We start from the raw sequence: 286,409 nt of genomic DNA on the forward strand, positions 1-286,409 counted from the left end.
TGGATAAAGCTATCCGTTGCAAATAGTGACAGAGAGCTGGAGAGGCTATATTAATATGAGACAAAATACATTTTAAGATAAGGAAATACACAGTATTTCTGTGTATTTCTGTGAGGGAGAGATGACATTTTATGATGATAAAAGAGTCAATTCATCAAAAAGATATAAGAATCATAAACATATATGCACCTAATAACATAGTTCCAAAATACATGAAGAAAAAATTCAGACCTGAAGATGCAAATAGACAATTCAACAAGAGTAATTGGAGATTTCAATACCCTGCTTTCTATGATGGATGGAACAAGCAGCTAAAACAGGGATATAGAGCCATTGAACCACACTATGAACCAGCTAGACCCAGCAGAAATCTACAGTGCACGCCATTCAGCAGGAGCAGAATCCACACTCCGCTCAAGTGCACCTGGGAATTTTCCAGGACAGACCATATGTTAGGTCATCAAAAAAGTCAATAAATTCAAAAGGACCCAAATCATATAAAGTATGTTCTCTGATGACAATAGACAAATGACAATCAGAAATCAATGACCAGAAAAAATTCAGTAAATTTACCTATACGTGGACTTAAACAAAGCACTCCTAACTAAGAATATATCAAAGGATAAATCACAAGGGAAATGAGAATTTATGTTGAGTTGAATGAAAACGAAACCACAGCACACCAACACTGTGGGATGCAGAGAAAACAGTGCTCAGAAGAAAATTCATAACTGTAAATGCCTGCCTCAAAAAAATAAGAAAGATTTCAAACCCATAACCTAACATTTTGCCTTAAGAAATTAGGAGAAAACTAAACCCAAACCAGTAGGAGGGAAAAAAATAACAAAGACTAGAGTGAAAATTAATGAAAGAGAGAAAATAAAAACAATCGAGAAGATCAACGGAACCAAAACATCAACAAAATTGACAAACTGTAGCAAGACTGACCAAGAGAGGAAGGGAGAGAATTCAGATCAGTAAAATCAAGCATAAAGAGGTGACATCACTTATGTAATATATGGTGATTAACATAACAATAAAAAATTTAAAAAAAAGAGGTGACATCACTACCAATCTTATAGAAATAAAAGGTATTATAAGGAAGTACTATGAACAATGACTTATCAACAAATTAGATAACCCAGATGAAATTATTTCCTAGAAAGACACAGACTCCAAAATAGAAAAAAAAGAAAGAAAGAAAATTAAAATATACCTCTAACAAGTAAAGAGATTGAGTTAGTAATCACAATGCTTCCCACCAAGAAAAGCTGAGTACTACTGTCCTCACTGGCCTCACTGGTGAATTCTAATAAATGTTTAAAGAAGAATTAACACCAGTCCAAATCCAACCCCAACCAGGAAACAGAATAGGTGGGAGCACTTCTCAATTCATTTTATGCAGCCAGCATTGCCCTGATACCAAAACCAGACAAAAACATCCCAAGGAAAGAAAACCAGCATCCTTTGTGAATACAGATGCAAAACTCCCCAACAGAATACTAGCAAACTGAATCCCGCAGCGTATGAATACAAAGGACTATACACCATGACCAAGTGAGATGTATCCCAGGAAAGCAAGACTAGTTAAATAACAAAGACACAAAAAATCACTTAATTAAGATGCTCTTTTGGACGCCTGCGTGGCTCAGTCCGTTGCGTGTCTGCCTTCGGCTCAGGTCATGATCCCAGGGTCCTGGGATCGAGTCCCACATCGGGCTCCCTACTCAGCAGGGAGCCTGCTTCTCCCTCTGTCTGCTGCTCCCCCTGCTTGTGCTCTCTCTCTGATAAATAAATAAATAAATAAATAAATAAATAAATAAATAAATATCTTTAAAAAAAAGATGATGCTCTTTTAAGAGAGGAAAGGATAAAAGTCACATCATCTCAATAGATATTATAAAAAAAAAGTATTTGACAAAATCTAATGACCATTTGTGATGACAAAACAAAACAAAACAAAACCTCTCCATTATGTTGGAATAGAAGGGAACTTTCTCAACCCGATGAAAAGTAACCAGGAGAAAGCTCCCGGGAACTTGAGACTTGATGGTGAAAGATTGGATGCTTTCCCCCGAGATCAAGAACAGGACAGGGACGTCTATTCTCATCACTCCTGGTGAGTGGTGCCCCAAACAATGACAACAGTAACATCAAAATTCACTGAGCACAGATCACCGTAACAAATACAATAATGGAAAAGTTGGGAACGTTTTGAGAATCACCAAACGGGGCCAGAGACATGAAGTGAGCAGATGTGGTTGGACAAATGGGGCTGACACACTCGCTCGATGATGCTGGGTTCCCACAAACCTTCCATTTGTAAAAGACGCAGTCTCGGTGAACACAGTGAAACGGGGTATGCCTGATTATTCCTTCTCTCGGTCATGGCTGCAGGGCCCAGTCTCCCTCAGGACAGCACGGTCTGAAGGATCATGGTCTCCTTCAGGACAAGGCCATGTTTTAGGGTTTGGGTTCCCTTAGGACACGTTCATGGTTTGAGGCCAGGGGCTCCCTCAGCACTCTTGGTTCTGATGTGATCACCTCCCTCAGGGGGAGGATACAACTGTAGAGCTATGGGCACCATAGCTGGGCAGGGCCGGGCCTTTAGGACACTCAGCTCTCTTTCCAGAAGGCCATGACGTAGACCTATGGGCTCCTTAAGGACTGTCATTTCCCTAAGGACAGGAGCCAGGCCTCAGGCACCCTGAGGCCCCTGGGGACACAAGCACAGCTCTGTGTCACCCCCACACCCAGCAGGTCCCAGCTGCCAGCCACCCACAGAAATCTCCCTGGCTTTCCCTGATTCCTGGGGGTTTACGGCAAGGTGGGGGAGGCTGCCTCGGCAGGTGGGGGCTGGGGAGGAACTTCCTCCTGAGGCTGGGGGGCCGCCAGAGACCAAAAAGAGCAGAGGTTTCAAAGTCACTCCCAAATCTCTTCCCAAATCCGGATTGAGGACATGTGGTTCAAATCTCCTGTCTGGGTTTCAGTGCTTAGCACTTGGCAAGAATTTCTGTCAATCCTATATATTCCAAATAAATCCGCCTGCAAGCCAAGGCTGGGAAGGGTATTCTTCTTTTATTCTTCAACCCTGACAACCCAGAGACCCCGAGGGGCCGGGACCATAAATGCACAGAAAGCACTTTCCGGAGATGGGCTCATCACTGTTGAGGCTTTTTGCTTCAACCCCCTGCTGAGAGCTGCCTGACACTTGCCTGCAATTCTATCATCCACACACACCTGGCGTTTCCTCCGGGGGATGCAGGTGTCTGGGGCATGGGCCAGCCAAGAGGCAGATGGGGGCTAGATCTGGCCCCAAAGCTTCACCCTGACCCTCCACCAGCCCTTCATTTAGCCGCACTGACCTGGGCTCCAAATACGCAGCTCACTGCCACCGCACTGTGCTTGCTCACCCTTTTGTCTAGACTGCCCTCTGGCTCCTTCCCCTCATAGGGCACCATGTCTCCCAAAGGACGGCTTCACCTGTGAGCCCACCCAGCAGGGTCGTAATGGTCACTTCTCTTGAAGCCCAGAGAGCCTCACCTACCACAGGTGGCCTCAGCTTTGGAGAGTCAAGGATGTTCTCTGAACTTGTTTCTCCTGAAGATTGGGGTCTTCATGGCACCTCCCAATGGGGCTGGGACTAGGGTGAGGTGAGGGAGTCACTTGCCTGGGGCTGAACATTTAAAGAGGCCCCCAAACACCCAGTAATCTAGATAAATACTACTTTAGCACAGCCTATTACAAAATCAAAATTAATGCAGATACATCCATGATGACCAAAATATCCAAACTGTAAATAAAGACAGGATCGGTATATCTGAGGCTTTCTTGGCCTCAGGCTCCCTCCTGAACTCTCAGTGTGGCACGGCTCGCCCTATGAGGTGGGTGCACCTGGGGATCCAGAGCTAGGAGGGCATTGTGCCCCCACGGACACCTGGCCCTCGGAGGCCCTGATGCTGTTTGACAGGAACCCAGTGTGGATGGATCATGGGTTCTGTGCCTCCTTCCCGTCTGTTTTTTTGTATCCGCAGCGCGTGGCCAGGCTCAGTATCTGTGAAATAAAGCAGCTTGGAGTCTAGGGACATGAAGGATTCCTCAAGGTCGCCGCAGCAGACCTCCTCTTTCAACAGTGGGGGAAATGAAGGCCCAGGGGGAGGGGCTTGCCAGAGTCCGTGGCTGGGTGGCAGGGCCAGAGCGGGGAGCAGGGTCTGGCCTCACCCAGACTGTCTCTGGGGTCCGCAGGAGCCCTTCCCCCTCCTGAGGTGCTCCCCACACTGGAACCATGCACACCTCAGCTGCAGACCCCACAAACGTTCCTGGCAGTAGAGACCAAGGGGGAGCCCTGGCCTGCCCCGGGCCTCGGTGTCCTCATCTGTGCAACGGCCCGAGTCCCCTCCTGCTGTAAGAAGGCGGCCCCTTGCTTTCCTACTCTGTTCCGTGTTCCTCCAGCTATTCAATTCCTGCCCAGCCTATCTGGTCGATTTCATTCCCGTCTGTTCTGTCCATTCCTTTCTACCTCCTCTTCCAGCCCGCTCCCCGTTATCAGCCCCAGCTAACTGCATTTTATCCGTCCATCCCTGCCCCTGTGCAGCTTCCCTGCTGGGTATATGGCCCATCCCCTCTACGTTTTTATTTGCGCCGTCCTCCTTGGGCCACGATGTCCTAGTTCACCTCCTGCACCAAGCCCCATCTAAGAGCCCCGGGCATCCGTGTTGACCGTATAGTGGAAACATCCATTCTTCCAGCCGCCTCCCCGGGGCCGCCCCTCCACGCGCCACCTTCCCAGCAAATACCCACATGAGCTCATGTTTTGTGGTCGGGTTTGTTTTTGTTTTTGTTTTAGTCAACAACTGTGAAGCAAAGCGGGGCCTGTCTTTCATTTGATAGCTCCATGCCCGTTTCTGATCAGCCTCCCATCCTCAGAGGTGTCTGCAAGATTTCAGCCGCAAGCCTTCCTGCCGCCAGCTGTCCCGGCACTACTGCGTGGGGCGGGGCAGCTGCAGCCCGCCGGGTGGGGGTCTAGGGGCTTCGCCTGCGTCTAGGCTCTTCCTCAGGAAGAAAGTTCTTGGGACATTAGCCTGATTCCTCTCGCGATCTGCCCTGTGCCTTCCCCGTGTCCATTACTGTCATTACATAGGAAGGACACACACACGCACATGCGCACGGCGCTCGCAACATATGCAAGGGAAACGCCAAGCGGGGAGCCAAGCCCACCCCAGTCCTCGCCGCCTGCGCCCTCGACACCAGGCTTCATGGGGGTGGGTAGGGCCCCCGAAGCCTACAAGGAAAACCTGTTGCTTGATGCTGCTTCCTTATTTGTGAAAATACCTCTCTGGGAAACCAGTGATAGCGGTCTCTGTTCTAGACCTTTTTCTTTGCATATGCAAATATCTAGATGAATATTTTGCCAAGGGTTCACTTAATATTGTCCTGCAACGACTTACTCTCACTCATGGAGGTATTTGCCCATCAGTACGTGTAGATCTACCACCTTCTTAATTGACTGTATGATACTCCATCGTTTGGAAGTATTGTTTTGTTGAATGCGTCCCTCTGTGTGAGAGCTTTTGCTCTGTTCTTACAAATAACATTATGGCAGACATTCTTAGAAATACACACGAGCATGCACATTTCTGCTACCACTTCTGCTGGGTGGTTTCTGAGGAGTGCTAGCGCTTGGTTAAGGAGTGTGTATATTATAAAAGGTGTTAGGTAATAACCAAATCACTCGATCATGTGAGTCCTCAAATGAGAAACAAAGCAACAGACACACGCACACACAGATCTCTCTGGAAACAGGATGACTGTGCCCAGAGGTACTGCACTGGTAGATCAGGCCAGAGACTTGCAAATTTCAAGGGATTGTCCAGGCAGAGAGTGAGTCTGTCTGTCCAAAAGGCCATCGGGAGTGAAATTCGTCCCCAACCCCCAGGCTCAACTTCCGAGGCCCCCTGGAGCCAGTGGGTCAGATGCAGATTCCAGAGACTTCCAGGCAGGACCTTGGTGGAGGCTGGCCCAGCCAGACCTCCGACACAGACCTCACACCCATGGGCTTGCGACCTGGGGAGTCCATCTCTTTGCTCCCAGGAGCTCCGGCTTCCTTTTCTATAAAATGGAGAAAATATGTCTACCCTGGACGGTTTTCACGAAGTGAGAAAGAATGAACTTGTAACTCATAAATGCCAAAGAGCCATCTTGGTGTCATTCTTATCAATCACATAAAAAAATCATCATTTCTCTGACATAATGTAATTATTTGGTCTGTTCTGGAGTACAGAATCCTTTCCCTTCCATTTTATCCATTTATTTTTTTCATTCCACCTGGTCTGGTCTGCCCATCCCGCTGTGCTCTCCTTGGTGGGGGGCAGGGGGCGGGTGTCTGGCTAGGAAGGGCTCTGGTCAGTCACAGACTAATTCTGTCTGAGATGACAAAGGTGCTGGAGAGTCCCGGGCCAGCCCCTGCCTCTGCCACATGCCCTAGACTCCTCGCTGTCCTCCCAGAGTGACATCCTGGGAGGGAGAGCGTGAGGGAGGCTGGGCTTCTCCAGATGGTGGTGTCCGAGGCCGCTGGACAGAGTCTGAGTCCGGAGGCCTCCTCATCTGGATGCCGACACCCATCTCTCAGGTGGGAAAACTGAGGTTCAGAGAACCCCAGCTCCATCTCTAGAGACCCCATTTGGGCCTCATATACCTGTTGTGAGGCTCAACAGGAGAAGCCACCCAGGATGTAGGACCAGCCCCAAGCCAGGCAGGTAGTCCTGGGAGGCAGAATCATGGCCACACAGACACCGGCCCGGACATGACGACTGGTCCAGAACAGGTGTTCAGTCCACGGGGTGATTCCCGCCCGGTGCCCGGCCTGGCCCACAGAAGTGGCGATAAGTGCTGGACAGGTGTTGGCTGGCTCCTGAGTTGGGTTTGGGACATCCTGGATTGTCCTGAAGCGGCAGAAAGAGCCTGACCCCGGGCCAGGCATTTCCTTCTTGCACACGAGGTTCTTGGTGCCCATTCATGGAGGGGCCGTGGACACGGTGTGCAGGCATTGCCTCCATCCCAGCCCAAGACAGGCGGCAGCCTGGCCTGTGGCCGACCATCCTGCTGAGCCTTATTACCAAAGCAGCCCCCGCAGGGGCTCAAAATTGGTAGAGCCTCCTGGTGGGAAGATCCAATTTTCACCTGGGAAAAAGTAGGGGGGTTGCTGCCTGTGGAGCTGCCAAGCATCCCCATCCCATTTGCACCAGAATGGCCAGAGGCTGCCCGTTTCCCTGTCCAGCTGAGCAGAAGGGTTGCCAGTGGGAGCCGGGACCAGCCTGAGTGGTGGTGCTGGTCCCAGAGGTTCTCAGGCTTCACACACCAACCATCCTCACCCTGTTCAGGTCTCCATTTCTATGCCTGTAAAATGAAGGGGTTCTGTGGACCCTCCAAGCCCTGTAATCTTGCTCTGAGATACCGCCCCCCCCACCCCAGCCTGCTTTGAGCTTAGAACATTCAGCCACTCAGCAAAATTTCTGGGGCACCTGCTCCAGGTCAGGCACAATTCTGGCTGCTAGGCGGTTAGTTCTGACCAGGGCTGACCACACTGAGTCACTCAGGATGGGGGAGAAGGGGAGAGCAGGCTGCAGTGGCAGCTCTGAGAAGGGGCATCTCCCCCAAGCCAGAGATTGTCACTCCTTCATTCAACATGTATTGAGTAACTTCTATGTGCCCAGCTTCCTAGGCAAGAAACAGCAGTGGACAAGGCCCCTGGCCTCCTGGAGCTGACATTCTGGTGGCTGGGCAGCAATAGAGAAGTACACAAATGAACAAACAAGGTGATGTCAGGCCACAATCATGTTATAAAGAAAACAAAATAAGGAATGGTCAAGGCACGGCCATGGCGGGCAGGCAGGACACTCCTCTAGATGGGGTGGTCAAGGAGGGCCTCATGGAGGAGGTGATGGCTAGGTAGAGCCCTAAACAGCTGCCCCATGGGCCGTGCCTTGGAGTCGGAGGCCATGGGACTTCCTGGCGGCTGGGATGTGGGCAGCAAGCAGCATCAAGGATGCACCCACTTTTTGGTCTGAGCAGATTGTGGGGGGAGGTGCTGTCCACAGCAACAGAAAACTGGAGCATGACCGCGTTTTGGAAGGCTGGTGAGTGATGAGTTCTCTGTTTTGTCCTAGTGTGTCTGGGACTTGGGGTTTGGGGGTGTGGTGCTCCTTCCCTCTGAGAGAGGAGCTCTATGCCTCGTCCACTTGAGCACATGTGGGCTTGGCATCCCTCTGTAAGGCACTCCCTCTGCCTTCCCCACGGAAGCTGGGCAGTGGGATTGAGTTCTCTCTCCCCCTGAGTGGAAAGGAGGGAGGGACAGCAGGGAAACGTGTCCTCCACAGGACCTGCCCCCTCGGGGCCTCAGTTTCCCCATCTGAAACACTCCAGAGTGGACTCGATGTTCTCCATACATTTCATTAGTTTTGCTTTGGAGGTCGGTCAGCAAACTGTTCCCCATGTTCTTTGTGTTTTGAGAAACCTTCTTTCCCAGGCGAATGCAATTTTGAAGTTTCTCCTTTCCATCATACTTTTTTTTTTTTAATGATATAGTCTTTCAAAGTAGCCTTCTATTTTTACTTTTCCTTTGGCAAGACAATTTTCTAGCCTTTTCTCACCACTCATGTCAATTTCCTCTGTTAATTTCCAAGCTTCTTTTTCCTGCAGGGGCCTCACCTCTTAGTACTTAATTGATTTCTTCTATCACATAATTCCATGGTTTCATCAATAAGTAATTTCAGACCCACTGTCAATTTCTATTTTTTATACCGTTTGATCTCTCAGAGGTGAGTATCCGGATTAGACACGAGATGAGCTTTCATTATCCCATGATGTCAATGTTCCCTCTGGCCCCTTTCATTGAGGCAAGAATATCTTCAGGACTTGCGGCACTCCCTTGTAATTACTCTCCATTTTATTCACTCCACTGACTTCAAACCTGTGGGTTAAAAGTGTAAATTAACACATGTCTTCTGCTTCAAATGTTATTCTAACATTCAGGGATTTCACCACGCGGACCCACGCTCTCCCACACTACATCCTCCTATAAGCCTGGATGCCACCAGGGTGATTTTATCGACATTAAGTGGGATTTTTTTTTTCTACACCGGCTCCTCTGATGCACTTTTCCTGTTGAATGCCTTTTCTTATCGCCACCTCCATACGCGGTCAGATCCACCAGTGTAGGAGGCACCAGAGGTCAGGGGCGGCCAGGGGCTGGGGGTGACTCACGGTGGTGGGCATAGCAGGTTCTCAGGAACTAGCGCTTGACTCAATCGACACCAGTGCCTTGGCTCCTTCTTTTAGCAGACAGGGTTGAGACACGGCCAAGACACGGCAGACCCCTGATAGACTTTTTACCACCTTCAGGAGAAATCTGTCAAAAACATTCTAGATTGCTTTCAGCTTGTATCGACCGCCCCCGCCTCTGCCTCTCCGGAGAGGGATTAGTTATCGCCTGAGCCGAGAAAACGGCATAGTGAGGCTGACGTCCATCCAACCTGCCCCGTGATCCTACCTGCCAGGAGACACCGGGTGCTGGGCCCCGCTGTTCCGAAGATAACAGTTCCTGCTGCGCGTGGGATGAGAGTGTGTTCTGCCCCTTTTATGCTTGCTCCTGAGCCGTGGGAGGCCGCTCAGAGGAGAGGCAGCCCAGCTCTTGCCAGGCCCATGGTCCTCTGCTCATCCCAAGAGCGGCCAGGGACAACCACGGCCCCTGGGCTGCCCTTCCTCTGGTGCTCATAGTCTCCCCCGACGTCCCAAGCATCAGAGCAGATGCCCTTGGCCCACCTTTGTCCCAACTGTCTTGTGACACAAGCCATCAGGCTCCATTTAAAATCAGCTATGTTAAAAGTGTCACCACGCTCCCCACGGAGGTCAGTGACCACGGGGGGGTGACATCACAAGGTGGTCCCTTGAGGAGGACTCTCAGAGAAAACATCCATCTGGTCTTGGTGCCAAAACCAGCTAGGTGCTTCCTGACTGGTTTGGCCTATCTCCTCGTCATGTCACTCACATAGACTGATCATGTTTCTCTCTTCATCTTGGCCCCGAGGAAGCTCAGTCAGTAGGACTTCCAGGTAGGCGTTTGGTGAGTCCAGCCTCAGTTACTGGCTCCATTTGCTGCCTTGCTCTTGTGTTCCCCTTGCCTCTCCTTCCCTACCTACTTCTCATTTTGTTCATTCGTTCATTCATTCATTCATTCATTCATTCCCTTACTGAGCACAACCTCATACCGGCACTGAGCAAGGAGCTACGGTCATAGCAACTGCCAAGTGACTTGGTGCTCAGGGAGGTCATAATCTAGTGACATTTAAGAGTCAACAAGTAAATAAGCAAGAGCATTTCAAATTAGTGACGAGTGCTTGATGTGAGCATAAATAGGATCCCAAGATAGCCGATCCCGCAGGGGCTGCTGACAGTGGTGGGCACGTGTGCACGGGAGGATCTCTTTGAGGAAAAGACATTGGCGCTGATTAATGAGAGGGAGCCGGCTCACGCACAGGAGTAGCAAAGCCTCAGATGGGTGGGAAGGACCTCAAACGTTCCGGGAACAGCAGGGAGCCCGTGGGGCTGGAGCCAGGAAGAGAAGGGGACAGAGGCGTCAGCTGGGACCTTGCAGGCTTTGCCAGTATCTGTGTGGTTTAGGTAACCTTGTGCACACCTTTCCTGAAACCCTTCTCTGAAATAAATCAACAAATTAGCAAATTCATATACAAGCATATCTACATTCAACAGCTCTGAGCCTCCTGGTCTCCCGTGAGCAGTGTGTCAGATGTGATTGTGCAGTGCGTGCGCGCGTGTGCAGAAAATGACCTGACGTCTCCACGCCTCAGCTGTTCACCTAGACAGAACAGGAGTCCCAGCAGCATGTTCCTCTTGGTGCTGTGGGGACAGTGAGCTGACACTGGCAGCCGCCGCCCAGGGCCTCCTATGGAAGGGCTCCACACGTGTCAACTCTCATTCCTGCCTGTGTGCATTTGACATGTGGGACTGGTTAGGGGAGCATGAGCCTGGGCATGGCTACTGACGGATGAGTTACATAAGATCTGACAACGAAACTTTCTGCGGACATCTGGCAGGACATGTATAACTTAATAAGAATCCATAACCTCTTTAAAGCGCATGGAGTGTTTGCCGAGCTACTCCCTCCTTTGGTTGCAAATGACCTCAGCTTACGAGAACCCTCCCTACTGTAAATGGCTGTGGCTGCTGTGACTTTTCCTCCCACTGTGGCGTTTGTGTGGGAGGGTTCACGTCCCGCAGCCCCGGGAGGTAGCGAAGGGTGTCCGGGAGCTGGGGCCCAGAGAGGGGATTTTGGCTGAGTGGGGCCATGGGGCTGAGACCACTGTTTGCTGGGTCTCATTTTGGGGGGCACGGTGGCAAACAGAAAAGCATTTTTTCTCTCTGGAGCCTGGCAGGAAGAGGGGTCCTAGAGAAAGGGGCCCTGGCTGGTGTAACAGAGCCTTCCTGTCACCTGGGATGTAGATGGGGCAGCCTTGCCAGGAGGCGAGCTCCCTGTCTCAAAGTCTGCAGCAAGATCTTAATGCCTCTGGTGACGTGTTTAGAGGCCATGGTCCCCTCTGCTCTGGGGGGCTCTGTTCTGGTTTGCCCCGGCTGGCTGCTCCCCCTGGGCCTCAGTCCCCCTTCTGAAAAATTATGGAGAGGGGCCAACATGGTCCCTGAGGCCCCTTCAGACTCATTCTCGAATGCCACAAAGCAGTGGGATTCTCCTAGGCCCAGGGTCCAAGGAAGAGCTGGGGACATCCCCAGCCAGCCCCCCAGACTGAGCGGCAAGGGGTCCTGTGGGTGCGGGGCCCGTGCAGGAGCAGGGGGCTCCGGAGGCAGCTCAGGCCTCTGCTTTCCAAGGCAAAACCCTCGGGCCCAGGCCAGGCTGCAGCTGGAGGAGGCCCGGTGCCTGTCGGCATTCCCCTCGCCACACTGGCGGCTAACTGACCACAGGACAGTGTCTATGGCACGTATACAATAAACATGACTTCAGCAGTCTGGAACCGTCTCCCTGCTGAGCTGTCCGTCCCCGAAGTGCCGCGGCCAAGCTCTGGGAGGAAGTTCTCACTTCGGGGCTGAAGCAGGGCTCCCTCCTGGCAGACCACGGTCTCTTCCAAGTTCACCAGCATGGCCTCCATTCCTTCCCGGAATTGGCTGCCTGGGCACAAAGGCTCAGCGGAGCGGTAGGGAACATGTCTCGTTCCCTCCTCAGGAGAAGGGAAGACAGAGGAGGGGAGCCTTCAGCCGAGGACACAGGGACTCAGAGAGGCAAAGTGACTTCCCCAGCGTCACACAGGAGGCATTGTCAGACCCTGGCTCTGCACCGAGATCCGCTTGCCCCTGTGTTAGCGTCCGTGGCTGCCAGATGACATCATCACACGCTGAGGGGCTGAAAACCACAGAAGTGTCTTCGCTCGTGGTTCCAGAAGCCAGGGTCTGAAATTAAGGCATCATTCCGGGGCCACACTCCCTCCTGAGGCTCGGGGGGGGATCATTCCTCACCTCTTCCAGCTTCCACTGGCTGCCAGCGTTCCTTGGGTTATGGTCACACTGCGTGGATCCCTGCCTCTGTCATCCTATGGACTCCTACCCCGTGTCTCCTCTTCCGTAGTGTGTAAGGACTCCTGTCGTTGGATTTAGGGCCTCCCCAGGATGACCCCCATCTCAAGATCCTTTCTTGCATCAGCAAAGACCCTGCTGTCCATACGGTCATGTTCCCTCACAGGCTCTGGGAGCTGGGGCGTGGACATACGTACCCACCATGCCTCCCAAGCCCACCGTCCTGCAGAACCCACTCAAGGTGTGAGGAGGAACCCATGTTCGACAGAAAGGCTCCGCATGCTGGCGGTGGAAGGGGCGGACGAGGAGACTTGGCTCCCACCTTCACCCAGCCCGGGCCAGATCCCCACCCATGGCTCTGCTCCCCCTCCAGGGCAGCTAGCCCTTGCGAGCGTTTGGCTTTCGGGGGCTGGGCTGGGTATGCGAAGGGCCGAGGCTGAGGGGGGGCATGTGTAGCTGGGGCAGGCAGAGCAGAGCCCAGTGTGGGAGGAGCTCTGGCTCCGGGACCCTCTGCTCGTGAGTTTGTTACTTGCTAGGGCAGACCTGGGCCCCCACTGGGCCAGAGGGCTCCTTGGCATAGCAGGGATGGTACACGATGATTTGCACAGCCACCAGTCCCCAGGACCCCGCAGAGGAGCCTGCAGAGCGACACGCCAAGGCCTCTGGGCCGAGGGGCCATGGGGGAGGGCCGTGGAGCAGGGCCCAGGCAGGGAAACTGGGGGAGGGGGACAAGGAGGCCCTGAAGGCAGCATGGTAGCGCTGGGCCTAGGCTTTAGAGGGGTTTGGGAAGCCAAGAGGACGGAGGGGCAGAGAAGACACATGGCAGGTCCACATGCCCGAGGCCCACCTTCCTCCCCAGGCCAGGGCAGACAAGACCCCCCACCCAGGTACTGTTTCAGTCTATTCAAGCCGCTATAACAGAAACACCATGGACTGGGGGCTTATAAACAACAGACATTTGTTCCTCATAGTTCTGGAAGTGGGATTCGGTGTCGGGCAGAGGCCCACTTCCTGGTTCATAGATGCCATCTTCTTCCCAGGTCCTTAACCGGCTGACGGGGCCGAGGGGCTCTGTGGGGTCCCTTTCAGAAGGGCACTAATCCCATTCCTGAGGGCCACACCCTCATGCCCTAGTCCCCTGGCAGAGCCCCCTCCTCATGCCATCCTTGTGGGGGGTTAGGGTGTGGGGACACACAGTCAGTCTACAGCAACAACTCTTAGGATGGAACACAGATGCTGATGTTGAGGCCGAGGGGGGTCAGGGTAGGAATTTGCTCGACTTCGTCTCCACAGCTTGAGACAAGGTAGTGGTTACAGAATCCAGGTGCCAGAGGCTGTGCTGGGCCCAGAAACCACGTGTGCCAGAGGGCTGGGTGCTTGCTCACGTGGGAGGGGTGCCTGGGTACACTTGTGCCTGTCAGGGGTTGTGTGTCTGTGAGTGTGTCTGCATGTGAGTGTGTGTCTGTGTGTGAGTGAGTCTGGGTGCGAGTGTGTCTGCATATGAGTGTGTCTGTGTGAGTGTGTCCGTGTGCGTGTGTTCTGTGTTTCTGTGAGCGTGTCTATGTGTGAGTGTGTGTCTGCGTGTCTGTGTCTCTGTGTGTCTGAGTCTGTGTCTGTGTGTGTGTGTCTATGTGTGCATGTCTGTCTGCATGTATCTGTGTATATGTTTTTGTGAGTGTGTGTCTGTGAGTGTTTCTGCGTGTGAGTGTGTGTGAGTGTGTCTGCATGTGAGTGTGTGTCTGCGTGTGTCTATGTGTGAGTGTGTCTATGTGTGAGTGTGTGTGTCTGCATGTGCATGTCTGTGTCTCTGTCAGTGTGTCTCTGTGTGAGCGTGTGTCAGTGTGAGCGTGTGTCAGTGTGTCTGTGTGTGTGTCTCTGTGTGAGCGTGTGTCAGTGTGTCTGTGTGTGATTCTGTGTGAGAGTGTCTCTGTGTGAGCGTGTGTCAGTGTGAGTGTGTGTCTCTGTGGGAGTGTGTCTGTGTGAGCATGTGTCTCTGTGTGAGTGTGTCATGTGTGAGTGTGTCTCTCTGAGCGTGTGTCTCTGTGAGAGTGTGTCTCTCTGTGAGCGTGTGTCTCTGTGTGAATGTGTGTCTCTGTGTGAGTGTGTCTCTGTGAGCGTGTGTCTCTGAGTGTGTCTCTGTGTGAACGTGTGTCTCTGTGTGAGCGTGTTTCTCTGTGTGCGTGTATCTCTGTGTGTGTGTCTCTGTGTGAGTGTGTGTCTCTGTGAGCGTGTGTCTCTGTGTGAGTGTGTCTCTGTGTGAACGTGTGTCTCTGTGTGAGTGTCTGTGTGAGTGTGTCTCTGTGCGAGTCTGTCTCTGTGTGAGCGTGTGTCTCTGTGTGAGTGTGTCTCTGTGTATGTCTGTGTGAGTGTGTCTCTGTGGCGTGTGTCTCTGTGTGAGTGTGTGTGTGAGTGTGTCTTTGTGTGTGTGTGTCTCTGTGTGAGTGTGTCTGTGTGAGTGTCTGTGTGAGCATGTGTCTCTGTGTGAGTGTCTCTGTGTGTGTTTCTGTGAGCGTGTGTCTGTGTGAATGTGTGTCTCTGTGTGATCATGTGTCTCTGTGAGCATGTGTCTCTGTGTGAGTGTGTCTCTGTGGCGTGTGTCTCTGTGTGAACGTGTGTCTCTGTGTGAGTGTGTCTGTGTGTCTCTGTGTGAGCGTGTCTCTGTGTGAGTGTGACTGTGTGTGTCTCTGTGTGTGTCTGTGTGAGTGTGTCTCTGTGAGCGTGTCTCTGTGTGAGCGTGTCTCTGTGTGAGTGTGACTGTGTGTGTCTCTGTGTGAGTGTGTCTCTGTGTGAACGTGTGTCTCTGTGTGAGTGTGTCTGTGTGTCTCTGTATGAGTGTGTCTGTGTGAGTGTGTGTGTGTCTCTGTGTGAGCGTGTCTCTGTGTGAGTGTGACTGTGTGTGTCTCTGTGTGTGTCTGTGTGAGTGTGTCTCTGTGTGTGTCTGTGTGAGTGTGTCTCTGTGAGCGTGTCTCTGTGTGAGCATGACTGTGTGTGTCTCTGTGTGAGTCTGTGTGAGTGTGTCTCTGTGTGTGTCTGTGTGAGCGTGTCTCTGTGAGCGTGTCTCTGTGTGAGTGTAACTGTGTGTGTCTCTGTGTGAGCGTGTCTCTGTGTGAGTGTGACGAGTGTGTCTCTGTGTGTGTCTGTGTGAGTGTGTCTCTGTGTGTGTCTGTGTGAGTGTGTGAGTGTGTCTCTGTGAGTGTGGCAGTGCTCGTGTGTGTGTGACCTATGTGGGGCTATGTATCTGTGCGTGTGCACGAGTGTGTGGGATGCGTGTACACGAGCACACGTGAGCGTGTATACCTGCACTTGTTTGGGAGGGTGGACACTGCTCCCGGGACTTCCCCCAGTGTCCAGGGGTCCAGCCACAGTGAGGAGACCAGCCTTCTCTTCAGGTCCCACTTGAGGGACCCCGGGCCAGGTTTGACCACTGCTGCTTGGAGAGCTTGGTGTCCCAAGCACAATTAAGGCCGAGGATCAGAGTTTGGGGCCCTATGCTGCAGGCCGTTCTGACTAAATCTGTGCCCCCACTGGGGACAACCGTTCCCACCCTCTGTTGTCTGGGGTGAGGCTCCGGGGCTGGGGCTGGACTTGGAAGTCTGCAGATGCCTCGGGGTTCTGTGGGGTATGGGTTCCGCGAATCCTGCCACAGGAAGGGGACTCTGGCTAGGGCATTGACGATAGCGTAGGAGCTCTGTGCTCTGTGACCAGCCACGGCTGCTGCAGTGATAAATCATAGTCTGTTCTGAGCCCCTGATTTCTCCAACCCCCAGGGACAATGAAAGACCATGTCCCTTCCCCAGGGCCAGCTTGTACTCATCGGCCCCCGCGAATCCCCCGAGCAGAGGCAGCTACCGTAAAGTGTCAGGAGGCAGAGTCCAGAGGAGAGGGTCTGGGAGTCTTATTCTGGGGGACTCAGTGTGGTAGGGCTCAGAGTTTGGGGGTACACGGTCCAAGCCCTGCTTGGACACTGACTGGCCCCGCAGAGCCTTGGGGGCTCAGGAGGAAAACATGAGGTGGTGGCAAAGGTGTGGTGTCCATATGTTCCAGATGGTTCTCGTCATGGGGCGGGGGCCCCAGATGAGGGAGGGACAACACTGTCAGAGCCCCCCCCCACCAAGCCCAGCTTCACAAGACCTGCAGGACCGTCTGCCCTTCCTTTGGAGGGATTCTGTGCCTCCCTCCGTGCTAGCTGACATAAGCAACCGCTCTTTGTGGTGGGAAGACTGTCAGTAAAGCATTCTTCAAGCAAGGCTCAGGATCTGGAAGATTTGAAGTGCCCCGGGGAAGAAGCAGGCTCCAACACAAGGCCAGAGACACATTTTAGAACCTCCTCTTGGGTGGGAGTGGGGGTCTGGATGTTGACTTCCAGAGGATTCAGAGGTCCAAGAACCATTGGGGGGCATCCACAGGCAAGTCATCAGGAGGCTGGGACTGTCCTATTGTTTGTTTTGTGGGGTTAATTAGGATTCAGTTTTTGAAGACTTAAAAATTGAGGCTTATGCAGAAAAGTGTATAAATCTTAAAGGGGCAGATGGATGAATTTTACAGCTGCAGACGCTCGGGAAACCTCCATCCAACCAGAGAACACTCCCAGTCCCAAGAAGGCCCCCTGTCCCTCTCAGTCAGTACCCCCTACAAGGGTTAACAGTGAAGCTGTCACCAAAGATCCATTCCGCCTGGTTTTGAGCAAATATAAATGGTCATATACAACGGGTCCCCTTCAGGGTGGACTGCTCGGCTCAACAGCAGGCCCGTGGGATGCAGCTACATGGTCGGCTGTCAGGAGATCGTTCTTGTTCCTTGCTGTGTACTATTCCGCTGCTGAATATCACACGATTTCTTTGCCCACCCATACTGCGGTCAGTAGACCTCGGGCTAGGGCTCTCTCAAGCCCTCCTTGCCCCTGGGGTCACACCCAGGGGCTGCTCCTTCCCTCAGGCCTGCAGCTTTGTCCGCCTGCACCCCCAGGCCAAGGAGAGCGGATGCTCACGATGCTGGCTTTCCCGCCGGGACCGAAGGACCCCCCACTCTTCAGAGTGACCGGGAGCTATAGGGAGATGTGGCCTCCCTGCAGCCCCCTTGTGCTCCCCCAGGCTCTCAGAGAGGAAGCCTCTGGAGTTCTCATCCCCTCCTCTCCTATTCCAGAAACCCTGGGGTTCTGGATACCACCTGTCCCCAGAAAGGAAGGAATTGCTCTGGGTCCAGGCCCGGTTCTGTTAGCCGGGCCTCCAGGTCACAGCACGGAGTCCCACTGTGTTAGCTGGGGGCCCAGGGCAAGTTCTTTACTCCCTGAGTCTCAGTTTCTCTATCTGGAAAATGGGTATGTTTATGTTGACAGCTACATTAAGATGTTTACTTAAGGTGCTTAGCACAGAGCCTGAAACACAGGAGCGCTCCCCAAGGGGTCCTTCCTGTGCTCCCCCTTGGAAGAACCTCCCCAAATGTATTGACCCTCCACCCCTTTCCCCCAAGTCTAGGGAAAGTTTCAGTAACTGGCTCAGTTATGGCACAGCAGAGGAAACCGACGTTGACTCCAAATTCAGTGCTTCCCACAAGTCCGGGAAGCTTAGGCTGGCTTCTCCTTCTGACCCCATCAGAAGGCTGGGGGGCCCCCAGGGGGTCCTTGGGAGGGCACAGGGGCCATGGGCCACCAACATCCAGACCCTTGGAGTGCCCCCCCACCGCCACTGACAACAAAGCCTCCCCACCCGTTGTAAGGTCGCGACCCTGGACCATTGTGCTGATTAATTACTTACTGGAAGCGTCCCTTCCCTTGGCGGGTGGGGCCTGGGTGTGTGTACGTGTGCGTGCGCGTGTGCGTGTGCGCATTTGTGTGTCAACAGAGGGAATATTCATGAACTCTGGGGGACGGTGGTTTTGGAAGACAGATCTGGATTTCTGAGGGAAAAGACACTAACAAGATCTCGGTGGCCAGCCAAGTTCCCTCGCCAGACTCTCAGGCAAAGCCCGAACAAGGAGGCCGCACAATTGGGGGCATCCGGGGCTCTCAAGAAACCTGGATACCCCGGGGCCAAGTATTTGGTTTCTGCCGATGAACAATTTAATGAGGGTTTTGAGAAGGGCCAGACGAGGTGAATGGCTGATCCTGAAAAATAGCCTTAACTGGCACTTGGGCGGGAGAGGTTTAAAAACAGAAACAGTCTTCAAAGAAGGATGCCCCGGTCCCGGGCCTGGAGCATTCTCATGCGATGGGCTGGGGGCCTGTTCCCCAGGGAAACTTCCGTGCCCCCGTGGCGGCCGGGCACAGATACAGAGCTCTTGCACCCCTGCCTGGCAGAGGCCAGAACAGGCTTGTGGGGTGGCAGAAGGAGCCTCAGGTGAGCTCCTGTCCTGCCCCGGCCCCTCCTATGGTCGACCCCCTTCCACCCTGATACAGAGGTCATACACTCGGCCCAAAGTGCTCCATTCCAATTTCTGGCCCCGACCTGGGGCCATAGGACAAGCAAGCAGTCAGCCTCCAGACCCTCCCCTGCAGCCTCTCCCACCTCCACCTGGCCAGCCAGGACCTCCCCAGCTCCTGAACCACCGTCCCCTCCGTAGCCCTAACCCTGAGCAGCCAACACTGGACCTGGAAAGACTGTTCGAGATGAAGAGATTCTCACGGAGTTAAAGAGAACTTTTTGCACTGGACCAGTTAACAACCGGCAAGAAAGACTTTATTTAAGACTATTGTAATAGGGGCTAGAGAGTGAACCTCACAGGCAGCAAAGACAGCTGGGGATTTGCAGGCAAGGAGCAGAGCGAGGGGTCAGTGGACGGGAAATCACTAAGAGGAACTTGGTCAGATACCATGGGGGGGGGGGGGGGGCGGGTTCCCTGATGTACAATTTAATGAGCACAGGAAATGTACAGTTTATATCATATGGAAACTGAGGTCACGGGATTCTTTGCTAAAGCTGGGCTCAGCGGGCCCAGGGCAGGCTGGTGAAAGCCCAGAAGAGAGGGGGGCTCAGAGCATCCTGGTAAAGTTTGGTTAAGGAGGGGGTCCTTGTCAGTGGCCAAAGGTGGTCCCTCCCTCTGGCCCTGACCCCCCAACCCCGCTCCGGGCCCTCGGACTTACTGCCCCCCCCCCCGAGGCCCAGTTGCTTTCTGGCATAGCCTGGAGACTTACACAAGTTTGTCTAACCCCAGGGGGATGGGGGGCAGCAAGAGCAGCAAGCAGGCTTGGGTCCCCCAGGGGGACACTCACCTAGAGTCTCCTACTTCTAGGCACCACTCCACACCCATACTCTGGGTGCCTCTGGCTCTGTTCTCCTAGTAGACCCTCCTGCTCCGACTGCATTTCTAATCTGTCCCCATTTGCCACCCTCTGTGCTTCTAGGCGTGGACTCAGGCTTGTTCTCCAAAGGATCGAGTGGGAGGGATGTGGGCGGCTTCCAGGCCAGGGCTTCTGAAACGGGGCTGCCCCATCCCCGCTGCTGGCTGTATGCAGGGGGTGCAGATGCCCCAGAGGAGGCCGGAGCCACAAGATGGAAGGGGCCTGGGTCCCTGAGTCACCCATGGAGGAAGATTGCCCACCGGCCAGGAGTATCCACATTGAGCTGTTCAGTAAGCAGGACATACTGAAATTTGGAGGTTTTGTTTGTTATACTCTATCATAATTTCCTGCATTTGGCATGGTGTAAATAATCTCTAGCTGTCCCTGAATATAGCCTATTTTCTAAACCCAAACCTGGAGTTTATCCGTGCTTTCCCTGGGTCTCCCCAACAAGTGGTATGCCCCTTCCTAGACTCTGGCGTTTGTGCACTGGTTTCCCTGACCCCACGGGAGGGTCTCGGGAGTGGAGCTGAGCCCTGGGCCCCGGGTGGTCCCATGGTGGCTGTGTACAAGAGAGGCAGCTTACCCTAACATCTGTTCCATGGACTTTGCTGTGCTTCTCCTGTCTGTCCTGGAGCCGGTGGGCTCCTCTTTCCCCTTGTTTCTTATTCATATGACTTTCATGGGAAGAAATTTTCCTGACAGCTGTTTGCACAGATTTTTCTGAGACAAGTGGCGTTGTTCGCTTCTCTTTCTCTAATCATCTGGAAATACTGTGTCTCTTGGCATCCCTGTCTTCCCTGTCTTCCATCTCCAGCTGTCCAGCTCAGAGCATGCTGGAAGAGATTTGGCTCTGGAGGAGGATGCAACCCCCTTCAGAAGGTTCTGGAATTTAGAAGGTTGCCTTTCCTTGAGGCCATGCGGTGGAGAGTACAGGGGGAGAGAGAAGAGGGCTCACAGCTTGCGTCCCTGGCCTCGCCTCTGCACCCTGATGTTGCCAGCAGGGCAAGAGTGGGGACCAGGGTGGGGGTAAGGGCTGGCAGGGGGCGACGGGGAGAGAAGACCCCTCCGCATCAGGCTCCTGGGTTCACACACCCGGCTTGACCCCAGATGGGCAGAATCCCCAAACTGGAGGAGGCCTCAGAAGCAGGAAGAATGAATATTTGGAGCTTGTACCCCTTTGTGCTGGGGGATCATTCTGCTCATTTTACAGATGAGCAAGCTGAGGCTCAGGGAGGTCATTGGGCCTCATGCCGGGAAAGTAAGACTCTGGGGGAGACGTGACTGGCTTAGGACGCGGCCCAGTGTTACAGAATGGATTCAGACCCTGCCTCCTCTGATCCCCACCCCCCACCACCACCGCTTCCCCTGACAAACATGTCCGTGGCCGTCAGGAGGCTGGAACCCTGGCCTCATCTCTGAGAGGGATGGAGGTCCTGGCCATGCCCACTTTTCTTCCAGGCTCCAGGGGCTTGTTCCCGGATGCTCTGCGCTCCCTGTGCCCTCAGAAGCCCTGCTCTCCTTCTAGCACTCTCCCTTCTTGCTTAAGCTGGTTTCACTTGGTCTCTGTTCCAGGGAATCCAACTCTCCAACCCGAGACCCCACCTTTCTCTCCCCAGGGCTGTTGCCCCCAGCAAGAGCCCACCTTTCTTGGCCCACCGCGGGCAGCTGTGCTTGCCCTGGGCTGTGGAGATTTGGACCCACCCCAGGCCAGAGCTTTTGACCCTGCAGTGCCCATCGAGTGTGTTTTACGGGAGGCGCAGGGCCAGTCACGGGTATGCCTGAGAAGGGGGTAAGGGGTGGCGGGGAACAGGAAAAGCAGACTCCGTCTCAGTGCCTATTGGGAAGACAACACGACAAGATAATTTTTGGTGGAGCTGAGAGGCAGAGAGAAACCTCCGGGCAGGTCTGTGGGGCCTCTCCCCACCTTCTCTTGCAGCCGCGCAACTTGGTTCCAAAGAACAGCATTTTAAGGCTTTAGCCGGGCTTAATTTGTTCCAAAGAACAAAGTTAAAATAGTTTGTAGGCGAGAACTTGGTGAAAATTTGACATTTGATAAGAAACTAATTTTGGTTGCCTTTTTAATACTTTAAAACACTAAAGTAATAAACAACATCTATAAATGTCAAACTTTTCTATTTTGACTATGTTGCTTTGATTTTTATCAACATTTTTTTATTAAAAATCTACTGGAAATGAAACAGAGAAGGGGCGGATCGACACAAGAAGATAAATTTTACAATTTATTGAGATGGAAGCGGCAGCACCTCATTTTTTTTTTTTTCTCGGCACTAGGAATTGTTAGTATTTTTCGTCTCCCTGAGGTTATTATGATGTTTTTATCTTGGTCTCCGAGTCTAGGAAAGCTGTGACACTGTGGGAACGGGGATTAAATTGCAGAAGGAAGGCGGCTGTCAGGTGGGCTGGACTGGGGGCGAGGATGCCTTTGCATGCTCTAGCCCTTTGGACAGCTGCATGAAACCCATGCTTGGACCCCTTCTGGGGAGGCTCTGGCAGAACCATGCCCTCCCCTGGTCGGTCCTAAAGCCCTTCTGTGGACCCCGGTATAATCCCCCTGGTGTGGGTTCCCCATACCCACCCTCCATTCTATGTGGAATTGAAGCCTCCTGTGGCAGTCCAGGTGTTCCTCCAGATGTATGGGTCTGACCCCCAGTCCGGGTTCCCTGTGCCCAGCACAGAGGAAGTGTTTGTGGATGCTTCAAGGAGAGGTGGATCATGGACGGATGGATGGACACAGATGGTTGGATGAGTGAGAGTTGGATGGGTAAATGGTGGATGGATAGATAGATGGGTGCGATGGAGAGAGATATGAATAGATGGAATAATGGATGGAGGGAGACAGAGATGGATGGATGGATGGATGGATGGATGGATGGATGGATGGATGGATGCACAGATGGATGGATGGATGGATGGATGGATGGATGGATGCACAGATGGATGGATGGATGGATGGATGGATGGATGGATGGATGCATGGATGGATGGATGGATGCACAGATGGATGGATGGATGGATGGAGACATGGATAGAGTTGGAAGGAGTGATGAATAGATGGAGTACTGGAAAGAGGGAAAGATGGATGGATGGATACGTAGATGAAGTAATGGAGGGATAGAAACACAGGTGGATGGAGGGAGAGAGGGAGAGAGAAAGGAGAGAGAATCAGTTTTAGTTCTGCCCACCGGCTGGCATTTTTAGAACCACAGCATCTTAAGGCTTTAGCCAGGCTTAATAACCTCTCAAGACCCTTCCAGTTCTGATTTTCTTCAGCCTTCCAATGTGATGAGCAAAATAAGGGGGGCGGGGATAAACAGCTTTAAGTGGTCTTCATAAGCTTCTCAGAAGCAGCCACCTAAAAGGACAACCACAATAGTCATTTCATATCCCTTCCTGATATGCAGAACATATCCACAACCTCAATTCAACCATCAAGAGGTGAGCATCGTCCCCATTTTACAGACAGGTAAACTGAGACTCAGAGAGGAAGGGGCTTGCCCAAGTTCAGATGGTAAGTGAGTACAGCCAGGATTTGACCCTGGAGAGTCAAGCCTTCAGGTCCTTCTCCCCCGGGAAGTCTTGTCCCAAGGGGAACAGGCCTACTTTTCCATTGTGGACACCAAATTACAGCAATCCCCAGCTCTTGAAAGCTCGGGTGCTGCTCTTAGCTAATCTAGTAGGTTATTTCGTCTGTGCCAAGACCCGGGTTGCCTGCACACTGAGGCCAGGCTGTGATCTGCCTCAGAGACGTTTTCAGGAGCCCCAAGCACATCGGCGAAGCTCCCCCTCTGAAGGGGCTTCCAACTACAGGGCCAGCCTGGCCTTGGGGTTCCCTGGTTTGTAGCCCCCTCTGACTCCAACCTCTGCTTCCATTGCCCTGTCCCCTTTCCCCTGGCTCGGACCCTCGTAGGCCCCCCGGATAACCCAGGATCGTCTCCCATCTCAGGGTTTGCGACCTTGATCACACCTGTGCCGGATCTTCTAACAGGTGATGTGACTTATTCACCAGCCTGGGGGATTAGAACAGGGACATCTTTGGAGGCCCGGTATTCTGCCAAGCACACGTGGACCAAGGAGCAAGGGCTCCATCCCATTGCCCACGGGGCCAAGGGTGCAGCCAGGCCCCGGGCTCCCACTGTGGATCCGAGCTCCGGGGCTACTGAGGCCCTCAGGAGGTAGCCGCCCGGCCCCTACCTGCCTGCACCCACCCACGGCCTGGCCACCATGGGGCCGTGTGGCCCCCCGTGCGGACAAGCCGGCAGGAGGCCGAGGCCCGGCGCCACCTCAACACAGCCGCACCGGGACCCGAAGCTGAGCCCCAGAATGGGCCCCGGGGGCCATAGAAAGTGTCCTCACCCTAGGGGACAGAACCACAGAGCACTCATGGAGGCGGGTCAGGCAGGGCAGAGGATGAGGGATCAGGCCAGTGACGGGGGTACGGAGAAAGATGAGGCCAGGGGAAGCTGAAGATGGATTTCAACTGGAGGCAGGGGTTTTATCCATTCTTTCCCTGCCTCTTCCATCTCTCCTTCTCTGAGTGTCCAGCCAAGGTGACAACCCTGCCCTCTAGGGTGTCCAGGCCAGGGAGACATCCTGCCAGAGGCCTGTGTGGCCAGGGGCCCACGGGGCCGGGGTGGGCTGCCTGGGCGGGGAGGGATCATGTGCCGGGGGGGGGGGGGGGCGGTGTGCCCAGTGGGGATCTGAGCTAGCTCAGGAAGGATAAACCAGGGATCCCGGGGGTAGGAAGACCAGGGGTGTCCCAGGCTGAGGACACAGCCCAGGGAAGGGTGTGGAGGCCGTGGCCCACGCTGCTGGCCACCACCGCCCCCTGTGGCTGAGCTGTCTCGGCAGGGACGGCCTGAGGCAGGCACCTGCCCCGGGCGGCGGGAATGAGGGCAAGGGGCCTCACCCCCGAGAGGAGGTTCATGGTGTTCCAAGACCAGACAGGGCCCAGGCGTCTATTTTTAAACCCAAGTGGGGCCTCTTTCTTCCCGTCTCCCGGGGCACATGTTCACTCCTTTGTGAGCAGCTTCAGAGGCCCCGCACCCCCTCGGCCCTCCTCGGCCCCCCTCAGCCCTTGACTGTTGCTATTTAAAAGCTTCTTGGTCCGGGCCAGAGAAAGGGGTAATTGGGGGCCTAGGAGATGAAAGGGGCCAGCCCCCCTGTGGGCCTGCCCTCACTGAGAGGTCAACAAAACCCTCCTTGTAGCCCTGCCAATTATAGGCACTGAGGGGGGCCACTGGGCCAGACAGGAGATGTGACTGCCCCCCTCCCTGGGGTGAGCTGGGGTCACTGCCGCCTGCCATGGGGCCCTGGGCCGCCAGGGTCAGCCTGGGAAGGTGACCCCAGGCTGAAACCCCAGAAGCCCCACGTCTGGAGAGGGGGCAGAGCGTGCCCTGCTTTGCGTCGGGACAGTGGCGCAGTGAGCCCCCAGGTCTGCCCTTAACGGGAGGAGCGTGGTGGAGCTGCCCTCCCCCTGTGTCCCCGGGGCGGGCCGCTGTGGCTGGTGGTCGGAGGCTGCCTCTAATGACAGCAGAGGGACCCGCCGCCACAAAGGGCCCTTTCTGGGCCCGCCAAGAGCATGTCCGCGGCCACCCAGCAGCTGGCCTGAGGACTGCAGGTGGCACAAAGTGTCACGGCCCGTCCCCTCGCCAGCCTGTACCCTGCACCTGCACCCGACCACGCTGTGTCAGGGGAAGAGGTTCTGGATAGTCCCAGGCCCTGCCATGGCTACCCCCAGGCGTCCCCAGACTCCTGGCCCCGACCGTTCCCGGTCACTTCTGCCCAGATCGACAGAGGACCAGCTGGGTCACTGCTAACCGAGGTTTCTCTCTGTCTCTGTTCCTATGCCTGCATTCTCCGTCTATCTCTCTGCCTCTGTGTCTGTCTCTCTGTCTGTCTCTGTCCCTCTCTGTGTCAGAGACTCCCGAGAGTGTCCCAGGGAGCTTGGTGGCTCTCCCTGTCCAGGGTGGGCCCATCAGTGACGGTTCCCTCCCCAGGCTTTCCAGGCCCCCCATCAGACCCCCCCACCCACGCTTCGGCCCCCTCATTAGATTCGGAGCTCCCCAGCCGTGACGAGGCCCTGCCCCTTGTGACCTCCAGGCTCTGCGGAGCCCACAGTCAGCTCTCCGGGTGGACAAAGGGGCCACGTGGGCCGGGGGGCTGTCCTCTCTTCCGCTCACAGGGAGAGGGTGAGACACGCCCCGGGGCCTCGGGCAGGGACAACCGTGAACTCTAGAAGAGAACCTTCACTGAGCATTTACTACCCATGGATTCCTGTTCCTCCAGGGGCCTCTCCACTGACAGAGGAGGAGACTGAGGCACGGGGGCTCAGCGACTTGCCAGAGATGGCCCTGATGGCGAGGGGAGCCGGGCCACAGACTGGCCACCGGTTCTGCTGCTCCTGGGAGTGGGGGAGGGACGTGGGTGACGTCGCTTCCAGCAGCAGGTGTGGGGGCGAGAGGGGGCAGAGGCCAACTGTCCTCAAGCTGCAGCATGCTGGGGCGGGGGGCAGTGATGTCATCCCGGTACCGGTGGGAAGATGATGATCTCCATGTGCCTCCTGCGCTGCCCGAGCAGGGACAGGACACAGGGAGCCTCTCGGCCAGCAGGCTCCGGGCAGAGTGGAGCTGAGCCCTAGAGGCAGAAGGCTGCCTGGTGGCGGGGGGAGCAGCAGGGCAAAGGGGCACAGGTGTGGGGGAGCCTGGTGCAGCATGGGGATCAGAAATGGGCAACATACGCAAAGTGGGGCGGGAAGGGCTCAGCCTTGACATTAGTGACGATGTCCCCGGTTGTCCCCCAGGAATGCTCAGACCTCATAGCCCCTTCCTCCCCTCCCTCACCTTCCACAGTCCCCTGGCCAGAGGAGGGGTCCCACAGGACCTACAGCAGGCCCTTCTGGCACCCGGGACTGCAGGGAAAGTCACTGGACAGCAGGACGGAGCTGAGCTGTCCGGGGGCGTCGGGCAGGAAGCCCAGGACAGCGTGGGTGGGAGGCGGTCACAGAAATTCCAGAGCTGGTGCAAGTGGCCCCACCTGAGGTCATTTACACCACCTGGCCATGGCCCACGGTCCCCAGCCCCACATCCTAGTGTGTCTGGACCATGGGCAGACACACCAGCCTGCTTGCAGCCCAAGGCCTGTCTGGGTGCCTGGAATCTGCCAGAACACATCTCGCAAGAGGACCTCAGCATTCCTGGTGCCACAGCTGAGGCTGCCCCACCAGCCCCAGGCCCCGTGAGCTTCTGCTCCTGCTCAAGGCCCCATTCAAACACGCCCATCCCTCTGGGGCCACTCTGAACCCCCACCCCCACCCCAGGGCTCCTGAAACCGGTATCGTGTAGAAAAAGGGCTCAGGGCTCAGAGTCAGGGAAAGCAGGGTCCAGATCCTAGCTGCACATCCTTCCAGGCCAGGGCCTTGTCCAGTCGGCCTGTCAGGTTTTCCATCTGTGAAATGGGCTGCATCAATCATGGGGCTGCTGGGAGGGCAGGGGAGGGCCTGCAGGCAGCCTCTTGGGAGTCAGGCTTGAGCTCGCAGCCCTTGGCGGGGTTCACCTGTCTCCGGGGCCTGAGCAGCCAGCACAGGCCCGTGCCCACATGCCCTTCAGAAGATCCAGACTCACTCCCCTAACATCTGTAAACCCACTTACATTTCACGGGAAATTGCGTGGTTCTGATTCCTTTACAGTTAATTTGGGAATGATCTCTCTGCAAGGAGCAGCTTGGTCCGAACACTCCGAGGTCCCAAAGGCCTCAAGGCTACATCTCGTCTCCCTGCAGGGACACCCCCAGGTTGGCAGGAAGCTCCCCACGGGGGTCCAAGAGGCAGCAGGAAAGCCACAAACTTCCAAGTGGTCAGGCTCCCAAGTTAGTTATGGTCCCTGGGATCAGCCCATCCCTGGATGGGGCTGGCAGGTGCGGCCCCTCACAGACAGGACAACGTCCCCAGGAGGGCCACCGCAAAGGCGAAGGCCGGAAGGAGGACAGGGCACACTGGGCGTGCCGGCCTATGGGAATCGCTGGTGCTCAGTGGGCTCCAGCCTCCACCACGAAGTACCACCCACCAGGTTACTTAAACAACAGAAATGCATTATCCACAGCTCCAGGGGCCAGAAGTCCTGGATGCAGGTGTCAGGGGGTCGGTTCCTTCTGAGGCTGGGAGGGAGGATCTGTTCCAGGCCTGTGCCCCAGCTTCTGGGGTGATGTGGCCCAGGCAGGTGCCCAGGGCAGGCCGGGGAGCAGGGGTACGTGAGGGGAGGCATGGTGGCCTCGTGCTGGCGCATAAGGCAGCGGGGAGCATAAGGCAGAGCGAGGCTGCGAGCCAGGGGCACACCTGGAACCAGGGTCCTTCGGAGGAGGCTCAGTTCTGTGAGCGTGGAAGGGGCCTGAGGGGCGGTGTGCCACGCAGTCAGCCCGGGTCACGGGTCCGAATCGGCGGGTGTGGGGTCCCAGCCCTGCCCTCATTGCCTCGGAGGCCTCTGGGCTTTTAACAGCTCAAATCCCAGTTTGCCGGTCAGAGAAGCGGGTGGTGGCCACCGCTTACCCTGCATGCCAAGTACTTGGCTCAGGGTGGGGACCCAGCAAGAGAGCACATCTGGGGGTCTCCAGTGCAACCTTGGGCCATGGACGACCCCTTCAAGTGGCCCAGTGAGGAGCAGGTCAGTTGGCAAGTAGGAAAACCCAGTCCCTGTTCAGCAAGGATGTTGCTGTGTGGGGGGCCGGGGGTGGGTGCTCAAAATGATTAAATTCTTGGTTCTCTCTTCTTTCCTTATCTACCCTCTCTACTTTCTCTGCAGGGACCACTGAGCCCGTGGCACTGTTTCCATGGAGAGGGGTGCTGTTAGGTCTTGCTTCCCAAGACCCCCACCCCACCCCACCCCAAGTCACGGCCACTAAGTGCATAGCAGGGCAGGGGCCCATAGAGAAGACAGGCGGGAACGCAGGAGGTTTGGCCCTGAGCTAAGTGAAGGGAGAAATGCAGGCTCCCTGCTCAAGTCCCAGCTTCAGATGAACCCGGGCGTGGAAGAGCAGAAGCGCCCTCCCAGGAAAGCCCAGCAAGGCAGACAAAGACACAGCCCCGTGCCCTGCTAGCCTCGCCAAGCCCACGGCCGGCCCCTGAGCCTGGTCTTGCTGCCACAGCAGAGCCCAGGCCCCGAAGGCTACGGCCGTGAGGTTGCCAGGCTAGGCCGGCTCAGGCCATAAACACTTCCTACCGGAAGGAGTGGAAAGAAGCTCCCATTCCCTGGGTCCCCCTCTCTGTTTCCAAGCGGCCATTGAGGAATCTAGGGAGCTCCCAGCCTGGCGGGACGTGCTGTTCAGGGGGCCCCAGGCTCCACGGCACCACACGCAGGCATCGCTTCACGGCTGGGTGACTTCCAGGGTTTTGCAAGAAATGCTGTTTATGTGATGTCTCACCCTTGGCAATTTGCTCGTGTTTTTTGCCGGGTGCTAAACGTGTGGCTCCCTGCCCCCTCCCAAATTGCCCGGGGCCCTGGACCGAGGATGCTTGCTGCCCCAGCCAGCCCAGCCTCTTGGCACAGTGGATAGGTGAGTGCCAGGTCCCCCGAAATCTGTGCATCCACCAGGCCGGGGACCGACCTTGCCCATCCCGTGCTGGCCAACTGGCTCCGCGGGCCTTCTAGAGCCCAGGACATTCCCGGCCGGGCCCTGCACAGAGGGTGGAGCTGCCTGAGTCCCGCTGCTCCAGCCAGGGTCTGTCCACGGCTCCTCGGCAGGGGAGGCCCTGGGAATGGGAGCGCTCACCCCTCATGCCCCCGTCTGGGACAGAGAGGCCCCAGCAAGAGGAGATGGTCTGGAAGAGTTTCCTGGGCAGAGTAAGGAATTGCTTCCCGGGCACCTGTCTGGGCCTCAGTGTCCACATCATGGGATTTCCAGATGAGTCCGATGGTCTCCAGGCTCTGGAAGGCATCCTTCCCAGTCTTTGGACCCAGCCCTGGCTAGCCAATGTTTGTGATAAGTGGCCCTTATCCAGCCTTGTGCTTTGTGTCCAGTCTCGTGCACCTCAGTTCCCCTGAAACTTGAGTGGCAGGTGCATGTCGGTCCTCGCCTCGACTGTGCCATGTCGCAGCTCAGCTCCTTCACCCACGCCCCTCCTTCTGCCAGGCAGCCTGTGCTCCACTCCCGCGGCCGCTGAAGCCTTTACTATCCAGGTGCCGCTCCTCCCGCACCCTTCCCAGGGAGCTTCTCCCCCTCCCGCTCCCTTTCTCCCTCCTTCCCAGCACCTGTGAATTAAGTCAAGATTACCTGTCCCCGCACCCCCCACCTGACCTTCTCGTGCCAGGTGCCTGGCCAGACCACGCCCAGAGGGGCAGCAATAGGGACGTGGGGACGGGAACCCTCTGTTGAGCTGGGGAGTGAAGAAGAGGCATCATCAGGCAGATACTGATACATAGGTAAGGGGCCCTCCTCTGAATCAGGAGGAAATGCCCGCAGGAGGGCGGCAGTCGGAGCTTGACTCAGCATCTTAAATCTCAATCCATATGTTTTACCTAATGATAAATGGAGACCAGGAATTTAAATGGTTCTTGCTGGATTAAAACAAGATATTGGCAGGACTGCGTTCCTTCTGGAAGCTCTAAGGTAGAATTTATTTTTGTCCTTGCTAGCTTCCAGATGCTGCCTGCATTCCTTGGCTAGTGGCCCCTCTCTCCATCTTTAAGCCAGCCGCTTGGCTTCCTCCAACCTCTCTTTGACCTCTGCTTCTGATGTCCTATCTCCTTCGCCTTTCCGGCCCCTGCTGCCTTGTGCTTACAAGGACGTTGGTGAGGCTCTGAGGCCCGTGCCAACGATCCCAGATGATCTCCCCATCTCATGGTCCTTAAAGATCACGTCTGCAATTCCCTTTGGCCCTGTAAGGACACATAGTCACAGGCGCTGCAAATGAGAACATGGACATTTTGTGCAGCCAGAAAGCTGCATCTCACCAAAGAGGAGCATGGATTCTGGAGCCTAAGGGCTTGAGTTCAAATTCCAGCTCACCACGTAGCAGCTCTATGACCCAGACAAGTCACTCAGATGTCCCGGCCTCAGCTTGCTCATCAGTAAAAGGGGGCGAACAATAACGCTCACCCATGGGAGCGGTGGTCAGGATTCAATAAAGCAAAATTCATAAAATGCTTGAAATCTTAGCATAATGTCCTCCAGGTGGATCCAAGGTGTCCTAAACTGCAGGATATGCTGCTTTTTTGTGACTCAGTGATACTCCATCATATGTAAGCACCATGTCTCCTTATCCACTTAGGCTGTCTCCATCTCCTGGCTGCTGTGGATGATGCTGCACTGACCTGGGGGTGCAGGTATCTGTTCGAGATGCTGACTTCATTTCCTTTGCACATAGACCCAGAAACAGGATGGCTGCATCAGAGGGTAGTTCTATTTTATTTTATTTATTTATTTTTTTATTTTTTAGAGAGAGAGAGAGAGAGTGTGGGGAGGGGCAGAGGGAGAGGGACAGAGAGAATCTTTTTTTTTTAAGATTTATTTATTTGAGAAAGAGAGATAGCCTGTGCCTGGGGGATGAGGAGCAAAGGGAGAGAATCCCAGACTCCCTGCTAAGGGGAGAACCCAACACAGGGCTCCATCTCAGGACCCATGAGATCACGACCTGAGCCAAAATCACAAGTTGGACACTTGTCAGCCAACTTGGCTGAGCCACCCAGGAGCCCCTATTTTTAATTTTCTGAGGAGCCTTCCCCATTTCCCACAGTGGCTGTACCAGTGTGCACTCCCACCAACAGCGCACAGGGGCCCCCTCGACTGCGCATCCCCGCCAGCTCTGTTGTCTCTTGGCTTTCTGATACTAGCCACCCTAACAGGTGTGAGCTGAGAGCTCGTCGTGCTTTCCGTTTGCATTTCCCCGATGATGAGTGACGGTGAGCATTTTGTCACGTGCCTGTTGGCCATCGGGATGTCTTCTTTGGAAAAAATGTCGATTCAGATCTTCTGCCCATTTTTCCATCAGATTTTATTTTTGCTGTTGACTTGTAGGAGTTCTTTATGTAATATACATATTTTCTCGACAACCCTATACCTTATGCGGTGCTCACCACAAGCGTGGCTACCCTCTGTCACCATACAACCTATTAGGGCACCATCGACTATATGCCCTAGACTTCTTTACGTATTTTGAATACCAAATCCTTCTCGGGTATAGAGCTGGCGAATACTTTCTCCCCTGCAGTAAGGTTGCCTTTTCGTTTTGTGGACGCTTTCCCTTGCTGGGCAAGAGCTTCTCTTTTAGTTTGATGTGGGCCCGCTTGCCTAGCTTTGCTTTCACCGCCTGTGCTTTGGGTGTCAGATCCCAGAACTCACCGCCAAGACCCACGTGGAGGAGCTTTGCCCCTGTGTTTCCTTCTAGGAGTTTTGAGGCTTTTGTGGTTTACCTTTGAGTCTTTGATCCATTTTGAATTCATTGTTGTGAGTGATGTAAGATAAGGGTCCACTTTCATTCTTTTGCATGTGGATGTCCAGTTTTCCCAACACCGTTTAGTGAAGAGACTGCCCTTTGCCCATCGTGTGTCTTTGGCGTCCTTGTCAAGGATCAGGTGAGCTTATATGCAGGAGTTAATTTCTGGGCTCTCTATTGTGTCCCATTACTCTGTGCGTCCATTTTTATGCCAATACCACACTGTTTTTATTACTATAGCTCTGGAACATAGTTTGAAATCAGGGAGCGTGGTGCCTCCAGCTTTGTCCTTTTTTCTCAACATTGCTTTGGCTATTTGAGGTCTTTGGGGGTTCCGTTTGAATATTAAGAGTGTTCCTTCTATTTCCGTGAAGAATGCCATTGGAATTTTGACAGGGATTGCATTGAGTCTATAGAAGGTTTTGGGTAATATGGACATTTAACAGCATCAACTCTTCCAAACCAGCACCATGGGATAGCTTTCGATTTATTTGCATCTTCTTCAGTTTCAAAGAAAAAATTCTAAAGAGCCAAAGAAACTCATCTCATACAAGGGAACCTCCATAATGCTATCAGTGGATTTCTCAGCAGAAACCTTGCAGGCCAAGAGAGAGTGGGATAATATATTCAAAGTGCTGAAAGAAAAGAAAAAGCTGCCATCCAAGAATACTTTACTCAGCACAGCTGTCCTTCAGAGTGAAGAGGAGATAAAGACTCTAAGACAGACAAAAGCTAAGGGTGTTTATCACCACTAGACCAGCCTTATAAGAATTGCTAAAGGGAGTTCTTCAAACTGAAATGAAAGGATGCCAATTAGTAACATGAAAACATATGAAAATAAAAAACTCACTGATAAAAATAAGTATGCTGTCAAATTCAGAACATTCTAATACTGTAATGGTTTTGTGTAAATACTGTAGTATAAGGCTGAAAAGAGAAAAGTATTAAACAGAAATAAAGCTACAATGATTTGTTAATGAGTACACAATATTAAAAGATGTAAATTGTAGTATCGAAAATGTAAAAAATTGGAAATAAGTAAAAGGTTAGAGTTTTTGTATGTGATCAAAGATAAGTTGTTATCAGCTTAAAACAGACTATTATAACTAAGACGGTTTATGTATGCTTCATGGAAATCATAAGGGGGGAAACAACCTGTACTAGATACACAAAGAGAAAGAGAAAGGGTCAAAGCATACCACCACAGAGTATCCTCAAGTCACAAAGGAAGACAGCAAGAAAGAAACAAAGGAACAGAGAAACTACAAAATGGTTAGAAAATAGTTAACAAGATAACAATAGTTAGTTCTTACTTATCAATATTTACTTTAAATGTAAACGGATTAAATTTTCCAAGCAAAACTGGTAGAGTGGTTACATAGAATGGCTGAATGGGTTAAAAAATAAAAAAACAAGACTCAACTGTATGCTGCCTATAGGATACTAAATTCAGCTTTCATAGGCTGAAAGTGAAGGGATGGGTGATAAAGTCATTCCATGCAAATGGGAACTAAAAGAGAGTAGGGGTAGCCAGATTACATCAGACAAAACAGACCTTAACTCAAAAACTGAAACAAGACACAAAGAAGGTCATTATAATAAATGATAAAGGAGTCAACTCATGAAAAGGATATAACAATTGTAAATATATATGCATCTGACATTATAGTACCTAAATATGTTAAGCACATATTAATAGGCCTGAGGGGAAAAATACACAGCAATGCAAAACTAGTGGGGGCTTTCAATACTCTACTTTCAACAGTGGACAGATCATCCAGACAGAAAATCAATAAGGAAACATTGGATATGAACTACACGTGAGAATAAATGGGTCTCACACACATATGCAGAACACTTCATCCAACAGCAGCAGGTACACATTCTTCTCAAAGCTCACAAAGAACTTCTTCTGGATAGATCATATCTAGGCTAGAAAACAAGTCTTAACAAATTTAAGAAGACTGATATTATATCCAATATCATTTCTCATCACATGGTATGAAACTAGAAAGCAATAACAGAAAGAATATTGGAAAATTCACAAATATGTGGTAATTAAACAACACACTCCTGAGCAATCAACAACTCAAAGAAGAAATCAACAGGAAAATAAAAAAAAAAATAACTTGGGAAAAATGAAAATGGAAATACAACATACCGAAACTTATAGGATGCAACAAAAGCAGTTATCAGAGGGAAATTTTATAGAGATCAATGCCCACATTAAGAAAAAATATGGATCTCAAATAAGAAACCTGACTTTACACCTAAAGTAACTAGAAAAAGAAGAACACACTAAGCCCAAAGGTAGCTGAAGGGAGGAAATAATGAAGGTCAGAGCAGAAATAGATGAACTAGAGAACAGAAAAACTGGAGAAAAGATACACAAATGGGATTTGAAAAGATAAACAAAACTGGGTATTTGAAAAGATAAACAGAACTGACAAGCTGTTAGCTCACCTAAGAAAAAAAGAGAAAAGACTGAAGGAAATGACATTAGAAAGGAAAGAGGGGATATTAGGAATGATACCAGGGAAATACAAAGGATTATAAGAGACTCCTAAGGAGTCTGTGAGGAAGGGAGAAAGTAAAGCTATCGCTATTTGCAGATGGCATGATATTATACACAGAAAACCCTACAGACTCCGTCCCAAAACGGTTAGAACTAATAAATGAATTCAGTAATGTTGCAGGATACAAGGTCAATATACAAAAATCTGTTGCATTTCTATACACTAATAATGAATGAGAAATTGAGAAGACAATCCCATTTACAGGAGCATCAAAAAGAATAAAATACCTAGGAATACGCTTAAGCAAGCAGGTGAAAGACCTATATACTAAAAACTACAAAACACTAATGAAAGAAACTGAAGAAGATGCAAATAAATCGAAAGCTATCCCATGGTGCTGGTTTGGAAGAGTTGATGCTGTTAAATGTCCATATTACCCAAAACCTTCTATAGACTCAATGCAATCCCTGTCAAAATTCCAATGGCATTCTTCACGGAAATAGAAGGAACACTCCTAATATTCGAACGGAACCCCCAAAGACCTCAAATAGCCAAAGCAATGTTGAGAAAAAAGGACAAAGCTGGAGGCACCACGCTCCCTGATTTCAAACTATGTTCCAGAGCTATAGTAATAAAAACAGTGTGGTATTGGCATAAAAATGGACGCACAGAGTAATGGGACACAATAGAGAGCCCAGAAATTAACTCCTGCATATAAGCTCACCTGATCCTTGACAAGGACGCCAAAGACACACGATGGGCAAAGGGCAGTCTCTTCACTAAACGGTGTTGGGAAAACTGGACATCCACATGCAAAAGAATGAAAGTGGACCCTTATCTTACATCACTCACAACAATGAATTCAAAATGGATCAAAGACTCAAAGGTAAACCACAAAAGCCTCAAAACTCCTAGAAGGAAACACAGGGGCAAAGCTCCTCCACGTGGGTCTTGGCGGTGAGTTCTGGGATCTGACACCCAAAGCACAGGCGGTGAAAGCAAAGCTAGGCAAGCGGGCCCACATCAAACTAAAAGAGAAGCTCTTGCCCAGCAAGGGAAAGCGTCCACAAAACGAAAAGGCAACCTTACTGCAGGGGAGAAAGTATTCGCCAGCTCTATACCCGAGAAGGATTTGGTATTCAAAATACGTAAAGAAGTCTAGGGCATATAGTCGATGGTGCCCTAATAGGTTGTATGGTGACAGAGGGTAGCCACGCTTGTGGTGAGCACCGCATAAGGTATAGGGTTGTCGAGAAAATATGTATATTACATAAAGAACTCCTACAAGTCAACAGCAAAAATAAAATCTGATGGAAAAATGGGCAGAAGATCTGAATCGACATTTTTTCCAAAGAAGACATCCCGATGGCCAACAGGCACGTGACAAAATGCTCACCGTCACTCATCATCGGGGAAATGCAAACGGAAAGCACGACGAGCTCTCAGCTCACACCTGTTAGGGTGGCTAGTATCAGAAAGCCAAGAGACAACAGAGCTGGCGGGGATGCGCAGTCGAGGGGGCCCCTGTGCGCTGTTGGTGGGAGTGCACACTGGTACAGCCACTGTGGGAAATGGGGAAGGCTCCTCAGAAAATTAAAAATAGGGGCTCCTGGGTGGCTCAGCCAAGTTGGCTGACAAGTGTCCAACTTGTGATTTTGGCTCAGGTCGTGATCTCATGGGTCCTGAGATGGAGCCCTGTGTTGGGTTCTCCCCTTAGCAGGGAGTCTGGGATTCTCTCCCTTTGCTCCTCATCCCCCAGGCACAGGCTATCTCTCTTTCTCAAATAAATAAATCTTAAAAAAAAAAGATTCTCTCTGTCCCTCTCCCTCTGCCCCTCCCCACACTCTCTCTCTCTCTCTCTAAAAAATAAAAAAATAAATAAATAAAATAAAATAGAACTACCCTCTGATGCAGCCATCCTGTTTCTGGGTCTATGTGCAAAGGAAATGAAGTCAGCATCTCGAACAGATACCTGCACCCCCAGGTCAGTGCAGCATCATCCACAGCAGCCAGGAGATGGAGACAGCCTAAGTGGATAAGGAGACATGGTGCTTACATATGATGGAGTATCACTGAGTCACAAAAAAGCAGCATATCCTGCAGTTTAGGACACCTTGGATCCACCTGGAGGACATTATGCTAAGTGAAAGAAGTTGGACAGAGAAAGGCAATTACTGTATGCTATCACGTCTATGTGGAACCTAAAAAAAGAAAAGGTGGAGCTCATAGAAACCCAGAGCGGAGTGGCACGGGGTGTGACAGAAGCAGGGAGATGTGGGTCAGTGGGTACACACTTCCCACGTACACCCAGAACATTCTGGGCATCTAATGGACAGCATAGGGACCGCAGGTAACAGTGCCGTGTCAGAGACTTGCAAATTGCCGAGCGCCTCTCGAGCATCCTCACGCACGCACAGAAACGGTAACTCGGAGGGGATGTGCGCGTCAATTAACTTGATTACAGTAATCATTTCATAATGTATAGGTATATCAAATCATCACACTGTACAACTTGAATATATGCAATTTCATTTGTCAATTATACCTTCAGAAATCTGGAGGATAAAAAAAAAAAAAAGCAATCCTAACTAAAAAAAACAGTGGGCTTGGAACCCTGCCTGGCACGTGGGTGAGCTCTAGCGGGCAGCACGAGCTGTGGGAGCTTGGCCTTGCTCTCTGCGGCTGAGTAACACCCCGGGCGGCCCCCTGCCCACCAGAAGTCGGCCCTGCGCGCCTCTCCAGCCGTGCTGTCCTCCTGGAGGACATAAACCATCCCATGGGCACCACGCTCAGACAAGGCCACTCGGAGACAATGATAGAATGAGAGAAAGCAAGGCCACCTCACAATTCCGTGTAAGCACAGATGAAGACAAGCTCGCCGTGCCCCACCCCCCCCAGGCTAAGAAGCAGCCCCGAGCTGGGCTTAAGGGGGGGAAAGCTGCTTTGTTGCCCCCGTCACTCCACCTTCCTCATGGTCTGCAGAGCAGGGCTCTCAAACCCCGGGCTCCCCATGGCGTGCTTCTCCCTCGCTGCTATGGGGATGAGACCAGCCCAGCTCGTTCGACCGTGGGCGGGACCCCGTGGCATTTGGCTGAGGGCACGGGCACGCCAGCTGTGTGGCTCTGGGCACACGGCTCCGACCCTCTGGGCATAGCGAGAAGCTAGAGAGTATTAAAGGACAGGGGGCCCGTGGCCTGGCCAGCAGATGCTGGCCCCCCTCCGACTCTCAGGGGCAGAGGGGTAAGGGTCCTGCCCGCCAGGGAGGCCAAAGCCCAGGTGTCTGCCCACTGGGGCCTTTTCTCTTCAGTTTGCACATATGGAAACTGAGTCTCAGAAGCACCTTCCCCGGCGGACCTCAGAGTCCGGTAGTGCCAGGTTGGGGAGGAGAGGGACCCCCAGAGATATCTGAAACCTGAGGGCAAATGACTGGGCTTGGCGGCTCTTGGGGACAACCCAGCGTGCCCTGTGCCCAGCCTCCACTGTCCTTTCACTGTACCTTCTGTCGAGGATTTGGTTTCAGACCCCTAGCCCCGGATTCTGAAGTGCGCTGCCGCTCTTCTCCCTTGTGGTGATTGGTCAAGGCTGACAGCTCACCCTGTCCTCCCCCAGGCATGTTCCCCAGGGTGACAGGGGTGAGGAGGAGGGACAGTAGGAAGGAGAAAGAAGAGGTCCTCCCCCGGAGAGCCTCAGGAAGCTAGGAAGCACCTGCCCCCCTCACTGGCCTGGCTGTGTGTTCTAGAAAGTGTTCGAGGGATCCAGCACCTCCGAGCAGGGGTCCAAACTGGGCCCTGTGGGCTTTGGAAACCACGGGGCCAGAAGAGCGAGTGGTGTTTGCCCCAGCCTGGATGTGAGGGCTCAGTATGAATCCCTACTATCTGCATCTTGCATTTTATCATCTGGAAACTGAAGGCCCTGAGAGGCCGTGAGCCTGCCCGGGGTCACACAGCACATTCTCCAAGGATCCAGGGCAGACCAGGTCTTCCACCCTCCATCCAGGTATGGGAGCTCTGGACCCCTCCCTGGGACTGGAGCTGACCCCCGCGGGGGCCGTGTAGCTGTCGGCCACCCTCTGCCACACCAGAGAGCCCCAGGGTGGACTTTATCTCTTCCACAGCTGAGCAGGAGGCGGGCCAGCTGCAGCCCCGGCCCCCCGCGCAGCCCCCGGGGCCTCCCCCAGCCCCGCGGCTGCCGTCTGCCAGATGCACCCCCCGCCGGCTCCGCACGCCCCCAGCACCGCCCCCAGGCGGTCCTTTGGCTGCGAGATGGATGTGCGGGGTCCAGGCGGGAGATGCCCAAGGTTCAGACTCGCTGATCCTCCCGCCTCCTCCAAACAGCCCTAGTCGGCTTGCTGCCCACGCCTCCGCAAGTCCCCACGCCTGGGGCAGGCCTCTAATTGTGAGTGACAGTGGCGCATGGTCCCCCAGCAACTGACCCCCACCTGGGGGGCAAGGTCAAGATCTCCTGCAAGCCCCCCATCACCCCCCTCTCTCATCATCCTGCCCCCTGTCCCCCGTGCTGGGCCAGGGCGGCTGTCTCCCCCACCGACCCATTACGCCCACGCCGCTGCTCCCCCGCCATCCCGCGCCAGGCACGTCGAGCTCTGCAGCCCCCCCCCCAGCCCCGCGCCGGCCCCCCTCCGGTCCCCCAGCCCGGCCGCCCCCACAGGCCCGCCGCCCCCGCCTCCTGCCAGGACGCCAGCAGCCGGCGGTGCGTCAGCGACTGGGGCTGTGCGCACTTCATTTATTCAATAGCTCTGGGCCTGAAAAAAAAACCCGGCGAAATTGCATCCCATTTTCCCCAAGCCCATTAGCAACCAGCGGCTCATTCTCGGTAATTCTGCTGAACCACTCCGGGCTGCCAGGGAGGGGGCTCGGTTCAGCTGCCGCCCCCACAGGCCCAGAGAACAATAGCCTGACTTAGTCACCGGCAGAGGGTGGGACCCCCGTGGCCCCAGTCCCCCGCCTCTGCCAGCTGAGCCTTGTTCGGGCCTTTTCTCTGCCTTTAGTGGCTTCTCCTCTCCCTGCGCTCGTAGCCCTCTCTCAAAATCCACCTCCTTGGGCCCCCTGGTTGGATTCCTCCCTGGGGCTCCCACAGCCTGGCTACTCTGACCACCTGCCACCCCAGGCAGGAGGGTACCCTTGGCGGGGGGCATCAGTTGTAGCAATGACCTCCGCCAGCCCCCTCCTTTCCTGAAGGTTCGCCAGGCGCCCCTGAGCCCACCTGACCCGCATGAAAGCCCAGCAGCCCTGCCTTCCCACAGGGGACCCCGACTTGGAGTGGCAGCACCTCCCACCTGCTAGCACAGGACCTCAGGCAGGTGGCCGTCCCGGCCCCGGACTGACTGGTTTTCAGCGGAAAATGGGAAAAGGTGATATTAAAAGCTGCCAGGCAGGAGGCAGGGGCATTCCGGGAGAGGGAGGAGGAAAGGGGACCTTTGTCATCGGGCATGTCCTCCGGGCCGTGGGCCACGTCTTGGGGCTGTGCATTCACCACCCTATGCTGAGGCCGTGACTCAGGGGTCTTTCTCCCCGACCCTGAGGGAGACCCAGGCGTCTAAGTCCTTTGTCTTCTGGCTTGCACGTGGCCAGGGAGAGAGCGGGCACCACGAGTTCTCTGTCCAGAGTGGTGGGCTGCTGGGGTCCCGCTGGCTAAGTGCAAGCCTGATGCATGAAGCATTCATACACACTCATGGTCGCTGTCTTGTTCTAGGCTATGTCCGAAGTGCCAGGGAGCTTGGGGAGGCCGGAGAGCCCCTAGCTGCGTCTCCTTCTAGTGAATCACAGCACTCAAAAGGATCCTGGAGAAGGGGACATGGGGGGAGAGGGGGACGAGAGGCAGCTGGCCGGTCTTCCCCTGGGCCATGGGGGCAGGAGTTGGTTCTAGCTCGGGGGCCCCTGTGTGGTGCACGTGTGAGGCAGGGAAGCAGGAAACCTGGGGCTGTGGGGCTTTTCGGGGGACCCACGAAGTGACCCCCCCCCCCCCCACTGGAGAGATGGAGCATCATCTCTTTGCTCCAAGCCCAGGGAAGAAGCAGCCATAGTAAAGCTGGGCACGCCCCTCACACCCCTGCTGGGTACTGTGCGGCCGCCAGGCCCCTTCCTCCTGGACTGGCCTCAGGAAAATGTCAGTGCGGAGGGAGATGTCAAATGGAAGATGGCAGCGGACAGGAGCCGAGCATCAGCCCCGCCCAACCCAGCAGGGCCTCTGCCGGGAAGGGGCCTTCAGCCCCCGCTGCCCGGGGACCCACCGGAGCCCTGCACCCCACCCCTCCGGGGGCTCCGTCCACAGCTTCCCTGGGCCACAGCGGCTGCAACCCGAGCTCAGCGGCCTGTTCCGCCAGCCCGGCTTCCCCTGAGGGTCCCAGCCGGGCGTAGGGCCGGGGCAGGAGAGGCCAGGACACCAGCAAGGATCTCCGAGGGACAGGGCGCCCACCAGCCACTCCACACTGTGCTGGGCACAGGCTCAGGTCTCTCTCCCAAGACCCCAGGTCAGACAGTGAGGAAACAAGGTTCAGAGGGCTTGAGTCCCTTCCCCAAGGTCACACAGCAAGGTGGTGGCAGAGCTAGGCTGGTTGCTCAGGGGAGCCCAGTCTGGGGCTCCCGCAGCGTCAGTGACCCCTCGGTCCCCAGATCCATCCGCTGCTTAAGCTTAGGTGGAGAGTGAAGTATGAGCAGCCTCAAGCCATCAGCCCCTTGATCCCCCTGCCTGAGGGCTGGAGATGTAATTGTCTTGTGGAAAACAAACTTTTCTTTCTGTGAGAGAAACTCAGTTTTATTTTCAGGCACTGTGTGACCCCGGCCTTGCTCCATCAGATGTCCGGCCTCCCCGGGCGCCCACCAGAGGGGAGGTGTGGCCGGCCGAACAGTCCTCAGAGCGGGCACAGTGCCCCCTGAGCCCCGGGAAACAAATGAGCATGGCCATTAGGGGAACTGGATGTGAGGGGAAGAACCGCCCACCTTGGAGAAAAGAGGCCTCATCACCAAGAGGCCAGAGTGGGGTCACCTTCATTAATGACCAGGGGAAGATGAGAGAGTCCTGTGGCTTGGGGGCATCACACAGTGACCCAGGAACGCCTACACAGAGTGCGGGTTGCTTTAGTCTCGAAAGAACCAGTGAGAAACCACACTTCGGAGAGAGTTGGGTCCACTCTGACCCCAAACCTTTCTTCTAGCCCAGCTTGTGACACAGCAGTCACCCATCAACCAGGGTCCACAGCTCCTTACCGTCTCTGTCAGCAGACATCTCTGCTGCCCAACTTCCTAGACCACTTCGCACCTCACTTGGGGTCCCTGACCTTGGCTCAGACACATGGAACGGCCCGAGCCTCACGTGCACATCTGTGTGTGTATGTGTGCACAGAGCAGAGTAGGTGTGTGGTGTATACAATCATTTACATACCTATTCCTCAATCTTCTGAAAGTCAATGTGGGGGTATGGGGCTGGCTGGGCAGAGCTGTGGATTGGGGCTCAAGTGGGGAGACAGAGAGGTGCTCCCGGGTGAGAGAGGCCTTGTGACACATCCCCTCGCTGAGGTTTGGGGCTCAAACTCACAGAGGGCTGCTCTGCCAGGCTCTCCCAGCTCTGGGGTCCCCGCTGTACCCGGAGCCAGCCTGAATCACAGCAGTGGCCACTAGCCAGCATTGCCTGCCCACCTGTCCTGCCCTCTGACCCCGAGCTCGTTTGCATATGATACATCTGAGAGTCTCCAAACCCAGTGCCCCCTGTTCTGTCATTAATTCTCCAGCTCCTCTCCAGGGCCAGGCTCCTTGCTGAGTTCCATCTTGCTCCCCAACTATGAACACCTAACTCAGCGACCCCGACTTGAATTTCTACCTCTGGACCCTCCCACGCAGGCATCAGCCCACTCCTCCCCACCTCCAGAACCCGGGCAGGAGAGTCCCCAAGACAACAAAGTCAGGGCTGGGAGCTGCTCAGAAGTTCACCTCTGCTCCAAGGACTAAAAGGGGTCAATGACCAAGGCAAGAGAGCAGATAAATAGTGGGGTATATCACCGTCTTAACCACAAAGGTAAAGGGGGACACCTTGTTATGTCACAGGGTCTCAGGTCCCTGAGAGCCATGAATCATCTCATGGCTAACATTCACCTCCTTGCAGATTCACTCATCTGATCCTCACTGCAGCCCCATTTGACGGATGGGAAGCCTGAGGCACACAGAGCTGGAGTAGTGCTCTCACCATTGTACTCCTGCTGTCGGGGTACAGTGCCTGCACCCCCAGAACCCTGCTGCCTGCCTTTGCAGGGGTGGGGTGGGAGGAAATGGCTATTTCTCAAAGATCTGCATCCCAGGGGACCAGTAGAGCCCCTCTGAGGCCCCAGCTTCCCAGATGGGACGGGGATCCACTGAAGGGACAGCGCATGTACGGCTGCAGCAAAGGATGGCAAAGGCTGTCTGCAGCGGGGAGGAGGGGAGACCCAGCCCCCAGGACACAGGGCTGGACCTAGGTGACACACTGAAGCTTCATGAGCAATGGCGTCTGATTCTCAGATTCCAGTTGGTTCCTCTGGGGAGCCATAATTCCCCCAGGTAACTCCTAGAAACTTCCATGGCCAGTTCCGGCTGGATGATGCATTGGGAATAGAAGGGCAAGGGGTGGGAAGCGGAAGCAGGGGTGAGGAGGCCCAGGGAGAGAGGGGGTGCGAGCCCCATCCTGTCCCACCTCCCGGGACTGTGGGAATGCAGGGAGAACTGCAGGGGTGGGTGGGAGGCTTCCCTGGATAATGGAGGGGCGCTAAGAATGTAGCAGGGTGTTTGGATAGTCAAGGGGAGGGTGGCCCAGGAACCCGGAGGGCTGGGTCACATGGGGCGGTGGTCCAGGAAGGGACTCTTGGGACTTTAGTGGCACATAATCTGATTCAATCACACCCATTTTACAGATGAGAAGACTGAACCCCAGTGGAGGCAAGTGACTCCCCAGGGTGAGCTCGGAGCTAGGATCCTGACATCTGCAACCAGAACTTTCCCACTGGTCTGAATGCAGCGGCCAGCTCTGCCGGGCGCACGGCCGGGCACAGGGAGGGTGGTAGTGTGCCCATTTTATAGATGAGGAAGCAGAGGCTCAGTGCCAGGAAGTGACAAGGCTGGATTCAAACCCACGTCCTCATGGGAACGCACACCCACCAGACCTGTTCTATTAGGTTTTTCTTTTTATCTTTTTTTTTTTTAGTAAATTCTGCACCCAAACTGGGGCTGGAACTCAGGACCCCGAGATCAAGAATCCGGTGCTTCTCCAACTGAACCTGCCAGGCGCCCCATTGGGATTTTTTTAATTAAACAAACAAACGACGCCCCCTACAGGGTCCCCCACGAGGTGTGTACACTGAACTTGGGGTCGGAAAGCCAACCTCAGGCCCCCTTCCCAAACAGTCACTGTCAGGAGAAGTGTTTTTCCAACGGGGGAGTTTGCCCCCCTCAAGGGGCTCTGGAGAAGGGGTGGCGGAGGCCAGGGGGAGCAGCCGGGGAGGGGCCAGGGTCGACCCCGCAGCTGGGCTCACCGCGGGCTCCCCTGGGGTGGGGGCGGGGGGTCACCGGCAAGAGCCACAGCCACTTCCGGCTGTGGGTGGACCGGGCCAAGGAACAAGGCCTCTCCGCGCCCCGGTCCTCCTCCGTCAGGTGGGGCCGGTCCCTCCCGAAGGCTGCCCGGGGGGGGGGGGGGGGGGGGGCGCGGCGGCGGAGGGCGGGCGGTGGGCCGGGGGGGAAGGCGCCCCCCCGCACCCACCCGCACGGTGGCCACGGTGGCGGCGCCCCGCTGGCTGCAGAGCTGGGGAGGGAGGGAGGCCCTCCCCCCCGCCCAGCCCGCCGAGCCCCAGACCGAGGCGGCCGCGGCGCGCGGGCGAGAGGCTCTGGGGCGCACAGTGAGTCACCGCGGCCCCGCGCGGCCCTCCCGGCGGAGCGGCGGCGGCAGGTTCGGCAGGTAATTATGTAATTGCCGAGGCTCGGGCCGCGTCTGAGTCAGCCCGGCTGAGTCGTGACTGGCGGAGGCTGCGGAGCGGAGGCGGGGGCTCGGCCTCTGCCCCTGGGGGTTGGGGGGGGCCGCGGGGGCGGGGAGCCGGCTCAGACCTAGACAGGAAAGCGTGTCTTCTGGGCCCTGGTTCCCACCTGGAAGCGCGGGGCTCACAAGTGGGGGAGAGTGGCCCCCACCGCGAAGGACCCTCCGCTTCTCTTCCCGCTTCCTTTCTCGGAGATGCTCCCTGCAGGGTCCCCGCTGGGCAAAGGCCGGTGACTCTAGAGGAGAGCGCCCCCCGCCCCCCGCCCGCCCGCCCGCCCGGGCAGATGGCCTTTGTTTTTAAACCTTCCCCTTAATGAACATAATCTCTGAACATATATAGACACACAAACGTATTTAGATTTTTATAATGTGTATTTATTATTCAAATAGCCCAACAACATGCCAAGTGTTTGCAAAGGAAGAGCAAGAATTCCTGAGCCCCTCGGCGGGGAGGGGGCTGGGGTCTTTGGCTCTTTGGTTTGAGTTCATTGCCACTCACAGTCCTCTGCAGGCCCACAGGGTCCTTCCCAGTCCACAGTACGGGCCTGTCCCCTGATGGATCTGCCCCCGGTACCCACTCAGGGTCCTTTAAAGGGTGGGGAGTACACGGCCTCCCCTTCTTCCTAGGGGAGGCAGGAGAGGGCACTGGTCTGGCAGGACTGTGTATCTGTCTGTCTGTCCGCTGGGGCATGGGTGCCATCAGCCTTCTCCAAGAGCAGGACCTTCTGGGAGTCCTGTGAGGCAGATGAACCCAGGGAGGAAGAGGCTGACGCTCCAGGTGGGTTCACTGACAGCAGAGGACCCTAAAAGGGAAGGGGAGACAGAGAGTCAGGGGCAGGACCCAGAGCCCAGGCCACAAACAAGCTGAGCGCTTCCAGGGTCCCCCGGCGGTGTCCTTGACTCTAAATCTCCGGGCCCAGCTGGCCCGGGCATCTGAGTGAAACAGATGCCCCCTACTTCCCCGTGCCTCTGTTTCCTCACCTGGCACCCGGCATCCCGGACAGGAAGGGGACGCAGACCCCCGGGGCCAGCAGGGTGGCCGGCCTAGCTGCCCTCTGCTCCTTCTTTTCCTTCCATTACTTCCTCTCCCAACCAGCCCCCTCCCCACTTAAGCCCCCCTTCTATTTTTCCTGGCTTCAACCTGCCACAGACACCACCACACCCGGAAAGAGATAAATAAATAAAAGAAAAACAGCCTCAACTGTGAAAAGCAGTCCAGATCTGAATTTTTTCCGGCCTGAGTTAATTACACTTTAAATTGGCATGTTTACTGATCGGGGATTTCAAGTTAACAGAGACACCCCCCTCCCCAACTGTTTGTACAGTAAAACTCAGCAGGCTGGCGGGCTCCCCCAGGCCTTGGCAGGCCCCGCAGCTCCCCTGCCAACGAGAAGCATAACAGAAACATCTATTTTTGAGTGTTAGAGAAAACGAAGATATCACAGATGGTGGGAAGCAGCATTCTGGAAGGTTTCCCACACCCCAGGCTCTGTGCACCCAGGCTCTGTGCACAGCGGCTTGCCCCAAGGAAGACCAGAACCTTCACTCCGAGGGGACCCTGGAGGCAGGGCCCCACTGTCCCCCCTGTCCGGGGCCTCGCCTGCTCAAGCCTCCCTCCCACGGCGGCCCATGTGGGGTTTGCTCACTTCTCCACAGCCGGGCAAAGCGAGGCTGGCCTCTCCTTGGAGCAAGGCTGTCTGGGGTGTGCAGGGAGCTCTGGGCAGGAGTCAGGAGGCCCTGTTTCATTCATTCACTCAGCACTGTTTAGGGCCTGGGGCAGCTACACTGAATAAGGGGGGCATGATCTCTGTCCTGAGACCCTGATAATGAGCTTGGGTCTCCCCTAGACCCCACGTGCCCTGGGCAAATCCCACCTTTGCTCCCTGCCCGAATGGGAGGCACCTTGTGGTCCTTCCAATGTGCACTCACCTGACGCAAGGAATGACTCTAGGGTCAGACCGGGCTCCCCGGCTCACAGCCCACATCTCTCCAGGTGGAAGTGGTCCGGTGGGGCTACCTCTGGCCCAGCCCTTGGCTCATGGCTGCAGTCAACCAAAGGCTCCATGTACTGGGCACCTGCCGAATGCCCTGTCCCGTGTGTCTGCCAAGGGAAGACAAAGTCAACAAGCATCCCAGGACCCCGTCCCTGGGCTAGGTCCTGTGGGGTACACGGACCTCACAATGACCAAACCAGAACAGCCCCTGTCCCGGCAGAGCTGGCGACCTGTAGATCAAAGAACCAGGGGACTGATACCTGACCTCAGGTTGAGGCTCTGTGTATGTGTGTTGGGGGCGGGGTACATGAGGGAAGGCTTCCTGTAGGAGGTGGCAGTGAAACTGGGCCTTTAATGATAAGGAGGGACAGGCATTCCAGGTCCGGGTACAGCATGAGCACAGGAATGGCACTGGGACTTCCAGGTATAAAAGCAACCACCACACACCAAGGACACAAGGTGGGCTTTGAGATGTCCCATCATGTACCCATTTGGGTCCAGCAGCATAATGGCCCCAAAGTCCTGCCCTGTGACTGGTCAGGTGGCCTTGAGTGACTCTTGTCCTCTCTGCTGCCACGCCAGGGCTTTGGGACCTGCCCCGTAGCCGCTGGCTCCCCTGCCAGGCATGCCTTTCCTTGGGGTCCCTCCCCACGCCCAACCCCACACTCACTGCCACCAGGGGGGCAAGTGCAGCTGCGCAGGCACAGGCTCCCATCACAGGGACGATGGGAAAATGAAGAACGAGCCTCCATCCCACCCTTGCTGCCTGCCCCCCCCATGACAAACGTCCCCTCTGCCTCCGCGGGGTCTTGTCGGCCGCCTTGGCTGCAAAATTTTGGTGGCGCTTTGTGGAGATTTATGTCCATCTTCCCCAGATTCTTCTCTTTCTCTCTGCTTCTTTATTCCCTCAAAGAGCACGCTTTCATTTATTCATTCCACAAACGTCCTCCCAGCCCCTCCTGTGTGCTTCTTCCCAGCAGTGAAGAGATCTGACTTCAGGACACCCTCGCGTGTTGCCCACCTTTTTCGCACCAGTGTCTGCGGCCAGCCTCGGTCCAGGCATTAGCTGAGCACCTACCGTGAGCCAGCGCCGCAGGGTCAAGGGCCTGGCTTCTAGAAGCTCTGTGGCAGGGTAGCAGCCTCACCCCCCCCCCCCCCCGTGGGTATTGAGGTATTGAATCCTGCTTGGTGTTTCTGCAGGCTTGGGGTGCTAGGGTCACCCCAGTTTTGCAAAGAAGGAAATTACTTATTTGCCAGAGGTGGGTCCTGACCCTGAACTTTGAGACAACACTCAAAAGAAAAGCCACGTGGCAAAGCACGCCAGGCTCTTGGACCTCGGGTTCCTTACCTGCATGAGGATGTGAGCAGCAGGGGTGAGGCATGGGGACAAGAGGGAATGCACCCGGGGAGCCCATTCGGCCCTGACACGTGATGGTGCTTCCAGGACCGGACCAGCGCCTGAGTTGTGCAGGGTGGGATGCACACAACGGCGGGGGCCGAGCAGGGCAAGGGGGAGGCTGCGGGAGCAGGGCTGGTGCCTGGCCCTGCCCCGTCGAGACCAGCCGGCTTGGCCTGAGCTCCCCACTCTTGCTCACCAGCTGTCCTGACTAGACTTGCACACAACCCTCGAATGCTCTCCAGGGTGGTAGCGAAAGGCACAAGTCAAAGTGGGTCCTTGGTCCTTAGCTCTCCCCTGGGCCCCGGGGCTCCTGACAGAGCAAGCAGTCCTCTCCCTGGGCCAGACAGGAGCCAGGGTCCATGGGGACCGTACCCAGCTCCAGTTGGGGTGGGCACCCAACTGGAGAGACGCCAGGTGGGTGCAGGGAAAATCCCATTGAAAGTATGGCAAGCGGAGTGTTCGAAAGAGGAGTCCTACCTCGTCATGCAGAGAGAATTTGGGCGGGGGACTGCTCTAGAGCTCTGTGGCTCTCAGCAGGCAGAGTGCCTGCTGGGTGGTCTCAGAGGAGACTCTGAGACCTCTCTGTGCCTCACATCCTTACTGTAAAAACAGAGGCTGCCTCCCACACAGGCTGGGGGCTGCAACGAGCGAACACCCTAGAGCTGGATGGACGGGCCGGGGGCTGAAGCTTATTCAGGGCGGCTAGTATTTCCCTGCTTAACCCCCCTTAAAATGGTAAGGCGAGGAGACTGTAGATCCAGACGCACTAAAGCGCCTCAGTTTTCAAAGTGGCTCATTGAATTGTGTCCAGGAGACGTAATGGGGGGAGCCAGGGTCCTTGCCCACGCGGGCCCCAGGAGACAGTCCGCACCCCATGGGCTCAGACCCATGACTGGATTAACACACCACCTTGGAGATGAGCCCAAGTCACTGACCCTCTGGCTTGAGGGTCCACAGCGACTGTCATCCCAGCCATTGTGGGGACAGACATTTTCATTTGGTCCTTTGTTTATTCTCTCTTCTGCTCAAACAATAGATAAACCAGTAATTTGGCTTTTAATGAAATTCTGCTCCGAGCAGCATGGGGTCACTGTCTCTGGGTCTACAATGAGTTTGGAACATATGCCGCTGAATGCCTGGTACCCCAGGCTGACATTTTGTCTCATGCATAATTCTCAAGCGGTGGCTGATCCACCCAACGCTTCCCCCGAGTGGCAGCCTGGGGGGCACCCGGGCTATTCAAGCTGGGGTGTGGAGATGGTTACATTGGAGCTATTAAATAAGGCTAATGTCGCCTCCCACCCCCTACAAACATTTAATATATTCCAAAGATGTGTGGATGCATTAACAGCAATTTTCATCTCCAAATGTCCCCATTTAGTCAGTTCCATGCATAAAATATTAGCCCTGACACCACACGCCAGCCTGTTGCAGACGGAGCTCCCCAGAGCACCTGGCTCTGAGCACTGCAGTGTGCTACAGTGGGGAGGGGGGCGCTCAGTTGGTGGTTGCAGGATCATCTTGGGGCTCATCCCTCCTTTTGGGGGTCCTGGGAGCCCCTTGGAAAGTGGAGAGGAGAGCCCAGACCCAGCTGACCTGACCCTGTTGCAGCAAACCTCGACGCTCCCAAATGACATCTGGAAGGGGCAGAAAAAGCCAGAAAACCAAACGTTTCACAAATGTAAAGAATTTCTAAAAACCGATTACCATATTCATGTGCTCTGTCACTACGTCTTCCGTCTTGTCTTCCTGTCTTCCTCGGTGCCTCCTTTGTGCCCCCATACTTTTCTGGGGATTAACTTGATAAAGTCCCCTGCCCTTAGGGAATCTGTTAGTCAATCAACAAACACTCACCATTCCTCTATTATGGGCCTGGCCTGGGTCCCAGGACTGGGGACAGAGCAGGGAACAGGACAGAAAAAACATCCCTGCCCTGAGAAACCTTAGTCTGGGGAAGGAGGGGGAGAAAGGAGACATTAACAGCAGGTAATCTCAGACAGCAGTGGACCAGGAGGAAAGCCCGAACACGGTGCTGACAGACGGTGACTAGGACGAGACGCAGCTAGGCTGGGGGGGGGGGGACGGGGGGGGACGGGGGGGGACGGGGGGGGTCAGGGACAGCCTCGCCGAACAAGGGACATTCCATCCCCTCCAGAATCCTGAACCCCTGCTCTAGAAAGGGGCAGTCCCTTTGGAGCAAGAGACCGTGCTGGGTGCCCCGAGATGGGGACACCCCCATCTAGGCCCTAGAGAGGGGGAGGCTGAGGCAGTCTGCAGTGGCAGCCGCACAGGACCCAACTCCCAACAGACGGGTGGGTGGGCCTGGAGTGGGGGTAGGTACAGGGTAAGCACCAGAAGAAGGGCGTGGCAAGGGATGTGGTGGGCCGCCTGGGGTCTTGCAGGGGGGCACGAGGAAGGGGGTGCCTTGGAGGGGCTTTGGGCGGTGCAGAGAGAGCCAGATTGCTTGCTGGAAGGTTCTCCTGGCAAAAGCAGGAGGGGGAGACCCCGGTGGGGCCCGTGCAGGGGTCTGAGCCAGAGAGGGCGGCCCCTAAGGCAGGGCTGTGACAGGCCAGACAGGAGGGCCAGGTGCACACAGCTGCCACGCCTGGGGCCTGGCGGACAGGGGAGGGGAGGCCCTGGAGCCGTGGGGCTCCACTGGCACAGGCACTGCTGGAAACCCGGCACTGGGCACAGAGAGCCCGCGGGCCTGAGCAGGAGGCCACCAGGGGAAAGGCGTGCAGACAGGGGCCTTCCAGGGAGAGGCCGTTGTCTAGCCACCCCGCTCCCCAGTCGGGTGATGGGAGCCAGCGCAGAAAGAGCCTCCAGCCGGCAGCCCAGAAGACAATTCACTAGTACCAAACACCCTCGGGTCACCCCTTGGAGGCGCTCTAGGAGCTCCCCTTTGCAGTAGCCCAGACCCATCCCCCCACCCCCCTCCACTCCCCACCCCTGTGGCCCTGGGGTGGTCTGGGCAGGGCTGGGCACCCTTGGGGAAAGAGAATCAGCAGGTGGAGGCCTAGCTCAGCCCCGGGGTAATGGCCCCGAGAGGGGACGTCAGGAACCACCAGCTTGGGGGCCTCGGGAGCCACAGGGCCGCTCCGTGTGGCCCTCAGAAGCCGTCTAGAACGAGAGGAGCTGGAACATGACCAGGCGGGGGGGGGGGCACGGGTCCCTACACCAAGTCCACGGGTCCACCAGCGCCGAGGCTTCTGCCGCCTGGAGCCAGCACCCAGACGGGACGTCGTCCAAGGCGGGATTCGATACCGGAAAGAGGTTGACTGTATAATATTCATCGTATAGAAAGTGAACACCTCACAGGCAACCTATTTCAGGTACCACTGAGCAGGGCTGACTCCAGACGGGAGGCTTCTTCCTCACAGACGGCCCACCGCGCGCCCCGGGGCCACGGGCTGGAGGTCAGCGCATGCTCGGGGCCCCCGCTGTGACCCCACCGTGCCCCCGCCGGCCCCCTCCCCAGCCCCCACCCCAGTCCCCTCCCCGGACGGCAGCGCGAGCAGGAGGCATGCAAGGCGGGATCTGATGCTGAAGAGAGGCCGACCGCGTATTGTGCGTCAGGATGAACGCGAACGCGCCACGGGCAACCTCTCCTCAAGCACCCCACGGGGCAGCAGGTGCAGCAAGCAGAAGCTTGGGCTCTCCCCCAGCGGGGCGGCGGCTGGCACGGGTCCCCGAGGCAGGGGGATGAGCGGCAAAGTGGCTGGGACAAGCCTCCCAGGTGCAGGCCATGCAGGGGCTCAGCCCTCGGTGGGGGTGGGGGAGGGGCCCCCCCGGGGACAGGGGCAGCCGCCCTCCGCGGTCTGGGGCACGGAGGATGGACAGAGCCATTCGCCTTGCAGCAAACAGGGCCTCATGCCCAGCCTCCCCCGGTGCAGACCCCCAGTGCCCACGGGCCCTCCGGGAAGCTCTGCCGGGGCGGACTCGATGTGGAGGGTCGGTGGAGAGGGCGACACGGGTCATTCGCAGAGCCCATGCACTCACGTACCCTGGAGGGGGCCGGTCTCAGAGTGGCAGGTGGTACTGAAAACAGGCCATCTGTGTTATATTCGGCATTAATAAAGCGAACTCATCACAGACAACCTCTCCTCAAGTACCCATAGAGATGCCGTCGAGGGCCGTTGAGGGCCGCCACCGCTGCCGTGGTGACCGCCTCGCGGGAGCCGTCCTGAGGGTGGATCAGACAGGAAAGGTGAGGGGCTGCGAGCCGGCCGTGCATGCCCGCCCCGCCCCGCCCCGCCCCTCCAGCTGAGGTGGCCAGGCCTCCACCCCGGGCGCCCCGCTGGGGCGATGACACCGACCCCTCCTCCCCAACCCCATGCCCGCCCCCGTAGGGCTTCATGTCCAAGAGATCCTCCAAGGTGAGATTTGATACTGAGAAAAGATCAACCATGTATTATTCGAAGTCAATAAAGCGAATATAACACGGTCGATCTCCCTTCAAGTACCAGGAGAGGTGCTGAGCCGAGGAGCGACGGGCCCGGGCCCGCGGGCCCTGCAGGCTGCAGTGGATACGGACGGCTAGTGGACCAGGTGAAGTACATTCGAAACAATTACTTTCCAACTGGTCGACCATCCGTCCTGTACCCCAGAGCGGTGCTGCTACCGACGTTCTTCCCCGAGGTGCCACGGCCTCCGAGTCGGCCTCTCTGGTGGAATTTGATACCGAAAAGGGGTTCACCGAGCAACATTCGTCGTCCAGATGCAAAGTTGCTCGGGTAACCTCTCCCCGAGTACCATGGAGAGGCTTGGACGCTTGGACTAAGGCGGACGCTTCAAGGTGGCTGTGCTTCCAGAAGACCCTCCCCAAGGGCAGCCTGAACGTTGGGCATTCAGGGGCCGGAACTTCGCCCTCTACCAGGACTCCCCTGCCCCCTCCAGCCGTCGAGGCCAACCATTCCATCCCCTCCCCAGAATGAGCCAGATCCAGGGACCATTCCCTGAAGTGAATACGAGGGCCGTGGGGGAACTGGGGGAATCTCAGGCTGGCAAGAGGGTGCCCTTGCTTGGGCGCACCACCCTAGAGGGCTCCCCAGGCGAGCTGACGGGCATCTGAGGCGCCCTTCTGCCCGACTGTCCTACACGGGGACTATCTGCCGTTGGGTCTGACACACAGCTGACGAAGATACCACCTTGCCTGCCCTCAGTTCTTCTTTCCCAGACGCCGGAGAGGGTGACCCCGGGCCCCGTGCCAGCACAAAGCCTCCCTCCAGGGGGCCCTGCATGTGTGCACGGTGCTAACACCCAGCACTGTGCTCCCCGAGGAGCCCCCAACACCACCTCTAGCCCTGTATAGGTGTCACCGCCCCCAGAGTCCTCCAAAGGACGATTTAATACAAAAAACCTGGTTGATCATTTGATTAGCCTCACAAACAAAGCAAGCAAAACACCAAAAATAAGGGCTAGGAGGAGCGGGGGAAGAAGAAAAGCAAACGAACCGAACATAATCTCCCTTCAAAAAAAAGGCAAAGCAGCTCTGATATCAGAACCCTGGTTTTTCGCAGAGTTGACATCAGATCCAGAATATGCCCCCAAATAATGGGCTGGCCAGAGAGGGCCAGGGAGCAGATGACATATGCCACAAGCAGAGTCTGGATTCTGTGCCCACCACCCATTTTGCGAACTTTGGAGTGGGACCGACAGCAGAATCCTTTCCCTGATGTTGGCATGAGTTCAGAAAGCCCTTGGGTCTTGCTACCATTGCAGCAAGGAACCGGCCACCCAAGGTCTGTCCTGAAGAAAGAAAACGCAATATGGAAGTGTCCCCGTCCATGGATACTGACCTGCGGCTCAGAGATGCTTTCCCAGAGCTGACATCACCTCCTGACGTGCTCGTGAGAATGGGCTGGGCGGCAGCAGCTACTGGACCAGATGACACACATCATCAACACACTCAGGGCATGTCCTGGGCCTGCACCCATGCACCTACCCTGGGGAGGGCTCCAGCTGCTGGCCACCTCCTGAGGATGCTGTGGCTTCTGGGAATCCTCCAGGGCAGGGCTTGATCTGGAACGAGATCCACCAGACAGTGTTGGTCATCAACGAATCACGCCAGCAAAGGACAACTTTTTACACCCTGGGCAACAGTCTGGATCCTAGAAACACCAATTCCAGGACCACCTCCCAAACAAGGCCAGCCTCCGTGACCAAGCGACATTCGGCTGGTCTGTGGGGCCAGCCTGGGGCCTTGGGACGTGCCAACACTTCCTATGGGTCACACAACGGCACTGATGACAACTGTCCCCACTGACCAAGGATCTCCTGCCTCACTTGTGGAGTCAGCGTGTCGCCCAGAGCTCCGCAAGGGGGTGAAGGGATGCCAAGAGGAAGCAGACCAGGAGAGGCACAGCCCCGAGAAGGCACACACGCTGGTGACAACATGCACCCCGTTACCAGCGTGTCACCCCTGACGTCAGCAAGCCCGCTCAGGAAGCTCTCTGGGAAGACTTGGGACAGAAAGAAAAGGTAAGATGCATAAAGGACACTGTGGCCGGCCCCCATGTTCCTGCTGACCCCACGGACCGCACGCCACACATGCGAACTTAACCACCTCAATGAGAACTGTGCCAACATTGATTTTCATACAAATCGTGTTTTTCACAGCGAATTCCATTAAACTAATCAAATTCCCTGTTTAGCCTCCCTGGCTATGCTGTTGAGCTGTTTTCATTTCTTCTATTTCCCTTTGCTATTTTCGCCCAAATCATTTTCATTAGGATCAATTCTTTTCCATTTACAAATTTGCATGGGGATCGGATCCCTCAGTGTGCCTGTGTCTGCGTCCGCCCAGCTGTGTCGGGGGTGCGCCGCCATCCGTTTCCTCCCGTGGCCGCCACGCCTACAGCGTTCTGCGGCCCCAGGTCGGATGTGGCAGCTGACACGTTGTCGAGAAAATTAGATTCTTCTGCCAATTTGTAGACAACCGAGCACGTCTTAGACGGCGCCTTTTCCGTTGTGTTTAGTGTTACTTTGTGTTGATAACTTTTATCACTGTCATTTAATACAAACGGGGTTCGGTACTGACAGCTTCTATTCATCCCCTAACCCATGAGAAAACGGAGAGTGCTGGTGGGCAGGGGGATGGTGAGACGGAGAGAGGGAGGGAGGAGAGCAGCGGCGCAGGGAGCGGAACCGGAGAGACAGACGGACAGAACACAGGAGGGGTTTTGTGCGAGACAGAGGGAATGAGAAGCCGCGGCCCCTCCAGCTGCTGCGGGCAAACTCTTCACTAACCCACAAGGTCAAAACTCCTCCCGAGGAGAAGTGGGGCAGGCAGAATGTCTTTGGGATCAGTGGTCAGACTGGTGACATAAGGAGGGTCCCAGGTGAGCTCTGGAGCAGATTCAGCACTGACACCAGCCTTCCAAGGCCCCAGGTGACCCACGCTATGAATGGAGCCTGTGTTCTCTGATCCACATCGTCCTTGCCCACCCACACCCACACCATCCGTTCTCATTCATGGGAGAGGTGTAGACCCTGAGCTTGCCACTGGGCCCCAGAAGCCATCACCGGCAGGATTTGATACTCAAACAAAAGTTGCCTTTGTGTGATTCAACATAAATAAAGCGAATTCACCAAGGGCAACCTCTGCTCAAGGGTCAAAGGTCAGCAGGGGCAAGAGCACCAGCAAGACGCCTCTTCACCGAGGGCAGCGCTGCCTTCAGGGTCTAGCTGCTCATTTCCACCCCCCACCCCCAACTCTCTGGCACTAGCCCGGCACTACATCCGGGAGCCTCCCACACCTGATCAGAACATGTCTTGTCGGAGGGGAGGGCATCATGCACCAGCTCAAATGGCATTGGGTGATCCCCTGACCTGGCTTCAGCTAGGAGCGGGGGTGGGGTGGGGGAGGCTCTGAGCACACGCACCACAGGTCAGACCCATATCTAGGCAGCACCTGGCCACTTACCCTCGGGAGGCACAGACACCCAGGTCCCATCCCAGAGCTGGCGCCTCCGCTGGGCCGTCCCTGCATGGGGATTTAACACAGAGAATGGAGAGGTCATTTAACATTGTCTAGAAGTACTGTGGCCATGGCAGGGGCCTCCAGCCTCCAAGCCTGTGGGGCCCCTGACCTGAAGACTGGTGACTCCTCCTGGAGTGGGGGGGGGTCGGCATGGCAAGGGCGAACCGGCCGCGTCATCGGGAAAGCAGAAGCTTACTGCTGTCCTTCATTCCCTCTTCCTTCCAGGAGGGCCTCGGAGAGGCACTTGATAAAGAAAATGTGTCAACCAGCCACTATCCATTCATCCAACATCACATCTACCATGTGCACTGAGGAACACAGCAGTAAGCAAAACCCCCGGGGAGCTCGCATTCTGGTGGGCAAGAGAATGATAAAGGAAGGTCTATGATAGAACAGCAACATAGTAATAACAGTCATCCCAAGAGCCAATTCTTTTTCAACTGCACTGCATGTCAAGCACTGTCCAAACACTTTGCACACATATTGAGTTTTTATACCTACTCTATGAGTAGGCATTGTCTCCGTTTTACAGATGGGTAAACTGAGGCACAGAGGTAATCACCTAAGTAACTTGCCCAAGATCCCAAAGCTAGTAAACATAAGGTAAATCATACATGCTATGAGTGATTCCTATCTTGCACCAGGAATAAACAAATCATGCTGTGGAAACCTGTGTTCAAATACCTCTATTCTCATGACCCAAGAAATCACTACCCCCAGCCCCACCTCCCCAGGGTGGGCTTTGCACCCTGAATACTAGGACACTTGAAGGCATCATAACACAATGCATATGTAAAGGGTGTGCCCTCCACTCAGCCAGGCTGTTGGCATGGCACAAAGGTCCCCTCCCCTAGAATGTGTCCCATGTCCAAGATGACTTCATACAGGACAGAGGCTTACCAAATAAGCTTTCTTCACTAGTGAGTCTCCAAGGAAGGAGGGGTTAACAGTGACCAGAAAACCACTGTCCCCCCTACAAGGTCAGCATCATTCCTGGGAATTCTGGGCCGGGTGACATTGTCACACATAAAGCACTTGTCATGGGGTACACCGTTTCCTTACCGCGGACAGGCACCAGATGAAACGCGCCCTTGTGGAGTTTTTCCCAAGAAGAATTTAGTACTGAAAGGAGATTGGCCATGTAATACTCATCATAAATAAAATGAACACACCATGGACAACCTCCATTCAAGTACCTGACTAAGGTGCTGGCTTCCGGCACGTCCCAGACAGCAGGCCTAAGGAAGGAAGGGGTACGGAGTGAGGATGCTGGCAACACCAACATGAGGAGGGTGCACGCTGTGCGGGCTGGCCCCATTCAGCTGGGCCCCGCCGGCAGATGTGACCCACTGCCCCTTACTTGAAATTAGCGCCCCTTCCAGGAAGCCATGCAGGGAGGGACAGGCTGCGGGGCATCACCTGTTACACGTGAGGAGACACCACAGGGATGACTTCCTGTCAAACACGGAGAGACTCGACGACGAGACTACCGCCTTTTCAGGGAAACTGGCGTCCTGCATAAGTGGTAACCCCAGAGGGGGCGGGGATGCAGGTGGCACACACATGGGAAGACCCGCACTCGCTCAAGACCATCCAGTCAAGAGTGTGGACGCCAAGTCGAGTCCCTGAAGCTGGCATCACCCCAGGGTGTCTGAAGGCTAGCTCTGATATGTAAAAAAAAGGTCAGCCATGTATGATCTGTCAAAAAATAAAGTGAGTACATCACGGAAGACCCGTCTTCAAGGGCTGCCAAGAAGCTTTGGGAAGAAAAGCCCCACTTTTCCCAAGATGGCACCACCTCCATGAATCTTGCCACAGATGTATCACACAGAGGGTTTGGAGCAGGGTACACCAAGTCAGGATGGGACACACTCTGTAGTCTGCTCTGGTCCATGGTTCCCCCACCCCCCACCACTGACCCCGGAGAGGAATGGACACTGAGGTCTCACCCTGAAGTAGGACCCTGCCCCAAACAGCCCTCCACAACAGGCTTTGGTACTGAAAAATAGGTGAACCATGTGTGATTTGCATAAATAAAGCAAAGGCAACATGGATAACCTAACTTCAAGGGCTGCAGATTAGTGCCAACCAGTTGCCAATTCCTCCTCTCCAAAGTTGGCCTTCCCTAGGAAGTCCCCCTAGGGACAGAGCGAACACGGAGAGTTAGCAGACTGAGAGCCATGCAGGAGGTACACCTGCCATGTTCAGTCGTCCCATCATAGACCCTGAAGTAGCCCAGAGGTCAACACCTTCGTGGTCCTTGGCATGGTATCTCAGAAGCACTTCTGGGGGATGTGAATGTGGAAAGGTCAAGTGCAAGAGAAGTCACTACTCTGATCACAGCAAGGAGCACTTCCCCCTTTCACATCAGCATCACAACCGATAGTAGGGATCCTTTCTTCACACAGCCTTGTGTCCAGGAAGCCCTCCGAAGCTGGAGTTCATCCCAAGGAAGCTGACTTCACAATATTGATTGTTAAAAAAAAAAACTACAGTGTGGGATACAGACGTTATCATGCATGGTGTGACACTGACCTCAGAATTATGGCCTCATCTCCAAAGGTGGCCTTAACTTCTAAGAAGTCTCCCTGAGGATAAATTACACACTTAGGGTTAATAGTCCAGTAGACATATGATCAAAAACCAAATCCTCCATTGTTAAAAGTAAATTCACATACCTAGCAGATGGTACGGACTCCACGTCCATCCCAGGAGCTGGAACTGCAACGAGGCATCCTGCCAAGGTGGAAGATTATACTGTGAAGGGGGCATCCAGGTAGGATTCATTTTAAATAGGCAAGTACAAGAGCAAATGACAACAGAGATTTCCAGATAAGATGGCAGCGTGGGGCCAGATCAGAAATTTTTTTTTTTCCTCTTCCAAGAAACCCAAGAAAAGGCCAACACATAGAAAAGTACTCATAGAAATAATAGAGGAAAACATCTTTGAAACAAAGGAATGACTAGCTATGAATCAAGAAGGCATAATATGATTCGGAAGAGTTGATAAAGAAAACTAGTGACTGAGTCAGATCCTAGTACTGAGCTAACAGAGAACCCTCTCCTCCACAAAGGCAGAGAAATGATGAATAAAACACAACCGCAGCCAAAATCAACTGGTAAATAAATGCACAGCTAAAAGGAATGAAAGGAAGGGAAATGATCTGCTGCCAATGAGGAGAGAATTTAATTCAGAGTGACAAGTTTGCAACCTGCCACGAATGAGACCTAAGGGGACACTGCGCTGGAGACTCAGAGTCCTGTGGTCATACTGTCCGAGCAGAACAGGGGTTGTGACCTTGGGCCCGAGAAGTGTGGAGATCTGGAAGAGAAAGGAGAGAGCTAGAACACTATGCGGGCCCAGAGAAATGACAAAAGAGTGTGCTTCCGTCTAGGCTGTGGATGGAGTGACTTCTCCTGTGAGCAACAAAGCTCCAGGACAAAGATGTGGTGAGGATTTATACCAGCCATCAGGTGTGAGAATCTTTAAGCCAACAATTGAGTAGGAAAACTGGTCCAACTGGTGAAAGCCTTGGCGTTCCAGACAGAACCAAACACAGAGCCGTAACGTCACAATCTTTTGCAAAGGGAATAAAACAGAAACACTTTAATTCCCACTGATGATAGTATCACTACAAAAAGCTACAGAAACCCATGAAGAAAAGCACTATCAGAAGTCAACATACTCAACAAAGAGAAGGACTTGTACCCCTCAAGTTGAAAGAAAGTAACAGTAAGTATCTTTAAAGTGACTAAGGTGACTAAAAAGAGCTACAAATCACAGGGCCACAAGAACATATGAAAAAACAGGCAGACAAGGTAATAGGAGCAATGGTCAGACATGCTCAGAGATGAAAGACCTCACAGACTATGGTCCACCCAAAGTCTAACAAAGTATATGAAGATCCACCAGACAATACAGTCCAGCTAAGCAGGAGTTACGTAGAGAGGCCCCATCAAAAGAGCTAGTGAAACACTAAATGTAGCAGACAGTGGAGCAGTATCCACAAAGTTCTAAGGGGAAAAAAAAAAAAAAAAAAGAGAGAGAAAGTAGGCTGAGAATTTTATACCTAGCTAAGTTGTCCCTTGTGTCTAAAAGCAAGAGACAGAGATTCTCAAATGTGCAAGGATGGAGCAATAGCGTCTATGAGTATTCTTGAAGAAACAATGATAAAATCCATTCCATTGAGAGATGAATTAAAATGGAAAACTCCAGAATAGAGAAGGCTTAGTTTAAGGAAAACCAAAACAGAACAACTGGTGGTCAGTAATGAATCCATTTAAATATAAAACTATGATTAAAGACCTGCAAGAATCGTGGTTACAGAACAAAATGCAAAAATCTATAATGGGAAAATTAAATTGTAAAAAGCAGGAGGTGGATCAAAATGTAAGAATGCTGGTTTCCTTATATTTCACAACTAGGAGTGAAACTGAAACAATTAAAAACATGATGATCCGAACCAGTTGACGTTTTACACAATAATTTTCCTTCATTTTAGAGGGATCTTTTAGGAATGAATACTTCTTGTGGTAGAGCAAGAGACCTTTATCAACTCTTCCAATTTTCTTCAGCTTACTTTTTATATTAAATTTGAGTAAAATTAGAGTTAACCTTTTTAATAAAAAGATCAGGTACTGTGTGATCTCATATTTATAAAATATTTTTCTCTTTGTCTAAATAGACGTTTCTATTTGCATATTTGCTCAGACAGGTATTTGAAATTTCTGCAGTGCTGATGGTTATTTCTGGGTGCAAAGAGAATTGGGCAATTTTATCCCCTCTTTATTTACATTTTTCCACATTGCTTGAATTTTTATTACGAGCATGTGTCATTTTCATAAATATGGCATTATGGTAAAATATTCTCTTTGGAAAGAAAAAACAAGAAATTGAAAACAGAACTGCCTTCTGTCCTCAAATTTCGTAATTTTCCAGGTCATAGATATAGTGAATCACCTGTTCGCTTAGCCCAGAAAAACTGCTGAGACCAATACCCTTCCTGACTTTGCCAGTATATCTAAGGAATCCTCCCTCGAAGACAAGATTTAACACTGAAAGAGAAGGCAGCTGTCTACTTTTCTTTAAAACACAAAAAGCAATCCAGAAGCATCCTGAACACCCCTGCTCCCTCAGTCACTTAGGGTCCTAGATCACATGCTTCTCGCCCCAAATTGGCAAGGTCCTCCATGAACGGACTGAACAAGCATAAGGAGCACTAGGGGCAAACTAGCCACTAATTCCCGAGGAGTCTGCTGCAGGTTCAAGAACATTGGCACGGGACCCACAGGAGCGTGGCTTCCCTGAGGTTGGCATCAGCTCCAAGGAGACGCCTGATGAGATGTGGTACCGAAAAGAGATCGACCGTGTATTGGGCATCATTAAATAATGCGAACTCACCACGGACAACCTCCCTCCGAGCACCATGAGGTGGTGCTGCTCGCAGCGTCCCTGCATCCACGAGGTCTGGGCGGCTGGGATGGGAGTGGCCTCTGAGGGGTGGACGGGACACTGAGGATAAGGGGACCAAATGGCTCCAACCCCAAGTCAAACCCATGCACCCCGGCCAACTCCTGGTTCACTAACCCAGGATCAGTTGCACAGGAATATACCACTTCCTCCACTTGGCTGCCCATGCAAGCAACACTCAACAATGCAAAGTCAGCCATGTGTGGGTCACTGTCAATGAAGCAAAGAGCTCTGGAAAGACCACACGTTTGCAAAAACAGATTAGCCACGGCCTCCTTGATAAACCTGGAATCACCCTAGGGGAGTTCCCTGGAGGCTGCGAGGCTGCTGCAGGTTAGTAAACCAGGGGTTACAGAGGCCGTTTCCTGGTTTCTCCTAAATCCCAAGAGCTGACTCATAAAAATGCTTCTCCACGCCCCTCCGACATTGGGTCTGCTAGTAAAAGGAGCTCGCCGTGTGTATTTCAATGTTAGTTTTTTTAAAAGTTAGTTTTTTAAAAGTTTCCCAACAGCCTCTCTAGCTTATCCTGAAGGCAGTGGCGCCCCAGGAAGTGGCCCTTGGGTCGGCCTGGACTCTGGGGTTAGTGCGTCAGCAGCATGCGTCCTCAGGAAAGCACGGGGCTCAGCCGTCCAGGGGGCACCTTACCTGGGAAACAGCACTGGCTCAGGACACCTTCCGAGGCAGAATCTGACACTAAAAGAGAGGAGAGCCGTGTATGACTCGCTTTGATGAATCGAATTCATCACGGCCAGCCTCTCTTCAAGTACCATAAGTGAACGCTGGCGAGAATCCATTGCCTCTCCCGCGCAGGCGGCTGCCCTCTCCGGAGCCCTGTAAGGGATGGGCGGGACAACATTGGGTAGTGGGCCGAGTGACATACTACCACTTTAATTGCATGCTCACCCGAGACGCACTTACCCTAAGGCGGGGCGGACCCCGTGAGTCCTCCTGCAAGAGGGGACACCATTCGACGGCCATCATGAAGCAGCGCATCGTGGTGCCCCCCCCCACCAACTCCGACAGTGCGGAGTACCAGGGCTGCTCCCCAGGGTGGGCCTCGCCTCCGCGGGGTCCTCCTGTGCGGAGACAGGATGCGGCACGTTAGGGGACCAGGTGCCTCACCCATCCGATGAAACGCGTGCTTGGTGAACAAGTACGTACCCTGGAGAGGAGCTGGCTGGCTCGCATCAGGTCTCTCATCGGAAGGCAGCATCACATCCCGGAGAGCTTCGCGGAGGCTGTGTAGTGATGGTGATGAGGGGGCTACTGAGGATGAGTCACCACGTTTTAAGCGAACACACCCTCCCGACCACAGCTGTCCAGGTCCGCCGAGCAGCTATCTCCACAAGTCCATTGCCGTGGTGCCCAAATTTGGTAGGACCTCCGAGAAGTCTTCCTGGGTGGGTGGGGTGGGTGCTGAGGGTTGGTGACTAGGTGGCCCACAGGGTGAACAGTGCTTGCCCCTCTGGTCAACCAGTCACACACCCTGGACAATGCTCACACCAGCATCTCTTCTGGAAGTTGGCCTTAGGCCCAGGAAGCCTCTCTTCCGAGTCTTGTAAGATGGCGCTGGCGACAGAAGCACAGCCATTTCCCCAGAGTTAGCATGGCCCAGGGAAAGGCCCCCCTACGGGCGGATCGGATGCTCAGGTTAGCGGGCCAGACGACTTACAGCTAGGTCAAGCTCGGTGTCCCTGGCCAACCCTCCATCCTTGTCTTCACCACATGGTTGACAACGCGAACATATCTTCCCGGACGTTGCCCTTGTGTCCAGGAAGTCCTTAGAGGTAGCATTTGGTACTGAAAAAAGTGTTGTCCGTGAATGATTCGTCATAAGTAAAGCGAATCCACCACGAACAACTTCTCTTCAAGTACCACAGAAAGGCAGAGACAGACAGAGAAGAGGTCCCCTTCCTCTTCTCTGGGGGTCGTGGCCTCCAACCGCCATCCTGCAGGCAGATTGGACACGGAGCATTAGTGACACGGTTGACATGGGTCCTGAGAACACACTGGAGGTTGGGGGGGCCATCCACTCACCTCCCTGGGAGGGGTGCTGACACAGCCCCCCCTCCCTGGAGTTGAATTTGTGTTCCTGAGTCCTCAGGGGCAGGGTTTAGAAATGAGAAGAAACTCGCGCTTCGAAGTGCAAACTCGCCACAGGTCAGGGCTCTCCACACGTGCATGGACCCAAGGGTTTCTGAACGGAGGCCTTGGACTTCTCAACAGAGCACACTCGATTATCCATCAAGCACATGGAGGCATTAGCCAAGCTCCTTTACGACTCGTGGGGTCCACCAAACTGGGGGAGTTCCAGAGAGATTCCCATGGCCACTGCAGGGTGCTCCTGGAGATTCTGGCCAGCCCGGGGACCCGAGGCACCCTCAGGAGGATCTGAGGGAGGCTCATCAAGCTCTTCACTGTCCCAGGAGACCCCACTCCCTTGCCACCCGCTCTCTGCCCACCCGGCTCCACGACCCATCACCCCAGAGAACCACCCAAGAAAGCAATTCCAAGAAGGATGCTATCAAATGTCACTCACCCACCTTCTCCCAAACAACCCTGGACCAGCAGGACCAGGTTCCACCTTCTCATGGTCAGAGTAATCTTTTCAACACAGATCCTGCATCTCTCCCTGCCTAGAACCCTCCCACAGCCTCCACCTCACCCAGAATAACATCCACACCGGCCCCACACCCACACCTCAGCTCTGGCCACTCCTCCATAGCTCAGCCCAGCCCCACTGGCCTTCTTCCTTTCTCTCAAAGATGCCAGAGGGCTTTCCACATAACCTGTCCTCCTTCTGAAATGCTCTGATCCCAGATTGCCACCTGACCCACCCCCCCACTTAGTTTCCATTGCCCCTCCCCAGAAAGAACTTCCCAGACCCTTGTAGTGAACATAACCATCCATCCCATTTCTGCTTCTCTCTAAGACCTTACCCTACTTTCTTTCTCTCCCTAACACTCAACAGTGGACAAAATTATATCTCATAGTTGGCTTCTTATTGTCCATCTCTCCCACCAGGCTATAATGAGCAAGGACTTTCTCTTGTACTCTATCCCCAGTTCAGAGGAAATAGCTAAGTTCTAGAATCCTCTAGAATATAGTATGCACACAATCGTTTGTGGAATGACTGAATCATTCCTCATTGGTTGATCAATCCATGGACCACGTGGTTATCCCAGTAGCAAGAGAATCTGATCATGAAAAGAGAAAGCCCTATTGAGAAAGCATCATAGCCAAAGCAGATTACCCCTCCCCAAGGCAATCACAAAAATGGGCTGGGTCTTGCGGGAGAGGGAAGCAAGTGAGACCATCAGAAACCAAGAGCAGGCTCTGCTCAACTCTCTCTCCTCCACGTACACCGGAAAGACATGAGGCAAACATGTCTCCCCCGAAGTTGACGCTGCTTCCAGAAAGCTTTTCTGGGCAAGATTTGACACTCAGAAAGAGTCTACCCTGGAGCAAATGCAATAAAGATGACCAATTAGGTATCAGCCAGCATCACTGCCATGTCCCCACACTGGCGTGGTCTCCAGGGATTCATCTCATGGCGAGGACTGGGTTCTCCTGGAATAGGCAGCAGGTGCTGGGTGTGAGTGGGATTCTCACTGGTCAACCTGCCATGATGGGTGGTGCAGATACCAACACCCCTTCCAGAAGATCACAGTCCAGCCCTCCTAGGCAGCCACTGTCTGCACGGAGTGGCTTCTGGTCATGGGTGCGACAAGTGACAGGCATCATGAAAGAAGCATGTGCACCATGCTCCACCGTCCATGTACATACCTTGGGTGGGTATGGAAGCCAAGACCTCCTCCCTGCAGGCGGAATGCTGTCTGGGAGGCCTTCCAAAGCAGTATTTGATACTGAAAAACTGGATGTCCCTGTATGATTCGTCATAAATACAGCGAACACAGCAGGGATAACCACTCTTCAAGTACCGAAGGCTAACGCGGCTGAACCGTGTCTTCACCAGAGTCGGCCTGGCCTCCAGCTAGTCCTCCTAAGGACGAATTGGGGACTGAGGGTTAGGAGAATTGGGTGCTACATGTTGTAAATAAAGCCCATGCTCTCTGGCCAGCCATGCATTCCTGTCCCCCAGGAAGGGGCTGGGACCAACAGCTCTTCCCAGGCAAGACTGATACTTAAAAACACAAACTTTCCCTCATATGACTCAGCATAAAGAGAGCCAACCCAGCAAAGAGAAGGTCTTTTCAAGGGCCAGCTACTAGCATGGATAAGGAAATCACCACCTCTTCTCCCGGAGTCTGTCCCGAGAAGTCACTGGATAGGTAGGGACTGTGGATCAGTTGACATACATCATTGATAAAATGTATGTTCTCTGATCAACCATCCATTCCCCTATCATGGACAACGCCCTGCCCTCACGTTGGAGTCCTGTCGGGGCACATTTCCAGGTGGGAGTTTGTCCTGAAAAACAGCAGCTCCAATGTGATTAACCACAAACATGGTGAAACCCCAACAGTCAACCGCAACACCACTCAGCCCCAGGGGCTGAGCATCCAAGGTCTCAGTGGGATACACGGAAGGGAGCTATGTGGCTTGATCCTAATTAAGGCACAGGCTCTACGATGGGTCATTCTTTCAAGTACTGGGGGAGGTCATTCCTCGGTGAAGTTGGAATTATATCCAGGAAGGATGAAATGCTGTATTCTGTTTATAATAGAAAAAGCACTGAAGAGTGACCTGCCATGTCTGCCCTGCACAGGTGAAGCGGAGCAGGAGCCCACTGTGCCCAGCCCCCGCCTCCTCCTGTAGGTGGGCTGAAGGCTGAGGGTCAAATCAGCTCTGCCTAGACCTTGGATGGGCACTGCCAACAAGAACCTTTCCCAGGAGGGCCTCATGGGCAGGATGGGATACTGAGAGCTGAAGGACCACGTAACCCGTGCCACGAATACAGTACTCCCCAGACCAAAACTCTGTCTTCATGACAGGTGGGATGGAGCTGGGCTGGCCCCCGGAAGTCCCGTAAGGACAGGCTGTGTCCTGGGGGCCCGTGGACCCCCACATGCTGACTCTCCACCCACGGACGGTGTGATGGGGCTGACGCAGATCCCCTCCCTGCAGGTGGGACACCTCCACACATTCTTCCACGATACCAGCATGAGTTCCACGATGCGACAGCTGCCAAAGAGCGCCCCGGTGGCCCCACCTCGAGCACCAAACGCTGACAACAACATGGGCATCCCATCTCCAAAGCCTGCTTCAATTCGGGGGCTTTTCCTGCTCATTCTGAGGGTAGAACGAATTCTCTGGGTTAGTGGGTCAGGGAGCACGTTCACCAAAAAATGCACACCCCGGGGTCAACTCCATATTCGCATACCTGAGGCGAAGGCTGACAGTTTTCTTACTGTGAGGCTGGCGTCCCCAACATGCATCCATCCTGAATGCATTCCATCAACAGACCCGACCACGCTGGTCATCACCAGTGGAAGAGAAGCATCAGGATGGGGCTGCGGCGGCCAGGCTTTGCAGCAGCTCTAGGATGTCACCCTCAGTATACGTGAGATCCCGGGGTGCAGGTGACCCTCCACCAAATTTGGGGTCTGGGCCAGCCTCCCTCCCCTACAACAAGGGGAGATCCTGAGACCGCTGTTCTCGTCCCACATTGGACCCCGCATGCAGGGAGCTGCCCGGGGCAGAGCTATGGAGGAAAAGAGACATCGGCTGTGTGCGTCTTCATCCTGAGCACAGGACAGGAATGCAACTCAGAGCCAGTCTCTTCAAGACCCTCCTGCTGGCCCTGCCTCGTGGAGGTCACCTGAAAAGGAAGTGGACAGTGGGGTCCGTGACTTCCCAGAGACCCAGGAAGGGACAGGGGAAGTCGGTCTCCCTTTCACATACCTGGAGAAACGGTGGCCCCGAGTTCAGGGAGCCCTCCGGGGTGGGATTTGACCCTTGAAACAGACTGCCCTCAGAGAAGTCTTGAAAGAAGTGACTTCTCCTTGAGGATCCCAGTGGGGTGGAAACCACAATGTATCCGGGGGGCCAGCACAGCCTCTGGGAAGCCACCCTACAAGGGGCTGGGCCGGGAGGTTCGGGGCCGGGCGGAGCTCCAGCCCCCGTGGGGGTAGGCTCACTGGTCAGGCATTCCCTGAGCCGCCCTGCGGTGATGTGGACACGGAGGCCCCATCTCTGGAGCAGACCCGGCATCACACCCTCACTCCAAGGCAGGTCGGCATTGAAATGGGGCCGACTTTGTACAAATCAAGAAACACAGCAAGTTCACTGCAAAAACACGGCAAAGTCACCCCGGGCTCTTCCCCCCGCCGGCCTCCCTTCCAGGAAGCATGCCTCACGAAGCTCAGGATGGGCCCCCGGCTCACATCACACACCAGAAACACACACTCTCACGTCTCTTGTGCGGGCGGCCCTCCGAGGCAGAGTTTGATATTCAAAAAGAGGTTAACCATGTATTATTCATGATGAATGAAGCGAACAGAACACGGATAACCTCTCCTCAAATATCCCTGAATAGCTCTGATACGAAAACCATGGCCTCTTCCCCACTGGTGTCTTTGCCTCTGGAAAATTCTCAGGACGAGCTGAACCCCAAAAGTCAGGGAGCCAGGCGTTCACAAGCTGTGAAGAAAGCACAGGTGCTGGCATCAGCCAACCACTCCCACACTTGGGTCCCAGGGCCTACCTCGGCCCTGACGCCACCATCCAAACCCCAAAGTTCATGCTCCAAAAGACTTCCAAGGCAGGTTCTATGCGAGTCAAAGCAACAACAAGAAACTTTGCTCCAGGGATTCCTGGCAGATGGGATTTGATGACAAGAGGCAGTCAGCAGATGAATGTGTGTCATAGATATACCTCTTCTGATAAAGTGGAGCATCACTGATCCCTGAGACAAGGTCTCTGCCGCAAGATGGCCCCGGTGCCAGGAACACACCCTCCAGACTGACTGCAAAGGAAGGAGTACAGAATTAGAGGGCCCAAGCCATCAGTTATGCCATTGACCCGGCACCTGCCAGGTTCTGCTCTGGGCGGACACTCGGCCCCTCTCCCTGACGCAGCCTTGTATCTGAGGAGCAATTTGAGGCACGATTCGATTCTAAAGAAGAGTAATCTCATGACACTGATGCACCCAGGGAGCCCATCACAGATCACTGTTGTTCATGAACCAGAGAGAAGCGTGTTGATTCCGGGAGGCTCTCTCAGGATGGGTGGCATATGGAAGGCGGGGGACCCGGGGACGCACATCACAAATGAGGCACATGAGATCCAGCCCCGAATGGTTCCAAGTGTTGTCCACCGACCAGCAGCGTTAGCATCACTTGGGAACTTGCTAAAAATGCAGAATCTTGGTCCCTGAATCAGAATCTGCCTTTTAACAAGATCCCTAGGTGATGAAAATCTTAGAAGCATTTTATGGTTTGAGGAACACTGCTCTAGTTAGCACTTCACACATACAAGAACATGCACACTCACACACACTCACTCACACACACACACACACACACACCCACCCCAGAGGTGCCGCTGACCACAATGTCTTATTCGCAAAGTCTGTGTTCCAACCGAGAGTCCAAGATAAAGTGGGCCCAAAGGAAGGCACGTGAGGATAAACAGAACTTTCACTACACAGCTGCTCAGGAGCACTGAGCTGTAGGAGTGGCAGGAAGCATACTGTGTTGAATGTTTGTGCCTCCCCTAGGAAGTCCTCCATGCTCAGGATATATGCCAAAGACCAGGGGACGTGGGACCCAGGTGCCCCAGTCCACCACCTAGGTGCCTAGAGAGATGCCTGGAGCCAGCATCTCTCCGAGGGACCCCTCGTGGCTAATACTTAAGAACAAGAAGAAAAAGACAGTTGGGAAATTAGCTGAACATCTTCCAAGTGGCCCCTTCCACCCCAACGCCGGTATTAGTGCAAGGAAGTCACACAATGATGGCTTGCATCCCAGGGCCACTGAATTAATTATTCTAGATCTTCACAACAGTCATGCTCCACGGTAGGGCAGGAGTCGACGTCCTCCTGCTGAAGTCAGCATTGTGCTCGAGAGAACTTCTGAAGCAAATTTGGATACTAAAACAATGGTTGTCCGATATTAATCACCATGAATATAGAGACCATACTACGGACAACCATTCTTTAAGCACCAAAGAACTGCACCATCCAGAAGAGCTTGGCATCTTCTTCAAAGTCAGTGGCCCTTCCAGAAAGGTCTTCCGGGGCGGTCCAGAAAACAAGGGTTAGCAGGTGAGCTTCACACTGAGAGTCAGGCACATGCTTGGGGGACCAGTTACATCCTCGGGACTCACACAACGCCCTGTCCCTGAGGTTGGCTTCCCGTCCCAGAAACAGGACTGATGAGCCTCAAATGCCGTGCCCCGCCTAACACCTGCCCGTGACCAACGCAAGTCAGCGGCAGCACCAAGGCACCCACTGGGCCCTGGCCATCTCAGCCCCGCCTCCAGGGCCCCCACCACAAGCCAAGTGCATGCTCGCTCGTCCCCCAGTCCGGAATAAGCCCCGGGGAGGGGTGCCACACGCGGCCCTCTACGGAAATGGCCATCAAGTCCAGGAAGTCTGTGAGGCAGGGTTTGATACTCAAAAAGAAACTGTCCTTGTATGATGCATCACAAACAAAGCGAACACACCAAGGATAATTTCTCCTCAAGTATGAAACAGCGCGGACAGGAACACCGGCACCTCCAGGTCTCTGGCTCAGGGTCGGACAGGGACTGAAACTCAGCAAACCCAGGCACACGCACACACACGTGCACGCACGCAAGCCACATGGACCTCCGACAGCCTCCTTTCAGCACCGGGGAGACAAGCTCCCCGAACGCGCTCCTCACACTGCTTGGCGTCCCCGCCCAAAGGCCTTCAGAGGGTGGGTGGCAGCGGAGGTCAAGAACCCAAAGGTTGTCCCCCTGACATGGAGTGAATGTTCTCACTTGCCCTGCCGACCCCACTGAAGTTGGCCATGTTTCTGAGTGCCAGCTTGAGAAGGACTCCGCTGCTCCCTGTGAAGAGCCTCGGCGAGGCCCCTAGCATAAATATGGCCCCCACTCCGGTCTCGACAATCCATTCACATACCTGAGGGAGGGTTTGATGTCCACATCTCGACCTTGCTCCAAAACTCCAAGGAGGGAATGTAACACCACCACCACCACCACCAAGGTCACGGCACACGAGCGTTAACGGCTACCACTTACGACGTGCCAAGCGCCAGGCTCTACTCTAAGCCACGTACGAGCCTTCACTCCATCAGCCCCCAGCAGCCCCCGCGACCCCCCTCCGACAGGCGAGGCAGCAGGCACAGCGCGATGAGATCTTGCCCAATGTTGCATGGTTAGTAAGTGTCAGAGGCGGGATCCAAACACAGGAAATCGAACTCTACGGTCTGCGCTCTTGATACTGAAAAAGTGGATGACCCTGTACGATTCGACATGAGTAAAACGAACAGGACAGGGATAACCACTCTCCAAGTACCAAAGGTTAGCACGGAAAAGAAAGCCACTGCCTTGGGAGGACTTGGTCCGTCTTCAAGGCGCAGTCCTGGGGATGAATTAGACGCTGCGGGTTAGTGGACCAGGGCACACGCACCAAGCATAAGCGTGCAGGCTCACGGACCGAATCACAACAGTGACAACAAACACCGCCCCTCGCCAACGCTGACCTGGCCCTCGCGGGACCCAGACCACACACACAGCGCATGCCTCCTGACCCACCCACACACCACAGGGAGAGGTGACATTGCCTGGGCTGTTGCCTTCCCTAGAGTCGGCCACGCGCCCGTGAGGTCCCCTCCGAAGAGTGGTAACCCATTGAGCAATTTGCCACACAGCAAATGGACACGCACAGTCATGCACACACATACCGCATCCCTCGCTGAGTGTGACTAGGTCCAAGAAGACTCCCAGATAAGGTTTGATACTCACAGAGAGCTTGCCCTTGTATATTCTATGTCAATAAACCGAATATACAAAGGGCAACCTCGCTTTAAGTACCAAACATGAGCATTGGGCAGGTCCATCGCTATGGTTCTCAGGCCTGGCCTCGTCTCCTGGGATCCGTCCTAGGGAGGGGCGGGACATGCAGATCGGCAGACCCGAGGGCAAACACCTCCTGCCAGGTGTGTGCCCGTTGGTCAGCTCCCCATCCCACGGAGCCCAGGGAGGGGCAGGGACGCCAGTACCCCTCCACTGTAATCGGCATCGTATCCAGGAATCACTCCAGCTCAGGACTTGTTCCTGAGAAGGAGATCAACCCCACAGCCTTTGAGTGCACGCACAGAGCTCAGCCTCTCGATTTCTGCAAAACGACACCAGGGGTGGAACGTGCATGAGCACCTCCTCCAGGAAGTTCTCCTGATAACACACTGGGCACGGAGGGCAAGGGGACCGGGCATATTTACATTGTAGATAAAGCAAAGGCCCTGTGGTCAGCAGCCCATTGTATCTCCCACAGAGGCATAAACACATCGATGTCATTCTCAGAATCAGCTCCCTCCCCACCACCCTCCTGGAGGTTGGCGTCATGCCCAGGAAGCCATGCTAGGACAGTTTCTATGGAAAAGGAGTCAAACCCCACATACCACAGAGTAATGGAGAACGCACACCCACGACCAGTTCCCCACGGCGGCCTCTCCCCTGAGATGGCCCCCATGGAAGGAGCGGCAAGTGAAGCTACAGGTCAACAGGGGACCTGACTCATCCCCCAGGTGAGGCGCTCACCTCTCTCAGATGACATCTCTCCCTGTTGGGGGCTGCCGCAGTGCTCCTTCCCTGACCCCCATGGCAAGCAGGGCAAAGACAACGGTCACACAGCCCGAGAACTATCTCTGCAAACAGAACCGGAGCGCTCTTCTCCCAGCCATCATCCTAGGGGTGGACGAGATGCAGGCCGTTAGAGGACCAGAAGACAAACACTGAGACAGAAGCACGTCCCTCTGACCTTCCCGTGTTCACGTACCTGGCCCAGGGGGACGGGCTCCCATGGCTCTTCCCCAGAGCCCGGCAGTTCCTGTGGAGGACACTGTCTCCAAGGCAGGACATGAACCACAAATCACAAAAAGAAAGAGCTCTTACAGATTCATCTTGGGGACCATGAGCAGGGCAATGTCCATCTGAACACTGAAGAGGAGCATTGATGAGCAAATCTCAGCCTCTCTCCTAAAGCTGATGCCACCTCCAGGAAGCCCTCCAGGACGGACTAGTGGGGGTTGGTCCATCAGACTTGAGACCATCCTAAATAAAGCCGGTGCTCTGTGGTCGACCGTCACTCATGGGTTACCCTTGAAAGGGGCTGGTATCAAGGTCGGTCTCCTGAGTTTGACTTTGCACCGGGATGCTCCTGGGTATGACTTGGTACTGACAAAGGGCAGGTCCATGCATAACTCATCTTTAAAAAAGCAAACCACCATTAAACTCAGTGCAGACAAGAGGAGGCATGTGCAAAAGGCCCCCCACTCCCTGCCCCCCCCCCCACCAGCATAGCACAGCCTCTGGAGAGTCCCCCCGAGGAGGAGCCCAGGGTCAGCATCACAGCCGAAGCCCACACCTGGGCCCAGGGAAGCAGGGACATACCTGGGAAGGGCTGACATCAGGCTGACATCTCTGTCCTGAAGATGGAGCTGGGTCTGAGCGCCTTCCCGGTCAGAGTTTGATACGCAAATAAGAGTCTCCCCCTGTATATTCGCCATTAATAAAGTGAACATACAAAGGGTATCCTCTCTTCAAGTACCAAAGAGCAGCTCCAGTGAGGACCACGCTGCGTCTTCCGGAGTGGTCTCCTCCTGCGGGCCCTGAGACCAGGGGGAGGGGCCGGTGACAACCCTGCCCCCTGCATGCTGTGACCCAGCCCTGAGGTGCACTGTACTTCTAGCATCTCTCCAAGACAGGATTGTCTCCCCACAGGCAGGCAATCCTCCATGACCCGACATAAAAGGGACAGACAAAGGCTGACATCCCTCAGGGCCTGCAAAACTGCCCTGGGGAAACTTGCTGCCTCTGTCCCAAAACACTGCCAACAGGAAGTCCACCTGATAACGCATTGGCCTCCTGGGGGTAGAAGACAAAATAGCATGCATCACGGGGGGTGGGGAAGCAAAAAAAGAAAACCAACACACTCCACGATGGACCGCCCATTCGCAGATCCTGTAGGGGTGCTGAGACAGGCATCCTTTTGAACTTGGCAATGTGTCCAGAAAGCCACCTGCACTGCCACTCAAAGCACCCATCTAGTGCAAGATGCATCAGAGGGAAATGAAATCGCTGTGGGCCAGTGCTCCCTAACTAAAGAGATAATGACATCAAGAGTCCCGGGTCCTTCCATCACAACCGGCAGTGATGCCAAGGGGCTCCCTATGGACAGAGGCCACTGAGGCTTAATGGTCCCAGCAGCAAGTCTCATACAAACACTGGGCACTCTGGGGCCACCCCGGTCCCTTCCTCGGGACTGGCACTAACCCATCCCCTTCCCTCAGGTGGACACTAAGGCTCAGAAGTCAGCCCAAGAATGGGCTGGGTGTGAAGGGTGGATGGGCCAAACGACCCAAATCTCAGCTAGACACTGACGTTTCTCTTGAGCAGCCTTCCACCGTATCTGGGAGGTGAAGGTCTCTTGCCAGCGCCTGGCATCCTGTCAGCCTTACACGAAGCAGGCCCACCCAGGGAAGCACCGCTTTCTAAACAGAACGGCAGCTCTGAAAGGAAAACCAGTGCATCATCTCCCAAGTCATCATCTCTTCCAGAAAGTGCTCTGAAAGATGCATGGGATGGGGAGGGCGGGAGCACCAGGTCCCAAAGAGCAGGGAAGAGGCACATGCCCAGTGGCCAACCGTGCACCTGCCTACCCTGCAGTGGTCCTGGCCCTCTGCTGGGTCCCAGAAGTCAGCCTGGTCTCCAAGCAGCCTTCCCAGGCGGGATTTGCTCCTCAGAGAGAGCTTGTCCTTGCATATTCATTACAATCATACAAACACACGAAGGATAACCTCTCTTCAAGTAGCAAACGAGAGTACTGGCAGGAAGGCCACTGGCTCTGGGACAAAGTTGGCATGAGCTCCAGAAGTGAGCCTAAGATAATAAACAGATCGGATACGTGGGGTGAGCGGGCGGGAGGCCCGCGCCGTGTGCGGAGTCCGCACCCATGGGGGAATCGCGCGCCCACTCGGCCCATACCCCCTGCTGCCCCCACCAGTGCCCCTTCCTGAAACCAACAGCCCAGCCGCGTACTCTCTAAAGTTCCTGCGGAAGAGGTTGATTCCAGAAAACTTATCATAAACATGGGAAACACACAGAGAACAAAGTTCATTCAAGGTCAGTGAGGCGGTACTGAGAACACAGTCTGGACACAGCACATTAGACGCCGAGGGCGTATCCCATACAAAGCCCGGGGCTACCCTGTGGTCGGCTCCTGTACCCGGCAGGGGTACCCACACCATCTCTTCTTGGATGGCGACTTCACGTCGTCGGAGATTTCCCAGCAGCATTTGATACTGAAAACGTGGATTTTCCTCTATGATTAATCATAAATAATGTACTCATAGAAGGAGAATCTACCTTTTAAATACCAAAGAAGGAGTCTGTCCAGGAGAACGTGAACCTGTGTTTGAGTCATCAAAAATGAAAGTCACGTAGGGCGGACGAGTTTCCACGCGGAACCCGGACAACAGACCCGCCACATGATAACCCCCCCAACTTGGCCTCCCAGTGAGAAATGGCTTCTAAGCCTGTAGGATTCTTGGCGTTTGTCCATAATTACCATACGATGTGCAGCGCACCACGTTTTCCCCTGCCCAGGCCCGGGGTGGGGGGGGGTGGGGGGACTAGGGGTGGGGTCCCGGGGAGGGGCTCTTTTCCTACAGTCTCCTCCAGAAATACTCCCAAAGCAGCATTTGATACTGAAAACATGGATTTTCCTCTATGATTATCTATGAATCACGTAAACATAGAAGGAATATCCACCTTTTAAATACCAAAGAAAAACTGAGTTCTGGAACGGACAAACATGTGCACAGTTCATCAAAAGTAGAAGCGAGACAGCAAAGCAAGTCGCCTTCGGTCATGTGGCCCAGCTGTGACGACACGCCATGGTCTCTCTGCCCGGGGGACTCCTCTGCGAGCAGGGGCTTCTAAAGGTGATGGTCGGCAGACATATGGCTCGAACGAAGCACATGTTCCGCGGTCCACCAGCTTTTCACTTACCCTGGCGGGGGGCGCGGCCCTATCTTGCTCCCCTGACCGCAGCTCCAGGCCAGCCATTTCCCAAAGCAGCATTTGATACTGAAAACGTGGATTTTCCTCTATGATTAACCATCAAACACGTAATCATAGAAGGAAAATCTACCTTTTAAATACCAAAGAAGATTAATCCTGGAAAGCGTGAACCTACGCACAATCCATCAAAAGTGAGAGGCGCGTTGGCTGCCATGGAGAAACCGTGACCACAGACCCCAGCCTCTTCCCCGAGGTGGCAGCTCGGCAGAGGGGTCGCGAGACAGGGTGGGGGGGTGAGGATGGGGCAGGGGGTGCGGGGGGTGGTCTGCAGGCATATGGCGTGAAGAAAGCGCATGGGCTGGGGTCCACCATCTTTCCACTTACCCTGGAGGGGCTCACCTCCCCCCCCGGCTCCCCTGACGGTGACATCAGTTCAGCCATGCTTCCCAGCTGCATTTGATACTGAAAACGTGGAATTTCCTCTATGTTTAACCATAAATAACATAAACATAGAAGGAATATCCACCTTTTAAATACCAAAGAAGGATTTAGTCCTGTAAAGCCTGAACCTGAGCACAATCCGTCAGAAACAGAGGTAACGCGGGGCGGGCGCGCTCGGCTTCGGCCTGCTGGGGTGGCAGGGTGGTAGTCAGCTCTGAGGACAGCACCTAACCAGAACCTAAGTTTTGGGCTCTGTCTTCCGTTCACTCCCTCTGTTGGCGGGGGGGGGGGGGGGGGGTACACATTAACCTTCCTCTGTTTCCCCTGGTGGGGGGGTGGGTTTCGTGTTCAGAAACATTTTAAAAGCAACTTCAAATATCAAACATGTGGATTTTCCTCTATGATTAACTATAAATCCTGTAAACATAGAAGGAACATCCACCTTCTGAATATCAAACATGGAAAGCCCTAACCTGAACATAATTCATCACGAATAAAAGCATCCCAGGGCAGTCAAGGACTTTTGACACTCCGTGAAGGAGCTGTAACCCCAGGCCCTGGCCTTGTCGTGTCCAGATAACAGACCTGGTTACCAGGAGCACGATTAGGGGCAGGTCCCGCTCTCCCTCACCCTGGGGAGGATCACCCTAGCATCTCACGGGCACTGCATGGCCACAACTATTTCCAAAGCAGGGTCTGGTTCTGAGAAAGGGGACGTACTTCAAAAATTCACCATAAATAAAGCAAGCACAGGAGGGATGACCATTCTTGAAGTTCCAGAGCTATCACAGACAAAAGAAAGAAACTCTACAAAGTCCCTAAAGTCAGCCCCAACTCTAAAGCCTGCCTAAGGCACCCGAAGGCAAAGGCCACACAGAAGTGTGTGCTGATCGTCAAGCGTCCTTTCACCTACCTTAGAGAGATGAGGACAGCAAAGAACCCTCCAGAAAAGGAGACTTGTATCCAAACGGTCCCAAGAGCCAGGATTTGAGAAGTCAATGGGATGCGCTGTTAGGAGTGTATTAGAGAAATAGATTTCAAATCGTATCTCTTCAAATACAACCAAGGGGCAGCAAAGCATGGTTTTTCACCAGCCGCTGCTGCCACCCCCTGAAAAACACGGCACAACTTCCAGAAAAATCATCCTTCAGGTGGATTGAACACAGAGACTTACCGAAGTAGGTGCCATCAATCCTCGGTAAAGCACATCTCCAACAGCACCAATGACCCCAGACTCAGCTGTCATCACCACCAGGAAGCCCTCCTGAAAACAGATTCCGGACTTGGAGACAAGCAGGCCAGATGGCCTTCTTTATACACACAGCACACGCTCTGTGGCCAACCTTCCATTCATAGTCCACAAAGGGGCACCCACACTAATACTGTTTTCCTAAGGCCAGACTTGTTTCCAAAAATGTCTTGCACTTGAAAACCACTGCCGGTCACAAAGGGTGGGGTTGGGCGTTCCTCCTAAGGACAAATAGATACTGAAGATAATGGGGACCAAGGATCAGCCCTCATTTACAGAGAGCCGGAGTCCCTCCTGTCCAGATGCGGCTGGTTGAAGAAGCCATCCTGACCCCCCAACCCAGAGCCCCCAAGCACGATCTGTCATAAAGAAAGCAAACAGACGGGACCAAGCGTTCTTCACATACCATCAGAGCAAGGCCACGCTCCCTAGGTGGGTGCTGCCTCCAGGAAGCCCGGGCAAGAATAACGAGACATGGCTAGTTAGGGGCTCAGAGGGTCTAAGTAATAAACAAAGTACACACCCTCTGTGGCCAACATCAGGTGTGTACCCAGGGTGGTTCATGCAAGCATGGCCATGGACGAGGAAGGCATGCTCTCGAGGAGGAATAACCAACCGGCTGGACACTTTTTTTTTTTTTTTTTTTTTTTTTCCCCACTGAAATGCAGGCAGCCAGACAAGATCTGGGATAGATGTAGTGACCAGCCACCGAGCTCTTCCTCAGGATGGCCTAGCCAACCCACCTGTTGTTGCTTCCAAGAGATCCGGCATCACTCCCCAGGTGTCCTGCTAGGGCTACAATGTTGGTTAGGGTACCAAAGGTCGGGGAGCTGAGAGTCTTGGCTGCTCGTGGCACGGCTACCTCCCCTCCCCTGCCACCCTCATTCCCTCCTGGAATGGCCTTCCCTAAAGTGCTTCTTGAATAAACCACTTGCCCCCAAATCCTGAGGAGCCCCCGCCAGGTGTAAAGTATGTGTTAATCATAGCAGCGTGGCCTCCAGGAGGATGGAAGAAAGTCAGAGCGTAGGTCCCGGGGACCTGGGGAAACCCCTGACCATTAGCTGAGACCGGAGACAGGGGCGTTTGAAGAGTGAAAGACCCCACAGCCTCTCTCTCTCACCCATTTGGAAACCTCCCCCAAACAACCTGGTATTTCACACCTTTAAAAAACAGTTATTGTTAAAATAAAATTACATTAAACTAAGTTACATACTAAAACATCAGTACACCTGCCACATATTTGTGAAAATTCCCACGATCATCTCGTATTTGTCATTTCAATTTTTGCAGCCTATGTTTGTGTCTTATCGCTTCCCATAGAGGGTAAGCTTTGGAAACCAAGGGGCTGGAGAGTGTATATTTGGGGTTCTTCTCAAACTCTGAAAACCGTATTAAACATTTTTTTTGTTCACATTTCTTTGTCAATTTTTCAAAGCAACTGGTGTCGCAGAACTTAACCTCCCACATTTACAGATTTACCTTCGGCAACAGGGTTATATGGTGATTCATTCAATAAATTCTCAGATCTCAAAATAAATAAATGAAGGAAAACACTTGCCATCTGGTCAACCATCTGTTCTCATACCCTCAGGGTGGGGGAGAGGATCTCACACTCACACCCATTCCTGAACCTGACACCACGTGCCGCGGGTCCTTCAAGAAGGCATTTGATGAGGAAAAGAGATCAACCGTGCAATATCTGCCATAAACAAAGCAAATACATCACGGACAACCTCCTTTCGAACATCTCAGACCAGCTTCTGTGACCTTGCTTCTCCTCCGGCCGCCAGGGAATCCTCCTGCAAAGGAGACAGAGGGTGAGGGCTCGCACATAGGGAGCACACACCAGCCAAGATGTGCCACTCTCTCGGGGCTTCTCTCCAGCCTACCTGGGGTGCTGTAGGGAACAGCGGCCCTCCCTGACATTAGGAGCAGGATTCAGAAGCCCTCCAAGATGGAAAGTGAGGATCAATGGAAAGAGTACTGTACCTTTCACGTTTCTTGGGCATAAAACAAAGGCATCATGGGACAGCTGTTCTTCCCATTCAACAAGCGCCTCAGAACCAGAATCCCCTCCAGGAGCATCTCCTCTGGGCTGCAGAGACGCTGCAGAGACTCCTCCGGGCTGCAGAGGGTCCACGGGCCAGGTGGTATAAGGCATGCACAGGATGCATACGTAGCCCGCCCGCTAGGCTGAGCTCAGAAACCCGGGGGACGTGCTCCCATGGCTGGCCGTCCCTGAGGCTGGCACCCCATCATCTAGGATGGGCCTAGAAGGTACAGCAGGTTAACTACGTGTGCCCCATCTTGGAAGGCCTTTCTTCACGGGCTACCAACGAGCCTGACGCAAAGACTGCTGCTTCTCTCCCCAAGGTGTTTTTGCCTCCAGGAGGATCTCTGAAGGGAGGGCCGGCCCTGGAGGACGGATGGAGCAGGGGCTCCGGCCACGCAGGCATCTTCTGGGGCCGGTGCTGGGGGCTGCCGGCAAGCTCCCTTCCTGAAAATCGGTCGGTGCCGGGCTTCAGTGACGGGATATGATACTCAAACAGAAGTGCACCCGTATTTTTCGTCATAAATAAAGCGAAGAAACACGGATAACCTCTTTTCTAGTACCAAAATGTAGCCCCAAGAGTGACCCCGTGCGGCATCCTGTCCCAGCTGACAGAGCTCCAGGGACTCCTCCTAGGGAAGACAGAAACGGAGGGTGAGTGGCCGGCGCGACCATGACCGCCACACGCACACTCTGGACCATGACCCATTACTTACCCCAGGGAGCCCCTGACACCACCAAGAGGCTCCGCTCAAACATCCTTTCCTCCCAGTCAGATCTGGCACTGAAAAGAGGCTGGCCAAGAATGACTTGTCGTGAGTACAACGAATTCATCTGGGAAAACCTCTCTTCAAGTACCACAGAACAGAGCCATCCGTGGAGCCCGGGGTCCCCTCCTCCAGGAAGACGGCCTAAGGATGGATTAGCATGGAGGCTGAGAGACCCTGAGCAGGGTGGCTCACGAGGCACCTGTCCTGCAGTCACATCCAATCTGGGGTCCTGCCTGGGGGCCAACAGCGACGTCTCTTCTCTGCTGATAGCACCGAGGTGCCCGGGGCTGGGAACCTGGAAAGAGTCAGGCTGGGGGTAGGTTAGTCCCGGCACACCGACCACCCTGAGGAACCCCTCTCCCAGAACCACAGGGACAGCCGCCTTCTGCCACAGTTGGTGTCCCCAATCAATTCCACTATGCACGTGTGGGTGACCGTCCACCAGATGACACATCACAGTTGAACTACATTCACCCGGCAGCCGTCCACTCGCGTCTCTGGAGGGAGCCGGTGGATGGTTTTCACTGGCTACTTGTCTTTAGGGCTGTAGCAGTGTTTTGGGCTGTTGTCACCTGAGCTCCTTTCAAATGTTGGGGGGATTCTTCAGGAGTGAGGTTGGAAGTATATTGCCCCAGCCCCCCTGCATTGGGGAGCTGGCATGGGACCGAGGCCTCCCCAGCTGCACCCGTTCTTTGAGGTGGACATTTCCCGCGGTTGGGCTGCAGGTGGCCTGACATCGCATGTCCCTGACCTTGCCAACTCTCGGGCCAAGGGGCAGACCCTCCACGTACATACCGAGATGGGCGGTGACACCACGGACCCTTCTCCACAGTTCCACTGGGCCCGGGGAGCTCTTCAAGGCGAGATTTGATACCGAGAAAGAAGTGCACCATGTTTGTTTCGACACATATCAAGCGAAAATAACACGGGCAACTTCTTCCCAGGCACCAGAGGCGGGCACGTGCACACTCACTCCCCCTGGCCGTCCACCTGCGGGAGAAAGGACACCGAGGGTCAGAGCCGGGTCAGCACCATCCATCCAATGCGTGCTTGAAAGCAGGGGGGCGCCAGCTCACCTGGGCAGGGGCCGCACATCTGGGACACCCTCGCAGGCGAAGCTGACACCGAGTCAGGTGGGGTGTGCGGTCGTCCCTGTGGATAAAGCAGACCGGTCCCTCTGCTCCACGACCCCAGGTCGTCCTCCCGGGGGGGGGGGGGGGGGGGGAATCAACTATCAAGGCAGACAGGTTCCAGAATATTTACTGTGAACTCCACAAATGCTCCTGGAGAGCATCACTCCAGAGAAAACAGGACAGTCTGGACCCCGAAACAGAGTTTCTCCCACGAGTCAGTGGTTCTGGGACGGCCTCCTCTTAAGGGACAGGAAACCAAGGATATTGACTTAAGCAAAACAAGCCACCAGTACAGCAACGGCTGCCCTGTGTCTCCCATGGTTCTCCTGGCACCCCCTCCTCAAAGGAGCTTCTGGTTCCTTTGACGCACGGCTGGGTCCTAAAGCACCAGCGGTCTAGAGTTCAGTATGACTTGTGGTGAATACAGCAAACCCGTCACAGAGGGCCAAAGGGCACCAGGTGCGAGGAAAACCGTCTTCTCCAAAGTCCACAGCATGCCCAGGCAAGTCCGCCGAGGAGAGAGGGAGTCTGAGGGTGAATGGGTCAAGGGAGATGCTTCGGGGTCTGCCGTCCTTCAGGTCCCCCGGAGAGGAGCCCATGCCAGTGGCCCTACCCTGGACACCAAACACATTAATCAGGAATTGTCATTCATAAATTAATACATTTAAAGTACAAACATGGTAAGTTCATAAGAAAGTCACTTTTTACTAAGAGTCTGCCTTAGATAGGATGACAAGGATAGCTGAACCAAGAGACACACATCACTAAAAAAACAAAACAAACAAACAAACAAACAAAACCGCACGAGGCTATCATCTGCTTTTAGCCCAAGTAAGATAAAACCCAACTCAAAGTGGCTTAAACGATAAAGAGATTTTTAGGTTTTATATAACTGATAGGCTTATATAACCCCCAAGTGAAGAGGCAGGGCAAGCTTCAGGCAGGGTTTGATCCAGGGGCTCAAATAATGTCACCCAGGTCCTGGTTCCTCTCTAACTCCTCAATCTATGCCTTTTATGGTACACATTTCCCTCTCTGGGTCTGCACGGCTCTGCCATGCCCAGACCCAGGCCCTCTCCTCTTGGTCATTAAATGGCCGTGGGACCATCAAGGTTCACACTACCATGTCACATGATGGAAGGGTCCATACAGGGTCTACTCTGGAAGCTCTCACAGGAGATGGAGAAATACTTCCTTTCCCAGAAGCCTCAGGAAATACCTGGCATCTCATTAGCTCAGTGGAGTCAGGGGCCCATCTTTGGATCACTTGCAACAGCAAACGGGAAGGGATAAAGCAGCTCACTTAATCCCCGGGTGGTGTGTGTACGGTGTGAGGAGATGGGGGTGGGAAGGGGCTTCAGTCCAACCTAGGCCACACAGCAGGAAGAGGGGCACTTTCAGGACCGAAATCAGGGGAAACCGAGGAAGGGGGAAAACACGCAGGGTGGTAAAAATCTTGACCCAAGTCCACAACCAGAGCCCACGTGCCTTCCCTGAAGTTGGCGCCCAAACCAAGCAGTCCTCGAGGCAGATTTGGATACTGAAAAAGAAGTGCACCGCGAATGTTTCGTCACAAATAAAGCGAAAAAAACACGGGCAACTTCTCATTAAGTACCGCACATCGTGTCAGAGCGGCTGGGCGGCACGGCTTCCTGGCAGGCAGCACGCCGTCGTGGGATGCGTGCCACGGAGGTCTAATGTTGGTCAAAAACACACAAAATGGCTCATGAGCAACACGGCCTCAAATGAAATGGAAAGACCCTGGGCCCTGACCGCTACCGCCTCTGCTGATCAGCCCTACCTCGAGGTGGTGCTCGCGCTGCAGAGAGGACATGCAGGTTACTGAGTTATGAATGAGTAATAAAGAAAACCCAAGTTCTCAGTGGCCCGTGAGGACCACCAGCCCATTGGCTTCATGCACTCACGTCCCCACATCTGTGACTCACCACGACGGCCTCATAGCTGGTGTGTACGCCCACCCCTTGTCTTTGGGCTTGGCCAAGTGACCGGCTTCGGCCAAATACACATGGGCAGAAATGGACCAGTTCTAAGCGTCAGTGTTAAGGAGCCACTTACCTTCTTGTGCACCTGCCATCGCTGTGGGAACAACGAGTTGGCCAGCCCCAGGGGATGGGGAGAGATGTCCCCTCCTACCTTCACTGCACAGAGTAGGCCTGTCCCCCCAAGTTGTCCTGGGGCATGGGGGGAAGGATGCCTTGGATTACAGGGCCAGGAGACATGTGCTAAACAGAACACGTGCTCTCAGGGGAAAACATCCACAGCCATACCTCCGGTGATGAGGTCCCCTCCCTCAAGTTGGTGTCCCAGCCAGAACGCCTCTCAGATAGAAGCTGACACTGAAAAGCATCCAGTCTGTTTGGGTCCTCACAAGTCAAGCAAAGCTGGACAACACACACAGAGCTGAGTGATGACAACAAAGCCTCTTTCCCCGAGTTAATGAGCATGGACTTGAAACCCGCCCAGAGAGGGGCTGGATTCGAAGAGGCAATGACCCAGGAGGGGCTCATCAAAACCACACTTGGAGCTCCTCAGGCACCCATCTGCTCACTCACCAGTCGTGGTGGGGACACCAACGGCCCTGCCTGGAATCTGGCTTCACATCCAGGAAATCCTCTGGTGTGAAGTTTCCTGCTGGAAAAGAGATGGGCCGTGGAACATTTATCATTGACACAACAGACTTGCTCTGTTCGGATACCACAGAATAGAGCTGACTTCACAGCCACAGGCGCTCCCCACATTAGCACTATGGTGCACACACACCCTCCCACCGACCGTCCCAAGGACAGACCGGATCCATGCGCCAGGCTACACACACATCCGGCCTTCAACACACGGTGGTGGGGTGGGCCCCCCGCTGGTGGGGGCCCTGAGAGCAAGGCCTCTTCCCTGACCTTGTCTGTAGTCAGGTAGACAGTCCCCCTGGGCAGGATCTGAGGCTGAAAGAGAAGATTATTGACTAATGATTGCTTGTATTTATTTTAAAAAGATGAGACGGGGACCCCCCCCGGACCAAAAAGGTTGACCCCTCTGTCAACACTGCATTCATATTGGCCCCAAACCCTCCTATAACTTCACCAAAGTCTCCACATGCACCAAGATGTCATCCCACAGATGAACTGGGCACTGATGGATAGTCAAACGGGTGACCTACAGCATAAATGAAGTGCACGTCACCGGTCTACCACCCTCTCAGCTACCCTGGAGAGCGGCTGCCATTACAGTCCCTTCAATGACGCGGCCGGTGTGTCCAGAAAGCCATCGGAGCAAGACCCCACCCTGAAGAGCCACCACCCACCAGTCATCAAACAAACGAAAACCACAGGGCGCCGCCTCCCTCCACCACAAACACACGGGCCCTTTCCCAAACGTGGCCTCCTTTCCAAGGAGCTGTCCACGGGAGGGCGGGACCCTGGGGGCCACACGCCGCACCGCCCTCCACCCCACGACCCACGTCACCCGGTCCGCCTTCCTTGTGCCTACTCAGAGTGAAGCTGGCAATTTCCCTTCCCTGAAGGCCGCATCGGGAACAGGAAGTGCCTCCAGGGTGGGATTTGATACTAAAAAAGAGGTTTCCCGTGTATGTTTCATCATAAATAAAGAGAAGACAACACGGACGACCTCTCCTTCGAGTATCGAAGATTAGCACTGATAAAAAACAAAAACAAAACAAAAAACAACCACAAAAATGCAAAACACAAAAACAAAACTGCTGAATCTTCACCGCCGCTGGTGTGACCTCTGGGGACTTTTCCTGAGTCTACGCTACAGGCGCCCAGAAGTCGCGTGCCCTGTTCAAGTGTCCTGCAGTGGTTTCTGGACGTCAGCCAAGAAACCCTTTAAAACTGATACTGGAAAGAGGTCACCCATGAAATATTTTCCAGCAATACAGAGAATGTTTAGCGTACAACCTCCCTCCAGTTATTGGAGCTTTCCTGCTGATGGCGCCACAGTCTCCTGGAAGTCCACGGGCCTCCGAGAGCTGGCATCCCAAGTGAGGTCGGTGCATCAGGAGAGAGTTCATCGATCGAGCCCACATTTTGTGGTCCCAGGGCAGCGCCGTGGTCTGCAGTGGGCTGACAGCCAGGGCCCTGTGCTGAACGGGCCACGCAGTCTTCCAGGCTAAGATGTGGTTCTAAAACCAGATGTACAGGACGGGGTTAGTCGTTAAGTCAAGTGAGTGCCCACTACAACCTCCCATGGGGTAGGGGAGAAGAGTGGGGAACAGGGCCAGGCCCCTGCCCTCCAGGTGGAACCCCGTTCAGTGCCCTCCACTGCTTTCCACTTAAGTTGGTACCATTGAGGAATGAAAACAAATCTCCTTTCCTGAAGTCAGTTACCCAAATGTTGGCACCAACTCTGGGCTGGCTTTTCTGGTTTGCTGCCAAACACCTTTGACCCTAATTTTTTCAACACAGGGGGAATACTGAGATCTCCAGACTCTCTGCTGCCCTGGTAGGGAGGGAGGCCAGCCGAGACCCCGACAGGCTCGGAGAGAGGAGTCACAGCCCCAGGGAAAGCCAGCCTCGGGCCTCCCCTTACAAAGTTGTAGCACTGTGCCTTCCCTTCTCTCCCAGCCGGCCTGGTGCGCCTCCGCTGCATCTCACCTTGCTCTCTCGTGTGTGGGGCTCTTTTCGGGTGGGCCGGACGGCGCGGGTACATCAGCTGATGTGAAAGATTGGGTTGCGCTGGTCACCGTTACCGCCGCATGTGCTCTGGCTCTCAAAAAACAAAGTGGGGTTGGGTGGAAATGACCTGGGCCTTCTTGAGGACCCCATGCCCTCCCCCAAATGCCGCAAAAGAGTCCAGAACCGAGAGTCACGGCCTACTGCCATCAACACCAACACACCGCCGACAACCTACCACTGCGCCTTAGTTCTAGGGCCAGCCAAGGACCACCTCCTCTCCCAACGGTTGACGTCGCCTCCACAGAGTCCTCCTGAGAAGGACTGGCAAGGAGCACCAGAGTCAGACGTGACGTGCAGAGCGAGGGAAGCCTAGGTGTTAGCTCGCTCACCCAGGACTGGGGCCGACCACTTCCACCTTGTGCGGGAAGTCTCGCAAACTGGTATCTGATACTGAAGAGTAGTCAGGGGAATGACTTGTCCTAGAAGAAACAAACACACCAAAGGGAACCTCTCCTCAAGTACCATGGAGAAGAACCATCCACAGAAACCCAGCGTCTTCCCTGACACCAGCATCGCCTCCCAAGGGTTGATCAGATTCAACGGCCAGTGGACCAGGTGTGTCCTTGGTAAATCCCACAGCCTGTGGTTAACTAGCTGCTCATTTCTCCCAGATCAGGGATGAGGACAAGGCCTTTCCCCTAAACTGGCATAACAGCTAGAATTTCTCCAGATTTAAAATAAATCAACTCCAGAATTCTTGTTAGAAATAAACAGGTCCCACCACAGACCAATGTCAGGGACCCAGTCCCTACCCCTCCACACAAAGGTCTCAACTTGATCTCAGAATAATCTTTGTTTTTCCCAGACATGTCATTATGTCCAGAACATCTTTTCAGAATGAACTGGAAGCTGGGGGGCAGTGGTCCAGGCCACCTACATGGTCTCTCCAGGGCATGTTCTCTGTGCAATGGGCATCTACCTAACGTGGGCTGGGCTAACTCCAAGCCCATCACCGAAGGGGACAAAAGCCAGCCATCCTTCATAGTGGGGACTGGCTACTGAATGAGGCTGGCTGTGTATGACTCCTCGAAGCAAGATAAATGCAAGCCCTGATAACCTACCTTCGTGTTCTGGGGCATGGAGCTGTCATGGGGACCACTGTCTTCCTCCAGGTTGGCATCACCTTGGGAAGTCCTCCTAAGAATGGATGAGATATTGAAGGTTAGTAGAATAGGGGATACAAGTCAGAAATCTGGGATAGGCTTTGTGGTCAAGCACGTATTCGTGTCCACAGTGCCCATTCCCTAAAGCTGGGATCTGGACCAGAAGGCCTCCAAGGTGGGACTGATGCTGGAAAAGAGGTTAACCGGGTGTGTTTCGTTCTCATTAAAGAAACAGGAACCCAGAAAACCTCTCTTAAGAGTACCATTGATTAACACTGACAAGACCACCACTGATCCTTCCCCAGACTTGACATTCAGTCCTGGAAGTCCTGTTAATATGGATTGGACACCATTGGTTAGTGTAACAGGTGACACTAGTCATAAATATAAGGCACAGGCTTTGTGGTCAACCACTTATTTCTGTCCACTGGATGGGAGCTGACAGTAACGCCCTTCCCTGAAGCTGGGATCTGGACCAGAAGGCCTCCAAGATGGGATTTGATACTGGAAAAGAGGTTAACCAGGTGTGTTTCATCCTCATTAAAGAAACAGAAACCCAGAAAACCTCTCTTCAGGTACCACTGATTAACACTGACAAGAACACCACTGATCCTTCCCCAGACTTGACATTCAGTCCTGGAAGTCCTGTTAATAGGGAGTCGGACACTGTGCATGAGTCAGTTTGCTGATGTAAGCCATTAGTTCAATGTATGCTGTCCGTCAACCATCTATCCAAGTACCCCAGTGGAGCAGACCCCAGTGGCATCCTGAGCTTGCTGAAGTTGGCACCCTGGCCAGAGGGTGGTGGTGCTACAGCAAGGCTGGTCGCAAGAGCTGACACATGTACGGTTAGCCCCCCAGGGCCAGAGAGAGACACAGATGCCTCAAGCCAAGGCTGGCTCCCCAAAAGTTCTTCCCAAGCCTCCCTGGATCCTGAGGTGCACGGGCCAAGTGACTTCGGTCGTAAATAAAGTGCACATACTCTGGTCAGCTGATCACTCGAGTACTTTGGGGTGGTGCAGACAGCATGCTCCTTGGCCTGCGTTTGGACGGCCTCACATTAAGGAAGCCCTCCAAGGAGAGGCCCTCCTACTAAAAACTAAGTCCAAGTTTTGCCATATCTGGCCCACTGTGTGGTGGACGCCTTGCAGACGCTCTATCTTCCATGTCTAGAGGAGCCCGGCTGGCCCTGGTTTATTGTCTCTTTCCCCAAAGTCGGCACTTCTTCTGGAAGTTCTCCAAGAGGAGATCAGATACTGAGGGTTAGTGGACCAGGTCACAAACGGCACAAATAAAGCGTGTGCTCTCTGGTCAACCATCTCATGTACCCAGACACATGTCGATGCCACTTTCCTTGTCCGCAAAGTTATCCCTGCCCTTGAAGCCGCCAAGCCAGAGGGGTTTGCTGAGAAAAAGGCTGCCACACGTGAGTTATCATCACACACAAGACAAAGGAACGCATCACAAACCCCGCAGAGTTGCAGTGAGCGCAGAACTAGTGTCCCCACCCCACAGTTGATGTTAGCTCCAGGAAAGCTTGCAAGGCGGGATTAGATACTGCAAAGAGGTCGACCGTGTAATGTGCGCCATAAATAAAGCGAACGCGCCACGGACCACCTCTCTCCAAGTACCAAGCAGCAGCAGGACTGACACCAGGACAGTGGCTCTTCCTCAAAGCTGATATCCCCCTCCTGGAAGTCTTCCAAGGCGAGATGTGATATTGAGAAGAAGTAGACCATGTGTCCTACGTCATAAATAAAGCGTACACACCATGGTCAACCGCATCTTCAAATACCATGAAGTGACGCGGAACCCGCCTCTCTTCCCTTAATTTGGCATCACCTCTAGGAACCCTTTGGCAATCAATGAGCGTCATGAACTATCACCAATCAGCAAATGTGGCAAAGACCACAAACCCGAGTCCAATGCCACTACCACCTCCAAGACGCCCTGTAAGGCTGGGAATGGGTGCTGAGTATTGATTAGGGTTAGCACGTGGCCAGCAGCCAACCGCCTGGTGATTTATGCCGGATGGTGCCTACCACACAGGCCCTGCTCTCAAGTCGGCATGGCCCCCGGGAAGGCCCTAAGGCCGACTGATGCTGAGAATTAGCAGACCACATTACATATGCCTAAACAACGCGTAGGCTTTCTGGTCTACCATCTCTCCACGCACTGTGGAATGGTGCTGAAGCCAGACCAGTGTGTCTCCCACGAAGTTGGCTTTGCCTCTGGGAAGCCCTCTGCGACTGAATTTGATATTGAGAAGACGTGGACCATATTACATACGACATAGAGCTAGCGCATGTTCTATGGTCAACCATCTTTTCAGGTACCGTGGAAAGGGCTGCTGTCAGAACCGGCGTCTCTTTCCTCTCGTTAGCACCACCTCCAGGAAGCCCTCTGAGGCTAGATGCAGTATTGAGAAGAAGCCACCATGCAATGTGTGCCACAGATGCAGTGGACGCAGCACAGAGAGACCCCTCAAGGACCCAGAGTGGAAATGACGCCGGAAGGAGCCCGATGCCTGATGCTTAGTTATCACCTACAAGAAGCCCCCCAAGGTGCATTTGCTGTTATGAAAAAGTGGACCAAGTGACATGCGTTGTTAAGTAAAACATATGAAGCATGGTCAACTTCTACTAAGTATCCCAAAGCGGTGCTGGTGCCACCACCAGCACCTCACCTCCAGAGCTTGGCGTGTGACCTCCCTGGAGACCTCCAAGGCTGAAGCTGATACTGAAAAGAAGTAGACCATGTTCCATACGCTGTTAATAAAATACATGCAGTGCGGTCGAACCCTTTCCAGGTACCGTGAGGTCGGTGTTGACATCAGAACCAGTGCTCCAACTCGACTCTGAAGCTGGATGGCAGATAGGGAGGAAGTGGGCCACGGAACGTGCCTCGTCTGTAAGCAGACACAGCAGGGCCAACCAGATCTTCGTGGAGGAGCCGTGTTGAGTCCAGAGCCAGGGCATCTTCCCCAAGATGACTACACTTGATATGGGAAAAAGATAGACTGTACACGTATCGTCAATGACAAAAAGGGGTCAGTGTGTCTTCAAGTACCTGGAGTGGCATCATCTGGTGAGCACCCACACCTGCACTGGGTCTTGAAGCCATCTGAGGACAGCTTGGAGGATGACAAGAGGCAGAACGTGTAATATCCCTCCTTCACGAACATTTGAGGCACTGACCACCATTTCTTCAAGTACTACGGGGGGACGTGCCAACGTGGAAGCAGGACACCTTCCTAGAGGGTATCATTGTCCTAGGGAAGCCCTTGGAGGCTGCGTTTGACACTGAGGAGAAGACTGTGTTGCAAGCATTAACAGATTAAGTACACATCTAACAGTCTACCGTGCCGCCAAGTACCACGGAGCAGACAGGGTGCTGAGGGAGACCAGTGTCGCTTCTCTAACTTCAGGCTCTCTCCAGGATGGTTTGGATGGCTGGGCTAGATACCAAGAAGCGGTTTACCGTCCCACATACATATTCAAAATGTATGTGGGACGGTAAACCATTTCTTCAAGTACCGCACGAGGGCAGTGATGACCGGAGGAAGGCTCACGTCCACAAAGTTGCCTCTGGGGACCTCTTCGGGGCTGCATTTGATGCTGAGAAGCAGCGGGTCATGGTGTACACTAAACAAGAGTTGCGTGGTCAACCATGTCATTGAATGCCAGAGAGCAGCACCGATCCCAGAAAGAATCAAGATCTCCTCCCCAGAGATGGCGAGATTTCCCGAGGCAGAACTTGATATAAGAAGAGCGAGAGTATGTCATTTTGCATCATGCAGAAAAGAACATGCCATACAGAAAACCATGTCTTCGAGCATCATGAAGAGGCCTGGTGTTGGGTCCAGTGGCGCCTCCCCGAAGACAGCGTCGTTTCCAGGAGCCTCGAGGATGGATTTGATACTGAGGGTTAGTGGACCGTGTTACATACGTCACAGATAAAGCGTACGCTATACGGTCTACTATCTCTCCAAGTACCACACAGGGACGCCGAGGACAGAGGTTGAGGACGCGTCCAGAAAGCCTTCCAGAGCTGGGGGAATCAGAGGGCAGGTCGAGCACAACACATGCATCATGCGACAAGCACACACAGGCTAGGAGTCTTGTCTCCACTGTCAGGAGTTGGTGCTGACGCTGGAACTGGTGGCTTATCCCCAAAGCTGGCAACTCCTCCGGGAAGCCCTCCAAGGCTGCAAGTCCCACTGAGCAGAAGTGGACGATGTTATGGATTTCATGATTCCAGAAATACTGGTTAAGAGCCTACTATGTGCCGGGCACCATGCTGGATCTGAGGGAATGGGTACGTGGGCACAGTGGGAGGGTGGCCATGGCATGTGGCTAACGGGACTGCGTGGCAGGGAGGGGAACGGGTGAGCAAAACGACAACTCTAGGATGGCCTGTGTGCAACCAGAAAGAACACCTGTCTAGTTCTACTGAGCAGGCCAAGCAAGTAGACTCAGGGCATGTGAAGCCCAGGCTGTAAACCCGAGTATTGGGCATTAAAAAATATATATTTATATAATTATATATATATATATATATATATATATATATATATATTTATATATATGCCACAAGCAAAAGACTAACGGCCATCTCTGTCTAAAAGTCAGGGGCATGTCCCCGAGGTCCTCTTAGGCCAACTGGATCTGAGCAGTAACCACCATGCCATCTTCATAAGCAAAGCAGATGTTTGTTTTGGTCAACTGACTCCCTAAGGTCAGAACCTCCGGTTCATCCCCAATCTTGGCACTGCCTCCAGAAAACCCTCTGCGATTGCATGTAATCTCGATCAGAGGGGGACATTAGTACAAACACAGGAACTTCAACATAGGGTAATCTCTCTTCCATGCCACACAGAGTGCTGGAGGCCGGACTGCTGGGTCCCCCTGAAGGCAGGATTGGCTCCATGAAGCCCTCCCCAAGCTGGCTGGGCTTCCGGGGAGTGGTGGGCCATGCCACACAAACGCTTCCTTGCGCATATGCCACAGGGCAAACCATCTCTTCAAGCACCACGGCTGAGGCTGGAACCGGCGTCTTTCCCCCCGAGTTGCATCACCTCCAGAAACCCCCCAGAGGATGCATTGAATAGGCCTTGTCGCACAATTCGGACATCAAACACAGGCACCGGGAATTACCATGGAGCAGTGCCGGGGCTAAACCCAGTGTTCTCTTCCCTCACGTTGGCAACACCTCCGGGGTGCCCTCCGAGGATGGATTGGATACTGAGAGTTAGTGGACCATGTTACATAGGTCAAAAATCATAAAGCCTACGTTCCATAGTCTACCATCTCTTCAGGAACCATGGAGTGGTGCTGACCCCAGACCAGGGCTTGTCCCTGAAGTTGGTTTCACTTCCAGAAAGCTCTCTGAGGCCTGATGTGGCACTGGGAAGCAGACACGTGGTGAGCGTAAATGAGAACCCCCTGAAGTGTGGGGGAGCAGTGCAGATGGGGATGAGGCGCCTCTACCCAGGAAGTCCGTGCCAACACGGGAAGATTCAGAAGAGGCCAACCATGCCACGTTGGCCATGCTTTGGCCAGGACATGGTCAACTATCTCTTTATTGAGGCAAAGGGCAGTGGTTGCTCTGCGTGGCAGAATGGGAAGCTCTAAGGGCAGAGCTCAGATGTGAAAGGGGGTCCCTCAACTCCTGGGTAACAACCTCCCCAAGCTATGGCAGTCCTTGCCACACACTACACCACCCTGGTATACTCAAGTCACAGACCTGAGCGAGCAGTGGGTTCTTCTAGCTCCTTCTCAACATCTCCACCTCCCCCCGAGAGGCTTTCCTTCGGTCTCTCGATCCCTTCTCGTAGTCCAACTGTCAATACCACCACCCCGTAGAAATGGAATGCACAGCCATGACAGTTGGTCTCCAAGGACAGGGCAAGGGCAGGCGCCTGGGCAGCAGGGTGTGAAGACACAGCTATCCTCCAAAGTCTTGGAACCCAGCACAGAGCCTGTCATCCCCCAGCTCACAATCCAGTTGTTGAAGACCAAACTCCTTAGAATGGCATTCAAGCCTTGAGCCTACATCCCCATCCCCCTCCTGCTCCCTGAGTCCTGACACCACCTCAGCCAATTCAGCCCTTTGCATCCCCTGATCCTCCCCAGCACCCTGCCTGTGCCCCTCCACCAGCCCAAACCCACCTCCCATGTGGTCAGGCACAGAAATAAGCTCATGTTTATGAAACACCCACGAGATGCTGGAGCTGTGAATAAAACAGGGTCTCTGCCCTCCTGCAGCCTCTAGCTTAGCAGGGGAGACCCGCGTGGAAATAATTACTGCAGAGCATTGACTTCAAAATTAAAAGAGGCCAAAGTGTTATGAAGGAGCAAGGAATGTTTAGTAAGAAGATCTAACCAGCTGGGGGGGAGCTTCTCAGAGAAGTTTATAGTAAAAGATGAAGGATGAGGAGAATAAGCCAGGAAGAGAGGGGCCAGAGTGGACAATGCAGGGTGGAAGTAGAAGACTGGGTGGAGCACAGACTGGGTGGAGCACAATCCAGGTGGAGCAGGGACCAGGTGGAGCAGGGACCAGGTGGAGCAGGGACCAGGTGGAGCACGGACTAGGTGGATGGCCCGTGGACCAGACAGGTGAAGCATGGTCTGGACGGAGCATGGTAAACAAGAGAGCAGACCTGTGAATGGTGCACGGAGAGCCAGAAACATGCCAGAACTAAGGTGCGAGGTGGAGACTAGATCATTCAGAGCCTTATAGCAAAATTTAAAGATTCCAGATTTTATCCTCAAGCCATAGGAAAGCCCATATTAGCTGGTAAAGGACGCGAGCTTCATGTTTTTCCGAGACAGGTCTTGCTGATAGGAAAAGACAGTGCTTCTGGGGGCAAGAGTGGGGCAGGGAGAGAGTAGAAGAGTTCAAACAAAGAGCGCGGAGGCCCGGGCAGAGGAGGGGTCACGGAGGTGGGGAAAGCGCAGTTAGGAGGAAGCGCCTGAGAGATGTGGTGATGCCCTGAATGCAGGTAAAAAATGGTGAGCACCAAGAGCAGGTCAAGAAGCCATGCAGGTGTCTGGCATGGAAAGCAGGAGAGAGGGGCCCCACTTTCGGAGCTGGGGAGCCCCGGAGGAGAAGCAAGTGTCGGTGGGGGAAGAGGAGTTTAGTTTTGAGTTGCTCCAAGGGTAAAGTGCCAGTGAGAGGCCCTAGCAATCAGATGGAAGCCACTGGTCCTCTTCGTGAAAGTTCCTCCAGGGAAGCAGTAGGGGTTGGAAGCCAAATAAAAGTGAAATGCAGAGAAAGCACCAAGAAGGTGTTGGCTAGAGGGAGGAGGTGGTTTCCTGGGATTTTTCAGACTAAAGGCACTACAGCATGCTAAGAGCCAACGGGAAGCTTCCGGGAGAGGGGAGAAGCCAGCCATGGCAGTAGAAAGCTCCAGAGGAGGCTGGGGGCGGATGGAGCCCCTGCTCCACTGTAGGTGGCATGTGGTGGCAGTGTGCCATGCACGAGGGGCGGGTGGCTTCCTCCACTGGTCATCAGGGAAAGAGAAGCAAGGAGGCAAGGCTAATGGGAGGAAGCCGGGGAGTGCCTCTGGATGGCTTTTGTTTTCTCTGTATCCATGATGGAGAGGACGCCACTCATGTCTCCTCCTGGAATGGGGACTCCTCTGGGCTGGAAGGGGTCACACTGGCCTCTGTTTTGAATCCCCAGTGGCCAGAACCAGACATTCTGCAAATGAATAGCAAGAATATCAAGGAATGAAAGGACGGACAACTGCGAACTGCCGCAATGAACCCTGAAAATGTCTTTGCCCTCCTGGACCTCTAGAGAAGCAGGCAAACTCACCCTCTCCGCCCAAATCCCCAGCACACGGACACCAGCCTGGACGAGCATCCCCTCAGCTCAGATGGCTGGTGGCCGATGGCCCTTCCCACTCTTCCAGGCCCTTGTCGACACCCCACTCACCCCATGTCCGTTGGCTCTCTCAATGGTGCATGGATCTTCCCACTCGCATGTGTGCCCCTTGCTCTCCCTCACAGATTCACTCACGCACTGGTCTGCTCCTCAGCGGCTCCCCTTTGCACTGACTGGTCCACACACACCCTCAGGCTCTCAGCTACGAGCACACCCTTGCTAGCACCACCCTGTGTGGGGGCCGAGGCCACCCTGACTTAGTGTTCCTGCATCTCCAGAGCTCGCAGGCTCAAGGGGAGAGAGATGGACACTTGACCCACATGTTGTTAAGAGATCAGGGGAGGGCACAAAATGCTAGGATTTGGGGCTTACAATATCCATAGTCCAGAAATGGCAAGGAGCCTCAGCTCCCACAGAAGAGACCAGGCCCAGAGAAAGCAAAGAGAGGCAGTTCTCTCCTCCCAAAGACTAGGGCACAGGGTGGGGAGGTCAACAGGAGACAGCAATGAGACACACCACCCCCCCTTAGACCTCATCATCTGGAAGCTCATAAATAGGAGGAACGGGAAAAAACAGATACACACTCATCTTAATAATGATGCAAAGTCAGAGAACACGATTTCATTTTTTTTTTTTTTTACCATAGCCAAATACAGATATAAGTATGGTTTAAAAAAAAAACCCTGAAATGTAAACACTAAGACACTTAGACACTGGTTGTATGCTCTGCATTACCAGAGAAAATTTTTAAAAAGAAAAATGTGGTCTATATGATAAAAGATATCAGGAAAGAAAAGGATGAAACAAATAAAACAAGCGTTAGTACGATTGTTTTAAATCCAAACAAGACAATCAAAAAACAAAAATGTAAATGGGTTACACACCCTTAAAAAGGAGAGTTTTCAAGTCAAGGCAAAAGCCTCAAATCCAAAGTATCTGCCGTCTACTTGAGGCACACTTTAAATAATTAACTCAAGAAAAGAATTAAATCCAAGGAATGGGCACAGATAAATAGGAAAGCCTCAATTTTCATGCGTTTGGCTTTCAGGCAACCCACACTATCATGCAATGACATCTCAAAAACCACAAAATTTATACAACAGCTGACTGCCAGCAATCAACTCCCTATCAACAGCACCCCCAGTTTTGCATATATAGCAATTTGTTCAATTTGGGCAGTTGCCTAAATATCTCCTTGCAGAGGCTTCCAAAGGGTATTCCAAGGAGCACCTGGGGTCCCCCATGCCTCTGATGGGATGATGCCCACAGCTTGAGTTCACTGCCCAGCTCCAAATAGGGCAGTGAGGATTTGATCTATTTTACTTCTTGGGCTTCTGGGTAATATTTAGTCTGAATAAAGAGGTTGGCTGCATTTGAGAACCAGTATTTAATTACAGTTTGCTCTTATCGTTTTGTAAAATAACTGAAAAATGGAAAAATAAAATTGCTGATACCTGTGGTTAAGAGCATAGATCTCATATATACTTAAGAAATTAAGGTGAAGATGGAAATCGTTAGGCAGAGCCAATGTGGCCAATCTCTAGCCTCAATAATTGAATTTAAGGCAGTCAACTATGTGTTTGAAAATAATAAAATTAAAGAACATCCGTGGAATGCTAGAAATTGCCTAGAAATGTGCAGAATATTGAGCTCTCGAGGAGCAGAACACTCGGGAACATGCAAGTCTCTGGTTCAACTTCCAAACAACATTTTGCCTTGAATTCAGACTTCCAGAAACAATTACATGGGAGGGTAGGGCCACCTAACTCAGGAACACAAAGGAAAATAAAACAGAGGTGTCTCTGCAATTTCAAGCACCCAAGAGCAAAATCATTAAACAGGTTGATAAAAACCACCTCTCAGAGGTGGAAGGTACAATCCACAACAATGATATAACATTCGCAAACATTTACATTAGGAATAAAATAGCATCCAAAGGAAATGGAGAAACAGATAGAAACAGTTTCCAGGGTCCTCTCAGTCCTCAAGACATCAAATAGTCAAAAAAGTAATGATAAACAAATTCAGAGGCAAGCAACATCATAGTTAACAGAAAATGAGAAATAAAGAAAAGAAGCTTACTTCATCAATATTAAGTTACACTGTCCAAAAATCTCTGACTCATGTAACAAAACAAACAGATAAATCTTATAAACTCTTAGAATGAGATTGTTATATTTTTAGATTACTTCATTCTTTGTGAAGAAAACCCAAAAGAATCGACTGAAAGCCTAGTAAAACAAAATGTCTTTACATCAAAATCTATATACCCTATAAATGAGATGTACACCTTACTTTTAAAGGTCCATGGAATGTTTACAGAATTGATTATATAAAGCACAAAGAAGACATCCATAAATTCCCCAAAGTAGAATCTATATATCCACATTCTCTAGCCACAGTGAAATATAACCACAATTGAATAAAACAAGGAACACACAACCCAAATCAATTAGAAATCAATTTTTATAAGCTCTACTTTTTCACATTAAATTCAGATAATCATTTCTTCTAAGACTAAGAAGAAATGAAAAGCATAATTACAAATATTTTTAAATATTTTTAAAACTACATATTAAAACTTATGCAGTCAACATTGCAAGCAGAGGCAAATTCATACCATGAAATGTTTTCATTATTTAAGAAGAACAACATAAGGGATATATGGACAGATCCACAAAACAAGCTTCAGGAAAAGCAGAAGGAAGGAATCAATAAAGATAAAGGCAGATATTGTTGAATTTGAACACACACACACACACACACACAAACAGTTGAATTGATAAATTATTCCAAAAACTGATTCTTTGAAAAACCTCTAACAGAGACACTCCTCTAGCTCACCTAATAAAAAAAAGAGATAAAGTACACATACACAAAATTAAGAATGACAGAGGTGATACAATCATAGAAATAGATTAGAATGTTATAAAAATACTGTTTATAACTCTATGCTAAGCAGATTTTAAATCTCAGAAAAATCTATTATTTGCTAGGATTAATAATAGGTGTAAAAAAAAAATCACTGAGCACTCACTATGTGCCAGACAAGGTGCAAGGTACTTTATCTCTTTAATCCTCACAGTGGCGCTCTTAGCTACAGGCTCTCATTTTAATCATTTAACAACTGAGGAAACTAAGAAATAGGAAGGAGACATAGTTTTCCCAAGGTCACATGGGAAATGACAGAACAAGAATTTGAACCCAAGTTGTCTGATTCCAATACCTGCACATTTAAATGCTGGGCTATATTAGAAAAAGAAGCACATATTCTACAGATGCAAAAAATAGGAAGAATCCAATAAATACAGAAGAAACAGGAAAAGTTGTCAAAGAATTATCCCAGGAGAGTTATATGGGTGAGTTCTTTCAAGCTTTCATGGAATAGATCATTCAATTGATGTATATATGGTACAGAATACAGAAAAAGATGGAATGTTCCCTAATTCATTTTACAAAGCCAGCATAACTTTGATACCAAAACCAACAAAAAATAAATTTGAAAAGTCCTAAGTGAAATCCTAACAAAACAAATCATGTGGTATATTAGAAGAACAATACTCCATAACCAGGTAGAATTTGATCCAAAAAAATGTTTCAAAGTTATGAAACATTATTATAATTCATGCATCAACAAGTCAACAACACAAATATCACTACATATTAATCAAGAAAGCATTTCATAAGTTCTAAATCCATTCCTGATTTTTAAAGTCATATATGAACTAAAAATAAATACTTCATTAGCATTATGAAAAACATATACCTAAAAAATTATTTGTTATTGTACTTAACAGTGAACCAGAAACAAGATGAAGATTTCTATTTTCAACGATTTAATGTTTTGGAAGATCTAGCCAATGCTATAAGACAAGAAAGAGAAATAGAAGAGATAAAATATTGAAAAAGAGGCAAAATTTGTATTATATAGAAGTGAATGACTTTTACCTAGAAGTTCCAAAACATTCAACTAAGAACTTGTAGAAAAATGAAAGAATTCAATGAGACAGCCAATAACAATAAAAATGCAATCTCTTCCCTACATGCTACTAGTAACCAGTTAGAAAATATAAGGGGAAAAATTCACAATAGAAACGTGTAAACAATATTTAATTCCTTGAAATAATGATGAATTGTGAATTTGTCAAATTTGACAAATTGTGAAAAAAAATATATATATACTATATATATTACTATGAAAGATTATACAAAGCCCAAGTATCAAAAAATATAAATTCTCTTTAATTCACAATTTTATAAAATTCCACAGAAAATCTATAAAGAGTGTCTTTAACTTCCTGATATTACTAAAATTCATCTAGAAAAATAAACAAGTGAGACTAATGAAGAAAATACTGATATGAGAATGAAAGACTAGTCCTACCAAATAGTAACATGTATTATAACAATATTGTATTAAAACAAAGCAATACAAGTGTAAGAATAAACAGATTAATTGAATAATAGAAAGCCACAACAAGAAATAAAAACTATTGAAGTATCTAGCATGTGGTACATACGGAAATAGAACATACAGTTATTTCTTACAATAAATAAATGATTAAAGATTCAAATATAAAAGATGAAATCAGGAAAGAACTAGAAAAATTGTAAGTGCCTATATAAGCTCAGGGTGGGAAAGGCTTTTCTACGAAAAAAAGAAAGTTTAAGGAAAAATTAGTGATAGATTTTTAGAACATAAAAATGTTTAAAAAAAAAAAAACCATGAGTAAAACGGAATGGCAGATGAAAATGGCAGGGGGTGGTGGGAGTGGGATGAGCATTGGTACTATGGGATAGAAAAAGTTACTGTTCTTTATTTAAAAAGTCTCATAAGATAAAAAATAAAAGAGGAACATGCCAATAGAGAAAAATAGGTAAATGACTTTCAGTTCAATATGGTGAATTAAATACAGATGTTCACCTGCCTTCCCCCTTAAAACTGTGCTAAATGGGGGCGAAGAGATTTTCATTTTGAGATAAGAACACAGGGACAAAGACAAGAAGACAGGAGTGGAAACTGATTCAGAACTGGGAAAACCAAATTTAAATTGGCTGTGAGGAAGGTTGAAATAAAGCCTGGTGTATCCCAAGGAACCCACAGAAGTCTCAGGAATTGACAGCACCAGATGCCTCGATGTGGCAAGAAAATCTGAGCCTAAATAGGATGAAGTGGCTGAAAGTCTGCTTAAGAAGAAGGCAGCTCCCCAAAACCTCAACCCCCCCCATGTAGCCTTCCTAATCCTGAGAGAAGACTGAAAATGTACACAGAAAGTAATACAGAGGTGACTGACACAGAAACAGCAAGCACAACTGAGGGTAGGAGTTCTAAACTAAAAAGAGGAAGAAGGCAAAATTATCAAGCTGGATGTTGAGACCCCCTGTCTTCCTCCTCATACCTCCCAGGGCACTGGCAGCCAGATATACTCTAGGCCAGAAACTAAAAAACCTTTGGAGCATCTGAGCAATCCAAAAGAAAAATATTTTAACAACTAAACATGGGGTGCACTAGCTAGCTCATTCTAGAGCCCAAACCTCACAAGTTCCAACTAGATCATCAGTTTGAATGCTGAGAGCTACCAAAGAGCTCATTAGTGTATTTGTGTGTGTGTGTGTGTGTGTGTGTGTGTGTGTGTGTGTGTATCTACACATTGATCTCTATCACCAGAGAGTTGAGGAAAGCATGTTAACATGGAAGTCAGAGACATATATACTTGGAAGGAAAAAAAAAAAAAAGCTTGGAGACTCTGCATGAAGAAGAAAATTTCAGAAAAACTATCATTAATATTATCAGGGATTTCAAATATTATCAGGAACATCAAAACAATCACATCCATGAAACAAAATGTTACAAAATAATACTTGGAGTGTAATAAAAAAATCTTGCAAATAAGAGATTTATTTCTCAGAGAAATCTCTCAGAAAGAGAAAAAAGAAATTGAGGGTTGAAAATCAGAGAAAAAAAACATGGGAATATTAAAGAACCAAAGAGATCCAACATACAAAAAATAAAAGTTCTAGAAAAATGGATGGAAGGAAATTATCCAAGGACTGTTCAAAAAAAAAATGTCTACACCAAGTTTCAGATCAAAAGGGCCTAGCAAAATGAATGAACATAGATCCACATCAAGATGCATATGCATGAAACTTAAAACCCTAGAAGACAAGAAGAAAATCTTACACATTCCAGAAAGGGAGGAAAAAAAGATCACATACAAGGGATGATGAATCACAAAGGTTTCAGACTTCTCATCACGAGCACTAGAAGTTAGAAGACAATTATGTCTGCCTTCAAAATCTGAGAGGAAGAAAGATGACCAACCAGAATTCTATACCCAGCCAAACTATCCATGTCATGGTGATGTACACATTCTCCTTTTCAGATGTCAAAAGTCTTCAAAAATTTACCTCCCCTGAACCCTTTCTGAGATAACTGCTAGAGGATGCGCTCTAGCAAAACAGGGGAGTAAACAAAGAAAGATAACCCAAGATTTATGAAATCAGGGATCCAACCAAGGAGAGAGGATCAGGGGACTCCCTGGGAAGAGAATGAGGGCAGGAACCCCAAAGATCAAGCAATCTGGAACAGAAGAGGCAAGAAGCCTCCTGGAAGAGATTTCTTTGAAAAGATAAAACACATTTTAAAAAATTGTTTGAATGTATTGAGAAGCTTGAAATAAATCTGATAGGTTCACTTAAAACTAACCAAAAGAAACAAATAAACAAATACCCAGATAATTATTAATTCCAAAGAAAACAAAAAGTTTTGAAGGACAGGTAAATAATCATAATGTTGCTGCTCAGCTGTCAAGAGTGTTTCCATGGTTATAATAATGTAAACACTGAATACTGACCAAACCAAAACTATAAACCGAACATATTATAGAGGATGGGGCATAGAGGTATGCTCATGGATGGTGAGGCCAAGGACATATGCTCTGGGGTTGAGAAATCAAGATAACACCCAAGCTTTAAAAAAAAAAAAAAAAAGGCAGAAAAATAAGAATGTTACTTAGAAAAATGGATGCAAATGTCAAAAGGATGAGTTAAAAGAATCAAAAGCAGGAGCAGGATTTGGGGTGGGCTTGGGAGAGGAGGGACTGGTGCCTCCAAAACAGGCTTATAGGACTATTTGACTCTTAAAATGATGCATATGCTGGACTTCAACAAAAATAAAACTAAGGGAAAGATGAAAAATGCAAGGAACTGGAACTGGCAGGTCAGATACTAAGACCCAGTAAAGACACGTGGGAAATGCTGCGATCACAGGTAATGAAAGCACTGACAATGATGTGCGTTAACAAATTGGCAAACGTTAAAAACTTGATAATTCCCATGGAAACTGGCACTTCTTAAACTAATTCTGAGATTGCAAGTTGGTACCAAGTTTAAGGAGGGCAAGTTGGCCATAAAATGTTCACACCTCTGACATGGCCATCCCACTTTGAGAATGAACTTCAGGAAACAAATCGGACACATATGTGAGATGAACAAAGATGCTCACCCCAACTTACATGATCCAGCTTTGAAAATTATCTAAAAATCTGATAAGAGAGGAACCTATTAAATCAGTTAGGAGGTAGTAATTTGCTAGCATACTCCAAACCACTAAAACATCACAAGCTAGAAAATTTGCCTACGGGCATGGGAAGATATTCAGGATATAGAGTTAGATGATAAAATAGGATGACAATAATGAGCCCAATTAAAAATATACATACATAATATATGTGTATAAACACGCACATGTGTGTCCCCCCCCACACACAACCACACACACACGTACATACGTGTGCACACACGCACACACCCACTTATGTAATTTACAGCAGAAAACAAAAGACCAGAGTATGGTCATCAAAATACTGGCAGTGTTCACCTTTGAGTGACTGGGATGAGGGTAATTCCTATTTTTCATTTTATTCTTCTTAGTATTTTACAAGCTTTTACAGTAAACATGTATTTCATTTTTAATGAGAAAAAATACCATTTTTTGGAATTATTATGTGCCGTAAGTTTTAGTTATTAGTTTAGTGTCTTTTATGGGGAAAACTCACACGGCTCCATTGTTTATTGCATTTTCCATTATAGTAATGAGTTAACAAAATGCAATTTTATGCATAATTTTTAAAAGAAGACTCATTTCTGCCAGGAGCATGAAGGTAAACCCGAGTCCCAACTCCAGCTGCCAAAAAGGACCCTAGTGTCCAGTCAGCTGTGACGTGAACATGGTCCCTACCACTTGGATGGGACCAGGAACAAGGGGCAGCTCTCTGGGGCCATGCCCCTACTGACCTCCCCTCTTTGCCTGCTCCCCCCCTAGTGTGGCCCGGGGCAATTCTAAGTGGCTTATCTGGCAGACCTGCCCTCCACACAGAGAAGCAGCTCCCAGAAGCAGCCCAGCCTCTGCCTGCCAATGCTCTGGGTGGGCAGTGCAAGCATTCGGGTCCATCTGAGGCCTCCACACATGCTCCAGGCCATCTTGGATCACCTAGAGTCTTTACATTGTCTAGACCGTGTGTGGCCCTTCACCATGGACACATACACCTTCTAGAGTGCAACCAGGAAAAGCAGAACTCACCCAGTGAAGCAGGTGCTCCCCCCATCAAAGGTGTCCTCAGGGAAAACTCAGGCTCAAGAAATCACTCCTCTGCTGCTCTCCCTGCAGACGACCTTCCAAGACAAGAGGGCCAAGTCACAAGACCAAATGCAACCTGCAGGAGCGTGTCTGACTCCCAGGGTCTGGGGAACTGGGAGACACTCCACGGGGGGTACTTTGGGAATGGCAAGGCCAGCGCCAGGGACTTGGTGCTGGATCAGAGCTGGCTGCTGCCTTCCAGATCCTCAGAAGTACATGGGAAATGGACCACTATGGTATCAAACGTGGGAGTTCCACGCAGGGCCGATCCTGAGCACCTCCGGCTAGGGAGACCCTCCCAGAGTGACAGAGCTGAAAGGAGCGGTGAATGGGCATCACAAGAAACTCAGGATGGAGCAAGGTGGAGGAGGGGAAGGAGAGGGGACGAGACACAGGGAGCCTTCAGATTCCCACCTGTTGCGTTACCACTGTTGTTAGTATTACTACCATTGTCCGTCCCCCGAGGAGTAAATGGATTACAGTCCGAATTCCATGGCACCAGCCACCGATGGTCCATGAATGGCTCTTTTATGATCTCTATTCAGCTTGTGAAGGATCTGGTGCCCACCCATATGCCCTGCATAGCTCCGACCTAGAGCCAGACGTTAACCAACGTGCGTCCCCCTGTGCTGGGTGGATGTTCCTATAGCTCCGTGGTCCTGCGGCTTGCCACCAGCCCTGACCTCACAGGCTGAGACCCGCCCCTGCCTATGCCCTGATCCTGGGTTCGGAGCTGTGCTTGGGCTGTTTACTCCCTGATCCATCTTTGTATGGTTCTAACCACACCATTCCTGGATGCTCTCCCTGCTGGGACAGAAATGGGCTGGTCTCAATGACAGATGGACGCCCTCCCAGCTGAGGCTCTCCTTGAGGCCACGGCAGAGGGAGTTTTGGGGTAAGCGGGCACCCAGTGGGCTCTGGGGTAGGGAGCAAGCCCAGGTGGGCTGAGGGCGGCCCTGCCCTCACTCCCCTGATGGGCCAGGCCAGGAGTGAGCTAGCTCCATAGCCTGTGTGCTTTGAAGCATGCTGTTTGGGGCAACTCTCGAGCGCAGGAACGGAGTTTTCTAGATGCTTCCCTGCAGGGTTTTTTACAAAAGGTCCTGTAATTGGTAACTTTGCCATGAAAGTTTGTTAAGTTCTTTCGTCCTGATGAGCAAACCATAAACGTGTGATGCCACACTCTTAGGACCCAAGCCCCTGGCACAAAGGAGGACGGTGCCACCAGTCTCCCAGAGGGGAGCAACAGACTTCCGCACTCTGTGTTCAGGGCACCCCTCCGCTGCCCCTCTCAACCCTGTGCATTCGGGGGGAGGCAACTAGGATGGGGACCGCTGTGCTGGACTTGGGGACACAGCTGAGCTCACTGCACTCATCTGAGCCTCAGCTTCCTTCTCTGCAACGGGGGGGGGGGGGGGGGGAGGGGGCGCGATGATGTACCCTCTGCAGCAGCAGGGGCTGTGAGTGAAGTGCAAGCAGCACCTGCTGACTGGAGCCAGCTCTGGGAGGAGAGGGGCGAGGGTGAGGGAGGGGCAGGCCCCCTGGGAGCTACACCCTGAAGAGCCTCTCCCTCCCTTCTTTCACCAATACCTGCCCAGTGCTTTCTAGCTCCCCACCCCCTTTCCTTTGTGCCCCGCTGCAGCCCAGGGAACAGCCATCATGCCGCGAGGCCTCATCTTCTAGCCAACGCCAGCCCATCCCAGCCCCCATTCTGCCCCTTCCTCCTCCGGGTAGGAATCCGAGCCTGCACACAGCGCAGTCCCTGGGAAGGGGTGGCTGAGGAGACAGAGCCCTGGGAGAAGCATCCGGGAGACCCACAAAGCGAAGGACTCACACCAGAGGGTCCCGGGCCGCCCCCACCGTATCTGTGGCTCGAAGGGAATCTTCCACCCGGGGTGACCTCCCCCACACTCCAAGCATGGCCTTCCGGAGGCCGATGAGTGCCCACCAGCTGCACAAACAGCCAAACCAAGGAGCGTGGGCCCATGGCTCACAAGGGTACTAAATTATTTGGATAGGTGACCTGTGGAGCAGTGAGGTTACGGCGGGCGAGGGCGGGAGGCTAGAGGAGGGTCAGTGCCAAGGGTATGCATAGGCAGGATGGGTAAGAACATGAGGGGCAGGGGCCCAGAGTTGCAGGGAAGCGGCAGGGGCCCCAGGGGCACAGGGGCTTGGACGAATGCCCCTTCAAGAATGGCTGAACTCTCTGGCCTGGGGGTTCCGCAGAGAACCCCATGGGGGGCTATTAGTAAATGAGGCCAGAGTCCCAGTGGCGGCCGGGGCAGCGGAGGGGAGAGGACAGCTGAGGAAAGAGCGGCCATGGGGGGGACATGTGCCCAGGCCTCTGCCCTTGTTCCCTCTGGACAGTCGCCAGCAGCCCCGGCCGGCAGGGGCCCCCGGTTCCCGCTGACCCCAGCAACATCTGCCGGGCACAGGGTCCGGCCCCTGCCGAGCGAGCAGGACGGTCTCTTATTTTATCACATGGATCCGAGGGAGAAGAAAACAGAACAAGCCGGCCCCAAAGTGACCAGTGAAGATCAAGGGCCTGGAGGACAGTGAGGAGACTGGGGCCAGAGTCCAAGGGAGAGCCATCTTTTTCCCCACCCTGCCCCCCAACAGGACAGGCAAAATGGCGATGGCAGAGACTCTTGCCATCATCCTGCTCCTGTGTCTACAGATGGGGACACTGAGGCTGGGCAGCCGTTGGCGCCAACCCAAGTCTCACATAGAGGGAGGAGGGAAACGTCACCCACGCTTTGTGAAGGTCCCAAGTGACCGCGGAGGCGCAGCGAGCATGGCAGACGGGTGGAGGAGGTGGGGGGGGAATGGGCAGCACCCTCGGGCTCGGGGGGCACAGCGGGGGGTGGGGGCACCCGCTGCACGGCCAGCTCGGGTGGGAGCCCCACGGGGCACAGCACGCAGCAAGAGTTCTGCAGGATAAATGAAGGAAACGTACTTCTCTCACACACAGCTCAGGAGCACAGAACGTGGAGGGCTCTGGTGACTTCGAAGACACCAACTGCTCTTTCCTGGCAGAAAGAGGAAAAAATGTCAAAAGAGAACGAGAGGCCACGAACCGCCCCGTCCTAGAGGCCAGTCCCGGGCCTGGGTGCACTCACACAGCTCAGCAGGGACAGTAGGGCAGCCAGTCACAAGGGCTCGAACACGGAGAACCGTCCTCCGAGCCTATGTGTCCCTGCGTCCCACCGCCTCCACCCGGGGCCTCCACTCAGGGAGGCCGGAGTGCACTGCGAGGAGCCCTAGCATGGGGTCCTGGAGTCATGGCTACCCTCCCCATCCCCAATTGATGTCATCCGTCTCTGGAGGAAACGGGGACACTTTGGGCATAATATAACGCTATTACTCTTCCTCCTCAGGGTCAGGACCCACAGGCTCTGGTCCTCAGCCCCACCTGGGCCTGCCCCCCAGGGGAAGGGCAAGCCCTAAGCTGGGCCTGCCCCTGAGCATCCCAGTCCCAGCCGGTGCCACATACTTGTCCCATCCATTTCAGTACCAACTCAGTCTCCGCTCTGGCCCCGGGAGGGTTTGAGACCTCCGCCAGAAGCTTGGAGGAAGAGTTGATGGGGCTGAGTGAGCTCACTCCAGTTTCATTAGAGAAGCAAAACCGAACCACGGAATTCTGTCTTGCAGACCATCAGCCTACTCAGTGACAGCTGAAGGTTTATTTTCAATCTTCGCTTCCCTTCTTTGCGAGGTGGCCCCAGCGACCCCCGCAAACCAGACTCGGCTCTGGCCATTGGCCACAGGGTTTCAAATTTTGAAATGAACCTTTTGCAAAATGTTCAGTTTCAAGCCCTGGTCCGATTGCCCACATCCTGTCCAAACTTCCTTGGGGAGTGAGATTTATTTAAGAAGGAATAAAATCTCCACGTTCACGTCCTTGAGTGAAAACATGCTCCATCCCGGGCAATTTCAAGGATTAAGGTTACGTATCTCTTAATGAGTCGCAGGCGGAAGGCAAAGTAGAGTTGGCTGGAGAAGAGGACTGGCCTCAGTAATGAGGAGGTGCTACCCCCCCAGCACCAAGGAACCCAGTTCTCTGCCAGGGATAGACTCTGCCTCCAGAATGGCCTCACAACCGTTCTTGTGTGCGTCCATTCACTGTCTCACTCAACCAGCTTCTGACGGATGGACCCACCAGGTGCTGTCCTAGACAGAGGGGGATCCAAAACACCCAAGACCCAGCATCCACCACCGGGCTGGGAAGGCAGACACCAAGCACAGGAGAGGTTTCTGAATGGAGGTCAAGTTCATGGCCGTGCAACAGTTCCAAACGTGGGGTGACCCAACCGACCGGGGGAGGCAGGACAAGCCATCCTGCTATTGCTCCACGGGAGGGCAGGGTCAGAGCAGGAACACGTGCAAAGGCACAGAGACGCAAATGCACAGACTCAGGGAGGGTCTACAGGGCAACACACAGGGCCAGGAGTGTGTGGTAGGAGCCAGGGCGAGAGGCCAAGTCACAAAGAACCTGAGCGGGAAGGCAAGGAGCTTGGGCTTCCCCCATGAGGCTTCTGGAACTCACAAGAGGGCTCTAGGGAGCATGGGACTTTCTCGTGCATTCTAGAAAAATCTAGATAGACTGTACAGACCACAATGAGGAAAACAAACTGGAGGAGGGGCAAAAAGACCAATCCGGAGGCTGACGCCAGCCCAAGATAAGGGAAGTCTGGACCGTTGTGGGGAAGGGGATGACAGAGGTGGCCATGAAGACATGCTGACGGGACGGGACCGAAGTCGGGGGCAGAGGGAGGGAGGCGTGGGCCAGGGTGGCTGAAACAGGCCACACCAGGCAGGCTGTAGAACATCACAGGGAAGCTAGCGACACAAGGGCCATTTTAAGAAACTCAGAATGAAATGTGGTAGAGGGAGAAAAGGTCAACACGTATTCCACTGGACCCTCAGTCCGTCATCTGGCAGCACATCTAAGAGAAAACCTTGAAAACTGACGGGCAGATCAAACCCTGACACTCAGCAGAGCCGTCCTTAACAAGCACAGGGCTTGCGTGAGATGCAGTGTTTGGCTGGTGGCCACTGCCCAGGTAATAACCACACAGCTGCTACAGAAACCCCACAACCCACTCGCTCCTCTGTCCTCCAGGGACGTCCAAGGACCCCCACGCCTATGGCCTTGTCCTTTGAGACTGCACCCCCAAACAGAGAAGAGAAGCAGAGAGAGCTTGTCATGAGGGCCAGGCCAGCCCAGCCCAGGCGGCAGGTCAACCAAGCCCCCAGCACCTCGGCTTCATAAAACTCATCACGAGTGTCACTAAGTAATTTTGCTGTGAGAATTTGTTTAAAATCTAGCTCCCAAGACTTGGAGCTCCACGAGGGCAGACAGAGGATATGGCTGGTTTCTTTTCTGAATAAAGGAAAGAATGGATGATGAGTTCACCATTTTTTTCAAGTCTCGACCTTCTAGTGGACTACATGACACAAAGAGAAGACTCTGTCCTCAAGGAGTACATTCCCTTCGGAAGAAACCAGCAGGTCCTAACGAACACTGTAACATGGGTTCTGTCGGGGGTGTCGGGATGCACCAATGAGGAGGACAGGACGAATCTAGACAAAGGGATGTGGGGAGCCAGGAAGGAAGACAAGGGGCTATGTGAGTGTGAGGCAGGGTGGGTTGGGGGGGCGGTGAGGCTTAGCACAAAGCTGAGCAACCGGTGGAAGCACAGACAAGAATCTACTGGAGGTTGCTGACCGCTGTGAGATCCAGACAGCTGGTTTACCCAGCAATCCTGGGGAATGGGAGCACCTAAGTCCCGTCTCCTACGTCCACACACATGTGCCAGTCACACTTTTGATTCTAGCCGAAAGCCACCAATGTTCATCCTGCTGCCCACCCTCAGAATTCAGAGGGTCTGGAGTGCTCACTGCCCAGAAGACTCAAAATTAGGGTCCCACATGTCCACAGTTAAGAATGGGGGGGGCCTCTACCTGATCCGCTCTGAAGTAGAAAGGCCAGTGATTAGAGCTGAGATCAAATCGTCAGGAAGGAGGAAGCCGTATTCCAAGCCAAATGACCAAGTTCCATCACCAAGTCCAAAGGACACAAAATCAGGAGTGAGAGATGGAATCCAGGGTCAGGAGCCAGCAAGACAGGAGAGGAAGAGGAGTGGTCAGTGTCAGCCATAAAGTGGGTATAAAATTACAACATATCATTACAGGAGGGAGGGAGGATGGCATATTGGGGGGCAGAGGGGACGGAGGGTGGGTCTTGGGCAAACACCCCACACAGGGCAAAGGCGTTGCCAACTTACTTTTCTTGTCATCTGTCCCTGGCAGAATGGCATGTTCTGCTGCCTTAAAGGTGCATGATCTGGGCCAACCGGTCCCATCCAAACTGGCATTCTTCCAGAACTTCACTGGACTCGCCATTCTTCTGGGACAGGGAATCTGCGTATTAGTCGGGTATCATTTGGGAGTTTTCAAATAAGTACAGTTGAAACCATCAATTACAGCTACTTTAGGTGATTTCTGAGGCTTCTATTCCCTCCCAAGTACCACAGTGTGGACATTCTAATAAGCTCCTGCTAGACAAGGTTAATTCCCAAAACAACTGTTACCCTCATTGAGGGGATGACACTGAGACTGGAGGTCCAGAGGCACCTTAAGTCTAACCAAAAGTCCTACAACGACAACCAGAGGAACTCAGCTTGCTTGCATAGGCAAGGAGCTGGCCCACTTGCTGGAGGCATAAAAACAAGACCAGGTTATTTTCGACCTCCAGTCTTGGCAGAGGCAAGGGCAGTTTTCGGGAAGACCCAGGACTTTGATTCCCCAATGGCAAGCCAACGTTGCCCAAGGATGGGCCAAGGTCCAGGGTAGTCAGAACTGCCAGTATCCTGTCTCACTGTCTGGCACTGAACCCTAGAAGCCAGACCCAAGGGAGAATCTGGACTTGCGTAGGAGGATGCCACAGACCATCTGACACACAGCACACTTCCCCACAGCACAGTTCCCAGACCATTCTGAGAAGGGCCATCCCGGTTCCACAAAAGCACATGTATTTTTAGTTATCCTTTAATTCATTCAGTAATAATTTACCGGGCGCCTCCTAGGCTCCAGGCTGGGCAGGCGCCGGGGATCCAGAGAAGAATGTGATCCGGTTCCTGGCTCTCGGGGCACATCCATTTAGTGACGACATGTACACCAGTGCCCATGATGGAGTAGCATGGGCGCTCCCGTGAAGCCGTTTACAATGTGCTGGCATTCCCAGCATGCCATGAGGTTGGGGTGTGGCGAGCTCTCTCTGGAGCGGTCGGGGAAGGGATCCCAGTGTGAGCTCACCCATGCACTGCCTCACACGGGGATCGTGGACTCACTCACGCCTTTCTTGACTCCCCCCTTTACTCATTCATTCAGTGAAGTTGTTCTTGGATTACATTCCCATCCACTGACTCATTGACTCATTCACTAATTCATTATTTTATTCACTCACTCTAATATACACTCCATTCCTCCATCCACTTGCTAATGCATCCACTCATTAATTTGTCTCATTTGTGGACTTCTTCATTTACACATTAGTTAAATTATTCAACTTTTTCCTTCTCTCATTGATTTATTAATTTCTTCACCCACTCAGTTTTTGGTTTATTACTTAATTCATTTGGTTACTCATTCACTCATTGATGCATACATTGACTCACGGGTTCATTCATTCCCTCATTACTAGTTAATTTTCAATTCTCTAGTAATTCAGGAGCTCATTTGGGGATTCACGTATTCATTCTCGCATCCTTTTGTGCACTCATCCTTCACTTATTGGTCCTCCTTGAGCAACGAGTCTTTCACTCATTCCCTCACGGATTCATTCATTCATCACTCACTCATTAAGCTTTTGACACTTTTACTTACACATGGTCTCATCCACGCATTAATTCATTAATTAATTCATCATGCATTTATGCACATATTCATTTACTCAACTCATTGTCAATTTATTAACACATTTGCCTACTCCTTCACATTTTCATCAATATATTTCCTTTTGTTTCCACAAAGACTCATTCATTACCTCACTGTGTCATTCAGTCATTCTCTATTTCATTCATCATTTATTCCATTTCTCACTCAACAAAGATCTATAATCTTCTTAATCTGAGAGTAGTCTAAATCTATTTTTTGAATGGAGATCTGTTTTTTTCAGTGTTGAAAATGAATTAAGCACGATCTTGTCAGGACAAATTCTTATCATTTGTCCATGCGTGGTCTTCATTGATTTCATTTTATGATTGCATGAAGCCATTTATTCTTTTTAAACAATACAGTCATCATCCATGAATAAAAGGATGAAACCAAGAATAAAAACTTAATCTACTACTTACCCCAATCTATACTGTCCTTGGCCACATCGGTCACAGTCAGGATCTTCATCATTAAATATAATGACTGAAATGGCCAATGTGTGGCCATTCAGGGGTACAAAGCAGATGTAAAAAAGAATAAAATATACTCATCACTGGTTCATACGTGGCATGCACTCATTTAGTTAACCATTTGTTCAATTTTAATTTTTTCTTTCTTCATAAATCAAACATCTAGGAACCCACTGCAAACTAAGAGCAGAACACTGACCATTAAAGACCTATGTCTAGCTGCTTCTTATGCTAAATGGTAACTACCTTAATCTATATTTTTTTTTTCTTAATGGACCAAAGTCTATCAGAACTGAATTAGTAGTATTTCCTGTTTTGTAACATATCCTTTAAATTGGTCTTTTTCTTTTTTTTAAGATTTTATTTATTCACTTGAGAGAGAGTGAGTGAGAGAGAGCACACAAGCAGGGGGAGGGGCAGAGGGAGAAGCAGACTCCCCCTCACTAAGCAGGGAAACGATGCGGGGCTCAATCCCAGGACCCTGGGATCATGGCCTAAGCTGAGGGCAGACACTTAACCGACTGAGCCACCCAGGTGCCCCTAAATTGGTCTTTTTCTATTTCTATTGCTATTTTTCTTTACCTTTGAATATATTTGTTTTTTGATCAATTCCTTTATTCACTAATAATATAATATCAATATCCATGAACCCTTCTCAACTAGATTCTTGAACTTTCCTGAGATCATCGCCGCAAAGTCTATGGAGTAGTTCTCTTTGTGCAATGGACCTCAGTGGTTCAAAAAATGATTGATCAAAATTTTCATTCAGATGCATTCCATTCACATCATCGGTCCAGGCATGGCCCTTCTGCATTTAACTTTTAGAGGTGACATTGAACCATTTTTTGGTGTTACAGTGACTAACAATGAACTAATGACTAATGGATGGTGATCCTATTCAACAACCAGAATACTGACCCCTGAAATGAGTAACAGCCTAGATCTTCACGAAGAGAGGAATGTTTAATCACTGGGACTAAATAAATAATCAACGGGACAAACATAAAATGAGACTTGAAGTTTTGAAATGAATGAAAAAAGCTAGGTTTTTTACTTGTACTTCATTTGTACCACTTTGGATTAATTATAAACTGTGGTTTGTAACATATTTACGTTATTGGTCTATGCATGACATTTTAGAAGTTAATTATATTTGTTTTATTTCCTTCCATTTTTTGTCTACATTTTCCATATTTTTTTATTTGAATATAGCCAACACACCATGTTACATTAGTTTCAAGTGCATAACACAGTGAATGAACAACTCTTAGAGGGCACAATGCTAAGTAAAAGGAGTCTAAGAAAGGCAGAAGCGTATGATTTCACTTATATGTGGAATCTAAAAAGCAAACCAAAAGAATAAACAAAAATCAGAGTCAGACCTATACATAGAGAGAAGATACTGATGGTCACCTAAAGTGTGGGGGTGGGACGGGTATAATGGGTGAAGGGGGTGGGAGATACAGAACGCCAGTTATGGAATGAACAAGTCAAAGGAATAAAAGGCAGAGCAGAGCATTGGGAATATGGTCAGTGGTATTGTAATAGTGTTGCATGGTAACAGATGGGAGCTTCTTTTTTTTTAACTGATACAATGAAAACCCACAAACTAACCACCAAACCAAGAACTTGGTTACTTACGTAGCATGATATGCTCCTTCCCACGGGGATAAGGCAAAGATCTTCACAATTGGAGAATAATTTAATTAGCTACGGTGCATCCATCCTGCTGAATGTAAAGAGGCTGTTGACAAACTAGATTTGGGGTTTAAATACTGAACAGGAGGGAATCGTGACAGAAATTTCTCATAAAGAGTGATATATGTCATATTCTTACATCTGGCTCATGAATGGACCTCCATTTTATTAATTAATATATAAGTTATCCATCCATTTTAATAATATAATGAGCACCATTAAATAAACTACCCAACATAAGAACGAGGACCGCTGTAGACGATTGACTCTGGGTCCCATGCCCTCAGAGCTAACAGGTTAGAACTTCTTTTATAAAACGATGTGTGTTGTGCTAAATCAGATTCATCATGAACCTTGGTTTGTGACACAATCTCATCATTGGTCCTTATGTGGCCTTCTTTGATTATATTCCATACTTTTTAAACATACAGACAACCGTGAATGCCCTCAACAAACAGCCCCAACAAAGACAAGAATTGGGACTATGACTCACACTGAACCATAAAGGTCTTGATCATTACAGAATCAGCTCAAGTGTGTCCACTCTGCAGAGTAGAAAGTAGATGAGAAAAAAAGGGGGGGGGGATGAATATGAATTCTTTTTTAAAATTTAATTTTTAAAATTTTTATTTAAATTCCAATTGGTTAGGGGCACCTGGCTGGCTCAGTTGATTAAGCATCTGCCTTCAGCTCAGGTCATGGGATCGAGCCCCATGTTGGGCTTCCTGCCCAATGGGAAGTCTGCTTCTCCCTGACCCTCTGCCTACCACAGCCCCTGCTTGTGCGCTTTCTCTTGCTCACTCTCTCTCTCTCAAATAAATGAAATCTTTTCAAAATTAGTTAATTACATAATCGGTTACATATGGTGTAATATTAGTTTCAGGTGTACAATATAGTGATTTAACACTTCCATACAGATGTCCAGACACATATCAATCATCATTCTTGATTCATACACTGCCAGTCACTGTCAATGGTCCAAGTTTGTGAATTCTTTTCATTTATATTTTGCCTATTGATTTATTCATTTATTTGCTACTTACTCATGAAGAAATATACATAAATCCAAAAAAACCCAGAATAAGAGCCTCAACATCCCTAATATTTATCTATAAAATCATTTCCTACAGATATTAGATCTGTTTCTTAAATTGGCCTCAGTGTTTCATATATGGACATAGCACATAATGTTTCATATCAGTCCCATGTTTATTACTGGATCATGTTTGGCTTTTTTGATTATATTTCCTACTTCTTTTTTTTTTTATTAAATAAAGATTTATTTATTTATTTTAGAGAGACAGCATGAGCAGGGGAAGGGAGAGAGGGAGAGAATCTCAAGCAGATTCCCAGCTGAGCACAGAGCCCAGTTCGGGGCTCCATCTCATGACCCAGAGATCACAACCTGAGCCAAAACCAAGAGCTGGACACTTAACCACCTGAGCCCCTCAGGTGCCCCTATTTCCTACTTCTTTTATAAACTTTTTTTTCTTAAAGATTTTTTTATTTATTTGTCAGAGAGAGAAAGCGAGAGAGTGCAAGCACAAGCAGGGGGAGTGGCAGGCAGAGGGAGAAGCAGGCTCCCCACTGAGCAAGGAGCCCGATGCGGGACTCGATCCCAGGACCCTGGGATCACGACCTGAGCCTCAGGCAGACGCTTGACCAACTGAGCCACCGAGGTGTCCCCCTATTTCCTACTTCTTAACAATGCATTCACCACTCTTAAATTGCCCAAACCAAGACAAGAACTTTGACTATTACTCACACACACTGGTCTCCATGCTCCTAAGACAGCCATTGAGGCCATGGCAGAATGCCATAACTGGTGTGGCAGTGCCCATTCTGAGGAGTATAAGAGCAAAAGCAGAAAATAGAGTTTGAGATCTTCTATCCATTGGTCCTTTGTATTCCACCCTTCATTTACTCAGCCATTTAATATTTATTAATTGACTGTGGTATTTGCTTACTTTTCTCTTACCAAAACAAATGTTGAACTTCTAATTCATTGATTCAGAACAAAACACTGATTATTACTTACCAATGGCTATGTAATCCAAGGTAATACCTTTGGTCTACTTATTATCCATTCCAGATTATATTAATAGTATTTTCTCCTTATCACATCTTTTCATAATTTGGACTATGCCTCACTCCATTCATCTTTAATCATTTAAATATTTTTATTGATCCTTCCATTGATTCTTTGATATTAATATAATCTATGAGCCATAAAATTAGAAGCAAAAGATTCTTACATATCTCTAACATTTATCTATAGGATTTTGTTTCAACAGAGGAATAGACTAGATTTCTAGTGTATTAGTGTTGGACCTCAGAGTTCCAGACATGTAGTAGTCATCATCCATGACTCATACCGCCACCAGTGGTCATCATTGATCCAGACTTGACCCTCATTTTAATTTGTGTCTACATGAATTTTATTAATTCATCAATAACAATAAAAGATCTACCTGAAGTCCTAAAACATGAGAGTAAGATCCTTAAATATCTCTAACATCTATCTATAGAATCATTACTCATGGTAATACACCTTTTTCATTACTTTATTTCAATGTTGCAGGTAAGGATTAATCAAAACAATGCTTCACATCAACCCCATACTTATGCCGGGGCCACAGTTAACCTTCAAAATTATATTTCATATTTTTAAAATAATATAGTGAATACCTTTAAAAAAAAAAAAAAAAAAGCAAACACTGAAACCAAGACAACAACCTTGACTATTACTCACATTGATCTCCACGCTCCTAAAGCAGAGATGTAACCATGGAGCTCACGACCCTGGAGGATGCTTACATCAGCTCAAGGGTGTCCGTTCTGAGGCTTACAGAACAGAGGAGGAGATAAAGAAAGGTTGAGACATTATCAGCATCAGCCCTTGTATTCCACCTTTTATTTAGTCAGTCATCTAGGTAGTTATTTGGGATAACATTTTTACCTTCTTTTAAATAAACAGTGTAGGGCTTGCCACTGACACAGAACCTGAGCAATGACTATTGGTAATGCTGTCTGTATCATCCTTAATCAAAGAATATTTACTTCTTAGTGAATATCAGAGTTTTCAATATATATCAAGAGCATTTTTTGTCTTACCATATATTTTTGTAATTGGACAATGCTTAACCTTATTCATCTTTACCTCTACATTTTCAATGTTCTTTCATTGATCCAATTGTAATAATAGTTTGAATATACATGAACACAAAGACCAAAATGAAATCCTTCTGTGTTTCTGACATCTGTTTATAGAATCATTTCAAAAAGAGAAAATGGACTAGATTTCTTTTGGGTTGGACCTCAGAGTTCCAGACACGTAGCATTCATCGTATATGACTCATACGCCACCAGCCGTCATCATTGATCCAAGATTAGTCCACTTTCTCTTCATTCATTTCTATGATATTTATTGATTAATTCATTAATTCACTAATTATACTTTCAAACTCTATGACTCACAAAAACTGACAAAGAGCCCTGGTATCTCTAATCTGTATATAGAAGCATTGTCATATCAATATATCTCTTTCATCAATATCTGCAGGCTTTTATATATGCATCCATTGATATAATGCTTCATATCTACCCTGTATTTACTATTAGGCTACATTTGGCCTTATTTGATTATATTTCAAACCTTGTTACACATTGAATACTCTAAAAGAACACAAACCAAGATGAGAACGTTATTACTCACTTTGGTCTCCATGCCTCTAACAAATAGAGGGAACCAAGAGCTCAAGACCATGAAAGATGCTTATGTCAGCTCAAGTGTGCCCATTCTGAGGAGTACAGAGCAGAACAGATGATAAAAAAAAAATTATGCCACCTCTCCATCTATCCTTGCCTTTCATCTTTAATTTAGACAGTCATTTGCGCAATCATTAATTTCAAGTGTATTTATTTCATTTTCTCTTAAGAAAACAATTTTGAACTTGCCACTGACCCAAAACATAAACACTGCCTATAATTTATACTGTCTGTCTTCTCCCTAACCTAAGAGGTAACAGTCATATGCTGTTGAACTTCAGTGTTTTGAAAATATATCCACAGCATTTCTTGCCTGATCACGTATTTTTATAATTGGACAATGGTTCACTCCACTTATCTTTCTCTCTTTCTTTCTTTCAATTCACTTATCCAATTATAATAATGGAATGAAAAACCATGAGCGCAATGGCCAAAAAGATCTTTGTGTATTCCTGACCTCTGTATGTAGAATCGCTTTTAAAAAAAGGGAATGGACTAGATTTCTCTTCTGTTGGACCTCAGAGTTCCAGACACGTATTCATCGTACATAACTCATATGCCACCAGTCGTCGTCATCGATCCAGTATTGTCCCTCTTTTTCTTCATTCAATTCCATTTGTTTATTGCTCATTAATTCATTAATAATAATCTGTAATCACTATAATTCACAAAAACCCAAGAAGTGCTTTTATGTCCCGAATCTGTATACTGGACAATTCTCACATCAATCTCTTTCATTAATTAACCTCAGTTTTACATATATGTAATAATCAATGCAATGCACCATCTCATTCTCACATTTGGGGCACCTGGGTGGCTCTGTTGGTTAAGCTACTGCCTTCGGCTCAGGTCATAATCCTAGAGTCTCAGGATTGAGTCCTGCATCAGGCTCCCTGCTCAGCAGGGAGTCTGCTTCTCCCTTGGACCCTCCCCCTTTGTGCTTTCTCTTTCTCTCTCTCTCTCTCAAATAAATAAAATCTTTTAAAAAAATTAATCTCACATTTATCACAACTGTACAATTGGCCATCTTTTTAATAATACATTGAATACTCTTAAAAAAAGCACCTAAACCAAGACAAACACTTTGACTACTACTCACATTGGTCTCCACGCTCCTAGCACACATATGCAACCATAGAGCTCGTGACCATGGAAAGTGTTAAATCAGCGCAAGTGGGTCCACTCTGAAGAATACAGAGCATAACAGGTGATTACTAAAAAAAACAAAACAAAAAAACAAACAAAAAACGCAGATCTTATCTCCATTGATCCTTGATTTCGGTATTTCAGTTACTCGTTGATATATTTATTAATTTTCCATAAATGTTTTTTTCTCTTAACAAAAGGAATAATCTCAAACTTGGATCTGATCTAGAACAATAAAATTGACTCTTACTAAACAGTGTCTACGTGATCTTAAACCAAAGAGATAATATTCTTAATCCATTTATTTCTTAATAAGCATCAGTGCTTTCAATTTTTAGTAATATTTTTTGCCTGATCATCATATAGGTTTATTTGAAAAACACTTCATCCTCTTCTTTATCTATTTATATTTGTTTGATGGTTCTATTGTTGATTCATTAGTAATAGTGAATCTAAATCTATGAATTTAAATGAGAACATGATATCTATATATTCCTAACATGTGACTAATGGATCATTTCAAACAGGAAATAGAGTAGGTATTGTGTTGAACTGTTCCCACACGTATTGTTCATCATCCACAACTCATACACCACCAATCAACATTACCTGTCCATAACAGACCCTCACTTTCTTCATGTGTTTTACATTTGTTCTCAATTAAATCATTAGTTCTTAGATATTAATAAAAGACACATTTATTCAAGAAAACATGAGCACAAGATCGCTGAATATGCTTAATGCTGTTCTGTAGAATCCATTCCCATATACTATATACTATGTATTTTCCTTTTTTTTTTTTTGATTCATCAACACAATGTTTCCTATTACATCTATTTTTGTGCCATGGGTAACTTTTTTATTCTGTTTAATACTTTATAACAATGTTGAGAATACTCCTAAACACATGATTAATAAAGAACGTCTCAAACTCAACACCCAAAAAATAAATAATCCAGTCAAAAAATGGGCAGACGACATGAAAAGACACTTCTCTGAAGAAGACATACAAATGGCTAACAGACACATGAAAAAATGTTCATCATCATTAGCCATCAGGGAAATTCAAATCAAAACCACAGTGAGATACCACCTTACACCAGTGAGAATGGCAAAAATGGACAGGGCAAGAAACAACAAATGTTGGAGAGGTTGTGGAGAAAGGGGAACCCTCTTACACTGTTGGTGGGAAGTGGTACAAGTTGGTACAGCCACTTTGGGAAAGTTGGTACAGCCACTTTGGAAAACAGTGTGGAGGTGCCTCAGAAAATTAAAAATAAAGCCACCCTATGACCCAGCAATTGCACTCCTGTGTATTTACCCCCAAAACACAGATGTAGTGAAAAGAAGGGCCATGTGCACCCCAATGTTCATAGCAGCAATGTCCACAATAGCCAAACTGTGGAAAGAGCAAAGATGTCCTTCAACAGATGAATGGATAAAGAAGATGTGGTCCATATCTACAAAGGAATATTACTCAGCCATCAGAAAGGATGAATACCCAACTTTTACATCAACACGGATGGGACTGGAGGGGATTATGCTAAGTGAAATAAGCCAAGCAGAGAAAGTCAATTATCATATGGTTTCACTTATTTGTGGAACATAAGGAACAGCATGGAGGACATTAGGAGAAGGAAGGGAAAAATGAGGCAGGGGAAACCGGAGAGGGTGACAAAACATGAGAGACTATGGACTCCAGGAAACAAACTGAGGGTTTTAGAGGGGAATGGGGTGGGGAATGGGTTAGCCCGGTGATGGGTATTAAGGAGGGCGCGTACTGCATGGAGCACTGGGCGTTATATGAAAACAATGGATCGTGGATCACCACATCAAAAACTCATGATGTATTGTATGGTGACTAACATAACATAATAAAATAAAATTAAAACAAACAAATGATTAAAACTAAGCTAAGATCTTTGACTATTACTCACTTTGTTCTCTTTCCTGACACAGAGGCAACATAATCTTAATTACGGCAAAAGCTAAAATCAGCTCAGTGCATCCATTCCGAAGCCTACCAAGAAGACACAATGATTAAAAAAAAAAAGAGAGAGACATTCTCCCCATTGACCCACAGTTTTCATCGTTCATGTACATAGTCATTTAAGTGTTTACTAATGTACAGTGATATTTCTTTTCCTCTCAGTACAATAAACATCAAACTCACGACTCAGGGTGATACTGACTACTTACTACCTGTCACCATCCATGTCACCCTTACTCAAAGATGTAATATGCTTGGTCCATTTATTATCCATTCCAGTGAATATTAATATTCATTTTCCTGACTATATTTTAGTAATGAACAATGTTTCACCCTCTTCATCTTTATTCATTTATACATTTGCTAATTTATTCTTGCCATTGATTCTTTTATAATCATATTTTTAAAATTCATGAACACAAAGACCAAGGAAAAGATCACGGTAGAATGCTGAAATCTATGTATAGTCTTAATATATGGTGAATGGATTAGTCTTTCTGTGTTGGACCTCAGGGTTCTAGATATGAGGTATTCATTGCATATGACTCAAAAGCCACCAGTTATCATCACTGGACCATAACTGCCCATCTTCATCCTCACCTACATTTGTTTATTAACTAATTAATAAGGAAATGCATGTAAATCACAAAAACACAAGAATAAGGTCCTTGATTATCCCATAACATCCACCTATAGAATTATTCACATAGAGACTAAATCTCTTTCATTTAACTGAACTCAGTGTTTCATTTATGGACTACACATGTAATGCTTCATATCAATCTGATATTAAATATCACTATGGTTGGCCTTCTTTGATTATAGTCAATAATTTTTAATAATGCAGCAAATAATTTTCTTAAAAAAAACCAATCAAACTAAGTCAAGAACTTTGACTATTACTCACATTGTTCTCCATGCTCCTAACACAAAGATGCAACCATACAGTTTGTGACCTTGGAAGAATCCTTAAATCGGGTCAGGAGTGACCATTCTAAGAAGTGTAGAGCATCACAGCAGATGATACCAAGATTGAGAAATTGTCTCCATGCTACCTTGCTTTTTACCTTCATTTGGCTGGTCATTATTATCCATTCCAGTGGATAATAATATTCATTTTCCTGACTATATATTTTAGTAATGAAAAATGCTTCACCCTCTTCATCTTTATTCATTTATGCATTTGCTAATTTATTCTGTCATTGATTCTTTCATAATTATATTTTTAAAATTCATGAACACAAAGACCAAGAAAAAAAAATCACTGTATAATCCTGAAATATGCCTAATGTATGACTTGAAATATGGGGAATAGACTAGATTCCTTTTGTATTGGCCCTCAGAGTCCCACATTCATATTATTCATTCAACTTTGACCATTACTTACTTTGGTCTCTCTCCATACAGTGGCACCATGACTATTTTAATGAGGCAGAAGCTGAAATCAGTTCCAGCATCCATTCTGAAGAGTACTAAGCAGAAAATGTGACTAAAATGGTTGAGACTTTTTCTCCATTGATTCATAGTTTCCATTATTTGTTTGCATAGTCTGGACATTTAATAGTGGTAATATTTGTTTTTCTCTTAAATTAAATGTCGAAGTTTTAACGGACTCAATCAATACCTATTACTTAACCACTAGCATTCTCACTCAAGATATATATACTTGATCATTTTATTTTCTGTTCCAATTATATTTCCTTATTATATATCTTAGCAATAAAGTGTTTTACCCTCTTCAGATTTATCAATTTACATTCTACTTATCCTACCATTGATTTTTTTTTATTGAAGTACAGTTGACAAAAAAATTTCCTACAAAGATTAGTTAACTAATGCTTCATATTAACATCGTATTTTTTTAAGCATGTTTGGCCGATCACTGATATTTCACACTTTTTAATAATGCAGTGAAAACTTTTTTGTAAAACCACAAAACCAAGAAAAGAATTTTGACTATTACTCACATTGTGCTCCATGCTCTTCACACATAGATGCAACCACAAAACTCGTGGCTATGGTGGATTGCTTCAACCGGCTGAGGGTGACCATTGTAAGGAGTACAAGACAGAGCAGATATAAAATGATTGAGACCTTACGTTCATTCATCCCTGTATTCCACCTTGCAATCAGTGAATGAACAATAATGACATCATCCTTGACAGAAAACATGAATATTGATTATTATTTATGAATAACTATATCATCTTTAGTCAAAGAATAGATGCCTATGTACCTTTCAAAATAGGTATTTATTTTTAACATACGGTAACAGTATTTCTTGCCTAACCACGTATTTTAATAACTGGACAAAGTTTCACTGCCTTCATCTTTCTGTATGTATTTATTTCATTGAACTAATTATAATAATAACAGAAATGCCTGAATGTAAAGGCCAAAAGAAGATCTTTATATATTCCTGACACATGTCTAAAAGATCACTTAAATGGGGGCAAAGGACCAGAATCCATCTGTGTTGGACCTCAGAGTTCCAGACACATATTCATCGTACACGACTCATACGCCACCAGTAGTCATCAATCCAATACTGTACCTGTTTTCCTCATTTCTACAGCGCTTATTGACTAATTTATTGATTCACTAATTATTCTGAAAACCAATTATCAAAACAATAGCAACCCTGAAATCCCTATTCTGTATATAGAATTATTTTCACGTCAATATATCTCTCTCTTTAAGTATCCTACATTTTTATGTTTCATGTCATTTCAATATTTGTCACTGGGCTACAGGTGACCATTTTTATTAAATCCAGCACTTTTAAAAAAATACACAGAATACCGTGAAAAAAAAAATCATTAAAACCCAGAAGAGAACTTTGACTCTTATAACTCACACTGGTCTCTATGCCACCAGGTTGTACTTACTGCTTGAATCAGCTCCAGTGTGTCCATTCTGAGAAGGACAAAACACAGGTGATTATTAAAAAAAAAAAAAAAAAAGGTTAAATTCTTACTCGCATTGATCCTTGATTTCCCCATTTTTGCCCACTCATTTAGGAATTTATAAATTATTCCTCATGTAGATACTTTTATCTTAACAAAATCAACAGCAGGAGACTTGAAACAGACATACAACAGCAACAACAACAAAACCTAACTCTTAATTATCTGGGCTGATACGATCCTCGGTCAAACAGATCACACTCTTCTTTTTTTCCCCAAATGACACTCCTGTTCCCTTTATTCGTCAATGAGTTTCAGTGTTTTCAGTTGAACTAATAATTCAGTGTTTTCAGTTGAACTAATAATATCTCATACCTGTCCACAAATGTTTGGAGTTAAACAATCCCTTGCCCTTTCTTATTATTTGTATTTTTTTTAATGGTCCTATAATTAGTCTATCAGCAATAATAATCTAAGTCTAAACCCAATACCTACATTGGGTATATTCCTGACACCTTCTATAGGATTAAATAAACAGAACACACCATGTTGGTATTATGCTGGACCTCGTTATCCAGACACATAGTATTCATTGTCCATGATTCATCCACCACCATTGATGACCACTGACTCATGATTAGGCCTCTTTCTTTTCATCCTCATAAACAATTGTTTATGGCTTAACAAAATTAATAAATACACAAAATTAAAAATAAATAAATAGAAGATCCCTTAACATCCCTAATATCTCTTCCTACAATCTTTTCCAGAGACTAACTCCGTTTCAAAAACTGACCTCAAGGTTCACATTTATTGATTCATCAACTTAATGTTTCATATCAGTATGACATCTAACACTGGCATATTTTGCCTTCTGTGATTATATTTAATATCTGGAATAATAAACTGAAAGCCCTTAAACAAACCACCTAAGCTCAAACACTGACATTACTCACACTGGTCTTTCCAACATTCCTAACAACATAGGTGCAACTGGACAGCACATGACCTTGAAAGATGCTTTAATCAGCTTAAGTGGGTTCATTCTGAGTATAGATCAGAGCAGATGACAATTAAAAAAAAACAAACCTCACATTTCCTCTGTGTTGGACCTCGGCAGTCCAGACACATATCATTCATCATGCGTGACTCCTACACCAACAGTTATCATTGATCCAAAGAAGACTACTTTCTCTTCATTCATGTCTATATTGTTTATCAATTAACTCATTAATTCACTAATTATAATTCTAAACTCTATTATTAAAAATAAAACAAGGCCTTGAGCTCCCTAGTGTGTGACCAGAATCATATCACAATATCTCTGCCATTAACTATCCTCAGTTTTTCGTATATGTATTAATCAAAATAATACTTCATATTAATCCCATAATTGTTACTAGGATACAGTTCACATTCTTTGATCATAGTTCATACTTTTTACTAATACAGTGAATATCATTAAGCAAAATACCAGAACGAAGGTAAGAACTCGGATTATTACTCACACTGGCCTCCAAACTCCTGCAACAGCACCACCGCCCTAGAGTTCATGATCAGGTCCAGTGTGTCTCTTCTGAGGAGGGCAAGGCAGAGCATATGATAAAAAAGTGAGATATTCTCTCCAGTGGTTATTGCTTTTCACTTTTCATTTAGTAAAGCACTTAGGTAATCACTAACTTGGTACAAATATCGTTTTTCTGTTAAGAAAACAAGTAACTTTGACATTTACTACTAACCCAGAATATGAACATTGTCTATGACTTATACTATCTATGGCATTCTGAGCCAAACATGCAACAATCATGTACCATCTACTGCCAATGGAAGCCCAGTGTTTTCACAGGGTATGGACAGTATTTCTTGCATAATCACATATTTTTATAATTGGACAATACTTCACTCATTCATATCAATTTATATATTTATGTATAGATTCTCTCATTGATCCAATTATAATAATAGCATGAAAATGCATGAACTAGAAGACCAAAAACAAGATCTTTGTATATTCCTGATATGTGTCTAGAGGATACCTTCAAAAAATGGGAATAGACTAGATTTCTTCTGTTGGACCTCAGAGTTCCAGACACGTATTCATCGTACACAACTCATACGCCACCAGTGGTCATCATCGATCCAATATCCTCTCTCTCTTCCTTCATTCATTTCTCCTTGTTTAATGATTAAATTAATTCACTACTAATAATTTCTAAGCACTATGATTCACCAAAACCCAAGAAGAGTTATTGCATTCCTAATCTGTTACACAGATTATTCCCATATCAATGTGTCTCTTTCATTAATTATCCTCAGTTTTCCAAACGTGGATTAATTAATGTAATTTTCATATATCCTATATTTATCACTCAGATACATTGCCCTCTTTAAGTACATTTTGTACTTTTAAACACTACAGTGAACTACCTTTAAAAAACTCTTAACCTAGAATAGAACATTGACTGTTACTCACATTAATCTGCATCTTCCAATTACATAGAGGGAACCACAGAGCTCACGCCCATAAAGGTATGAGATCAGCCCAAGTGCATCCATTCTAAGGAGGACAGAGCAGAGCAAGTGATTTTTAAAAATGAGATTTAATTGCCATAGAGCCTTGCTCTTTATTTCATAGGCTCAGGATTTAGGTATTTATTTTTTATCTTACTTTGTATAATATATATTTTATAAATAAATAAAAATTTTATATATTGTACATATATAAAATTTCTATAAGTATATAATAGAATGTATAACTAAATACATAAAATATGTAAGTGAAATATTAAATATTTTAAAATATAGTTACAATATAATACAAAATATATAAAATATAAATATATAAATATGTAAATAAAATGAAATATATAAAGATAAAATAAATAAATGGATAAATAAAATAACGCTTCATATCAACCTAATACATAACATTGGCATATTTTATCTTCTTTGATAATATTTTTAATAGTATTTTTTAATACTTTTGAATAATACAGTAAACAGCCTTAAACCACTCAAGCCAAGACAAGAACTTTGACTATTACTCATGTGGTTGCCATGGTCCTAAAACATAGATACAACCAGAGGGTTCATGAAGTTGGAAGAATATTACAGTCAGTTGGAGTGTGTCCATTCTGAGGAGTACAGAGCAGAGCAGATGATAAAAGAGGAGACATTATTCCATTTATCCTAGACTTACATCTTTCATTTAGTCAGGCATTTAGGCAATCATTATTTGAAGTCTATTTCATTTTTCTTTTTTTTTTTAGATTTTATTTATTTATTTGACAGAGAGAGACATAGGGAGAGAGAGAACACAAGCAGGGGGAGTGGGAGAGGGAGAACGAGGCTTCCTGCAGAGCAGGGAGCCCAATGTGGGGCTCGATCCCAGGACCCTGGGACCATGACCTCAGCCGAAGGCAGAGGCCTAACGACTGAGCCACCCAGGCGCCCCTATATCATTTTTCTCTTAAGAAAATGAACCTACTTTGAACTTCGCACTGACCCAAATCATAAACATTGTCTATAATTTGTCCTCCAAAGAGGTTACATTCAGGTACCATTTATTTCTCTTTGGACTTCAGTGTTTTCTAAACATATTAATAGTATTTCTTGTCTCCCACATATTTTTTAAATTGGACATTGCTTCTACAATTCAGCTTTTTGAAATACATATTTCCACGGTGATATTTCAATGATCCAATTTTAACAAAGGATAGAAATGTATGACGAGAAAGATCACATCTCTTTTGTGTTGGGCCTCAGATTTCCAGACATGTATTCATCACGTATGACTCATATGCCACCAGTGGTCATCATCGATCCAATACTGTCCTTCTTTTTCTTCATTCATTTCTATTTATTGATTAAAACATTAATTCATTAATAATAACTTTCTGAATGCTATGATAAACGAAACCCTAGAAGTGCCTTTGTATCCCTAACCTACACATAGATTATTCTCGTATCAGTGCATCTCTTTTATTAATTATCCTCAGTTTTCTACACATGGATCAATCAATGTTTCATATATTCCATATTTATCACTGAGATACAGTTGCCTTTTTAAATTATATTTCACACTTCTTAATAATACAGTGAACTATCTTAAAAAAAAACTCATGGAGTGGTGCCTGAGCAGCTCAGTCGGTTAAGCATCTGACTCTTGATCTTGGCTCAGGTCTTGACCTCAGGGTTGTGAGTTCAAGCCCCATGCTGGGCTCCACATTGGGCGTGGAGCCCACTTAAAGAAAAAAACACACACAGATGGAAACCAAGAAAGGAATTTTAACTATTTCTCACATTAACCTCTGTCCTCTTCTTATACAGAGGCAACCAGGAGCTCACGACCATAGAAGATGCTTTAATCAGTTCCAGTGCATCCATTCTGAGGGTGACAGAGCAGAGCAAATGATAGAAAAAAACTGAGACTTAACTGCCATTGATCCTTGCTCCCCATATTTCATATAGTCAGTATTTATTTATTTTTTAATATGCATATATTTTTATTTTACAAAAGGAAAAACTCAATTTCACTACCAAAATTGATAAAATTCACTCTTCCTTATCAGAGTATATCTGACCTCAAAGAAGTGAGAAACTTGTCCATTTACCTCTTAATGGGTATCACTGTTTTCAATGGTTATTACTAAAATCTCTTGCCTCACCACAAACTTTAATAGTTAGACAATATTCCACCCTCTTATTCTTTACATATTTATTTGTATTTGTTTAATAATTCCATCATTATTCTACTAATAACAACAAATCTATGTCCATAAAATCACTATGAGAATATGATCATTTTACATTCCAGACATTTCTTCACTGAAACAATTCCAAAAGAGGGAACAGACTAATTAATTTCCATGTTTGCCCCAGAGTTCCAGATTCATACATGAGCAGTCACATTTGGGCCTCATTATAGTCATTAATGTCTACATGTTTTTATTGACTAATTCATCAATTAACTAATAACAATAAAATAAATGCTTAGAGACCACAAAAACTTGAAATAAGAGCCTTAAATATCTCCAACATTGTCTTTAGAATGACTTCCTACTGACGATATCTTTCATTAATTAACCAAAATGTTTCCTATATAGATTAATTAATATAATGCTTCATAATTAGCCTCAAATTTACTATCTGCCTATGGTTGTGATCCTTAACTTTATATCACATTATTAATCATGCAGCTAAAATCTTTTTTTATTTTTTTTTATTTTCTTTATTTATTTGACAGAGAGACAGAGAGAGAGCACAAGTAGGCAGAGCAGCAGGCGGAGGGAGAGGGAGAAGCAGGCTCTCCACTGAGCAGGGAGCCCGACGTGGGGATCGATCCCAGGACCCTGGGATCATGACCTGAGCCGAAGGCAGTTGCTTAACCAACTGAGCCACCCAGGTGCCCCTAAAATCTTTTTTTAAAAGACCACAAAATCAAGGAAAGAATTTTGACTATTACCCACATTGTTCTCCATGCTCTTAGTACATAGATGCAACCACAGAGCTCGTGACTATGGTGGGATTGTCTACCTCAGCCGAGGGTGACCATTCTAAGGAGTACAAGACAGAGCAGATGATTAAAAAAAATTGAGACCTTATGATCATTGGTCCCTGCATTCCACCTTCCATTCAGTCCATCCTCAATAAGCAATGAATTGGGATAATGTGTATTATATTTTTCTTAAGAAAATAAACAGTATCTTGTAATTGAGAAACAGCATGAACACTGACAGTTACTCAAAGAATAACACCATTATATCATATATTTCCTAATAGATATCTGTTTTCAAAATATATTAACAGTATTTCTTGTCTAACCACATATTTTTGTAACTGCACAATATCTCACCCACTTCGTACTTCTTTCTTTCTTTCTTATTTCATTGATCCAATTTAAAAAAAAATAGAATGTATCAACATAAAAGACCAAAAACAAGATTATAGATTATAGATTTATTTATTAATCATTTGTCCAAATAACAGAATAAAAATGCATGAACACAACACTAAAAACAAAATCCTCACATATTCCTGACATCTATATATAAGATCTCATCAAACGATGGGAATAGGCTACATTTTTTGTGTGTTGGACCTCACAGTTGCAGACAGTATTCATCATATACGATTCCTATGCCACCACTGATCCAATATTGTCCCTCTTTTCCTTCATTCAGTTTTACATTGTTTATTGACTAACTCAATTCACTAACAATAATTTAAAACCCTATTATTCAGAATAACACAAGAGTCACGATACCCCTAATCGGTGTATAGAATCATTCTTATATCAATATATGGGCGCCTGGGTGGCTCAGTTGGTTAGGCGACTGCCTTTGGCTCGGGTCATGATCCTGGAGTCCCGGGATCGAGTCCCGCATCGGGTTCCCTGCTCAGCGGGGAGTCTGCTTCTCCCTCTGACCCTCTTCCCTCTCGTGCTCTCTATCTCTCATTCTCTCTCTCAAATAAATAAATAAAATCTTTAAAAAATATATATATATATATCTCTTTCATGAATTATCTTAAATTTCATCTGTGATATAATAAGAGTCTCATGCTCTACTGGCTGAGCTAGCCAGGCTGTGATATAATAAAATAAATAAAATAAAAAATAAAATGTGGAAAAAATTATCTTAAATTTCATGCATGTAATAATCAATATAATGTTTCATAGGAATTCAATAGTTGTCACTAGGCCACAGTTAGCTACCTTTGACTCTCTATAGCACTTTTAAAAATATACCAAATATCCTTAAAAAAAAACATAGCTGAAACCAAGACAAGAACTTGACTACTACTCAATCGGTCTCTTTGCTTCTACCATACAGATGCAATCATGGAGCTCACCACCATAAAACAATGTTTAGTCAGCTTAGTGTGTCTGTTCAGAGAAGTACAGTCAATGATAAAAAAAAGAAAGTTAAGACCCTATCTCCACTGATCCTTGCTTTTCATATTTCATTTACTCACTAATTTCATGATATTAATCTATTTTTCTCTTAACAAAAAGAACAACCTCAAACTTGACACTGACTCAGAAAGACTAGACTCACTTACCTGTATAACTCTTAGCTAAGGAGGTAACACCCTTTCTCCACGTATTTCTTAATGGACATAAATATTTTCAATTATATTATTTCTTGTCTCACCATACGTTCATAGTTGGATAATTATTCTCCCTCTCTTTTTTACCTATTACGTATATTTCCTTAATGGTTCTATCATTGATCCACTAATAATAACAAACCCAAATTTATAAATTCAAAAGAAGAATCTGATCTTTGTATGTTCCTAACATCCATGTACAGGATCAAATAGAACAGAAGGAATAGTCCATTTATTATGTTGGACCTCAGATATCCAGACACGTATTGCTCATGACCCATGACTCATCCATCACCTGTCATCATCACTGGTCAATGAGACCCACTTTTTCTTAATTCCTTTCTATACTTGTATTGATTAAATCATTAATTCATTGAAAATATTAAAAGGAGTATAATTCACAAAAAGTGAAGAATAAGATGCCTGAATGCCCTTAACTTCTAACTTAGAATCATTGCCAACGTAGGTTATATTTCTTTCATTAATCAACCTCAATGCTATGTAATAAATTAATGAATATGTTTTATATCATATTTATCAGTAGGCCATAGTGAAACTTTTTATTATACTCTTACTTTTTAATAATGCCATGAACACAAACAAATGACCCAAAACAAAACAAAATTTTTGACCATTACTCTCCTTGTTCCATTTTCCTAACACAAAAGGAATGTCATGTGACAATCCCAATCCCACAGAAGACGAAATCGGCTCAAGCACCTGTTCTGAAGAGGACAAAACAGAGAAGGGGATGGAAAGGCTGAGCCTTTCCGCTGATCCATGGAGCCAGCATTCATTTTTATAATCGTTTAAGCCTTTATTAATTTAATGGATATATTTATTTTCACCATAAAAATAAACTTCAAAGGTGGACCTAAATCAGAAAGTAAATAACTGGCTACAGAATTTCATCATTCATATCAACCTTATCAAAGATATAATACACTTGGTCCCTTTATATCCATTCTAATGTATATTAATACTTTTACCTTGGTATATATTTACCAAAAAATAATACCTCTTCAAATTTATTCATTTATACATCTATTTATCCTACCATTCATGGTTTTATGAATTAATTACTAAAATTCATTCACCTTAAAAAAACACAAAGATCAACAACAAAATCCTTGTTTATTACTGACATCTGTACATAGGATCCTTAAACACAGGAGAAACAGACTAGATTACTTTTGTATCAGATCTGAGTTCCAGACACATAGCATTCATCATATATGACTCATTCGCCACCCGTTGTCATCAATGGTCCAAGACTGGCCCTCTTTCTTTCCATTCTCATAAACATTTATTTATTAATTCATTAATCAAAAAATACACATAAATTAAAATATAAGATATGATCCTTCAACATTCCTAACATATGTCTCTATAATATTACAGAGACTAAATCTCTTTCATTAACTGACCTCAGTGTTATATTTATGGATAAGTAAACATAATGCTTCATATCAATCTGGTATTAAACACTATTATGTTTTGCCTTTTGATTATATTTAATACTTTTGAAAATACACTTAACAGCCCTAAATAAACCAAAACAAAAGCTTTGAGTCTTACTCACGGGGTCTCCATGCTCCTCCAACATAGATGCAACCAGAGGGCTCATGACCTTGGAAGAATGTTACAATCAGCTGGAGTTTGTCCATTCTGAGGAATACGGAACAGAGCAGATGATAAAAAAAAAAAAAAATGAGATATTCTTCCATTGATCCTTGCTTTATCTTTCATTTAGTCAGGCACTTAGGAAATCATTACTGGAAAATATTTATTTCATTATCTTTTACAAAAATGTACTACTTTGAACTTCCCAGTGACCCAGAATATAAAAACTGTCTATAATTTGTCCTATCTATATCATCTGAGCCAAAGAGGGGACAGACATGTACCATTTATTTCTCTTTGGACTTCAGTGTTTTCAAATTATATTAGTAGAACTTCTTGCCTCATATATTTTTAAAATCGGACATTTCTACAATTCATTTTTTGTAATGTATTTCCTTATTGATATCTCATTGATCTGATTATAATCAAGAATGGAAATGCATGAAGAGAAAGACCACATCTCTTTTGTGTTGGACCTCAGAGTTCCAGACACGTATCATTCATCATCCATGATTCATACGCTGGCAGTTATCATCATTGATCCAGAAAAGACCACTTTCTCTTCATTCATTTCTACATTGTTTACTGATTAATTCATTCATTCACTAATTACCATTTAAAACTATATGATTCACAAAACATGAAGAAATCTGTTATCCATAGTATGAATCTAGAATCATTCACACATCACTGTATCTCTCATCAGTTATCCTGTTTTTCATAAACGCTTTAATCAATGTAATGCTTCACTTTAATCCTACATTTGTCACTAGGACACAGCTGGCCTTCTTTGATTATAATTCATATTTTGTATTAATACAATGAATATCCTTAGCAAAATACCAAACAAGACAAGAACTTTGACTATTACTCACATTTGTCTCCTGTCTTCCCAATACAAAAATACAACCCTAAGGCTCTTGATCAGGGGAGAATCCTTAAAGCAGGTCTAGCTTGTCCATCCTGAGGAGTATAAAGCAGAGCATACCATAAAAATAGTCAAGACATTCTCTATTGATCATTGCTTTTAACCTTTCATTAAATCCATTATTGGTCAACTATTAATTTGGTGTAATAATTTTTTCTCTTAAGAAAATGAACAACTTTGACTTTACCAATGACCCAGAACCTGAGCATTGTCTATGACTTATACTACCTCTGGCATCCTTAGCCATAAATGTAAGTCATGTAGCTCTTACTTCTAATTAAACTTCAGAGTTTTCATAGGATGTTAATAGTATTTCTTGCATAATCGCATATTTCTATAATTGGACAATACTTCATTACATTACTCTTTATGTTTATTGATTATTTAACTGATCCAATTATAAAAATTGAAAGAAAGTGCATGAGCACTAACACCAAAAACAAGATCCATACAAATTCTGGACATCTGTCCATACAGGATCTCTTCAAACAATGGGAATAAACTAGATTTCTCTTCTGGTGGACCTCAAGAGTTCCAGACATGTATTCTTTATATATGACTCATATGCTACCAGTGGTCATTGTTGACACAGTATTCTACCTCTCTACCTTCATTCATTTCTAATTCTTTATTGAGTAAATCATTAATTCATTAATAATTTTAAATGCTGTAATTCACAAAAACTGAGGAAGAACTTATATAACCCGATTCCTACCTAGATAATTCTCACATCAATATATCTCTTTAATTATCCTCAGTCTCCCATGCATAGATTAATCATAATAGTTTATATATCCCATATTTATCACTGAAACACAGTGCCTCTTTTCATTATATAGTGTAGTTTTTAATAATACAGCAAATTACCTTAAAAAAACACATAAACCAAGAAAATAATTTCAACTGTTACTTACACCAATCCCCCATCCTCCTATTATAGAGGCAACCATAGAACTCAGGATAATGGAAGATGTTAAATCAGCTCAAGTGTGTCCATTCTGAAGAGTACACAGTAGAGCAAGATAAAAAAAAGAATTGAGATATTATGTTCACTGGTCCTTCCATCCCATTTTTTATTTAGTCACTTATTAAGCAGTGAATTGCAATAATGCATATTTTATTATCTCATAAGCAAATGAACAGCATCAATCTAGCTATTAAAGAATATGAACATTGACTACTACTTATCAACAATCATATCATCCTCAAAGAACAAGTCCCGTACCACAGATTCCCTTATAGACATCAGCATTTTAAATACACACTAATACTCTTCATTACCTAACCACATACTTTTGTAATTGGACAAGATTTCACTGCTTTCATCTTTATTTATTTATATGTTTGTTTATTGATTATTTCATCAATCCAGTTCTAAAAATTGGAAGAAAATGCATGAACATAAGAACCAAAACCAAGATCTTTGTATATTCTTGATATCTGTCTATGGAATCACCTCAAACAGGACAATAAACCAGATTCCATTTCGGTTGGACCTCAGAGTTCCAGACACGTATTCATCGTACGCGACTCATACGCCACCAGTGGTCATCATCGATCCATTATTGTCCCTCTTTTCCTTCATTCAATTCTACATTGTCCATTGACTAATTCATTAGATCACTAGTAATAATGTTGAAACCCTATCATTCACAAAAGCCCAAGAAAAGTCATGATATCCTTAATCTGTAAATAGAATCATTCTCACATCAATAGATCTCTTTTAAAATTATGCTGTTATTTATTTATGCATTAAACCAATATAATGTTTTATAAAATTCAATATTTATCACTGAGCTATTGTTGGCCGTCTGTGATTCTACTACATGGAACTCTCAAATAATACTGAATACACTGAATAAAATAATCATTGAAACCAAGACAAGAAACTGGATTATTACTCACATTGTTCTCTGTGCTTCTAACACAGAAATGCAACCACTGAGCTCGCCACCATGGAATATGCTTAAATCAGCTCAAATGTGTCCATTTTGAAACATGAAAAGCACAGTCGATGATAAAAAAAATAGAATAAAGCTTTTATTTCCATTGATCCTTGCTTTCCACATTTCATTTACTCATTTAGATATCTATGAATATTTCATAACATTGATTTTTTTCTTTTAACAACAATAACAAAGATCCTCAAACTTAAGATTGACCCAGAACAATAAAATTGACTCTTAATTGTTCATGTCTAAATGATCATTGACTAAAGAAGTGACACTCTTGATACATTTAATTCTTGATGGGTGTCAGTGTTTACAATTTTTATTAATATTTCTTGCCTAAACACAGGTCTTCACAGTTGGACAATTCTTTACGATTTTATATTTATCTGATATTCATATTCTTCAATGGTTCTATCCTTGATCCATTTGTAATAATAAATCTAAATCTATGAACCCAGTAAAACCATTATCTTTGTGCTTTCCAAACATCTGTCCATAGGATCAAATAAACAGAGAGAAAGACTATATAGTGAATTAGACCTCAACATTCTCAATAAATAGTATTCATCATCCAAAACTCATCTGCCACGAGTCATTATCATAGGTAGATAGAAGACCCACTTTCTTTTCATTCATTTCTACATTTGTATCAATTCAATCATTAATTCATTGATTACAGTAAAATACATGATTAACAAAAACTAAAGAATCAACACCTTCAGGGCACCTGGGTGGCTCAGTCAGTTAAGCAGCGGCCTTCGGCTCAGGTCATGATCCTGGAGTCCAGGACGGAGCCCCAGATCGGGCTCCCTGCTCAGCGGGGAGTCTGCTTCTCCCTCTGACCCTCCCCACTCTTGTGCTCTATTTCTCTCTCTCTCACTTTCTCTCTCTCAACTAAACGAATAAAAGTTAAAAAAAATCAACAACTTGAATATTCCTAACTTCTATCTATAGAATAATTGCCAACATAGAATATATTTCTCTCATGAATCAATCTCAGTGTCACATATTATCAATTAATCAATATGTTTCATATCATATTTATCATTGGGCCATAAATTACTTTTTGATTATATTTATTAATTTTCAATAATACTGTGAATACCCTTAAACAAATGACCGAAACCAAGACAGAACCTCTATTACTACTCACCTTGCTTTACTCTCCTAATACAAAAGCAACATAACAATCTTGATCAGAGCAGAAGATGAAATCAGCTAGAGCATCCATTCTGAAGAATACCAAGCAGAGAACATGAGAAAAAAATGAGTCATTCTTCCATTGACCCCTGCTTTACATCTTTCATTTAGTCAGGCATTTAGGAAATCATTACTGGAGAATATTCATTTCATTACCTTTTATAAAAATGAACCACTTCGAACTTCATCAACATTGTCTATAATTTGTCCTATCTATATCATCTGAGCCAAAGAGGGGACAGACATGTACCATTTATTTCTCTTTGGACTTCAGTGTTTTCAAATTATATTAATAGAACTTCTTGCCTCCTCATATATTTTTAAAATTGGACGTTTCTACAATTCACCTTTCTTACATGTTTCCTTATTGATATTTTATTGATCCGATTATAATCAAGAATGAAAATGCATGAAAAGAAAGACCACATCTCTTTTGTGTTGGACCTCAGAGTTCCAGACACGTATCATTCATCATCCATGATTCATACGCTGGCAGTTATCATCATTGATCCAGAAAAGACCACTTTCTCTTCATTCATTTCTACATTGTTTATTATTTCATTAATTCACTAATTATAATTTTAAAACTGTATGATTCACAAAAACTCAAAAGGGCCTTGATCACCCTAATATATATAACCACATTATTACACTTCTGTCATATTTATTATCAGTTTTTCATAAATGCTTTAATCAATGTAATACTTCATTCTAACCCCATATTTGTCACTAGGACACAGCTGACCATCTGAATAGATTTCATCTTTTTAATACTGCAGTGAATACCTTCAGACACACCACCACCCAAAGCAAGTCAAGAATTTTGTTTATTACTCACATTGGTCTTCCAACGCCTAAAATAGAGATGTAACCCCGGAGTCCATGATCAAGGAAGAATCCTCAACTCAGGTGTGGTGTGTCTGTTCTGAGGAGTATAAGGCAGAGCAAATGATGAGAAAGCTTGAGACATTCTTTCCATTGGTCTTCGCCTTTCCCCTCTCATGTACTCAGTCATTTGGGCCATCATTAATTTGGTGTATGTATTTTATTCCCTTAAGAAAACAAACTTCAAATTTACCACTGACCCAGACGATGAGCATTGTCTGTAACTTATCCCGTATATATCGTCCTTAGCTGTATAGGTTACAGTCATGTACAACTTGCTTCTAATTGAACTTCAGGGTTTCCATGGTATATTAATAGTATTAGTTATTAACAATTAATAATAAATTAATAAGTTAGGTCTTAATTATTGCCTAGTCATATCTTTTTATAATTAGACAATGTTTCACTCCTGTCATCATTTTTATTTATGTATTTATTTATAGAATCTCTTATTTACCCAATTGTAATGATACATATAAATGCATGAACACTAAGACCAAAAACAAGGTTTTACTATATTCCTGACATCTGTCTATTGGATGCCTTCAAATAATGAGAATGTATTAGATTAATTTTCTGTTGGACCTCAGAGTTCCACGTATTCATCGTACACGACTCATACGCCACCAGTGGTCATCATCGATCCAATATTGTCCCTCTTCTCTACATTATATTCTCTTTGTATATTGATTAAATCATTGGTTCACGAATAATTTAAAACCCTATTATTCACAAAAACTGAAATGAGTCTTTATGTCTTTAAACTGAATATAGACTTATTCTCACATCAGTATTCTTCATTAATTATCCTGTTTTCCATACATGCATTAATCAATATAATGTTTTCTAAAATTCAATATTTATCACAGAGCTACAGTCAGCCTCTGTGATTCGATATGGAATTTTCGAATAATGCAGCAAATGTGCTGAAAAAAATCACTAAAACAAAGATAAGAAGTCTGACTATACTCACATTGGTCTCTGTGCTTCTGTCCTACAGGTGCTGTCATAGAGCTCACTACCACGCAACAATGCTCGGTTAGCTCGAATGTGTCCATTCTGAGAAGAACAAACCATAGCGAAGGACAGAAAAAAATGATAAAATTTTTATCCCCATAGATTCTTGCCTTCCGCAATGAGTTTACTCAATCTTTTAGGAATTCATAAATTTTCCATAACATGGATCTTCGTCTCTTAACAAAAAGGAAAACTTCAAACTTGACACTGACCGAGAATAATGAAACTGACTCTTAATTATTCATGTCTATATAATCCTTGACCAAAGAAGGGACACCCTCGAAATATCTATTTCATGAAGGTCATCAGTGTTTGCAAATTTTATTAGTGTTTCTGGCCTCACCATACTATGTTCATAGTTAGATAATAATTCACCTTTTCTTCTTAATCTATTATTTATATTTCCTTTAATAATTCTATCATTGGTCCATTAATAATAACAAATATAAATATATTCATCCAAGGGGTGCCTGGGTGGCTCATTCAGTTAAGTACCCAACTCTTAATTTCAGCTCAGGTAATGATCTCAGTGTCATGGGATTGAGCCCCATGTCAGGCTCTGCACTGGGCATGGAGCCTGCTTAGGATTCTCTCTCTCGCTCTACCTCTGCCCTTTCCTTCTAAAAATAAGTAAATAAGTAAGTAAGTAAGTAAATGAATGAATGAACAAATAAATAAATAAATTCATCCAAAATAAGAACATAATATTTATACATTCCTAACATCTATCCATAGGATCAAATAAACAGAGAAAATAGAATACTTATTGTATTGCACCTCAGGGTTCCAGATACATACTGTACATTGTCCACAACTCATCCCCCACCAGTCATCACCACTGGTTCCATTAGAGGTTAGTTTATTCACTTGTATATTTGTATCAATTAAATCATAACTTCATTGGTAATAATAAAATCAATACACGATTAACAAAAACTGAAGAATATGATACTTGAATACCCTAACCTCTTCTTACAGAATCATTGCCAAAATAGATCATACCTCTTTCATTAATAAAAATAAATGTTACCTACTATCACTTAATCAACATATTTTATATCATATTTATCATTGAGCCATAGTTAATTTTTCCTTATATTTATTACATTTTAATAATACCATGGAAACCCTTAAGCAAATGACCCAAACCAAGAAAAGAATTTTGACCATTACTCACGTTGGTCTCTTTCCTATAAAAGGGAAACATGGTGACCTTGATCACAATAAAGGTAGAAATCACCTTGAGCTTCTATTCTGAAAAGTACCAAACACAAAAAGTGATAAAAAGATTGAGATTTTTCTCTCAACTGATCCATATATTTGTCTATTGATTCTTTCATTTTCAATTATATTAAGAAAAGTAAATGCATGAAGAGAAGGGACACATCACTTTTGTGTTGGACCTCAGAGTTTCAGACACGTATTACTCATCATCCGTGATTCATACGCCGGCAGTTATCATCACCGATCCAGAAAAGACAGCTTCTCTTCATTCATTTTGATATTATTGTTTATTGACTAACTTAATAATTTACTAATTATAATATTTAAATTGCATTATTTCAAACCCCAATAAGGCCTTGATATCCCTAATATGCTTCTAGATCTCTTTTTACATCATTATATCTCTGTCATTTATCAGTTTTTCACACATGCATTAATCAATATCATGCTTCCTATAAACCTCTTATTTTCAATAGGATAAAGATGGCCCTCTTTGATTATATTTCAAATACTGGATTGCTATAGTAAATACCCTTAGACAAGCAACCCAAACCAAGAAAAGAAATGTGATTATGCTTACACTGGACTCCAATCTCCTAAAATAGATGCAACCCTAGAGGTCAGGATCAAGGAAAAATCTTTAAATCAGGTCCAGGGTTTCTTCTAAGGAGTACAAAGCAAAGCAGGTGATAAAAATGGTTGAGACATTCTCTCCATTGATCTCAACTTCAACATTCACATAGCTCTCTAGGCAATCATTAATTGGGTATATATATTTAGTCTGTTAAGAAAACAAACAACTTTGATCTTGCTACTGAGCCAGAATATGGATATTGTCTATAACTTACACTGTCCACATCATCCCTACCGTAAGAGGTAACAGTCAAATACCATCCATTTCTAACTGAACTTCAGGGTTTCCATAATAGATGAATAGTATTTCTTGCCTCACCACATATTTTTAAAATTGGACAATGATTTACTCTATTCATCCTTATTTATTTATATATTTATTTATAGATTCTCACATTTATCCAGCTGTAATAATAAAATAAAAATACACAAACGCCAAGACCAACAGCAAACTGATGTCTTCAGAGGACTAGACCAATTTTATGTTGGACCTCAGAGTTCCAGACACGTATTCATCGTACACGACTCATACGCCACCAGTGGTCATCATTGATCCAATATCATCCCTCTTTTACTACATAGATTTCTATTTGTTTATTGATCAAATCATTATTTAACTAATAATTTTCAATTAAAAAAAAGAGCCTGTAAGTCTCAAATCTATACACAGAATTAATCTCACATCAATATAACTCCCATTAATATCTCCAGCTTTCATACATGTATTAATCAATGTGTTTCATATATTCCATATTTAACACTGAGATCCAGCTGCCTTCTTTAATTATATTTTACACATTTTAATAACACAGTGAATAACCTTTAAAAAATCCACTTAAACTGAGAAAAGAACTTCAAATGTTACTCACATTAATCTCCATCCTCCTATTATACAGAGGCAACCACAGAACTCGTGCCCATAGAAGGTGCTGAATCATCTCCAGTGAGTTCATTCTGAAGAGTACAGAACAGAGCAGATGATTAAAAAAAACCTGAAACCTAATCCGCATTGATCCTTGCTTTCTGCATTTCATTTACCCAGTATTTAGGTATTTATTACTGTTTCTTTATATACGTATTGTCATCTTATAAAAATCCAATCTTTGGTCTGAAGAAGAACAATTAAGGTGATTCCTACTTAGGCATGCCTATAGAACCATGGTCAAAGAGATGACCCTTTTAACCACTTATTTCTTAATGGGTATCAATCAGTGTTTTCTATTTTTAGCAATAATATATTCTGCCTTGCTACTTGGGTTTATATTTGGACAATTCCTCACCCTATTCTTCCTTATGTGTTTATTTACATTTGCTTCATGGGTCTATCATTGATCCATTAAGAATAACAATTCTGTATCTATGAAACAATACAAGAATATGAACTTATCCCTGACAGCTCTCTGTACAATCAATTTCAACAGAAGGAACAGACCAAATTCCGTTCTGTGTTGGACCATGAAACTATGGTCCATGACTCCTATGCCACTGGTCATCACCAGTGGTCCAGGACTGAGTCTCTTCTTAGTTCATTTCTACTTTTGTATCAATTAAATAATTAATTCATTGATAATTATAAAAATCATACATGGTTCACAGGAACCCAAAAAATAAGATCCTTGAATATCCCTAACATCAGTTTACAGAATCATTATCCAAAGGGACTGCATCACCTCCATCTTGTACATTACTGATTAATCAGCATTATGTGTCTTATCACATTTATTATGAGGCCACAGTTAATTTCTTATTAATTTAATACCTTTTAACAATACGATGATTACCCTTAAATGTCCCATTCCAAGACAACCATTTTGACCATTATTCACCTTGTCTCTTTCCATACTCAAAGGAAGCATCACAATCTTGGTCATGGCAGAAGCTGACATCAGCTCAAGCATCTGTTCTGAAGAGTAACAAGCAGAGAAGATGATAAAAATATTGAGATATTCTCTCCATTGATTCATATATCCCACTATTCACTTGCAGTCATTTAGGCATTTATGAAATTATTGTAATTTTCCCCTTAACAAATCAAATGTCAAAGTTGTAACTGACTCAGTAATTACTATTTATTCTCCACATCATTCTTACTCAGACATATACACTTGATTCTTTTATTTTCCATTCTGATTCATATTAATATAATTTTATTTATTGTATATTATAGCAATGAACAATGCTTCAGCCTCTTCATATTTATTCATTTATATATTTATGCTACTACTTATTTTTTATAATGATACTTTTAAAACATTCATGTACACAAAGACCAAGAACATGATCCTCACATATGCCTGACATCTGTGTATAGGACCCCTTCATACGGGGAGAAAGGACTAGATTTCTTTCGTGTTGGACCCCAGAGTTGAAGACCTGTGGTGTTCATCATCCAAGACCCGTATGCCACCCCTTGTCATCATTTATCCAGGTATGTCCCTCCTTATCTTGATCATGTCCACATGTTTTTATTAATTCATCAATTCACTAATAATACTAAAAATAATACCTGGGGGGTCACAAAAACTCAAAACAATTCCCTTGAATATCTCTAATATTCATCTACAGAATTAATTCCCACTGATAATATATATCATTCATTAACTGACCTCAATGTTTCCCACATAGGTTAACACAATGCTTCATATTAACCTGATTCTAATTATTTGGCCATAGCTGGCAATCATAAATTATACTTCACAATTTTTTAATAAGGCAGTGAAAACCTTTCTGAAAAACCACAAAGCCAAGAAAAGAATTTTGACTATTACTCACATTGTGCTCCATGCTCTTCACACATAGATGCAACCACAGAGCTCATGACTACGGTGGATTGCTTCAATCAGCCGAGGGTGACCATTCTAAGGAGTACAAGACAGAGCAGGGGATAAAAGATTGAGACCTTAGGTTCATTCATTCCTGTATTCCACCTTTCATTCAGTCAGTCATTTAGGCAGGTAGTGACTTGGGATAATGTATATTTTATTTTCTATCAAGTAAACAAACAATATCCCTCTTGCCCTTGCCAAAGAATATGAACACTCTACTTAACACAGTCTATACCATCAACCTTAGCCAAAGAGACAACACCATTATACCACCTCTTCCCTAATGGATATCAGTCTTTTCAATATAATTAATATATTACTATATTATAGTAATTTTTGCCTAACCACCTATTTTCAGAATTGGACAAGGCTTCACCTTCTTTATTTAAATTTGTTTACACATTTGTGTATTAATAATTTCATTGATCCAATTATAAAAATAGGAAGAAAACTCATAACATAATGACCAAAACCACAGTCTTTATATATTCCTGACCTTTGCCTCTAGACCACATCAAACAGGGACAATGGAGTAGATAGATTCCATCTGTGTTGGACCTCAGAGTTCCAGACACGTATTCATCGTACACGACTCATACGCCACCAGTGGTCATCATCGATCCAATATCGTCCCTCTTTTTTACCTTTTGTTTCTACATTATTTACTGATCAATTCATAATTCAGTAATTACAATTTTAAAAATGATTATTCACAGAAAGCACAAAGGGCCTAGAAATTCCGAATATCTATTTAGAACCATCCTCATGTCTATATCACCTTCATTAATTATTCTTCATTTATATTATATGTATTAATCAGTATAATGTTTCATATATTGAAACCCACTCAGTGGGCTATTTGGAGTCCACTGATTATACTCCTTGGTTTTTAATAATGCACTGAACATTAAACAAAGTACTGAAACTAAGACCAAAACTTCAACTATTACTCACATGGTCTCCACGAACCTAACAGGTGAATGCAGCCTGAGGTCTCGTGACCAAGGAAGAATCCTTAAATCTGCATGACAGATCCATTCTAAGGAGGACAGAGTAGAGCAGACAAGAGAAAATTTCAGGTCCTATCTCCATTGATCCTTCTTTACTGCATTTCATCTACTCATTTAAGCACGCAATTTTTCATAATGTGGTATTTTTTCTTTTATCTAAAGGAAAGCTTAAACTTGAGACTGATCAATAACAATAATAAAGGCTCTTACTTATCAGTGCCTATATAATTCTTAAGCAAAAGGCAAAAATGCTTATTCTATTTATTTCTTAATGAGCATTTTTGTTCATTTCTTATACATCACAACATATATTACTGGCTGGATAATGCTTCACCCTATTTATCTGTTTTTTTTACATTTTTAATGCTTTCATTACTGATTCATTCATAATAATAAATCCAAGTATATTAACCCAAAATAAGAATATGAGCTTTGTATATTTCTACATTGACCCTGAGGTCATTTACAACAGAAAATAGGCTACATTTTGTTTTGTGTGGACTCGGAGTTACAGACATATAGCACTCAACCAGGGAGGATTCCTATGCCACCAGTTTTCATCATTGGTCTATGTTTGGGCCTCTTTTTCTTCAAATGTTTCTGCATTAGTAACAACTAAATTGTTAATTCATTGGTAATAAAAATCAATACGTGATTCATAAAATCCCAAAAAAGACCCCTAAATAAGCTTAACTTCTCTTTGTAGAATCATGTACCTCATAGATTACATCTTTCATTAATCGACCTCAATGTTGCACATTATCAATGAATCAACAGTAATATTTCATATCATATTTCTCGTCAGGCCATAGTTAACTTTTTGATTTTATTTATTACTTTTAAATGATACCATGAATGCTCTTAAATATGTCACCCAAAACAAGGTAAGGTCTTTGACCATTATTCAACTTGGTCTCTTTTCTAACACAAAGATAACATAACAATCTAAATCACCGTGGATGATAAAATCAGCTCACTGCATGCACGCTGAAGACATGATAAAATATGATACAAGTAGACAATATGATAAAAGACTGAGTTATTATCTCTATATTTTCCACCACTCATTTGCACAGTCATTTGGGCATTTATTAATTTTTGGTAATATTTATTAATTTTTCCCTTAATAAAATAAACTTCAAATTGATACCTGACTGAGAGTAATAACTATTACCTACCACTGTGTAAATCACCCTTAGTCAAATACAAAATACACTTGGTCCTTTTTTAATCCATTCCTTTACACTAATATGCATTTTCCTTAGTATATATTTTATTTTGCTTATGAACACAGCTTCATTCTCTCTATATTTAGTCATTTATACGTTTATTTATTCTTCCATTGATACTTTTATAATAATATTTTAAGGCTTCATGAACTCAAAGGCCAAGAACTAAATGCTTATGTAGTCCTGACATCCACCCACAGGTTCCCTTCATCAAGTAGAGTGAACCAGATTCCATTTGTGTTGGACCTCAGAGCTCCAGAAAATGTCTCTATCATATAATAACACCCAGCGTTCATCACAAGTGCGCTCCTTAATGCCCACCCCTTGGTTAGCCATCCCCACCCTCCCCGCCAACTCCCCACTAGTAACCATCAGTTTGTTCATTCTCTGGAGTTAAGAGTCTGTTTCTTGGTTTGCCCCTCTCGCTCTCTTTCCCCTTTGTTTTGTTTCTTAAATTCCACATATGAGTGAAATCATATGGTATTTGTCTTTCTCTGACTGACTTCATTCAGCATAACACTCTCTATCTCCATCCATGTCATTCCCAATGGCAAAATTTCATTCATTTTTATATGATTATATAATATAAAATTTTAATAATACAATAAAAATGTTTTTCAAAACAACAGCACTGGGTGTTATACTCAATTAGTGAATCATTGAACATTATATCAAAAACTAATGATGTACTGTAACTTGGCTAATTGAACTTAAATAAAATAAATAAATAAAAATAAAACAATGGCCGAGCCAAGAAGAACATTGAATATTACTCACACTGGTCCCCATGCTCCTAAATCCATAGAGCTCCTGACCATGGAAGATTTTAAATTAACTGGAACACATCCATTCTGAGGAGTACCGAAGGGCAAAACAACAACAAAGACAAAACGATTGAGGCATTCTCTCCAAAGGCCCTTAATTCCATCTTGGATTTATTGTCAGTAGGCAATTAGTAAGTTGGGATCATGTCTATTTTATTTTTGCTTAAGGGACCAAATCACATCAATATGGCCACTGACAAAGAATATAAACATTGACTACTACTCCTTACTGCCTATGTCATACTCGGCAAAAGGGGCAACATGCTTACATCATTTATTTTCATTAACTGTCAGTGTTTGCAACATATATTAATTGAACTTCATACCTCACCACATATTTTTATAATTGGACAATGATTTACTCCCATCATTTTTTTGGTAATATGTTTATTGTTATTTTGACTGATCTGATTATATTTGTAGAATTAAAACGAATAAAAACCAAGACCAAAAAGAAGACCTGGTATATCCTGACATCTGTATAGGACCATTTCAACAACATGGAATGGATTTGTTTTGTGCTGGATCTCAAGAGTTCCAGACACATAGTATTCACTACACGTGACTCCTATGCCATCAGTTGCCATCACTGGTCCAGCACTGGCTCTTTTTTCTATTGTCATCTGCATCTGTTTATTGATTAATTGCCTAATATAGAAATAAACATAAGTCACCAAAAAAAAGAAAAATCACAAATGAAATCCTTGAATATCCCTAACATCTATTCATACAATCATTTCCACTAGGCACAAACTCTTTCATTAACTGAACTCAGGGTTTCACATATGGATTAACAACATATTTGATATTGGTATGTTTGGGCTTCTTGATTACATCAAACACTTTTTAATAATAGAGTAATTAAAACAAAACAAAACAAAACATTCCATCCAAGATAAGAACACCGACCACTACTCACATTGTTCTCTATGCTCCTAAGACACAGATGCAGCCGCAGAGCTCTGCCACGTGAAGGTGCTTTAATGAGCTTGAGGGCGCCCGCTCTGAGGAGTAGAGAGCAGAGAGGATGATCACAAATTGCGACCTCATCTTCATTGATCCTTTCTTCTGCATTTCACTTTTCAGTGATTTAGGCAATCATTAATTAGGAGTATACTATATTTATTTCATTTTCCTTTAAGACCTTTTCCCCAACCCAGAAAATGAACATCGATTATTATTTATTTTGTCTATATCATCCTCAGCCAAAGATTTAAGTCATGTAACCATTTATTCGTCTTTGGATTCCACGCTGTGTTCAAATTTATTAATACCATTTCTCGCCTTACCACATATTTTTATAATTAGAGCATGCTTTCCCATATTCCTCTTTATTTTTTCTCTTTATTTATATTTATACATATTTGTTTAATGACTATTTCAATGCTCCAACTAAAAATCCATGAACAAACACAGAGACCAAAAACAAGATCTCTGTAAATTCCTGACTTCTACCTATAGCATCCTTCCAAACAAAGAGAATGCACCATCGTGTTTCGTTGGACCTCAGAGTTTCAGACACATGTTATCCATCATCATCCATGACTCATACGCCACCAGTCATCATCATCGGTCCAGGATTGGTCCTCTTTCTCTTTGTTCACTTCTAAGTTGTTTATTAATTCACACTAATGATACAGTGACTATTCTTAAGCAAACCACCCAACTCAACACAAGAACTTTGACTATTACTCACGTTGGTCTCTGCGCTCCTAACGCATAAATGCAGGCACAGAGCTCATGACCATGGAAGATGCTTACATCAGCCCAAGTGCGTCCATTCTGAGGAGTACAGGGCAGAGCAGTGGATAAAGAAAATGAAGACCTGATCTACATTTACCCTTCCTTTCCACATGACATTTACTCAATGTTTTACATGTGTGTTAATTTTTCATTATTTTTCTTTCCTACTAACAAAGGGAAGAAGCTTGAACGTGGAACTGATTCAGAATTTAAAAATAATTGATTTTTAATTACCTGTGTCTACATAATTTTTAGCCAGAGAAGTAACACCCTTGATCCATTTATTTCTTAATAGGCATTGGTGTTTTTAATTTTTATTAATAATATGTCCTGCCTCACAACATACGTTCATAACTGGACAGTGCTTCATATTCTCTTTATTTATTTATATTTCTTAAATGGTTCTAACACTGATCCATTGATGATAATACATTTAAATCTATAAAGCCACAAAGAGAATATGACCTTTATATGTTTCTGACACCTGCCCATAAGATCATTTCTAAAAGAGGGATTGGACTAATTATGTATTGTGTTGGATCTCAGAGTTTTAGATATTTATTTTCCATTCTCCATGACTCGTACACCATCTCTCTCAACTATGGAGAACAAACTGAGGGTTGCTGGACGGGAGGTGGATAGGGGGATGGAGTAATTGGGTGATGGACATTAAGGAGGGCACTTTGATGTAATGAGCACTGGGTGTTATATTAACAGATGAATCACTAAATTCTACCCCAAAATTAATAACACACTATATGTTAACTAACTTGAATTTAAATAAAACCAAAAAAAAAGCAAGCATACATACTATTACGTATCACAATCTGTATCATCCTTACCCCAAAATGTAACCCCCGATCCATTTATTAACGAATTCCACTTGTCCCAAGTTATATTAATAGTAATTCTTGCCTCACCACATATTTTCATAGCTGAATATGCTACACCCTTTTCCTCTTTATGAACTGACCTATTTGTTTCTCTCATTTATTAATTATGATAATAAAATCAAATCCATGAAGCACCAAAGGCTAAGAACATGATCCTTGAATATTACTGAAATCTATAGGCTCAGTCCCACAGATAAACACTTAAATCCCTCTTCGTAATGGACCTCAATAGATCATAGATATTTTGATCATAAAATACAGTCCAGGATGCATTCCATTCACATCACTGGTCCACGGTTTGCCCTCTTTCAGATAATTGGTATATTCTTTTTATATATAGTCACCACTCGCATCAGAACTAAAACACTGACTACCACTTAACATCTCCTATGTGCTTCTGCCTCATAATAAAGGTAGTTTACATCTTTATCAGTTAAGGAATGTCTAGAGAAAAACTGAAATAGAAATTTACAGAGCTATAAAAATGAGTGGCATGGACTTGATCTATTTTTAAAATCATCCCAAGTAGTGGAGGTGGGCGAGAGGATGGGTGAAATAGGTGATGGGGATGAAGGCCGGCACGTGCTGTGATGAGCACTGGGTGTTGTATGCAAGTGTCGAATCGCTGTACTGTACACCTGACACTAATATCACACTGTATGCGAACTAACTGGAATTGAAATAAAAACTTTTTAAAAAGTATTAAATATAATCAAAGAAATGCTGAGGATGGGGCCAGCAACCTACAGTTTAACCAGCCTTCAGGGGATTGTGGTGCTCACTCAAGTTTGAGAAGCACTGCTCTATAGTCACCTAACCCAGAGAGGTAACACTTTGAACCTACTGAATTCTTAATGCACGGCAAGGTTTCCCAACTGTATGAACAAAAATTTCAGCCTCACAACATATTCTCTTAATTAATCCAGCATTAATTACTTTCTTTATCTACCTACCATCATTTATCTATCTATTTATCTCTCCATCTACTTATCTATCATCTATCTACTTATTTATCATCTACTGATTTTTTAATTTATTCCCCTAGAACAATGTACTAAATTCCCAGGAGCCATTTAACCACATAATTAGATTCTTCCACATTACTCAAGTCTAGCTATCGCCTTATTCCCACAGATGTAATATACCAAATTTCCTTTTGAAATGAACTTCAGTAATGAAGAAATGCATTAATCACAAGACACATTCAGAATGCATTCCATTCACATCATGGGTCCTTGCTTGGCTCTTTTTTTTTTCAAGTTTTTATTTAAATTCCAGTTAGTTAACATATAGTGTAATATTAGCTTCAGGAGTAGAATTTACTGATTCACCACTTACATATAACACCCAGGGCTCAGGTCGCCTGGGTGGCTCAGTTGGTTAAACGACTGCCTTCGGCTTGGGTCATGATCCCAGGGTCCTGGGATCGAGCCCTGCATTGGGCTCCCTGCTCGGCGGAGAGCCTGCTTCTCCCTCTCCCTCTGTCTGCCGCTCTGCCTACTTACGCTCTCTCTCAATCTCCGTTAAATAAGTAAATAAATAAAATCTTTAAAAAAAAAAAAAAACAACCCAGTGCTCATCACAAGTGCCTTCCTTAATACCCATCCCCCATTTAGCCCATCCCCCCAACCCACCTCCCCTCTAACAACCCTCAGTTTGTCTTAGAGAGTTAAGAGTCTGTTTATTGGTTTACCTCTGTCTTTTTTTCCCCATGTTCATCTGTTTCATTTCCTAAATTCCAATATGTGTGAAATCATATGGTATTTTTCTTTCTCTGACTGATTTATTTCACTCAGCATAATACTCTCTAGCTCTATCCCTGTCATTGCAAATGGCAAGATTTCATTCTTTTTTACGGCTTTCTTATTCCATTGTGTATATATACCACAACTTCTTTATCCATACATCAGTCGATGGACATTTGGTCTCTTTCCATATTTTGGCTGTTGTAGATAATGATGCTATAAACATCGGGGTGCATGTTCCTCTTTGAATCAGCATTTCTGTAATCTTTGGGTAAATACCTAGAAGAATAATTCCTGGATCATAGGGTAGTTCTATTTTTAATCTTTTGAGGAACCTCCATACTTTTTCATTAACTTGTACATTCTTTAAAGAAAACATAAAATTAAAAAAGAAAAAAAGATGTCAGTACAACCATGAGCCTACTATCTACCCCCCATCCAAAGACTGTACCTTATATCTTTCTCGGAGTTGTTTCATTGATTTAACAACTTAGTTCTTTTCCACAGAAGAATGCTTATAAACTGTGGTGCCAACCTAAGATGGAAAATGAGATACTTAAGAAAGTGAGTGTAAAATCTTAAAACCTTTAGAAAAATCATACTGAAATCGGTTACTTCATAAACCTTGCCACGTAGCTCCATCATAGACCCATCTTTGGTTTTCTTTGATTTAATTTATGCATGTAAATATTTATCAATAGCTTTAATATTCATTCGTTCACTCTTTAATAATAAAAAAATTGACAGTCACTTTTTAAGAAAAATGAAAACGGTTAAATAACATAAAAGATGTCTAACTTCCCAGAAACTCAGAATAGAAATGCTATTGTGTATGTACCTGTGCAGTTCTCCTGACTCCACCTGGAAAGAGCTGAGATTTTTGTCGCAGGAGGGATAAAACATGAGTAGGGCTGCTGGGTCGCGCATCACCACATTCTAATCCCTGGCCATGGGCTTTGCCCCTTTTATTGTATTCACTTATTAACTTATCTATTAATTTATAATGGTAAAATGTGCACTGTTGTATGCAAACTCAAGATCATAGCAGTAATTAACAAAAACTTTGTCCAGTTTTTATCACTATCAAAAATGACAAAGGACGATATACTTCTTGTCCAACTTGACTGAGAAATCATTGATAAATACAGTTGTATATATTTAAAGGGTACAGTGTGACATTTCATTGACATATACATTGTGGAATGATTACCAGTCGAACCCAGTGAAGCCAACTGGACTGGTCATAATTTGTTATAGGACTCAATTTTGTCACTGGTTCATGCTTGGCCCTCTTTAATATAGTTAGTTGATTATATTATATAAACTTTTTCCCTATTTCTCAACTGAAAAAAACAAAAACAAAAACACCTGCAACCCAGAGACAGCACAGAATATGAATGTCAACAACTACATACATCTGTCCCTATGTCCCTTCTGATGAGATATAAATGCCTTAATATATTTTTAATGGACTTCTGATTCTTAGAAATGAATTCGTAATGATGCTAATTTCATTACATATGCTATAGTTATTCCACGTTTGGCCCTATTTTTCCTTCATTTACTCACACATTTTTTTTACTTATTTTATTGCATTGCTTAATTTTTAATAAGCAATCAATATTTGTGAAACTCAAAAGCCCAAGAAAAACATTCTGGGATAGCTCTAACAACTGCTTATAGGACAATTTGTAACAATCAATAGACTAGCTTTCTTTTTACGTTGGATCACATGGTTGTAGGTAAACCTTATTCATCCTTGCCGCTTATGCTACTGGTCCTCAGTATTGGCCCAGATTTTGCCTTCTTTTTCTTCGTTGAACCATAATTTTGTTTAGAGATTAATTCGTTAATTCACTAATAATAAAAAATGCCCATGAGGTTTTGAAAAGTGACTTTACTATCCCTAACATCTGTACATAAAATCATTTCTACAGGGCAAATCGCCTAGATCTTCTTTGTTAGGGGACCGAGGTGTTGAATGTATGGATTAGCCAACATGCTCATTTTAACCTCTTACTTCATCATTAGTACCCGCTTGGCAGGAACTAATGTGAAACATCTGTCCATAGAATCATTTCCACCATCAATTCATTTCTTTCATTAACAGACCTCACTGTTTGGTATATGGATTAATAAACATGATGCTTCCTATTAGTTGCATTTGGGGGCCATGGTGGGCGTTTCACATTTTTTTTAACAATACAGTAAATACCCTTAAACAAACCACCCAAACTGAGACAGGAACACTGACTATTACTCACGTTAATCTCCATTCTCCAACACATAGACACAGCCATAGAACTTGTGGTCACGGAAGAATGTTTAAATCAGCGTGAGTGCATCCATTCTGTGGAGTGCAGAGCAGATGAAAACAAAAAGCTTTAGACCTTATCTCCACTGATCCTTGCACCCCACCTCTCATCTAGTCAGTCACTTAGACAATTTGAAACTGGGGGAACTGTTTATTTAATGTCTCCTAATGAATGAACAATAATGACCTCACCACCGACATAGAATATGAACATTGCCTATTATGATTTAACACTGCCTACGCAGTCCTTTGCCAAAGAGCAACACCTTTGTTTGTATCATTTATTTCCTAATGGACAGGAGTGTGTTTTCAATACACATTGATAGTATTTCTTGTCTCGATACATATTTTTGTAACTGGACAATGCTTTATGACCTTAATCTTTATTTATATATTGTTTGTTGATCAACTCATTGATCCAATTATAGAGAATGCATGAACATGAACCCAAAACAGGATCCTTCTATATTCATGATATCTGTCTATAGGATCACTTCACACAGGGCAGTGGACTAGAGTGCATTTCTGTTGGACCTCAGAGTTCCAGACACGTATTCATCGTATACGACTCATACGCCACCAGTGGTCATCATCGATCCAATACTGTCCCTCTTTTTCCCCATTCGGTGCTACATTGTTTATTGACTAATTCATTAATTCACTAATAATAATTTTAAGATGCTATTATTCACTAAAACACAAAAAGAGACTTGATATCTCTAATCTCTCCCTAGGATCATTCTCATATCAGTGTATCACTCTCATTAATTATAATGTTTTACATAAATGCATTAATCAATATAATCAACCCCTATTAATCAACATAACCAAATCCATATTTGTCACTGGGCTACAGTTGCCCTTACTTGATTACACTTCATACTTCTTAACGATATAGTGAATACCTTTAAAAAAAAACACACACAAGAAGAAGACGACGAAAACTTTTGACTACTACTCACATTGGTCTCTATGCTCCAAATTCACAGTTGCAACCAGAGAGCACATAATCATGGAAGTATTTACAACTACTGGAGTGAGTCCATTCTGAGGAGTACAGAGCAGAGCAGATAACAGGATGGAGAGACACTCTATTGGTGCACGGATTTCACCTTCATATTGTCTGTCACTTAGGAATACAGCATGGTGGGGTCATATTTATTACTTTTCTCTGAACAAACAATATCAAACTTGACACTGACCAAAAATAAGAATTTTGGCTGCTATTTACTGTCTATATCCTCCTTAGCCAAAGAGGTAAGACACTTGAACCATTTACATTTCTTAATACACTCCAGTATTTTCAATAAATGTTCATACTTTTATTAGGAGTAGACAGGCTTCACCCTCTTATTATACTTGCATATTAATTCTTCTTTGAGCCATTTGTTACAGTAGAATCAAAATTCATGAAAATGAACCAAGAAAATGGTCCTTTTTCTTTCCCTAACATCTGTCCATAGGATCACTTCAAAGAGAAGCAATAGACTATATTTTTTTTTATTGGACCTCAGAGTTTCAGACACGTAATAGCCATCATCCATAATTCATACGCCACCAACTGTCATCACTGGTCCAAATCCAGGCTTCTTTTCCTTCATTCTCTTGTACATTATTTCACTAATTCCTTAATTGACTAATGTAAAATTTTAAAAACCTGTGATTCACAAAAATCCAATAATAAGAGCAATGAATATTCTACCTCGGCCTATAGGATCATCTGCCACATTGTTACATGTCTTACTCTGGTGATCATCCATACCCCACATATGCATTAGCAAATGTTATATCCCATATTTAAAGGTTCCCATATTGATGGTTTTAAATTGTATTTCACACTTTCAACAATACAGTGGATACCTTATTTTAAAAACTTTTAAGCAAATACAAGAACTTTAACCTCTACTCACATTCATCTCTATGCTCAGAGCATGCAGGAAATCACAGACCTTTTGACCATGGAAAATGCTTACATCAGCTCGAGTGTGTTGATTCTGAGGAGTGTTAACACAGAGCAGATAATTAAAAATTGAAACTTCTTCCATATTAGTCCTTGTTTTCACCATTTCATTTTTCCAGCTATCTGGTGCTAATTAATTTTTCACAACCGGTATACAGTATATGAAAATATAAACAGGTATATTACAAAATTAACATCCTCAAATCAAGAATGACCCAGGCTTACAATATTCGATGTTGCTTATCAGTGTCAGTGTCTACATGATCCTTACAAAAAGAGATAACACCTTAGGTCCATTAATTTTGCAACCTGGATCAGTTTCTTTAGGTTACATCAAAAGGATTTCTTGCCTCACTAAATATATTCATAGTTAATAAGGCTTCATCCTTTTTTTTATTTATTTATAGATTTCTATTGGTTCTATCACTGATCCATGGATGTTACTAATATAGGAATCTATAAATCAAAAATGACAAGAACATTATCCTTGTATATTCCTCACATCGATCCACAGGATCGTTGTGTCGGACCTCAGACTTCCAGACACGTAGCATTCATCGTATAGGACTCATACGCCACCAGCTGTCATCATTGGTCCAGGATTGGCCCTCCTTTCCTTTATCCTCATCCATTAATTCACCAATCTACTAACAGTAATTAAATATTTATGAATCGCAAAAATGCAAGGACAAAAGCCTTCAGTATTTCTATCATTTTTCTTTAGAATCATTGCCTAATTAAACAAACTTTTCATTAACCACCCTCCCTGTGGTAAAGGTAGGTTGGTCAACATAATGTTTCATACAGTTCCAACTTAGTCATTGGACAATGGTTGGTCCTTTTTCTTATATTAAATACTTTTTAAATAATTACAGTGATACCCTAAACAAACCCTCCAAACCAAGACAAGAACTTTGATTATACGCACGTTGGGCTTCATGCTCCCACACGGAGAGGCTAGCCTGGAGTGCCTGAACATGGGGGATGCTTACACCAGGTCAGGTGTCTTCTTTCTGAGAAGCACAAAGCAAAGTAGATGAGAGTAAGACCGAAATGTTATCTCCCGTGTTCTGCACACTCCACTTTACACGGAGTCAATCATTTGAAAATACATTAATTTGCAATCATGCTTATTAATTTTCTATTAAAAAATGCATTAATATCATACTTGCTACTGACCCAGAATAAGAACTTCTCTATTACCGCGCACTAAAGAGGTAAGGTACATGAACCATTTATTTTTCTTAATGGAATTCAGTATATTCAATACCTTTGGTTTTTATTGCTTCACCATGTACATTAAGAGTGCATATGCCTCATGCTCTGCATTTTTACTTTTCAGTATTTGTACATTGATTCTTAAATTGACCATTAATAATAAAAGAATCAAAATTCAAGAAAACAGTATAAGAAAATGGTCCCTTTACAGTTCTAAAATCAGTCTATATAATAATTTGAGACAGGTAATAGATTATACTTCCTTTTGCATTGGACCTCAGAGTTCCAGACACATAGTATTCATCGTCCATGACTCCTACGCCACCAGCTGTCATCACTGGTCCATATTTCAGCCCCTTTTTCTTCATTTTCTGTATATTATTTCATTAATTCCTTAATTCACTAATATTAATTCTAAAAACCCAATGATTCACAAAAAAATGAATAAGAACATTGAATATTCTACATCTGTCCCTAGAATCATTTATCACATTGATATAATCTTTTTCATTAATCATTCTTAATCTATCATAAATGCATTAATAAATGTAACACTTGGCAATACTCCAATATTTATCACTGGCCATGATCGGCCTTTCGAATTATATTCATACTATTAATAACACAGTAAACACCCCTTTTTTTACAACCTGTCAAATGAAAACATGAGATTTATTACTCTCATTGGTCTCTGTACACCTGAAACACAGATGCAACCAGAGATTGTGACCAAGAAAGAAATCTTCAACCAGCTTGAGGATGTCCTTCTGGGGGAATAGAAAGCAAAGCATGTTATATAAAAGAAAATCAGAAACCTCATCTGAATTGACCTTTCTTTTCCACATTGCATTCATTCTATCACTTAGGAATTTATTAATTTTCATTCTCTTAACAAAAGGAACCACCTCAAATTTGAGACTGACCTAAAAACTCAATTGACTTATACTTAGGAGTTTTTATGATCCTTAGTCAAAGAGGTGATGCTCTGGATCCATTTATTTCTTAAGGGGCATCAGTATTTTCAATTTTTAGTAATAATAATTCTTGCCTCACCACATATATTCACAGCTGGACAACGCTTCACTCTTTTTCTTTATTTTTATATAGTTCATTAATAGTTCTAACATTGATCCATTTATAATACTAAATCTAAAACAATCAAACTAAGGCAGAAAGATGACCTTTATATATTCCCAGTGTCTGTCTAAAGTAGCATGTCCACGAGACGGATCTGACTAATGACATCTTGTGTTGGACCTCAGAATCCCAGGCACATATTATTCACCATCCAGACACATATGCTACCAGTTGCCACCAAAGGTTCAGGTTTGGGTCTCTTTTTCTTCATTCATTTCTACACTGGTACCAAATAAATCATTAATCCATTAATAATAATAAAATAAATACATGATTCACAAAATCCAAGAAGAAGATCCTTTCAGATCTCTAAAATCTCTTTATAGAATCATTTCCCACAGAGACTGATTCTGTTTCAGTAATCGACCTCTATATTGCCATTATTGATTAATCAACATCATGGCTGATACCATATTTCTCACTGGGACATAGTTAACTTTTTTAAAATTATGTTTCATACTTTTTAATAATTCAATGAATACCTTTAAACAAATGACCCAACCTAAGATGACAACTGTGACCATTACTCACCTTGGTCTCTTTCCAACACGGAAGCAACATGACAATCTTGACCACGGCGAAGCAGCTTGGAGTTCCATTCTGAAGAGAACCAATTAGAAAAGGTGATAAAAAGATTAAGACATTCTCTCCATTGATCCGAACTTTTCACCCTTCTTACGTGTAGACATGGAGATATTTACTAATGTATGGAAATATTTATTTGCCCTTCATAAAATAAACATCAACCTTTAAAGTTTCTCAGCTTAATAATTGAGTTTTTAAAATAAAGATCTCTCATTTTTTTGAGATAAAATTAGTCATTTAAAGTTAACAAATAAGTAGCATTCAATAGTTTCACAATATTGTAAAACTACTATTTCTCTGTAGTTTCAAACTACTTTCATCACTCCAAAATAAAACCCCATACTCATTAAGCAGTCTCGCCCTACTGCTCCTGCCTCCAGCCCCGGGCAACTACCAATCTTTATTCTCTGTGGATTTATCTACATTGGATATTTCGTATAAATGGAGTCAGGCATGATGTGACCTTTTCTGTCTGCCTTCTTTCACTTAGCACAATGTTTTCAAGGCACATCTGCATCGCAGCACAGATGACTACTTCATTCCTTTGCAGCCCCTCTGGAAAACAGTACGGAGGTTCCTCAGAAAGTTAAAAATAGAGCTACCCTACAACCCAGCAATTGCACTACTAGGTATTTATCCAAAGGATACAAACATAGTGGTTCAAAGGGGCACCCGCACCCCAATGGTTATAGCAACAATGGCCACAATACACAAACTATGGAAAGAGCTCAGATGTCCATCGACAGATGAATGGATAAAGAAGATGGGTGTATATATACAATGGAATAATACTCAGCCATCAGAAAAAAAAAAAGAAATCTTGGCATTTGCAAGGATGTGGATGGAACTAGAGGGTGTTGTGCTAAGCAAAATAGTCAATCATAGAAAGACAATTATCATGATTTCACTCATATGTGGAATTTAAGAAACAAAACAGAGGATCATAGGGGAAAGGAGGGAAAGAATAAAACAAGATGCAATCAGAGAGGGAGACAAACCATAAGAGACTCTTAACTCTAGGAAACAAACTGAGGGTCGCTGGAGGGGAGGGAGTGGGGGGGATGGGGTAACTGGGTGATGAACATTAAGAAGGGCATGTGATGTAATGAGCACTGGGTATTATATAAGACTGATAGCCCTCTCTCACTGTCTCTCTCTCTCTGTGTCAAATAAATAAATACAATCTTATTTTAAAAAAGGGGGGGTGCTTGGGTGGCTCAGTCGTTAAGCGTCTGCCTTCGGCTGAGGTCGTGATCCCGGGGTCCTGGGATCGAGCCCCGCATCGGGCGCCCTGCTTGGCAGGAAGACTTCTTCTCCCTCTCCCACTCCCCCTGCTTGTGCTCCCTCTCTCACTGACTCTCTCTCTGTGTCAAATAAATAAAATCTTAAAAAAAAAACAAAAAACTGATGAATCACTGAACTCTACCTCTGAAACTAATAATACACTATATGCTATTTAATTGAATTTAAATTTTTAAAAAAATAGAACTACCCTATGACCTAGCAATTGCACTACTCGTATTATTTATCCAAAGGATACATAGTCATTAGAAGGGGCACATGCACCCCAATGTTTATAGCAACAATGTCCACAGTAGCCAAACTATGGAAAGAGCCTAGATGTCCATCCACAGATGAACGGATAAAGATGTGGTATATATATACACAATGGAATATCACTCAGCCATCAAAAAGAATGAAATCCTGCCATTTGCAACGATGTGGACGGAACTAGAGGGTATTAAGCTAAACAAAATAAGTCAGTCAGAGAAAAACAAATACCGTATGATTTCACTCATATATGGAATTTAAGAAAAAAAACAGATGAACATAGGCAAAGGAAAAATAAAATAAGATGAAAACAGAGAGGGAGATAAACCATAAGAGACTCTTACCTATAGGAAACAAACTGAGGGTTGCTGAAGGGTAGTTGGGTGGGGTGATGGGGTAACTGGGTGATGGGCACTGAGGGCACTTGATGTAATGAGCACATGTTGTTATGTGCAACTGATGAATCACTAAATTCTACCTCTGAAACTAATAATACACTATACGTTAATTAAATTGAATTTACATTTAAAAAAATTTTTTTTAATTTTTGAGTATAGTTGACACACAATGCTACATTAGTTTCAGGTGTAATGAAATTACATTTCATTCATTCATTACATCAAATGATCCAACATCGCTATACATTATGCTAGGCTCAATATGCTATTACAATATCATTGACTAGGGGCACCTGGGTGGCTCAGTTGGTTAAGCGACTGCCTTCGGCTCAGGTCATGATCCTGGAGTCCCGGGATCAAGTCCCTCATCGGGCTCCCTGCTCGGCAGGGAGTCTGCTTCTCCCTCTGACCCTCCCCTCTCTTATGTGCTCTTTCTCTCTCTCTCTCTCTCATTCTTTCTCTCAAATAAATAAATAAAATCTTTAAAAAAAAAAACAATATCATTGACTAGATTCCTTATTTTGTACCCTTTAATTCCATGACTCAATAACTGACTATTACTGATCACTGTCTATATCATCCTTAGTCAAAAAGGTAAAATGCACTTGATCCATTTATTATCCATTCTAACATATTATTTCTCCTTACTACATCTTTTAATTACGAATAATACTTAACCCTCTTCATCTTTATTCATTTATACATTTGTTTATTTTGCCATTGATACTTTTATAATATTTCTAAAAATTCATTATCACAAAGAATAAGAACAAGTTCCTTGTATATTCCTGACCTCTGTCTATAGGAACACTGTGAACAGAGGGACTAGACTAGGTATCTTTGTGTTGGATGGACCTCAGACTTCCAGACACATAGCATTCATCGTATATGACTCATACGCCACCAGCTGTCATCATTGGTCCACACTCAGATTTCCCTTTCTTCATTCTCATTTACATTTGTTTACTGTCAATATATCAATTAATACAATAGAATAAGTATCTGTGAATCACAAAACTCAAGGACAAAGTCCTTAAGTATCCCCAACAACTGTCTATAGAATCTTTTGCCTCACTGAATATACTTGTTTGACTAATGATCCTCATTGGGAACATACTGATTAGTTATCATAATGTTTCATGTCAACACCATATTTACCATTGACCTATGTTTGGAATTCCTTGAATTTTTGTTATGACGCTGAATATCCTATAGAAACCATCTAAACCAGAAGAATCTGTCACTCACATTGTTCTCCATGCTCTTACACCCAGGGGCATCCATGAGCACTAGATCACGGCCAAATGACTCTGTAAGTTCAAGTATATCCATTCTGAGGAATGCAAAGCAGAACAGACAATAGCAGGCTGAGAGATTATTTGATTCATACATTCCATCTTCAGTTAGTCATTTGGGAATACAGTGAATTGGGAACATATTTGTTATTTTTCTCAAAATAAAACAAACAATAGCAAACTTAACACTAACAGAAAATAAGAACTTTGGCTGTTATTCATTGTCTATGTATCATTCTCAGCCAAAGAGTAAGACAAGTGAACCATTTACATTTCTTAATGAACTGCAGCATTTTCAATATATGTTAGTAGCTTTTATCACCTCACCACATAAACTAAGAGCAAACATATTTCACTCTACCTTATTTGTACTTGTATACTGATTGTCTCTTTGGGTCATTCTTTACAGTAAAATCAAAACTCATAAACACAAAAGAAGAAAATTATTCTTTTATTTTCCTAATATTTGTCTATAATATCATGTCAAACAGAGGCAATAGGTTAGCTTTCTTTTTTTGTTGGACCTCAGAGTTTCAGACATGTAATATTCATCATCTATGACTCATACGCCACCAATTGTCATCATTAGTCCAAATCTGGACCTCTTTTCTCTTCATTCTCATCTGTATAAGTTCACTGACCAATACATGAATTCACTAATATTAATTCCTAAAACTCTATGATTCACAAAAACCCAAATAAGAACCGTGAATATTCTATATCTACCTATAGGATTATCTGCCACACTGATATATCTCTTTCATTAATTATCATCAAAGTTCCATATATGGATTAACACATACAATGCAGCAGACCAATCCCATATTTATCATTCCTGATGGTTGGCATTTCTTATTATATTTCACACTTTTAATAATACAGTGAATACCTGAAAATAAATTCTCAAACGCAGACACAAAACCATTACTCACATTGGTCTCTGTGCTCATTACACCAAGAGGCAACCACAGAGCTCATGACCATGGAAGATGCTTCAACGCACTGCAGTCATGCACCCATTCTGAGGAGTACAGAGCAGAGCAGGTGATTAGAAAAAAACTGAGGCCTTCTCTAGAATGGTCCTTGTTTTCCTCATTTCATTTACCCAATCATAAAGGTCCTTATTATTTTTCATAATTCATACACATATATAAGCATAAATATAAATGTAATGTTATGATCCTTAGAAAAATAGGGAACACTCTTGGTCCACTTATCTCTTAACCTGCATTGGTTCCTTTAGTTTATATTAATAGTTCTTGCCTCACCACATATATATTCATAGTTGGAAAGGTTTCTTCCATGGTTTTATTTAGTTATATATTTATTTATTGGTCCTATCAGTGATCCATTCATATATATAAATAACATAGAAATTTCATGAGTCCATGATTACTAGAACAATATTCTTGTATAATCCTAACATCGATCCACAGGATCATTGTGTTGGACCTCAGACTTCCAGACACGTAGCATTCATCGTATATGACTCATACGCCACCAGCTGTCATCATTGGTCCATGCACAGGCCTCCTTTTCTTTATTCTCATATACATTTTTTAAGGATCAATTCATCAACTCACTATGGTAATTAAATGAATATCTATGAATCACAAAAGCCCAAGGACAAGGGCCTTCAGGATCCCTATCATTTTTCTTTAGAATCATTGCCTCATTGAAATATCTCCCATTAATCATCCTCAGTGTTGTAAAGGTAGATTAATCAACATCATGTTTCATACATTTCCAGTTTCATGACTGGATCATGGTTGGTCTTTTCTGTTACACTGAATACTTATTTTTAAATATTACATAGAATCCCCTAAAGAAATCACCCAAAGTGAGATGAAAACATTTACTATTACTCACGTTGGTTTCATGTTCCTACAGGCAAATGTAGAGATCACTGGCCAAGGCATACTACTTAAACCACCTTGGGTGTGTACATTCTAAAAAGTAAAAAGCAGAGTAGATAATAACATTAATGAGACATATTCTCTATTGATCCTTGCACTACATTTCATTACTCAGTAATATTAATTCAGGGTAATATGCATTTTACTTTTTCTTAAGAAAAACAAATATTGAACTTTCCACAACCCAGAAGAAGAATACTGGCCATTGTTTATATTATCTATAACAACATTCTTATGTAGAGGTAATACCCATGAACTATTGCTCTCTCACTCTTGCCTTACTACATTTTTTCTTTTATTGATTCACTTATTGTAATAGAATCAAAATTCATGAACACAAAGACCCCAGAACAAGATCCCTGTGAAATTCTAAATCTGTCTATAGGATCATTTCCAACAGAGGCAATAAACTAGATTTTTTTTTTATGTTGGACCTCAGAGTTCCAGACGTACTCATCAACCATGATTCATACGACACCAGCCATCATCACTGGTCCACCCTTGGCCTTTTTTCCTCACTCTCATCTACCTTTGTTTATTAATTCATCAATTTATCTGCAAAAAAAAAAAACCCTAGAATATAGGCCTTGAATGGTCCCACATCTGTCCATAGAATCATTTACTATATCAATATACTTCCTTGATTAATCACCCTTAAAGTCTCATATAGGGACTAATCAATGTAATGCAATGTAATATCAAATCCATATTTATCAATGGCCCATGGGTGGCTTTCTTTTATTATATTTCATACTTTTCAAATACAGAGTGTGTACCCATAAAAACTCACCCTTCAATGCACCAAACACATAGAGACAAGCAGACATCTTGTGACCATGAGAGAATCGTGAAATCAGCTCCAGGGCAACCTTTCTGAGAAGTGGAAAACACAGAAGGTGATATTAAAAAAAAAAAAAAAATTAGACCTTATCTTCATTGGCTTTGTTTTCCACATTTCATTGACTCCTCCACTTAGCTATTTATTAATTTTCATAATTTACAATCCTTAACTTAGTCATATTTATTTATATTTGATTATTGATTCTTTCAGTTCTTTATACTAAAAGAATCAAAATCCATGAACACAAAGACCAAGAACTTGATCCTCGTATGTTATTAATATCACTATGGTCATTTCCTTTTTCTTCCTCAAAAGCAGGGTCTTCCTCCTCGTCTGTCATGCCACCAGCCAGCCTACAGTCAGTCATTTCCAACAGAGAAAAAAGACTAGATTTCTTGTTGTGTTGGACCTCAGAGTTCCCGACACATAGTATTCATCATCCATGACTCATACGCCACCAGCCATCATCATCGGTTCAACACTGGCCCTTTTTCTTCACTCACTTCTACATTTCTTTACTGATTAACTTATCAATAAATCAATGACTATAAAATAAACATCTATGAATCAAAAACACTTGAAAATAAGACCCTTAAGCATCCCTAACATCTGACCATAGAATCATTGTCTCCTTGAAGATGTATTTCATTAATCATCTACAATGTTGCAGTAGTTAATCGATATAATGTTTCATGTCAATTCTACATTTATCATGGGGCCATGGTTGGCCTTTTTTTTTTACTAAATTTAAGTATTTCTTAATATTACACCTAACTCCTAAACAAACCACCAAAATAAGATAAGAACTTTGTACTCACACTGGTCTCCATCTCCCACATATAGAGCTCATAATCATGGAAGATGCTTTAATCAGCTTGGTGTGGCCACTCTGAGAAGTACAGAGCAGAGAAGATGAAAAGAAAAGAGAGAGAGACGTTATCTCTCCATTAATCCTTCCACTTCACCTTTTGTTTAGTCAGTAATTTAGGTATTTATTATTTTGGGGTAATATTTATTAATATTTCTCTTAAGAAAACGAACATCAAATTTGTCACTGAGCCAGAACAGGAACAATGATCATTATGTGTACTTTCTATATAATCATTAGCCAAAGAAGTCACACTTTTGAACCATGTCTCTCTTAATCGGCTCAATGTTTTTAACATATGTGAATAGATTCTCTTATGTCTTGACACATTTTCATGATTGAACAAGGTTTTACTTATTCATATTTATTTATATTTTTTATTGTTTATAATTTTAGTATATCCAATTATGATAACATAATCAAAATCCATGAACAAAAAGACCAAGAACATGATCCTTATATATTCTTAACATCTGTCTATAGGGCCATTTCCAATAGAGGCAGTAAACAAGATTTTCTTTGTTGGACCTCAGAGTTCCAGACACGTATCATTCATTATGCATGATTCATACGCCACCAGCCATCATCATCGATCCAAGCTTGAGCCTCTTATTCTTCACTTTCATCAATATTTGTTTATGAATTAATTTACCAATTCCCTGATAATAAAACAAATACTTATGATTAAAAAAAAAAAAACAAGAATAAAGGCCCTAAATATCCCTACATCTGCCTATACATTTACCACATTAATATATTTCTTATATTAATTATCCTCAATGTTTCATATAGTAGCATATTTCTCATTGGGCCACAGTTGGCTTTCTTTGCTTACACAAAATACATCTTATTAAAACACTGAATATTCTTTTTAAAAAATAACCATTCAAACTACGAGCATCATAACTATTACTCACATTCGTGTCTGTGTTCCTAACAATGGAGCCAAATACATGGAATCAGCTCAAGTGCATCCATTCTGAGGAGTACAAAGCAGAAGAGATTATTTTAAAAACTGAGACATTCTCTCCATTTAGCCTTGCTTTCACATTTCATTGACTCATCCATTTGATTATTTATTAATTTTTCATAATATTTTCATAGTTTCCTCTTAACAAAATGAACAAACTCGCCCATGAGACTGGTCTGTGACAACCAAAGTGACTATTATTAGTCAGTACCTGTATGATCTCTGCACAGAGGTAACACAGTTGATCCATTTAATTCTTAATGGACTTCTATCTATGATTTCAATTAATATTAATAGTATTTCTTGCCTCACATTTTTTTAGTTTAACAATGCTTCATCTTTTTATATTTACTGATTTATATATTTATTTATGGTTCTATCATTGATCCATTTATAGATATGAAATCGAAACTAGGTATACATAGTAAAAGAACAAAATCCTTGTGTATTCCTAATATCTGTCCACAGGATTATTTCCAACAGAAGGAACGCCTAGATTTCTTATTCGTTGGACCTCAGAGTTTCAGACACGTAATATTCATCATCCATGACTCATACGCCACCCTTTGTCATCATTGGTCCAGAACTGGCCCTCTTCTTCTCCACTAATTTCTACATTTGTTTACTGATTAATTCCTCATTTCATTAGTAATTAAGTAATTTTGAATCACAAAAACTTAAGAACAAGATTTTTAAGTATCTCTAATAGCTACCTACAGGATCATTTACTACATTGATTATATCTCTCATTAATCATTCTTAATTTTGCAACCATCAACAACAGTGTTCAGGACAATGCCATATTTATCACTGGACCATGGTCGGCTTTCATGGATCCTTTAACAAGGACCAAAACCAAGACAAATACTTAGACCATACTCACATGGATCTCTAGGCTCCTAGGCAACCAGAGAGCTCAAGACCATGGAGATGCTTAAACTGGCCGGGAGCATCCATTCTGAGAGTATAAAAACAGATGATAAAAAAGATTTGAAATATTCTCTCCATTTATCCTTGCATGCCTCCTTTCATTTTATTTGTCATTTAGGTATGTATTAAATTGTTATGTTTTTTTCTTGAGGTAACAAACAACGTTGAACAAGGCCCTGGCCAAACAAGAAAATAGGCTATGATTTACACTGTACATATCAACCTTAGCCAAAGAGATAACACCTTTAGGACATTTATTTCCTAATGGAAGTCAGTGCTTTTAATATATATTAATAACATCTCTGGCCTCAGCATATATTCTCAAAATTGGATAATACTCTACTTTCTTGCTTTATTTATGTGTTTGTTTGATTCTTTTGTTGGTCCACTTACAATAATAGAATCAAATTCTGTGAACACCAAAACTAAGAAGATCTTTAAATATTCCTAACATCTGTTCATTGGATCATTTCCAGCAGAAGGTATAGACTAGATTTCTTATTGTGCTGGACCTCAGAGTTCCAGTTACATAGTATTCATCCTCCATGACTCATACTCCACCAGTCATCATCATTGGTCCAGGATTGGCCCTCATTATCTTCAATCATGTGCACATGTTTTAATGATTAATTCATCAATTCCCTAATGATAATAAAATGCATAAAGGTCATGAAAACTTGAGACAAGATCCTTGAATATCTCTAACGTTTCTGTACAGAATTACATACCACTGATTATATCTTAATTGTCCATAATATTTCCAATAGAGATTAATACAATACTTCCTATTAACCCCATTTTACTATTTGAATGTGACCAAATAATGTCTCCATAAATAAAGGTAGGTTTAAATCAACTGTGACTCAAAGTTGAAATTGAATAATACATTTTACACTAATTAATTGAATAATTAACTGTGAAAATGAATAAAATGGTCTTGCTTTTTTCTCTTTAATTGACCACGGATGTGCCGAACTGGCTCACACATGACCTTCATTCATTTTATTTGTATATGTAGCAATGTATTCCCTTTCAATAATGGAGTTAACACCCATGACAGACCGCCAAACCAGAAGCAATTACCTTGACTGTTATTACATAAGTTTCTACACTCCATAATTAATTCATCATGCATCCATTCTGTAGAGTGTAAAGCAAATATAAAAACAAATAGATTCAATGATATAGATGATAGATACAGAACAGCCTAGATTCAGATATTTTAGGTCAACAATAAATGATTAGAAATAAACCTTAGTGCCTGTTATGTATTAAAACTCAAAACAGCTTGACTGATCCACCCACTACATTTAACTGATATAACGAACTGCTCTGAAACCAACACCAGATAAAAGAGTAAGAACCATGACTACTACTCATATTTGTTTCTATGTCCCCTACTCAACCAGGTGACACTCTATCTTCTTTCTAAATAAATCTTGCTTGGAAAGAACCAGGCTAATCTGAATCCTAGAGTCCAGCACATTCTCAACAATTGTGCATGCTTATCCCACCTCTACATGTGTATGGAGGAACATAGTTACATATGGAGTCATTTATCTTCTGCTTTTTTAAAGAAACTTCACCAAACCAGAAAAAGAAATCCTATCTAAATATATTCACCATTCCCAAAATTTAAGAGCATAAGCCTTATTTTCTTTTTCTGGAGAGCAATTGTGTAGAACTGGATTAATCACTGTCCTTGCTTCATAACACATGCTCCTCATGATCCAAATAATTGATTAAAATGTTAACTTATTCTTTTATATATATATAATAATATCACTAATATTTGTGACTCCACAGAAACAGGACAATATTAATGTCTGTCCTTAGCTTCTTAGGCACAGAAAAAAAGATCAGATGATTTTTTTCCTGTTTTCCCTTTTTTTATTAATATCATTGGATTAGTAGTAACTGGTCATATGACACATTCTCAACATAAGTCCATGTGTAAGCCCTCTCTCAATTATGCAGTTATTTAATCAATAATTAATTTTAAGTAAATGTTTTGCTCTTCTCTTAGTAAAACAAAAAACCAACAAACCAACCCAGAAAAACAACATGCATTCTTATATCCATTTATCTAAATTCTCTTTACCCAAAAGGGTCAGCTTTAATCAATTTACTTAACTGGAACTCAGTGCTTCAGAAATTTATTAACAATGATTTTTACATTACATATATTACATTACATACTCTCCTATTTGGATCAGGAATAACCCATTTTGTCTTTATTCATTTATTTGTTTCTTGATTTATTCATGCATTGATTTACTGAAAATACAATACCCAAAAGCCCAAGAACAAACTCCTGAGTATTTTTAACTCCTAGAATAAGCTCATTTCCCATAGAGACAACAGAGAGGAATCTTTTGTAATGGACCTCAGAGTTACAGGGTTTAATCAAAATCCTTGATTTCAGACACCCCAGGGTACTCATCATTGATCCAGGTTAAGCAATCTTTTTCTTCATTTATACCTTTGTTTATTGATCCATTCATTGACCCACCAACAGTAATAAAATCAATATCCACGAATTTTTAAAAAGCCAAGAACAAGATCCTTGGATATGACCAAGGTCTATTTATAGGCTCTCTTCCCATAACTAGACCTTTTCCCAAAAGTTTTTTTGCAGTGGCCCTCAGCGAGGAATGATCAACTAACATCCCAGCTTCATGTGCATCTTCCATCTTTCTAGGTACTCCTTCAGTGAGGAGCTATCCAGTAGCACTTTGCATCATAACATGAATGTGCCATAACTGCGCTCTCACGCGGTCACCATTAGCCACATGTAGCTACTAAGTACTTGAAATGTGGCTAGTGCAACTGAAGAACTAAAGTTAAAATTCACTGAACTTTAATTATTTTAGACTTAAATAGCCACGTGTGGCTAGGGGCAACCACACTGAACAGTGCAGCCTTAGATTTTATTACTGGATAAATGTTTAAGTCAAATGCACTGCAAAAATAAGATGGATTATGTATCTACTTTGAAAATGAATAAAATGTCTTCCATCTTACTTTCAACTACAATTGTACTGAATTGGATTAACAATATTTATTTCACAGCACATTCACATCAATGATCTGTGTATGGTTTAATTTAAATAATTCCGTGAACACTAATGAAAAATTCACCCCAATTGACAAGATCTTTTGACTATTATTTACTTTAGTCATTAGGTTCCTTACCCACAAAGATAACAGCCAAGATCTTCATCAGTAGAGACTAATTAAATCAACCATTGTCTTCATTCTGTGGAGTCAAGTGCCAATATTCAAAAGAATGAACAGTCTAGATTTAGACTGATTTAAAGGAAAATAGTTGTGTGGTACAAGATTAATCAAGAAGTTGGTTCATTTCTCATTTTCATCACTGACCCAAGAACATCACTCCTTATTTATTTCTTGATTTAACTATAAATTTTAAATAATACAACGAATACTGTTGAGTTCATCATGCAAAAATAAAAACTCTGCCTATTGCACTTATCTGTCTAGAGACCCCCTACCCACATAGTCCTTTTTCTGAAGGACTCAATCTGTGTAGAAATAGAGGAGTTTAAATGTGTGATTCATGGCATATTCTCACCAAGATCTATGCTTGACCCTCCTCATATATTAATTCAATTGTTCATTGTTTTATTTATTTATTTATGGAGTGACTCGGGGAATATTTGATCATACATTAAAATATACTAAAATACACACACAGGTAAACCCATGAACAACCCAGAATAGAAATGCTCTTCATGTGCAAGTGTCCACATGCCCATACCCAAGCTACGAAGAGATGATCAGTAGTATAAACAAAGATTAACCATTATTCTTGCTTCTTACTGGGCCATGTTTTGCCCCCTTTTTTTAAAAAAACTGTGGTTAGGACTTAATCTACTCAAATGTAATAATTCATCAATATCTGGGAATTAACTAATATTAGACAGGAAACTTGAAAAACATTATTTTGTCTCTATGTCTATTATAGTACCCACAGAGCTTTAAAAATGAGCTGTTTCTCCTTTTTAATAAAATTCAGTGAACAGAGGTAGATTAATAATAACTCTGTTCATAAGGCACATTCTAATATGAACTATGTTCATTCTGTTTCCAATTAAGTATTTAATGGATTATTTATGTATGTAATTTTTCCTTTTCTAAATAAAAACAACCACCAACAAGCAACCACCTACATGAGTCTTACATACATCTGCCTACCCACTCCTTCCAAAATGGGGCAACAGCCTTTAGAGATAGATTTAACTGGAATTCAGGGCCACAGAAATGTATAATAACAATCCCCGTTTCATTATATACTCTCACAATTGGTCTATGCCCAGATTTCTTTATATTTACCCATTATTATATTTCTTCAATTTATTCATGCATGATTTACTTACAAGAATTCAGTCTATACCCATAAAGTGTGTATGCCCATAATCAAGATACTTGAACATTCTGAACTTCTGCTCTAAGCTCATTTCCATAGAGGAAAAAAATGAGGCCACTTTTTAATTATGGACCTCAGAGTCACAGATGGCTTTAATCAAAATTTTTGATTCAGACACCCTCCAATCTCATCATTGGTCCACACTTGGCACTCTTTCTTCATTCATTTCTACCTTCATTTTCCTATGAATCACCAACTGCCAGAACAAGATACTCAATAGAACTATAATCTGTCTCTAGACTGATTTCTCACAGAGCTTTCAGACTAGATCTCCATGTGAACCTTGCTTCATATCAATACCATCATTAAAAATGTCCCATGGTTGGGCCATGTTCATTTAATTTCCAGTTTTAAGCATGGTGTATTAAAAAAACCACAATTGTATCCCACATTTAGAACACAGACAATATGCTCTACCTTCTGAGAGCTCCTTCCTCTTAACAGTTAATAGCCTGGATCTCTATCAAAATGAAAATACTTCAATCCTCTGTGCTTTAGAAATAATATGGAATAGCAGACAGTTCCAAAAATTAATTAAATGCCTTCCATTAAAAAAAAAATGCATCTCAGTTGCGCTGAAATGGGTTAATTCTACTCCTTGGCCCAGAACACATTCCCACTATTGGTCCATACTTGGTGTTCTTACATTTTTATTTTTGTGTATATAGCCTTTTGTTCTATTTAACTACCTTAGTGACCACATATGGACAAACCATACGAACAATAACAAACTTTGACTGTTACATTTACTTCTTACCCACAGAAGTAACAGTCAAGATCTTCTTCATTGGACAATGGCTGAATCCAATGTGGAATATTCACATCCAGGAAGATAAGGTAGATTTTTAAGTAGAAGTTAGTTCTGCATTAGATTAATCATAAATATTGGTTCGTGTCACATTTTCATCAATACAACAGTGGTATCCTTTTCATCTACTGAATTACTCAATTTTTAGTGTGAAATAACATAAAGAAGATCTTTTATAATCTACCACCGAACACAAAAGGAACTAGCACTATTATTGATATCTGTCTCTATAACCTACCAAATAGTAAAAAGTTCAGATAATCTTTCAGTGGGAAAACTTTAGCAAAATGGCATGAATTTAAATTCTTATTTCATGAAACAATCTGAACAATGAGCCATACTATCCTTTAATTCTTGTGTTTATCAATTAATTTATTTACTCACTTTTTAAATAACTCTAAGGATAATTTAATTATCTACTCTTTTTTTTCTACAGAAAACATAAAATGGTAGAGCCATCAACCACCCAAAACTAAATATTATTACATGCAACTTTCTATCTCAGCACTGTTTGCACTGATGGAACTTCCTGAAGTGATGGAAATATTCTCTATTAGCACTATTCAATATGGCAACCACTGGCCACATATCTTTTGAAATGTGGCTAGTGTTACAAAGGGTGTGAATTTCTATTTTTAATTAATTTGAATTTAAATGTTAACAGCAAGATGTATTTAGAAAATGGGGGTTATATGATCTTTCCCTGAAGGAGGGGCCTGTATCTTTTTTACTTAGGTGGACTTCAAGAGGATAGAACAGGTTAATCATGCTCCTTCAGACATTATATGTGCTCCTCACTGACCCATGGTTTACATTCTTTTAAATAATGGATTGAGATATACAGTTATTCTTTTACTCACTACTAATAATGGCACCAATAATGATGAACCCTAAGGATACTTCATAAGAAGGCTAAGTGATACTAAATGTATCCATTGACTTTTCATTTGCAGAAATCAACAAAATGCATTTACATTTTTCTTTCATTTTTAGTTATTTATTTTTCCATTTTTCTTTTGAAAGAAAAGTCAATGAACACAATTACTATACTCACCTTTCCAATGTTCATGCTTAGACCTTTTCTACATTTCAATATTTAATAATGTATTTTATTTTTTATCATTTACTATGTTAAATCTTGTTTATTAAAATCATTTCATACTAATGGGCTTATCATGATTTGCTAGATTATAATTGAATATACATATTCTATTAAATATTGCTGATTACTATGCAATATGTAATTTTCTTGTCTCTTTTTAAAATAAGACATGCCACTGACTCACTACCACCTCAGAACAAAAACACTGAGGTGCACATATATCCATCTATATGTTCCCAAAGGAGGAGCAGCCTTAGTCTCCTTTATTTTAGCTCAAAATGCCAGAAAAATATTAATAATAATTCTTGATTCATTAGCTCCTTTCATGATTGGATAAGGTGCAGCCCTTCTCTTTACTTATACTTTACTTATAATAATACAATTCATAGCTGTGAACAATAAAACAACAACACAAAACAAGACCACCTCCAATATTTCTAATTTCATCTATAAGCACATTTCCCATAGATGCAATGGACCTCAGAGTTACAGACTGGGTTTAATCAAAAATTTTATTCAGATGCCCCACGCACACTCATCATTGATCCAGACTTGGTATTCTGTGCCTTCATTTAATATATTGTTCTGACTTATTCATCGATTCATTAATAATACAGTCAGTGTGCATGAATTAGGAAAATAAAATGAAGGTCCTTGAAGATAAGAATGTGTCCAAGAAAGCTGACTTCCTACAGAGCTACAGGACTAGCTCTCTGTGCAATCCACCTCAGCATTGCAAATATGAATTAATCCATATCCTTGCATCATCTCATTTCCATTAGTCATTGGTCCCTGCTTGGGCTCTTTAATTTAACATCCATGTTTTATAAAGATGGTACAGTGAACTACTATTTTGTACCATGAGTAAGAAAAAGGCAAAATTTCCCATTTTCTTATGTTCTCCCATAAGTGGGTTCATAGTCTATAATATCAACCAACGGAGAAGTATTTAAGTCAACTGTGGAACAAAAGTAAAATGGAGTATAAAAGTGTTTTGAAAATTATTGAAATGCCTTTCATCCTTCATCTCAAGAAATTTAGTAATGCTGAAATGGATTAATCATAATTCTAAATTCATGACATATTTTAATCATTGGGCAATGCATGACCACCCTTGAACCTGCTCATGTCTGCAGCCATTTATTCTTTCAAAACATCTCAGTGAATACCCATGATCAAGCCCCCAAGCAATACATGAACATTGATTATTGCTTACATTGATCTCTTCTCTCTTTACCCAAAGAAATAAAAGGCAAGATCTTCACCATGAGATAATAATCAAATCTAGTAGATTATGCTCATTCTGAGGAGTAAAAGGCAAACTTTAAAAAGAATCAGTCTATATTTACCTATTTTAAATGATCAAAAGTCAACCATAAACCTAAATTTCCATAATTTTCTAAACATTTGGAAAAGAGAATTCTACTTTATATTTACTAATTTGTGCGATTTTTTATTTTAAATAATAGAATGAACACCACTGAACCTAGGACTAAACAGGAGAAAAATAATTATAATTATTAGGAATATCTGTCTGGACTTGGTAAAAGCCAGGATCATCTTTTTAGGTGAACTTTATTTGTGCAGAATTGGATACCTGGGAGATTCAATTCAAGGCACAATCTCACCAGGGATCCAAGCCTGAACCTACTTAATATATTTATTAATTCACTCACTAATTGTTCTATTTAATTACTCATGGGATAAGTAGGCCATCCCTTCATTTTTCTAAAAGAATTCGAAAAATTAAACAACCATCAAAAGAGAAGCAAAAAATACTTATTATTTATAAATGTCTATGTGCACCATTAGAAAGGCCTAGAGCTCTTTGAATTCTTATGGATATCAACTGTATAAAACATGACACATCATGATCTTTACATCCAACTGCATGCTTTCCTTTTGTGCATCGTTGGCTGACTTTTTAAAAAACTGATATAAATGCAAATACATTTGCTCACTTATAATTATACTTCAGTATATGTCAGCCCACTCACACTGGATAAGTACTTTGAATAATATTTACATTTGTCCTTATGTCATTACCCAGAAGAATAGCAAACTGATTCTTTAATATTTGTTTGCTTACATAAAACTGCATAAAAAGATTGCATTAATCATGAGTGTGGTTGTATGAAACATCATCATTGCTCCATGCTCTCCCTCTCAATTACATAGTTTATTCAATCAACTACTTATGTAAATATATTTTCCTTTCCTTAATAAAATGATCAATTGGCAATGTGCCTCAACACAAAACAAAACACTGACTCTTATGCGCAGTTGACCATATGTCCCTTACCAAAGTGATAAAAACCTTGACTACTAATTTATTGGGACTAAATATCTCAAAATTGTTTTAGTAACTACCCACGTTTCATTATATGCCTTAAAAGTAATGCGTGTATATCTCTCTTATTCTTTATTCATTGATATATTTCTTTATTCATGGGCTAATTATATTATAATAATGCAATTCATACCCCAAACCACAAAAGCCCACGAATAAGATGCTGTAGGCTCATTTCCCACAAAGAGAATAATGAGGTGTTTCTTTGTAATGGACCTCAGTTGCAGATGGGTTTAATCAAAATTCTTGTTTCAGAAACCCCATGACATTCATCATTGGTCCATACTAGGAAATTTTTTTTTTGTTTATTGATTAATATTCCAATTCACAAATAATAAAACAATCGTAAAATTCCAAAAACAAGATCTTTGAATTTTAGGCTTTTCTCCCAAAGAGCTAAGAAACTCATCTTTTTGTAATGCTGTTCAAAGCTACACGTGCAGATGGGTCAAACTTCCCTGCTTTGTATCAAACCCACATTTAGCACTGCTTCCTGTGTGGCCCTTTCTTATTTAATTTGTCCATATGTCAAAGATGGTTCAATGAAAAATAATGAAACCACCATCTTCAATCACCTCTGGGCTGCCCCAAAAGAGCTATCAGCTAGCTCTACCCATATGGGAATGCTGAAACCAACCATGGTAAAAAATAAAGAATATTAAACTGCTCTGAAAATAAATTAAATAACTTCTACCTTCTTTTAAAATTACCTCTATTGTACTGATTTAGATTAAACAAAATTTTTGGTTTATAACACATTCCCATCTTCGGTCCACACTTGAAGTGTTTTTTTTATTTTGTGTGTGTAGTACACAATTATTTACTTCTAAATTCTTCAGATAACACCCATGAACAAGCCATCCAAACAAAGAATGTGAACTAAGGGACTTACTTATATTAGTCTCCATGCTCCTGGCTGACTATAATAACTCTTACTAAATGACTGAGTGAGCAGTGCTATTGTTCACTCTAGGTAGGAAAAAGCAGATATAGACTACATTTAGAATTTTTTAATAGCTGTTAATCAGACAGAGCTAGATACCAATAAGAACTTTGGCTCAAACATGCAATTCTTTATTAATCCAGTATGGAATTCTTAGTGATAAAAAATATAATAAATACTATTAAGTCCACCACCTTAGCCCAAGATTAAGATCTATAATGTTTACAAATATCTACCTGTATCAAAACCTATTAAAAAGATGGTTATCTAACAGATTATTGACTGAGGCAAACACTTTCCTTTTTCTTAGGTTTAAAAAACCCCCAGCAAACTACAAAAACTCCAAACACTGCCTCTCAGCTGCAGACACTAATATGTTCCATATAAAAGGGGATTACACAGTAAGCCTTTCCATTTTCCTTCAGAATTGTATTGATATTAATAGTGTTTACTGCACTCTGCTAATTGTCCCATGAGGAGGCTTTTAGTGTTTCATGTATTCATTTCTTTATTCATGCATTGATTGACTTGAAATAATACAATCCATATCCATGAACCACAAAAGCCTGGGGCAAGTTTATTGAATTTTCCTAACTTCTACTATTAACTAATTTCTACAGAGAATATTGACTGGTTCCTTCTCCGTAATGGACCTCAGAGTTACACAGAGGGCTTTATCAAAGGTGTTGATTCAGATACCTCCACCAAATACTCACCATTGATCCAGGCACAGCTTGCTAGGTCTTCATTCACTTATGACTTTTGAATGGATTCATTCATTCACAGATTCATGGTTAACAGTTCTACAATCAATCACCTTTAATGACACAAAACTGAGAACAAAAGCCTGAAGGACAACCAAGATCTGCTCATTGCCCCCATTCATGAGGAGCAAATAGTTCCTCACTTTTCACAATGAACCTGTTTTACTCACAGGGATTAATCAGCAAGCTTGCTTTGTATCAGTCCCTTACTTATGAGTGGTGTCCACCTGCTCGTTTTCACTGGACTTGCCCATACGTGAAAACTGGTGTCATCGACAACCACAGACCTATCACCTTAACCCACAAGGGACAAAACTGACATCTGCCATCTTTCAAGGTCTTCCGGCCTCAAAGCGATAATAATTGAGACCTTTATCAGTGAAGGAATGTATTAAGCAAACGTGGCAAGAATATTAAATGGGAAGATAGACTGCTTTGAGAATATGTGAAATGCCCTCCATCACGTTAGTGATGGTCCTTAGCTGAGAGGAGTCAAAGTAAATATAAATTTTAATTCGTGACACATTCCAATCATAGGGCTCAGGATTGGCATTCCTTAATTTCATATATTATTTAACTACTTATTTTATTGAACTAATTTAGTGGGCTCCCATAAATAACCCCCATCGAAGCCTTGAACACAAACAGTGATATTACTTACATCAGTTTTTACGCTTCTTAGTCCCAGAATTAACATCCAGGTCTTGAGGATTACAGAATGATTAAATCAGCTTTGTGTTCATTCTACAAACAAAGGAAAAAAGGGGGAGGGAAGACAATTTTCAAACACAATGAAAGCAGAGTTCTCTTTTTTAAACTTATGAAATTTGTGAAGAGGACTAGTTAACCAGAAGCTCTATTTCATATCACATCGTCATCATCTTCCCAAGGATGGTACTCTTTTACTTAGTTAAATTTCTACTAAATAATAGGAATACCATTGAATTCCTTGCTCAACACAAAATAAAATAAAAATTACCAATTAGAGACATCCGACCTTATTTGCTACCTACGTGGGGGAGCCATGATCACCTTTTTATTGGACTTATTTGTGTAGAATTTAACATATTTTATTTGTTTCCTGGTACAATCTCCCAATCCTCCACTACACGTATTTATGGATTTATGGATTGACTCACTCACTGGTTGGTTTTATTATTCAGGGAATAATAATAATACCATCTTTCTAAAGAAAACTCAAAATGGTTAAACACCAACCCAGAACCAATTATGACAATTTGGAAAAGTCCAGATGCACCTTTCAAAAAATGGAAGAGCCTAAAATTTTTCTTAGAATACTTGTCACTGGAAAACCACGATGCATTAAAATCCTCATATTTAAACATGTGTTGCTAATTGGTCCATGTTTTGCTGACTTTTTAAAAATAGATGGATATATAAAATTATACTTTCTTTCTCTTATACAAAGACACTAATATCTGTGATCTTATCCACCGGACAAAAACACTGAACAAAATTTATGTCTGGCTGCAGTCATTACCGTCAATAAAAGACTTGCTTCTTTTTAATTGTTTTAATAAAAGTTAGTTTTAAAAAAGACTGGATTAATGATGAGTGTTGTCATATAAATCATTCTCATCATTGGTCTCTGCTTGGCTCTCAATTATGTGGTCATTTAACCAACTATTATAGAGTAAATGTGTTGCTATTTCCTTAATAAAAGAATCAGTCAGCAACCCACCACCAACAAACACTCCTGAGTATTATGTACAAATAACCATATACCCCTTTCATTTACTATTAATTTATTAGAAGTCAGAGTTTCAGCCAAATATTAATAATACTACGCCATGCTGCATTACATTCCTTAATAATAATTGTAAAATTGCCCTCTTTTTTTCATTCACTGACATTTTTTTTATTTGTGGGTCCATTTTATGATAAAATACAGTCCATCACTAAGAACCACGATAGCCCAAGCACAAGGTACCACGTGCTCCTTTCCCACAGAGGGAATAACTACGTGTCTCTTTGTAATGGACCTCAGAGTTGCATATGGGTTTAATCAAAACTCCTGTTTCAGATACCCCATGGTACTCATCATTGGTCCAGGCACGTTTTTCTTCCTTAATATCTTCATTTATTTATTTATTCATTGATCCATGAATAACAATACAATCATAAAATTCCAGGACAAGACCCTCCCACTAGTGGCTCTTTCCCCAAAGAGCAAATAGACTAGATCTCCTTTAACAATGGACCTCAGAGAACACATGTTCTTTTTATATATTATGTACATATATTATGTGTATATATATATATTTTATATATCTATGCCACATACCAAATCCACATTCACCATTGGTCCTTCTGTGGCTTTATTTTATTTAATTGCCCATGTTTTAAAGATGTTTCAATGAAAAGTGATGAAACCACCATCTTTAATCACATCTCAGAACAAAGTCTTCCATTTGCTTATAGGCTGCCACACAAAACAGTTGTCAGCCCGTACTACCCCAATAGGGAAATGTTTGAGACCTCTGTGGAGGTAAATAAAATGAAATATTAAGTAGTTCTGAAAATGAATGAAATGACTCTCTTTTTAAATCACCTCAATTGTGCCAAATTAGATTAGAAGTTATTTTTGATTGAAAACATATTCCCATCACTGGTCCATATTTGGAGATTTTTCTTTCTTTATGGACATTGATTCTTTCAATATACCACTAAACACTCATGAACAAAGTATCCCAACCAAGGATGGAAACTCAGTCTTACTTACATTTGTCTCTATGTTCTTTACACACAGAGCAAACTGCCAAGATGTTGTTTTTTAGAAAATGAATAAGTCTGCTGTCTTATGGTCATTCTGTGAAGGAAAAAGTAGAATTAACCTAGGTTTTTAATGTATGTTAATTATGTGGCATTAGATAGTGGTAAACTTTGGTACCTAATTAGTCTAGTATTTTACTTTCACATTTAAATACTGTACTAGCCACTGTTGAATATACCACATAGGGATAAAAACAATATCTATCAAAAATATCTTTATATTTTAGAGGCGCATGGATGGCTCAGTCATTAAGTGTCTGCCTTCGGCTAAGGTCATGACCCCAGGGTCCTGGGATGGAGCCCCACATCAGGCTCCCTGCTCCACAGGAAGCTTGCTTCTCCCTCTCCCACTCCCCCTGCTTGTGTTCCCTCGCTCACTGTGTCTCTCTCTGTCAAATAAATAAATAAAATCTTTAAAAATATATATCTTTATATTTTAATAGTCCTAACAGAATAAAAGATAATTTTAACAGATGTTTCTTTTGCAGAATTGAGTACATTTAAATCCTTATTTTACATTCTCTGTGTTGACTCATGCCGTGACAAATCGAAACCAAAATGAGATGCCACCTCACACCAGTCAGAATGGTTAAAATTAACAAGTCAGGAAACAACAGATATTGGTGAGGATGCAGAGAAAGGGGAACCCTCTTACACTGTTGGTGGGAATGCAAACTGGTGCAGCCACTCTGTAAAATAGTATGGAGGTTCATCAAAAAATCAAAAATAGAGTTACCCTACAACCCAGTAAAGAGCCCTGATGTCCAACCACAGATGAATGGATAAAGAAGAGGTGGTATATATATTTACAATGGACTATTAGCCATCAAAAAGAAAGAAATCTTGCCATTTGCAATAATGTGGATTGAACTAGAGGGTATTATGCTAAGCAAAACTAGTCAGTCAGAGAAAGACAAATGCCATAGGATTCACTCATATGTGGAATTTAAGAAACAAAACACATGAACATAGGCAAAGGGAAGGAAAAATAAAATCAGATGAAAACAGAGAAGGAGACAAACCATAAGAGACTCAACTCTAGGAAACACACTGAGAGTTGCAGAAGGGGAGGTGGATGGCGGGGAAGGAGTAACTGGGTGACAGGCATTTAGGAGGGCACTTGATGTAATGAGTACTGGGTGTTATATTCAACTGATGAATCACTGAATCACTAAATTCTACCTCTGAAATGAATAATATAGTGTATGTCAACTAAATTGAATTTAAATAAAGAATTTTTTTACAAAGACTAAAACTAAAACAAAAAATCTGCTACCAGAGGACATTTACCAATGTCTGGAGATATTTTTGACTGTCACAACTGGGGGCTGGGGGGTCAATACTGGCATCTAGGAGATGCCATGAAGTTACTAAACATTCTACAAAGTACAGGCAGCCTTCCGGGCAATGAATTATCCAGCCCAAAATGTCAGTAATGAGGGGTTGAGAAAATCCTGCTGTAGCCTCTTCAAAATAATTGGTTGAGACATAAATGTATTTATACATTCACTCACAATATCATCAATATCTACAAACATACAAACCAGATTAGAAATTTAAATAGAATTAACAGCTGTTCATATGCTCATTACTCCCAGATATAACCAAACAGATCATATTTTCTTGTTTTCAACAAGCAACCAGCACCTCAAAGACAACACAAAACAACATTGCTGTCCTGGTACTCATCTGGATATGTTCCTGTCCTGAACAGGTATCAGATTTAATCAATATATTATGGAACTGGGTGCTTCAGAAAATATTAATAATAATAAACATATTACACATTCTCATAATTGGGCCACATATGGCTCTCTTTGTCTTTATGTATTTATTTATTCATTTATTAATTCACTTATAGTGCTACAATCCAGACCTATAAACCTTCATAGTTTAAGAACAAAATCCTGAATATTACTAACCTCTGCTATAAGCTGATTTACTATATAGGCATTAACTAGGTCTCTGACCTCAGAGTTATAGGGTTTAATCAAAATCATTGATTCAGACACCCCAGGATACTCATCATTGGTCCAAACTTGCCCCCTGACATTTGAAGAGTAAATGGCCTAGATCTTTATCACTGAAAAAATGTTTAACCATGATACAAACTGTAACATTAAAAGCCCTAAAAGGGAATAAAAGTCCTCCATGAGTTTTAATAAACCTAGTTGCACTGAGTTGGATTAATTGTACACTTTAGTTGGTTTCCATTATTGGTCCCTGTGTGGCATCTTTTGATTTTATTTAGGTATTAAGTATTTATTCCTTTGACATAATGCCATAATGAACAAACCACCTAAACCAAGGACATAAATTCTGACTATAATCTACTACAGTCTCTAGGCTCCTTACCCACAAAGGTAAAAACTAAAATCTTTATTACTATTGAATAATTAAATCAGCTATAGTGTTTTTGTTCCATGAATTAAAATACACTTTTCATAAAGAACAGAACAGCATAGACTTAACTTTTTTTAATGGACTGGAGTCATGAAGTACTAGATGAATAAACCTTAGTTGCTACCACATTCTCATTATTGACTCAAGAATGACTCTATTTTTTATTGACTTATTTACCATTTAATTTTTAATTTATGTAGTGAACACTGTTAAATCCACCATCCACTAGTTGCTAAATAACTAAATGTAACTAGTACTACTAACCATCTATATACTCCCTAACTACATGGTTCACAGCCTCATTGATCTTTTTTAAGGATCCATAACTCATGCACTGCAGAGAGTGCACCATGAAGCATTGGTCTAAGATTTACCCTGATTTGTACCCTACTTATTGATTCACTCATGTTTCTCAATTAGTCAAAGAATAATTTGATTATTTATTCATTTTTTAAAGAAAAATAGTAAAACCCGCCAGTACTCCAAAACTGAAATACCAGTTCATGCAATTGCTGATATCCACTTTGTCCGCAGTGGGATAAGTCTAGATTTCTTCCTCTTCATCTAAAATGGTTTAATCATTATATTTGTTTCAAGACACCTACTCCTCTGCCTTCTTTTAAATAATTAACCAATATATGAACTCATTTGTTCATTAACTTTTAACAATACATTCAAAGTGAAGGCAAACTAAGGCACTGGACAAGAACATTGACTAATAACTAGTATCTGTCCATACGTTCATTGTCCGCAGATATAACCTATTAGACTCTTTTTGTTTTTTCAAATAATAGTCAGCAAACAGGATTTGTTTGATCATAGTGACGATCACATTCTCAATATTAGTCCATGCTGGGCTTTCTTTCAATTAGGCACTTATTTAAACAATTGTTTTTAGTGCGAAGGATTTGTTCCTTTTCTAAATAGAACCAACAACAGCTACCTACGAGAAATCTGAAACAACATGAATTCTCATGGAATAGGATCCATATTCTTTATGGAAAGAAGTAAGATAGACCTGATCTATTTAGATGATGAAACTCAGTTTCAGGAACTAATATAATAATAATTCTTGTTTCATTGCAGACTCACATAATTAGTCATCATTCATTTCCTCATCTTTATTCTTGCATTGCTTTACTTAGGATACGTTTCACAGACATTAAGAACTAAAGCTCAGGAACAGATCATTGACTCCTAACTTTGGCCGTTTTAAGTCCCTCTCTCACAGAAGAAATAAACTAGATTTCTTTTTTCTAATGGACCTCAAAGTTATAGAGTTTAATTAAAATCTTTGATTCCTACATCTCAGAATACTCATCATTAATCTATACTGAACGTTGTTTTATTCCTTTATTTATGAATTGCTTATTCCTTTATTCATTGATTCACTAATAACAATATAACCCATTCTCATGAATCAAAAAGCCCAAGAACAACATCCTTGAATATCACTAAGAACTGGCTCTATGCCCCTTTCCCGCAGTGCTAACAGACAAGGACATTTTTTGCAATATATATGTATGCTCTTCGCAAATACAAATTAGCTAACATCTTTGCTTCATATCAATTTCATTGGTCCACGCTTGGCTCTTTTACATTTAAAGATAATTCAAGAAATAACCATGGGACCTTTAATTTTTCTCCACATCTAGAACATCAACCATTTTGTCCATCTTCCTGTGTGTTCCTTCCTCAAGGAATTCACAGCTTAAATCTTTATTAATGGAGTACTTAAATGTATTGCAATGCAAAAATAAAACACAATGTGGATCAACCCTGAAAACAAATGAAATACCCTGCATCTTTTTTTCTGAATTTCAGTAGTACTGAATCAGATTAATCATAAATCTCAATTCGGGTCTGTGCTGGTCTTACTTGGCTTTTTGTTTATTAATATATCCATTCACCACTTCAGAAAATTCAAGCAATACCCATAAACCAACCTCCCAACCAAAGAATATAAACTCTGCTACTTACATCAATTTCTTCTTTCCTTACCCACAGGGTTTGTGAAAGCCAAGATCTTTCGCATTGGAGAATGATGAAATCATCTCTGGTGTGTTCACTTGGTGAAAATGCAGACTCTCAAAAGAGAAAGAGCCTACAGTTAGATTTTTTTTAAGTGAAGGTTAGTCTTGCAGTATCAGATCAATCATGAATGTGGGTCATTTTAGAATGTCACCATTGTCCATGAATCGCACTTATTTATTGACTTACTTAATTTTTCTTTTTAAACAACACAATTAACACCAACATGAGAATATGAACCATTATCTACCATAAATATCTGTCTACATACTCCCTATCCATAAATTTAACAACTCAGTGGTTGCTTTTAATGGACTTCACTTGTACAAAATTGGATAAATGTAAATCGTTATTTTATTGCATATTCTCACCAATGAAGCACAAATTTTTCTGATTGATGTCTACTGATTCATTTATTTATTCATGTATATAATTAGGCATAAAATAAATCAATTACTTACCCATTTTTCTAAAGAATTTCCCCATGCAAATTTCCACGTACACCTGAACCTAATAATACACTGTATGTTAACCAACTGGAATGCAAATTAAAACTTAAAAAAAATTCTATGTGTACTTTACCCAAAGTGGAATGAATTGCGAGTTCTATTTTTTTTATCTGGACAACATTTGGGTATAAAAGGAGCAATCATTATCTCTGGTTCATAACACATATTCCTCATTGGCCTTTGCTAAGCCTTCTTTTGAATAATTAATCTATATAGAAATGCACTCCTTCATTCCCTTACGACAGTCTGTCAGTACCAATGAAAACCAAGGCACAGAACGGGAATATTAAATATCCAGTCTACATGCTCATGGCCCAGAGACATAACTGACTACTAAATCCTCTTTTGATTTTTTTAAAAAAATTACACTAGTGAATACAGTTATATTAACTGTTAACTCCAGTCATATGACACACCCTCGATATGGATTCACGTTTGGCCCTCTCTCAATAAGACAATATTTAAACAATTGGTTATTTATGTAAGCCCCTTTTTTTTTTTTTTGTCCTTCTTAACTAAAACCACCAAACAAAGAATGAAAGCAGCAACATGAACTCTTGGGTATTATCTGTCCATACCTGTCCTTACGGAAGAGTTCAGAGCTTTGATTTATCCATGGAACCCAGTGTTTTAAATATACACGAATAACAGTCTTTGTTTTATTGCATAACTTCATTGTTGGTCCACATTGTGGCTGTCCATATCTTTGTTCATTTACACATTTCCTTATCCATTCATGAGTTCATTTCCCAAAGAGTCTACCTTTTCTCTTTTTCACAGTAGTCCACAGATTTCCAGACAAGGATTAATTTTGTTTGTTTGTTCCATGTTTATTTTTTATTTTTATCTTTTTAAGTTTTTATTTAAATTCCAGTATAGTTAACCTACAGTGTAATATTAGTTTCAGGTGTACAATTTAGTGATTCTAACACTCCCGTACAACACCTGGTGCTCATCACAAGTGCCCTGCATCATCCCCATCACCTGTTCCCCCATGCCACCCCCACCTCCCCTCCGGTGACCATCAGTTTGTCCTCTGTAGTTAAGAGTCTGTTTCTCACTTTGCCTCTCTTTTTGCCCTATGCTCATTTTTTGTTTCTTAAATTCCAAATAGGAGGGAAATCATATGATATTTCTTCTTCTCTGTCTGAATTATTTTGCTTAGCATAATACTCTCCAGCTCCAACCAAGTAATATTCCTATACATATACACATATATCACCTCTTCTTTATGCATTCATCCATCAGTGGGCACTTGTGCTGCTTCCATATCTTGGCTACTGTACATAATGCTGCTACAAAAATAGGAGTGCCTGTAGCCCTTTAAATTAGTACTTTTTTTATTCTTTGGGTAAATACCTACTAGTGCAATTGCTCGATTATAGCTCAGTTCTATTTTTAACCTTTTGAGGAGCCTCCGTACTGTTTTCCAGAGCGGCTACACTAGTTTGCATTCCCACCAACAGTCCAAGAGGGTTCCCCTTTCCCCACATCCTACACAATTTTAGATTCAGACTCAATCCCCACTCCAGGATTCATCATTGTCCCCAGCTCCGCATTCTTTTTCTTCAGTCCTTTATCCTTTTTTGTTTATTGTTTCATTCACTGTTCCAATAATAATATAGTCAGTGCATATAAGTCACAAAAGCTCAAAAACATATCTTGAATATTACTAGGATCGATTCATATGTTCATTTCCCATAAAGCTAACACATTAGAGCTCTTCTTGCAATGACCTTCAGAGTAGCACACATGTGCTCCCTGAATCATTTGAAGGGATATTAAAATCCACTGTCATGTAAACATCATGCATGAACATGTATGAAACATCTTCCATCTTTTCTTAAGGAGTGATTAATTGTGCAGAATTGAATTAATCATCATTATCTAGGGTTTATAATCTATTCTGGTCATAGGTAATATACAGCATTCTTTAATGTTATACTTCTATGTACCTCTTTATTACTTGAAATACTTCAGTGAACACCCTTGAGCAGTTCCCCTAACCAAGCACATAAATTTTGACTACTACTCACCTCAGTATTTATGCTCCTTAACCACAGAGTCAAAATCTTCATCATTAGATATGGTTAAATCAACTATGGTGTCTTAATTCTGAGATAAAAATCAGGCTTTTTAAAAAATAATGAAAAAAATGATGAAAAAACAATAAATTTAGGATGTTTGTAGGGTTCTAGATTAAACATAAAACTTGCTTCTTTTCATTGGCTCAAGAATATCACTACTGCAGGGCGCCTGGGTGGCTCAGTTGGTTAAGCGACTGCCTTCGGCTCAGGTCATGATCCCGGGGTCCTGGGATCGAGCCCCATATCGGGCTCCCTGCTCAGCCAGAAGCCTGCTTCTCCCTCTCCCACTCCCCCTGCTTGTGTTCCCTCTCACGCTGTCTCTCTCTCTCTCTCTCTCTCTCTGTCAATTAAATAAATAAATAAAATCTTTATAAAAAAAAGGAATATCACTACTGCTTCTTTACTTAATCATTTAATTTTAATTTTAAATAATATAATGAACACCACCGAAGCTACCATTCAACCCACAAATAACAACTATGACTATTATAAATATGCCCATGTATTTTACATGGGTAACCTCTACATTGTCCTTTCAGTGGATCTTTCTTGTACTGATTGGATAAATTTAAATCCTTGTTTCATGGCATATTTTTAATAATGGTCCATGGTTGACTCTCCTTAGTATATTCATTCAATCAATTACTAATGGAATAATTTTACCTGTTGTTCATTATATAAAGAAAAGGCAGGGGCACCTGGGTGGCTCAGTTAGTCAAACATCCGACTCTTAATTTCAGCTCAAGTCATGACCTCAGGGTTCTGGGATCGAACCCCACTTCAGGCTCCACACTCAGAGAGTTTGTATTAGGATTTCTCTCTCTCCCTCTCCCTCGTCCCCTCCCCCCACTCACTCTCTCTCAAATAAGTGAATTTTTTTTTTAAAGAAAGAAAAGGCAAAGATGGTAGCTTCAATCATGGTGATCACCGCATAACACAGAGTTGTCAAATCACTATGATGTACACCTGAAACTAACGCAATATTGTGTGTTAATTGTACTTCGATTTAAAAACAAAAAACAAGAAAAAAGAAAAGAAAAAGCGAAATGGTAAAATAGGCAGCCCCTCAGAAAGGAAATAACTACTATGTGCATTTGTCTGTGTATATTATACAAAGCAGGAAAAGCCTAGCTTTTTTTAAATATGCAAACAGTAGTGTAAAACAGGATAATCATTATCCTTATTCCATAATAAGGGTCCTCACTGGTGTATGATTTTCACCTTTTAAATAAAATATGAATCTATTCATATGCTTACAATAACATATAATATGTCATTATTATAATTATAACTCACCGGACAAAACTTTGAATAATATTAACATGTGATCATATGCTCACAGTAAACCATCTTGTTATAGGACCTATTCTCATCACTGGTCCATAACCTTTTTTTTCAATTAGAGCCTTATTATTTACTTATGCAAACATCTTTCCCTTTTCTTAATAAAATGAACCATCAGCAACCCACCATCAATTCATAATCACAACATCCAATCTTGGGCATACCTTTCCATTTGTTCCCTGCTGAATAGAGTAAAACCTTGACCTACTTATTTTCCTAGACCTCACTGCTTCAGAAAGGTTTCAAAACATACTCTCATAATTGAATGATGTGTGCCTTTCCTTGTCATCATTCATCCCTTCATTTCTTTCCTTAATCAGGTGTTATTTCATTTGTGATTAAAAACATCCCACACCCAAGGAACACAAAGCCTAAGTACAGAATCCTGAATATTCCTTTCTTGCTTCATAAGTACCTTCATCACAGAGGGAATAACTAGACCTCTTCTTGGAATGACCTCAGAGCTACCGAGCTTCATCAAAATCTTTAATTCAGACACCCCAGGGTACTCATCACTGATCCAAACTTGGCAATTTTTTAAAGGTTTTATTTATTAATGAGGGAGAGAGAGAGAGAGAGAGAGAGAGAGAGAGAGCAGGAGCAGGGGGAGGGGCAGAAGCAGGCTCCCCACTGAGACTAACCAGTGGGGGGTGGGGGCAGCTTGATCCCAGGACTCTGAGATCATGACCTTAGCCAAAGGCAGACACTTAACTGACTAAGCCACCCAGGCGCCCGTAAACTGGGCATTTTTTGGTCTTCTTCATTCATATGTTCCTTTCTGCCTCATTTTTACATGCATGCATTATACTACAGTCAATAGCCAGGAATCACAAATGCCAAGAATGAGAGGAATGATTCTTACTAAGGTTAGTCTATCTGCACCTGTCCCATAAAGCTAATACATTTGATGTCTCTTTTCAGTGCACCTCTGGTTGCTCATGGGGATAGGTCGACAGCTGTGCTTCCTATCAACCTCGTATTGATAACAGGTTTTCGCTTGTCTCTCAGCTTTACGTGTCCACATTGTAAAAGTGGTAAAATGAACGACTATGAACCACCCTCTTCCCTCACAACTAGAATAATGTCATTTTCTCCCATCTCCCATTTTCTCTGTTCTCCTCCTTCAACAAGTAAATAACCTTGATCTTTATCAAGGAAGGAATGTTCTTCTAAATATACTTTGGTGCCAAACTAAAATGACATACTATTATGTGACCTTGAAAATGACTAATCTATGAACCTCGATTCCTAACATATTCATATCCTTGGTCAATGCTTGGTGTTCTTTGATTTTATATATATGTACATATATACATATATATAAAGCCAGTTTTTAAAAATGATTCCTTGGAAATTCTGAACAATCTCCCCAGAGAACAGGGACTTTGATAGTTATTTATATTGGTCCCTGTGCTTTTTACCCACAGAGGCGACAATGGAGACCTTCACCATTAGAGAATTATTAAGTTGGCTGTGGTGTGTTCATGCTGTAAATGAAAAACCCAATTCTAAATAGTCTCTATTAGATGTGTCTAAGTGGACGTGAGTTTTACATTGCCAGGTTAATAATAAAGCCGGATCATATCACATTCCCATTATTGGTGCAAAAACTGCACTCCTTTTTATTTATCAGTTCATTTTATTTTTAATTTTTGGCAATGTAAACATCATGGAATCTAAGACTTGACTCAGGAATAAGGCTTGTAACTATTATACTCCCTACTCTTCATTAACAGCCTAATAATTATTGTCATGAATTTTATTTATGCAGAATTGTGTAGATTTAGAACCTGGCCTCATGGCACATTCTCAACAGTCCTAGCTTTATCACTTACCTATCTAATTGCCCATGGAATAATTTGATCATCTACTTATTTTTTAAAAATAGACATAATATATGATAAAGACACATTTCAGAACATAACATTATAAGTAATGCATTATATATAACATAAATATAAAATATGATTAAATTATATATATGCTTATATATAATAGTAAACTTTCCAACGGAAACCCAGAACTGAAATACCATCATTACATAAACCTGTCTCTATGTCCTTAACCCAAGTAGGAAGGAACTAGATCCCATTTTCTTTATATGTGGACATCACATATTGTCCACGGTTGCCTTCTTTTAAGTAATCATTTGAAAATGATCATATTGAGGTGCCTGGGTGGCTTCGTCGGTTAAATGTGTGACTCAATTTCTGCTCAGGTCATAATCTCAGGGTCGTGAGACTGAACCCTGCATGGGGCTCTGCCCTGGGCGTGGAGCCTGCTTAAGATTTTCTCTCTCCCTCTCCTTCTGCCTTTCCCTCTAGAAAAATAAAATAAAATGATCATATTCATTCAATAACTTACCACAATATATAACTACTTGAGATTCTACAGACCCTATACTTGAACACCTAAACATACTAACAGCTGCCCACGCCCACACACTCATTACCCACAGAAATAACTATGTCCCTTTTCATTTTGTGTTTTTAAATAAAAATTCAGTGAACACAATTAAATTAATCATGACTGATGTCACATAGCGCATCCTCAACACTGGCCCATTCTTGTTTCTTTTCAGTGACAGAGTTACATAATCATCAGTTTATGTAAACATTTTTTCCTTCTTCTAAACAAAACCAACAACCAGCAAACTCCCACCAATCCAGCCTGCAGACACGTGCATATAGATACGTCTGTGTGTGCTCCTACGTGTCTGGACTTCCTATGTGCTCTAAAGGGGGCAACAGCTTTTACCTATGTATTATATTGAAACGTGGTATTAAACAAATATATTACTAATAATGCTTGTTTCAGGACACACTCTCATAAATGATTCACATGTGACCTTCTTTGTCTTCATTCACTTACACATTCATTTATTCATGCATTCACTGATTCACTTACATCAATACAATGCATACGCAAAAATCACTAAGACCTAAGAACCAGATCCCCAAGGGGCTTGAACTCTATTCCCTTAGAGAAAATGACTAGGTTTCTTTATTTTCTTTCTTTTTAATTTCAATTTCTGTGTGGTTAACCTACAGTATTATATGGACCTCAGAGTTTAGGGTTTAATCAAAATTCTTGATTCATATACCCCAGAACTACTCATCATTGATCCAAGCTCAACATTCTTTTACTTCATTTATTTATTTATACATTGTGTATTGATTGTCTACGTATTATTTATTGATTACTTCATTCATGGTCTAGCTGATTTAAAAAAAGCACTTCCTATGAATCACAAAAACCCAGGAACAAGATCTTTGAATATCGCGGAGAGCTGTTTACAGGCTTATTTCCCACGAAGCTAGTAAATGAGATCTCTTTTTAATTGGACCTCAGTGTTGCACGTATGTGTTAATCAATAAACTTGCTTCATACCCATCCCATGTGTTTGCGCTCTGCTTAATCATCTTTCACTTAATTTCTTCATATTTTAAAAATAGTACACTGAATCTACCATTTGATTCTCTCCCTAACTAGGACACTAGCAACACTTTCTATCTTCCCAGGTGCTCCTTCCTCAAAGATTTAACGACCTAGATAGTTATCAATAGAGAATGTTCTTAGAATGTGGTGCAGAAATAAAATGCAATATTAAGGAACTCTGAAAATGGAAGCAAACCCCTCAAACTTTGTTTCTAATGGATCTCAATTAAACTAAAATGGACTCGTCTTAATCTGTGATTCATTACACATTCCCAGCTGTGGTGTGTCTAATGTCACTTATGTTTACAGTGGCCATTCTTCCTTCAAAAAAACCCACAAAAAACCCACACGAATTACCTCCAAACCAAGAACACAAACTCTGTCATTTACATGAGTCACTTTGCTCCTTATCTACAGAAGGGACAGCAAAGATCCTCCTCATGGGAGAATGAAGAAATGATTGAATCTGTGGAGTAAAAAGCAGATTTTAGAAAAGTGAAGAAGCAGTAGAGATTTAAAACTTTTTAAAGACACCTTAGTCTTACTGTACTAGATTTATCATAAATCCCTTTTTTATCACATTTCCATTATTAGCCCACAAACGGCCACCTTTTTATTTACTGACTTCTGTAATTTTTAATGTATATAATATGATGACAACTGCTAAATCTACATCTCAGTAGAAGAATTAAAAACTATTCCTGCTCCAAATCCTGTGTATTAAACCCTAACCACACAGGTCCGAGCCTAGACTGTCTTTTTTATGCATCTTCCTTGATTAGAATTTGGCAAATTTACATCTTCATTTCTTGACATATTCTCATCAATGATCCATGCTTGACCGTACTTTATAAACTTATTCGTTTGTTTGTTTGGTTTTGGCTTATTTGCTCACAGAATGACTTGTTCGTATTTTCTCTTTAAAAACAAAGGCAAAATACTATTATAAGTAATTGCCTCTACATCCTTTACCCAAAGCAGGCAGAGCCCCAAACCAACCCCTTTTACTTATATGGACATCTGAAGGGTAGAGCAAGATTAATAATGAACTTCCTCTAAGGACATATTATCCTCATGGATACATGTTTGCCCTCTTTTAAATAATCTCTTCCTGGGGCGCCTGAGTGGCTCTGTCTCTAAGCGTCCGCCTTCGGCTCAGGTCATGGTCCCAGGGTCCTGGGATCGAGCCCCGCATCGGGCTCCCTGCTCCACGGGAAGCCTGCTTCTCCCTCTCCCACTCCCCCTGCTTGTGTTCCTGCTCTCGCTGTGTTTCTGTCAAATAAATAAATAAATAAAAATAAAATAATCTCTTCCTTCATTCACTTATATCATCAAAATTTGTGAAACTATATACCTAGACATACCTAAATAATACTAATATTTTCCCATAAACTCAAATACCCACAGAAAAACAGATGTGTTTTTCACCCAAAAATGATACTGATTGAGAATAACTAATCTAATCATAACTTCTCTCACGTAACACATTAACACTGGCCCATGCTTCCTTAATTAAGTATTCTGTAATCAATATTTATTATGTTTCCCTTTCTTCCCCCTTTCTTAATAAAATTCTTAATAAAATTCTTAATAAAATTAACAACCACCAACCCAGAAGCAACACTGATGCTTACAGACATCTGCCTACATGTTTCTGGTAAAATAAGGTAAAAGCCTTGAACTCTTCACTTACTGGAACTCAGCTCCTCAGAAACGTTTTAATAATAATTTATTTCTCATTAGATACTCTCATAATTGACAAATACCTAGCCCTCATTGTCATTATTTGTGGATATGTTCCTTTATGGACTCACACACGGATTCACTAATAAAAGGACCCATACCAAGATGTACCAAAGCCACAAACAAGACGCCTGTATTCCTAACTTCTGCGACAATTCATGTCCCGCCAAGACAAGAAATGAGGTTTGTTTTTATGATGGACCTCAGAGTTATAGGGTTTAATCAAAATCCTCGGTTCAGACACCCCAGGGTACTCATCATTGGTCTAGGCTTGGGACTGTTTATTTATTCATGTATACATTTGTTCATTCATTTATTCATTGACTAAAAATTATTTGATCATATTCATGAATCACAACAAAGCAGGAGAAAGATAAAAGAATATCACTAACTTCTGTCTTTTGTTTAATTTCTCCCAAAACTAATACACTAGACCTCTTTCTACAATGTACTCACTGTTGCGCATATGGATCCATCATTCTTCCTGCAAACCCACACCCATCATAACCATGCGTGGCCCTCTTATTTTAGTCTTTCTTTAATTTGGTCAAATTTTAAATACATAACGAAGGAAATCCAGGAGCATCTCATTTTACTTCACCAACCTTTCACCAACAATCTTTACTGGTGTTTCTCTATCAACATGCTAGACACCCAAATCTTTATTAATGGTGGAATGTGTAAATCGAGAGTGATGGAATATAAAATGAAATATTAAACAAATGTAAAATGAATGAAGAGTCCTCTTTCACCTTTTTTTAAAAAGAACCTTGCTTAATAGGGCCTAATGAAAGGGATGCTTCCTCCCCTCCATTAGGATAAAGTTTTATGGACCGCAGTTGTGGCGACTTGTATGAATTACAAACTTCAGTCCATGTTACATTATTATCCTTGTACCATGCATGGACTATTATTTATTTTTCATTTTTAAAGTAAATAATATAATAATGTAATGAATATTGACAAAACCACTATTCAGCCCTCCACCTATGACTTGGACAGTACATTTTTTATATTCTCCCACCAAGATACAAAGATCTTCAATGTTAGAGAAATGTTCACATAAACTGTGGAACACACAGACAAGGTAATATAAACAGTTGATAAAATAAATTAATAAACCTATGTCTTTTCTCCATGAAGCTAAGACTCTTTTGCCCGTGAATCTCAGTTGCACAGAATTGAATTAATTATAATCTCTGTTTCATAAGACACTGTCATCTCTAGCCTATAACTAATCCTCTGTTATTAATTTGTGTATTATTGATTTATATAATTATTAATATTTAATATTCAAAAAACTCCCATTACCCAACTACCCAACACAACTAAGAGAGGAGCCATTAGTCACATATGACTATTTAAATTTAATAAAATTTAATAAAAATCAATTAAAAATTCAGTTCCTCATACACACTAGCTACATTTCATGTGCTCAAGAGTCACATGTAGCGAGTGGCTACCATATTAGACAGAACAAATTATATAAAACATATCCATCACTGCAGAAAACCCTATTGGGCAACACTAATAAATACTTTTTATCTTTACGGAATAATCTAGAACTTTTTCTAACGAAGCTAAATTGGGTTAATTATAGTTCTTGATCACTGGTCCATGCTGATTCTTTCTTGTTTGATTTGGTCATTTCTAAAGAAGTTTTAATGAGCAACCATAAATTCAATCTCTTACTCTTACAGGTAGAACACTGACATTATCTTTCTTCTCCCTTTGTGCTCCTTGCTCAGCATTAGCATCTTAGATCTTTATCCATGGAGAATTGTTTAAATAGACTATGTATATATACACAGTGAAACACAAAGTAGCCGGCAAAAGGAATGAAACAGACTAGATTACTTTGATAGAGGTCAAAAGTGCAGACCTGAATTAACTGTAATCCTTGGGCCCTTCTCATCACCAGTCCATGTTTTGGCCTTTCCTGTATTTTATGCATTTATGTAATTATTTATTTGTTTTTAGTACTAAAATCAACATCCAACACACCATCATGCAAAAACAAGAGTATTGACTACTCCTTAACCAATACATTTTTTTAAATGGAACTTAGATGTACAGAATTAGAATAAGCTTAATCCTGGGATCATGAGATATTATCATCATAGGACCATGTTTGCCATCTCCTGTTTTATTCCTTAATTTGTTCATTCATGCATTTACTGAGTTATGAACACCCTTGAACAACTTCCCAGCAAAGATTTAAGAACATCAACTATTACTTACATTTTCTTTATGTACCTTATCCATCCAAATAAGATTCAACATCCTCATAAATATTGCATGATAAAATGAACTATGGTGTGTCCATTTTGTGCAACAGAAGGCAACTGTTTAAAAACTGAACACCCTGGATCATTTTCAATGGCTTTCACTTAGGTAGAATTAAAATAATGAGCCTTAGTTTATGAATCATTACTCTCATTGGTCTACACTTGGCCCTTATCTATTCCTTTCAAAAAATCATAAAAGAATACCTATGAATCTTACCCAACAAACAGAAAACTACCATTATCTGTGTCTCTCTGAGCATCACTTCTGCCAAGTTAATACCTAAATTTATCATTGCAGAAGTGCCTATATAAACCATAGTGTATAAATTAATAGTAAAATGCTTTTGAAATAAAACAGCTTAGGGCGCCTGGGTGGCTCAGTTGGTTAAGCGACTGCCTTCGGCTCAGGTCATGATCCTGGAGTCCCGGGATCGAGTCCCACGTCAGGCTCCTTGCTCAGCAGGGAGTCTGCTTCTCTCTCTGACCCTCTTCCCTCTCGTGCTCTCTATCTCTCATTCTCTCTCTCTCTCAAATAAATAAATAAAATCTCTAAAAAAAAATAAAATAAAATAGGGCGCTTGGGTGGCTCAGTTGGTTAAGCGACTGCCTTCGGCTCAGGTCATGATCCTAGAGTCCCGGGATCGAGTCCCACATCGGGCTCCCTGCTCAGCAGGGAGTCTGCTTCTCTCTCTGACCCTCTTCCCTCTCATGCTCTCTATCTCTCATTCTCATTCTCTCTCTCTCAAATAAATAAATAAAATCTTAAAAAAAATAAAATAAAATAAAATAAAATAGCTTAGATTTTTTTAATGTCCTTCAAATTTGCAGGATTATGTAATCATAAATCATAAATCTTGTCTTCATTAGTCCATGCTTAATCCTTTATTTTATATACACATTCATTTATTTTTAATAAATCAATAAACAAGAACTCACCACTCAACCCAAGAGTAAGAAAAAGTAACAATTATATTTATATAAAGAGATATACATGTTATATACATGCCATGTACATGTATACAATTAATATATATGAATGTAATTGTTTTTATTTGCTCATCTCCTACACAGAAAGCAACCTAGTTATGTTATTTTTTAACCTGGTGACAGTTAGGCCAGATGAGATTCATCACCTTGGTTCATGACGCAGTCTCCTCATTGGTCTATGTTTGACCATCTTTGATTTTTTTTGTGCCTGTTCATGTTTAATAATGCATACACACACACACCCATCAGCCAACCAGCCAACCTTAGAAGAGTAACACTAACCATCACTCACGTTGGTTGGTCCATGGCTCATTTTCCACAGAGGTCACAGCCAAGATCTTCATCAACAAGAGTGTCGTTAGACCCACCCTGGGGCCTCCATTCTGTGGAACACAAGGCACGTATTAAAAAGGATGAAACAACCAGGTATTCTTTAATGGCTGTAGGATGAGCAGCTCAAGATGAATTACAATTTGTTTCATGACACACTCTCACCATTGGCCTAAGTGTAGTTCTCATTGTACATAGTTTTTCACTTAATAATCTTATTATAATAAACGTGCATGACCTAATCAAAAACAAGATTAACAGCCATTTTAAGCATCTGTCTCTATGCTTCTTACCCACAAAGGAACCAGCCCAGATCTTCCTAATGGACTCAGATATGCAGAGTTGAGGTAATAACGATCTTTGACTCCAGGTATAATCACATCATTGTTTCCTACATGCCCCTTTTACTGTTTTTACTTATTTTTTTTAAATATAATAAACACATAAGGTCAGCACTAACACAGAACAAAAATATCAATCAGCACTTACATTAGGATTTCTATTCCAATGCTTCTTATCCACAGAGGTAAGAGCTTTGTTTTGTTTTATGGTTTTAAATGGTCCACAATGGTACATAAGTGTATTAATCTTAATCCATAATTCATAAAACATTATCTTTGGTGCTTCATTATCAGCCCTCTTTCATTCTTTCGTTTATTTTATTTAATCATCTAATTCATTTTTTTAATTTTTCATTTAAATTCAATTAGCCAACATACAGTACATCATTAGTTTCACATGTAGTGTTCAATAATTTATCAGTTGCGTATTACACCCAATGATCATCACGTGCCCTCCTTAATGCCCATCACCCAGTTACCCTGTCCCCACAGCACCGCCTCCCCTCTAGCAACCCTCAGTTTGTTACTCATCTAATTCATATTTAACTGTACAGCAAATACACTCAAAGCCACCATCCAGCCCCAGACCAATGACCATCTATGTAACTGTTGATACGCTTCCTACTCACCAGCCCAACACCCTCGAATTCATTGGGCTTTGTTTCTGTTTGTTTTGTTTTGTTTTTTTAATAACTACAGTTGGATACAACAGATTACTCATAACCCTTGTTTAAAAACACATCCTCATCACTGGTCCACGCTTGGACCTCTTTAGTTTTATTTATGCATTCGTTCATTTTTAACTATTCAGTAAAACCCATTAAGCCCCATCTACACCCATCTACAGTTGCGTTCCCCACAAAGATCTTTCATCTCCTGTGAGAAACCCCCATGTGCCCATTCTATGGAACACAAAACCCCATTAAAAGGAAGAAAATAGCCTAGACCTTTTTTGTTTGTTAATGTCAGGTTAGCAGACCTGGATTAATCATAATCTTTTGTCCAGAACACATTCTCACAATGGCTGATTCAAGGCCTTTATTACATTATTTCTTGACTCTTTATTCTTTTTGATAATAAAATTAATAACCACAAAGCACTCTGATCTCTTTATAGCCCTTGGTTGTGGAGAATTAATCACGATCCTTGGTTCAGGTCACTTCTGGCCATTGCCCCAGGGTTGCCCCTCTCTTAGTTTACGGATTCTTAAAGCCTATACAACAACCATGCATGGCCCCCACCTCCACTCCCCTGGCTCTTAGCCCCTTGCTGCCCTCTGCCTTCAATGGTCACTCCCAAATCTCCCGAATACCCTCCCCTTCCCCTTTTATATATATATATAAATCACATATGTGATTTATATATTACATATATACATAAATCACATGTGTGGATTCTTTACAAATATTTTCCAAGGGCCACTGGCTTGCAGGACCTCTGCAGGGCTCTGTCAAGGGGGAGCATGAATCCATATGACTCACTGAAGAGCACACCCGCCAGGGGATGGTACAAGGACTCAAATCGAGATCCTTGAACTGTGTGCCATCTTCACTTTGACTGACTATGTGCTCACAGCCATAAGGCACCGCTCCCAATGGTTAGAGCACATGGGCTCAACACCACACTGCCTGCCTCCAAAACCAGCCTCAAACCCTGACGAGCTGGGCAGCATCAGGAAAGTTAGCGAACCTCTATGTGCCTGTTTCCCCATCTGCAAGATCCTCGCAGCACTAGTCCCTGAGCAGAATTAGCCATTATTTTCCCACCAAAGGCAAGCAGGTAAAGTCCTCCACCCCCACCCTGTCTCTGAGCCCTCACCCAAATCTTTCTTCCCTCTGCAGCAGCGCCCGAGCTGTGGTGCTAGACAGACAGACAGACCAGGTTCCACCCCAGCAGGCACTCATGAGCTGTGTAACTGCAGAGACGTGACCTGGCCTCTCTGTCTTGTGCCCCGACTTGTGCGATTTGTAGACTGAGGACAGCAGCACCCTCGTGGGTCCAGCGTGAGGGTGCAGTGAACTACCGACAGTTCCTCAAGCAGCTCCCACCCTGCACACCCCCCCTCCCCGGCCCACCCGCCCACCCCGCTGGCCAAACGGCCCCCAGTCTCATCAGAGAAACGAATTATCTCGATACTCAGGCCAAGCCGAGGGTTTCGGGAAGGATGGGCCTCGGGCAGGAAATTGTTGGGATCTGTTCTTTTTTGGACACGGCATCAAAGCTTAAACAAGTGCCCTGGAAAATAGAAATCCAACTAAGGGATGCGCTTTAGAAACTAAAATTCATTTCACGAAATGGGGCTGCCCTCGGGGGAGTCTATGCCAGGAGATTCTTGATGATCAAATCGTTTCCCAGAAACTACAAATGCCTCTACTCTGACCCTTACTGACAATATAGCCAGTTTCCTCCCTACCCTCCCAGACTGTCCTGGTAGGTGCCCAGCACACTGACCACGGTACAACTCTTGAGACATGAAACATTAAAAATAGATTAAGTTTTAAAAGATACGTACGTCATGATAATGTGTGTATAATGTAATATATACATACATATATCCACTTGGGGACTTTCCTAAGGGAGTAATGGGAAGACCACCAGGCTGGGAACCTGCGCTCCTGCCTTTGCCTTCATTACACTGCATGGCCTGGGCAAGGCCCGTCCCCTCTCTGAGCCTCAGGTGCCAATAATCCACCAGTCTGCCCTCCCTCCCAGGTGGTGTGGAAGTGAAAAGCATCAAGTTTAAGTGCAAGTTCCTTCCAAGCATCAGAGGATCATTAATGTTGTACCTCCTGTACCCAGCACGTAGTGTTCACAGCATGCCTTAGCATACATTATCTTGTTTGATCCTCACAGCAGCCCTGCGAATTAGACATAATAATCATAATTAGCCAATATTGATTGAATGCATACACTGCCCCGGGCACCACGCTGCCTGCTTGGCATATGCACTGACAGTCCTCTGGGGTGGGTACAATTCAACAGTATCTCTGTTTTTCTTCCCCTCCAAAAGTTCTGAGCCCACATTTTGTGCCAGGCACTGGTCTAGGTCCTGGGATACAGCAATGACCAGAACAGACAAAATCTGAGAGCTAACATCCCTTGGGTGGAGACAGAAGAGACAATATTGAAAGTACGTACAATATGCGGTATAGGACACAATGATAAGACCTATGAAGAAAAATAAACCAGAAGGGGGAGCAATAGCCAACAACCACAAGAAAGCCTCCCTGAGAAGGTGATACTGGAGCAGACATTCTTAGTCCCAATTTTACACACAGGGAAACTGAGCTTCAGAAAAGTGAAGTGACTTACAAGTGGTCACACAGCAAGGAGAAAGCTAAGCTCCAGAGTCTGTCTTACCCACTTACCGCCACTGCCTAATTTTTGTGGCAGTTCTTGCTCTCTGATACCCCACTGTCAGCCTCCAAGGTGAGTGTGGGAAGGAGTGTGTGGGTGAGTGGGAGGGCTTGTGTGACCTCCCACACAGGCAGTCCCAGGAGCACGGAGCGTTTCCAGGATATACTAAAAGCCCTGGGTGAGTAAATACACTGCCTTTCTTAAAGAAGATGCAGTGGGTATAGTTGCTGTAGGACTTGCACAGAGCCGGTGTCAGCTCATGCTGAAATCAGAGCATGCACAAAACACGGCCGAGCAAGTCAGCAAAGATGCTAGCCCCATATCCTGTCTGGGGTAGGAGGGCATCCAAATGTACTTCCCCTACCCAGTACTCCCCTCTCCCCCCCGTCAGCTACACTCTGCCAAGGTTTTAGTTGCAAATACCCTGCCCAGAAATGGGAGGAGGTCACCCAGTCCTCATGCCCTACATGAGCTAAGACTCCTTGGAAAAATTCTTCGTTCCAACTGGCCACACTCAAAAGAGCAAACAAAGAAATATTTATAAAGTGATTGTTTTCTCCTCCCCCCGACCAAAAAAAAAAAAATAGAGAGAGAGAGAAAGAAATTTGGTAAGAACATATATGAGAATACGGGGGGAACTTGCCCACTGCTTCTAGAAGCCATGAAGTTGAACCAGACAACCTAATTGTTCATCTTGCCCTTCACCTACTCAGCTTCTTTTCAGCTCCCACTCAACCTCTCTATAATTCTCAATACCCAAGGAAATCCCTATTCCAAGACTTAATATTTCATTAGATTGATCCTGTCCATTTAGTGTGTATAATTCTCATTTCCCTAACTAGAGCTAAAATCTTCTAGTCTTAAATTTATATGTGTTTCTATTTCATGGACTCCCTCTCCAAAAGCAAACTCATACACCTCTCTGAGCACCTGTTCATCTATAAAATGTGGACAATGATTCTTAGCAATCAGAGATATTAAATACCATCTCAATAAAAATAGTTATGACAATTACAATTTTAACTATAATGGAGTATTTATTGAATGCTAACCATATGAGAAACATTGTTTTAAACTCTTTAAATGTTTGACTCATTTAATTTTCAAGTACCCATTACTAAGGTGCTGTTGGTGTCCCCATATTACAACTGAGGAAACTGAGGCACAGAGTTTAAATACTCACAAAACTAGTAAATGGCAGACCTGGGAATTAAACCTGAGCATCTGGGATGTGTGTAACAGGACTTAGCCCATAGGCAGGTTATCAAAATATATCTGCTGAATTTGAGCCAGGTCTTCAGGGAGGCTTGCTGATTTGCCCTTTAGCCCTCTGTCTGATTCCCTCTCTCCTTGCCTTGTACTCCAGCAGGCTCCTGAGTCATTTTTTACATCTGCTTCCCTTAGTATTCAGTTATCATAGGAACCACCAGAAATGTGACTTGATTAATTATACTGCAAGATGTCAGTGGTATAGTTGACCCTTATATGTGTGATAGTCACAAATAGGACAAACTAGAGAAGGTGTTACTTGAGAAATAAATTTAGAGTCTGGGGGATAAGAGGTCCAGCTCCCTGATAGACCAGGAGGGTGGGTCTAACATGGGTTAACCCCAATGAGTGCATTTTTTTTTTCAGACAATCTTAGAGAAAAAGAAATGGGAAGGGGATATGAGTCTGGAAGAAAAAAGCAGACCGGGGTTCAAATCCTGATTCTGTACTGTTCCTTACATGATTTGGGGCCAGTCACTTAGCATTCCTAAACCTCAATTTTCTTATATCTTAATTGAGGGTGGTAATTGCTATCATGGAGGGTCATTGTGATGATTTAGAGGAGATAAAATTATGCCAAGTGGCTACAAAAGGACTGAGCATGCGGTTGGGCTCAGGGCTTAGTCATCCAGGAGAGCCAGGGGAAGGAGGCTGCCTGCTCTTTCTCAGTGCAGTGTGAAAAGTGTTGGGACTGAGAGTTGCTGCTGAGAAGCTCCAGCACCACAGCTGGGCCTTGGTCCCTGTGAGCTGGCAGCCCACCTGTCGTCCCAGAGCCACCTGAACCAGTCAGTTTGCTCAAAGGCATAACAAAAGGCAGGAGTTTCTCCAGCAAGCTCCCCTCACAGGAAACATCTCTTCAGACACCAAGTAAGCCTTTGATGTGGGTGAGAAACTGACTATTCTCCCTCACTCATCCATCTCTCTACCCTCTGCACTTGAATTTATTCACTCATCTCACCAGCATGCATCAGCCACCACACCATCTCTCCATCTGCTGATGTCTCACTGAGGCAAGCATCCGTCCATCCATCTGACTGAACATCCACCCTTCCACCTCTCCATATTACGCACAGGAATCAGACAAACCTGGATTGCAATCCTGGGTCTTGCTTCCTAGCTGATCTTGGACAAGTCACTAACTTCTCAGAGTCCTCTCATCTGTAAAATAAAGGGAAATCAGTCATAGCTGGGGTGAGGATTTAAAGAGAGTGGACATACCGATGCATGGAATGAGCAAATTATCATTAAATGTTCATTCCCTCTGCTTCTGCAATTGGGACAGGATTTATACAGGGAGAAAACCAGTACATCTTGCATGACATATTAAAAAATGCTTTTTAGAAATTATCTGCAGTGTTTTAGTAGTGTGCATCCCCACGCGGTCCCAGGGGCTGGGTGGTGGCCAGAGCGGTTTGGGGTAGTGGTCCCTCCTGGACTCACAGCAGAGAGTGCCATCTAGTGGATCGGCAACCAGCAGGGTCCCTGGTAGGTCCTGGGCTGTTGTTCCGCTGTGGGGTCACAGTTCTGAGCCAGCCAGAGGTCCCAGTCCCCAGACTGCAGACTGCCATGGTTCAGATGTAGTGCATGGACTGTCTTAATCACTCAGGGGGCCTGGACTGCCAGGAACCTTTTGTTTTGTGGATGATAGCCAGTTCTGTTTTGCCTACCCCAGCCCAACTCCCCTTTAAATGTTTCCAGAAAAAAAAGAATTGGCTAGCACCTCCTGTTTGTTGAGTGTCTATTATGTATTAGAAACAGGGCTGGGGGCTTCCCGTGCACTGTCTCTGAGCCTCTAAATGACCCTGGGAGAGACTCAGCAGTTGCCCCATTTTCAGTAAGAAAACTGAGGTTTACTGAGGGAGGATGGGTTACTTACTTAAGGTGAGGGCATATAGCCAGACCCCTGAATCTGTACTTACCTGCTGTCATCCCAGTGTCCCCTGAAAGTGCAGGAAGGAATTTGGACACTGATTTGAACAAGCCAACTGTAAAAGAAATTTATGAGTCAATTGGGGATATTCGAATGCTGAATAGATGCTGGATGACATTAAGGAAAGGCTGTTAATTTTTTAACTGTGAAAGTGGCATTGTGGTTATGTTTTTAAAACAGAAAAGAGTCCTTCTTTTTTAGAGATAGGCATTGAAATATGCTCCGAGGAAACAATATGGTGTCTGGAATTTGCTTGATTCCAGTACAAGGGGACAGTATAAGGCTCAGACAGAGCAAGAGGGGCTGAGAGCTGTGGCACCTGGATGGCAGCAATGTGGAAACTGTGTCAATTGTGATTGAAAATACGTATCATTTTCTCTACTTTTGTGTCATTTCAAATTTTACATAATTGAAGGTTTTAAAGATCAACAGGTAAAAATAAAGTGCAGGAGGTGAGGGGGTAGGAGAGGAGAAGCCATTGAAAAAAGCAAAGGAGCCCAGCATCCAGACAAAGTGTTGGGAGCATTAGGGAGCTGATTCATAGGAATAAATGCCTCAAAGTGGAGAGGGTACAAGAAAGGGGCCAGGGCTGGTAGGAGCAAGCCATTCTAAGTTGGGTGGATTAAGGAGAAAGTGCAAAGGTACAGGGTGCTACAGAACGAGATGCCCACCAGCCACCCCTAGGCCCTCCTGCTTCCCTTAGACCTCACCCCCATGCCCCCCGTAGGCCCTCCAGCCCCCTCCCTGGCCCTCCTGCCTCCCTCAGACACCCCATGTTCCCTCCAGGCCCTCCAGCCCCTTCCCTGGCCCTCCTGCCTCCCTCAGATCCCCCGTGTTCCTCCCTGGCCCTCCTGCCCCCTCCCTGGTCCCTTTCCTCCTCCTGAAGATGTCCTGGCCCTTGCAACCTTTCCACTGGCTCTACAAGGACCTGCTGGCACCTCCCTTCTCCAAGGCAGAGCTGCCCACCTGATGAGTCCCTCCTGAGACCAGCTTGGCTGGTAAGGATTGAGCTGTCTAGCTTTCAAATGCCTTTTTTAGTTTTTTAGTTTTTTGCTATTTTCTTAATTGCCTTTTGGGGAGGAAAAGAATTAGTGCTTTTGCCCTAAAACCGTGTACCAAGCTGCTCTCAGCATCCTCAGCCCCTTTCTGCCCCCACACCCACCACCCACCCGCCCCCGCAGCCCCCTCCTCTGCGTCAGTCTTATCACCCACAGCAAACTGACTAACACTCCACCCCACGTCCGGCCCATCTCCCCAGACCCCATGGACCACCACCACCCACCTCCTCCTCAACCTGATCCCTGGCCCTTCTACAGGGGCCAGACTCTCTGTGCGGTGGGCTTCCCAGGCACCTCGCCACTCTGGAAAAGCTCCCTCCCTCCCTCCTCCTTCGCTTCCCATCCGGGAAAGCCAGCCCCAGGACAGCTCCCCGGGACCCTCCGGCAGCCTGGTGCATTGCAGCAGGGCCCTCAGTGAGGGAGGGGCACAGCCGGCAGCCACCCCGAGCCAGAGCCTGCCACCCCTCCCGGCTGTCCCCAGCCAGGCAAAGGGCCCGGCCCCCCTCTCGATGCTGCAATTAAAAACGCCACTACAAAAGCAACAGAACCGGTCCCTACTGACGGTCTCCCCCTCCTCACTTTCTGGGCTCAGAAATGTGGCCCAGGCGGCCCCCTTGTGGCACTTGGGGGCGCCACAGACCCTTGGCTGGTGTCTGAAGAATTCAGACTGTCTGATTCCACTGCACCGTGAGTTGGCACAAATCTTAAGTGGCCCAAGTCCTACCCGCTGCAGACCTGGCTCAGCCGCCTCCCTGAATCGGGGGCCGGTCCTCCTCCCTCCCTCCCCCATTCCCCATCGGGCCCTCCTCGCTCCCTCCCTCCCAGGACCAGCGCTCTCCTGCTCTCCTGCTCTCCTGTTGAATACTGCTCCAACACGCAGACAGGTGTCTGGAAACTGTAACGGCAGTGGCAGCAGGAGGGAAGGTGTGGGGACAGGGGCTTTTTTTAGTGACGTTTGGGGAAACTGAGGAGCAGGGAGGCTCACAGTCCCTGTGCCAGTCAGAAAAGGGGCCGGAGACCCTCCCTCCCAGAGCATGTTCCAACTTAAAGCATCTCCCTGAGGCGAGGGGCTGCCCTGAAGACTATCCCCTGTTCCCCTTTCTCAATCATCAAGCCCTCATCCCCTCCAAAGCCAGTCCTCCCCACGAAGAAGCCCTGGCGGGCCCCCCCGGATATGCTCCATCCTCTCTCACGCACTGTCCACATAAACAAGCCCCAGCCCCCTCTGTCTCTATCTGCAATCTGCTTGGAGGTGGGCAGGGCCCTCTCCACGTCAGGTTAATAATGCCATTTTCATAAGCCTCTGCCCATAGGTGCTACCACCTAATTTTGAATCTGCCCTTCAAACGGATTGGGCCACAGAGGAGCTGGGATCTCAAGCACCGCTGGGAGGTGCTTATAACTAATCAATCCATCCCCTGCCCACCCACGCCCCCCCAGCACTTGGCTCTGCCTTCCTGAGCAGTCTTCAGCAGCAGGGTGTGGTGGGGAGCTTCAGACGGCCTGGGGTTCCATCCCAGCCTGGCCTCACAGCAGCTGAGAGACGGTGAGTATGCGACTTCACAATCCCCTGCCTCAGTTTCCTTATCAACCCAATGGGGATTATGAGGCTGGTGCTCAGAGTTTTTCCTGGGGTGAGTCCTATGCAGGCAGCCCAGCTCAGGGCTTGGCCCCGAGACAGGGCTCCATAAATCTCACCTGCCATCATCTGCCCCCACCCCCCCCCGCCGGATCACTTGATGTGCAGTGACTGACTTACTCCCTGTCTCTCTCCCCCACCAGACTGAGCTTCCAGGACAGGAAGCCGACTGCCCCTGCTCGGGGTCCTGCCTCCCACTCAGGTCTGGGCCTGACAAGGTAGGTGCACTGCGGTGGTTTGCAGAATGAGTGCATGGGAGGATGCCCAGATCCCACAGTCTGTGGGATTCCCGGAGCCCACTGGGTTTCTCTTTCCCAGACGCACCCCGCCCCTCCTGCCTAAGCCAGCCCTTCCAGGCGGCGGCAGAGCTAAGTATTTCTCATGCCTTACCCCGGGGCCCTGCGTGCTGTTACATACAAGGCAAATTCTTGCTGTATTAAATGCAGATGTGGGCTCGCATGCGTTTCTACCGCCTGCTGCATCTACTGTGAGCTCACAGGCCAGGGGCTGCCTCTGGCTGACTTGATTTGTGCGATAAGCCGGCAGAGGGGTCTCTGGCAGGCAAGGTTCCCGTTTGTATTTGGGGCAGGGTCGTGAAAGGCCAGACTGTCTTCTTTCTTGCGCACCACTTGTTACATGTGCGCCTCCCTCCCTGGGTCCCACTGTCTACTCCATAAGCATTCATGAAGTGTCTGATGTGTGCTAGGCGACTCTTATCTCATTTCATCTCGCGGAGAGGGAGCCCCTCTCGTATCTATTGCACAGGGAAAAACAGAGGCTCTGAAAAGTAAAGGGAATTGCATGGTCTCACAGCTGGGAAGCAGGGAGTCCAGCCCGGTCTGGTGTTGTCTGTCTCGCGAGCCCCCCAGCCCCACCACGGGCGCCTGCCGCCGCCGCCGCTGCCGCTGCTGCAGGCTGACCAGGGCCGGCCAGCCGCCAGCCAGCGGCTCCTGCAGAAAAGGCAGGGGGTTGCATAGAGAGCATTCTCCCTGGCAACTAGCAGAGGGGCCATAAAAAACGGAGGGCTCAGACGCCGCTTAACAGAGAGATCCGAGCAGCTGGACCTGGGAGGGGAGACCCGCGCCCTCCCCTGGGCTCTCTGCAGAACAGCAGGGCAAAGGGCTCAGTCCCAGACCCCACCGAGCAGGGGCAGAGGCACCCCAGGACAGGTGTAGACGGCTGTGATCGGGACGGTGACAGGAACCCCAAATCTGATCCCTCGGTGGGTGGGGGGCTCGCTCCTCAGCATGGAAAGGAGAGGACTGAAGTGAGCTTGCTGTCTGTGAAGAGCCGAGGGCAGAGGGGGCGAGGGGGCTGCAGCAGAGCCGCGGAGGCAGATGCAGAAAGCAGGGGAGGGCTCGGCAAAGCAGCTCCGTGTGCGAGCCCTGAGCGGGCTGCTCGGGGAGAGAGGGAGCTCCCTGTTACGGGAGGCATCCGAGCAGAGAGAGGCAGGCCGGTACTTGGCCGGGAGGCTGCAGCACGGCTCCCTGCCCGGGCTGGCAGCCCGCACGTCTAGGCCTTTGAGAAGCTCCTACAGAGCTAAGTCCCGAGCGGGGCTGGCTGCGGAGGAGGCAGGCTGGGGTCAGAGCAAGGATGCGCAGACTTTTCCCATGTACCTTGCCCTGAGCTGCATGGCAAAGGCACGGAGATGGCTGGTGGAGCGCTTCTGTCACAATGAGGCAGTGAGGGAGAGGAGCAGAGGATGGGGGTGAGTGCTCGGGGCCAGCGGGGGGGAGGTGGGGGGCTGTTCTGCAGCCAACTCCCCATCTCAAGGGCCGGGCCACCTGGAGTGGCCAAGTGCCCGCCCCAGCTCCCAGGCCCAGAAAAGCTGGCCTGGGTCCTCTCTGGGGCAACAGGCTGGTGCAGCGGGTCGGGGGGAGCCTTCCTGCGGGGGGGGGAAGTCGGGGGAGGGGGTCTGGTGAGTTGAGAGGCCGCCCGGTCATGGGAAAAGCAGGGCCCTTTGCTGGAGGCTGGGCCGCAGCCACAGATTCAGCAGGCTGCTGGACCGTGACTTGGATGCTCTGGGGACTCGTGAAAGCCCCTCACCCGGCGATGGGGCCCAGGGGCCTGCATGTTGATGAATGCGGCCCACGCTGCACTGGGCGCTGGATCTCCAGGCCCATTCATGGGGGCTCAGTTCCCAGGAACTCTGGGTGGACGGGGCCTTTATCAGGGGACCCCCGCTAGACGAGGCTCTGTTCTGCAGTTTCTAAAGGAGTTTTCTTGTCTTTGTTCCCAGTGCAGGCGCTCAGGGAGCGCGTGCACACGTGTGTGCATGTGTGTGTGTGTGTGTGTGTGTGTGTGCGCGCGCATGTTGGGGGGGGGAGAGAGAAAGAGAAAGAGAAAGAGAGAGAGAGAGAGAGAGAGGCTGGCTGAGGGGCCAGCCCAGGGTTCCTTGTCTGTGAAATGACCAGGCTGCCCTAGCTCACCCTCTCGAGGCAGTGACGCACTTTCATGGGGCAGTAAGACTGTAAGATTCAGGGAGGGCAGAAGCACCTGGGGACCTGGGGATGGAGCCCCTTGTCACTGCAAGCCTAATTGTCCCGTTCCCGACATTCCGCCCCGGGCACTGTCGGGGTCCCGACAGCTGCTCTGACCCGCCGTGGGGGGGCAGCATCGCGTTGCAGGTGGAGAGTGCAGGCTGGCTCCCCACAGACAGACAGACAAACAGACTGCCCCCGCTGCCCCGCTTGGGAGCTGCTGGGAGACCTTGGGGAAACTGCTTTTCAGAGCCTGGGGTTTCTGTTATTAAGTCACTGCTCTTGTTTTAATCTATTAAAGGATTGCTTTGAAAGTGTCGATTTGCAAATGTTTGGTAAAGTGGTATTTGCATATGCGTTCCTGCCTCTGCAGCATTATGGGGGGGCAATGCGGGGGTGGGGAACAGAAGTCACGCACATAAGAAATTTTGCAAAGAAAGGTTTCTGGTCAAGGGTAGCTGGTGATGCAGGAAAGAGCTCAGGTTAGCGCTGGTGTGGATTTGAAAAGTCACCTACCCAAAATCCCTAACCAGCCAAAGGCCACCGGGCAGCAAACCCTTTAGCCCCTGATGGGCAGGCTGGCTGGGGAGGGGACTCCTGCTGAGAAGGAGGCGCTATCCCCCTCCCCAGGATACTTCCTCTGCTCCAGACACAAACAGAACCCAGCTCCCTGGCCCCTGCCCCCCCACACTCCCCCCCTTCCCTGCGTGAGGAAGTGGGGAGTGGGGTTTCGGCATGAAGCATGGGGCCACAGGGTAGGGGCACGGGCGGCTCCACACACAGAGGCAGAAAACCAGCCCCAGGGTGAGCCGCTCCAGAGTAAATAAACCCAACCTTTCGGAGAGAGGAGAGAGGAGTCTTTGTGCCCCGTGGCCGAGGAAGTTCACTTTTGTGTAAAAGGCAACACCCAAGCCATACTTGTACTAGGTAAGGCTGCCTCGCCTCACAAAAACCTCCTTCAGGCTGGGCCCGGCCCAGGGAGCGTTTTCTGTGAAATTCAGGAGAAGTCAGGTTTAGCCAGAAGTTTTTCCAGGAATTATTAACCCCTGGAGACTGTACCACTGTTCCTTCCGAGCCGTCCTTGCCAAAGTCCATAAAATACACGCCTAAAAAATCTGCCTGAAGAGCAGTCTGACATTTTATATATATTTATAAAAAAATAAAATAAACTATTGCCAAACTTTTCAGGAGAACCCAATTAAACCCGGCGGGGGCAGCCCCCTTCCCTGCCAGGGCGCTGACAGAAAGGCCAGGGTCTCCCTTGGGGGCGTCTGCACTGGGGCGAGGGGAGAGGGGGGTCTTCATTCTGCTCACACTCTCGGGCTTTTTTTCTTTCCTCTGTGGGTCTCTCCGAAGGCTCCTGTTTTCCACCGGCTACTGTGTGGGGTGATTTATTTGTGCTATTGTCTCACTGTTCCTATCACTACTCGATGTGTGCAGATGCTTTTCTGATCGGGAAACTGAGGCATGGGAATTCTCAGGGCCTGGCTTGCCAAAGACGTATACTTCACGTCCACTCTGAAGCTGGGTTTGTGCTCTCAAGATGGCCGGCCTCTCGGGGTGCCCCCCACCCCCCGACCCTGGAGGAAAAAAAAAAAAAAGACCAAAACCTTGAGCAGGTCAGGTGACTTCTGTCCCTCCCACAAGCAAGTGAGGCCCTCTGCCCCCCAGGGTGATGTGGACCTGGCATCATCGTCCCTCTGCCCCGAAGGCTGTGCTCCTTCTAGAACATGACCCTGTCCCAAAGGTAGCATCCACTGTCAGCCTGTCCTCTCCCCAGAGCCCTTGCCGTCACCACAGCTGGTGGCCCTGCTGTCACATGCTAAGACTTACCTCCTTCTTATGTTCTGGGACCAGGCCCATTTCCCTCTGGCAAGGAGAAGGCCATAAAAGACACAATCAACCGTTTCCACGCCGTAATTATGCCCCCCAAACCCATCACCAGCACGCTTGACCCTGAGATGATACCACCCCCTACTCATGGATTCTGGGGTCCTGCCAGCAGGCATGGAGGGAAGCTGGTGTTGCACCCCAGAGGTGGCAGAGCTCTTGGGGGCCGTGGGGGAAGTTTCCCCCGCCCCCAGGCGTGTGTTTGTGGTCTGATGCATTCTGAGCACTCACCCAGTGCGCTGGGCAGACAGCTCATTCCTCGGGAGCAGAATAGGAGGTCTTTTCATTGAAGGGAAGGCAGATCCGAGCGACCCAGGAGCCCAGGGCACTAGAAAGGGACAAAGGAAAGAGAGTGATTAACATGTGGCTGGTTTCGTGAATTCTAGAAAAATGCAAAACATTCTCCTGAACTAGGAAAACATGTCAATGAGGCATCGCACTTATGGGGACTATGCTTTGTTGGACTTTTGAACGAGGTGTTGGGGGGAGTTCGGTGTGACGTACATTTCAAAGCCTGGTCTAAAAGGCTCAGGAGAAGCTGTCTGGGAAGGCAGGCCGAAGCCCCCAAGTGTAAAAAGGCAGGGCACACACTGACAGGAGCAGGTAGCTCGCGGGGCGCCTAGAGAGGTCAAGGGATTGGCGGGGGTGGGGGGACGGGAACGAGGCTGGGAAGCTTCCAGCCAGACCCTGAAGGGTCCTACGTGCCAGGCTAAGGCTCTTGGACCTCATCCCAGAAGCTCCAGGAAGTCAGAAGGAGGATTTAAAGCAAGAAAGTGACAAGGTCAAAATGGCATTTTAGAAAGATCAATGAAAATAAACTTTGCGAACCATTTAACCCAGCTACCCCACCTCCAAGAAGCTGGGATAAAGGAACAGCCAGGGACGTGCTTACAGATGAAGCTATAAAAATGCTCGTTGCGGGGCCATTAGCAATAACAAAACAAGGAACGGCTTTGGTCCTTTTTAGCAGGCATCAGTGGGACAAAATCGTAGGAATTAAAACCTCAGTTCGTGACGTGCTCATTTATCTGGGCGAGGTCCACTCTTATCTTATGTATTTATTTTTATTTATTTTCTTAAATAATATAACAAGCAGCCATGAACCTGTGACCCACCCCCCTCCCGCCCCACCCAGATAACCAGGACTTTGACCAGAGCTCCTATCTGGACACATTCTCCAACCGCCCCCCTCCAGCACACTTACAGCTGGGATTTTCAACAACAGAAGAGGGTCTAATCAACAAGGGTGCATACATACCCCAGAATATTAAACAGCTCTTAAAAAGAATGAAACAGCCGAAACCTATTGTCTTTTAATGGACCTCGGTATTTTTCGCAGAACTGGATTATCATGATCCTTTGTTCATAAACACTTTGTCATCATTGGTCCAGGCATGTCCCTCTTTTATTTTGCTAATTAATGCATCCATATATTCATTTGTGATAATGTCATAAACACTTGTGAGCCCGCTCCTGAGAAATTACTTACACCTGCCCCGCGCTCCGTGTCCGACCCCACGGGGTAAGGACCTGGGGCTCTCGAGACAGTGGTGAGGGGGTTAAATCAGCCCCGGTGTGCTCAGATTACAGGGTACTAAGGTGTGTTATAAGGCACGGTGTCGATCTTGATTATCTCCAGGCAGATTCCTGAGGGAAGAAAAATAAGCAGAAGAAAATGTACACTGTGATGTAGCTTATGTAAAAAATAAACAAAATTATATATTTTAGAGGTCTATTTATATATACATACATAAATGCAGAGAGAAATATCTGGAACCGCACACCTGAAACTGGTAACAGCAATGAATATGCTGGGGGTGGGGGAGGGTTTGCAGATGGCTTTAGCTTTTATCTGTAGTGTTTGATTTTTAGTAATGAGTGTATTAATTATCAGCACATTCCTTGCATAATTAAAATAAACACTTTGTGTGGGGTTCTCTTTTTCTCTTTTTGGTTTTTCTCATTTGTTTGTTGGTGGGGTGGTTGGGGGGGGTCTGTTTTCCTTTTTTACAAAAACAAAAGGAAGAGCATTTTGGCTGACAGCCCAGAATGGGGCACACTTCCCCAAAACAAGTTCTGCAGACACGGGGGATTTATTTTATCCCAAAGATCATTCCTCTTTTAATTTTATATGTTCTAAAGCCGGAGCCCCGGGCCTCCCACTGGCATGTCAGTGACAGGAGGCCAGCAGGTGCAGGCCTGCCGGCTGCAATATCACCACCCCCAGGCCCCACATCCCTCTCCAGAGCTGCCCGCGGGGGTGTCTGCAATGCACCACCCTTTTGAGTCTTTAAGAGGCCCCAAAAGCGAATGTCCCGGCCCGTGTTCTCGGGGATCAGCTAGCTGGAATGAGAACTCCAGGAGAATGTCACAGGAGCTGGGCCCAGAGAAGGGGACACAGCGGGCCTCCAGGAGCAGTGGCCCCGCAGCTCCCACGCATAGTCAACAGGCGCACGGCCGGCTGGTGAACAGCCGGGGCCTCGCCGCATCCCCGGACAGCTAGCTTTCTGTGCGGAACCCACAGCTGCCATCTTCCCCCCTCCCACGTCTCATCAAGAGGGAGTGTGGCTCAACTGACCCGTCAGTTCCAGGACAAAGGGGAGCAACCCCACAGGTCTTTGCCTGCCCCCTTCTGTGTCCCTCTCCCCAAGACACCTCAACTCCTGCTTGCTCACTGAGCTTCAGACTCAACTCCCCAGGCCCCCTCCCAGCTGTCTAGGCTGTCAGGATCCCTGAGCAGGCACGGGGCTAAACTCGCAGCAAAACCATCTCAGTCTCATCTAAAGATGGAGACGCTGAAGCTCTGAGACCCCCCCCCCAGAAGACCAAACTAAGCCAACGTTCAACCCAAATCAGTGTGAGCCCTCATCCGGTTTCACCCTGGCCTCCATCCGCACAGATCAACTAACTCCTCGCGATAGCACAGACGGGGACCTTCTAGAACTTTCCTCCCCTCTGCCGGGCAGGGATCTATTTTTGACCATGACTTCGTGCAGAAGAAATGCGAGCACAGGTTAACCAGCCCTCTGCCAGTGTGACCAGCTCTTAATCGCCTTTCCTGCACACAAGGCTCTGCTGTTTATTACATAGCATTTGATTTTGGCCTGGGTTTGGTCCTGGTGAATACTTTAAGATATTTGTCATAGTTTTTCAGATATGAAATATGGTAGGATAAAGAAAAATAAAATGCAGTACCCGGGCTGACATCACCTGCATCCACCTCCGGGCCAGGGTAATTCAACATGAAGACGTTCGCTCCTACGGAAGGCCTCATAAATCCAGGCAATGCCAGTCCAAGTTATACAGTTGACTCAAGAAAAGGCTCTCCGGATCCCAACACTGACCCCTGACTGTCTCTTCTCCCCTCGTCCTCCCTCTGGGTTCTAGAAAAATGAGAAGGGCTTTCAAACAGGGAGGGGACAGATCCGCCTCAAATAAGAATTGTTTTTATCTGTGTTGAATACCTACTGTGTGCCAGGCATTTTCTATTTTATCTCATTTAAGGCATCAAGGCAATGCCTAAAGAGGACAGTCTCCATCCTACAGAAGGGGAGGGGGACTGACCATCATTTGACTAAAAGTCACCCAGGGGAGTCTGTGTTCTCTGCCCCCCCCGGAAGGCCCCTTGGGCCCCCTTTGAGCCCCCACCAGAGAGGTCACACTTGTTGTACCCCTGTGTACATGATCAGAGGTTTAAACACCTCCCTTGATTACATATAACAGAGTAACAGCATTATTCTGGATTTTTAATAATATTACCATATTAATGCAGTGTAAGGTCTCTACCTCCCCAGAAACTGTGTGGTGTAAAGACAGGGCGTACACACCTGGTCTGCTATGAGGTCAGCCTAGGAGGGCCGCATCCACCCCCCTCTGGGTAGGGGTGCAATCCCAGGGGCCGGGGGGGGGGCGGGGGCCGCAACCTGGCCTCTGGAACCCACGACTCACTGCCCATCCAGGGGGCAGTGAGCCTCAGCTGCAAAATAAAGAGGGCAGGTTAGTTCCATCCCGAGGGGGCTACACACTTACAAACTGTCCAAATTTACAACTCAGAAAAAATAAATTCATGACGCAGACCTTTCGATTCGATCCTGGGCCAGGCACCTGCTCCCTTCCGGGCGGGGCGGAAGGGGGGGTGGGAAGCGCAGTCTCACCTCCAGCCACCTGGGAGGGGAGAAAGGAAATCGCTCAGAGTTCTACCCACCTCTGAGAACCCACCTCTCAGACCTCACCTGCTGCCCGCAGCCCTACTGTGTGCCAACAGAGGGGGGACCATGGAGTCGCACATGCACACGGACACCAGGGGGTAGGACCAAACAGCACGGGGGTGCCCCTGGACGGGGCCCCGGGTGAGGGAAGGACCACCAGCCTGGGAAGATGCTACTTAGAATCGCCTATGAAGTTGAAGCTCAGGGAGCTAAAAGATTTACTCGGAGTCACGCAAGGGGCCCAGACCCCAGACTCATATCAACTCTTGTTCTTGCTGAGAGCGAGATGGGGGACTGGCAAGAACTGGGGTCTTCCCGAAAGCTCAGGAGTCTGTGGGGAGAGCTGAACGGGAGCGCCACTGCGGACCTCGGTGGGTCGTGTCCCGTCCCCGAGACTAGCAGGAGGCACAGCCTTCGTCAGACCCAGTGAGCGAATGAGGTCAGGCCTGCTAAAGATTTGAGGTTCGCCCCTGAGCCTCAGGTTCCTCTTCTGAAAAATGGGGACAATAACAGCCAGAGCTTCATGGTTGCCATAAGGGATTGAAAGATTTAGAACAGCATCTGGCACCGAGTCAGTACTCAAAATGGAGGGACCCAAAGGGGGCAAAGTGACTCAGCCCCGGGACAGAAGCAGGGAAGAAGGTGTGGGGTGTGCCGTGGGGGACAGGGGAATGTGCACGCATGACCCAAAGCCTGGACTTTCCTAATTACAGAAATAAATGTATCCAATCACTTTGCAGGAAGAAGCGAGAGTCTAGCCAACGGCGGGACAGGAGCAGAGCCACTGAACGCTTGCATCAAAGGTAAGACGGGGGTGGAGGTCCCATGCTGACCTCCCCCCGGGGAGGCGGCTCTCTGGAGGACGTGGGGTGCCTGGGTGATACATGGGGCGGGTAGGCTGGCCGGCACTCAGGAACAAAGGTGAAAGGGTTAGCTTGTCTGCAGGCAAACAGCATGACATGGGGGACGCAATACCTCGTTCAAATACTTGAGCAGCTATAATTAGCAGGTCTGGGGCCAGCTGTTCTGTCCCTCTGCCGACAACCAAATTAGCCAAAATGAGTTGGCAATGACCACATGAGCTTTTCAGGGAGAGGGAGGCCCGTTCCTAGGGAGGGCCTGGCCTCCCGCTGGGTCACGAGGCTGAGCACACAGATGCCACGGAACAAAAGTGGCCTCTCTGGCCGAGGGGTCCCCAAATGGCCACTGTCCTCCCCCCGCCTCAGGGCATCCGTTCCTGCCCTCTCCGGCCACTGGAGAAAGGAAGCAGGGGAACCTGGCTTCCCCCACTGCCTCTTCCTTCCTGACCTGGGTTCTCTCAGCGCCGCGAAATGGGGAGCTTTGGCGGGAGCAAAGTCGGTGTCTGGGGGTCAAGCTGCTAGGGTCGTGCCTGACACAGAGCAGACAGCAGGGAAACATCGGTTTCAATAAATAAATTCTAATTATCCCTGTCTGGACAGCACTCGCCTCCGCATGTACGCACCCCACCCCCCGCTAGCTTCAGTCACCAGCAGCCTGCTGCCGGGGGGCGTCCAGCGGTCTCGGCCCCCTTGCGCGGCCACTGCTAATTAGAGCTCCCGGGGAAGTCATTTCAGCCCCCAGGCCCCGGTGCAATCACTTGCAAGACGGAACGCTGTTGCCTCACGGGGCAAGGGGGGAAATTAAAGTTGACTCAGGCGTGAAAATGCTGTCTGAGGGCTGACCGATTACAGCAGGTATTCCAAAACTTAAAAATCGCCAGTCTTCACGTTAAACACAGGCCCTTCCTTGTTTGGACCCTTTCCAGCTTACAAAGGGCCCACCTCCCCTGGGAAGGAAGTCGGCCTCCCACTCTGGCCTGACCTCCACCCGCACCAAGGCCAAGCGCCCCTTGTTTCCCTCAGAGCCCTCACCCCACTCCTGGGTCTACGGCTCCTGGCCTGTCCACAGAGCAAGAACACCAGGCCCAGAGGGACCCCACCAGAGAGATTCCGCTGAGACCCTCCCAGCGCCAATGTTGAACGGACGAACGCCAAGAGGAACTGGCCATACGTGGGGAGCTCTCTGCAAATGAAATAGTGTGAGGACCCCCAATTCCTAATACTATTTTTAAATAGTACAAGGACCCCCCCCCCGCCAGCTTCTGGAATTGAGGCAGAGTGGGGCCCCTGAGCTCCACCTGCTCAAACCAACCCCCTCCTTTCATTGCTGCTCCCCAAGTCACCCCTCAGGCACCTCCCAAGACCCCAGAGCTACAGGAACAAAATGAGAAGACTCCCTGCCCAAGCCCGCCTTGCGGTTCTGGGGAAACTGAGGGCCCAGGAGGAAAAGGTCACGCTGATAGTCAGCGGGGGCCCCGGGCGGGCAGCTGACGCAGCTCCTTCCTCTGCCCGCTTGCCTTCAAAGGCAAGAGCAGTCTGGGGAGCAGCTGATTGGCCTGGCCCATTTGGGCAGCCCAAAGGAGAAGGACTTTCTCGTATGTGACCCCTCTCCCAATCCCTCCCAGGGTTATTCTGGGCAGAGTGATCCAGCTGCCCCCTGGAGCTGCCAGTCAAGCAGTGGACGGGGGTGGGGGTGTAGGGTCTAGGCCACAGGAACGTTGCTGTATCAGGGGCACTGCCCCTCACCTCGTCGGCTTGAAGACGCAAGGGGCCGAGGAACCTATTCCAGGAGGTACCCCATGCAGCTGGTTTGGGGTTGGTGGAGCCAGCCCAAGCTCTGCTGTCATTCCATGCCTGTCCTGAATCACGGCAACCCCCCTTCCAGAAACCGTTTTCGCTGTGAAACGGTTTTTCAAGGCCCCAGGCCCCAGCCCCCAAGTGAAGAGCAGGAAGCAACGGAGGCTGTCTGTTCTGGTTCAAGATGTGAAGGGTCTCACAACTATATGAGGCCCAAGTGGTCTTAATCCACAAGGCAGGAGGGTAAGAAGGCAAAGCAGGAGTCCACGGGAGTCCACAGGACCCAGGACCCCCCTAAGCTCCTCCTGGGGCTCTCAGGGAGCCGCCTCGGAAATCCCAACTGGCAAGCTGAGGAGGGAGAGTGACCCCACCACTGGTCTACACCAGGAAACCAAGGAGCCCCAGCCCAGGCCTCACAAGGGAAGATCTTGACCTTGACACTAGTTTAATAAAATAACTAACAGGGCGCCTGGGTGACTCAGTTAGTTAAGCAACTGCCTTCGGCTCGGGTCATGATCCCGGAGTCCCGGGATCGAGTCCCGCATCCGGCTCCCTGCTCAGCAGGGAGGCTGCTTTTCCCTCTGACCCTCTTCCCTCTCGTGCTCTCTATCTCTCAAATAAATAAATAAAATCTTTAAAAAAAAATAAAAAATAAAATAACTAATACCAACCAGTGTCCCCGCATGCCCACCCCCACAGTGACGCTCAGCAGGTCTGGAGCAATGGAGGGAGTAACTGGGGGGAATATTCATCTCAAAGTCACTCAGCCCTCAAGAGCGGGTCGCTGTGTCCCGCAAATCCAAGCGGCTCTGAAGAAGGCCTGGAGGCAGGCCAAGGCGGCCGAGGGTCTTCCTCTGACCTCAGCCCGGATGCCCCTCCTGACAGCCCCGAGGGCCAGGGCCGCAGGTGTGACCACTAGTGCCTGAGAGGCCAGGAAAGCGGAGAACGTGACGGAGAATCCCTGCTGCCCCTCGCTCCTCTCTGCCCTCACGACTCCTCCTTCTCGGCTCTCCACCTTCCTCCTCAGCAGCCCGGGCTGCATGCCCCTGTCCCGTGTCCCCACCTCTCCCCTGATCCCTGCCCCAGGCTCGAATCTGCTCCTAAATACCCCTCATCTCCTCTTCCAGGCTCTATTTTTAAAATCAGATTTCCTTTACTGTACAAGTGAGCCGACAGGGCGAGGTATTCGCTGAGGGACCGGCCCCCCCGCCCCCCCCACCCAACCCTTCATAGACTCACGTTGGCAGCCCTGACCCAATGGGCCACTTGCTCAGCGGCAAGCAGGGAGCTGACCTGGCCAAGAAGTCTCTGGGCACTGAAGGTGGTGAGGCTGGGGTGTCTGTCTATGAGTGTCGGCGGGGGGCAGAGGGTCCGACTCAAAGACCTCGAGGGCACTTCTGACCCGGACCAGGTGCACTAAATCCTGATTTTGAATTTGAATTTTTTTTTTTTTTTTTCCTTTTGGGTAAGGTGAGAATTACCAGATCAAGAGATATTTCTTAAAGAAATTGCCTTAAGGCCTGAGACCTGAGCATTTATCACGCTACATCTGTTGGACTGACCACAGTCCCTCTGGGGAGCCCAAAGAAGAGGCCGGGCAGCCTCCAGGCTGTACCAGCTGCAGCAGGCGGGCACGCTGGGGGGAGGGAGGGGTGAGTCGGAAGGAAGCCTGAAGCCACTGTAGAAAGCCAGACGTGGGAGGCCAGAGACGCCTTCGCTTTACAAAACATGGCCCCAACAATGGCCAATGTCTTCACAAAGGGGCAGTCAGCTGAGCCCAGCGGAGCCCCGAGGGAGACGCTCGCCAACAGTAGAGGGAGACCCCTTGGTCTTGCCCCCCAGGACCCTGCACTCACCTCAAGCACGACATTTCGCGTGAGGGCGTGGTCCTCATCTCCACCGCTGGTGAGGTCCTCTCTGCAAGGCAAGGCTGCTTCCATTTCTTCCCATCGGGGCCTTCACACAGTGCCTGGCCCAGAAAAAAGAATCAGGACACATTGCTGTAATGAATTAATGAAACGTAGGTAGAGGAACCGACTTTAACAATATAAAAAGATCCAGAACTATAAAATTCAAACGAGTTCGGGGACAGGAGGTAAGAAACCCAGTCTTGGAGGAGTAAAGTGTGAGAGGAGCAAGAAACTGCATCGAGAAATTAGGGAGGACGAAACATGTTGGTTTCGTGCAAAGGAACTTAGGTTTATTCCCTAGTTAGTGAAGAGCAACGTAAAGATTTTCTAATATAACAAATACCTGGTCCGATTTTCATTTCATGCTCGGGCATCTGGATTTTATGCTTTGGACATGAAATCTGAAAGGCTTTACACTGAGAACGCCATGATTGAAGATGCCGAGATGTTGAGACATGTTGTTAGTGATGAAAATACAGGAAAAGATTTTAAGCGGGGTTCTAGGAATAGATTTGGGGTTTGGGGGTAGCTTTATCTTGAGGAGTGACTGGAACAAGTTTTTGTATCATGCTAAGGAGTTTGGATTCTTGCCAAAGGGCCTTAAGAAATGTGATGGTGAGATTTTTGCTTGTGGAAGATAAATGTGCAGAAAAACATAAAAAAATGTGTTTTAAGGCTAACAGCTTTGGACTTTATTATACAGGGAACATTGAAAAACTGTAAAGAGAAAAACGGTAACAGCCACAAATTTAAGTCTCCTGCAAAAACCTTTGCACTTTATAGCTTGGGGGGGTGCCAACGTCTGACTTTCAGAGATTTGATGGATGTTGACACCAAAGTTGAAAAACTTCAATCTTAAGAGTTATATGATCAACACTGGGAACGCTCAAAGAAATTTGAAATTTATTTTGAGGCTCTGACATGATTGGAGTTTTGCACATGCCTAGAAATTTGATTTTAGCCAATAAAAATTTCTAAGAGAGGGACATGGTAAGATTTTTTTGTTTGGAGTGGATAAATAATATGCAGTGAAATTACAAAATAAAATTCACATTTTATGCTAAGAATTTGGACTTTGATTCCATAATTTCACAATGAAGAGACATTGTTAAGATTTTAAGGCGGAATTACAAGATCAAATTTTACATGCTGTGCTAGGAAGTGTGAACTTTATTTTAAGGGATGACAAGATCGAATTTTTATATCGTGCTAATAAGTTTGGATTTAAGCCAATAAAGGGTTTACAAGAATGACAGGATGAGATCTGGGGTTTTTTTTTTATAGACCAGTCTGAAGATAAATTACATGGTACCACGTTGCATTTTATGTTAAGTAGTTGGGACGTTATGTTATAAGGCAATGAAGAAATCTTGGAAAGTTTTAAATTGGGAGTTACATGATCAAACTTATCGCATTTTGGCAGAGCTACAAGAGTGGGTTTTTATGGTAAAGTTAATAGGATCAGATTTTTGTAACATGCCAAGGAGATGTGATTTTATGTGAGAGTCGAAGGCATTCGAGCATTTCATTTTGGGGAGGGATATGATCTCATTTTTGAACCCGCATCGAGGCGTTTGGATTTTAGCCAGTAAAGGGTTTTAAGGAGTGACTGATGAGAGTTTTGTCTCCAGGGGAATTAGCTGTAAAATATATTTTCTGCTAAGGTGTCTGGATTTGATGAACCAGATAATGAACGCATATCGACAGCTCAGAGGAGGCACCCTTTGGCACAAGTGCAACCTCTCTGTACTTTATGCTGAAGAATCGGATTGTTTATAGCAAGTGATATAGAGGTGGGGCAGGTCTTAGGCAGAGGTTATGTGACTGAATTTACACAGCATGCTGAGAAGTTTGGACCCTATTTTGAGGAGCGACAGGAATCCATTTTTGTGCTGTGCTGAGGAATTTGGATTTCAGCCATTAAGAGATTTTAAGAGAGTGACATGGTAAAATTTCTGTGTTTGATGAGAAGAGTCTGCAGAGAAATGATAGAGTAATATGTGTATTTTTGGCTAAGCGGTTCAGATCTTATCTCATAGGTGATTAAGAGACATTATAGGGCTTGTTAAGCAGAAGTTACAAGACCAAATTCATGTACCTTGCAAGGAAGTGTGACCTTTTGTTTTGAGGAATGACACAGTCAAATTTTTATATAATGCTTAGAGGTTTGGAATTAAGCCAATCAAGAGTTGAAGAAGTCGCCTGGTAAGATTTGGGGGTTTATAAATCCATCCGTTTGCAGATAAATTACACGGTAAAACTATTTTATGCTAAACGATTGGAACTTTATATTTTAAGCAATGAAAAGAGACTTTTGTACGTTTTAAATAGAGCAATTATGGGACAACTTTCGTGCTAAAAGTTTGAACTTTGACGCTAAGGAGTGTTACAATCAGGATTTTGTAACATGTGAAGGATGTTAGAGTTTAGACTGAAGACAGGACAGGTGCACGATTTCATCAGTTACACCATCGAATTCATAAATATGCTAAGACGTATTTATATTACATTAATATATGTGTATTATATTAAAAGGGGTATAATCTAGTTTTTAAATCATCTGGTAAAGGAGTTTAAATTTTAACCAATAAAGGGTTTTAAGGATCTTAAGAGCCATACTGGGATTTTATACTGTAAATTTTAGCCAACTAAGACTTTTAAGTTTTAAAAGCCACATAGATTTTATATTTAAAATTTTAAATTTCAATTTAAGTTTTTAAGTGTTAAATTTTAGCCAATAAAGTGTTTTAAAATTTAAGAGATATACAGGTTTCATGCTTAAAATTTTTTAATTTTAGCCAATTTAAATTTTTCTATTTTAAAATTTAAATTTCACGGGCACCTGGGTGGCTCACTCAGTTAAGCGTTTGACTTCAACTTAGGTCATGATCTCATGGTCCTGGGATGGAGCCCCGTACCGGGGCTCCCCACTCAGCAGGGAGTCTGTTTCTCCCTCTCCCTCTGCCCCTCCCCACCCCTACTCGTGTTCCCTCTCAAACGCTCTGCTCTCCCTCTCAAATAAATTTAAGAGAGCTTGTGCTCTGTCTCTCTCTCTCAAATAAATAAATAAAATTTTTTAAAATAAAATAAAATAAAATTTAAATTTCAGCCAATTTAAATTTTTTTAAATTTTAGCCAATAAAGTGTTTTAATATTTTAAGAGATATACAAGTTTCGTGTTTAAAATTTTTAAATTTTAGTCAATTTAAATTTTAAATTTTAGCCCATTCAAATTTTCCATTTTAAAAAAATTTAAATTTCGGGAGCACCTGGGTGGTTCAGTCAGTTAAGCATCTGACTTCCACTCAAGTCATGATCTCAGGGTCCTGGGATAGAGCCCCATGTTGGGGCTCCCCATTCAGCAGGGAGTCTGCCTCTCCCTCTCCCTCTGCCCCTCCCCCTGCAGGTACTCTCTCTGTCTCTCTCAAATAAATAAATAAAATCTTTTAAAATAAAATTTAAATTTCAGCCAATTTAAATTTTTAAGTTTTAAATTTAGCCAATAAAGTGTTTTAAAATTTTAAGAGATACAGGTTTCATGTTTAAAATTTTACATTTTAGCCAACTTAAATGTTTCAATTTTAAAATTTACATTTCAGTCAATTAGAATTTTTAAATTTTAAATTCTAGCCAATCAAGAATTTTAGGAGTTTTAGGAGATCTACAGATTTCATATTCAAAAATTTAAATTTTGGCCAATTTAAAATTTTCAATTTTTCAATTTTCAATTTTTGCCAATAAAGGGTTTTAACAGTTTTAAGACATGCACAGATTTTATATTTGAAATTTGAAATTTGAGCCAACTTAAATTTTTCAACTTTAAAATGTAAATTTCAGCCAATTCAAATTTTTCAATTTTAAATTTTAGCCAATTAAGGGCTTGAAGAGACAGATTTTTATTTCTAATAGAGGAGTCTGCAGATGAGTTAGTCAGTCCCATTTTATATTTCAGTTAGAACTTTATATTCAACCTTGGAATTGTGCAGTGGTCGCATACTCCTTATAGGACTTCAGTGATGAAAGATGGGTTCACTGAGGTGCCGTGCTCTGCGTATGTAGTGGGGATGGGGATGATGTGATCTTACGTGACCGGGGCATCATGCTAAAAAATGTACTCTCTACCTGAAGGAATGACATGAGCAGAATTTTCTATTATTCTAAAGCCTGTGCATTTTAGCCAGAGAATGATTTTAGTGAGTTTCTGTGTCAGGAATTGTTATGGTAAAAGGTTTGGATTTAATATTGTAAACAGTAAATAAACAACAAAACCTTTTCATCAGAGGCTCTGCAGGATGGAATTAACTGTCATGCTAACAAGAATGTACTTAATTTTGAGAAACAGCAGATCGGAATCATCTATCTTGTTGGAAAGTTTGGATTTTAGCCAATGAGGAAATGCCTTTTTTTTTTTTAAGAGATGGGCTTGGTGGCTCAGAGAGTACTCAGAAGTAATAAAAGGTATTAAATGTAGAAAGAGGGGTGACCATAGAGCTACTCTTTTGGATAACGGAACTCAATTTACTCTCCCAGCAGAGAAGACATGTACAAAATAACCCCAACCCAGACATCCCTTTTAAATTCATACCCAGCCCACTCAAACCACCCATGACTCTACTGCGAAAACTCCATTTCAAGACAAACAGAGGTCAACGATATCTTGTGCCCTCCCCCTCCCCCACCCCACCCCTTAGTCGCTACCCCAGCTCTCCTTGAGACACCCCTAGGTCAGGGAGAAACCAGCCAGTAACAGAGAGGGGGTGTCTGCTAGAGGGAAAAACCAGCCCCCCCGTTAAGACTGAAGGGGCAGGTAAATATGATTGCTCACATGTGTGGAAGTGATGCCTGAACCCCCACAAAGAGGGTGATCTTGGGAAAGTGGCAGTTTTAGGAGGGGTGGGGGGGGATCTGCAGATCTCCCCAAGGGCTCAGAGCTGGGGAGATTAGAAATTGATGAAAGAGTATGAGAAATCAGCAAAACTTCCAAGTGAGGACCAAGTCACAGTGTGCAAGGCTCTGGCACATAGTAGGTGCTTTATCAAAACTTTTGGAAAAAAATAAAAGCCAGACCTCTACGTCTGCCCTCTCCCCACACCCCCCCCCCCTGTACTGGCCCAATTTCTACTGTGAATCTAGGGTAGGAAGTGAGAGCTATTTTAGGCTGCTGATCCAACTGATGGGACTGTGGCCAACTGCCCATTTTCTCCTCTTCCCCTGACCTTGTTAAACAGTAGGCATCTGCTAGAGATTCCTACTTCACAACAGGGGGGAGCAAGCTTGCTCCAAGGCACCCTACCTGCCAGGGACAACTCCTGGTGGCACTGACATATGACCTCTGTGACTTTGGGATGACCAGAGAAGGGAAGGAGGGTTGACCAGGCACAGGTGCCAGGGGGAGATGAATTGGCCAGCACATCCTACCAGGTGCCTGCCTGCCACAGCAGCTGCTCTGGGCCTATTGCTTCACAGAATTTATGGGCTGTGAATTTCTCATGGCCATGGGGGAAGCAGGCAAGCCAGACAGGCCAAGCGAGCCTGGGAGAATAGGAAGGAGGTCAGGGGTAGAATGATATTCAAAGCTGGGCAAGGGAAGCTCTCCCCAGTATCTCTCTGTTCTGATGAGCTGGGCCTCTGATTTGTCCCGGAGAACCTAACCTTGACCTCGTGAATCCCTAAACAGCTGCCTCTCCTCCCCACCCGTCCTCCCAACCTCCAGGTTCTGATCTCCGCCGTCCCAGTCGCTGACCGGACGCGTCACGACCTTACCAGTCTTCAGAGAATACTCCTTTCCATCCGACGAAATGATAGAACCCTCTGAAGACTCATTTGAGACGATGATGGAGCGTAAGAATCCATCATCAAAACAAATGGAGTCCTCCGAGGGCTCATCCAACACCACCGTGGAGACATCAGCCAGCGGCGCACAGGAGGTGGCAGGGCTGGCCAGTGGCCCAGCCCAGGAAATGAAAGAGCTGCCCATTGATCTCCGCCAAGACATGGAGGAGCCATCCAGTGGCCCACATAGGGAAATAAAGGATCCACCCAATGACCTACTCCAAGACCTGGAGGAGTCACGCAACGGTTCACATCAGGAAGTGGGGGGTCCAACCGGTGAGGCACCTGGCGGAATGGAAGAAGCATCAGTCAACCCATGGGGAGCCCAAGACCAACAAGTCAACGACACTGACCTGGCCGACGTGGGAGAGGAGGAGCGTCCCGAAGAGGAGTCCGAGACTTCGGAGATCATGGCCACGGTGAGATCCATCATCTCTCTGTACTTCCGCATGCAAGACCTCCGAGAGCAACAAAGAGTAGCAGAAGACATCCTGATGGAAGCAATCAATGCAGGCCGACTGCCCGTCCCATCAAAATTCTCTGGTGATCGCAGAGAATACCACGAGTTCATCGTGCTCTGCCAGCTGATCCTACAAAGCTACCCGAGAATGTTCTACAACGACCGCCTGCGAGTGGGGTACGTCATGTGCCACCTCTCCGGCATGGCCTTAGAATGGGCCAGAGCTCTGGTGAATGAAGACAGCTCCCTGATGGATGACTTCCCGGCCTTCCTGGAGGCCATGTCAGGTATGTTCGAGTACCGACAGGCACTGCGTGTGGCCGAAGACGCCATGTTCAACATCAGGCAGGGGAATCGCCCTGCCATCGAATACATCAACGAGTTCCAGGGCCTGGCACCCACCTTGGGCTGGTCGGACGAAGTCCTGCAGGCCCACCTGTGCCAGGGGCTCAATGAGGAGATCAGGCACTATCTGTTCCGGGTCCCGCAGCCAGATTCGCTGGACAGCCTGATTGTGCTCGTCCTGCAGATAGAAGAAAAGCTGGCAGAGAGAAGGGCCATGCTCAGGCTGCCCCCAGAGGCCCGCCCACGGAACCTGACCTGGATCGACGCACCTGCCCCGGAGAGGTGGATGGTGAGCAGCTGGCTGCCCTGCGAAGTGCGCCCCACCATTAACCGCAACCACCTCTTCCTGCTGCTCCTGGTCAGAGTGAATCCGTACCACAGCGTCGCGGTGCAGGCCCTGGTTGACTCGGGGGCGGGAGGCAACTTCATGGATGAGAGGTTTGCCCAAGAGCACTACGTGGAGCTCTACGAGAAGCCCTACCCACAGATGGTCCAAGGCGTGGATGGCTCACTGATCGGCAACGAACCTGTCTGGCTCTACACCGAGCCCCTGGTGTGCATCCATCAGAACCACCAGGAGTCCATCGAATTCGACATCGTTCCATCCCCCAACTTCTCCGTGATATTAGGCATCAACTGGCTCCGGATCCACACTCCCGAGGTCGACTGGATCCAAGGCCGCTGCACCTTCCACTCTCCCTTACCTGCCTACAGAAGTGCTTCCGCCCGCCCCCACCATGCATCGCACTGGAAAGACATGCATAAGCCTGCTGCCCGGACTGCGCCCCTGTACTCCGACCTGGCCGACGTGTTTAACCCGAAGGAAGCAGATGATGAGACTTCCGACCAGCCAAGCTCAGACGGATCCGATGATCTTTCTGAATCAGAGCCCTCTGAGCTTCAGCAGGCTGGAGACAGTGATCACAGCGAGACCTTTTACGAATGTCCCTCCACCGCGCCATGGGAACCTGTGGGTGCCGGGATGCAAAAAAGTGCCAGGCCGCGGGATGAAAACTGGAACCCGGACAGCATGCTGACCAACAAACAGGACTACATACAGATGATTCCAGAACTGTTCGACCAGTTACACGGAGCTACGTGGTTCACAAAGCTGGAGCTGCGGGGGACCATTGTGGAGGAAAGCATGAACATACACCAAGCAGAAGATGTATGGAAAGCAGCATTTGGTTTCGAGCCTCAAGAGATGAAGAGCTACCAGCCCTTTCTGCTATCCTCAGACCCGATCATTCCTCAGAACGTGCTCCACTTTATCCTGAAGGACATGCTGGGTTACTTCGTGCTCTCCTATGGGCAGGACGTCCTGGTCTACTCAATGAGCCAGGAAGAACACTTCCAACACGTCCGACAAGTCCTGGTCCGCTTCCGACACCACCATGTCTACTGCTCACTGGACAAAAGCCAGTTCCACCGACACACCGTCGAATTCCTGGGATTCGTCATAACCCCCAAAGGGGTGAAACTCAACAAGAGCATCGTGAACACCGTCACAGGGTACCCCACGCCCAGCTCTAAGAAGTCCCTGAAACACCTGATCCAGTTCATCCTGCCCTACCAGCACTTCGTGGAGCGCTTCAGCATTATCATAGAGCCCCTGGCGCGGCTGCTGCTGACCACCCCAACCTTCTCCTGGGGAGACGAGGAGCAAGAAGCCTTCGAGTGCCTGAAGCGAGCTTTCCGCAAGGCGCCCCTCCTGCACCACCCCAAGCCACAGAACCCCTTCTACTTGGACACAGGTGTCACCAAGACAGCTCTGCACGCCTCCCTGATCCAAACAGACGACCAAACCGGCAAGAGAGTCTCCTGCGCTTTCTACTCCCGAAGTATCTCGCCTATCGAAGTCGCCTACTCTCAACTGGAGATGAAGATTCTTCCAATAAGGGCTGCCTTCACGGTGTGGTGCCGCTACCTGGAGAACACCGAGGAGCCCATCATGATCCTTCTCAACACAGAGGATCTAGCCTCTCTGAATAATGACAGGCTCACCGTACTTCTCCCCGGGCATTGGGTCTTCTTCTTCTCCCACTTCAACTTTGACGTCATGGAGCGGCCAGCACAAGATGGCGGCCGGTCTCTGCCGCCCCTGAGACACCTCAACCGAAGGGCTTTCCAGCACAACACTGCCACCCGGGCAAGGTCACTGTTCTCTACGGGAGGGTCCCCCAGGGACCGGTCACTAGACTCCGGGGAAGAAGACGAGAATGAAGATGCCCCTCACCAGGACGAGCCAAATGGCCGGAACCTCCAGCAGGAGTTCCTGGCTCTGATACCAATTGACCAAATCCTCAACAGCTTCCTCGCCCATTTCAGCGTGGCCCAGATCAGAGCAGTCATTCTGCACTTCTTCCGAGGCCTCCTGTTCTGGAAGGACACCCTGGCTGTGGCAGCACTCCTCGTGCTGCTGAAGCTCAAGCGACGCCTCTCCACACTGCCCACGCCCGCCTGGGCCGTGCTTCGGCCCCCACCCCGGCGCTGGCTGCCCCTCGGCCCGGCCGTGCCCCTCGGCCCCGGCAGCGCCATGGCTACGGCCATGGCACAGCTCCTCACCCCGGTGCCCCTGCCGGTGGGCACGAGCGCTGTCCCAGCCCAGGAGCTGGCCAGGCTGCTCCCGGGCCCCAGCCACTGGCAGCAAGGCGCCCTGCTCCCCTTGACCCGCCGGGGCCTGCAGCTCACACCCGGCTTCTGGGTGCTGCTGTGCGAGTTCTTTGGCGTTCGAGTCGGCACCCCGGGAGAAGCCCGCCCCCTCCCCGGAGGCACCCGCTCTCTGGAGCTGCACGTCGTGGGTGACGAAGATGTCGTCTTGCGAGAAGCCCTGCAAGACGACCTGCAACGTTACCGTCAGTGTGGCCTGCATGACGGCCTGCAAGACACCTCGCAGGACGAGCAGGAGAACGACGTGCGGGAGGCCCTCAGCACCGACACCACCGTGGTGGCCCTCCAGCCCCTCCGACACCTCCCCATGCCCTCCGAAGTCCTCGCCTTCCTGAGCCGACACCTGCCCCGTGTCCACAGCGCCACCAGGCAGCCCGACCTGATCACCCAGGAGCTGGCGGCCAGGGCCCTGATCCGCTTTCTGACCATGGTCTACGCACAGGCGTCCCCGACCGCCGAGTGGGTGAGCCCACCCCGGGAAGAAGCCAGGCTGGAAGAGCTGCCCGGGGACGAGGACAGTGCGAGCCTCGAGTGAAGCGCCTCCCGGCCGGCGCCACACCCTCCACACCTCTGCCTCCCACCTCGGCCTCTACTTCCGGACTCCCCGTGCCTCGGCCTGCTTTGCTCAGCCCCAGCGCCCCCCTTCCCGCCACTCCTGACCCAAGGGGAACCCACTTGTGAAGGGCAAAAATTTCTTCAACTCATCAACCAGCAACATCATCTGTGCTAACAACGGACTATCCAACCATCAGAGACCCAGAGCCAGCTCAGGGCTACACAACCACAATCCCGTCTTAACTGCCCAGGTCCCGGGCTTGCAGCTGGGAGTGAGATCAATGAGGGAGAGAGCAGTGGTGAGCAGGAGATGACCCCATGCCCCAAGGCCAGGTGAAGAATCAGGCACAGCGGACGCAGCCAAGCAAGCAGGTGCCGGGAACCCCCCTCCCCCCGCCCCCCCTCCACCGGAGAGACGAGTGGCCACCATGTGCCATCCTGGGACACTGACCTCGGGTGCTCCACTGACTTCTTCTACCTCCACCACCGGTGCTCCTGCTCCCCCTGGGCTCCTGACCCCCCGCCCCCCACCCCCCACCCTGCTCAACACCTCGTGGAGCGCTGTGGCACCTCCCTCGCCCACCCCCTGCAAAGCAAGCCCACCCCCACCATCTGGTTCAGCTCCCTCGACCCTGACCCTGCCTGGCCCTGAGCTCTGCCCTTACCTGGACAGTGCCTCTCCACAGAGCATCCAACGTACCAGTACTCACCGGATTTGCATTCTTGAGAGTCCCCATGACTCCCCGGACACTGAGGGGGTGACCTCACTGGGCAGAGCTCCCTCTCCCCTCCCAACACTGATAGCACAGGGACCCAGAGGTCCACGACAGGGGAGGGGGCTCCAAGAGAGACTGAGGAAGGCCCCAGACACCCAGTGGACTGTGCTGAGCACAGCCGTGCTGTACCAGACCCACCGCTCTCTGCCACGGGGAGGAGACCCCCCCGACTTTCCCACCCCCTCATCTTTCCCACCCCCAAAATAAAGCAAAATAAAAGATTATCTGACTCTGTGGTTTGTTCTGAAGGTAAATGGTGGAGGGCAGGATGGAGGAGGGGGGGCAAGTGGAGTTGGGGGACTGGGCACTCCCCCCAAAACAGGCCCCACCTCGAGCCTGGCACACAAACTGGGATGGGGGTCAGGGGGACCCCGGGAGCTGCCTCCTCCTGAGGGTCAAGTCTCACCTCTGGCCTTGGGCCTAACTCCCCCACAAGATATGTGGGCTGGGCAGGCTGTTCTCTGCCCCCTAACACAGAGCGATTGGGAACAGGAGCCCCAGCTTCAAACAATTCCCCCTCTCTCATCCTCGGTGGAGCCCAAGATCACACTGCCCTGAAAGTGGCAAAATGGCTGTTCAGAGGGTGCATTGCCCTGGGGAGAGGAGGGGGTCCCCGGGGAGTCCAGGCAAAGGGAGGGTGGCACTCAATCACTCAGGGCCCATTCAACCCATGGTCCAGCACATACAGACTGAGGGCCCCCTGCCTGGCCTCAGCTTCACCTATCCACAGCAGCCTCCGACCTCCAAGAGCACAGCTGCCCCCACCCTCCACACTGCGGAACTGGGGCATGGTGGAAGGACATGGACCACTCCCTGCACAACCGGGACCCTCACCTGGGCGCCCTCACACAACACCCCACACCCCCTCCCACCAGGTCAACCCTGCCCCTGCCCCTGCCCCTAACTCCGCCCCTAACTCTGCCCCCGACTCTGCCCCCGACTCTGCCCCTGACTCTGCCCTCAACTCTGCCCCTGACTGTGGCACCATGAGATCACCAAGCAGATCTCAGGTTCAAAGGTCAGGGGCTCTAGAGGAGCCTGACATCTCATCCATCTCCCTTACTGCCCCTCTCCTCCTCACATCATCCTAAGGAAAACCATGGCCCCCACTGACCCCCAGAGTTCTGCAGGCTCTGTAGCTGCATACCAGGCTCATGTCCTGTGCCCTCACTGGTCCCCAGGGGTGACTGGCTGTGGCCCCCTGTCTGTCCAACTGAGGCATCTACCCCTGATAGCAGCACCAAGAGATCATGGTCAGGATCCCCAAGTGCAAAGCCAGGGGTTCAGCAGTACTTCTGGGCTGCCACCCACCCCCACCCTCCCGCCGCTGGCTGGCTGCATGCCCCACCCCCTGCCTCAGTTTCCTCATCTGTCGCTGGACCCTGCAGGGCTCACAAAGGAAGTGGTCAGCAAAGCTGACACTCAGGGCTCCTATCCTCCACCCTCCGCACCCCAGGCAACCTGCTGGTGGAGGCAGAGGAGTCAGGAACAGACAGAGCCAGGACTGGGGACCCTCCCCGGTGGCCTCTGCTCTGTCACCACAGGCTATTCCACCCCTGCCACACCCACCCAGCATGTCTACTGTCACAGGGCCCCAGAACCACCCCCACCAAGAGCTGACATCATGGCGGCTCTAGGAGCCAGGGGCACCACATCTGTCTGCCCATCTAGCATCTGCCCCTGACGGCAGCCCCAAGAGGCCATGAGTGGGTCCTATAGGTCAAGATCAAAGGCTCAGCTGCAGGACCCCAGCGTCTCCCTTAGTGGCCCTGATCCTGACTTGTGGGTAGCCCTGGCTAATGACTGTGCTCATCTCAGGCCTGTTGCCTGTCATCAAATGGGGGATGGGAGCAGAGAGAGGAGCTCCTAAAATCCCCTCTGCTCCCAGATGACACTTCTGGGGGCTCTTGAAGTCCCTGGTGGTGGTGAACTGCCTTGGGGCACCGCCTAGGGTCCCAGTGATGTCACTCCCAGCACAACCCCTCGCTCAGGCCGCCCCTGGGGGTCCCAGAGGCTGGATGCCCGCAGGCTAACCCGTGTGCCTGCTCGCTAGGGGCTGCCCTGGGGGCCTGGGGTGTGGAGGGGGTGACCCTTTATGTGCCTGAGGCCAAAGTCCTGCCAAGAGCAGGGGTGGGGGTCTCTCAGCAGGGGCCAAATGGAGAACTTGTCACCCATCAGCCTGGCCCTACAGTGAAGGGGCCAGACGCCCACCGAGGCGCACAGGTTCACCCATGGTGACAGGCACACACTGGCACACACACATGTGCACACACACGAGGACTAGCAGGAGAGGCTCTGCCTCCCACACCAGCAGACAGCAGCATCCTGGCTTCACTGAGACCCTGCTGCTACCCCAGAGGGGCTCTAAGCCCATTTAGAGAAGAGAGGCAGCCCCCAGGCCTCGGAGAGCTACTGACAAAGCAAAAACATTGGCTGTTTCTGAGGTCCCCACCTCCCTAGAAAGAGTGTAAGAAAAAACAATACAAACCATTTTCCTCCTGAAGAAAAAAAAAAAAGAAAAGAAAACAAAAAGGAAAAGAAAGTTAGTAGGAAATGACAATGGGGTTGCGTGGGTTATGTATGACATCACGGACACCGCAAACAAGGTGAGACAACAAGCATCTGATGACTCTGGACAATGGGTTCCCAACACTCGGGCACCAGGCCTGCCCCAGGTCATGCCTAAATGTACCCACATCCCACCTCCCAGGATCCCTGGCGTCCGGGGGGCTCTGGCAGCACTCAGGGATCAGGGGGAGCCCCAAGGTCCACCTCAGGGAAGGTTATCAGCCCCTCTTGTCACCTACCTGCCCTCTGTGCCCACCCCCATGCCCCAAGTGCTCCAGCCTTCAGGCCTGGCTCATGCTGGGCCCATTTCCCAAACATGCAACCGCACACACAGTAGGCGACTCACCACTCGGGTCCAGATGTGCCTGCCCCTCCTGCAGGGGCCACAGGTCCGATGCGGGGCCTCTGTCGCAGGCCCCCGTGTGGGGGTCGGGGGGGACAGGAGTTAAGCCAACAGGCCCTGCGTTGCTCCCAAAGTGAGAAGAGGAAGGCAACCCAGCCCCACCCTCCACACCCCATAGGCCCTGCTGCTGGGCCAGTGGACACCACCACAAGGGGATCTCGGACCCAGACAGACACCCTCATCCTGACCCCTGTCCGGGGCCTTCCAGAATAAACAGAGCATACGTTTCAGAAACACCTTCAACCTAGGATTTCACACAGACACCCAGGCGGCTAAAAGTCAGGCCTCCATGGAAGGTGAGTTTAGCTCAGCTCAAAGGCAACAAAGATCAGCAGTGAAAGAGAGGGGCCAGAAGGAGCATGGCAGAGCTCGGGTCAGGAGCAGGGAAGAGGAGAAGCACCAGGTGCTGACCGCTTGCAAAAGGCTGTTTCTCAAAGTGAGGCCTCGGGCCACCCACTACAGAGTCTGGATGACTAGCTGCTTGAACATGCAGATTCAGGGCCCTGGCCCCAGCCTTCAGGCCTCAGAAAGCTGGTGCCCAGGGGGGCTGGAGAACCACCCGTCTACCACGTGTCACATACTGCCCACTTCTTGGAGCATCCCTGAGAGGCCAAGACCAAGTCCTTTCAGGGTGGGGCTTCAATCTGGCCTGTGTCATGTCTTGCTCCAATGCATTTCACCCACTGAAGGCACACACAACACACCTGACATGGCCCAGCTCATCAGGAAGGCCTTCCTGAACTCAGCAAGACTCCTAATGCCATGAAAGACTGGGGAGAAGAGATGAAAAGGCAGGAGGCAGGGGAGAGAAGAGGAGCTGGGGGGGTGGGGGGAGAGCCATGGCCTTTCATGACCTGCTCTAGTGGCTTCCTGCTGCGGGCCGAGCCTTTGCCCCCCTTGCCACCCCATGCATCTACCTAGGCAGGCTGCCATGATGGTTAATGGGTTAATGACTCCAGTAGCGCAGGGGCATGGTGCGGGTCACCTTCCGCCATGCATGGAACATGAGTTAGTGGGGGATGCAAAAGACAATGGCCATGGCCAAGGGTGGAGGGCTCAGTGTGCACCTGAAGGAGGAGGGACTCAGTGTGACCCATGAGGGAGGGGGGAGTCAGTGTGTCAGGTGAATGAGGAGGGAATCAGTGTGACGTGAGTGAGGAGGGGCTCCATGTGACACGTGAAGGAGGAAGGGCTCCATGTGACACATGAGGGAGAAGAGGCTCAGTGTGACAGGTGAGTGAGAGGGACACAATGTCACATGTGAGGGAGAAGGAACTCAGTCTGACACATGAATGAGGGGGGGCTCAGTGTGACACATGAGTGAGGGGGGGCTCAGGGTGACACATGAGGGAGGAGGGGCTCAGGGTGACACATGAGGGAGGAGGGGCTCTGGGTGACACATGAAGGAGGAGGGGCTTTGTGTGACAGGTGAGACATGTCTCAGTGTGACAGGTGAGTGAGGAGGGGCTCAGTGTGACACATGAGAGTGGGGGGCTTAGTGTAAGAGATGAGTGAGATATGTCTCAATGTGACACGAGAGGAGAGGGCCTCAGTGTGCATATGAAGGTGGGAGGGGCTCCCTGTGACAGGTGAGAGGGGAGGGGCTCCATGTGACACATGAAGGAGGAGGGCCTTTGTGTGACAGGTAAGTGAGATGTGTCTCAATGTGACATGTGAGGGAGGAGGGGCTCAGTGTGAAACATGAGGGGGGCAGGCTCAGCGTGACACGTGAGTGAGGAGGGGCTCAGTGTGACATGTGTGTGAGGGAGGAGGGTGTCAGTGTGACAAGTGAGGGAGGGACTCAGTGTGACACATGAGGGACAAGGAGCTGTGTGTCATGTGAGGAGGAACTCAGTGTGACGCATGAGGGAGGAGGGGCTCAGTGTGACATTTGAGTAAGACATGACTCAGTGTGGCACATGAGGGATCAGAGGCTCAGTGTGACGCATGAGGGAGGAGGGACTCAGTCTGACACATGATGGGGGAGGAGCTCAATGTGACCAGTGAGTGAGAAGTGGCTCAATGTGACAGGTGAAGGAGGAGGGGCTCTGTGACACGTGAGTGAGGAGGGGTTCAGTGTGACACATGACAGAGGAGGGGCTCAGTGTGACACATGAGTAAGGGGGGCTTAGCATGACACGTCAGTGAGGTGGGGCTCAGCGTGACATGTGAGGGAAGAGGGTGTTAGCGTGACACGTTAGCGTGAGGGGAGGACTCAGGGTGACACATGAGGGGGAGGAGCACAGTGTGACACACGTGGGAGGAGGGGCTCAATGTGACACGTAAGTGAGATGTGGCTCAGCATGACATGTTAGGGAGGAGGGACTCCATGTGACACATGATGGGGGAGGAGCTCAGTGTGACAGGTGAGGGAGCAGTTCAGTACGACAGGTGAGTGAGGAGGGGCTCAATGTGACACGTGAGGGGGGAGGGGCTCAGCATCGAGGAGCTCAGTGTGACACATGTGGGAGGAGGGGCTCAGTGTGACACACGTGGGAAGAGAGTGTCAGTGTGACAGGTGAGTGAGGAGTGGCTCAATGTAACACATGAGGTAGGGACACAGTGTGACACATGAAGGAGGAGCGGTTCAGTGTGACAGATGAGGGGAGGGGCTCAGCATCACACATGAGGGAGGAGGGTGTCAGAGTGACACATGACAAAGGAGGAGCTCAGTGTGACACATAAGTGAGGAGGGACTCAGTATGACACAAGAGGGAGGAGGGGCTCAGTATAACACAGGACAGAGGAGGAGCTCAATGTGACACATGAAGGGGAAGGAGCTCGGTGTGACAGGTGAGGGAGGAGGGGCTCGGCGTGACATGTGAGGTGGGCCTCAACATGACACATTAGGGAGGAGGTTGTCAGCATGACACATGAGGCAGGAGGGACTCAGTGTGACACGTGAGGGAGGGATTCTGTGTGACACATGAGTGAGGAGGGGCTCAATGTGACACATGAGTGAGGAGGGTATCAGTGTGACATGTGAGAGAGGGACTCAGTATGACACATGGGGGGGAGGAGCTCAGTGTGACACATGAGGGAGGAGGGACTCAGTCTGACACATGATGGGGGAGGGGCTCAGTGTGACTGGTGAGTAAGAAGTGGCTCAATGTGACAGGTGAAGGAGGAGGGGCTCTGTGACACGTGAGTGAGGAGGGGCTCAGCAGAGGGGCCCAATGTGAAACATGAGGGAGGAGGGGCTCAGTGTGACATTTGAGTGAGACATGACTCAGTGTGGCACATGAGGGATCAGAGGCTCAGTGTGACACATGATGGGGGAGGAGCTCAGTGTGACTGGTGAGTGAGAAGTGGCTCAATGTGACAGGTGAAGGAGGAGGGGCTCAGTGTGACACATGAGGGGGGAGGAGCTCAGTGTGACACAGTGAGGAGCAGCTCAGCGTGACCCATGAGTGAGGAGGGGCTCAACATGACATGTGAGGGAGGAGGGTGTCAGCGTGATATATGAGGGAGGAGGGACTCAGTGTGACACATGAAGGGGAAGGAGCTCAGTGTGACCCGTGAGGGAGGAGGGGCTCAGCGTGACAGGTGAGTGAGGAGGGGGCCAATGTGGCACATGAGGGATCAGAGGCTCAATGTGACACATGAGTGAGGAGGGGCTCAGTGTGACACGTGAGTGAGGACGGGTTAGTTCAGGCAGGAACCAGGAGCGGTGTTCACCCCCAGGACCACCCACTGAGGAGCTGCCCCTCCCCTAAGGTGATGGGCGAACTGGGGTGAGGGAGGGAGCCCAGGGCACCGCTTCCTCCCCAGGCAATCCGCACACACCACACTCATTGTGATTCAGGAGCAAACCGAAAGGGGCCACCAGACAATCCTAAAAGTTAGATAAGGTCATCTGCCGCAGGTAGAATTCCACGTTAACGCACCTGACATTCCTCCTGAAGCCCCCCCAGACCCTCTAACACTGAGTGCACTCCAATTTTTGAAGGGGACTTTTAAGACCTCTGAGCCACCATCACACCCCACAAGCCCATGCACCCTCCACCCAAAACATCCACAGGGTCTTCATGGACACTGGAGGGTCCAAGATTCTGGCTCTTCAAGACCTAGAAACTTCCAAAATGGATATTTGACAACCAACACTTGGCCAAGCACAGGCATTAAAGTCAAGAGGCAACACAATTCCATCCTGGACCACCATTGTTTCAGAGAACCCAAGTACACTGTAACAGCCCCAACGAAACAAGGACACAACTCAGATTTTTACAATGGAATACATTTTGCTTTACAAAAAATTCACTGCCTTGTCCACCATTTTCTGATTTCACCCCAGAAACATGAACACTGCATCACACATGGAGCCCACCCCCTCCTCCCCCCAGCAACTTCCCCTCCTCCAAGGTGATCTAACCCTGCCTTGAAACCAGCCCAGGGCTGAAGCAATGAGAAGCAAAGTCCTGCTTCCCTCTCTCATGTCCACTTTGGTGGCAAGAGCACAGAATGTGGTTCTTAAACCTCTGAGTGCTGGCATTTGATACTCAGGGAACTCATCTGGGCAGTCGTTTTCCCCGCTAAAAAGGGAATGATGTGACCAACAATAGATGTAGGTAGGACTGGATGATCTCCAACAAAGGGGACAGCCAGGAGGCTGACCCAGAAAATGGGGTGCAGAGTGCAGGGAGCCCAGGCTCCTGGAGGGGCAGGAACCGCACCAGGGCCTAGGAGTGAGGACCCCATGGACAAGCGGTGAGCGCCTGGGTCCCTGGTGCCATTTCTGAGATGTCAGCCACCAGCAGGGAAGAAAGAGAGCACATGTGACCTCTCCTTCCAGACCCCAGCAGGACCTTGGCTGAACCCTCTGCCCCGTCGCGCCACCCCCCCCCCGGTCAGTTTCACTCTTCTCTACACCGCATCCCCAAGCTGCCCGGGCCCAGGCTCGCCGCCATCCGCCGGCTCTCGTGCGTCTCCCCGAGGCGTGCACTCCCAAGGGCAATGTCCATTTACTTGATGCCTGGCACAGGGCCTGGCACACAGTAGACCTTCACCGAATGTGCAAACGAATGAATGAAAGCCTACCATGTACAAGGCCCTGGCGGCCAGAGGGAGCCCCGAAGCGAGGATGATGGAGGTGAGGCGGATGATGGATGGGTGATGGCCAGGTCCACAGTGATGGAGATGAGATGCCGTGCCCAGGATGACAGAGGCCAGGTGGAGGTGATGGGAGCCCGAGATGACCGACCCGCAGGGTCCCGGGCCCTGGGACCCAGCAGTTGCAGATGACAGTGAAACAGTGCTAGGGGTGAGGAGCCATGATGATGGAGCCCATGGTGACAGAAGTGCATGACATGGACCCCCCCCAAAAGCTGAGAGGGCAAGGAGGAGGAACCCAGGACCCACCAGGGGGATCTGGAAACTTCCGAAGGCCAAGGTGGGACATGAATCAAGAGCCTTTACAACCGCAGCCCAGCCCAGCGTCCGGCCCACCACCCCCGCCATGCCCACGTCATCAACAGAATATCAACCACACGCAAAGCTTGGCGAACAATTACGAAGGCCTTGAGAACCTTGCCGGTGAGGAACAGTGGACACCCTGGAACAGGGGTCAGCAAACATTTTTGCTTGCATACCCCATAAAGGAATTTTGAAAAGTCACCTATCCCCTCCTTCTCCCCAGCCCATTTTTGAATTGGCAACAATGCCAAGTTTAAAGGGTTGCAACAAAGTAAACTCCTGTATGTTCTATAATATCTCCGTGCATATATCATCATATATACAGCATATATAGATTTGTCAAAAGCTCAGGGCTGTTGATAAGGTTCGTTTGATTTGTCCACCCTCAACCTCACCAGCAAACCAATCGGACACACACACAAAAAAATCTGATGTCATTCTTGGCACTTTCCCATCCGAATCATGGTGTTCGGACCGTGAATCTCAGGTAGATGCGGCACCTGGAGGATAAGGCGGGGGGGGGGGGGGGGGGGGAGCCGTGAGGCACAGCAGGAACTGACCTGGATCCTGCAGCATCCGGGACACAGCTATCCCCCGGTCCGAGGCTCTGTCAAGGGTAGGGTGCAGCAGCCGAGGTCTGGGAGGCCCCATCTGGTCCTGAGGTCCCTGGTCAGCACCACGGGGGGGCAGATGCCCCGGGTGGCAGGGCAGCCGCGGGGGAGGCTGGGCAGAGCACCCAGCGCGCCTCGCTTAACCCATTCTTGTCCCTCCATCTGCGAGATGGCTGAACTCTACCATGAGCAGCCCTGGTAGCTGGGGTCTCGGGGCTGGTATGGAGGAGCTGGTTAGAACCCCAGGCCAAGGAGCAGGAGCTGGGGGACTGCGGGAGGGGAGGGCTCCACGCCAGGACACGGAAGGGAAAAGCCTACTGCTTAGAGGGCGGAGCTGTTAAGAGGGGGCGTCGGCAGCTCATGGGCGTCGGCAGCTCAAAATCCCCCTGACCCATGACAGCATTGCGAAGGAGAGGCAATGGGGTGGGGGGGCAACAATGAAGGGTAAGGGGTCGGGGGCCAAGGCTGCCCCTCTCCTGCCCACTCTGGCAGAAATGGACACACAGATGGGCTGTGGACGAAGCTCCAGGGGGCATGTAGCAGGGGGGTGACAGTGGGGAGGAGGTCTGCGGGAGAAGCGGGTGGGGACTCCGCACTCAGGGTGTCCGGGCTTAGGGAGAGATCCAGTCTGTCTCTCACTTCCAGTCACCCTCCACCATCTGTCTCTCTCACCCATGCACACACGCACAAGCACAGACCCTCGCACACATGCGCTCACACACGCGCGCGCACACACACACACACACACACACACACACACACACACACACACACACACACACACACACACACCCCGATCCAGGCACGCACAAGCAGGCAGGGGCACTCATCTACCCCCCAACCCAGGCCAGGGACCCTCAGCACACAGCCCTCCCGGGGCCAAGACCACACCTGAGCCTAGCCTGGGGCAGTCACCCAACACCGATCCAGTGCCCACATGTGCTGGGGGCTGGCATGGCAGCTGGGGGTACAGGGGTGCAGACTGATTCCTGGACCAGGGTCTCAGGCTGCAGAAAAGCTCTAGAGGTAGCATACTCACAGGCAGCATGAGCAAAGGCTGTTGGGGGGTGGGGAGCAGCTAAGGCCGGTTGGGGTCACAGTCAGGTCTAAGTGAAGGGAGGCAGGTTCCAGTCTGGGAAACCAATCCCAGAAGATCAGCTCTGGGGCACACTGGGGGGTGGGGGGGGGGCTTTCCTCCCAGCAGTGTGGTCCTCTGATTGCTGGGCACGGAGGGTCCCAGCCATGGCATCAGAGAAACGGCCCCTCCCAGGAGGGTGAACCCCTGTCCCCCTATGGACATGTGAGTGTCCCCAGAATGGCCTTTGCCCTTCTCTGAGCCCAGGGTCTCCACCTTGACATGGGGGGGAGCTGACAGGAGCACCCAGCCCACTGACAGGCACACCTCCACTCAACTCCACCACCAGCCAACACCAAGCAAACAGATAAAGTGCTTTGTAAAGTGCAGGTATATAGGTAATGTTCCACAACACCCTACCAGCCCCCACCCCACCCTGCACCCGACCCAATTCGAGGTCTGGGGATGCTCGGTCCCTAGAGGCCCCTCGGCCGCAGGAAGGCAGCTATGGCGCTGCGGGCTGTCTGGGAAATGCACAGATACCAAATCCGCCTAATAAATGCCTTCTGGGCTGTGGGGCGCCCCCTCCTCTGCTGATGGCGTTAACATGTGGCTTGAATTCGGCCTGACTCTTTGGGCCAGTTGGCTGCTGTGCTGCCCCCGCTGCCCTGCCCGTCCATCCTCCTGACCCACCTCCACCCTAACCCACAGGTGGGCCCCACCCCCGCAGGGGGCTTTTGCTGCTGCTGGGACTGCCTCCCCTAAGCCCCCATGTGACCGCAGGGTGCAGAGCCCGAAGTGTCTCCTAAGAAGCACACCGAGGACACTATTAGGAACACTGTCCCTTCGCCGGCAGGCTGGCACATGAAAACAGCCCTCAGGTGAGCGGAGCTTGGGAGAAAGTTTTCCCAGGGCCCACCTGACGCTGCCTCACCCCAGCCCCCAGCTCCAGAATGGCAGCTACTGGTAAGAATGAGAAGGGGAAAATTACAGTCATCTGGGAGAAGACTGCAGCCGCCAGGCATCTCCCTGCCTTCCCTGCTTTCTCGAAGACCTGAGCTAGAAGTGTCAGTGAAGTCTGGGGCCCCACTTAGTCCCCCGGGGAAGAAAGGAGGCCATGACCTTCCACTCCAGCCTCCCTGTCACTGATCCCTTTGGCCAGCGGCAGCCGCTCCCACAAACAGAAGGACAAAATGAACGATGGGGAAACTGAGGCCCTGAGGGGGAAGTGGGGCAAACTGTGGCTGGGCCTGGCTCCCTAGCCTCCTAGTTGGGCTTCCTCCTGGCCCATCCCCTCTCCCATCCCCCAGAGTATCCTCACTCCCTCTGGTCTGCTCTTCCAGCATGGTGCTGGGGCTGGGCTCCTGGAGGATGTCACCACCGCAGTCAATCTGCCCAAGGAGGTGGGAGCTCCGGTGCCAAGCCTTCCTACTTCTGCTCTCTTGATGGGTGACTGCAGGCTATTCACTCAGCCTTCGGGGCTCTTCCTGAATCTCAGTAAAATCAGAGGCAGCCTGGGGTAGGGAATGTTGACTTCCAGAGAGAGGGCCGGTCTTAACAGACATCGAGGGAGCAACCTTTCTCTGGGCCTCAGTTTCTCATCTGGAAAACAGGGGCGCTAACTGGGAGACTTCTCTGGACCATTTAACCCTGATCCAAGGGAAGCCCTCTGCACTGAGACCACAGTGGTAGCACCCGGAATCTGGCCTCTCCGCACTTGGGAGGGCAGGGACTGCGTCAAACTCCTCTCCTCCGCAAGTCCAGCACAATGCCTAGCACACTCCAGAAACATCCCAGAGCTGGATGACCTTCCTGGGAGGGGCTGTGTAGGAGTCTCTGAACTATCTTAAACCAGGGGCTCTGCCTGATGACCCAGAACTTCTATCTATCCATCCTTACTGCCTCCTCTGAGCCTCGCTCCCTGAAACAGATGACTTTTTATAGAGCAGATTCCACATTTCTTCACAAATGTTGCAAGCCTGCCGGCTCACCCGGTTTGCTTTTGGCTTTGAATTTGTTGTGAGGACTTCTAGGAAATCAGCAATGAGTGATTCTAATAATTGCTTGTTCTTGGAAACCTCCTAAAATAACTTGGCCAAATGAGGGTGGGGGTAGGGCAGGGCAGTCCTCTAAGATGACATTTCTCCACCATTCCATCCCAGATCTAGAGTCCCAGTTACTCATAAAAGAAGTTTTTGTATGCATAGTTCCAAATGTTAATGAATTTCCAGGAAATATCACCAAAATGATGTTGGCATCGTTAAGATGTGTTTTTCAAGAACTCTTGCTAGCTGCTCCCTTTTCCTGCGGGCTCCAACTGCATAAAATAAGTCAGTTTCTGGGATATATTATTGGAGCTGTGTCTCAATGGCATAACTGATGAAATCAGATTCTCAGAATCTCCCAGTCTAGAGACTTCAGAGTCCGCTCATGCAGATACTGCGCATTCTCTCCTCCCAAAGTTGACACTTTCCATAGCTTCGACTCTATCCACCCATGGAGTCCTTAGGGCTTCTGAGAAAGTCAATATTTTTGGCCTTATTTCTTTAATTGTCATCTCTCTTCAGCTTAGTGGACAGTCTGGTGTCAACTGAGTTCCTGAAGGACCACAGCTATCATCAGGGTGCTTGGGGCAGAGTCCCAGCCCAGAAGGCAGCTCCATCTGGGAAGCTGCCATCATGTCCCCATGTGTTTGGAGGCACCCCTTGCCCCCCATGCTGTCTTCACACCCATCGTGATGGCCTGGCCCTGTCTCAGTCCCAACCTCAATTGCGCTTCCGTTGCTAGAAAGAGGCAACCAGATCTGACCAGCCTCAAGGTCACAGCTTCACGCCGGTCTGGTGAGTGGGCGTTTAGCACCTTCCCCTGGGAGAGGAGCTAAGCCACAGAAACGAGCTTGGGTTACATTCCAGGGTCCAGCCAACTTGGCAGCCCCATGGGTCAAGGCTGGTGTGCAGCCAGCCATGAGTCCAGCACAACTAAAAGGCATAAAACAGTGCTTTGCTGCACAGATACCCTCTCATGGGCAAGCTTCATCAGCAGTGCCACCCACAATCCATTATTTCGGCTGCCATGCTCTTCCTAACACTGTTCCTCCTGCCAAGAGTCCCTACTCCACATCTTTCTAATGCATCTGGAACCCAGCTTCCTATGGGGTCCAAATGCTACCTCTGGTGTGGCTAGTGAGGAGTGCTGAAGGCCATGGGTGGAGAGCAGAGTCTCCTCTGCCATCTCCAGTCTCAACACACCCAGTCCTGCCCAAGCAAAGTCCTGTCCAAGAAAGCCTTGAGGCTTTCTCACCAGTTCTGCATGTGTGAGCTTCATCAGAGGCTGGAGCTGAGGTTTCAACTCTGAAACATCAAGGGGACCCTTCATCATTGACATCTGAGCTTCATCAGAGGCTGGAGCTGAGGTCTTGGCTCTGGAACATCAAGGGGACCCCTCATTCTGGATGTCCAAGTTTTGTCGAAGACTGGAACTGGGGTCTCAGCTCTGGAACATCAAGGGGACCCTCCTTCTGGATGCACAAGCTACACTGGAGTCTGGAGCTGAGGTCTTGGTTCTAGAACATCAAGGGGGCCACTCATCAAGGGCATCTGAGCTTCACCGGAGGCTAGGGATGAAGTCTTGGCTCTGGAACATCAAGAGGACCCTCATTCCGGATGCCCAAGCTTCGTCAAAGGCTGGAACTGGGGTCTCAACTCTAGAACATCAAGGGGATCCTCATTCTTTATGTTCAAGTTTCACTGAAGGCTGGAACTGGTGTCTCAGCTCTGGAACATCAAGGAGACCCTCCTTCTGGGTGCAGATTGAGCAAAGTCTGGAGCTAAGATCTTGGCTCTAGAACATCAAGGGGCCACTCATGGACATCTGAGCTTCATCAAAGGCTGGAGCTGTGGTCTTGCCTCTGGAACATCAAGGGGACCTTCATTCTGGATGCAAGATCTTCATTGGTGGCTGGAGCTGGAGTCTTGGCTCTGGAACATCAAGGGGCCCCTTCATCATGGACATCTGAGTTTCATCAGAGGCTGGAACTGGGATCTTGGCTCTGGAACATCAAGGTGGCCCATCATCATGGACATCTGAGCTTCATCAGAGGCTGGAGCTGGGGTCTCAGCTCTGGAACATCAAGGGTCCCTTTATCATGGGCATCTGAGCTTCATCAGATGCTGGAACTGCAGTCTTGGCTCTGGAACATCAAGAGGACCCTTCATCGTGGACATCTGAGCTTTGTGGGAGGCTAGAACTGGGGTCTTGGCTCTGGAACATCAAAGGGGCCCTTCATCATGGACATCTGAGCTTCATGGGAGGCTGGAGCTGGGGTCTCAGCTCTGGAACTTCCAGGAGGCCCTTCATCATGGACATCTGAGCTTCATGGGAGGCTGGTGCTGGGGTCTTGGCTCTGGAACATCAAAGGGGCCCTTCATCATGGACATCTGAGTTTTTTGGGAGGCTGGTGCTGGGTCTCAGCTCTGGAACATCAAGGAGGCCCTTCATCATGGACATCTGAATGTCATCAGAGGATGGATCTAGGGTCTCAGCTCTGGAACATCAAGAAGGCCCTTCATCATGGACAGCTGAACGTCATCAGAGGCTGGGGCTCTGACCACCACGGGCAGGATTCTTCCAGCTCCTTGGCCCCACCTTGGCTGGAATGGACTCATCTCAGTGGGACACACTCTGGAGGCCATCTTCCTCTTGTCTCCATGCTGCCTGGACCATACTCTGTACCATGAGTCTCATCATCTCCATCAGGGACTGGGGTCAAGTCTCCTTGGCTGAGACATGGCCACGGGCACCAAGGCGGTTCTTTCTTTCTGCAAAGGGGCCATGCTCAGCCCCATGCACTCATGGTGGGACTCTCCTGTAGTTCTCTTGAGGCACCTCCCTGCGTGGGGGAGGAGGAGGGGAGGAAGATGAGAAGAGGAATAGGAGGAGGAGGGGGCGGGAAGAGAAGGTAGGAAGAAGAAGGTGATGAAGGAGGAAGGAGGAGGAAGAGGTAGGAAGAAGGTGGAGCAGGAAGGAGGAGGAGGTGATGGACGTGGCAGTGGTGGTGACTTTTGGTGTTGATGGTGGCAGTGGCAGAGGTCAGCCTCTCCTTTCCCACTGGTTGCATGTCCAGTTCATCTGCTCCAGCAAAGCCAGGTGTGCTGACCCCCAGGACTCCGTGTGGACTTGGATCCACAGCTCCCTTGCCCTTGCTCCTCTCCATCACCACTCGGCCAACAGCCTGACTTCCCTGAGCTGGGTCTTGGAGGCGCCAGGCTCGGTGCCCGTGCCGGGGGGGCGGCGGCTGCGTCTGAGGCTCCACCCCTGCAGCTTCCTCAGGGTCCCGCTGAGCTCAGTAAGCATCCTGTGCAGTGACCGTTGGCCCTGGGTCATACCCAGGCTGGCCACGCACTCACCGTCAGTTTGAGCAGGACCGCAGCTCTGCCCGGCCCCTGCTGGGCCCTGGGAGTGCAGGAGGAGGGGAGGAAGAGCTGCAGCCTGGGGGCAGCCCCTCTAGGGCTCCGGGGACCCCCGACGCTGCGCTCCGCTCAGACTTCCTCCACTCCCCGGCTACATTCCTTTCTGGAAAGGAACGTGACATCCCAAAACCATTAGAAGGAGGGGGACCAGCCCGAGTTAGTTCACCCGAACACGCATCCACCACAGGAGGTCAGAGCTGGCTCCCCTGCCCTCCCCGCCCTCCACATGCCCGGGATGAGAGCAGCCCCAGCCAGACAGGACACCCGACATTCAGCCCTCCTCATATTAGTAGCACATCCATCACTGTTTTTGTTAAGGCAAGAAACACATTTATTGAGAGCACAATAGGGTGTGCCAAGCCCCAGGTCAGGCGCTTTCAAACCACATCACTCGCTCCTCACAACAACCCTGTGAGGTAGGTGTCCGAGCCCACTCCTCAGGTGTGGACAAGTGAAGGCTCGGTGGCTCCCCCAAGTCTCAGGGTTCGTGAGGGGTGGGTAGGGGTCCAGCCCACGTGTCTGAGCCTCAGATCAGTGAAGTCCATCAGTCAGAGGGCGGGTGGCTACGCAAGGAGAGGCCGGGAGGGCATGCCCCTCCTCGCAGGGGGCGGCCCTGGTCCAGAGTCTTTGGGTCCGGCCTGTCCCGCGGGAACGTGTGCTGGGTGTCCCTGTGGCTGCGGAGGCTGAGAGAGACACAGGTGCAGATGAAGGGGCCCGCTCCCGGTCTCACTGGCTGACAAGAGTTCTCATGCAGACAGGCAGGCCGGGGGGGCGAGGAGAGGAGAGACACCCCCAGGACTGGACACCCCTGGACACCACGGGGAGAAGGCCCGGGCTCCCAGCAGCCTTGGGGGGCCAGGGCAGCACCCAGGCACCAGCTCCTGCCCCCTCCAGCTAGTGCCCCTCGATCTCTGGGCTCCCACACATCACCACTTCCCCAGTCTCCCCCACCTGCAGAGATTTCCAGAAGCGTACCCTTAGTCCTGACACCCTCCTGCCCCTGGGGCCTCTGAAGGTTCTCACCTCACTAACCCAGAATCTGGAACTCTTGGCCCTTCTAAACACCACCCCGGCTATCCTGCCAATTAACCTTGGATGTTCTCTAAAATATCAGCCTCCCCATCCCCTGGGGGGTCTCTAAAAGTTCTCCCTGATCCCACCCCACCCCCGACACCTTTGGCCTCAACCCCACCCCCTCTGACCCTGCTAGATCTCTGTATTTAAAAGCAAACCCTTCCCTCCCTCGCTGCCTCCCCAGAGCTGGCCGCGTGCTTCCCCGACGCCCTCCGCTCCGCACACCAGCCACTCGGGCCACTGTAGTTCCGGGGAGCACAGAGCTTCTGTGACCAGCGCCCATAGGCTGCAGGGCACTGCGGTCAGACCCAGGGTTCACCAGAGAACAAGGGGCGAGGCCACCCGTGTGCCAGGTAACAAAGCATTTATTTTCACATAAACAATCTCATTGAATCCCACAATAACCGTGCCAGGTAAACGTGACTATTTCCAGGTTACAGGTGAGCAAAAAATCGGCCAGGCCACACACACACACACACACACACACACACAGGCCCCAGAGTGACCTCAAACCCAGACCTTGATTCTCAGAGCCAGCATATGGGGTGCAGCAAGGCACGCAGCCTGCACTCAGGGGTTACCAGTGTCCTTTGAGTGGATACTATCATTCAGTACCCATTCTACAGGTGGCAAAACCAAGACTCGGGGTGCCTGTAACCTGCCCAAGGCCATTGCCCTGGCAAACGGTGACACCAGGACCAGAATTCAAAAGCGCAAGACCTCCAGGTCCCATCCCTCAACTTGTGCCTGGGTACTGTGCTTTGAGGGTGAGAGCAGATAAAAGGAACCAAGGTCTGGAGTCCAATCCCCCCTCATTTTTGGGGTGCCCACGGCTGCATCTCGGACTTGGCATGTGCCTTACAGGTTGTCACCAGTGCTGGAAACAAAGACGTTTCAGGTGGAGACTTCCACACCCTCAGGGCCCACCGCCAGCCACAGAGAGGGTATTGGCTAATATTACCAGGGCCTCCCTCCAGCCTGGGCATTACCAAATGCCACATTATCAAAATCACTTGGGCCACAACACAAACGAGGACACTTGAGCCTAAACAAAGTTTTATTCTAGACATAAATACTTCAAAAATGTGCAGAAGACAAACATTTCTATCAGGAGGGACCCTCCTCTGGGCGGCACCTGCCCCAGGGGGAGCCCCCACCATAGGCGGAGACCCTCAGGATTTGCCCTGAAGAGTCTTTGCCAAGAAAACACACTTTCCTCCTAAAGAAACACCTGTGGATTCAACTTGCATATCAGCCAACCGTCAATTCAGTTCTTCACGTCCGTGAAAAACCCTGCCTCGTCAGTCAGTGAGCATCTATTAGGTGCCTACTAGTGTGCAGTGAAGGGTCAGAGAAGCACAAATCTCAGAGTAAGGGTTCAAGTACAGCTTGGCTGTGACCCCACTGAACCTCTGCTCCCTCACCTGCCCTCAGGAAACGGGGACCCGGCCCTGCCCCTTTCAAGGGGTGGGTGACGTGTCAACACTGGCCCCCTGGGAGACTCCCTCATCCTGGGTCACACACAAGCCTAAGCTTCCAGGAGCCCGAGGCCCATCGGGGAGCAGATACCTGAACACAGACTCAGAGTCCCCTGGGAGGAGGGCCCTATCTACCTGTCCCTCCCGTGGGGGTCCCTTGGGAGCACCAAGGCAAGGCCCCCCTCTGCTCAGACATGTTCTCAAGGACGTGGATGTCCACAGGGCAGACAGCAAACAGTGACACAGCGAGGACCCCCTCAGCTAAGCCCAAGGGAGGGGAGTGCCAGGGAGTCGGTACCGGCGCTCCTGGAGCCGGGCGCACAGGGCTGGAGGCCAGACCTCACAGTAAAAGCTCAGGCAACTGAAAGAGCTGATCAGGTGGACAGCAGTGAGGGCCACAAAGAGCGGCCAGGAGGCAGAAAGAAGGGGAGGCCAGTGAGGCCTCCACAGAGGGAGGGCAGGGCAGGAGAGAGGCTGGGGCTGCGGACGGTGTTTGGGGATGACAGAGCAGAATGCTGCCCCCCCCCCCCCCCCACAAGCATGAGACAAGGGCCAGGAAAGAAACTCAGCGGTCTCCTGAAGAGACCTCCCCAACCCAAAATGACCCCTCATATCTTCTCAAGTGCAGCCAAGCTTCCAAGGCCCACGTGGACCCAACTGAGCTGTGGCACACTGCGACCCCTGCCAGGGGCAGGGCCAGGTGCGCACGTGGACCGGCAGAGGCTGGCCGCAGTAACCGGGAGAGATGGGCTGGCAGGGTCAAAGGGCACCAGCTCCTCTGGCAGGACTATTCAGCCCTGGCTCTGATCCCCAGCTCTCTCTGAATCTCAGCTCCTCATCGAGAAACCGGGCCCACACCTCCAATCAAGCAGCAAGCTTGCGGGGCATAGTGGTTAACAGCCCTGCCCCAGCTTGGTTCCAGGCCCCCAGACGAGACTGCAGACCGATTTCTTCACCTTACAGCCAGAGAAAGAAGGAAGAGGGGTGAGGAAATGAGGAGCACAGCGGCCTTTCCCCTAAAGGGCAGAAGAAGATGTCCTCAAAGACATCGGCAGAAGCCCCTCTAAACCTCTTCCTGCCTGGCAGACTCGACCAGGGGCACACACAGGTGTCTGCAGAAGCCCCCACAGTCAGACACGGCATGAACAGGTACAGCAAGCCCGAAGCAGTCTCCCCAGCCTGCTGCCACCTCCACGTGAGAAGCAGCAGCCTGGATGGAGAGTGGGGTGGTGCGGGGCGGGGGAGGGGGGAGGCTCCAAGGAAGGAAAAAAGCTGTCACTCATTAATCAAACCAGCATTTACCCTGGGCCAACTTGCTAAATACTTGCAGACCGCTCAGCCTCTGTCTTACACGTTCCATTGACTGTTGAAATACAATCTGAGCATAAAATCAATGCTGACTTTCAACTCACTTAGAACCCGCAAAGGCTGGGAACTTTCCGGACAACCCCCAACATACGACGATCCTCAACGAGAGCCAGCATCTCATCAGCTCTGTTATAGCTGACCCAGCCCCTGGCCTCCCAACCACCCAGTGGAGGGAACTTTCTGGTGACCCATCAGAGAAAAGGAGACCAAGGGTCAGAGAGGAGAAGTGACTTGCCCAGCACTGCACAGTTAGGTGGCCCCCGGGTCTGCCGGGTTCTAATTTCTAACACAGAACACAGACAGCTAAAAAGTTTCATCACACGACACCCCAAACAAGAATCCTGGTTTTCAAACAACACGAGTCATACAGAAGTCCATAAGATACAATACAACAATTGTTAACAGGTTAATCAGGAGCGAAATACAAGCTCTTAGTAAAGGTTTTAACATCTGCCACTTGCATTTGGTTACAATCCATTATTTGGCCATTCACCCACGCATCCATTCAACAAAAATGGAAGGCGACCCCTACCACTGGCTTGGTACTGTGTTAGGCACCCAGGCTGCTGGCATTTGAGCCAAAAAGGTAATTGAGAGCGGGGACATTGCGGTGTCTTTGATGGCTGGTGCCTAGTATTTCAGGGGGGAGGACACTGCCAGGAGAGATCTCTTGCGGAGGGAGGGACGTGTGTAAGTGCCGCCCACAGGCCAGACACAGCGGTAGGCAAGACCCAGTGGGTGCTTCCGACCTTTAACAGAGGTGAGCGTGAACGCGTACCCCAGGGGGGGCAAGGGTGTTGCCCAAAGAGGCCCCATCCCCCCGGCATAAAGGTCCCTGCCCAAATTACTCCTATCTAACCCTACAATGTCAAAGCAATTTAGCACCCTACCCCACGGTGCCCCCTGCACGTCTAGCAAAGCCATTCCCTGCTAACCTGCTGAGTCAGGCTGCCCTGCCTGGCCTGCCACCCCACCCCCAGCAGCCCCCGGGGGCACGCGCACCACCTGGTCAGAATCCCAGTTCAAAGCCCTGGTTACAGCAGTCCTCACAACAGCCCTGCGAGGTGGGTGCCACTGTCCCCCCAGAAGACAGACTCAAGCTGTCGCGGTCAGTTTAAACCACACACGTTTGTCCAGCTCCAGGGTCCTGGCTTTGCTCACTACGCCCTGTCTCCGATGCAATGAATACACAGCAGAATTCTAAGAAGAGGCCCCAAGACCTCTGCCTTGTCCCACACAGGCAGCAGTGAGCTAAAGGGGTGGGGTGGGGGGGGTGCCTGGGACCCACATGAATGCTTGGGGCCACATCCAGGGTTTGCGAAGTACCATATGTCTTGGATGCCCAGGTCTGCCAACAGATAATTCTGTGCAGACCCCCGCACAGGGCATTGCTCCTTGTCACTTCCGTGAGCAATCATCTCTCCCAATTTTCTCTAAATAGAGCCCAGCATTAACTAATTTCAAAAGGGACAGGAACGGCTCTAAGCTCACCACCAGGCAAGATCAGGGTGTCCTAATGACTTAAAAGCCAGCTCACGGCCGGAAGCAGCCGTTCATCTCAGACCCCCTAGCCGTCACTCTGGCCTCTTGAGGACACAAGTTATGATTTCTGAACACTCAGGGACACGGTTTGCTGATTACCAATCAACCTAGTTTTGTAAGGAACAAAGTCAGGGAAGGCAATCAAACTTCCAACGGAACTCGGATCTCGAAGTTGGGGCTGAACCAAGGGTCGAGCCTTTTGCTGGCACACAAACACGGCCCCTTGCAGACATGCTCATCTTGTCTTCCAAAAGGAGAAAATCGGGGATGAGTCCTTGGGAGCCCGCTCTAGTATAGCACTAGCTAATTTGAAGAAATGTTTGTCGATTGTGAAGGAATGAAGGGATGAAGGAATGAAGGGGTGAATTACAACCACTGCCATCTGGTGGAGGAAGCAGAGAGGCTGAAGGCAAAGCTCATGGCAGGGACCATGCACCAGGCAGGGCGGCCTGGGGAGGACACCTCCGCTCACGGGTGGGGGGCCCTCTCAGACCCCAGCCCTGGATCCGCGGCGGCGGGTGATGCCTGGGAAAGCACCGTGGGAACAGAAGCCGTGTGGGTGACAGTGGCAGATGAGTCCAGCTGGGACGTGCTCAGAGCAGTGACCCCGGAGGAGAAAGCTCTAATAAGGGCGTTCGCTTCATGACCACAGCCCATGGCGCTACACAGCCCGCCCAAAATGAAAAGGCTTGCTTTCAGGGAAGGGAGAGGCCAAAGCACCAGGTCAAGAAATGGAGGCCAAATGCACAGATGAATGGATGGATGGATTAAATCAATGCTGGAAGTCATCGCTGGCCTCCCAAGCCTCGATGCTGGGACAGACATGTGCGTGACTAATTCTGACGCAGGCAAACATCGCTCAGTGCTATAGTAGAGGGCTCGGCGGGAAGAAGCAGCTCCCTGTTGAGAGCAGGGGTTGTTCTGGAAGGTAGGGCAAGCTCTCCGTGGGGAGCACACCCTCGCCAAATGGTCTTGATGGCCCCTGAGCCGAGGTTAGTTTGTAGTGGGGCACAAGGGGAAACCCAAGAAGGCCATGGGGGCCATCCTGCTCCTCGGATCAGAGAATTTAATTGCCCCACTGAAGAAAACCTGAAGGCTTCTCCACCAGTCCTGATGCAGTACGTGCCGTCCATCTAAGGCCTCATGGACATTTGCTCCCACATCACAGGACACTGGGAATGAAAAGGACAGCAGATGGCCTCTCCTGATTCCCTAAGAGGTGGAAAATCATGGTCCAGGGGGCTGGCTTCCTCAAAGGGAAATAGGGCTGGGTGTCAGGGCTGGTGAGAAGTCACCAGCTAACTGCATGAGATGCTAGGCATGGCTATCTGGACCTCGGAGGGTCAAAGAGATATTCCTGTCCCACAAGAGTTCCAGAGGGTGCGGTGTAGAGTTTATAAATCATAAATGCATGAACCCCCCACCCAGGGGATGCCATCTTACATGTTGCCTGGCTGCCAAATGGAAGATGTCCCGACCCCCCATTTCCAGGGAGAAGCAAATCCTAGTCAAATAGACCTGCAAGACCATCTAGACCAACCCCACACCTGCTATGGGAATCTCCTTTAAACTACCCTCATCAAGTGTCTGCCTGGCCTGCCCCTTGAATGCCTCCAGTGACGGAGGGCTCACTACGTCCCAAGGACACCCATTCCATCCTTGACCAGTCTCACCAGAAAGCCATGACCCAATGGACTTGGACAAACAGTTCACAGAAGAGAAAATACAATTGGTTAACAAGTATATGTGAAAATGCTCGACCTTCATTAGTAATCAAAGCAATGCAAGTTATCATGACAGAAAAACACTGTTTAACAGAGATAAACTAGCAATATCTTAACAAAATGCTAATACATCACTGGACACTGTAAAATGCTATAGGCCCTCGGAAATTAGTCAACATCCATACAAACTCCCTGGCCTTTCACTCAAGAAGCTCGACCCTAGGAGAGCCAATCATACATTCAGCATCCATGCATTCAGCCATCCTTCGACCATCTCACCCAGCACGCCATCCCTGCAGCATTCACAACATGGCGGGCACTGGAAGTACAAAGATTAATTTGGCAAGCTCCTTGCCCTTAAGGGGCTCACAGTCTAGCAGGAGAAACTGGCATGCCATGAAGCAATGGTCATTTCGGGGTGAAGGAAAGCAATTTGTAAGAATGAAAAAAAATTGATGTGCGCAAAGCCATTCGCCGTGGTGGAATTCATAGCATTAGGGGGGGAAAAAAAAGATGAGTTATACATAACAATAGCAGGTCGGCATTGCAAATGATGGTATATAACCACTTGACGGGACACGACACAGCCAGTGAGGCGATGATATTCTTTTTCATGGAAAAAAAGAAAAACGCTGATGACAAAAATATTGCATGGAAAACGCAGGATGCATGTGGTGAAAAGGGCAAGGTTTAAAAACTGGATGCTTATTAAAAAAAAGAAAAAGAAAAAAGACGTCCGTTTTAAGAAAACAAAAAAAAGTATGCCCACAGACAAGAATGTGAAGGGGAGAAAGACAGCGGCATGACGTGTCAGGGTGATGGGTGACCTCCTGCTCTAGGTCATGTGCCATCCACACCATTTACATTAGGAACACAAGGGGGGCCTTGGCCTGTCTGCCCCTGAGGCCCAGCCTCCAGCCTCCAGCCTCCAGCCTCTGGAAGGTCAGTCCTGAGGCTGAGCTTCCCGAGGAGGGATTTGGGAGTCACAGAGGAGACTAAATAGACCTCCTGGTGTTACCAGAGGAAGGATTTGTGCATGGAGTGCATGCAAAAGTCAGAGTCCAAGAGAAAAAAATCTGGTCTTGTTTTAATAAGTTCAAAGAAGGAAAAACACGTTGAAGATGTGCCCTGATCAGAGGGGAGCACTGAGATCCCAACTCGGAGCTCATGGGTTGGTCGGGACAATGCGGGCCCCCACAGGAATCCTCCTCTGGCTTCTGCAGCCATTGGTGGGGAGGGGTGACAGGGGGGAAGCCATGTCCTGAATCTCAGCACCCCAGAACGGAGACCCTTAGAACAGCAGATTTTAAAAAGAGCCAAAGACTCTGCGCACCCTGACCTGACAATCCTCATGCCCTCTGCGTTCCTGAGAACACAGACAATCCACTGGATCCCAGCCCACGCACCCACTGGGGCGCCCGCGAGTCTCCCTGGAGCTTCTCCCATTGGCCCATTTCCAGCCCCTGGGACCTCTCAACAGCCCCTCGGACACAGGGAGAAGGCTCCCTTAGAGGTCTGTCTCTCTTCCTCTACTTCTTCCGGGCATTTGGCTGGGGCCCCCTCCTCCTCCCCACTGCACACCCAACATTTTAAAGTCTTCCTGCACCTCAGCTCACTTAAAATAACCACATAAGGGTTCTCCCTGCTCCGGGCCCCTCCCGCCCCCACCCTAGTCCACCGGGTGACACGTGGGCTGGTTCGGGAAGCTCTTTGGGGTCCCTGTGTTAGCAGGTGTCTCAGGGTACCAGTGCAGCCCTCAGGCTTCAGGCCGGCTGAGGCAGAGCCCAGAGCCCCCAGATTCCTAGGGGAGGCAGAGCAGAGCCCTGCAGCCCCAGCATATAGGCCCATGTGGCCTTCCTTGCTCACGTGGCCCAGGCATGTGACCCTGGAGGCCCAGAAGGGTGGCTCGGGATGCATAAATTCCATCCTCCATTCGGGGCCACACGAGAGGCGTGGAAATCACCCAGTCCCCCTCACTCCCTCCTCATGTCCTGTCTCAAACTCTACAGCTATGAATCCTGTGCCCCCCATTTCACTGCCCTGAGTGAACACCTTCAGCATGGCTGGCCCCCACTGCAGCAGCCTCCCCCCTGCCCCAGCGCCTGCTCCCACCCAGGGTCCAAAGTCACTGCAGGTGTAAGCCCCAGCGCCAGCCCCACCCCAGCCCGGCTCCTCTGGGTTCCTTGTGCTCCCAGCCACGCACCCAGGCTCCGGCCAAGATGGCTCCCCCTGCTCAGGGCACTTGTCAAGAATCCAATTTTGGTTTAACGTCCCAAAGAGAAATTGAGAGGTCGAGGGGGACTTTGGTCCTAGTTTTTGCAGACAAACAGGCACACAACACACAACTGCACAAATCCTGTCCACTACAGAGAAAGGAGACTGGACAGATCCAGGGAGTCCCTGGGGTCAGAAACGTCAGTTACAAACGACCTTCCCGACCTGCCATGGCCCCGGGAGGGCAGGTCAGGCAGGAGGAGAGAGGACAATTCCAACACACACCCCAACGCGATCTCTGCCCAAATACAGAGGACATCGGAAAACAGTCGAGAAGACAGTGAGGCCTTGAAACGGGCTCTGGGGATGCCATGTCAAGGGGGCCGGGATCCCGGGACCACGTCTGCAACCCCGGGCCAAGGTGCACCTGCCTGAGACACCCCCACCACCCCCCTTCCATTGAGAAGGGCAAGCGGCCCACCCCCTAGAAGACCAGGCGCCGGGGCACATTTCAGAATGTTTCATGAACAAGGCTTCTGGTAACTTGCCTCCGGCACCTGGGTCACCGGGCTCCTGGGTCAACCTTCTCAGGCACTCCTGGCTCCGTTCTAACCTGCCCGCCTTTCCCTGCACAGCCTCGGCATAGGCGTGGCACCACACCCCGACAGCCCCGTGGCGGGGCCCACGAGGCCCAGGGCCTCCTGCTCCCTTGCCCTCTGCTGCCCCCTGGCGGGAAGAGCCTCCCTCACAGGTGACCCAGCCCAGACCCCTGTGAGGGAGGCTCTTGACCCAGCCAAGACACCCACCCGGCCCCACACCCCTTGTTCACCCAGCCTCCTGCAAGGCCCAGGGCACAAACCCCTCCGCCTGCCCAGGGCTATGGACAGGGCACTGCCAACAGGTGGGACGGCATTTGCCCCCACGATCAATCCAAGCAGGAAGCTGATGCCCTTCCAAGTTTACAGATGGGGAAACTGAGGATCAGAGAAATGAGGTGAAATGGCCCACACAGCCAGGATAGCGCCCTGGCCCTCCGCAGCCAGGGTCTGCCTGAGCCAGTTCCTCCCTGCCAGGCGACCGTGCTCACACCAAGCACACCACAGGCCAAGAGCCGTCCCTCCTCTCACCGTCTGGTTCAGCTGCCTGGACTCAGGGCCCGAGAAGCCCCTGCCTTTCTGCCTGCCTGCCTGCCTGCCTGCCTGCCTGCCTCCTTCCTTGTTCCTCCCTCCCTTGTTCCCTCCTTCCTTCCTTCCTCCCTCCCTCCCTCCCTTCCAGTTCTTCCTCCATTCATCCCTTTACACCTAACTCCCTCATCTGTGGGCCTCCACAACCAGCCTTGGGCATGCAGACTTCCCTTCACAAGCTCTATTTATGTGCTCATCTAGCATTTTTGTCCCCTGTTCCTTTCTTGCATTTCTTCCCAAATCTCACCTTCCTTTCTATCGCTCCTCCCCACGAGAGGATGAGTCCACTCCCCCCCACCCGGGACACTCCTTTCTATTCCTGCTCCCCTGTGAGAGAACCACCAGGTAAGCCCCCCCCCCCCCGGCCCCTGCACACCGAGCACCACGCTGCTGTGCATATCTGCAATCTCTCTCCCTGGCACGGAGTCAGCTTTTACACTTAAGGTATTTATTTATTCATTCATTTATGGGCCTCCACTGCATCTATTTTATTACGGTGCTAGAAGATGCAGCCTTGTCCTTGGGCTGGGTATTTCCTTTATTTTTCATTTATTCTCTGAAAGGGGTAATGCATTTATCTATTTAAGGAGAGTGTATGTACACCAATTATAATCCCTGTTCAGACAAGCTCTCCCAACTCTCCATTTGTCACTGTGGTTGTTTTCACGTTTATCACCTTCCCTTTTCCATCTTTTGCTTCTTTTTCTACTCCCTCCACTTCCCTCGCCCTGGAAACCTTAGGACTGAGGAGCTCATGGCTCATCCGAACAGAGCCTGCTCCTTTGGACACACCCACGGTGCTCTTCTCTGGTGTCCTTCCCCCCCTTCCCTTGTTCACTTCGTCTCCCTCCACTCTCCTCCTCTCTCTTCCCCTTTGCACTGGGTCCCTGCATCTTTTGGCTGGGGGCGGGCGGGCGGGCGGGGGGGGGGGGGCTCAGGTGCACGGAGTCTGATGAGTGAAGATCCCAAGGGCAGCGCTCTCCTGGCTGTCCCAAGCATCGCCATTTCTAATTCAGTCATTCCGGTGTCCATTCGTTCTTTCTGTCACCCTTCTATTTCAATATTTATTCTTTTATTTATGGACCGCAGGTGCACAGAATTGGATTAACCATAATCTGTGGCTCCCGGAGCCTTCGCAGCGCCCGTGCACACGAGGCTCCCTTTTGTTCGTTAATTCCTCGTACTGCTGATTTGGTCTGGGATTCATTTCACCGTCTCCAGAGCCCAGTTTTGAATCAGTCGTAACTCTGGGCTCACGGCGCCTGCTCGCGTTCCTGGCTCCAGCGTGAGCCTCTCTCCCGCATCCCTACGTGTTGTCAGTCTTTTTGTTTATGGTCTTGTTTTTATCATTTATAAACTCCGGGCCCCAGAGCTGAATGAATGTGGATGAATTGGTGCTAAGCCATTTCCCTCTCCTAGACCTAACTGTTTGACCTATTTATTTATTATTTTTTATAGTTTTTTTTTAATTTTTATCTTTTTTCCCCATCTTGATTGTTGTTTTTTTTTTTCTCTCTCCCACCCTTTCTTTCAGTCGTTCTCACTGCGTTTCATTCTTTTGGAAATCAGGCACCCTCCTCATCGGTTAACACAAACCTTCTTTCTCCTTCACTCCTTCCCTAGGGCGCTCATGGATCCCTCAGGTCCTTCTCGCTAGTGAAGTACCTATTTTTACGCTCCTGGAGGCAAACACACCTACCTGCAAACATGCTAATCTGTAGTCAACCGTCTGCCCCAGCCCCAGCCCGTTCTTCTGCTTCTCTCTCTGTCTCTCTCCTTTCTTGCGTTCTTTCCATCTTTGGCGCTCAGTGGCCCAGACCGATGAATCGTAACGCCACCTGCAAATGGCCATCCCCGACCCCTGCAGCTCCTCTGTGTGTGCCTGCCTTCCTTCCTTCCTTCTAACCATTCTCCCTTCCTGTTTTCTTTTTCCTTATCAGCTACTTACTCCACTATTAATGGAAGCGAATGCCCAGACTCTGGCCCATCCGCGGTTTGAGCCCACCCTCTCCCGTGGATTCCCCTACCTACCCACCCCATCTCTCCGTTGGGTTGCCAACACCCTGAGAGCGGTCCTTCCCTCCTGCTCGGCTTTGCTTCTCCCCTCCACTTGCTTGCCTTCCTTCTCCAGGGGCTTTGGGGCCCAGATGGGATTAATGACAACCCTGCTGCCCAGAGGCCCGGCTCCCCTTTACTCCGCCCCGTCTGTTTCTCTGGATCCTGAATTACTTGTTGATTTAGAGACGTCTTATTTTATTGATAGCACCCTGGCTGGTAGAACTGGACTCACCATAACCTTTGCTGCATGACAGCCTTCCACCACGAATCCTACCACTGTCTACCTGTATGTATTTATTCACCCATTCCTGTATTTCTGGACCGAGTACCTGTCGTTTTTTCCCTCCACGCTTCTTGATTTTTATTTGGATATTTTACTTTATTCTCCTTTTTATCCTTTCACGGGACAGACTCAGGCCCCAGGACCGGGGGACACAAGCCCCTCACGCCATGCTCCCAGCTGGGTCCAAGAGTTTCCACTGCTCACTCTCTCTCTTTGGCTTTCTTTCATTTCCGTATTCATTTATTTCTTTATGTGTGCCTGGAGTTAGACAACTTTTGGTAAAAGTTACCTCTCTTCCTGGGTGTCCTGGGTCCTCTCTCTTTTTTTTTTTTTTTTTTTTTACCTCTTCTTTGAACTCTCGCCTGCTAATTATTTGTCTACGCCAGGAGCCCAGGTGTGGACTCGTCCTAATTCCTGGTTTATGACCACCTGGCCTCCTTATGTATTTGTGCCTCCCCTGATTTAAGAAAATGCTCGTTCTTCCTTCCGTTTACTATGTATGTTTTGTCGTGCCCCCTCTCCCTCCCAATCACTTGCTCCCTCTCTCGCTCTCTTGCACCTGCTCGTTTTGATGGGACTCACCCTCTTGTTCTCACCAGTGCTTTGGGAGCCCTTTCAGTGACCTTCTCTTTACGCCTTTTAATTTCGTGTTTCGACACACAGTGCGCACCACGAACCCATCGCCACCATCCTGTCCGAAGCCTATCCATCCCTCCAGGAGTTTCCTCCCGCCCAAAAGGATCATCATCATTGCTATCATTTGTGATCAGAACAGTGCCCAGAAGATCTGGCCTCCTAGCGACTGCGTAAGCACACCACACGGTCCTGTGGCTACCGGCTTCTGCATTTCCACCCCTCGGTCATTCTCTCTTCTATTTACATTTTATTCTTTTATTGGTAAACTTCAGGGGCTATCTATTTTCATTTACACCTATTCCTGGGTCCATGAGGACTGAGTATCAGCTCATGTGGGGCTCTCTTTACATGGTGATTCAATACTTTATTTAGAGATCAATGTCCTAGGCATCAGACGGGACCTCGTTCGTGGCACGCTCATCCTGGCTTGCTCCCTTCTTTACCTATTTATTTGTCGATCCACTCCTTTCTGCCTTCATTCATCCATCCGTGGGCCCTTATGTGGATCATGTAACAGACACCCGTGAGATGACCTCCCAACAAGAGAAAGAGAACATCCACAGTATCTTGGACCCTTCTGCTTCCTCCCACCAAGCTGACCACCAAGGCACAAGCCACAGTCCCTAACACACACACGTGGCAGATGTAGGCACAGGGCAGAGTCAATGTTAGAGCAGCCGGACCCTCCCGGGGCTCACGTCCCAGACCAACTGGGACAGATGTGCAATCAGGGCCGGGTTCCCCAGGCCCCCTTGGCAGGGCAGGCATGTCCCACTGGACCCCAGTGAATGGCCATCCGCATGAGAAACCTGTTTCAAGACCCTAGAGTACATAGAGACACACACACACGTCGTACATAGTCTCCCCAGTGGGAAAGGACAGACATGGCGTTCATTTCTAAATAGACGGCTTTGTCTGTAGCAATATGAAAATATTTTGGCCTTTCAAGGCAAATACAAAAGAAACTACCCATTACCATTGCTGAGTGTCTCAGTCCCAAACAATAAAGAACTTGAAGAGGTTTAGCCGGAAACTTTGAAGACAGAAAATCTGCCCATTCTGTTTTCCAGACATTTCAAGGGGGTGAGCGAAGGTCATTGGAGCTCGGAGCCCATTTGAGAGGCTGGTCCCTCGGCCCGCGTTTTGTCCTTGGCCCTTTGAAGAGCCCCCCAGCTCACAAGGGCACTTCCATCCTAGTCTGCCCTGGGGCACAAGAGCCAAAGGGACACTCAATAATGAAAGGGCCATTCATTGAGAGGAGCGAGAGAGAAGGAATTCTTTGGGGGTCCGGCACTCGAAGCCGCCTATAGAATTCTTTTGCCACAGAGACAACACAAGGAGGCTGGGGGTCCTGCCTTAGAACACAAGCCCCCCAGGTCGGCAATCAGTTTGGCTCGCTGGGCACCCACCCCCCATGAGCGGCCTCCTGGCCAGTGCTCACCAGGCCCTCCCACAGGGCTCGCCTGGCCATGTGCTCTGGATGGCAGCCCCCCACCCTCAGCGACGAGCCCACAGATGTGTCCCCCACACTCCGGCAACTTACGATTTGAACGCTGGAGGGTGCTGGGTCGTGTGTCGAGGGCTCTCCTTCCATGGAGGGTTCCGGACAGTGTCTTCAACTGGAATGAGAGAGCATGGGGTCACCGGGATGGAACCTCACCCAACTAAAGCAGGGACTCCCCAAACTTCTAGCAAGTGTGGAATTGGTGAAATCAAGCATTTCTCTTTTCAGCACCCTGGCCCGCGCGCTCACTCACCCACCAAGCTCCCCACCCCAGCCACAGCTACGGACGGAGTAGATGGGGGCAGGCCCAGACGCAGGGATGTGGCTCCTGACCCAAGAGCCCTTGGCTGAGTGCTACACGTGTGGAGCTAAGTGCCACTTTGTGGAGCCCAAAGATTCAGAGCCACGGCATGAATGACAGCTGAGCTGGACACCAAAAAGGTGGGGAGAAGACTCCCTGGAAGGGCATCCCACCACGGAGGAAGGGCAGTGCTGAGGCACAGCACGTGCTCAGGCAGAAGCCCATGGGGCGCGGCGTGAGTGTGGGTAAGACTAGAGCAGTAGGCTGTGGGCCATGGGCTGTGGGGTCTGTAATGGACAGGGTGTCCTAAAACCATGGCACACACATCGGAGGATAGAAGATCGTGGTGCCTGGAGAGATACCCTCACTTTGACAATTATGTTCACATTTTAATCAGCACCACAAAAAGCTGTGTCCAGGCACATCAAGTCTTGTGTTTCAAGAATTTGCCTTAAAGTTAAAAAAAAAAAAAAATGTGAGTTCAGTAACAGTAGTTACTGTCAAAACACACAGACTGGACAAAAGAGGGGACCCAAAGAATGACATGAGCACTGGCGTTATTTCATAAGGACGCATCCGCGATGGGCTGATCAGTTGTAACAAACGTGCCACACAACACAAGCTGTTAGTGACAGGAGAAATTGGGGACAGGGGCAGGGATAGGAATTCTCTGTGCTTGCCATTCCCTTTTTCCAGTTGAAACCTAAGGCTGCTCGGGGGGAAAAAAAAAAAAAGTCTATTTGTTAAAACAAAACAGATTTTTCTAAGTGAGCTGATTTGGAGCACACGTTCAGTAGAGTCTAGCGAAAGTACATAGGTGTGGCCAAAATGTGGTCTGCCACAGCTGCGGTCTAAACAGCACTCTGAGGTGGGTGAGGGCAGAGCCAGAGGTCAGGGCAAGAGGGGGTACAGGCAGGGAGCCCCAAGGTAGGACAAGGCCCTCTGCAACTCCCCCTGCCCCAACTTAAGCCCCGTGGGTTCCCCTCCACTGTCTATGCCTCCCTAGACTTGGCCGGGACACCACGGGGTACACCTCTTGCTTCCAAATCCTCCTAAAAATTCCTTCCCTGGCCTTGAGCTTCCCAAACCTTGTTTTCCCCCCCTAACCAGTTGATTTTATAACCAAAAACCCAAAAGTCTTAAAAAAAGTAATAAATGTTAACCAAACAGTCATAAGCTAGTATATGACCAAGGGCAGACTCTGGCGATGCACACGCTCTGGGTCCCCCATTTGGAGCTGGATACCACCTGAGAGAGTTTCCAGCCTTCCCGGGGAGCCTGTGAGCCCCTGGGGTGGCCCCCTTCTCATGACCACAGTCCTAAGGTGACAATGGGACTTCAGACCCTGAACACACAGCCAGAGCCCCCCCCCCCCCCCCCGGCACTGCCATTTCCTGTGGGAATAAGGGGCTGGGGGGGGGAGGAGTATTTGGTGTGTTTAATAGAACCAAGGAAATCAGGTAGCTCGGGGCATCTGTATTTGTTTGTTTGTTTTCCTGCTTCTGCCCCCGGGGCTCCATGAGCCCCCGGAGCTCCTGACGGCCCTGGATTCACTTTCATGCAGACTCCAGGCTGCTCTATGAAGACGCAGTACTGGCCAAGTCGTGCCTTGAAACCAAGGCCGTGATCTATGATAACGCAGCGACGGGCTGGAACGGTAACAGATGTGTCGGAGAATATGCAGAGATGAGTCACTGTCTGGAGCCAAAGGAAAACACAGGGCTTCCTTACGGGGTCCAGGGAAAGAACTGCCCCCCGCATTTGATCTCAGGCCTCCTAAATGCCTGCCCTGAGCTCATGATCCACACAGGGAGCCCTGGTGGATGCCCCAGAAACATCCTCTGTGGCTTCACAGGATTAGCAAAGTCTAGCTCTTGGGGCACCTGGGGGGCTCAGTCGATAAAACAACTGCCTTCAGCTCAAGTCATGATTCCAGGGTCCTGGGATCAAGCCCCACAACAGGCTCCCAGCTGGCTCAGTGGGGAGCCTGCTTCTCCCTCTCCCTGCCCCTCTACCCTGCTTGTGTTCTCTCGCTCTCAAATTAAAAAAAAAAAATTATTTTTAAATAAATTCAAAAAAAAAAAAGTCTAGCTCTTCATCTCAAGATTTTAAAAGTTACTCTTTTCTGGAGGCCAACAGGACCTAACGGGTCTGGCATGCCTTTGGTACAAAGAACTTATGGATATTTAGTGCTGGGAAAGACACAAAAGGATTATTTTCAATCAAACGGTGATTTCCAGAAACACAGCCCGTAGTTTATACAAATAATCAGCCTCGCCTCAGATCTCATGCTTCCTACCTGTTGAGCAAAGACCACCCTCCTACAACTTCCCTTACAGATGCAGGCTCTTTGCAAAGCTAATTTCCTGTACCTTTGTGAAGACTGGGGCCTGGACATTATGGACCCATTTATGAAAATGGGAGAGGTAATTGGGACATCTTTTGAAATCACGTCCCCTCTCTCGCTGGCCCCCATCAGCCCTCTAATTTCAGTTGGCGGGGCCATAGAGGATGTTTACATATGCCTCTTCCTGGAACCTCACTCTCTGCTTCAGGAGTGGGCAATTAGAGAGAATTAGGGCCTATTTGGTGTATGTTTACGGTTAATGGCTGGAGTGGTGGAGGCAGCCTCGGGAAAGGCAGTCGCTGGTCTAATTGAGGCTGGCAATTTCTCGATTCCTCATTTCAGTTCCCAGGTATTATAACAACCAAGGTCACAAAACAAAGGCTGCAGCCCACCGTGGCAATAACCGGGTGTGGGACCGACTGAGGGCTCTGTGCGCTTATTTACCAAGCACATGCCAAAGCACAAAGGGCTGGCGAGAGGCATCTTGGGACAGGCAGCCTGCACAGGCCTGGTTACCGAGCACTTTTCCAGAAGTTGCCACTCTGGTGGCTTTTTCAGGAAGTTCTCAGCTAAGCGGGCGAGGGCACCAACAGAGGTGTTGCCCAGGGTCTCGGGACCAAAGGGCACAGGGTGAGCCACAGGGGATGGCACAGCCAGCCACACTCCCCTAGGACTGCCGCCACGGGGCCAGTCTCATTACACAGTGACCACTCCACAGCCCAGAAAGGTTTTCCAGGCTTGGCTGGCGGCCCACCCATTTGGAAAAAATGCTCCGTAAAATGCCATTCCAGCCCCGGAGTGCGCAGGCAGCCCCTGGGAGCTAGACTGGGGCGTGAGCGCTATGGGGATCTTGTTTATAAAAAGCTGACCTTGGGGACTCCCTAATGACTGTGACCGCACTGCCCGTGCTGGTCAAGAGGGAGCCAGCCACCGGCAGCGGGTTTCACACCAGGGCCTGCTCTCCGAAACGGGGCACCAGCCCTCTCTGCTCTCTGCGTCCTCTCTAAAGCAGAGGGGGTGGGATGGCAGGGCACCAGCAATCTCTGACTCTCTGACTCTAAAGACCCAGCAAATAAACAAACCGCAGAGGACCACTGAGGCAGCCGGAAGGAAATCCCAGAGCTCCAAGGGCCCTCAGCTGACCGTGATCCTGCATTGCCCCCTGTTACAGATGGGGAAACTGAGGCCAGAAGGCTAGAGACGGGATCCAAGGTCACACCCAGAGTTGGGGCTAAGCATGGGCTGGAACAAGCTCTCCAAAAGGCCGTGTCCAAAGCAACCATTCAGAATTTTCTCCTCCGAATGACAAGTCCTAGGGAGTGGGAGTGTGCCCTGCTCCCAGCCAGGGGGCGAGTGGGGGCCCAGCCTGGACACCTAAGGCCTTCCACCGACCACCCCCTCTGGTGAAACAGGGCCCTTGCCTTTCCCAAACTGACATCCTATGCTCCCTCTGCCTTAAAGAATACGCAGAGCTGACAGGCTACTGCCTCCTTTTACAGATGGGGAAACTGAGGCCCAGAAGCCAGCAGCAAGAAGTACCAGCCAAGACTGAGATGGGGACTCCTTCCTCGCACAGCAGCGATTTCTGCCCCAGTTGCCCCAGAGGGACTAGAGCCTCGGGACAGCTGAGGGCCGTGGGGGCGCAAACTCTTTACCCTCCATCTGGCAGGGTCCCCTTGCCTGGGGCTGCCCCTGGGCCTGTGAACCGTGCGGACCCCCATCATCCTCCTTAACTGCGAACACTGGCCCCCAATTTCTTAAGCTGGGAGGAGCGATCCTGCCTCCAGCATCAGGCAGGCCCGGAGAATGGGACAGGGCGGGGCGGAGGGGGGGGGGGGCAGAAGGAGCCACCCCCCTGTGGGCCCGCACGGCGGGCACAGACAGGTGGTCAGCCTTCGGCCCCTCCGACCCTCCTCCCGGCCCCCTCCCTCCCACCCTGGGGTCCCGTCTCCCCTGGCCCCATCTGCCTGTCCGGCATTCTCTCGGGCATCAGGTCCGGTTTGATCCAATTCTCGTTTACAGGCAGAGGCGCAAGGATTCTTCCTCCTGAGAAACGTGCAGAGAAGCCCTAGAGCCAAGGAGCACGAGCATGTCCGAGGTTGCGCTGAAGGGGTGACTGGTTAACCGTGTCATTGTGCAGCCTCTTGTCTGCGCGGCGCAGCCCCCGACACACACACAGGAAGGGGCCACCGCGGCCCCCGAGGGAACACACACACACTCTGGTCCAGGGAAGGTGATTGAGCTTTTCTCCTTTTCATCTGAAGAAAAGGCACCTTCTATTGAAAGAATGTATTCACAGGACCTGGGAAAACTCATGTGCACTCAGCCCTCCCGATTATCCCCAGGTGGCTGTTCTCCATGGGGGGCGCCCCCACATTCCTTTCTGCCTGCGCCTTTGTTCAGCCTCAAATGGCCCTGGGAGCTCCCAGGCTAAGAGTCTCCTCCTTAAGCCCCTGCCAAAGACCCTATTCACTGCTCGGAGGAGCCAGGCAAAAGGTGGTGGGCAGCCTTCTCTCCCCAGACCCCCAGGGTGGGGGACTTAAGAACTCTCCATCTGGATTGTTTTTAAGCCCAAAGAAACTGGAGAGCAATTAAGAGACCCACGACTACACCCTCCACCCGCCTCCTCTCCCCTGATTAGTTCCCCTCCCACACGCATCCCAAGTGAGGGCCCACCCCAGCCTCGGCTCCTCAGCACCTGCTCTGGCCCCTGTACCCTCATGAGCCCGCGACCTGGGGGAAGGGGCAGCTGAGAAGACAAACACAGATATTTCTGGAGACTTTCTCATCAGTCGGTTCCCAAAAGCATGGCTAGAGGGATCAGTTTTCCACAGTGAAGACCAGGATAAGGGACCGAGGGTCTAAAATCCAGAAGGCACTAGAAATTCCAGGAGGTATGGGCTCCTCAAAGATGGGTCTCTCAACCTGGCACAGATGAGGAGTCCCCCCCCCAACACTCGCTTCCACTGGATCCAACTGAACGTGGGACCCCTCTCGATGGTGCTGCTCCGTCCTGCTGTGGTGCAGGGTACCGGGGCCAGGGGGCGGGAGGAGCACCTCTGGGGGCAGACCTCCTCCCAACAGAGTCCCAAGGGCTCTCTGAATTCTTTCCTGGCTCTGAAACACGGACTCATTCCACACCGAGGACGAGAGCTGCCTCTGCAACAGCCCGTCCCTCAGACTTCCCTACGGGCCCGAATTCTCAAAGCCATGCAGGACTCGGGGCTGCCGCCTTGGAACCAGGTACCATAGAGAGAGCCATCCCTCCTTCCCTGCCCACACTCCAGTCTCCTTTTCAAAATGGGAACCCTACAATGGAGATGGCCTCATTTGGGAAGATACAACTCTTCTCCAGAATTGTCCATCTGCTCACACCAGAGATGGGGGAGACCAGGCGATGCCTCCTTGTTCACCATTTAGGAGAGAGGACAGGGCTCCAAGCAGCGGAGGGAAGGGGGACCGCCCCTGGGACGGACTCACACTGTGTTAAACACGGGTCTTCTAGGGGCGCCTGGGTGGCTCAGTCGTTAAGCGTCTGCCTTCGGCTCAGGTCATGATCCCCGGGTCCTGGGATCGAGTCCCGCATCGGGCTCCCTGCTCCGCGGGAAGCCTGCTTCTCCCTCTCCCACTGCCCCCTGCTTGTGTTCTCTCACTGCCTCCATCTCTGTCAAATAAATAAATAAAATCTTTAAAAAAAAAAAAAAAAAAAAACACGGGTCTTCTAAAGAGAAACTGCCCCCAGAGCTGCAGGCCTTTCTCAATTCCGCTGACAGTGCTACTCTCCCCATCGCCCACTGCCCTTTAACCCTGTGGAACCTTAATTTGTCTCCCTCCACACCCCCTTCTGTGTAAAGCCGCCTTCTTCTTTTCAAGGAAAAATTCATTAGCAAGCTCATTAAAGATGGGTCAATTTTTTTCTCTTTCTGGAAGTCAGATTGCTCACAAAAAACACATTGAAGTTACTTCATGTACACGAATAAGAAACACATGCATCCTGTTGCCCTTAAGTCTTGCCAGGTTTTGGACATTATTTGGAGAAATGTGCTTGGAAATGCTTTTGGGGTTTGAATCACAAGTCAGGAGGCACGAGGTCAGGGGCCCCGAAAGCTGCAGTGAGCCCCCCCAAGCAACCTGCGGGTGGGAAAACACGGGGCCGAGGGAGCACTCTGTGTCTTTCCACGAGCACAGAGGCTGGGCTCTGCTCTGGGCTCCATTTCCCACCCGCCCAGGGGGAGGCCAGGGGGATGGGAGTGCCAGCTTCTAGGCAAGACCACCGTCTCCTCCGCACATCTGTGCCCTCCTGGAAGCATCCAGCTAGGCGCAGGCCCTAGGGACCAGCCTAGCTCGTAACAAATGGACAGAGAAACCCCTCCCGCCACAGTGACAGGGCCCACTGCCCTCTGTCGGGCCCGTCAGGGGCTCCTAACCACCCCTTACCACTCAGGAATGGGCCAATCCCTCCAAAAAAGAATTTTCCTGAAAATGATCACTTCTTTTAACACTTAACAATGCCTGGGATGTTTGGCTACAAGGCTGATTTGTGATGTTCTGTTTTAACTCCTTTAACTGAGAAGAATACTTGATCTAGTCTTTATTTTCTGCTTAGTGACACACACAAAACCCAAAATACGTGTGACACACAAAAACATATATTTGCCTGAGACGGAACACTCACAAGTGTACCTGAAACACAAGTAGGCCCAAAGAGATGCCATCCCACACTGCGGTGGAGGATGAGGGGCAGGGGGCTGGCAGGGGCTGGGGTGGGCTGGACACCTGCCTTCACCTTGACTCTGGCCCTCAGCTCAGCCCACCTTGAGGGAGTGCTGAGATGTCCCTCCGGAAGACTCCAGAAACCATGGGCACTTGGCTCAGACTAGCTACGTGGATCCGTCTGGCAAGCTCTGGATGCGAGCCCCCCCCCCCCACCCCCCCAGACCTGCATCCTGCCCTTTGTAAACCTTCCTTCCTAGGCCTCTCTCTCTGCCACATCACTCTGCTCGCAATGGTTCAGCAAATGCCAGCTACGGAGTAAATATCACAGGGCAGAGCCTTCCTGGTGCCCCTCCTTGGATTCAGCCCTGGGCACACAGTCCCTGTCTCAAGGTAGCCTGACTAGCTCTCCAGGGAACAAAAACAAGCAGGCAAAAGACAACGGTCCCCAGGTTCGGATACCTCCGCCCCTTGCTGTCTACACTGACGGGTTTTGTTTAAAAATAATATCCACACCCCATCTCCCTTTCAGTGGAGAAGGGCAGGGCAGACCTGTCTCTGAAACTGCTGTGGGATGAAAGGGCATTACGGAAGCTGAGTCAGAACGCAGGACCGCGCAGGGAGCGCGCAGGGAGCGTGGGGGTCTGCGGCACCAGGAGGAGGGGCCCCCTGCTCTGCTCATCGCCTGCCCTCCCACAGACCCTGCGTGTGGGCACCAAGGGGGACGCTGGCATCTGGCCCAAGGGCACTGGGGGACCCACCCGAGGCTCCATCAATGTCTGTGGGCTTGAGTTAGCCTCGCCGGGCCATTCCCCATCTCCCACCCGGACCACCCCAGCAGTCTAACTGGCCTCATGCATCACCCCAGTGGCTACCCCAGGAGCATCAGACACGAGGCCCCACAGGCACAGAGCTGGCCTCGCTAGCCCAGTCCCCTGCGCTGTCGGCTCTTGGGACCCGAAAAAGCAAAGTGCCCTCAGCCGAGCTTCCTTTACTTCCTGTCCACCTTGCTTAGCTGCCACAGGGGCCACGTAACTACGTGGGAACTCCCAGGGAACCCCGCTAGACCCTCCGGTCCTTGAGGCAAAGCTGGCTTTAGGCACCCCAGGAGAGCCCCAGCCTGGAGCCCCCATGGCTCCATCCATGCGTCTTGAATCAGTAAAGCACAGATAAACAAATGACTCGTTCTGGCGTGAACTGTGTGGCTGTAATCCTCCGCTTTCTTCTTCTCTACCATTACTGATTTTATTTAAACAGACCCAAACATTCCCATCTCGTTGCAATTTCAGGGGTGAGGAAAAGGGGCCAAGAGAAGAACTCACTCAAAACCACTCTGTGATTAAAGGACATCATCAAAGCCTGGTGCGTGAGAACCAGCACCCTCACGGGGCTGACGTAGCACTGGCTTCCAAGGAGAAAGGCTTTCTACAGACAGCCAAGCTTTCCCATTTCCACGTCTCCATGCTGACTCTCTGGCCAGGCCCTGGAGACCAGAGAGGGCAAATGCACCGCTCTTCATTTCATTCACATGCCTAGCAAAGCTGCACTGAGGACCTACTGTGTGCCTGGCGTGCGCTGGTTCTCGCCAGAGTTGTGGACACCCCTCACTTACCGTGCCTGGCCCACAGCCTGCCACTGCCCAGGGTGGGCCCCACCCATGCCGGCTCCATGTGGCCACGGTCCTGGCTCCAGGCAGCTTGCAGACCCTGAGGCCGCGGGATTGGTGGAGAAGAAGATTCACTCTTGGTAGTGGCCCCCTCCCCAGGCAAAATGTGTATATTCTTGAATAGAGATATGTGAGCTGAAACTAATGAGATCCTGGTGTCCCAAGAAAGCAAGAAACTCACCCCAAACCAGGAGAAAGTGGAGAGGCACGGGTCTGGGCCTGAGATGCCAGGCAACGGGCAACAAGGCAGGCTTGGTGGTGCAGGCCAGGGGTCCTCCAGGGGCTGCTTCAGCCTCTTCATCTGGTTCTTCGGCCGGCCCAGCCAGGTCGCAGCCGGTGTGCCCAGGACAGGGCTGACCTGCAGGAGAGGCAGGAAATCAGGATTACGACAAGGCTAGCACTCCAGAAGAGCTACACACACACACACACACACACACACACACACACGAAAAGGCATCAAGCCCAGTCTCACCTGCTGCTTGGTTTTTGGTGGAAGGAGGTGGCTCGTGGAGATGAGCAATGACATGAAGAGGTGAAGGAGAAGCTGCGGGCCTAGACGGCAGCCCCCGCACCAGCCGTGAGGCCTGGGGCACGACAGAGCCCAGGACTCACAGGGAGAGGCTGTGGCTAATACCCAGTGGGACAAGACAAGAGGTCTGGGGGGATGGGGAGGGGCAGGGCAGAAGTTTGGCTGCAGCCATGGTCGCTCCCCACCCCCACGGGAAGAGGCATCTGAGGATGGTTGGGTGGGTGGCATACCAGCAGGGGCCTGTCCCATGGGCACTGGGGACCAGTTGTCTGGCCGCACAGGGAAAGGGGCTCCTTACGCTGGAGCAGGGGCATTTGGACCCAACAACAAGGCCCAGAGGCAAGCAAGCGGGAGATGGATGAGGAAGCAGGCAGGGCCAGGTAACCACAGATGCGGGCTCAGCAAGGAAAACCAACCAGCTAGGCAGAGGGCTGGACAGCTGAGGTCCAGAGGGTCAGGAGCCCGGCGATTCGGGCATGGAGAAGGGGCATGTGGGTCAGGCCAGGCGACAGACGGACTACGGCAAGCAGAGCTGCAGGTGGATCAAGCGGGCCACCAGACAGAGCAGAGCAGGTGGGCAACCAGGCAGAGGTAGAGCCTGCAGAGCTCCCTGGAGGTTCCCAGCCATCGCCTGGGCTGCAGAGGGGCTAGATTTAGCCCCACGGGGAGGAAGGCATCGTGGAGGGAGAGCTCCAGGTCACAGACCCCAACTCAAGAGGGAGACCCTTGTGGCCGGAGCCCGAGGGGCACACACACCACAGCAGTTCCTGTGCCCCCGCCTCAGTCCTGAGCTGTAGGGCGGGGGGCCAGGGCAGCCATCAGCACTCAGCTACGGGATGGGGGTCGGAGGCAGAAGGGGCAGGAGGGGGCAGAGCCCTGGTGATGGGCAGCTTCAAGTGAGCTCCAGGGTTTAAGTTAAAGGTCACGGGGGCCAACTGGCCCAAGGAAGGCAGACCAGGCCAACCCCTCACACCCCTCTGCCGGCCTTCTCTGCAGAGCTGGAGGCCACTGCTCCAGCACCTGACACAGCATGAGGCCGCCCTCAGCGGAAGCCACCCCCCGGCCAGCCCTCCCGGGGAGGCAGAGGCCATCAAGGGACGGGCTAAGGGATGCCGGGGCCGAGCCGGGGCCGGGCCGTGGGCTCGCTCAGTAAGGATCAACTGTTGAATGACGGGATGGACGCCTGAGTGAATGAAGGGGCAGGACCAGCAAAGCCCAGCTCAAATGGGGCCGGGAGTGGGGCAATGCCCACTCCCCCTCAGTGAAATGAAATCCACCCTCCACCCGTGCCTAAAGCTCCTCGGTCCCCAAAGACTCCCGTCTAGCATCACAAGTATGGCAGTTCCTTCATTGACTCACCTGCCCAAACAGACATCCCACATACTCTTACTGAACCCCACTTTGTGCCAAGCTGAGGCTGGGGCACCCAGAGGAGGCATGGGCTGGCCTAGGGCACCCCCAGAAGACCAAATCAGGAAATGGTGATGAAAGGAAGGGAGGAAGAAGGGGCTGGAGAACAGAGGTGGGCGGTAAAAGCAGAAAAACAGAAACTCAGAATTGTGGGGTGGGGGCATCTCCTGGCCTCACACATTCTCTGCTTTTCCACCTGGTGAAGCCACCTCTTCCTAGAACCATCCAGAGCCTCCAGGATTGATTTAATGAAGGATGTTGAGACCATTGGGTTCTGGGAGCCAGGGGGCTCACGCAGGAAGCCAGACTGGACCCCTGGGTTGGAAGTGTGGGGTGCGGGGGGTCCTGTGTGCACAGGCAGAGGAGAGCGATGTCCTTCCCAGGCATAGAAGGGATGCAGTAGAATCAAGGGGGCAAGTGACAACGGGCCACCCCTATACTCAAGGGAGCAATTAGCTCAGACCCCTCTGCTGGTGGCCTCAGAAAAGCTTAAGAGGACTGCCTAGTTTCCAGAAACCCAAGCAGGAGCAGAGTTGGGGGAGAGGATTTTTGTCAATGCCAGGCACTTGGGGTGAATGGGTACACAATGGAATGAGTACAAAACCCCCAAGATCCTGGCCAACGAATGCCTTCCACGGCCTTCCCAGGTTCTTAGATGCTGGCATATTAATGACTTGGGGGCCTGTATTTTAATTACTGTTTATTGGAGAAAAGGTCTGTGGTTAACTTTTTCCTATTTAAAATTAAGTCCTCTCATTTAGAAACACCAGGAACTGCTCTATCGTGTTACTCTCCAATAACTACAGAGCGGGGTAGGCTTTGGTGGGATCCCTATTTTCAGAGGTGCTCATCCTTACCCAGTCCCCTCACCCAGGCAACATCTGGGTCACCTGGACATCCTTTGACATGGTTAAGGTGACTGACAAGTTGGGTGTGCAGATTTGAAAAGAGCAAGCTTAACTCTGAGCCATGATGCCAGAGTGCCTTTAACCAACAGAGAACTTATGGGCCTCCTCCCTTCTCCCACCGTTTTCCATTTGGCTGAAGGTCTGGCTAGAGTCTGTTGATTAATTGGGAGTGATCTAATCTTGATTGAAAGGCCTTGGGGTGAGAAAAACCCCGAACATGGGACATAGAAGGGCAGGTTTCAGACTTGGGGGGCTACCTGCTCTAAAGATATCGATGGGCTCTGGCGCATTCAAAGATCGGGACAGAAGCTTGGGGTGGGGGAGCAATTCCACTGGGGCAAAGGACATATGGGGGGGGGGATATGAAACAGGTAAAAGCAGGGACTATCCGTTCTGTCGCCAGATCAGCGTAGTCCCCTCTGTGCACTCGGCTCACTGAGTGATCCTGACAAATCGCTGGCCCCCTGACACTCATGCTCAGCAGTATGTGGGAGCCAAACGTGAACCGCAAATCTTGCAGTTCCATGCGGGGGCAGAGAGTGGGCTCTGGGGCACCGATATCCATCTGTTTCTTGACTGGGATGGGGTATTCCATGGGTATTGGCCTTGGGATAATTCCGTGGGTTCTACAGGTAGATTATTAAGTTTTTAATGATCAGTGAGTCCTGAAACAGGTCAGGTGCATGCTCTAATAGGAAACGCGCACCCCTATTCCCGGGCTTTTTGGAGACTGAATCCAGGAGGCATGGAGCGCCTGGACCACTGCGACATCTGTGTGTAGTAGAGTTGAACAAAGGAACTTTCTGCAAAGCAGCCCTATCTGCGGCAGGCTTCCCAAAGCGGCCTTCAACTTTCAACCCCACTCAATGGACCCCTCACTGGGACAGAGGCAAAGACTTAAATGAGGAGCAAATGAAACCCAGGCTCCAGCACCAGAATTAGAAGTGTGGCCTAAGCACCGGTCGCCCCAGCCTGCGGACGCCAGTTCACCTCATTATGATAATCAGTGTGTTTTTCCTTCACAGACAAAGAAGGGCTCCTTATGAGACGAATATTGGAATCCAGCAGCTACCTCATTAACGTCTGCAGCCTCTTCCTTGACAAGGCCCAAGATTAGCCCTGTGTTCATTAAGGGGAAAGGGCGGAAAGTGGAATAAAACTGAAAACCACAGCTGGGGGGGGGAGGGGGAGGGCGCTTTCTGTGGGTCATTCATTCGCTGAAAGGCTGCGTGTACCTTCGGGACTTAATCACCAGCGAGGGGGGCTGGGGAGGGTTTAACCAGGATGCAGGAGGTAAAGAGGTTAAACTTGATAGAAGGAGTTAAAAACCCAAAATGGGGCAATTTGATTTGAAAGCTTCCTGGGATTTGTCACTGGGATAATCAATTTAAAACCTTTTTCCTGTTTACTTTCTTTTAGCCATACCCGACCCAAGAGGAAACCTTTCTCTGGATGGGTTTTTGGTAGATTTCAATAATTTCTAAGGCTCCCTTCCCCACTTTTGGGGGCCTCTAATGTCTTTTCTTAACTGTTTTTTTTTTCTTTTTCTTTCTCTGCTACTCGTCCCCCCCCCCACCCCCCATGTTTTTCTTCCCTCTTTGGTTCTCCCCGTGGGAACTTAACCTGTCAGAAACGCTGATGGGGACTCCGATTTTCTCGCGAACATTTTATTGACCTTATATCAAGTCCCTCAACTAGTGTCTGGTTCTTACCTGCAACACATCCCACCTGACATGCCAGATAAAGGTTAGTAACCCTCTTCCAGAACTGAGAAAAATGTGGCTTGGAAAACCTGCTAACCCCAAGGCCTCAACACCAGGAGGTTCAGCCAGGCTTCAAACCTGGCAAGATGGTAACACGGCAAGAGGCAGGCTCCCAGACAGGAGCGCTGTGGATACTCCAGTCCCCAGGAGAAACTAAGAATGAGGGAAGCCAGGAGCAGGTGATTCTGTGAAGCCTCTGGGGAGTATATGTCAACAGGAGGGAACCAGAGCCGAAAGCCCTGTGAGGGCGAAGAATGAAAATGTGTCCCTGTGTCCGTGTGTCTGTGAGCTGGAAACGTGTCCAGAGTTAAGCGACAGAAAAGTCATTACCTGAGGTAGGGTCGTTCGACGGAGCAGAACAAGTCAGGAAGCAGTGGGTTGAAGAGGAAATTGGAGGTTAGGAAGGAAGACAGCAAGTGTAGACAGGCCTTTCGAGAAGCTTGGCTGCGAAAAGGAAAGAGACAGGCTGTAGTGGCTGGAAAGGGGGTCGGAGGTGGGGGGGGGGGGCCTGGGAGGCTCCCTGCTGTGGAGAGAGCAAGGTTAGGAACTGAGAGGGAAGAACTGGTGGCAGGAGGGACAGGTAGGTCTGAGACAGGAGGGGCCAGCGCCGTGGACACCTCTTCCTTCACTACCCAAGAGGTGACGGGGGTGCAAATGTGCCGTGGGACCCCAGTTGGAAGAACACCTTGATGGCCTCTATTCCCTTTGGAGGTGGCAGGCCAGCCCCGGGGTCGGGACAGGGAGTTGTGAGGTTCAAATGAATCCACGGTTGCAAAAGGCCTTTGCAGACTGCAAAGGGAGACGTAAATGTTCGCTGTAATTACTCACTGGTAGCAGGACGCTCGACTGTACGGCCCACTCAAACCTCACCGGGGCCTGGATTTTCACTGACCATAAATTATGCGTCCTTACATTAAGGATGTAAAAACCAGTGGTAAAAGCTCCTGCCAGCCCCTGGAAGACAAAAGGTTCCCTCCTAATAGCCTGGATTAACTCAAAGCAGCTCTCCGCCCACTTCATTTGTCACCTTCCAAGTCACCCTTCCACCTTCTATTTGCCACATAATCCAATCAGCCCCTTCCAGATGCCCAGGAGCTGTTGTCTCCGTCGGGCTGGGCTTCTCTATAGCGCCGGAGTTGTTTTTGTCTTGTCCGGACAAAACTGGTTGGCTTAAAAGGGGGCGAAAGAAAGTGCGGGTCGAACGAGGACCCCAATTAGCTTCCAGGAGACTGTTTTCATCATCTTTGGATCACATACCAGGCCTGGAGTGCTGGGCATATTGTCGGCGTTCCAGAAAATGTTTGTTGAATTAATTCTGCTTTTATTTACTCTGGAATTTATTTATTGAGCGCAAACACACACAGCACCTACTGGGTGCCGTTATTACCAAGGGAGAATGGGGTTGGGCATGTGCACCACGAGGCACTAACCCCGGGAGTTAAGTATCTAGCAATTTCCACAGCGATTTACAAAGCACTTTCATAGTGGTTACATCATTTGGTCTTCAAAGGCGCCCTGTGGGGTAGATAAATGCGGGTGCTTTTTTTTTTTTTCTTCTCTCTTTTTTTTTTTTTAAATCCCCATTTAGCCCATGAAAGGGACTGGGGCTTGGAGAAGTTAAGTGACTTGTTTAAGGTCACACCATCATTGAAAGGTGGAACCAGCACATGGCACCAGCACTGGGGCCACCCAGGCCCCCGAGACCACACTAGACAGCTGGGATTTCAAAGAGGCTATCCCACTGTCAAATGCCTGATTGGAAATCAAAAGGCTCTTAGTAGAACTCTGGGCCGGGGGGCGGGGGGGGGCGGTGAGGGGCAACCACAAGGGCACCCAGGGTCCAACTCTGACCTCTTCTCTTGCCAACAATGTGACAAAACACTTACACTCCTCCAGCCTCAGTGTACCTGCTGTGAATGTGAATGTGTCCTGTGCCATGGGAGGGGGCACTTGCTTCTCCTAAGTCCTCTTTCCCCCGCCACCCCCCAACCCTTTTAAAATCCCTTCAAATCAGCGTTGAACCCATTCTCATCTGTAAATGAGGCTGCTTCATTCATAGCTATGCATGACATGGAAATAAAACACTCATAGAACATAGAAAGTGCTCTGGAAATGACCACAGGCAAGATTCCTGTTCCTACTCAGGTCAGCCCAACGCCCATCTTGGTGGACCCCTACCTGCTTCAAGGAGAGCCCCGCAGACAGGGGCTGCCTGGAGCGCTGTGGGAGAATAAACGAGAAGCATGAGATAAGAGTGACAGGGGTGGGAAGGGACTGATCTACCAAACTTTTTTCACCAGACATTTGCTGACCACCAACTCTATGCCCAGCCCCGCCTGAGGCGGTTTTATCTCATTCAATACTCACAACAACCCTGGGAGGCTGCTCTTCTTGTCCCCGTTCCCCAGAAAGAACAGGGAGATCTGAGAAGAGGTGGGGATGCCCTTGGCAGTTCGGTAGCATGGCGTCAGGGCTCATGCTCATTCCAGAAGCCCACCCTGGGCCTTGGAATTGCCAGTGAGATGCTGGTGGAGCCCTTGGCCCAGGTCCCCCTCCTGAGAAGTTCCCAAAGGGATCCTTCTGTTCAGGACATCAGACAGGCAACAACAGGGTTGTCGTCAGAGAGAGACTGACAACTCCTTGGGGAGGGAAACACTCCAGGTCGCTGGCATATGAACACAAGCAGAGACTTAGAGGAAAGTATTCACAGCATCAAGCCATAAGCATCGCAAACGCCAGGGGTTAATGACCAATGCCCCCTCACTAGGGCAATGGTCTAAGCATTCAGCCAAGAGGGAGAGCTGGCTGGTCGGATCTGGTCCTCTTCATCCTCCGTCATCCTCGTCCTGGGGGGCTCTCTGCCAGTGGCTGCTTTGTATGCGGGTGCCATCCAGGGGTCGGAGCTCCTAGTGTCCTCTGCAATTGATCAAAGGTTAGAGGACCCACTTAAAAGCCCAAGTCTAGGTAGTAATTAAAATTTAAATCAATTAATTACAACTAAAACTAATTAGTTAATATTTAAAATGGTCTTTTAATTGCTAATGGGTCTGGGGGTGGTGCAAAGAGGGTGGCAGGGGTGGGGATTTTGCCCGTCAGGTTGGGTTATACACTGCCACAAAGAGGGGCTGAGGTACCATCAGGTGGAGGTGAGCAGCAAGCACCTTGGCAGCAGCGTGGCATCGAGAGGTGGTCCTTGAAGACAAGGAGGTGAACGGATGATGTCATCCCTGAAGAGACCCTATGGCATGGGAAGGGGGCCGGATTAGAAACCATCTTGATGACCTCTAACGGTCAGCACAGGAACAGCAGAGAGAGGGAGGGGGCAGTCAGAGAGAGGGGGAGGGAGCTATGGGAAAGAGGGGGCAGGCGGAGGGAGGAGTTAGGAGGGAAGAGGGAGGGGCATGGAAGGAGGAGGAAGGGGAGGGGGGAGGGGGAGGAGGGAAGGGGAGAGAGGAAGGGGAGGGGAAAAGAGGGATGAGAAAACGAGAGGGGAGGGGGAAAAGGAGAAATGGGAGGGGCAGAAAGGAAAGAGCTGAAAAGGGGAGGAGGGAGAGAAGTGGGAGGGGGTAAGGAAGACTTGATTGACAGGGCACAAGTGTTAGCTGTGTGCGCATGCGCAACCTGAAGCCCGGCCTAGCGGGCCAAGAACCATTTGCAGACACAGACCGCTAGGGGGCGCGCGGCCAGCACCCAGGACTCAGGAGCACAGCCACCTGCGGCGTGCGCGCGCGCGCGCGCGCGCAGCAGACCCTTCCCGCGCCCCCGCAGCGCCTGGCCCGCAGCTGCCAGGGGCACAGCTGGCATAGAATGGGCGGGGGGGGGCGTGCAACAGGTCTCAGGCTGGAGTGGGGTGAGGCCACAGCCCACACCAGCACATCGCGCAGGGCCGCTATGTCCCCGAAACACCACACCCGCCATCGCATGCCAGAATCCACCTGTGGACATCGAGCAGCGCCCCCCCAAAACATCTCCAAGGGCCCTTCAGCACCCCCCAACTGTGGGGATCACCCTGCATCAGAGAGACACATAAGGCTATCAAGAAGGCACTCGCCATAGGATCTTTCCAGAACACGATTCCACTTTTAATAACTAAAAACACAGAAATCTTGGCTGTGACCTTCGGTAAGTCCACTTAAACATAAATTACTTAAAATTATAAAGGCCCACTTCTCGATACACCGTTTTCACTCATTTGTGTGGTCTCTGGACACATGATACAAAATAGTATCGCTAAAAAATAATATAAAGTCAGCCAAAACCACCTAAAATCATCCAGAGCACCATCGACTCCCCACCCCCTCCCACCTCACCTCCCTTCTTGGCCACAGCAAGAATTTTAAGACCTCTCACGATGACACCTAATTAACAATTTTACGACCCCTTCATCCTGCTCAAATGAGCCACACCTTCCTAAGACCCCCAAAACCAAAACCGACTAAGATAAACTAATCTGCGTCCACACTCTTCCACGACACTCTAAGTCACACAGCCAGTGCGAATCACCGCATCTCTGCCCAGCGCGAACGCTCCAGCTGCTCCCCAGTGAAGCCCCGGATCTTAAAACATTTCCCCTTCAGGTAAATGAATCCAGAATTCTCCAGTAAATCCCGCGCTCGACCCCCTCCAGCAGAAGAACAAAGGCCACCTCCCCTCGCCACCCCGCCCCCCAAAATTCCGCAGTGCCACCGGCGCCCTCTGGCGGCCAGCAAGAGAACTTTCCAGAAACCTGCCACGTAGCAACCCGCTCGCACTCCCCCCCTCCCGGAGCCCGCCGGCCCAGAGTGGGGAGGGGGCGGCGTGGGGGGGCTTGACAGGGACAAAGGAAATGGCAAAAGACGACTTTATCAAAAGTCAAAAGCCCGCAACATGTCAGAATCTTCTAGCGACCATCACGCGATGCTAAAAAGACCCCCGACCCCCAATTCCCAACTCCCAGCGCCTGGACAACCCCCAACACGCCCCCTTTTCCGTATTTCTCTCTTCCCTCTTGATTAGCTCCCCCCAGCCCCAAGGACATGGCCTTCTCTCCATCCCAACCCACCCCCCTGCTTCTATTCTGCCAGTGCCCCCAGTGACTTGACCCTCCCCCCAGCCGCCCTTCTATACGGAACTGATCCTAGGGGGCTTCTGATGGATCTGCACTTGGGCGCCATATCTCTCCACTATTAAAGTGACTGATCGGGGGCAACCAGATGATAGCAGTTAGCAATTTTACTCTAAATTTTGCCTGGAGTCTGCTCTGCACTAAACCCGTGTATTTGGATTCGCAATCCCTTGCGGTCGGGAACCTGTACTCCTCACGCCTACGGGCCACCAAGAACCTAGCCAAAAATTAGGGGGGAAATCTACCTTGGGAGACTCTTCTTTTTAGGTGCCTTCCCCCCCCCCAACTCGTGGGGCATGCAAAATGCACCCGCCGCCATATCTCCCACCAACCGTGATTTTTAAAGGTGGCTTCGAGCACAGAAAATCAGGGTTTTGGACCCCAGTGACTGCGGTACACGGGATTCTGACAGGGATCTGATCGGATTCCTCCCCCTGGTCTTCATTTAAGTCCCTACCACCCAGCCTACCCTCAAGCTAAGGACTGGACAAGAAAGGGGCTCTGATTCCCCACACACACCCCAGGAAAATGTGCCTCGAGATCTTCCTGCCTGACAGAATTTCATCGCCGACACTCGGGGACCAGGCGAGGTGGCCGCCTTCGAGAGAAGGTCCCCGGCGTCAGTCATCTGCATGTCCAGGAGGACAGAGCCCAACCTCGAAGGGGTGTCGTCTTCGATTTGCACATCCTTTCAGGCAAGGATGGCCAACCACTCACCAGGTGGGGAGATTCTCGCGTGGGCGCCCCGGTTCTCCCGAGGAGCTGCGGCCAAGGCCAGCGGGCCAAGGCGCGCTCCATCTCAGCTCTCCGCCGTCTGCGCTAGGGGCTGGCTGGGTGGGGTTTATATGGAGGCGCAGAAGGGGTGGTCTCTGACGTCAGCGCATTCTGCTGCAATGCGCTCATTTCTCCAAAAGTGATTGGCCGGAAAAATGAGCCCCCCAGATTCTATGACAAATTGCTCTAGCCGCACCCAGATTGCAGCAAAGAAGGGAGGAAAAAAATCTGCCGCAGTGCCCCTCGCCGCCATGACCAACACCCTGTGTTCGCTGGTGCTTTTTCCCTACGCGAGCACCGCTCGCCGAGCAGGGCGATCTGTCTGCACAATTTGCTGGGAGAACGGAACCAGGGATGGTTTTCCTCAGGCGGGCCGAGGGTAAAGCTGGGGCGCTGGGGGCAGCAGATCACACACCTGACTATTTCGGAACCTCTACCAGAGGATGCGGCTTAGGGAAAGAAAATGATGCTTTCTGCTTTTTGTCCTGGGAAAAAAAAAAAAAAAAAAAACCGCCCCGAGCAAGATAACCAGTACCCAAATGTAAGTCAGCGGCTGTCACCCCCTTTTAGCCCACCCGTCCATTTCTGATTGGTTGTCTTTGACATGGATGCCTCCGCACAGCATTGCATCTCCGAGTCAGAAAAAAAACCGGGTTTTGAGTCCCGGGCTTTGCCGCTTACAACCTGTGCACGAGAACCTAGCAACGTCCCTTCCTCTGCCAGGGGGTCTGTTTCCTACACGTTCACAAGGGGGTACCCCCCCAACCGGGGTCGTGATAATAATTTAGACATGAGCCGTGTCCCTCTGGAGAAAGTACTTTTCGAGGAGGACCGTGTCCCACGTGGAGATGCATGGGGTACCCCCCAAAATTGAGGTGATTTCCCCCACACAGACACTTTGAAAAGCCCTCCCCCTCCCCGGACCGCCCCGGGGAAACAGGCAGCGACACATGTTGGGGCAGAGCATAGCTGCACCGCCTCGTGCTCCGGGACTTGGCACATGAGATTTAATCCGTAACAGGTGGTGCCTTCGGCAGCTCTGTCGGGCACTGAGTGGCAAAGCGGGCAGGGCCGTCAATCAAATGTCCTCTCGAAAAGGTCAAAATGCTGTTGAAAGGGACTAAGGATCTATCTTAGGGTGACAGGTGGGTGGCAGCCGGGAGGGCAAGGATGAAGCGCCTAGTGACAGAAGAGGGGTGAGAATGAGTGATGGGTCCCAAAGGGGAAAGGCAGAGGGGCCCTGCGGGGACTATCAAGTTAGAACAGCTCCCCCCGCACTACTTGGAGGGGGGAAAGTTTCAAAGCAGCTTCCGATTGAGCCTCTCCCCCCCCCCCCCCATGCCCAGCAATTCTGCGAGGGGGCTTTCACACAGGCAGGAGACTCTGGGGCTGAAAAGAAGGGACAGAGCTATTTGTAAGCCCACGGGTGGTGGTAGGGAGGTGAAAGTGGACCACCAGGTCATGAGAGACACCGAGCCTTGGGCGGGGGGGGCTCTTTTATAGGTCAGTAGTTGTGCTGCTGAGGAGACGGAGATAGAGTGAGCTTTGGGGGGCATGGCGGGGAGCCACCCTAAAGTGTCAGATAATGTTGGGGGGGGAGAACACTCAATTTACAGCCTGGGGAGCGGGCAAGGAGCCCCAGAGACTAGAGTCCCCCATCATGACTAGCGAGATAGAAAGGCCTGCACCAGGTGCAGACGTCAAGAAAGCTTCAAAAAATCATGGCTCCGAGCATCCTTGTCAACAGGAGAACGTTTATTAGCCTCCGTATTAATAGCTAGGAAACAGCCGGAGCGGGCCGGGACCAATCAGCGTTCAGGAGCCCCTGTCGTCAGGCCTGCGCAGCCAATCAGACGACGGCAGGCCCGGTTGCTAGCCTCTCGGGGGCAGAGGCGAGGGGTGCGCATTGTCACGGGGGCTCCCGCTCGCCCCCCACGCGTGGGAGGCCTGCGTGGGAGCCCAGGCGGCCACCAGAGAGCGTCAGTAGCCACGCATTCTGGGCCCCTGGAAGCTGTCCTAGAGACAGTGCCTCCTGGCGTCAGCCCTACAGCCCCAAAAGGACGTGAGTTGATGCTCTGGGAGGAGCCCCAGGCCTTGGTTGGGTGCCCCCGGGAGGCCCAGGAAGGAGAAACTCCAGACATCCATGCGCATCTCTTCTCAGGGCCTGGCGCCCAGGAGGAAAGTTGGGCCTCCTAGTGCAATCAGCCTCTCTGCTTTTTTTCTGGTCTCCCTGGCTCCAAAGCCCTGTGCTCAAGAGTTTAATGGTAAAGCCCACTCCTCTTTTTCAGAGTCTTACTGACCGGCCAAGGTAAAGGACCCTGGAAATTATGTGTTTCCGACAAAAGCGGGGGGGGGGGGGGGGGCGCGGGAGTGGATCCCCGCTCTGCTCCCTCCCAACTGGGAGGCTGAGGTCCAGGCCTCTCCCTGGGCCCCTATTTCCTCATCTGGAAAAAGGAAAGAGTTGGACAAGATGGTCCCCAAGGAGCCTTCCAGTCCTGCTTTGCTTGATTTGAATGTATACATCAGGCGAGTCAAATGTCTTCCAGAACATTCTGCATGACAGTAATTAGTATCAGGTGTGTATCCTGCAGTCCATGTGGTTACTTCATCATTCTGCTTTTCTTTCCATTGTATTTTATTTTAAACAGAACACCATGGCAACATGTTTATCCTTCTGGCTTCCTAAAAGAAAAAGAAAGAAAGAAAGAAAAAGATAGAAAAAAAAAAAGCAAAGACAGAAAGAAAACACTGCTGTAAACTAATCTCTACTGAGCATGGTTTTAACCACAATAAAAAAAGATATCCATATGTTTAAATGTTTTTGTTGGCTTTTCTGGAGCTCAGAACCTAACTTTTTAAATATTTATTGGTCCAAAGCAATGGAAGAAATAACTTGAAAGAGCCAAATCTATGGTAATATTTGGATCCAAACTGTTTCTCAATCTGAGCAATGTCGTGCATGCTTTCCTTGCTCAAAAAAGGACATTTGAGGGCTCAGATTGATATCAATAGGGCCAAACAGACAAGGAAATCCAGGTTTGAGAAATGACTTTCTTTCTGTACATGCTGAAACCCAGCTCTCTTGAAGGGCCCTGGAGGAAAGCCAGTGTCCCAGACGCATGGCTTAGCCTGTTGCCTTTTTTTTTTTTTTTTCACATAGATCTAATTCAAAGCACACATTTTTCTTCTTTTTTTAATTCATACTTGGGAACCCTCAAAAGCTGTGTGAGCAGTCTCCTATCCACATGTACATACTTGTGGGCAAGTGTACAAATGTCCTAAGATTTGGCCAGGAAATGAAGACAAGGTCCTCCTATATCAATCTCCCAGCCATGGGTAAATGCACTCTCTTCTTAAAAACCACACTGCAAGCTTTTATAAAATAGCATCCCCTGAGTGACTGCTCCTCTAAGCAGATTTTCCCAGTCTTCCGGGTACCCCTAAAATGGTAGTATTCCCCAGAAATCTCTTGAAGCCACTTCCACACTTCCCACAGGTGGCTACAGTGAGGCTGTACCTTCCTAATCGCTAGTTCCAAAGCCAGCCTCTGACAATTCCAATGCCCCGAAATCACACATCTCTGAATCCTCCAGCACCGCCCCCCCCCCACCCCCATAGACCTCAGCCAAAGTCAGAGAAGCAGCAGGGCATTCAGAAGGCCTTCCCATGAAGTTATTTTGGGGTCGAGATGCCTGGGCACTGTCAGGAACAACCTCTCTGCCTCCTATAAGGTGAGAGATTGGACCTCAAGCTGTCAAGGATTTGGGGGAAATGATCAAATAATAGTCCCATCTTCTGAGGTCCCGGAATTGACAGTGGCTCTTCTAGAATGCACACCAACCCGTTGCTCTGATGCTAGCAACCCCTCAGGAAGTTTTAAAGTAGGTTCTACCCCGGACGTGGGACTTGAACTCACAACCCTGAGATCGAGAGTCGCATGCTCTACCAACTGCACCAGCCGGGCACCCCTCTCTGGAACTTGAGTTTGCCTTCAAAATAAATTCTAACCTCTTTCGCATTCAAGGACTTGTACGAGGGGCTCGCTTGTTACTTATTTATTATCCAAACACAATTCATACCCACATTCCCTGTGATCTGGATGCTCGGGGGTCTCTGCCGGAGGTCATCATTCTGGGGTTGGGAATTGGGGAGCTGTACACCACGGCTGTCTCTGAACTTCTGGACCTCTCCTACCCAGGATGCCAATATCAGGAACGCCCCGCTTCCCTGAAACCTGAGTTTCTGGGTGCAGCCTCAACCTTTGCATGGAGGAGTTTGTCAAATTGTAGATATTAAAAGACAAATAAAAGTCAGTGCCTTTTGCAAAAGGCCAAGGATAAAGCTTCCTTCCCGGTAGACTGCTGGGCTTCAAGGCAGTGTGTGTATGTGTTTGGCTCTGGGGGTTTGTGGTATGCGGGAGAGAGGGTAGACACTGTTCTTTACCAATACTTTCCATGACTAGAGCCAATGAAAAAGAATGGGAAGGTGATAGGCCAAAATTACCCCCAAGGGCCCCCCAAAAAAACATTCGTTGTTCTGGGTGAATAGATTTAGGGTGATTTTTCTTCTACTTTTATGCATGTCTCTACTACATGTATTGCTTTTATAATGTGCATTTTTTTAAAAAAATGCAGCAGTGCAAGATGACTGACCATTTGAGCCTCCTCCTTAGAGACCTCAAATATGAAATGTTTTTCTGAAATAAATACAAACCAAAAGAGACTCAGGACTCCCCTCCTGAGTAGTTCAGGCACAGTCCCGAGACAGAGGCTTCCAAGAATGGGGTGGGGGGTGGGCACAGAGGGGCTGTGGGAGCCCCACAGCCACACCCAACTTCTGGAAGAGCTCTCTCAAACCTGCACCAGAGGGGAGCAAATTCTGAGCTGGTAGCAGCAAAACAGAGTGAACTTCACTGGTTTCATTCCTACAGGAGGGGCCTAAAGAAATCCATTTAGCAGGGGATGGGGCAAGCCAAGAATGGGGTCTTGGCGGAGCAGAACACCGCCATGGGTTGGATTTTAGAAGTCACATCCTGACACGAGGAAAAGGTGGCCACGTCGACCCGCCCCGCCCCCACCCGGCACCCCTGGCTCTGGGTGTGGGCCAGCCCCCGGATTCAAGCAAGGGGTTTTCTTGGCCCAACTCCATGGAAATATTTCCTTCGGTGGAGCAAAGAACTACTTCATTCAACTGCCCGAGGCTAGGGAGGGGGCTGGCTTTACTCTGTTGACATAACTGCTGAGGCCTGGGGGAGGGCCCCCCCCCAGAAGAAAATGTATTCCAGGTAGAACAGGACTGGAAAGTTTGCTTTTTTTTTTTTTTTTTTTAAACTAAAAGATCGCTGACAGTTGAAAAACTGCCACCCCACCCAAGAGGCTCCAAGAGAAGACATTTGTACTAGATTTCAGCGATGACTATAGCAAGACCTGTCTTCTTAACGGCAAAGGGAAGGGGGCCAGTTCTGGGCACGCTTTCAATTTAAACATTCAAGGTCTCGATCCTTCCAGAGAGCACAGTCGGCCTCTCTGGGCCAAGCCTGGTGATATCTGGGACTCAGACTCACCCAGAAGCCACCGGCTCACTGGTGGAGAGTCAAGGGCATCCAGGAGACGGGGCAATTAGGGGCCCTCTGCACAAAGAGGCAGGGGTCCCAGGGGCACACAGTCCTCCCTTGTGGACCCTAGGATGTCCATGTCACAGTCTATGCCCCTGAGAAGGGCACTGGCAAACAGGCAAACCCCCAGCCCTTTGGCTTTCACCAAAAAGCCACAAGGAAGCACGTGCACATGACTCCCACGGGAGAGAACCGCTCAGAAGCTGTGCTGCAAATGAGAGGCTGGGGGTGACAGCCCTGTGAGCACGACGCCCCACGGCTGGCCTTCTCTCGGCCCTCTGGTGGACCAGTCTCACCTGGTGGTTGAGGGTTTGCGCCCTGCGAGCAGACCTCTG

The 286,409-nt window shown here is 47.6% G+C and overlaps 2 protein-coding genes, 4 long non-coding RNA genes, 47 other non-coding genes and 7 pseudogenes across 64 annotated transcripts; 1 reads left to right on the top strand and 59 right to left on the bottom strand.

The window, feature by feature from the left end:
- Window positions 1–112,986: 112,986 nt before the first annotated feature.
- LOC113910776 lies at window positions 112,987–113,060 on the bottom strand. The gene has a single exon (XR_003516262.1). It is a non-coding gene; the product is annotated as a small nucleolar RNA SNORD113/SNORD114 family (small nucleolar RNA).
- A 1,801-nt stretch (window positions 113,061–114,861) lies between these two features.
- On the bottom strand, window positions 114,862–114,943 carry LOC113910775 (annotated as a pseudogene).
- A 1,344-nt stretch (window positions 114,944–116,287) lies between these two features.
- Window positions 116,288–116,363, bottom strand: LOC113910724. Its single transcript, XR_003516219.1, has one exon. It is a non-coding gene; the product is annotated as a small nucleolar RNA SNORD113/SNORD114 family (small nucleolar RNA).
- Window positions 116,364–117,273: 910 nt separating this feature from the next.
- Window positions 117,274–117,348, bottom strand: LOC113910722. Its single transcript, XR_003516217.1, has one exon. It is a non-coding gene; the product is annotated as a small nucleolar RNA SNORD113/SNORD114 family (small nucleolar RNA).
- Window positions 117,349–118,241: 893 nt separating this feature from the next.
- On the bottom strand, window positions 118,242–118,313 carry LOC113910738. The gene has a single exon (XR_003516233.1). It is a non-coding gene; the product is annotated as a small nucleolar RNA SNORD113/SNORD114 family (small nucleolar RNA).
- Window positions 118,314–118,829: 516 nt separating this feature from the next.
- Window positions 118,830–122,971, bottom strand: LOC113910146. The gene is made up of 3 exons (XR_003515936.1): window positions 122,834–122,971; window positions 120,814–120,896; window positions 118,830–118,914 (listed from the first exon to the last, which is right to left on the bottom strand). It is a non-coding gene; the product is annotated as an uncharacterized LOC113910146 (long non-coding RNA).
- LOC113910774 lies at window positions 119,424–119,492 on the bottom strand (annotated as a pseudogene).
- LOC113910747 lies at window positions 121,369–121,443 on the bottom strand. The gene has a single exon (XR_003516238.1). It is a non-coding gene; the product is annotated as a small nucleolar RNA SNORD113/SNORD114 family (small nucleolar RNA).
- A 371-nt stretch (window positions 122,972–123,342) lies between the features above and the next one.
- Window positions 123,343–123,411, bottom strand: LOC113910744 (annotated as a pseudogene).
- A 921-nt stretch (window positions 123,412–124,332) lies between these two features.
- On the bottom strand, window positions 124,333–124,406 carry LOC113910771. Its single transcript, XR_003516260.1, has one exon. It is a non-coding gene; the product is annotated as a small nucleolar RNA SNORD113/SNORD114 family (small nucleolar RNA).
- Window positions 124,407–124,878: 472 nt separating this feature from the next.
- LOC113910760 lies at window positions 124,879–124,950 on the bottom strand. Its single transcript, XR_003516251.1, has one exon. It is a non-coding gene; the product is annotated as a small nucleolar RNA SNORD113/SNORD114 family (small nucleolar RNA).
- Window positions 124,951–125,842: 892 nt separating this feature from the next.
- Window positions 125,843–125,914, bottom strand: LOC113910729. The gene has a single exon (XR_003516224.1). It is a non-coding gene; the product is annotated as a small nucleolar RNA SNORD113/SNORD114 family (small nucleolar RNA).
- A 339-nt stretch (window positions 125,915–126,253) lies between these two features.
- On the bottom strand, window positions 126,254–136,113 carry LOC113910145. Its single transcript, XR_003515935.2, has 6 exons — window positions 135,339–136,113; window positions 134,348–134,431; window positions 133,381–133,468; window positions 132,465–132,550; window positions 128,075–128,159; window positions 126,254–126,329 (listed from the first exon to the last, which is right to left on the bottom strand). It is a non-coding gene; the product is annotated as an uncharacterized LOC113910145 (long non-coding RNA).
- LOC113910739 lies at window positions 127,527–127,598 on the bottom strand. Its single transcript, XR_003516234.1, has one exon. It is a non-coding gene; the product is annotated as a small nucleolar RNA SNORD113/SNORD114 family (small nucleolar RNA).
- On the bottom strand, window positions 129,867–129,927 carry LOC113910767 (annotated as a pseudogene).
- On the bottom strand, window positions 131,123–131,197 carry LOC113910752. The gene has a single exon (XR_003516243.1). It is a non-coding gene; the product is annotated as a small nucleolar RNA SNORD113/SNORD114 family (small nucleolar RNA).
- LOC113910748 lies at window positions 132,081–132,153 on the bottom strand. Its single transcript, XR_003516239.1, has one exon. It is a non-coding gene; the product is annotated as a small nucleolar RNA SNORD113/SNORD114 family (small nucleolar RNA).
- On the bottom strand, window positions 132,976–133,050 carry LOC113910737. Its single transcript, XR_003516232.1, has one exon. It is a non-coding gene; the product is annotated as a small nucleolar RNA SNORD113/SNORD114 family (small nucleolar RNA).
- On the bottom strand, window positions 133,952–134,024 carry LOC113910755. Its single transcript, XR_003516246.1, has one exon. It is a non-coding gene; the product is annotated as a small nucleolar RNA SNORD113/SNORD114 family (small nucleolar RNA).
- LOC113910731 lies at window positions 134,924–134,995 on the bottom strand. The gene has a single exon (XR_003516226.1). It is a non-coding gene; the product is annotated as a small nucleolar RNA SNORD113/SNORD114 family (small nucleolar RNA).
- Window positions 135,920–135,994, bottom strand: LOC113910769. Its single transcript, XR_003516258.1, has one exon. It is a non-coding gene; the product is annotated as a small nucleolar RNA SNORD113/SNORD114 family (small nucleolar RNA).
- Window positions 136,114–136,496: 383 nt separating the features above from the next.
- Window positions 136,497–156,682, bottom strand: LOC113910144. The gene is made up of 16 exons (XR_003515934.1): window positions 155,816–156,682; window positions 154,838–154,921; window positions 153,890–153,974; window positions 152,878–152,963; window positions 151,065–151,148; window positions 147,152–147,236; window positions 146,186–146,259; window positions 144,124–144,208; window positions 143,117–143,202; window positions 142,171–142,247; window positions 141,214–141,298; window positions 140,292–140,374; window positions 139,665–139,741; window positions 138,444–138,529; window positions 137,424–137,510; window positions 136,497–136,617 (listed from the first exon to the last, which is right to left on the bottom strand). It is a non-coding gene; the product is annotated as an uncharacterized LOC113910144 (long non-coding RNA).
- On the bottom strand, window positions 137,024–137,098 carry LOC113910736. The gene has a single exon (XR_003516231.1). It is a non-coding gene; the product is annotated as a small nucleolar RNA SNORD113/SNORD114 family (small nucleolar RNA).
- LOC113910741 lies at window positions 138,050–138,117 on the bottom strand (annotated as a pseudogene).
- Window positions 139,259–139,333, bottom strand: LOC113910764. Its single transcript, XR_003516254.1, has one exon. It is a non-coding gene; the product is annotated as a small nucleolar RNA SNORD113/SNORD114 family (small nucleolar RNA).
- LOC113910743 lies at window positions 139,885–139,959 on the bottom strand. Its single transcript, XR_003516237.1, has one exon. It is a non-coding gene; the product is annotated as a small nucleolar RNA SNORD113/SNORD114 family (small nucleolar RNA).
- On the bottom strand, window positions 140,830–140,901 carry LOC113910723. The gene has a single exon (XR_003516218.1). It is a non-coding gene; the product is annotated as a small nucleolar RNA SNORD113/SNORD114 family (small nucleolar RNA).
- Window positions 142,697–142,771, bottom strand: LOC113910750. The gene has a single exon (XR_003516241.1). It is a non-coding gene; the product is annotated as a small nucleolar RNA SNORD113/SNORD114 family (small nucleolar RNA).
- Window positions 143,722–143,793, bottom strand: LOC113910727. The gene has a single exon (XR_003516222.1). It is a non-coding gene; the product is annotated as a small nucleolar RNA SNORD113/SNORD114 family (small nucleolar RNA).
- On the bottom strand, window positions 144,676–144,750 carry LOC113910766. Its single transcript, XR_003516256.1, has one exon. It is a non-coding gene; the product is annotated as a small nucleolar RNA SNORD113/SNORD114 family (small nucleolar RNA).
- LOC113910751 lies at window positions 146,754–146,829 on the bottom strand. Its single transcript, XR_003516242.1, has one exon. It is a non-coding gene; the product is annotated as a small nucleolar RNA SNORD113/SNORD114 family (small nucleolar RNA).
- LOC113910735 lies at window positions 147,732–147,809 on the bottom strand. The gene has a single exon (XR_003516230.1). It is a non-coding gene; the product is annotated as a small nucleolar RNA SNORD113/SNORD114 family (small nucleolar RNA).
- LOC113910726 lies at window positions 153,456–153,527 on the bottom strand. Its single transcript, XR_003516221.1, has one exon. It is a non-coding gene; the product is annotated as a small nucleolar RNA SNORD113/SNORD114 family (small nucleolar RNA).
- Window positions 154,431–154,505, bottom strand: LOC113910733. Its single transcript, XR_003516228.1, has one exon. It is a non-coding gene; the product is annotated as a small nucleolar RNA SNORD113/SNORD114 family (small nucleolar RNA).
- On the bottom strand, window positions 155,412–155,486 carry LOC113910730. Its single transcript, XR_003516225.1, has one exon. It is a non-coding gene; the product is annotated as a small nucleolar RNA SNORD113/SNORD114 family (small nucleolar RNA).
- LOC113910728 lies at window positions 156,376–156,450 on the bottom strand. The gene has a single exon (XR_003516223.1). It is a non-coding gene; the product is annotated as a small nucleolar RNA SNORD113/SNORD114 family (small nucleolar RNA).
- Window positions 156,683–157,356: 674 nt separating the features above from the next.
- LOC113910759 lies at window positions 157,357–157,430 on the bottom strand. The gene has a single exon (XR_003516250.1). It is a non-coding gene; the product is annotated as a small nucleolar RNA SNORD113/SNORD114 family (small nucleolar RNA).
- Window positions 157,431–157,773: 343 nt separating this feature from the next.
- On the bottom strand, window positions 157,774–214,305 carry LOC113910142. Of its 7 annotated transcripts, XR_003515933.2 has the most exons (22): window positions 214,126–214,305; window positions 212,420–212,577; window positions 211,162–211,258; window positions 203,853–203,918; window positions 203,020–203,091; window positions 200,094–200,165; window positions 196,929–197,019; window positions 191,976–192,084; window positions 184,190–184,296; window positions 179,757–179,843; window positions 176,966–177,757; window positions 171,804–171,844; window positions 169,792–169,855; window positions 167,680–167,736; window positions 166,550–166,624; window positions 165,614–165,675; window positions 164,647–164,717; window positions 163,778–163,860; window positions 162,941–163,020; window positions 162,004–162,092; window positions 161,025–161,109; window positions 157,774–157,842 (listed from the first exon to the last, which is right to left on the bottom strand). It is a non-coding gene; the product is annotated as an uncharacterized LOC113910142 (long non-coding RNA). The 7 variants fall into 7 exon arrangements; XR_003515932.2 differs by having other exon boundaries at window positions 169,792–177,066; window positions 177,675–177,757; XR_003515928.2 differs by having other exon boundaries at window positions 171,804–177,757.
- On the bottom strand, window positions 160,626–160,700 carry LOC113910721. The gene has a single exon (XR_003516216.1). It is a non-coding gene; the product is annotated as a small nucleolar RNA SNORD113/SNORD114 family (small nucleolar RNA).
- On the bottom strand, window positions 161,590–161,664 carry LOC113910719. The gene has a single exon (XR_003516214.1). It is a non-coding gene; the product is annotated as a small nucleolar RNA SNORD113/SNORD114 family (small nucleolar RNA).
- On the bottom strand, window positions 162,518–162,592 carry LOC113910720. The gene has a single exon (XR_003516215.1). It is a non-coding gene; the product is annotated as a small nucleolar RNA SNORD113/SNORD114 family (small nucleolar RNA).
- Window positions 163,416–163,485, bottom strand: LOC113910745 (annotated as a pseudogene).
- On the bottom strand, window positions 164,232–164,306 carry LOC113910740. The gene has a single exon (XR_003516235.1). It is a non-coding gene; the product is annotated as a small nucleolar RNA SNORD113/SNORD114 family (small nucleolar RNA).
- Window positions 165,219–165,293, bottom strand: LOC113910732. Its single transcript, XR_003516227.1, has one exon. It is a non-coding gene; the product is annotated as a small nucleolar RNA SNORD113/SNORD114 family (small nucleolar RNA).
- LOC113910725 lies at window positions 166,175–166,249 on the bottom strand. The gene has a single exon (XR_003516220.1). It is a non-coding gene; the product is annotated as a small nucleolar RNA SNORD113/SNORD114 family (small nucleolar RNA).
- LOC113910734 lies at window positions 167,103–167,177 on the bottom strand. Its single transcript, XR_003516229.1, has one exon. It is a non-coding gene; the product is annotated as a small nucleolar RNA SNORD113/SNORD114 family (small nucleolar RNA).
- Window positions 168,977–169,049, bottom strand: LOC113910753. Its single transcript, XR_003516244.1, has one exon. It is a non-coding gene; the product is annotated as a small nucleolar RNA SNORD113/SNORD114 family (small nucleolar RNA).
- LOC113910749 lies at window positions 171,114–171,187 on the bottom strand. Its single transcript, XR_003516240.1, has one exon. It is a non-coding gene; the product is annotated as a small nucleolar RNA SNORD113/SNORD114 family (small nucleolar RNA).
- LOC113910758 lies at window positions 173,430–173,505 on the bottom strand. Its single transcript, XR_003516249.1, has one exon. It is a non-coding gene; the product is annotated as a small nucleolar RNA SNORD113/SNORD114 family (small nucleolar RNA).
- Window positions 175,517–175,589, bottom strand: LOC113910768. The gene has a single exon (XR_003516257.1). It is a non-coding gene; the product is annotated as a small nucleolar RNA SNORD113/SNORD114 family (small nucleolar RNA).
- LOC113910763 lies at window positions 176,897–176,975 on the bottom strand (annotated as a pseudogene).
- LOC113910756 lies at window positions 179,011–179,085 on the bottom strand. The gene has a single exon (XR_003516247.1). It is a non-coding gene; the product is annotated as a small nucleolar RNA SNORD113/SNORD114 family (small nucleolar RNA).
- LOC113910761 lies at window positions 181,771–181,842 on the bottom strand. The gene has a single exon (XR_003516252.1). It is a non-coding gene; the product is annotated as a small nucleolar RNA SNORD113/SNORD114 family (small nucleolar RNA).
- Window positions 183,469–183,540, bottom strand: LOC113910770. Its single transcript, XR_003516259.1, has one exon. It is a non-coding gene; the product is annotated as a small nucleolar RNA SNORD113/SNORD114 family (small nucleolar RNA).
- LOC113910773 lies at window positions 188,632–188,703 on the bottom strand. Its single transcript, XR_003516261.1, has one exon. It is a non-coding gene; the product is annotated as a small nucleolar RNA SNORD113/SNORD114 family (small nucleolar RNA).
- On the bottom strand, window positions 191,237–191,308 carry LOC113910757. Its single transcript, XR_003516248.1, has one exon. It is a non-coding gene; the product is annotated as a small nucleolar RNA SNORD113/SNORD114 family (small nucleolar RNA).
- On the bottom strand, window positions 193,558–193,629 carry LOC113910762. Its single transcript, XR_003516253.1, has one exon. It is a non-coding gene; the product is annotated as a small nucleolar RNA SNORD113/SNORD114 family (small nucleolar RNA).
- LOC113910808 lies at window positions 212,246–212,321 on the bottom strand. The gene has a single exon (XR_003516293.1). It is a non-coding gene; the product is annotated as a small nucleolar RNA SNORD112 (small nucleolar RNA).
- An 11,198-nt stretch (window positions 214,306–225,503) lies between the features above and the next one.
- Window positions 225,504–229,986, top strand: RTL1 (retrotransposon Gag like 1). The gene is given in 3 exon segments (XM_027571915.2): window positions 225,504–227,045; window positions 227,048–227,130; window positions 227,132–229,986. Coding segments are annotated over 3 exon segments (4,041 nt in total). The 3' UTR covers window positions 229,548–229,986.
- Window positions 229,987–246,187: 16,201 nt separating this feature from the next.
- Window positions 246,188–280,504, bottom strand: LOC113908983. Of its 6 annotated transcripts, none has more exons than XR_003515663.1 (8): window positions 280,404–280,504; window positions 277,744–277,820; window positions 277,347–277,498; window positions 276,761–276,802; window positions 274,913–275,026; window positions 270,154–270,330; window positions 260,985–261,060; window positions 246,188–246,563 (listed from the first exon to the last, which is right to left on the bottom strand). XR_003515663.1 is itself a non-coding variant. In XM_027569807.1 (4 exons), the coding sequence occupies exons 1-4, from the start codon at window positions 270,496–270,498 to the stop codon at window positions 246,412–246,414; spliced, it is 459 nt and encodes a 152-aa protein (XP_027425608.1). In that variant the 5' UTR covers window positions 270,499–270,524; the 3' UTR covers window positions 246,188–246,411. The 6 variants fall into 6 exon arrangements, 1 of the variants encoding a protein (XP_027425608.1); XR_003515661.1 differs by adding an exon at window positions 275,411–275,536 and having other exon boundaries at window positions 276,761–277,498; XR_003515659.1 differs by having other exon boundaries at window positions 276,761–277,498.
- Window positions 280,505–286,409: the final 5,905 nt, after the last annotated feature.

This window comes from Zalophus californianus, chromosome 6 (genome assembly GCF_009762305.2).
Source record: "Zalophus californianus isolate mZalCal1 chromosome 6, mZalCal1.pri.v2, whole genome shotgun sequence".
NCBI lineage: Eukaryota > Metazoa > Chordata > Mammalia > Carnivora > Otariidae > Zalophus > Zalophus californianus.

Bases quoted from the DNA above. Each gene is read 5' to 3' on its own strand.
- LOC113908983 (XM_027569807.1), bottom strand. From the start codon at position 270,498: ATGTCATTGCTCATCTCCACGAGCCACCTCCTTCCACCAAAAACCAAG. The intron at 270,331-270,444 runs GTGAGACTGGGC...CCTCTCCTGCAG, and splicing joins CACCAAAAACCAAGCAGCAG to GTCAGCCCTGTCCTGGGCAC. The intron at 246,564-260,984 runs GTAAGTTGCCGG...TGTCTCTCTCAG, and splicing joins CACCCTCCAGCGTTCAAATC to CCTCCGCAGCCACAGGGACA.